Raw genomic sequence first — 260,042 nt, 5'->3', positions numbered from 1 at the left:
AATTTTACTGTGAGTTGACCGTTTTGGATTCGTTTAATTGCTCAGTGGAACAAATGAATATGTTTGAATAAAAACGAAAAGACGACATTATCAACATCTCAAATTTCGAAGATTCTTTTTGTTTCATGTGCAACGATCGGCAATTATTGACATCTCAACGTAAGGGTTTTAATTTGAAAATCGAAATGAGCCAAGTCATAATATAAACATTACTTGTACCCAGTGCATCTTCTTATCAAAAGGCAGAAATAGACTTGCAAGAAATCTCGCCTGAGTTTCTGTCGGATAGTGCTGTTCCTAATGTAACTACCGCTGCAAGGAGCTCGCAGAAATTCTCGCGCGAGAGATTTTCTGTCCAGTGTATACAAGCATTTTTGATCTTGCTCAAGTTCTTTCAAATAAGGGGTCTGTGAGAAATTGCAAAAGCCAGAAGTCACCAGATTCTCGCGAAAGAAACTTGCAGTATTTATTCCAAACAGTGTAAACACATAAACAAGAACTCGCGCTAGAAGTGTCGCAAGATTCTCTCTAATCTATTCCAGGCTTAAAGTGTTAAAAACTGGCACGATTATATTAAGTTCAACTACAACCCGTTTGCTGTTACATTGGGGGTTTCATTATACCCAACCTAAAGTTACAATATTAAGACAGGAAAAGCTCTTCATGTAACGAACAACATTGACTGTTAGTCTCTAAATTTGGGCAAAATCAAAAATAATTTCTGATTTCTGACAGGTTGACGTGTTTGTCAATATTTCAGATATTAACAGCAAACCCAACAAAAGTAAAAATGTAACTAGGTGATACAGTCCTATACACAATTTCGTGTACAGTCCCAAAATTTGAGCATGTGTTGAAGTTTGGACCACAGATTCAGTTGAAATATGGTGTAGTAGTGAGATATAGTAGATTACAGTAGATCCTCAACATTCGCGAATTTGACATTTGCGTCTTAAAATTGTTGAGAGTCCACTGTATATTTTCCTACGACCTCATATGAAAGTGGCATTTTCCACACGGATAAATGAGTCCGAAAGTTGATGATTTCGTACGTCTATTTACGAAAGGAAAAGTCACTAGTGTGATATCAATATATCCGCAAAAACCTGTCAAAATTGATAGTTATTTTGAAATACAAATTTTGGTAAAAATTAATTGGTTAGGTCGTTTCTAACAAGTCAATTTTGTCAGGTCTGTGCGGACCTAAAGACTTTTACTTTTGCAAATGGATGTACAAAATCAACCATCTAACTATACTTCATTTCAGACCTTAGCGAGGTCCAAATGTCAAGCCTGGCCCGAAATTTGGGACTGTACCAAAAAATTGTGTGGAGAAGTGTACTTTATAGGGACATTTTTATAAACCAAAAGTTGCCGACCTTGTCTGCAATTACTTTGACAGCACCGTCATAATTTGTTGTTTCGTTGATGAAAGCGTTTTCAGTTCACTTTTTGAAAACCAGCAACTTCAGCAATTCTAATTAATAGGTTAATGTAAATAAATCCCTTCGCCAAGTTCGCACTGTTCGCACAAACTGACAGATTTCTGGATTTGGCAATGTCATCCCCCTCTACCTCATTACATTCCAAGTGGCACCAACTCTTCCAAAATTTCCTAGCAATGTACAATATACTGCTCACTCATATACAGTATGTCCCCGGATTGAGTTCACAAGAGGGAAAAAAAAGTTTATTTTTCATTTTACAAAAAAATAACAAAGGAATAACATTTTTTGCTTATTTCAAAACAGATAAATCTGCAATTAAAATTTCAAAATTATTAGTTTGTACTCTTAAAATTAATTTTTTCATTATTTTTATTTATTAAATTTTGTAATCGTATTCAAATAATAGCAGGCTGTGGATTCACAAAATCAAATAGTGCGTTAAAGATTAAAGAAAAATTTTCCTAATAATGTATAAGTATTAAAAAATTGGAAAAAAATGCAATTGCATCCTTAACAATAATTGAGAAAAATCGAAACAGTCGAAAAAATTACGAGTTAGAATTGAACTATGTGCTAAAACAGGTAATGGGCCAATCAAATAGTAGAAATTGGTTTGAGTTAAGAAACAAATTTCATTCCTTTGACATTTTTTGCTAAATTAAAATAAAAAAGTTCTTCGTTATTTTTTGTTTTTTTCGATTTCCAGAACACAGCTTGATAATATTAAAGTTTTAATTAAAGATTTATTTATTTTAAATTAAGCAAAAAATATTATTCCTTTGTCATTTTTCTGTAAAATGAAAAATAAAGTTTTTTTCCCTCTTGTGAACTCAATCCGGGGACATACTGTATACTCGTTGACACTAAAGTGGGGGCCTCGCTATCCATTGAAATAAGGTATATGTAGAATACGTCACTTTTATATAACGTCGTAGAAAAATGACATTTAGAATAGATAAGAAATGAACTATTGTCAAGACTTACGATATCGTAGGAAAAATAGTGTACATAACTCGTCGAAGACTGTCTTTGAAAGTGACCAATCTGCACTCGGCTGGTGCCTTGTGCATTTATACATTTTTTATACATTCTCACTCGTGCGAAATTTGGCACTTTCCGCACTTGTTATGTAATAGATATTTACATAACAAGTACGGAAAGTAACCAATTTCGCACGAGTGTAAAAGTAGATATTACACGAGTGCAAGAAAGACACTTTCCGACGAGTTATGTACACTATTTTTCCTACGACTAGTGTGATATGAATATATGCGCACAGACCTGTCAAAACTGATTTGTCAAAAACGACCTGACCAATTCATTTTTATTATAATGCATGTTGTTTTATAGTGAATCGTCTAAATATTTGAGACAAAAAGTCAAGAGTTACATTTGTATTTGAAAATAACTGTCAATTTTGACAGGTCTGTGCGGATATATTCATATCACACTAGTGACTTTTACGTTCGGAATATCAACTTTCAGAGTCATTTAACCGTGTGGAAAATGTCACTTTCATAGGGGGTCGTAGGAAAATATCTATACTTGGAGCAAAAAGCTTACTCTTTGTAGTAGTGAATTCAGAAGACGCAACCTGGATGAACTACAAAAAGAGTTTTTGGCTCCCAATGATGTACACTTTTTTTTCAATCGAAATCGCCCATCTACAAGTCCGAGAGAAAAAACGTCAAAATTATTTAAATTTTACATTACTACCAACATTTAAATGTTTTGTCTGTGTAATGATGTCAACAATTTGTCAATAAACATTAATTGTCAAAATATTGTTTAAATTACATCTTCGATTTGAAATTTCACTATAATACAAATTGTTTTGTCCATCCAAAGTGGGTTGTCGCAATCGGAAATGGCAACCCAGTTGGAGCTTTAACTAAAAGTTAAGTAAATAGGATTGTAAAACGCTGAAGAGAAAGGAAATCTGTCAACAGAAAGACAGGTTCTGGACCGTCAACTAGTAGAAGTTGTAGACAACAGTCCCTTTTTGTTGCCAGTGGAATCAATGAGGATTAATTACTTAATTAACTGTTTAATTAACTTTTTCAAATAAAAAACTCCAAATTTAAATTTAGATCACCACTTTAAATCCTAGGATTAAACATAAAATTCATAGACGCCTTGATAACAAATTACAATCTTGTTCAACCGTTAAATTATTCTTTGAATTTTAACAGTATGTGATCTTTATTATTTTCATTATTTCATTTAATACGTTTATTTTAGGATAAAGACAATAAGGAACAAAAAAAGTGGGGCAAGTATTGGAAGATTTAGTTGTGTAAATTAGAATTTCAACTTCAAATATAATCCAAGTATGCATATTGATGATGATTATTATCGTAGGCTTAAAGTGGCATGAATAAAACAAATACTCTCACTGTCCGAAAATATGGTATAGTTACAATTTATACAGGATGTTAAAACGTTACGGTCATAGAATAATGGCTAATCAAGGAAGCTAAATTGTTTTAGAATCCGTCATTATTTTTTTTTATTATGGGTTTATTTTAATTTGTTGCCTAGTAGGCTATAAAATTTTGTGTGAAATCATTTCTTAGAGATTATGATATGACAGTTTGTTCACAATGAAACTTTTTTTCTAAGTGCAAAACCCGTATATAACCACAATTATATTAACCATAAGTAATAATAAACACTAGAATTTTTGAGCTGCATTTGAAAAAATGCATTTAGATCAATGTACTCGTATTTTTATGGGGAAGTCTCAAATCTTTTTTTTTTCATATTCGAATTACTGAAGTATTTTTTTACAACGCTCTGAACTCGAAATTCGCAAATTTTGAGACAGCCTGTATATTTCGAATGACAAAAAAGCTGCAAATTCAATATTCAGGATGTTCCAGAACTTATGATCCATAGAGCAAGGGAGGAGGGTGCCGACAGCAATGCAGATGGTGAATTTCAAAAGAAAAATTTATTAAGTTTAATAGTACAAAAAGGGATAAAAAATTAACAACCAATCCCAAAAGCTTATTCAAAAGGTGCAGTAAAAAGTCATCCCAATTTCCTAGGCAACGAGAGTGTAACCTTCACTTAACCAATGGATGATAGTATGTGTTCATAATTACAGATTTTTAAATTCTGTTCAGTTTCAGGATTGGCTACCGTTTTTTCGTTTTAACTCGATTATTTTTTGAAGTAAAAAATTTTGGTTCAGAATTTTTGCCTCCATAAGCCTTATTTCTCTGGGTCACGAGTTGTAGGATATCCTGTTTAGTAAGGTGAAACAAGTACTAATTTTCATTGTAGCACTTTTGTAGTTTTGTTCTTGTAGTTTAACAAAAAAACTTATTTAAAAATTAACTTAAAACTTATTAAAAAAAAACTTATTTAAAGTTACTTTCAGGCTATCCTTGTGTTCACCCCCAAAATCGTCTTTGACAAAACTCTAAAAGCTGACGAAAAAATTTGTTTTTTATCATCGATAGTTATGGCGTCGCGTCGCCTAACAAGTAGGTATAATTTTTAGCTATTTTTGAAATTTTTTCAACATAACTGTGATACAAATATTTGAGTTTTTATTTTAAATCTAATGCAAGTTGTGTTTAAAATTTGCGATAAAGGGTGACAAATAAAACATCGTAGGATAAAATTTTGTATGTTACCAAATAAATAAAATTTAAAAAACCATTTTATTTTATTCCTCAAATTTTCCAATTTAAAATTTGACGGTAAATATAAAAATAATTAAGATTTATCTATCTCCGACAAAATGTAAAAACAAATGTACAACACTTTTTATTTCTTGTTAATTTAAGCTCAAAATAAAGGCTTTATTTTATTACTTATAAAAGAGATTGAAAGTGAACGATTTGTTTAGTTTGTAGAATTTTTTTATAATGTACTGCCATCCCGTTAGAGTTTTCTGCTTATACGGTCTATAATAATCTCATTTTGATAAATTTCAATAAAATTTGAATGTTGTAATCAGGTACATTTTACGATAACTGATTTCAAAACAAGATCCATTGGTTTTTGGAGCTTAAAATTGAAATGAATGATGTTTTATCACAAAACTTAAAAGTTACTTAAGTGGGCGAAAACAAAACATCCTGGACGTGACATTTGGAGAAAGTGGTAACTAAATGGACAGGTGACATTTCTAATGTCAAAAGTTCAATTTCAAAGTTTCAAATTCGACTAAAATTTCACTTTGAGCGAGAAAAAACAAATTTTTACATTGAGTAATATAAACTGGATCCTCAACACTTCCCATGGGTAACCTTAAATGAAATGAATGGATCTGACATTAACAACCAACTTTAAAGTACAGTCCCAAAGAGAATTCGATTGTGTAGATTTTGCAGATCTAAGGTTATTTCATTTTTATGTTTTTTTAATAGATTACACGTATTTACTGACGGGTGTTACAATGCACGTCTAATTATTAAAATTTAAGTATGTCGAATCTAAATTATTTTATTACCTCAATTATTATACATTACATTGTATCAATGCTAAAATTGTTAAAATTTGGTAAAATATTAAATAAATTATATGGAGAACATAAACGGAACACCGGTATAACGTAAAAATCAATAGGAAAATGAAAAGGTAGAAAATGAAATAAAAAGAAAAAGAATGTCAGCAAAAAAAATCTAAAAATATAGGTGTTCCAGAACGCTCGAACTTCTTTTGAATGGGAAATTCTCCATCAAAATCTGAGTTTATTGCCGTATTGACAGTATTCAAACTACAAACATTTAAAGTTGATCATTCACAGCGCATCGTTATGCAATTTTAGAAAAAACATTCCAGCAGGTTACGTAGCAACCGAATGCTATCTAGCGATTTATGGGCTGTAATTGGCCAACTTTCTTGTTGAAGTTGTAAAATTGACCAATCAGAACTCAAAAAATGATTAATGATCTGACTGAAAACATTGTAGTTTGGTTTTGACAAAAACGAGAATGTCAAACAACTGTCACATTTGACAAGATTAGCCAGTGGCGGCAGAAATGTACTTAAAACTGAATATTTAATGTCAGGTGTGACATTTTACGTCCTTCGACTGTTTACAAAAAATGCTGTAAAAAAATCGAAATTTCAATGATTACCACTTTCATACATTGTTGCATTGTGCTTTACTAACCAAACATCCTGTATATTATGGAGAAATTGTAATATCAAGAGTGCCAGTAATGAGACCAGTTTTTTATGTCTAATACTTTGAAAAATAGCAATGCTAATGGTGCTTTTATACAGGGTCCACCTCTAAAGTCGTCTTTAATTTTAAAGATAAAATTTTGAAAATTTGCATACACTCATTGTTGACAAAGCTCACGGTTTATTTGACGTCGCGACTCCTAAGAAGTATAATTTTTAGCGAACTGAAATTTTTTTCAACATAACTGTGATACAAATATTTGAGTTTTTATTTTAAATCTAATGCAAATTGTGTTTAAAATTCGCGAAAAAAACACTGTTTTATCAAGTTAGCTTTCAAAATTATGGCAAACTACGTTTACAACAAAATTCACTCGTATGAAGGTCAATTTTGGTTAACTCATGCATGATACACTTTATGGACACCAGAAATCGTTAATTAACATCAATAAAGAGACAATTTCACCAAGTAAGACTTTTGTTACAATTTAAAACGAACCAAAGAATAGCTGTCATTTGTGACACAAGATGTTGACAGATGAGTGTAAACGTAGTTCCCAATTTTGACGTAATGAAATTGAAAATTAACTTGTTAAAACAGCATTTTTTTTCTCAAATTTGCAATAAATCTAAAATGACAACTGAGATATTTTTAACACATTTATATTAAAAAAAAATAAATTATGGGTTGATTTCACAAATCCTCACAATTAGTCAAAAATTACATTTTTGAGGCGTCGCGACGCCAAAACTATCGGTGATTAAAAACAAATTTTTTCGTCAGCTTTTAGAGCTTTGTCAACAATGAGCGTATGCAAATTTTCAAAATTTTTTCTTTGAAATTAAAGACGATTTTGTGGGTGGACACAAGTGTTGCCAGACCCTGTATAAAAAAGAAACATTGAAAATGGCCGAAAGAAAAGACAAAGAATGTATGAGATTAAAAAATATTGTGAAAACTAAGAGAAATTTTTCGCTGTTTTCTTTATCGTTTTTACACTTGGGCAGTATTTCCGTGTTTACATAAAACATTTTCGATTATTTTGTTAATTTATGTGTATTCCGAATTATGTATAGCGTGTGTAATCCATTAAATTGCCACTCTGGAGGCACGAATTAATCGCACGCGACTTTTCTTTACATGATAGGCGTACAATAGCAATTTGTGTATTAAGAGCGCAAAATTACACAACGTAAATTTCGTCCTCGTAGTACAAACAACATTTTTTCTACAATAGAGCAAATTTCTGCATTGAAAACAACTTCTAAGTCCATGTTTTAGGTTATAATACTGCGTATATTACGAGTGATTTAATTTATTACAGTCGACTCTCGATAATTCGATATTTACGAGACCGCACAGATCAGAGTAGGTCCGAATTACTAAGAGCAGTAATTTGATTAATTAAAAGTAATAATAATTTATCGTACGAATTGTACCTACCTATTTTGCAAGACATGCATAGTTAAGAATTATTGATAAATCGACTCATTTTTAAAAAGTCAAAAATTAACTATTGTTTGTCGTTTTTTGAGCAAATGGGAAGAATACCACCTCACTTTGGCTTGTTGAGATAAGCCAATGTTACATCTCAATTATACCTAATTGGTTCATAACTTGTATGAATGGATTACGAGTAGTTAAGAAACAGACATCAAATTACTGAGCTTTATTAGTAGAATGCTTATTTAGTCCTGAAAAAATTTAAGTATAAAAAAGTGAAAAATAATTCGGATAATTACTATAGGTAGAAACTTCCCATTTCGGTAATTTGCGAGAATTAATAGTTTCGTTTAATCGAATATAATAAAAAAATATTTTGTTACTACTTTTTTTCAGATAAATTTCTCGCTGTAAACTTATTGGTGGAGATTATCTTTTGTATTTCTGAATAGATCTTACCTTAAGCTAAAATCTGATAACAAGCAATTGTTGAGAAAAATTACTTATTACACTGCCAAAATAGTATTTTATACAACAAGTGGCTAAAATAGTGTTTTTTTTACGCGTGGGCCATTTATATGCACGAGCCGAAGACGAGTGCTATAAGGCCCACAAGTAAAAAAAGCACTATTTAGCCACGTGTTGTATACAATACTTTTTGTACGACCATAATTTAATATAATACTTCTTAAGAAATCTAATTATTTTTATTTAAGTCAAAGTAATTTATAAACTATAAATGGAACCTAAGCTACTTTAAGGCTATGTCCTACCCCGGCCGAAAAGCATAGGAAATAGCGCAAAACGCCACTACTTTTTACGGCCACAAATTAAGAGCTGGAGTTTTGATTTTTTTTGTACGTCTAGACAATATCGAAATGTACACGGGAAACTCTGTGATTTTCAAAAATTCTTTATAGATTTATTTAAAAAAAATAAAAACTGAAAAAACGCCATGTCGTTTTACAGGCACAGTTTTAGGAATTTTTGCTTGAACTACGACTTGATAGATAGAGAATTGTATTCTACACCCGGGAAACTCCTTGATTTTTTTCAATTATGAATAGTTTTTTTAGAAAAAAATAAAATGTAATGTAAAAATGGTCCTCAATTTTCTAAAAGTCGGCAACCAACACTTCAAAATACAAATGATTTACAACCCCTCACAGCAGGGGTCTCTAATCCTAATGACGGTTCGACGACTACAACTCGACCGAGTCGGGATTGACCATTGGAATCCCAACCAGATACCTACTCACTACCGAGAGCTGAAGATCATGAATCCCATAACATTTTAATCTTATTCTTATCAGGATTATCATTACTAAATTTTCTTACCAAGCATAAAGCTGGCCCAATTACCAACGAACGAAAATTGTAATTATCAATTAAATTACACTAAAAAAAATCAAAGAAAATGATAGAATTATAATATCCTATCATGTTATGTCCTTGTAGCCATGTGATAATCACATAGTTAGCCTTTAAGCTAGGACATTTGCATAAGTGTTGGGATTTAGAGCAACAAAATCTAATCAGATTTTTTTTCTTCCACTTACAAATCCTTTTTTAAAATATTACGAAGGGGTTCATTTCTGCTCCACCGAGAGTCAATAATCTCTGGAAGCATGGCTTTAAAATAAAACTTCTCGAGATGGGTGATCATATTATTTTCCCAAAAATCATCATTCCGTTCAACCACACAGTATTGTAAATCTATATCCGTATACACTACAAAATAACTATTGCTTTTTAGTGATGTGGAGTTGACCCTGGACTTGATACATATATGTATCTAATGGCTTTAAAAGTATCTTATTGCTGTTCGGATCAATTGTACAAAAAGTGATTGTTTTGTTGTTTATTGCATCTTTGACCATTTGTTTTTTTGCGGTATAAGCACATTTAATTTCTAGAATGCACTCAGAACCAACCAAACCATCAGGAGATGCCCCTAAAAATTTTCTCTCCGAATCAACAAACAATCCACATTGTAATACTGTCATCCCAGTGATAACTTCAAATTGTTTTCGCGCTTCCTCTTCACAATCAATGCCAAACTGAATAGACTTAGGCAGTATCTTTGGTAATGATTTGCATATAATATTTTTCACAGTGTTCGCTGTATTAGTGGTATCTCGCATCTTGCAAATTTTTCCGAAATTGCTAGCAGTTAATCGAATATTTCTTTCAGTGATCCATAAACTATTATTTCTCTGGCCGCGCGTATTTTCTTCGATTGAAATAACATCGCACTTATTGAGATCATTTATGAAATCAGATTTTCTTCTTTTAAAGTCGACATGTGTCATATCGGGAATTTGAATTTAAGTGTGAGCATTTTTTCCATAATCAGAATCGGCACTTTGTATTCTCAACCTCTTTCTTCCACTCCTACATGTAGTTTTTTTTTAATTTAGTTTCCGCAAATTTTGTTGTAAAAGTGCCAACATTTCCGCCGTACATTTTATTTGCGAGTTGGAAAACAAAAGTGCCTTTGTTGTTGTAGCTAATCACAGCAGCTAAACATCTACATTGGTACGATCCTCTATAAGAAAAATTTATTCTTTTCCCACCAATAAATTTATTTACCACTGAATTAAATGATTCTACAGCGTTGTTGTCAACGTCAAACAACAAACTGGCAGATAAATTTGCAACTCGATTCACTGACTGCATAAACGTTTTGTACAAAATGGAGTTTTGAAATGATAAAATTTGAATTTCATTTAATTGGCCACTTTTCTGACAAAAGTACTCCGCACAATTTTCATGATTGCCAAAAATGTGTTGTGGGCCATTCAAAATATCTTTCTTCGAATTAGCTATCTTCTCCTCTAGTGAACAATCTTCATTTTTTCTAAATTTTATTGCGCAAACCACAGAGGTTCGAAACTTCAAAACGTTGTGCAAAAATGAAGAATCTCGTATCCAAAGCTTTTTTTGGATGCGAAGAATGGTCCTCCATGTCGGCATCTTTCTGAAAACGGACAGGAATTTTTGATCAAAATTTCCTGAATTTAATCCAGTCGTCATTGTTGGTGTTACTAAAGAAAAATTGTCAACAACCTAAATTTTGCAACACAAAACGTGCACAAAACACGATGAGTGATAGCGAAACAGATTTTTCTTGTACTCCTCCTGAAATTAGACAAGAAGCAAATGATTTACTTCCAGGAATAAACATTAATAATGTTCAAAATAGTACAATCCACATTACTTTTTGTTAACAAGTTTTTATGTTTTTTATTAAGAATTTTAAATATTTGTACTTGAATGTTGAATAAAATCATTAAAAATGGTTAAATTGTTAATTGCAGCTTGAATTATTTGCAATAACATGTTCTAATTTATTGTTCAAGTTTTTTTATCACGACGTGAAAAAAAAATTATAACGCTCCTCGAAAAAGCCATACTTTTGACGTTAGTGAGGGGTGTCAAAAAAGGCATTTTAGGTTATGGTCGTACAAAAAAGAGTTTCTTGCGCTCCCGTGTGACCTTTTAAAAATTGATATAGCGGTTGTTGCACTTAGACGACGATTATTTTATAGTAGATATTTCGATTTATTCAATAAACCGAGCATTCAGTTTGAATGATCAGAGTATTCAAATTATCGAAAGTCGACTGAAAGTTATTAACCGCTTTGACAATAATTACACCAGTAAAGTTTCCTTTATGAACAAGGGGTTTTTAATTGTTTAAATTCACAAAAACAATACCTGTTGCCATCTGCAGAGTTTTGTTCGTATCCAAGCACCAATTTAGCTGTCAGGTTATATCTGTACCAACAATGTGAACGCAGAGGGAATTACAGTTTATCAAACGCTCTAGTGCGGTTATGGCTTTGACTTTTAAACCGTTTATAGCCACCTTACCGCAAACCCCCATAATCATAATAACCCTCAAATGGTTGGGTCTCATCTGGCTTGAAATGAACCGCAATAAATATTCTCAATCTCTTTTCAAATATGCAATTTAAAAGCGAATTGCGAGTTATTGATGACTATTTATTTCAAATCGTGCGTAATAGTCGTAATTTTTGATCCAAAAATATTTTTTTGGGCATACTTTTACACTTGGTTCCTTATGCTTCTTAAAAAAAATTTGATTATCTGGACCTAAGTCCCACTTAGTAATAGAAACTTTCAAAAAAAATTAACAATGTTTTTACAAAAATAAAGATAATACCGTTATTAGAAATAATGGCTAACAAAGATATGTTAAAATTAACCCAAATTCAACAACTTTTATGGACTATTTAACCTTAAAAATAACTCCCACAAATTTCGTTCTTGTGACACCAAAAATGTGGAAATTAAACCGCGTTCAAGTTTTTTTTGTAATTTTTTTTTAGCTACTCGAAATAAAAATTTCTACAAATTCTCCTTTTCGCTCTAAATTTTTCTAAATCGGCACTGTAAATAAGACAGTCAAGAGTGATAATCTCCACAAATTTCGTTAAAATCACATAACAAATAAAGTAGTTGCAGGATCTTAAAAAAAATTGGTGGCATTTTTATGGTCTTAAAACGAAAATTTTTAAAAATTCGACTTTTTAATCAAAATTTTTGCAAATTAGTGATATTACAAAAACAAACAAAAGAAACAGCATGCAACAATTTCGTTCCTGTCGCACTAGAAATAACGAAATTACAGTGTTGAAAAAATTGACATTTTCACTGTTGTCCAAATAAAAATTTCTAAATATTCTCCTTTATTGGTCTAAATTTTTCTAAAACTCTTAATAAGACAGTTAAGACTTATAAACTTCACAAATTTGGTTATAGTGGCATTAAAAATGAAGAACTTACAGGTCGTTAAAAATTTTTGTTCACATTTTTTTTGGTCAAAAAAAACATTTTTCTTCGCTCCTCGAAACAAATTTCGTTAAAACCACATAAAAAATAAAGAAATTACAGGATTAAAAACAAAAATGGTGGCATTTTTTTAGTCTTAAAACGAAAATTTGTAAAAATTCAATGTTTTGATCTAAATTTTTGCAAATTAGTGATTACCAAAACAAACAAAAGAAACAACATGCATAAATTTCGGTCCTCTCGCACTAGAAATAACGAAATTACAGTGTTGAAAAAATTGACATTTTAAGTTGTCCAAATAAAAATTTCTAAATATACTCCTTTTTGGTTTAAATTTTTCTAAATTGGTACTATTAATAAGACAGTCAAGACGTATAAACTCCACAAATTTCCAAATGTTCCAATCCACGGATTTTTTTCTTTAGTATTTCCAATTAATATAATTGCGTTTATCATCAATTTGAGTAAGTTTGGGTCAGTTGAGTAACAAATCACCTCGAAATGTAGACCTGTAAGGAGTTGATTTGTAAAGAGTGACCAGCTGGGAAAAAATATTTATTAGATGAGACCCAACCATTTGAGCGTTATTATGTTTATGGGGGTTTGCGGTAAGGTGGCTTTAAACGATTTAAAAAGTCAAAGCCATAACCGCACTAGAGCGTTTGTTAAACTGTACAAGCTGGTATATAAATATCAGTGTTTTATGATATGAAATAAACCCTTGGAGTTCTGAGGTTAACATTCTACAGAATAGTTTAGTGATTGTTGACATTATTCTCCCTCACAAGTGAATACTCTCCTTAGGATAGATAGGTCACCTAGGTAACTTCTACGGGTATTATTTTACCCCCAGAGACGACAAGGAATGTCCACCCGGCGTTCGCACTAGGTTAGCAGTTCTATTTACCTTACTTTGAATTCTCCATAGACTTGATATTTGATTTGACCTGTGAGTTCTACGATGTGAATATATGTATGTATGGTTGATTAGACGGTGCGGCGACATGTTTTTTTAATTTTCGCTGCGTAGCTCGTTGGGAAGTGTGCCAGCCGTTCCCGTTCTCGCTTGTTTGTCATGAAATACCTCGTAAAGTGTTTTTACGAGGTGTTTACCGTACAGGTGAAACTATCAGTCATTTCACGATTTATATCTTCTGCATGATTACCGTACAGTCTTTGATACTGTCTGCGGCTACCGGTAACCCACTATGTACACACATCCTGTTCCATATAATATTAATACCTAAAGATTTAGTTCAAAAACAATTTAGTTTATGTAAAATCTGTTAATAGTCCACCACCTGGATCTCCGTTACTTTCCAAAAGACATTGAGAAGCATAAAGCGAAAGATTCTTTTTCAATGACACCACACAGCTCGCTGTGTATCTAATGGGTTGAAAGGTTGACTTCAGACCGACACAGAGTAATAGATTTTATCAATTTAGAAACGCAAAAATCAACGATCATTAATTTTTTTTAGTTTTCCCAAAATAATTATTGAAATTTTGAATTTTAATTTATCCTAAATCCGAGAAAGAAAAAACTGGAGGGTGTATTTATTAGCTCTCATCATAAACATATGCACAAAAACAAAGATCAATAACCAAACTAATGTAAGAGTTTACGTTAAATTTTGAATTGCGCGCCTCAGACTGAAGGAGAAAAGAAGAAGAAGCGAAGCCAACATGGCGTGTGGCGACGACTCGGTCCTAACAATTAAGTTTTTGTTTAATCATTATTATTAAAGTTCAAATGTTAATCTTCTGATTACGTATATTTTCATGAGAGTTGAATGTTTAACATGCAATCATTCATCGCTTACATTTTCTTTCACCCTACTACCCTTATTTCTCCATACACCTTAAAATAAAAAAAATGGCGTAAATTAACATCATGTTGAAGTCTTCTCTCAAAAAATGTACTCCTAAGTACTCCTATTAGATTACAGTTTTTTTCACTTATCTACAAATTTAAAAATTTTTGACAACTGAAAATTTCCGAACTTACAGAATTTATAATTCCTATTAAAATATTTATAGACAAAAACAAATTAAACACTTTATTTAAAGTTTTTTTAACAAATAATAGCTATTTGTGTACCAAGGCTAAAAAGTGTTTCTGTTTTGGCCGTGATACACACAAGATTTTTTAGGAGACATCATTAAACTTTCAAGTTAATTAATTTTTATTTATGATTTATTGATGTAAACAATTATAAAAATTGAATAATTGTAAATATTTATGAATCCTTCAGAAAAGTTCATATTTTCTTTATTTACATTTGCAGTTTCGGCATGTGTAGCTTTACAATTTGTATGAATTAAGTTTGATGTGCTTTTTGATGTTATTGCAGCAGCACTGCTAGACATGTTCATTTTTAATATTTCAACACGTCTTTGTTGCACTCGTCGATTTGATTTTACCCGAATAATTATGAAATTAGGGGTAATGTCGGTATCTTGATGTAATATGCAAAACTATGGATAGATGGCGCCACCATAGATCGACCAAAAATGTTTGCGGCCAGAAAAGACTTACTTTTAGGCCGCTTTTGAGGCTTAAAAATCCCATCTTCAGTTTAAGTCGATTCGTAGCCAGTCGCTGTTTGTTGTGAGGTTGCTATGACACCTTAATGCCCTAGGGCGTAATTGTACCTCTAACGCACCGCAAATCCGAGCTATAAAGAGCCAATAATTAAACGGTAAGACATAAAAAATTTTTTTAACGCTCCTTGAAAAAGCCATACTTTTGACGTTCGTAAGGAGTGTCAAAAATGTCATTTTAGGTTATGGTCGTACAAAAATGCTATTATGCAACTTAACCTCCATTAATACTTTTCACACACATTAAAGAAAATTGTCATAAACTGCTCTGATCTGCCCTGATAAGAGGTTTTTCTAAGGAAAACATTAATGTAAGAAAAGCGGTTAGGAAATAGTTAAAATAAACAAGCAGAACCAACACACAAAAAAAAACAGAAGTAAAATTTTAGAATTTGTGGACATTTGCAACCAGATCCCACTGTCAGAATTTGTTTGCTGTTAGAAGTTAGCCGTGTGCATTTCCAGAATCCCTGCCTTACCTTCCAAATCAAGGCAATTTCAGCTAAACTCATCAAGCTGGTTGCATTTAGAATTGGTGAGCAACTTCTGGTGTAAAAGTTTTAGCAGTCGACACAAAACTGATCTTTATTAGTAAATATGACAAAGGGTGAATTCCAAGTCTTGGTCGATAATCTTCTATGCCAGTGATGGTATTGATGGCTCCAAGTTCAATACTTTCATCCACAATTAAACTGTAGTGCCGTCACGCACGTGATGGAGATCGGTAGGGTGATAGAGTGGATGTAGGATCTGCAACAAGATATGACTTGAACAATTTTGTCGATTATGGATATAGGTTCAACTTGTTTTCGTAAAGAAACTCGATCCAATAATATTAATGTTTCTACCACATTGGCAAAATCGAGTCGATTATTCCTAACGGGTGGATAAAAGCCTCGGGATTAAAGCACGTCATGAGAATATTCTGCAAGCGTTTATCTAATAAATCCTTCTTTTTAGTAAGAATTTTTTGTTTTTATTGAGAATAATTTATCGTCTGGAAATATATATTATGTATTTTTCATTAAAATAACATTCAAGAAACAATTAATTAATTACTTGACTTTCACTCCAATAATTCTACAATAGCGTTAATTCAATTATGATGTAGACTGTAGAGAAATGACTAGAGAGATCCTAAAATAAATCTAAGTAAAACGAAAGACTCAAAAGACACTGTAATTTAGGAAAAAAGTTGTACTGGAAATCTGGTCAAAACATTTCTAAAATCAAATGAGTTTCCTCATTCCGAATCTGAAGTCTGTTTTGCTCCATCAGATCCGGATTTCGAGATATTCCTAAAAATAGTTATTTGTGTAGCAAGGCCCAAAAGTGTTTTTTTAGGCGACCTTACAAAAAACTAGATTTTTTGTTCTCAAATTTGGGTAAAATCAAATCGACAAACTGCTGTAAAGTGCAACAAAACGTGTTGAATTATTGCGAATCAACATGTCTACCAGTAACGAAAGTGCAGCTGCAACAACATCAAACAGCACATCAAACCTATTTCATACAAATTGTAAAGCAACACATACCGAAATTACAAATATAAATTTAAAAAAAATATCAACTTTTCTGGAGGAACCATAAATATTTACAATTATTCAGTTATTATAAATGATTAGATTAATTCAATCATAACTTTAAATTAAAAAACTTGTAAATTTAATAAAGTCACCTAAAAAATCTTGTGTGTATCACGATTAAAAAGTGCTATTTTGCCCTCGCCTTCTTTATTAAAGTGAGGATCTAACTACACAAATAACTATTTTAAGTTCATTGTATAAAACTTTATTTTCTTCACTTTTTCTTGAAAACTTGCAAAGTCATGGCATTGCTCGACAGTGTTTTAGAAAGCTAGATTAATAAGCTTTCCAACGACTTATAAAATTCATTGCTGGTAAGTTTTTTTCACGATAACTGATCTCATGGTAAAAAAACACGCCGTTTTTAGTGATTTTCATGTGCAATTCTGCATATAACTCAAGAAATATTGCATCGATTTTTTTATTGTAATGCATCATTAAAAAGATTAAGATCTTGCCTTTCTGACACGTTAACAAATGCATTGCTCTCTCTTATCATTAAAAAATTACAAGCTACGAATCATTATAAAATTTTTATAAAATTACAACTTTTTTTATATTTTGTCAATTTGATTAAAATATTGAGTTAATCAATGCCATTGCTTAAAAAATATTGAGCTATGAAATGACAACAACAATCCAAGGTTTGTTCTTTTAGGTGGATATTTTCATCAGTGGTGTTCTAAGTAAGTGGTGATAAGTGTTTTCTTTTTTATCGTTAGAAAAAAATTAAAAATAGTCAATTCGATTCTTAAGGCTGCCAAAGACCGTATTTAAGTTTTGTTAGTGTATTTTAAAAACACCCTGTATTCCCTTCTATAGTTCGTTATTGGGAAGCTAATTTCATTTCCTTATTTACTGTTATGTCTTAAGTATAGAATTTTATAATTTTGCATGTTGTTAAGCAAAACTAAAAAAAATAAAAGTGAACCCAGAGTAGCTACTCAAAAAGAAACTTATTTTACAAATATCTCCTGACCTGATGGAGCAAAACGTGTTATGGATTTTGAAGGCAATGACATTCCGCAGCCAAATTTCATCCAAAATTTGTTGATTAGCGTTTTTTATCTAGTCATCCATAAATTCAGCTCGGCTTGTCGTGGCATTGACCTATTCTTATAAATGTCAAAGTGACAATCCAAAGTAAAAAATAAACGAATTAATCGATAATTTCCAAGGAATCGTTCAAATAAATAAAACTTAGTTTTGTTTAAAAAAAATCCAACACATTGGGTATTCCATACCAAATCGACCACTTTTGACCCCGACCCTTTTCGATTTAGCTGAAAGTTTTTCATCTTTTTTTACTCTATGAAAAACGGTTTTCAGAATTTTTTAAAATTTTCATCCCCAACCCAAAAACAGTTAAATAATATAATAATACAATAAATTTTTCTAAAAAATGCAATAATACAATAAATTTTTCTAAAAAATGCCTTTTATACTTTCAAATAGCTATAACTTTTTCAAAAATTAACTTATTGGTACGTTTTTTTTTCAAAATTTTTGTTTTGAAATGTACTTTTCAGAAAAAAATAGAAAAAAAATTTAAAATGAAAAATTTAATGCAAGTTTTGCTATTTTTGAGAAAAACCGTTATTTTCTTAAAGTTCGGCATTTTTTATTTCTTATTTTATTTTCTCAAAAAAAACTTCAATTACCGCATATCCCAGAAAGGGCCGATTTTTTTATTTAATTGAAAAAAAAGATTCATTTTTAAAAATTTTATTTATATTTTTGGAAGTTATACAATAAAAAGAATTTAACGATTTATAACTAGGATTTAAATTTAATATACTAATTAATCGATAAGCTAGGGCATGACAATTACAGACAGAAGTCGACTCTTTTATATTGTTAACATAAAAAAATATCTAAACGCCACAAAAAAAACTAATAAATGATTTGGTGCATTATTTTTAAAATCTTGTATGTTAATTATATTCAACATAAAACCTAGTCATTATATTTGTAGAATGAAACTGTTAATTGCGTATATAATCCCGTAAAATCGTTTAATTGCATTCATTTTATTGCATAAACAAAGCATTTAGAAAAATCAAACAATTTTTTTTAAATAAAACTTTTTTTCTTCAATTAAATAAAATAAAATAGAAAAAAAACTTCGAGAAAATAAAACAAAAAATAAAAAATGGCCGAGTTCGAAAAAATAACGGTTTTTCCTAAAAATGGCAAAAATTTTATTGAATTTATCATTTTAATTTTTTTTTGTATTTTTTTCGGAAAAGTACATTTCAAAACAAAAATTTTGACACTGATAACGTCTCAATAAGTTATTTTTTAAACTGTTATATATTAAACTGTTTTTCATCGGGTAGAAAAAAATGAAAAACTTTAAGCCAAATCGAAAAGGGTCGGGGTCAAAAGTGGTCGATTTGGTGTGAAACCTTACATATAGTTAACCTATGAAGCTTGCCGAGTAGGTAATCTTTAATAATAATAACCCACGTATGCCATACAACGGTTTATCCAATATCTCGCAATTTTTACCTAATAATGGAGATGGTAAATGCAAAAAGAAATTTGACAATGTTATTGACATAGAATAAATTGAGTATACAGGTGTCCGGAAAGTCGCGCACCACCATAAAACTGTATCATCGGACAATGTCATAGATCACCAAAAAAAATGTAAAAAAAATCCATGTCTTCAATTTTTCGAGGTATGATGGATTGAAGAGGCAAAATTTGATGCGAAAATGAACGATTTCTGTGCAAAAATTTTACGTATTTTTGAGCTACTCTGGGGGACCACCCAATTACCCCCTTTAAAGGTGGTGCGCCACTTTCCGGACACCTGTATGTTTTAAAACGAAAATTTCATTGCAAATCTGTCATGTTCGATTATGAGCTTCCGCATTTTTTAAACGTCTCCTTGTTCCTTGTATTAATTTAAAAAAATTAAATAAAAAAAGACTTAACTAACTCCAAACTTTAATTGAAGTGTTCGTCCTCTGCGTTGATGAAATTTATACAAAGTCTATCCTACAAATCTCGTTAAATGAGAAACCCTAATATAAACAGGCGGGACAATGCTTGAAAGGTCTGGAACTCTGAAACTAAAAATTTTCCTCTAGGCCTACTTGACAAATGTTGCTTTAATTCGTTCCGAAGTTCAGTCGGTCACCGCAGGGTGTAACATGTTGTGAGAGTTTTTCAACCTAAAGAACAGACGCTAGACGCATCCACTTTTACCAAAAATTAACGCGACCCTGTAACGTTGGTTGCATAAAATCATTACTGCCATCCCTACGAAAAAAAAAGTGCCACAATAGCTCGTTGTGTCACAATGAACCTTTTTTAAAGACAAAGCAGAAAAAATTAATTACTTCGCTATTTGCATCTTTTCATTTCTAGAATTGTTCATTAATTTTCGCAGATGGGCGATTTTGGCATAAGAATTTAGCGTGACGAAAAAGTTTTCATTCATTTCACTCCAATGAAAATAATTTAACATTCTTTCTCCAGTTCGCTTAACTTTCTCGTGCTAGATCACTAGAATACTGAGAGCAAATGGCGAATTTAAATATGGTGTAATCAGGAAAGTTTAGTTTGATTAAAAAGACGTGTTATATTAAGGCGTAGTGGCTGTTGTCGTTGTCGTCGTCAGACGCTGTCAAAACGTGCATTTATCAAGCACTGCATAGTTATTAAATTAATATAATGAAAAGTGATGAAATAGAGATTGCAGCGCTGTTGGTCTAATTAAAATGTAATAGTATACAGTTTTAAAGTAATTAAAAATTAAATTTTATAGAAGTAGTTTTAAGGTCTTAAAGACGGTCTCAGAAATTCAAATAATAATAATGCAAAATGGGAAGCTTTTATTAAGACAAAAATTGGTTGATTAATAAAATTTAAAACCAAGATAACTAAAGACGCAAAGATTGATTTGACATTGCAAACAACACTCTTTTTATTAATTTTTTATTATATCTGCATCATAATCCTAAATTAAAACACGCAAAAGCGTGCAAAAAGGGGTCTTTAAAACACTAAATCTTTACGGTTGTCTAGGTAACAAGAAATAGTGAAATGTCAGGCCCATTTTTTATTTATAATATAAATAAACATGAAAATTACAATTACTATTGTTTGAAATTTCAAAGCCCGCCGTTTTAAGCTGGTTACTGTTGTTTGTGGCTTCTAATACATAACTAGTAGAAGCTTTTACATTTTCATTCTTCTGTTGGACGTCCACAGCTCTTGATGAAGTTATTTTAGCAACCGATGTGTTTGTTCAGAACACCGGCAATGCGTTTGGAAACATCTATTTTGTTTGAAGTGGATCCATCCCACCTGACGTTTCAACTCATCGATGCTCATACCACTGTTTGCTATAATAGTATGAAGTTCGTCGGAAAGCATGACTCAGCGTCAGATAGATTCAGAATTAATCGCAGTTCTGCATGTTCTGCTAGCCTTTTAATATCTTCACTCATTTTCTGAACGGATTTTTACAAACGCGAAAAATTGTGCTTAACAACGAAAACGATTCACAATCAACCTTTGATAATTTTATTGTGTAAATTCACATTTTTTCAATGCTCTTCAAAGATTCTAAATGGATAGGTATAATAAAAAATAGCGTATAGCACTCGTTTATAAGCGCCTTTAAGGCGAGTGCCAAGACATTTTTCTTATGGAGAATCCCATGTAAAGTATCGTCTAAATATTTCGCTTATTTTTTAATGTATAAGTTTCGTTCTTATTCTTAACTGCTTGTATTCACATTTTCTTCTAAAACTAAGTATCAAACATTGGAAAAAACATTTAATTTAAAAGTTAAATGACTTGAAAATTTGATAATTTAGGGGTAGTTTTACGAATAGATGTTTATGTCCGATTTTTGTGAATTTTTAAACTTAGAATTAGAAAAGAACACTTTCAAAAACACTTTCCCGCTAAGTTTAAATCGATATCATTAAAATTGGTCGAGTTATGAGAGAGATAAACTAAAAATTTTTCAATCGAAGCTCTGAACTTTGCAGATAATTTACGACTAGGCTGATTTATAAGCGTACCCTCATTTGCGGTTTCTTGACCAGCTTTGGAAGTTGTAAATCAAGGGATTTCTTCTAAAATTTTTACCTGCCTGTTTCGCACAGAGGATAATAAAATGGTTACAATTAGAAGAGGGTTATTAAAAGTGCTAATAAGTACAAGCACAACGAAGTTTCATAATGCTTGATGTATGAAATTATAGAAACAACTATGTAGTATGAACATTCATTCAATTTATAGTCATGTTTGACCGGCCGGTTCAAATTTTACTGGCTACTTCCATTTATGCAATGCTTTCTCTCAGTTCCTTTTACATCACATCATTATTACCACATTGTCTGCATAAGCTACAATATAAAAAGTGCTAATAGCATATTCTAATTAGGGCGTTACTGCATACAGGTCGAATCGTTGGAGATTGCCAAAGACAGTGCTTGAAGTCCGAGACCGTTTCTGAGTGTTGCACCTTCTTAACTTACTGAAAACTAACAGCGGTACCTTATAAAACAGACACTTTGATCTAGTGACCTTATTCCCGATGTGACAGCTCAGCTCGAATTCTGACCAGCCACGAGTCTTGGCACTCGCCTTAAAACACTTACGACGTTAAAAGCACTCCGCTGACTCACTTGTTATCCGTCTAGTAGGTCTAGTTTACAAAAAAAAAGTAAAAACGAAGCCTACATTTCCAAAGGCTACAAAATGATCACCAGCTTTGAAATCAAGGGCAGTTTAGGACATCGCTGACATTTGTTCCAAACTGTCATTTTTGACGTTTGAAGTTATAGTCCGATTATGATTAATTTAAACCTACAAAACCCAGTTCTATTATGGTTTGCTATTCCAATCTTTTGGAAATTACTGCCATGCGTTGACACAGAAACTATTAAAATGTGTTACGCGCCTTTTCCGGAAAGAAACTACACACGTAACTTTTAAACTCTGTATTGTCAAAACTAATAGATTCCAAAAACAAAAGTCTTCTCTCTCAACAAAATTGGGCTCCTGGCAACGTTGTTTGGTGCCATCTCGATGCGTACACTCCTCGCGTTACAAATGTGTAAAAACTCAACTTGTCAAAAAATAAGATTAACAGAAGTAAATTAACAAAATGTTTCAAATGCATCCTCGAAAAGTGGACAAATATTTCTTGATTTTGTTGTCGAAAATAATTTAACTCAACCAATCTTTGATTCTACAAGACATAGAGCTGGTGAACGATCATCGTTACTAACAACTTAGTGCTAACAACTGACTCAAACTTGCTTAATTCAATTGAAATTTCAAATTCTGTAGGAATATCAAATCACTCAGTCATCAAATTGGACGTTCAAATGCTTCTTTACTCGGCCAGTAAATTTAAAGAATTTAACTATACAAAAATCAATTATGATAAAGTCAACAAAGAAATTCAGAATTATGATTGGAACGTCTTAAACGGCCTCTCAGTTCAAAATCAATGGACTCAGTTTTCATTAATTATACATTCATTTATGAATTTACACTCAAAAATTTGTTTAAAAAAAATTAATGTAAAAAAACCATGGATAAACGCTGATTTAATAAAAAAAAATAATTACAAAAGAAAACTTTAGAAAAATGCAAAAGCCAATTACGAACATTCGTTGCTAGACAGACAAAAAGCGTTCTATTCATATGTTAGAAAACACATTGGAAGTAAGGTTTCAATTCCTCTTGTGCGAAAGCCAGACGAAACATTTCTTCAAACTTTAATGAAACTGCTGACATTTTGCTAAAACATATAACTCACAAACCTTTAATAATCACATAAATTCCTTACCTTTATGGAAAGTTACATATTTGTCACAAGTTGATTTTACTGCAAAAATTGTAAAGCCATATCTAAACGAACTTTCTGAAGACACTGCGCCCGGTCCAGATCAAAATATTTCAGCAAAACTCTTGAAACACTGCGCTTCATCGTTGTCTAAGCCACTGTCTGCTATAATGACATCATCAATGGTCGAAGGTATTCAGCCCGATCAATGGCTTAAAGCGACAAATTTATTGGTTTCAACAATCATTTGGTCCAAAATAATTGATAGTAGTCAACCAATTGACATAATTTACCTAGATTTTAGCAAAGCTTTCGACAAGGTGCCGCACAAATTATTAATACAAAAAATGTATAGCTATGGTGTCGATGGTTAAATCGAAAATTCTGTGTTAAAGTTGGAAAAAGTTTTTCTACTTACAAATCTGTCTTGAGTGGTGTTCCGCAGGGTTCCGTTTTAGGACCAATTTTGTTTATATTTTACACTACGGACTTACTCGTTGAGCTTGATAAATGTTATTCGGCTTATGCAGATGACATTAACTTATTTGCAAATCCATTGGAAACTAAATTGCAAAATAAATTATCTCTTCTTGAAAACTGGTGTCAAATTTGGAAAATACCATTAAATTTATGAAAATGCTGTGTTCTACATTGTGGCAATGTTCTCTAATAATAATAACAATAATAATAAGTGCAGAAAATTAAAGACATCATTACTAAATCGTTTTAAGAAAGTTATTATTTTTAATGGCCAAAACGACTAATTTTCTTAAACGGAAACAAGAATTTTTATATTTGACGTGATAGTAAACATTTTGAATAAATTTATTCTTTAAAAAGGTGGCTAAAATTGCATTTTTCACGATAAAATAGTTTCACTAACGCCTCACATATGCAATAATTTTTGTTTTAAATTATATTAAAATCGGTTTACATATCAAAAATAGTCTCAGGTGGGCCACCACGTACCGCGCTCAAAAAAATCTAAGACAGTGAAATTTTAGTTGATTAATCTTGGTTTCATGCCGTGTGGTAATTTTTTTAGTAATCTATGAGAATTTATTTGTCAAATGACAAGTCTGAAACTTAACCAAGCTAATTAAAATACAAGCAGAAGCCTTTTATTTAGTATGGAAGTAAAAACATCTAAACACATTTTCTCGCAAAAGTGAAAAAGAGACCGGATAATTTGCCGTTCTTCTAAAATAATTCATTCCTAAATTCCTCAGGAGCCTCTGCCGTATGTGCTATGTTTTTTCTCGCAAGATTTATTGGTCCTATATCACAAATAACTCTCTCTAATTCTTTTTCTGCATAAAAACAACCACTTTTCCAGGACGTGAGAGCGTAAATCCCTTCTTTAGAAATGTAAAAAAATAACTAAAAGAGTGCGGATCGTCTTGTCCACTTAAACATTCTGAAAACTCATCTTAGTCGAATGTTGAACAATTCCCTCCAACTGTGCCTAAAGGGTTTTCGCCGATCGTTGGCTAGAATGTCGTCTTATGGCATAGGCACGTTTTCGGCTAAATTAATATTTTATGTAGATACCGACGACCCCTTGGAGGTTAAACTAGATTTAAATGCATTTAGTTTACTTAAGATTTTGGTGTTTCACCAATTTTTCTCCCATTTCAACAATTTTAATTTAAAGGCACAATTTTCACATGTTTATTCCAATCGTATAAATTTACTAATTTCTTTTTTTTCATTTTCCCAATCCTTACTTCTGGGGAAATGAATAGTTTCAATCAAATCCGAGGAATTGTAATTATCAACTCCACGGCTCTATTACTTCTATGCCTCCTTGGGTTACAAGCTTACAAATCGGACAAAGGTACAAGTATTCGCCCAAGTTACGTAATTCCTCAAGTATCAAATGTCAAATCTCAACCGCTTCCTTCCAAACGGCTCTCTCGGATAGTGTCAATTTTATCTACTATTAATTTCTAAGATTAAAACTTTTATCATTATTTTAACATTCGTACGTTTTCTAATTTTGAAATAAATATTTTTCCCAGCAAAACCCAACACCAAGTTTAAAAAACGAAAATGTAAAGACAATTTATAACAAATCAAAAATAATAAACACTAAATTTGGAGAAATGAAACCTAGCATAGTGAAAATACAAGAAGAATGTATAGGATCCAGATGTCTAATATAAAATAATATAGCGAAATAAAAAAAATAAATAGAAATTAGGGATTCTAAAAAATATCGTATGCTAAAAACGATTTCAGATTTTTTTCCGTTTTCTGGCTTGGATTTGCACATAAGAGCTTTTATCAAGATTGAATCGCTGAATCGCGAGAAAATATCAAAAATCTGCACGAAATCATCAAAATTCTTAAAGAAATCCGCTTATTTTGATGCTAAACGATGATTTCTCGCTGATTTTTGCCGTTTTCTGGCTTGGATTCGCAAAGAAGAGCTCGAAATCTACAAAACCACCAATTTTTATCAAGATTCAACGGCTGAATCGCGAGAAAACAGCAAAAATCTGCACGAAATCATCAAAATTCTTAGGTAAATCCGCTTATTTCGATGCTAAACGACGATCTCTCGCTGATTTTCGTCGTTTTCTGGGTCGAATTTCCAAAGAACAGCTCGAAATCTACAAAACCACCAATTTTTATCAAGATTCAACGGCTGAATCGCGAGAAAACAGCAAAAATCTGCACGAAATCATCACAATTCTTAGAGAAATCCGCTTATTTCTGCTAAACAACGATTTTTCGCTGATTCTCGTCCTTTTTTAGCTAGAATTCGCAAAAAAGAGCTCAAAATCTACAAAACCTCCAATTTTTATCAAGATTTAACGGCTGAATTGCAAGAAAACAGCAGAAATCTGCACGAAATCATCAAAATTCTTAGAAAAATCCGCTTATTTCAATGCTAAACAAAGATTTCTCGCTGATTCTCGTCGTTTTCTGGGTTGGATTTGCAAAGAAGAGCTCGGAATCTACAAAACCTCCAATTTTTATTAAGATTCAAGGGCTGAATCGCGAGAAAACAGCAAAAATCTGCACGAAATCATCAAAATTCTTAGAAAAATTCGCTTATTTCGATGCTAAACAAAAAGTTCTCGCAGATTCTCGTCGTTTTCTGGGTTGGATTTGCAAAGAAGAGCTCGGAATCTACAAAACCTCCAATTTTTATTAAGATTCAAGGGCTGAATCGCGAGAAAACAGCAAAAATCTGCACGAAATCGTCAAAATTCTTAGAGAAATCCGATTATTTCGATGCTAAACAAAAAGTTCTCGCTGATTCTCGTCGTTTTCTGGGTTGGATTTGCAAAGAAGAGTACTAAATCTACAAAACCATCACTTTTTATCAAGATTTAACGGCTGAATCGCGAGAAAACAGCAAAAATCTGCACGAAATCATCAAAATTCTTAGAAAAATCCGCTTATTTCAATGCTAAACAAAGATTTCTCGCTGATTCTCGTCGTTTTCTGGGTTGGATTTGCAAAGAAGAGCTTGGAATCTACAAAACCACCAATTTTTAGTAAGATTCAAGAATCGCAAGAAAACAGCAAAAATCTGCACGAAATCATCAAAATTCTTAGAAAAATCCGCTTATTTCGATGCTAAACAAAAAGTTCTCGCTGATTCTCGTCGTTTTCTGGGTTGGATTTGCAAAGAAGAGTACTAAATCTACAAAACCATCACTTTTTATCAAGATTCAACGGCTGAATCGCGAGAAAACAGCAAAAATCTGCACGAAATCGTCAAAATTCTTAGAGAAATCCGATTATTTTGATGCAAAACAACGATTTCTCGCTGATTCTCGCCGTTTTCTGGCTTGGATTCGCAAAGAAGAGCTGGAAATCTACAAAACCAAAAATTTTTATCAAAATTCAACGGCTGAATCGCAAGAAAACAGCTGAAATCTGCACGAAATCATCAAAATTCTTAGAGAAATCCGCTTATTTCGATGCTAAACAACGATTTTTCGCTGATTCTTGTCGTTATTTAGCTAGAATGCGCAAAAAAGAGCTCAAAATCTACAAAACCACCAATTTTTATCAAGATTTAACGGCTGAATTGCAAGAAAACAACAGAAATCTGCACGAAATCATCAGAATTCTTAGAAAAATCCGCTTATTTCAATGCTAAACAAAGATTTCTCGCTGATTCTCGTCGTTTTCTGGGTTGGATTTGCAAAGAAGAGCTCGGAATCTACAAAACCACCAATTTTTATTAAGATTCAAGGGCTGAATCGCGAGAAAACAGCAAAAATCTGCACGAAATCATCAAAATTCTTAGAAAAATCCGCTTATTTCGATGCTAAACAAAAAGTTCTCGCTGATTCCCGTCGTTTTCTGGGTTGGATTTGCAAAGAAGAGTACTAAATCTACAAAACCATCACTTTTTATCAAGATTCAACGGCTGAATCGCGAGAAAACAGCAAAAATCTGCACGAAATCGTCAAAATTCTTAGAGAAATCCGATTATTTTGATGCAAAACAACGATTTCTCGCTGATTCTCGCCGTTTTCTGGCTTGGATTCGCAAAGAAGAGCTGGAAATCTACAAAACCACCAATTTTTATCAAGATTCATCGGCTGAATCGCGAGAAAACAGCAAAAATCTGCACGAAATCGTCAAAATTCTTAAAGAAATCCGATTATTTTGATGCAAAACAACGATTTCTCGCTGATTCTCGCCGTTTTCTGGCTTGGATTCGCAAAAAAGAGCTGGAAATCTACAAAACCACCAATTTTTATCAAAATTCAACGGCTGAATCGCAAGAAAACAGCTGAAATCTGCACGAAATCATCAAAATTCTTAAAGAAATCCGCTTATTTCGATGCTAAACAACGATTTTTCGCTGATTCTTGTCGTTTTTTAGCTAGAATGCGCAAAAAAGAGCTCAAAATCTACAAAACCACCAATTTTTATCAAGATTTAACGGCTGAATTGCAAGAAAACAGCAGAAATCTGCACAAAATCATCAGAATTCTTAGAAAAATCCGCTTATTTCAATGCTAAACAAAGATTTCTCGCTGATTCTCGTCGTTTTCTGGGTTGGATTTGCAAAGAAGAGCTCGGAATCTACAAAACCACCAATTTTTATCAAGATTCAACGGCTGAATCGCGAGAAAACAGCAAAAATCTGCACGAAATCATCAAAATTCTTAGAGAAATCCGCTTTTTTCGATGCTAAACAACAATTTTTTGCTGATTCTCGTCGTTTTTTAGCTAGAATTCGCAAAAAAGGGCTCAAAATCTACAAAACCACCAATTTTTATCAAGATTTAACGGCTGAATTGCAAGGGAACAGCAGAAATCTGCACGAAATTATCAAAATTCTTAGAAAAATCCGCTTATTTCGATGTTAAACAAAGATTTCTCGCTGATTCTCGTCGTTTTCTGGGTTGGATTTGCAAAGAACAGCTCGAACTCTACAAAACCACCAATTTTTATTAAGATTCAACAGCTGAATTGCAAAAAAACAGCAGAAATCTGCACGAAATCATCAAAATTAATCGATAAATTAGCTTATTTTGATGCTAAAAAACGATTTTATGCTGATTCTCACCGTTTTCTAGCTTGGATTCGCAAAAAAGAGCTCGAAATTTACAAAACCACCAATTTTAACGTAACATACGAAGACTGTTGGACGAAAACGGGCTTTTAGACAATTCTAGTTTAGAAATGACTTTTCACCGCTCCAATACAAATTTCGTTCAGCAGTTCAAAATTTGATGACTGTAGTGAATACTCGTCCATTAATTCAGCTCAGTGTATCATGCTAGAGCCTAGATTTAAAAGTACATAAACATGGCCGAAAATCTGCAAAAAAGTGAAAGAGAAGATCTGTCATCTTTGTCAGTCAGGGACGTGGTGGTTTCCAAGAGAAATGGATTTGTTTCTTCACGAAATTGAAAGCTAAAGAAAATTATTTCACCTCAGCCACAGTAAACGACATAAATATTTTCAATGTCAATGTCATTTATTTGATACATTGAATATTACGTTTGTTAACATGACTTACAAATGTAAATTTGACGACTCAAAAGTTATACCTTCAACGAAAGGGATGCTACTGAACAACGCAATCTTGACAGTTTTGACATCTTAACACCAAATTTCGCTTTCTGCGCAATTTTACTAACATATACTTTTAAAACAGATAGACTCTACTCATGGCATTGACTTATACTTATAAAGGTAAAAGTGACAGTTCAAAGAGAAAAACAAGCGATTTAATTGATTACTTCTAACGAATCGTTCAAATAAATAAACCATTTAGCTTGGCTTCAAAGAAAAATTGTACCTAACATATAAAGTATACCGGAGCTCGATACTATCGGTCCACTGATTAAAAAGTTAAGTTGGCAGCAGCCCCTAGTAATTTTTATCGTTAACAATTGGCAGTAAAAGCGTTTGACCTTGATGCAACTTTGGCATGCGTAGAAGCTAATCGTCTTGCGCAGCATTGCCAGAACTTGTTAAATCACTATTAAAAATTTCCTCCTGCAACAAATGTTTAAAGAGTTATTGATTAATACACTCAACTTTGACAACGTGACAACTTCAAAAATCGCTACATTCAATTTTCCCCTAATTTTTTCTCTAAGGATTTGAAAGCCTGATCTACACCCACAAATTGTCGAAAATTTACACAAGAGAGTGGACTGATAGTAATGAGCTGGACTTTATATGTTTAAAAATAGATTGAATCGTTTTATTCTTGCTTAATTGCCTATGTTTTAGGTGGATATTTTCATCAGTGGTGATCCAAGCAAGTGATAAAAATTGGTTAAAAAATAAAAAAGTTATGAGCAGAAACATTATTCAAAATTTCAATTTTTAAAACACCCTCAAATCCGTAGTCGCATAAAATACGATGTCGACGCTAGAATGTTGTTGATTAGGAGTTTATGCACTATATTATGCTATACGCACGCTTCACATAAAACATTTCAATTTTAATAACGTTAGAGAGAAAAAATGACAAAACCAAATGTGAGGGAGAAAAATGAATTTAATTTCTTGTGTCATTTAACACTGCCATTCGATTGTATTGTAAATATTTAATAAAATATTACAAGATTTCATGTGATTGCATCAAATTCAACAAATTATTGATGCTAAAATCAAACTTTATTTTAAAAAATGGTATTAAAGTAAATACAAGAGTGTTTCATAAATAGACAGCAATCCATCAACTACTATAAGTCTGGCGACTTTATAGAACAAGAATGTGCAATAATTTTTGTCCTAACATCTTTCGTTTAAGAACTAGAAGGCCCTCAAGTTTATAATAAGCGAGCAGTAGCACTCGGGTTAAAAAATTATTATTACTTTGAATTAACAGTTTTTCTAAAACGTCAAAAGTCACAGTAAAACCAATGCAGTTAAATGGACAAATTAATGCGGAACTATAATTCCATTGTGGCATCCTGTGTGAAATATCGCTTTCGCTTAAAGATAAGAAGCCGCCTTTGTTTAATATTAATATTAATTACGTCGTACAATTGCTAATGTGTTGTGGCTAATGCAGAAAATTTATTCTGCTTTTGCATATTTTTTAATAATTAATTCGTTCATTTTTAGTGTGCATTGTTTGCATAAAAATATTGTTCAACTTACAAGCGTCTTTTGAGATATTCTTTTTAAAATAAAATAATAAAGGAAATTTACCGTCATTCGCCATCGAGGTGAAGAACGAGTGGTTTATTGTTTATTGGGTCTCTCAGGATCGTTTCCTTGACGATCCTCATTATCAGACCGTCCAAAACTTCAACTGAATTACGAATTTACCTACTTCCTTTTTAATATGTATTGTTGAACGGTTGTTGGAACAACAAACAATAATAATTTTGAGGATTATGGACTCATGAAAGTTAACTATGAAAGTTATTAGACATTTTACCCATATATAAAGTTACAGTAAACATTATCCTCTGTCAAAGTGGCAAATTGGAAGCGGATTATAAGATTTATTATGGAAAAAGTTAAATTACTGTTATCAATAAAGCACAACGTGAATATTGTATAAAATATCGACAAATATTGAAAGAATTTCCCTTTAGGAAAAAGTATAAAATTACTTATACAGTGGCGCAGAATGCGGTCTGAAATTTCGACTTTTTAACCCCTGCGTGAATACAAACCATTTTAAATTTTTTTCTACAGACACTACATCCATCGCACAAACTGACAATTTTCTAGTTTTGAGAATGTCATGCCCCTCTCTCTACCTCATTACATTTCAAGTAGTACCAACTTTTCCAAATTTTCCAAACACCAAGCTAATCGAGTTCACTGGAAATTTTGAATTTTCTCTATTGTATAAGTATCGTTAGCCTTTTTATCACTGAACGTAAAAAATTAAAGTCTACATTCATTCAAGTACTGAAGAGCAAATCCGACTCTGTTTTCCTTATGCGCCTCAATTAAAAATGGCTTTCTAGCTGCCGCCCTATTAGCCAAACCTGCTGCTTTAATTCTTTTTCTAGCGGTTCTTACAGAACCTGGAAAATTAGTTTCTTGGCGAGCTTTTACAGCACTTGAAAAAGGCTCCTGGTCGATGTGGTCAACCAAGGCTGCATCTTCCACGTTGGTCGAAATTTTTGGTCTGCCAGGAATTCTAGCACGTGCCACTGTATGCTGTAATCTCCACTTCTTTATGATTTTTGAAATGCAGCTGTGGCTAACGTTTAGGTCTCTTGCAATTCATCTTAAGCTCCAACCTTCTTCTGATTTACTGATGGCTCGTACTTTTGCTGCTTCTGTAAGGTTTCGAGGCATATTTTTATAAATTTTTTATTTTTATAAAATTGACAAGCTTGACAAGTAACCAACGTTTTTACATTAGAAAAATTTTGGTGTTTCCAAACTAAAGGCCGCCAGTGTACAATATACTGGTCACTCATGTATACTAGTTGACATTAAATTGGGGGCCTCGCTATGAATTGAAAAGAAGTATATGTAGACTTTAGGGTAATTAGCGGCCGTTGGCAATACGTTTAAAGTGGGGTAGAGTGGGGCACTGTCAAAATAAATTTGTTTACTATAACCTGAAAATTTTTTAATTTTATGTAATTTCACGTACGTAGACTTCGCGTATACACTCTGATAAGTTGGTTCAAAAACAATCGAGCCTTTCTACATCCAGAGTTTCACTACAAGTAGAAATAAGTAGAAAAAGTCAAGCCACGTGCGCCTAAAAAAGCATCATTTTTCATTCTTTATTGTTGTACTGAACACATTATTGGCAGCAATCAGTGACAAGTTCAAATTAGTTTCCAATATTTAGGAAGTTGAAATTTATATCATCTATTGACTCTGGCGATATCTTTTACAAAAACGAGGACTGTTTTTTGACCAAGGTCAATTACGACCAAGGTACTGCTGGTACTATCTTGCTTAAGTGATAATGATAACCATTTCGTATATCGAGCTACTTTACACTTTCTAGGTTTAACAAAATACCATGCAACTATTCAAGTTTTTGTCAAAATTCAGAACTTCCTAATTTGTATTAACAGGCATTATCACATTTCAAACTGTTCATTGTAAACAATAGCACCACTACATTTGTATCCTTAATAAATAGCTCGTCTACCTAGTTTGTTGTGAGGTTAAAGTCTTAAACTTTTAATCACAATGGAATAAAAAGCAATGCCACTTTATTTGTAATGCAATTCATCGAAAATTGATAAACATCATCGTTGTTATTATTTCTGTCAAGTGTCTGTCATCTGATGACAAGATGCTGACAACACCAGTACCAACATAAAACGTAAAACTACCCTTTCACAGTACAATCCAATACATAAATTCTGTCAAATTTCGTGTACAGTCCCAAAATTTGGACGAATAATGACCTTGAAATGTGGTATTCAAAATAAATAAGGTGTAGAGCTTTTTATCTTTAAAATTAAAGACGATTTTGGGGGTGGACACAAGTGTTGCCGGATTCTGTATAAATAATAATAATAATTTAATTTTCCAAATTTAGTTCTAAAATAACATCATTTTAAACGGTATTTCATTTAAAAAGTGCCGTTTATTTTGTCACAAGTCATAAAAATTAGTTCATCGATAAAATAGTTATATCAAAAATGAGACTTACTAGATTACACACTGTTGAATTTCTTTTAGTAATGACGTGGTCAAACATTTTTTCCAATCTGTTATCACTATTATTAGAAGAAGATTAAAACACGTTATATCGTCAGCAAATCTCGTAAATTAACTATACTTTGGGTAGGTAATATCCAAAATAACCCATTTTTACCACGAATAGCAAAATAAAAAATTGTTGCAAACAATCACATTTCAACTATGTACGTACAATTTTCAATCTTTTCTTGCTTGCATGTTAATATTGTAGGGAAGTTATTGAAGTACCTATGTATTCAAATAAAATCTGACGCTGACAGTTCAACATCGGAAATGCAAAAGATTGGCAATATCATCCCCTGAAGCACAATAAAATTAGTTCAAAAGTTTTCTTGAGTGTTTCGAAATTTGATGTAGGAAGATGAAGGTGAATAAAAATATTAAATATCGAAAATCCGCTTTTTGTGGTAAAATCAATTCCATCCTTACAACAAAGTAGGTTGATAATTTTAGCACAGACATAAATTTAAAAAGATTGCCGTCGCAAATGTTCGTAATAGGGAATAAAATTTAATAGAGGAAACGTTATATGAGCCAAAAACACATCACTTTCTTGCTTTGTCTTCTCGCAAAGAAACGAAATATGTACACAGTTAAGTACACATTGCTTTTTATTTTTTGTAAATGGATATTTGTACGACTTTCAAAGCCCATCTTGCTCCAACAGGTCAGGATTCAGAGATATTATTAAAACAAAACAAATACACCGCGTTCACTTTGTTTTTTTGATGATTCAATCTTACTTTACACTTACAAAACCATACGATTTTGTTATATATTATTGAAAAGGTAATTAAATAAACTTATCATTCAACGTTGTCAAAGAATTTGAAAAAAACTAATGAACAAAGCCAAAAACAAAATGGTTTAAAAAAAAATTGAAGATTATAGCACTGTTAATTTATAATTTGAAAAGTGAAAGAAATTAAGGAAATAAAACATAAATATTGTGTTAATTGTTTGGACTCCACTTGATACGACGCCACTGCTAGAGCCAAAAGCCATAATTAATCTGAGTTGTGCGTCTGCGCATTTAATGAAATTTATTAATGTTAATTTCACAAATAATACGTTATTAATATCATTATAAAAGTAGAGATCTTTGTTTTCTAAAATCACACAATTTTAAACACACTATTTTCTCTTACAATTTGAAATTTCCATGACAAAGAGTAAGAAGTGATTTTTAAAATTTTTTGTAGATTTTGTAAAAATCTAATTTGAAAGCCCACAAATTGTAGTTTTTCGATAAATCTAGCGTCTCTAAATTATGTAGACTAATATACCTAATTTCAGGGTCCAACAGCACTTGAAGTTATCCCAATTTTCTTTAAGATAAGAATTTGAAAATTTGCACACGTTTAAAGATGATGAAATTCTAGAATCTCACGCCAAAATTTGTTTTTTATCACCCTTAGTTTGGCGTCGCGCTGCCTAGCAAATGTAATTTTTCGAGTTTTTTAGTAACAACCGCTCGTTAAAATTTATTTAATATACCTACAGGGTGTTTTTAAAATACACTACCAAACAAAACACGGTAATTCTTTATTTTGTTAAAGTTTATTTTTTTGTTTTTAGATTGTCTTATCGAAGTTCAGTATTATTGAGTTGAAAACGAAACGATTTGTGAGCCATAGTTTCAGATTCGCTTTATCAAGACAAATTTATGGATTTGACAACAATATTTCTAAAAAAATTTGTCGTAGAAAAAATAGCATTTTTGCAATTCAAGGTGAAAGTCGATTTTTTGTTCGTTGAGTTCGTTTACTCTCAACTCACGAAACAAATATGACTTTTACCTCTTGTTGCAAAATATACTATTCGTTTTCGAGATAAAATTAATCGAATATTTGGTCAAAATTTTTAGTTCGCCACTGCACTGAATTAAAGATTATAATCTTGATTTCTTAGCAACAATTCAAGGTTTTTTTGTTTTAGATGATTATTTTCATCAGTGGTGTTCCAAGTAAATGGTAAAAAGTTTTTTTTATCATTAGAAAAAAATTAAAAAATAGTCAGTTTGATTCCTTAAGGTTGCCAAAGACCGTGTTTAATTTTAATTTAAAAACATCCTGTATATCTTATCTTTAAAAATAAAAAAAAAATTACCCCCTATAGTTGACTACAATACGAACATTTTGTTACGTTTGCAAAAATATATTTAAAAAAAATGTCTCTTGATTTGGTTACTACACTCATTAGTTCCTGTCAACCACATGTCAACATATTTCATCGTGTTTTCGTGTGATAAAACGGATAATCCTAGGCGAAAATTCAAATGCCGAAGGATTTGATACGGTAATCTGCACAATTCTTCTATCCCCAAAGTCAATGGAACGTTGAAGTAATATGAATTTGTCGAACTTTTCCTAAGAGCCCTAAAAAGACTTACCGTCTTGACAACCAAGTTCGAGCTGTAAATTTAACATAGTGTCCGGAAAATACACTCGGGAAATTGATGAAAATGACCGATCGTGAAAAAACGTTCTTATGATATTTATGTTGTTGTTATGTTCTTACTACTCTAGCAGATAAACTTGCGTTATTATGGCATTGATCCGCCAGAGTTAGTAGCTATTAATGTTCCAACTAGTCTGCTAAAGTTCATTTTGTAGATTGAGCTCCAAAAACTTGATTTGAATTAAATCTGGGACTTTTACATCGATTTTTTATAAATATGGATTTTGCCAAAGAAACATCGATTTTTAATACATATATTTTTATTTTCAATGTATCAAAATTTAAGGGCGTTATATTTTAGAATTTTGTTTATTCTTATTAATCTCGAATTTGTTTTTTTTTATAATTTATTTACTTATTATTTTGTTTATTACTTAAGGTTTTTATTTATTCTTGTTTTTCTCGTATTTGTTTATTTTGTTGCTTTATTAAGAATTTTATTTATTTATATTTTTTACAATAAACTATGCTAGATTGAGTTTTCTATTTACCTACTATTTTTCTAAATCGATGTTTTCTCCGATACATTGGAGATCGATGTAATTGTGCTCTTGTTGAAATTGAGTTCAACATCGATTTTTTTACTCGATGTTCCCTGATTTAATTTGAATACATATAATGAAAAATACTCAATTTAAACTTAATTAGAAGAAAAACGAGGATACCTCCAGTTTGAATTAAATGACTTAAGCAATACACCGTTTTTCTTATCACTTATCATTATCTCATACAAAATTGGTTGATGCTAATAATGCGTACTCTTTGCGTAAGTTTGTTCAAGACACACAGAAAAAAAATCTAAAGATTACGTTGAGCTTTTATAAATACACAGTTTTAAACAAGACAATTTTTGACCCAACAAATTTCATTAAAAAATCTTTGCCATTGCTTTTTACCCCATGGCTGAGTGGGGGTAACGAACATCAGTGGTATCAATATCAAGGGTCGCCGCGACGGCATCGGCAGTATCTCTATCAGTATGCGCGTCGCTTTGGTTGACTAAAGACGTCGACGTCGGTGCGTAAATTTCGCGCTTATTTCGATAACACAACAAAAAAAAGTGTTCAAGGACTTTAATCATTCGTACTAAAGTGGTTTTAGGACAGTTGCAAAAAAATGAGTGGTAAGTCTGTCTACAAAACTCATTAAAACTAATTGTAATATACTTTGAAAAGTTGCTATTTATGCCAGAAAATTTTTCGTTTGTTTTGTGTCGCGCGTTTTGAACAGTCTTAATTTCGGCCATAGTTATGCAAACATAATTTCATTATCGTTTAATCAGATTTTATTGTTTGTATATGCTAAACTGTGCACGAACCTGGGCCAAATTATTCGTGACTATTTAAATATAAATTAACACGCTTGCTTTAATTACAAATTCTGATATGCGCCTAAGTTACATTGAGGATTTTGGTTCTGAGATTGACCTAACTTCATCTAAATCTGTCAAAAATAACTTTATTTGTAATTTAAGAGTAATTTCAAAGGTAAATATTAAAGAGTAATAAAAAGCGAATTTCCGTTTTAATGTAAACTTTTAAATTTTACGTCTGATCTAACTAAACCATGAAAGGTTTTGGCATGGCTTGCAGACTCTAATATAATGCAGTAATTAAATAATAAAAGATCTGACATATTTAATTAAGCCGCTGTAGTAAACTGACCTTAAAGTTTCCTCGAGAAGACGAAGCAAACCGAAAAATAGAAAAAAATCGGTCATTTATACAACATTTATAACTGCAATTTTTAAATGCAGTAATGAAGAACTAATTATTTTAGTACCTAAGTTTTATAAAATGTAATCATTAACTTGATCAATACCACAGGCTGTCTCTCACATGCGAAAACACCCAAATTCCTTATTTCCAATTCGAGGTTACTGAACTAAAAATTGAGAAATTCTTGAGCAAGTAATTAAAACTCTCGTTTTTTAGTTTCTTTTGTAGGATATTCATTACATAGAATTAATTAAATATTTTTCAATTAAATTTGGATTTATCATTTTTGCTTTCATAAGACCAGCCTTTTGTTAAATTGTACTTCTATAAAATATTCAAAGAGTTGGATTATTCAAAAGCGATTACATATAAAGGTTTATATAAAAATACGTTACCAATATGTCAATGATATTTGTGATTTTACTTCGTATAAACATCACTAATAAGACAAACTTGACTTTTGATTTTTTTGTTGGTATAATTGTCTCTTGGTTCTAAATCCAAAACTCGTTTTATTTGATCAGCTGTCATGAAAAATTAGTACATTGAGCGAATTGCGAATATAATACTATACTTTTTCTACGAACAAGTAGTGAAAAGTAACAATCAGTAATACACATTTTTCGCATTTTCATTAATTAAATTTTAATTAATGAACATTTTAACTTAGCCCTGTTTATTTTGAGTTAGGGTTCGGAACATTTATTGTAATATTAGAACAGTTTGTAAAACAGAGAGATGGTGTGGTGATGACCATCGTTAAATTCTCATTTGGTGCGTTGATAATGGGGTTATAATGTAAATTGTCATTGTAACCACCAAAGGATTTTATTGTGGTTCAATGGACCAGTGAATTATAAAAATCCCCACCTGGGAAGGCCGTGAATTATGAATTCATTATTCAGCTGCTTGAAATACAGAAAACGTGGATTTTTTTACATTTTTCCGGTAATCTATGGCATCTACGTGTAAAATCTAGAATTAACAATATTTTTTATAATCGTCCACAGAAAGGTATTAAAAATACAAATGTATTTTTTAAAAGTAAGACTTTTCTGTCCCCAAACATTTTTGTCCGATCTATGGTGGCGCCATCTATCCATAGTTTCGCATATTACATCAAAATACCGACATTATTTTCAATTTTATAATTATTTGGGTCACATCAAATCAACAAACTGCTGTAAAATGCAACAAAAATGTGTTGAATTGTTGAAAATTAACATGTCTAGCAGTGCTGCTAAATCAAGCATTAAACCGTAAATAAAAATTAATTAACTTGTAAATTTAATGATGTCGCCAAAAAAATCTTGTGTGTATCACGGCCAAAAAGGGACATTTTGCCCTCGCCTTCTTTCTGACCTCGGTTATCGCCGAAAAGACTCGGCCAAAAAAGAAACAGTTTTTGACCTTGGTACACAAATAACTATTTTAACGGCATTGACATAATGGCTGATATGCATAGAAATCCAGCATTTGCTGGGAAATGGACAATTACTAGTTTTTAATCGTTTATTAACTCTGCCAAATTGCAACAATGTAGCTCAAAAGACTGTTTTATTTTAGAAATTTTTATTTAGAAGGCGAAGCAGAAAAATAAGAAATCCTTACTAAATTATGAAAAAATTGGGGGAAAGTTTTACTTTCTAATCGTTTATTAACTCTTCCAAATTGCAACATTGTAGATCTAAAGACACAAATTTTAGAAATTTTTATTTTCAAGGCAAAGCCGAAATATGAGAAATCCTCAATTAAAACTCGTAATTTTGGTAATTTTAGTGCTACAGCTATGAAATTGAAGACAATTTCTAGTTTCTAATTGTTTATTAACTCTGCCAAATTGCAACATTGTAGATCAAAAGACACACATTTTAGAAATTTTTTTTTACAAGGCGAAGCAGAAAAATGAGAATTCCTACCTAAAAACTCGTAATTTTGGTAATTTTAGTGCTACAGCTATGAAATTGAAGAAAATTTCTAGTTTCTAATTGTTTATTAACTCTGCCAAATTGCAACATTGTAGATCAAAAGACACAAATTTTAGAAAATTTTATTTACAAGGCGAAGCAGAAAAATGAGAAATGAGAATTAAAAGTCGTAGTTTTTGTAATTTTAGTGCTATAGCTATGAAATTTGGGGAAATAACTAATTTTCGATCGTTTATTAACTTTGATAAATTGCAACGTTGAAAACTAAAAGACACAAATTTTAGAAATTATTATTTACAAGTCGAAACTGAAAAATGAGAAATCTTCCCTAAAAACTCGTAATTTTGGTAATTTTAGTGCTACAGCTATGAAATTGAAGAAAATTTCTAGTTTCTAATTGTTTATTAACTCTGGCAAATTGCAACATTGTAGATCAAAAGACACACATTTTAGAAATTTTTTTTTACAAGGCGAAGCAGAAAAATGAGAATTCCTACCTAAAAACTCGTAATTTTGCTAATTTTAGCGCTACAGTTATGAAATTTGGGGAAATAACTAATTTTCGATCTTTTATTAACTCTGCCAAAATGCAATATTGTAGATCGAAAGACACAAATTTTAGAAATTTTTATTTTCAAGGCAAAACCGAAAAATGAGAAATCTTCCCTAAAAACTCGTCATTTTGGTAATTTTAGTGCTACAGCTATGAAATTGAAGAAAATTTCTAGTTTCTAATTGTTTATTAACTCTGGCAAATTGCAACATTGTAGATCAAAAGACACACATTTTAGAAATTTTTTTTTACAAGGCGAAGCAGAAAAATGAGAATTCCTACCTAAAAACTCGTAATTTTGCTAATTTTAGCGCTACAGTTATGAAATTTGGGGAAATAACTAATTTTCGATCTTTTATTAACTCTGCCAAAATGCAATATTGTAGATCGAAAGACACAAATTTTAGAAATTTTTATTTTCAAGGCAAAACCGAAAAATGAGAAATCTTCCCTAAAAACTCGTCATTTTGGTAATTTTAGTGCTACAGCTATGAAATTGAAGGAAATTTCTAGTTTCTAATTGTTTATTAACTCTGGCAAATTGCAACATTGTAGATCAAAAGACACACATTTTAGAAATTTTTTTTTACAAGGCGAAGCAGAAAAATGAGAATTCCTACCTAAAAACTCGTAATTTTGGTAATTTTAGCGCTACAGTTATGAAATTTGGGGAAATAACTAATTTTCGATCTTTTATTAACTCTGCCAAAATGCAATATTGTAGATCAAAAGACACAAATTTTAGAAATTTTTATTTTCAAGGCAAAGCCGAAAAATGAGAAATCTTCCCTAAAAACTCGTAATTTTGGTAATTTTAGTGCTACAGCTATGAAATTGAAGATAATTTCTAGTTTCTAATTGTTTATTAACTCTGCCAAATTGCAACATTGTAGATCAAAAGACACAAATTTTAGAAAATTTTATTTACAAGGCGAAGCAGAAAAATGAGAAATGAGAATTAAAAGTCGTAGTTTTTGTAATTTTAGTGCTATAGCTATGAAATTTGGGGAAATAACTAGTTCTCGATCGTTTATTACCTTTGCTAAATTGAAACATTGAAAACTAAAAGACACAAATTTTAGAAATTTTTATTTACAAGTCGAAACTGAAAAATGAGAAATCTTCCCTAAAAACTCGTCATTTTGGTAATTTTAGTGCTACAGCTATGAAATTGAAGAAAATTTCTAGTTTCTAATTGTTTATTAACTCTGGCAAATTGCAACATTGTAGATCAAAAGACACACATTTTAGAAAATTTTATTTACAAGGCGAAGCAGAAAAATGAGAAATGAGAATTGAAAGTCGTAGTTTTTGTAATTTTAGTGTTATAGCTATGAAATTTGGGGAAATAACTAGTTCTCGATCGTTTATTACCTTTGCTAAATTGAAACATTGAAAACTAAAAGACACAAATTTTAGAATTTTTTATTTACAAGTCGAAACTGAAAAATGAAAAATCTTCCCTAAAAACTCGTAATTTTGGTAATTTTAGTGCTATAGCTATGAAATTGAAGAAAATTTCTAGTTTCTAATTGTTTATTAACTATGCCAAATTGCAACATTGTAGATCAAAAGACACAAATTTTAGAAAATTTTATTTACAAGGCGAAGCAGAAAAATGAGAAATGAGAATTAAAAGTCGTAGTTTTTGTAATTTTAGTGCTATAGCTATGAAATTTGGGGAAATAACTAGTTTTCGATCGTTTATTAACTTTGCTAAATTGCAACGATGAAAACTAAAAGACACAAATTTTAGAAATTTTTATTTACAAGTCGAAACTGAAAAATGCGAAATCTTCCCTAAAAACTCGTCATTTTGGTAATTTTAGTGCTACAGCTATGAAATTGAAGAAAATTTCTAGTTTCTAATTGTTTATTAACTCTGGCAAATTGCAACATTGTAGATCAAAAGACACAAATTTTAGAAAATTTTATTTACAAGGCGAAGCAGAAAAATGAGAAATGAGAATTAAAAGTCGTAGTTTTTGTAATTTTAGTGCTATAGCTATGAAATTTGGGGAAATAACTAATTTTCGATCGTTTATTAACTTTGATAAATTGCAACGTTGAAAACTAAAAGACACAAATTTTAGAAATTATTATTTACAAGTCGAAACTGAAAAATGAGAAATCTTCCCTAAAAACTCGTAATTTTGGTAATTTTAGTGCTACAGCTATGAAATTGAAGAAAATTTCTAGTTTCTAATTGTTTATTAACTCTGGCAAATTGCAACATTGTAGATCAAAAGACACACATTTTAGAATTTTTTTTTTACAAGGCGAAGCAGAAAAATGAGAATTCCTACCTAAAAACTCGTAATTTTGCTAATTTTAGCGCTACAGTTATGAAATTTGGGGAAATAACTAATTTTCGATCTTTTATTAACTCTGCCAAAATGCAATATTGTAGATCGAAAGACACAAATTTTAGAAATTTTTATTTTCAAGGCAAAACCGAAAAATGAGAAATCTTCCCTAAAAACTCGTCATTTTGGTAATTTTAGTGCTACAGCTATGAAATTGAAGAAAATTTCTAGTTTCTAATTGTTTATTAACTCTGGCAAATTGCAACATTGTAGATCAAAAGACACAAATTTTAGAAAATTTTATTTACAAGGCGAAGCAGAAAAATGAGAAATGAGAATTAAAAGTCGTAGTTTTTGTAATTTTAGTGCTATAGCTATGAAATTTGGGGAAATAACTAGTTTTCGATCGTTTATTAACTTTGCTAAATTGCAACGTTGAAAACTAAAAGACACAAATTTTAGAAATTATTATTTACAAGTCGAAACTGAAAAATGAGAAATCTTCCCTAAAAACTCGTAATTTTGGTAATTTTAGTGCTACAGCTATGAAATTGAAGAAAATTTCTAGTTTCTAATTGTTTATTAACTCTGGCAAATTGCAACATTGTAGATCAAAAGACACACATTTTAGAATTTTTTTTTTACAAGGCGAAGCAGAAAAATGAGAATTCCTACCTAAAAACTCGTAATTTTGCTAATTTTAGCGCTACAGTTATGAAATTTGGGGAAATAACTAATTTTCGATCTTTTATTAACTCTGCCAAAATGCAATATTGTAGATCGAAAGACACAAATTTTAGAAATTTTTATTTTCAAGGCAAAACCGAAAAATGAGAAATCTTCCCTAAAAACTCGTCATTTTGGTAATTTTAGTGCTACAGCTATGAAATTGAAGAAAATTTCTAGTTTCTAATTGTTTATTAACTCTGGCAAATTGCAACATTGTAGATCAAAAGACACAAATTTTAGAAAATTTTATTTACAAGGCGAAGCAGAAAAATGAGAAATGAGAATTAAAAGTCGTAGTTTTTGTAATTTTAGTGCTATAGCTATGAAATTTGGGGAAATAACTAGTTTTCGATCGTTTATTAACTTTGCTAAATTGCAACGTTGAAAACTAAAAGACACAAATTTTAGAAATTATTATTTACAAGTCGAAACTGAAAAATGAGAAATCTTCCCTAAAAACTCGTAATTTTGGTAATTTTAGTGCTACAGCTATGAAATTGAAGAAAATTTCTAGTTTCTAATTGTTTATTAACTCTGGCAAATTGCAACATTGTAGATCAAAAGACACACATTTTAGAATTTTTTTTTTACAAGGCGAAGCAGAAAAATGAGAATTCCTACCTAAAAACTCGTAATTTTGCTAATTTTAGCGCTACAGTTATGAAATTTGGGGAAATAACTAATTTTCGATCTTTTATTAACTCTGCCAAAATGCAATATTGTAGATCGAAAGACACAAATTTTAGAAATTTTTATTTTCAAGGCAAAACCGAAAAATGAGAAATCTTCCCTAAAAACTCGTCATTTTGGTAATTTTAGTGCTACAGCTATGAAATTGAAGAAAATTTCTAGTTTCTAATTGTTTATTAACTCTGCCAAATTGCAACATTGTAGATCAAAAGACACAAATTTTAGAAAATTTTATTTACAAGGCGAAGCAGAAAAATGAGAAATGAGAATTAAAAGTCGTAGTTTTTGTAATTTTAGTGCTATAGCTATGAAATTTGGGGAAATAACTAATTTTCGATCGTTTATTAACTTTGATAAATTGCAACGTTGAAAACTAAAAGACACAAATTTTAGAAATTATTATTTACAAGTCGAAACTGAAAAATGAGAAATCTTCCCTAAAAACTCGTAATTTTGGTAATTTTAGTGCTACAGCTATGAAATTGAAGAAAATTTCTAGTTTCTAATTGTTTATTAACTCTGGCAAATTGCAACATTGTAGATCAAAAGACACACATTTTAGAAATTTTTTTTTACAAGGCGAAGCAGAAAAATGAGAATTCCTACCTAAAAACTCGTAATTTTGCTAATTTTAGCGCTACAGTTATGAAATTTGGGGAAATAACTAATTTTCGATCTTTTATTAACTCTGCCAAAATGCAATATTGTAGATCGAAAGACACAAATTTTAGAAATTTTTATTTTCAAGGCAAAACCGAAAAATGAGAAATCTTCCCTAAAAACTCGTCATTTTGGTAATTTTAGTGCTACAGCTATGAAATTGAAGAAAATTTCTAGTTTCTAATTGTTTATTAACTCTGGCAAATTGCAACATTGTAGATCAAAAGACACACATTTTAGAAATTTTTTTTTACAAGGCGAAGCAGAAAAATGAGAATTCCTACCTAAAAACTCGTAATTTTGGTAATTTTAGCGCTACAGTTATGAAATTTGGGGAAATAACTAATTTTCGATCTTTTATTAACTCTGCCAAAATGCAATATTGTAGATCAAAAGACACAAATTTTAGAAATTTTTATTTTCAAGGCAAAGCCGAAAAATGAGAAATCTTCCCTAAAAACTCGTAATTTTGGTAATTTTAGTGCTACAGCTATGAAATTGAAGATAATTTCTAGTTTCTAATTGTTTATTAACTCTGCCAAATTGCAACATTGTAGATCAAAAGACACAAATTTTAGAAAATTTTATTTACAAGGCGAAGCAGAAAAATGAGAAATGAGAATTAAAAGTCGTAGTTTTTGTAATTTTAGTGCTATAGCTATGAAATTTGGGGAAATAACTAGTTTTCGATCGTTTATTAACTTTGCTAAATTGCAACGTTAAAAACTAAAAGACACAAATTTTAGAAATTTTTATTTACAAGTCGAAACTGAAAAATGAGAAATCTTCCCTAAAAACTCGTCATTTTGGTAATTTTAGTGCTACAGCTATGAAATTGAAGAAAATTTCTAGTTTCTAATTGTTTATTAACTCTGGCAAATTGCAACATTGTAGATCAAAAGACACACATTTTAGAAATTTTTTTTTACAAGGCGAAGCAGAAAAATGAGAATTCCTACCTAAAAACTCGTAATTTTGGTAATTTTAGCGCTACAGTTATGAAATTTGGGGAAATAACTAGTTTTCGATCGTTTATTAACTCTGCCAAAATGCAACATTGTAGATCGAAAGACACAAATTTTAGAAATTTTTATTTTTCAGGCAAAACCGAAATACGAGTATGAGAAATCCTGTATTAAAAGTCGTAATTTTGGTAATTTTAGTGCTACAGCTATGAAATTTGGGGAAATTATTCGTTTTCGATCGTATATGAACTTTGCTAAATTGCAACATTAAAGACTAAAAGACACAAATTTGAGATTTTATTTACAAGGCGAAGCAGAAAAATGAGAAATCTTCCCTAAAAACTCGTAATTTTGGTAATTTTGGTGCTACAGCTATGAAATTTGGGAAAATTTCTAATTTCTAAGTGTTAAGGCGGAAATAGATTTGCGAGAAATCTCGCGTGAGTTTCTGTAGAACAATGCTCTTCGTAGTGTAACTACCCCTGCAAGTTGACTCTCAGGAACTTGCGAAAGTTCTCGCGCGAGCTATTTTCTCTCCACTGTATACAAGCATTTTTGATCTCGCGCGAGTTCTCGCAACTTTTCCAAATTAAAGGGCTGTGAGAAATTGCAAAAGCCAAAACTCACCAGATTCTGGCGCGAAAAAATTGCAGTTTTTCCCTATAACAAGTGTCAACAAAACGGTAAACACAAATCAAGTTCACAGGTGAAAATAAAGGTAAAATGTCTTTCAGAGATGAGGGATTGCCTTTAAAATTTATTCATTTATTTGGACTTTCTATGTTTACTTTTTTACCACGTTTTTATATTATTTAAACAAGATTGTTTAACGCCAAATCATGAAATAAAAATTAAAAAATTAATTAAAATGATACAAGAATTTTGTTGTCGCATTTTAAGGGGCGTTTAAATTTAAGATCACTGACTGGAGACTAATAACTGAGGGGTGAAAAGCGAAACAAAGAAAGGCCACGTCGAACAGGATGACATTAGGCGCGTTAGTACAAACTGGCAACGAACTGAACAAGAACCACGGAAATGGAAAAGTTGAAGGAAGCAGAATGCATGAATAACGTAATAACGAGATACACTGTCACCAGAAACGCCAATTAAAAATGCCAGGACCTCTCCAAATATAATTATTTTTGAACACCCGTTATAATCAAGTTTCGAACTTGAAATAAAAAGAATGTAAAAGTAGACAATTGCAATTTCAACCGACTGTATGTATAAATTACTAAGTCTTCGACAGGCTTGTTTCCAACAACTTGTAGAAGCGGTTTATTTGCGTTCGTTTTAATGCACTGCAATTGATTCATTTATTACGAGTACAGACAATTTATTTTTCTTTCTTTAAAAATAAATGATTTTCTCTTAAATATTGATACACCAAAGCGCTTTATGGCTGCTTACCAAAGTCAGCACAGTTTCCGTTTTTCTTTCTTCAGAACTAAGTGTAAGATATGTGCAATTTTATAAACTAGGAAGATAAAAATGGTTTGGTTTGTTGTTGTCCTCAGTAGGTTTTGAAATTTCGAAAGTCATGTCGTTGATTGAAGATTTCTGTCAGGTAATTTCCCGTTGTCAAACTGAAAATTAAAAAAAAATAAAAAATTTTCAGAAGCAATTTTGATTCGAATCAGGAAAAGCTCTGTTATACCAAATTAATCACAACAAGCACTCTTGACTTTCATTTTTTTGCATTTTAAAACTGTTCCCATTACAAGCTATGGAATCCTAAAGGTAACTGAGAATAGGTTTTTATTTAATCTAAGCTTAATTTAAGCCCATTACATGCTAGTAGTAAAAGGTGCTATTTTACAATATTCATAAAAGTTAAAAGGTAAACTTAAGTAGGCGAAAACAAAACAACTTAAATGTAACAGTAGGCGAGAGTGGTAACTAATAGGCATTGCCGTTTCTAGTGTCAAAAGTTTAATTTCAAACTTTCAAATTCCACTAGAATTTAACTTTGTGCGATAAAAGAGAAAGAAATTGATAATTTCTTTATTGAGAGCCTTTCTTCTGTTAACCTAAAATAAAACAAATGAATCAGACATTAACAATAAACTATAAAGTACAGTTCCAACGAACATTTGATTTATGCAGATCGCTAAGTACACTTTGATTTTATTAAAACTAAGGTAGGTAAATTGATTTTTATATTTTGCGAACGGATATTAGGTTAGACTGCGGCGTCAAGATAATTTAATCGTAGGGTTGCTTGAATATCCCGACAGTAATGGCCCCTAATTCCATATCAATCGATGTAGTAATGACTGCTATTGATTTAGTAATCAAATGAGTGGGTATTCTTTCAAATGTAAGAGTGAACTAAAGATGCATAGTTAATATAAAATTTGTGGTATGCCACTTGACGTCATAAATGTCATCGTTATAAAATTTTTCGTTGATCGTTTATTAATGTCAACATTAGTGAATGATTTTGTCTAAAGAAGGATGCATTAATGGACGTCATTAATATATCGTACTTTTTCATTTTAAGTTAATTTGTCAAAAGTAATGAGTAATGAATAAATCCTTAATATTGGATAGTTTGGTGTCTACAATATTAGATATCCAATATTAAGTAACTATGTTATTGAAGAACACCGTTGACTAGATTTTATTAATTATTACGACTAATTTTCAATTAATTGTTTATTAAAATACAATAAAACCTTTGAAATAAACAAATAAAAACAATATTTATGTTTATTTTAGGGCCTCATTTTTAGATATCTTATATTCGGATTTTGACACCCATTACAGCATATGTATCTAGTATTAGGAAACCTTATTTCAGATTATCAAATTTATGACAAAATACACATTTGCTGATCAAATAAAAATTGTGTATTTTATTTGGAATTTAAACGTATAGATCAAAGTAAACATTTTATTGATTCAATTCAAAAACAGGTATTTTTACTACATTTTATCAAGTATCCAATATTCGGTGCTGTTCCCTTAAATATGGACCAAAATCAAGTTCATTAAAAACTTCAATCAGTTTGACAATGTTGACAGTCACAGATTAACTAATCGGCGACATATGTCACCTGTTTCAAAGGTGGCTATAATAATATAATTGATAATAATAAATTGCTGTTCGCTCTTTAGCGCTAGTTGCTGTGAGAGGGAAGCGATAAAATAAAGCTGTAAAATAATTTAGATTCTACATAATTTTTTCAACTCCGCTCGATTAAAGCCTTATTTTATATCGTCATTTGGGCACTTCTAAGTTATCGTGACATTAACCGACAATTGACAGGTTTTAATAATAAATCAGAGTCGTAGAAAAAGTATGGTTTGTAACCCATTTATAACACCGATCAACACGTTTTTTGTCTTTGGCTTCTAAATGTCAAATTTTGTTTTTTTCTACGTTACTAATAAAAAGAAAAAAAAAAATTCGATCAAAGTTTGCTTTTGTAGAAACGAGAGCAATTTTTCAATTTTTTAAGAAAAATGATTGATTTTTCATAATTTTATTTTAAAATATAATCAACATTTTTTTGCCGAACATCGGAATCTTTTTAATTTAAGAATAATAATTAGTAATAGCATACAAATGTAAAATAATAAAAAATCAAGTTCAAAAATGAATATTTTTAGTGATTTCCTTATGCTTGTATGGATTTTCTCGTTTTGACCTTAAATGTAATCTCCCATTTTGAAAAAATATGAGAAATAAGATCAATTGAGGTTAATTCTGATGATTTTTCTGTATAATAACAGTTATTGAGCATTCAAGTTACAAACATATTAATATGTTCTAAAGTATTTTTGCAGTTAGGAACACAGGCAAAGTGAGGCACCCATTTTTTATCATAATTTCGTATTCACAGGGTTAAATAGACTTCATAAGCTCCACAAATAAATTTGTTATCAAAGAAATTTTTTGCTTCTTATAATAAGTAATATAATGAGTAAAATGCAATTTGCTACCGTTTTGATCAACTTGCTGCTCGCAAAATTAATTAAATCTTCAAAATTTACTTATCGACGTAAAACACAAAAGCAAACTTTAGAAGCTAAGAATGTATACTTTAGTGTTTTTCGATACCTAGCATCAGAATTTATACATTAAAAGAAAGACAGAAAAAAAAAATTTTTGTCGATCTGTGTAATCTTTGTAAGTAATATATTCGTTTTTATTATACCTGCATCATAATCCTAAATTAAAACACGCAAAAGCGTGCAAAAATTATTGGCTCTTTATAGCTCGGATTTGCGGTACGTTAGAGGTACCTACAATTACGCCCTAGGGCATTAAGGTGTCATAGCAACCTCACAACAAACAGCGACTAGCTACTAATCGACTTGCTTTCTTTGCCCGCCATATTCAAATTGCATTTAAACTTAATAATCATCACACAGTCAAATTCAAAAGGTACCTGAATAAATAAACTGGTTGTAATGTTTTTTTGGTCTTAATTCTCCGTTTTGAGGCTGGAACACATTCATGCTTTGCAGGTCGCTGCGTTGCATAGCCATGCTCCACTGTGCTCGCGTTTTTGAGGTTATGTCAGATGGGTTATGTTAGAAATGTTTGTTGCGAAAATAAAGAAACATACAATGTTAAATATAACTTTATTGTGTTTTCACTCTTTCGTCAAAAATTACAATATAGGAGAAACATTTATTGTCTTTCATTTGTAACAAATGTGCAGTTGTTGAATGTTCCTGTGAAAGTTATACTTCTACAGTACATTGTTGAAATACCTTGATAAAATCTAAAAAAATGTAAAAAAAATTTTTGGCTTCTACTCTTCGAGAAAATCGAACTTTTAAAAGAATTAATTTGGCAACGTTGCATAGCGTAGTGCCTAAGAAGGAAAGATAGAAAAACTACAAGACGCTTACGTAAATTGGTGTAGTTATGGTATTCAATCAAAATTGATTAACGTCTTACTTTTAGGTTATTAGGCAACTTTTCAATTATTATTATCAAAGTAATTATTAACTAAAGAAAGAGTATTTTTATTTGAACAAGACGTTCCATTGATGGATGGTTATTTTCATATCCTTTGTGTAAAGTGCTGAATATTTTGCGAATTTATTTTTCCACTTGTTCTAACAATTTTTAAATGCCTACCTTAAGTACTTTTAGTTATGCTTGTGATATTAAAGAGCCTACAGTTGATGCACTTTGGAGAAAACGAATTCACCGAAAATGTTGTGAAGAAAGTGTGAGTGTTGCAAATTTCAAATTCTTTGGTTTAAAGTGCTATTGGTTTAATTTTAGCTCCATACTTCTTCAATCCAAAATTTATTGAACTGAAAAGTCGAAATCGCTAATTTCATCCCCACGACGAATTAATTCATTCTTTCATTCTTGCTGAACTTCTAACGAAATGTGTTTTTCATAAGTTGTTTTGGAATTGCACTTTCCTTTCGTCTACAAAGAAATAATGAGCTGAAAATACATTTTTCTTAACATAAATAAAGGCAAGAGAAAAGTAATCATTAATCAAAAATTGTATTTAAGAAAAAATAAAAACATTGGTTCTAAAGGAGGTGTTCAAAGTTTCTGCCTTCAGCGTCTAAACATGCTTGTGCTCTTCTTGACACATTTTCTTGAACCCTGGCCAACATGTTAGCATTAATTGCTGCTCCGGCTACATGAATTCGTTGTATTAAAATTTTTTATGTGGCTCCAAAAGAAAAAATCTAGGGGGTTTAAGTCCGGCGATTTGGGTGGCCATAAGACTGGTCCATTCCTCCCTATCCACCGATTTGGAAAGTTGTCGTCTAACCAACGTCGAACCGGTAACGCATTGTGGGGTGGAGCGCCATCTAACTGGAACCACAACTAACTGGGCAAAGTTGGTCGGTTAAATCAAAGTTAATTCAATTTTTTGTGCAATGGATCCATTTTCTGTTTTGTAAATCTCACCTTGTATATAATAAACACACATATTTTATTTGTTAAGTATTACAAGCCTTGTAGGCATAGATTTACAACACAACTGCAAATATCAATATTCAATATATCTTTTGCACTATCGATGTCCAAAAGCCTTGGTCTGTTACTACTTCCATCCCCTCTTTCAATATCCTCCTCGACCTTTTCTAACCATCGTTTTCTTAGTCTCCCTTTTCATATTTTACCTATCGGTCTCCTGCATTGGACTTGCTTAGTTGCCCAACGTGTCCCATCTTAATATTTGCGCCTTTATAGGTATATGCGGTTATTCTGGGCTCATGGTAGAGTGCATACACACCGCTTGGTTAATTCTTCTCTGCCATCCCAATATTTAGATTTCAATATAGCACTTAAACTTCCGTAATTTCAATTTTCATTTGCAACTCTGGCTTTAATTTCTTTCTCTTCTTTCCCCTCTTTTCCTACTTGCACTAGATGCACGAAGTCTTCAACTTCTTCAAAAATATATTTTCTATCAATTTCGCCGCTTCTCACTTCGCATTCTTCAGCTCATTCTTTATTTGGACTCGCCATCACCATGTATTTTGTTTTTTTCTCATTAATTTCCAGTCCAACTTTAAATACTTCTCCTTATTCTAACTTTCTTACCACCCGCTTTGGCTCTTTTTCCGATTTGACTAACAGACATTTATAAAGCGATTTGCCAACACAAATTTTCCTATCAATTGCTTGATTTCCTGAGAAGTTAGGACCACCATTTTGCCAATAATGCAACTGTAGCATTGCGTGATAAACTTATTCTCTATTGATACAGACATAACAAGGAGTTTTGGTATATTTTGCTGACTGTTTTCAAAAACGTAAACTTTTGTATAACTGTCAACGATGGCACTTCAATGTACACTCTAGTTAACTATTTGTGAAATAATAAACCAGACGTCAAAATATTTTGGTGAAACAAAATTTTACTTAACTGACAAATAAAATTTATCTATTGAATAACTTACTGAGCATTTAACTGACGTTGGTGAAACCCACCCTAAAGCTTTAAAGTTATCTAGGTAACAAAAAATAGTGAAATGTCAGGACCAATTTTTACTTATAATATAAATAAACATGAAAATTACAATTACTATTGTTCGAAATTTCAAAGCTCGCCGCTGTAAGCTGGTTACTGTTGTTTGTTGCTTCTAATTCATAACTAGTAGAAGCTTTTTCATTTTCATTCTGCTGTTGGACGTCCATAGCTCTTGATGAAGTTGATTTAGCAACCGATGTGTTCAGACCACCAGCAATGCGTTTGGAAACAACTATTTTGTTTAAAGTGGATTCTTCAATCACTCAAAGATTTCCATCCGACCTGACGATGCTCATACCACTGTTTGCCATAATCGTATGAAGTTCGTCGGAAAGCATGACCAGTATATTTCTCAGCGTCGTGTAGATTCAGAATTAATCGCAGTTCTGCATGCTCCGCTAGCTGCTAGCCTTTTAATATCTTCGCTCATTTTCGGAACGGATTTTTGCAAACGTGAAAAAATGTGCTTAACAACGTAAACAAACAATTGCTAACCGTCTCTACGAAAACGATTCACAAACAACTTTTGATAATTTTATTGTGTAAATTCACATTTTTTCAATGCGCCTCGAGGATTGTAAATGGATAGATATAATAAGAAATAGCAGCTGTTTCTATTTCTTAAACACAAGCTCCGTACTGATTAAACAAACTCGTGACTAAAGTGGCATTTACAAAACTAGTACATACTATTGTGACAATAGTTCACTCTAAAAAAAACCTTTAAAACGAAACGCCTGATGCAGCCAGACGATTCTGCTAAATCCGAAGAAATCCTGAATAAGCTATTCATTTCACGCATGTTCTAGTAGTGTGATATGGGAGTTTCAGTTCGAGGTGAATCGAATGCAAATCAACATTTTTTAAGCTTCATCGCCCATTTTTCGGTGAGATTCAACGTTTCGTTAACAATGAAAATGGAAACCTTTTCAAACAATCGTACAAAAATGTTCCGCATTTTTTGCTTGTGGGTATAATACCAACTGGAAGAAAAGAAAAGATACAATAATACATATGTTCATGACTCAAAAGGTTTTTTACCATTCACTGCAGACTACTAAGTAAAAAACGGGGTGAATACAAAAAATCTAAAAGTTTATAACGTATAATATGAGGTCTGTAGAGTAAATATTTTACAAGAATAACTTTTATGGCAGAATTTTGCCCACATTTTGATAAACACACTAATTATGTAATTACATACGTTAAAGTTGTAGCATCCTCTGTTAGATTTAATTGTTATTGTGCAGAAAACACCCTTGCAATCCCAAAACGATTTGTCAGCTCGCCGACGAGGAAGAATCGCAAGTATAAATTCTAACGAACCCATTAGTGAAATGCTCAAGTTTCCTCAAAAACAAACATTCGCACTGCTCTGAAAATGTCATCATCCAAACCGCTTATAAGTTTTAGATGTTTTAAATCAAACATCCTTTTCTAGAAAAAAAAGCAATGTTTGTCTACGTACGACACAAGCTACCGATGTCGGAAAGTGCAAATTTTTGTTAACATAAGTAGGAAACCGCAACTTTTACGATTACAGGATAGTTCTTTTAGGACAAGCGAGAAAGTTTGGAAAATAAATAAAATCTTCGCTTCAAATGTAAGCTCGGACTAGGAATTTTATCTCAATAGTCAATACGAGGACAATCAATATAATACAGTGACAGTCAAAATAAAGTGGTACACTAGGTACGTTTCTTGAACGACATTGTAATCCAGGCCAAAAATTAAACTGTTGAACTACTAAAAGGACGTTATCATAACTACCAGTTCAGTTTAAAAAAGGTTTTCTGAACGACCAATCACGGAACGGTATTTTAAATTTGGCGCCTATAAGAATTCATTGCAGGAAAAATTCGTTTTAGTTAAAGAATATTTTTCACCTTTGTACGTAGGTAGGTACATATCGGTACCTCAGAAGCATAAGGGTTTATTTTATTTTTGTAAAAAATGAGTTAAATAATGTTTTTTATTACTCTTCAAATCTTCTTTAAGACAGAAAAATAATCCCCATTAGATGAAAAAGAAACGATTTTAGGTTTAATGCCACCAATTTTTTTAAGATTCTGTAATTTCTTTATTTTTTATGTGATTTTAACGACATTTGTGGAGATTATCATTCTCGACTGCCTTAATTAATTGTCGAATTAGAAAAATTTGGACCGAAAAAAAGAATTTTTAGAAATTTTAGTTTCGAGGAGCAAAGACAAATTTTTGTTTTTTGACTAAAAAAAATGATATCAAACATTTTTAACGACCTGTAAATTCTTCCATTTTTAATTCCACTGTAACCAAATTTGTGGAGTTTATAAGTCTTGATTGTCTTATTAAGAGTACCGATTTAGAAAGATTTAGACCAAAAAAGAGAATATTTAGAAGTTTTTATTTGGACAACAGCGAAAATGTAATTTTTTTTCAACACAGTAATTTCGTTATTTTTAGTGCGACCGGAACGAAATTTATGCATGTTGTTTCTTTTGCTTATTTTAGTAATATCACTAATTTGCAAAAATTTAAATCGAAAAGTCGAAATTTCAGAAATTTTCGTTTTAATACCAAACAAAATGCCACCATTTTTTTTAAGATCCTGTAATTTCTTTATTTTTTATACGATTTTAACGACATTTGTGGAGATTATCACTCTCGACTGCCTCATTAAGAGTGTCGAATTAGAAAAATTTAGACCGAAAAAAAGAATTTTTAGAAATTTTAGTTTCGAGGACCAAAGAAAAATTTTTGTTTTTTGACTAAAAAAAATGTGATCAAACATTTTTAACGATCTGTCAATTCATTACTTTTAATTATACCAGAACCAAATTTGTAGAGTTTATAAGTCTTGATTTTCTTATTAAGAGTACCGATTTAGAAAGATTTAGACCAAAAAAGAGAATATTTAGAAATTTTTATTTGGACAACAGCGAAAATGTAAATTTTTTTCAACACAGTAATTTCGTTATTTTTAGTGCGACAAGAACGAAATTTATGCATGTTGTTTCTTTTGCTTATTTTAGTAATATCACTAATTTGCAAAAATTTAAATCGAAAAGTCGATTTAAGACCAAACAAAATGCCACCAATTTTTTTAAGATCCTGTAATTTCTTTATTTTTTATGTGATTTTAACGACATTTGTGGAGATTATCACTCTCGACTGCCATATTAAGAGTGTTGATTTAGAAAAGTTTAGACCGAAAAAGAAAATGTTTAGAAATTTGATTTCAAGAAGCAAAGAAAAATTTTCGTTTTTTTGACCAAAAAAATGTGAGCAAAGATTTTTAACGACTTGTAGGTTCTTCATTTTAATGCCACTATAACCAAATTTGTGGAATTTATAAGTGTTGACTGTCTTATTAAGAGTACCGATTTAGAAAAATTTAGACCAAAAAGGAGAATATTTAGAAATTTTTATTAGAACAACGGTGAAAATGTCATTTTTTTTCTACACTGTAATTTTGTTATTTTTAGTGCTACAGGAACGAAATTTATGCATGTTCTTTCTTTTAGAAAAACCACTAATTTGCAAAAATTTAGATCAAAAAGTCGAAGTTTTAGAAATTTTTGTTTTAAGATCAAAAAAATGTCACCAATTTTTTTTTAAGATTCTGTGGTTTCTTTATTTTGTATGTGATTTTAACTAAATTTGTGGCTCTTGACTCTCTTAGTTACAGTGCCGATTTACGAAATTTTGAGCGAAAAGGAGAATTTGTAGAAATTTTTATTTTGAGTTGCTAAAAAAAAAAATTACTTAAACATCTTGAACGCGCTTAAATTTCGACATTTTTGGTGTCACAAGAACAAAATTTGTGGGAGTTTTTTAAAGTTAAATAGTCCATAGAAGTTGTTGAATTTGGGTTAATTTTAAAATATCTTTGTTAGCCATTATTTCTGATAACATATTATCTATTTTTTTTTGTTAAAACATTATTCTTTTTTTTTGAAAATTTCTATTACTAAGTGGGACTTAAGTCTAGATAATCTATTTTTTCTTAGAAGCATAAGGAACCAAAGGTACATGTTACATACATGTTATTTCTTTTAGAAAAACCACTAATTTGCAAAAATTTAGATCAAAATTCGAATTTTTTGAAATTTTTGTTTTAAGACCAAAAAATTCCACCAATTTTTTAAGATCCTGTAATTTCTTTCTTTTGTATGTGATTTTAACGACATTTGTGGAGATTATCACTCTTGACTCTCTTATTTACAGTGCCGATTTACAAAAATTTAGGACGAAAAGGAAAATTTGTAAAAAAATTTATTTCGAGTAGCTAAAAAAATTACAAAAAAAACTTGACGCGCTTTAATTTCGACATTTTTGGTGTCACAAGAACGAAATTTACGGAAGTTTTTTTGGGTTAATTTACCTTTGTTTGCCACTATTTCTAATAAACTAATAACGTATTATCGTTTTTTTTGTTAAAACATTGTTATTTTTTTTTTAAATTTCTATTACCAAGTGGGACTTAAGTCTAGATAATCTAATTTTTCTTAGAAGGAACCAAGTGTAAAAATATGCCCAAAAAATTATTTTTGGATCAAAGGTTACGACTATTTCGCACGATTTGAAATAAATAGTCATCAATAACTCGCAATTCGCTCATAAATTGCATATTTGAAAAAGATTAATAACACCAGCGTGATTTTTTAGAATCATTTGGGGTCCTAACTTACAAATGCTTGACTGCTTAATTTCACATTTGACATTTGTACACAACAAGACATGCATCCATTTGTTAATTTGAACATAATTCACAAAGCTGACTCCGTGTTGCAAACAGCAAGCAGACACATCAATTATTCCAGAACTGAGGTGAGCTCAGCTCTGCTGGTTACATATAATCGCCAATACTGCCAACCCAATAATAGTTATTTACTGTAAAAGTGACTTCTTATAAAGCATTTAAGTCACGAGTCTAATATAAAATTTGATCCAATATTTCACACCGATTAAAAAAGAAACAACATTTGGGTTATAACTCACGGTGTCAAAGGCAGTTGAAAACTTATGTTCGTACTAACTAAATGAAGAGCTACCATGCGAATAAGAGTGTGTTGAATCCTCACTTACAAGCTGACGTGCGGCTCTGGAAACCGAAGTTTTGTCTGAGCGACACCAGTCAAATTAGTGCAACTTTAGCAATTATTGCTTATATGCGCTACTGAAAATTGAAATCGATCCGTTCGAAGAGACGTAACAATTTCTTGCGACAAATACTTTTGTGCACGAGATTTTTTTTGAAAATTGTAAATGTATTAGATGTTGATCTAAAAAAGTTGATAATTTAAGCTGATAACTACTTTAGCGTTTGACATGCGAGTTTGCGTTTCATGACAACAATTGCAGGAACGTAAACACAGGCGAGTTGTGCTATAAAGTTTCGGTGAAGGTGCTGTACATAATTTTTATTCTGCTTGTTACTACTTTTTTTACATGATTTTTTTAGGAAATCTAGTAGCAATAATCGATGAAAACATCAATTTTACGAAAATTTTATTTGAGGCAAAAAATGATCTAGGTTGATACAAAAACGCTTTCAAATTTATTACAAATATAAAAAAATCGCCCAACAATATTGTAACAGGGTTGCTGTATAATTTTTAACTATGATCTTCCAGTCTGAACAGTGGAATTATTTAGAAACGCGAGATTTTTCGAAAACTACAATTTTGTGGGTATTTAAATTAAATTTCTTACAAAATCGAAATTTAATAAAACATGAACGTTTTTCTAAAAGTTACTCCATATTTTTGTCATGTAACTTCTAAATGCGAAAAGATAATAGGAACAACTTTAAAACTTGTTAGAAAGAAAAGATCTATGCAAAAAAATTCAAAAAAGTTTTTAAAATCTGTTCGTTTTGGAGGATTTTCATCAGTTTTTCTCAATCTTTTTGACTAAAACTGACTCTCTCGGCGACTTCTATAATTCGTTGGGAAGCCTATTTAATTACCTTTGCAATGACATAGTGTTATGAATTTTGCAAGCTGTTAAGCTAAATTAAAAAAAAACAAATCTGAACTCGCAGCCCTCAAAAAAAACCTATTTTACAATCATCTCGGATTTCGGATTTAGAATCGAGAGGCAATTCTAATCTAGAAATGAATTTTCAATACTGCAGTACAAAATTTGCCGACTAGTGTAATTGCCATTTTCAGTGATGGCATTGACAAATTTGGCTTAAAGGAAATATCAAAGTTTTCTCAATTTTTAACCTACAGTTTGTGTTTATTGAGATTCTCAAAATAAAATTTAAAATATTTCATTCGCATCTGCCATGTACACAAAATTTGTATATTTTTACAATTTTGTAAAAATATGCACGAATCGTAATGTTAAAGAAGTAACAAAAATATTTCATTTAGTTATTATTTCAGTGCAGTGAAAATTCTTATTATTGTTTGTATGCATATTTTGCCCTGATTTATGGATTTCTTAATGTCATCACTATAGTAGAAATAATATTAATAGCGCGGAAAAAATAATAAACTTTTCAAATTTGCGGGGGAGATCGACGACGATGTTACGATTTTATTAGTTTGCAGTAAATAAATAGTTCAATAATAGCACCAACTAACGCGCAGGACATTGCACAAATTTTTGTAACTTATTAGATTGAATCATCTAAATTCTCCTTAGATTCTTTCTAGATTTTTCCCGAATTGTCTTTAACTTTTTTTATTTTCTATGTTTTTTTTAGATTTTTTCCTAAAAAAGTTCCTTGAAATTCACACTAAAATTACCTCATTAAAACCTATTTTCGTCAATATTTAGTTTACTAATAAAGCGTAAATTAATTTGGCTTTGAATTTCCTTACATTAACAAATAACTAAACTCCGCTCTTAAATGTATCGGAATTATTTTTTTTTTAATTTCCGATTAAACCTATGTAAATCTACTTCGGTCGATATTTATTTATGAAAATTGACAAAAAAATCATATTTTAGTTGTAAATGTGTTTTAGACGACAATAATCTGAGTTGTTTCCTCACAAGTCAGGATCACCTCAGAAGTTCCGATGTCTCGCTTATTTCTGAAGAAACGCAGAATTTTACGCAAATTTGAAATAAGGGCTAGAAATCTACAAATGACAACAATTAACTTATTGACTACAAATGACAACAATTAAGTTACGGCCGATTAAAGTTTCGGATAGAAAATTTTTAGTTCTCATACTGTATTGGCGCTCATTTTACGCAGAATTTCGCGCTGAATCCAAACCCGATTAAAATTTTGGCTTGTCGCTAAAGGGCCACAATTTGTAAGATTTGGAAATATCTTGAAAAATACGGCACATAAAGAGAGGCGTAAATTAGATCAAAAATGCATAACTCTGCGCTTTCTGATTATTAAACGATTCCGAAGTCGAAAATTATTTGTCGCGACTGTAGGAATAATTCCAAGTGAAGTGGTCCCATTTTTTTTTACTGTGGTATCTTTGAAAAAGTAGGCAATATGTACTTCATAAATTTCTTGTAAATGATTTTGATCAAAATGCTTAATATACTGAGTGTTAAATTTTCTCATTGTTTGCAGGCATAAATTAGAAGTTGAGAAAATAGAAAGACAATTAAAAAGTTTGCTGCAGTTTCTATAGAACTTTTCGTTGAGAAAAAACGTAAAAATGCACTTCACTATAATACAAATATTTAATTTAAATGCTATAAAAGTGATAAAAACACTCTTAATTTTAATACATATCAAGTGTTGCTCAGGTCACAAAAGTTAAAATAAATTAGCAAAAGAAACAAACAATTTAGTTATTTCACTTCTACATGAAGCTTGAAATAATAGTAGGTATACAGGTGTCCCAGAACTCGTGACCCAGAGAAAAAAGGCTTATAAAGGCAACAATTCTGAACCAAAATTTAAAAACAAAAATTTTCTAGCTCAAAAAATAATTGAGTCAAGACAAAAAAACGGCAGCCAATCCGGAAGCTGAACAGAATTTGAAAATCAGTAACTATGGCCACATACTATCGTCCATTGGTCCGACTCTCGTTGCCTAGGAAATTGGGATAGCATTTTACTCCACCTTTAGAATAAGCTTTAGGGATTGGTTGTTAATTTTTTATCCTTTCTCGAATACTATTAAACTCAGTTAATTTTTGTTTTGAAATTTACCATCTGTATTGCTGTTGGCACCCACCTTTGCTCTCTGGGTCATGAGTTCTGGACACCCTGTATATTATTATACGAACATGTTATTGGGCTTATTTACAAGGTTGAGTTTGCAACACGAGCAAGTGGAGGAAATCTACCGAGCGAATAACGACCATAACATGCGAGTGTAGTAGTATGCTTTATTTACGACCACAAAAAAGTCATGGTTTACAATGTCTGACGGAGTACTCATTAATGTCTATACACTGTTTCTTCGTCAAAATACACAATAACTTTAATGACTTTAAACTCCAACTCCAATTCACAGTGACCTAAACTTTCATTAATTATATTAGTTAATTCTCCATTTTTGAACACTGTATTATAAACTGATTGTAAAACAACACATTTCTAACCAGGTCGTATATCTAAAAAGTTCAAAAATTGTCATTTGTATCAAAATTTGTCCGCAGTGACACAAATTCTTTATGGAACAAACGTTTCGTTTTGCATAAAGCAAGAAATTGCAGTATCGACGACGTTATGCGCTCAGACCACGAAGTATCTGCAGTAAATGAAACTTCACCAAAAAATATCTCGTAGATGTGGTTGCGTCGTCAATAAGTCACAATATCATCTATCTAAAAGCAATACAATATCTCGTTTTATGTTATTTGTATTTATTTCCTCAAGGCGAACATTTACATTACCGCATTTCGTGCTCCACAAAATTTGATTGATCTCTCTTCAAGTAGGTATCAGTGGAAAACCATAGCTCTAAAAGAGTTGGGGTTGCATAATATATTACCTCTAATAATTTTATAAAAATATAAAGAGAGAAATACAAATAAAAAGAGTGAAATGCTAAAAATAAACTAAAATCACTTAGCTTTCTGTAAGTAATTTGATTGGAGCTTTCTTACATTTCACCTTGCGTCTGTCTCTTCTTTCCTTACTTATTATTGGCCCAATAAGTGAGTTAAGATACTTTTTCAGAAAGTAAACTAATGTATGTATTCATCTGTTTACATATCATTTTATTGCCATTAAATTGTAACGTTTTGATTGGTCGATCAGAAATGAATAAGATCCTTCTTAAAGTTAAATATTAGCGATTCACGTTCGGCAGAAGTAACTAATAGATACTTTTGTGTCGCTACGTTAAATTTCTGAAATAACTAGGAATTAAACATTGGCATCATTGTCTATCAAATAAATTTGTCATTCAAATTTGACAATACAACGAGATGGAATCAACTATTACAAGACAAGCAGTTTCAAAAGGAAGAAAACAGGATCGGAAGGAACAAAGTCAAATTTATGGTTAAAATCAATTTTGCAAAGCACACCAAACAACTGGAAAAACTTTGTTTCACACTGCGAAAAATTAATTAGGCAAGACTAGACAGCACTCATGGGAAACGCAGCTGTAGACAACATTCCACCAATCATTGTAACACTAACAAAGTCAGATTCAGAAGATGAAATGGATGAACTAGTTGAATCTGATTCGGAGCTCTGATGATTTTCTTCTTTTTCGTTTGGAAAATAAATATTTACCTTTAAAAACAGATCAAAAACTGTCATTTGGATGACATCTGTTTTACAAGACATTTTACACTAGAAAAATTATAACTCTAGTTACACAGCTCAAAAATAAAAGTTACTAAATTTAGTTACTTCTACCGAACGTGAATCTTTAATACACCTTAGCCTTTGATCGTGTCACTATCACTGTGTCCTTGGTTATCTCTAGATAATCTACAGCCTGATAAGTAAGTAATTGGCAACTAAAAGATCTATAAATGATAGCTCTGTCCTGATGATAATGGGATTTCAGTCCTTCGCAGCATCCCTGAAAGGATGGACCATTTATAGACACCTTATATAACCGTCTCCATGCGTGGCACTTTCCTTTTCGTCTCTTCAATTAAACTTAAATGGAATCGATTTTACAGCTCCCTGCGAAATTTCTTCTAAATAAATAACGAAATTAAGTGCTATTGACAAGACTGTTTTGTAAACAATCCACTCTAAAAACAATTAGTTCAATCACAGTGTTGATTTTCAGTTCAACCAGGTAATTGAATACACTAACTGAAAGCAGTCAGTTTTAATAACGAATTGTCAGTTATAATGTCACAAGAGCATAGAATATAATAATCGATATAATACCCGATTGACGAGTCATAATTATCATTATCCAAATTAGAATTTATTCTCAAACACCAAATTTCGTCAAAAAATGCTGACGCGCGTTTCGATAGCAATTCTACCATCATCCGAGCGATGATTAAATATTTTTGTATTTTAGTTAATTTTTGTCAACACTAAGATTTGATCCAACAATTTTCTTTGAGAATAATTATCATTACAAATACATACCTAATATAAGGAATTTTATGATAGCCTGAAATTTTTACTTGCTAGAAATCAGTAAGTCAGATTACAAATTTTCAATTAAAAAATGACGTTTTGCTCTTAAAAAGATTCAGTGCTAATTTAAAATCACGGTTTCTTCGTTAGCATGATATGATATAATCCACCGATTCAACACCAAATGGATTATTTCACGATGCTAAGCTATTAATCGATGATTAGTTGTTGATTACTATTATTACTGCAGTGTCTGACCGAGTTTTTTTTTTTTAAATGAAGAATTATAATCAGTGTATGATTTAATTATTAGCTATCTCTAATATTGAGCGACTCAATCAAAACTGATCCTCAGGCGAATCTACAATCTTCTTTGATTAAAAAAATTATTCGTTTGTTGAAGCCAAAAAAAATCCATGAGATTAAATCAAATCACAGCGAGAAACAAAAAATTGAGCTCATATTTCTTTACAAAACAAGGTTGATTAATTCTTGTACAATAAGTATAAAATTACCAGTGGAGTTACGATTTGTTAGATTATGGAGCGCCTATAAAAAGTTCAAGAGGGTGGTGGTTACTAGGGTATACCTAAACGTACATCAAATTGCCTAAAAACCCTAGTCAACAAACTTTGAAGAAAATTTCCAAAGTAAAATTGCCTCCTGATTAACCGAAATTCGTTTTGCTTTTTTAGTACCCGCGGTTTTATTTTTTCATTTTTTTTACCTGCAAAATCATGAAACTCTATTATACATTTCTGCAAAGGTAATTAAATAAGCTTTCCAACAAACCATAGAAATCACCGTGAAAGTTAGTTAGTAGATCTAAACTAGTAGATCTAAAGTTAGTTAGTGGATCTAAACTAGTAACCTCACTAAATTTCATTGCCGTGGCATAAAAACTTCTAGAGTTACAAATTTTTATTTTAAAAAATTGGAAAATTTTAGTTCATTTAATAAAAAAATTCTAAAAATTGAGTCTTTTGCTCTACAACGTTCAAATTTGAGGGAGTTGATAAGTAAATTCAAGCTAAGAACCCTCCTACATTTCATTGTCCTGGCGTAAAAACTTCCACAGTTACAAATTTTTATTTTAAAAAATTGGAAAATTTTAGTTCATTTAAATAAAAAATTCTAAAAACTGTGTCTTTTGCTCGACAACGTTCAAATTTGGATGAGTTGATAAATAAATCCAAACTAGTAACCTTCCTAAATTTCATTGCTGTGGCGTAAAAACTTCTAGAGTTAAAAATTTTTCATTTCAAAAATTGTAAATTTTAAGTTGATCTGCGAAATAAAAAAATTCTAAAAACTTCGTCTTTTGCTCTACATCGTTCAGTTTTGGAGGATTTGACAAGTAGATCTAAGCTAGTAACTTCCGTAAATTTCATTTGTGGCATAAAAACTTCCAGAGTTACAAATTTTTATTTTCAAAAATTGGAAATTTTAAGTTCATCTGTGAAATAAAAAATTCTAAAAACTGCGTCTTTTGCTCTACAACGTTCAATTTTAGAGAAGTTGACAAGTAGGTCCAAACTAGTAACTTCCCTGAATTTAATTGTCGTGGCGTAAAACTCTCAGTTACAAACTTTTTATTTTCAAAAATTGTAAATTTTTAGTTCATCTTCAAAATAAAAAATTCTAATAACTGTTTTTTGCTCTACAAAGTTCTAATTTGAAGGAATTGTTACGCAGATTCAGACTAGTAACCTCCTTAAATTTCATTGCCGTGGTGTAAAAACTTAGTTCATTTGCGAAATAAAAAATTCTAAAAACTGTGTCTTTTGCTCTACAACGTTCGAATTTAAGGGAGTTGATAAGAAGGTCCAAAGTAGTAACATTTGTAAATTTCATTGTCACAGCGTAAAAACTCCTAGAGTTACAAATTTTTATTTTTCACAAATTGGAAATTTTTATTTCATCCGCAAAACAAAAATTTTTTTTTGAAGCGAAAAATCAATAATAAACAATTAAGAAATGCGGGACAAGGTAAAGAACATAAACAATAACGAAAGAGGAGTAAACCGAAAGAATCACAAATTAAAGAGAATTTCTGACGATACCTCAATCAGAATATACAGGGTCCGGCAACACTTGTGTCCACCCCCAAAATCGTCTTTAATTTTAAAGATAAAATTTTGAAAATTTGCATACGCTCACAGTTGACAAAGCTCTAGAAGCTGACGGAAAAATTTGTTTTTTATCACTGATAGCTTTGGCGTCGCGACGCCTTAAAAATGTAATTTTTAGTTAATTGTGAGGGTTTGTAATATCAACCCCTAATTTATTTTTTTTTCAATATAAATGTGTTAAAAATATTTTAGTTGTTATTTTAGATTCAATCCAAATTGTCTTCAAAATTTGAGAAAAAAATGCAGTTTTATCAAGTTAGTTTCCAATTTCATTACGTCAAAATTGGGAACTACGTTTACACCCATCTGTCAACATCTTGTGTCACAAATGACATCTTTTCATTGGTTCGCTTTAGATTGTAACAAAAGTCTTACTTGGTGAAATTGTCGCTTTGTCGATGTTAATTAACGTTTTCTGGGGTCCATAAAGTGCAACATGCCCCTGTTAATCAAAATTAACCTTTATAAGAGTGAATGAAGTGACTTATGAAATTTTGGTGTAAACTTAGTTTGCCGCTGCGCTGTCATAATTTTGAAAACTAACTTGATAAAAAAGCGTTTTTTTCGCAAATTTTAAACACAATTTGCATTAGATTTAAAATAAAAACTCAGATATTTGTATCACAGTTATGTTGAAAAAAAAATTGAATTCGCGAATATTTTCGCAAAAACTCAAAAATCGCTAAAAATTATACTTCTTAGGCGTCGCGACGCCAACCAAACCGTGATAAAAAATAAATTTTGGCGTCAGCTTCTAGAGCTTTGTCAACTATGAGTGTATGCAAATTTTCAAAATTGTAACTTTAAAATTTAAGACGATTTTGGGGGTGGACACAAGTGTTGCCGGACCCTGTATACAAACAAAGAGAGGAAAAATAGTAAAAAATTATTATTAGTGCTAGTAGACACACAACAAAAAAATAACAATAAAAGACAAGAAACAAAAATTAAAGAAATGCCTTGCAAATACAAATATAGAAAACTAAGAAAAATACCAATTCTCAAGAGCAAAAACAAACAGTAAGATAAAACAACAAAAGGAAAAAACATGGAAAAAATTTAAGAAGAAATTAGCAGAAACATCCTTCAGAACTATAAACACTGTCTCTTCTGTTTTTGCATCTTTAACACGGTTATCTTAGCGACTGACAGTTGATGTGATTATATTGAATGACAGAAACTAAATTAGTTGACAATATCAAAGGTTGCATTATAACAAATGTTTCTTATATCAAAGGTGACTATATCGAATGTTCAATGTACTTTATTTTTTAATTGGTTAAACAAGTTATTTATCTCTTCCCATTTAGAACTTCCGTAGATTTAGTAAAAAATTAATTCGAATATTCACAAAATTGATAATGGTAAGTTCTCTTACCAGTTTAATTTTGTGCACCCATAACAACCTGTATACCTATAGTTTAGAAGACTTTTTTGTTGAAGAAATTTTTGTTGTAAAAAATTGATTGGGGAGTAATAAGTAAATCCATCTAACATGTTGAACAAGTGCATTGTCTTGAGATTTATTACCTTAATAAGCACAGGTGCACAGTTTAATAAAATCTTAAAATTGTTCTCCTTATTTATCCAATATTTGTATCCGAGTTATTACAAGTTTCGCATTCGAATATAAAGTTTATCTTTTTTCCCAAGCACATACATTTTTCAATATCTCTGTTAAATATGAATTACTAACCCTGTAATATTGCATCATTTAGAATGTTAGTTTATTTGCAATGTTTATAGTGTCCCCAAAAAAATTGGTGGTCACGTATTATGACAATGAACACTATAAGAGTAGCAATAACGGCGTTGCCACAATGAATCTAAACAGAAAGAATCCAGCTCATAAAATATGCTTTGTGTAATAATAAAGAAGATTTTCGCAAATGCTATGTAATCCGCGAACTTGAATAGTCTGCAAGAAGCGAATTTACTGCGGACGTTGCTCACATTTGGCTCCAGCGCCAACTAGCGGCGGTTAAATCGTAAGTGGTAGGTAAACAAAGCGTCTCCTGTCATATCTTCTGTGTTATTGCGTTACTTTGAGGGCTTAAAATTAGATTTTCCTGGTTGATTTTATTCTGCACTGTGCATTAAAAACATCACAATTTATTCGTAGAGTATTTAAAAGCAAGATCTGTTTTGTGGACTTTTATGCGGCGTCATTTACGTAAAAGACATAAAACGTGGTGATCGCTTTATGGGGATTTAACTCTTGATTAAGCTAGTCAACAGCGTATGTATTGGAGAGGGAAAAGTCATTCTTAAAGTAGAATTGCGTCCTGATTCTGGATCCAAACGAGTCCAAAATGACATAACAAACGTAACAGTGTTAAAGAGACTTTTTTCTTCAAAATAATTCATTAAAGAGATATACATACAATTGAAAGGGTGCTTTAAGAAGTACACTCAGCAGCAAATGTATTGAGCTCATGGGCGGAATGGGTCGTGAATTCATGATCGACGAATTCCGCAATTTCGACCGGCAACTTTTAATTGCTAAAATCTTACCATTTAGTTTTGTTTTTCTAAGGTGGATAAAAGGTTAAATGTAATGATTAATGAATCAATGTAAATTAAAAAGTCACAAGTTAAAGGAAACAAACAAAAAAATTAACTTTATTGTAAACAAAAAATTAATAAAACAAATTAAAAAAAGCTTAAATATGAATAAAAAAACTTAAGAAAAAGGAAACAAAAAAAATTAATCTTTATTGTAAGCAAAAATTAAATAAAACAAATTAAAATAAGGCTTAGGTTATTTTGCGCCCTGGCAACCCACTCCTTCACCTATTCCACGTCGTTTCCTAGGAAGAAAAAAATTGAATATTGAAATGGAAAAAGTGAATAAATTAAAATATGTTTATTAAACTTACCGATAGATTGATCCTTCCCGATATTTTACCCGCCCGCTCGGCAACCGAGAATAAATCTCTTGGTTTCCAACGTCGAGTTTTTATTGCTCTGGCAAACGTGGTATCTTGGAGAAAATTGACAAATTATTTTTTTTAAATGTTTACCGCATATTTATAGAGGTAGAAGATAATCCGACAGGTATGTGGTCATTTGAAGTGGAGATGCGTGAGTATTTGCACTCAAAAACGCAATTTTTAAAACTTTTAAAATTTTTATAAATTATGATTTCAAAATCCCAAAAAAAACATAACTAAAATACTCTCAAATAGAGTTTGCCACATGAAAATTAAGATATAAAGATGCTAAAACTTCGTGCAGTTTCAGCACTTTTTTTTCATTTCATTGCGCCGCTAAATTAGCAGAGAATGCATTTAACACGTCAAAGTAGACAATAAGGGCCCGATTTCATGTTGACTTGCGGCATTGCAAATCAGAGTTGCGTCTTAGCAACCCCAATTAAACAGCAACTGCGTCAACGCAATTTTCGCCACTGACTTGAAATCAGGCCAATCAGGGGTCAATTTTAATTCAGTGCCGCAAATCGGTTACGCACTGTCAAATGCAAAATAAAATTAAGCACAGGGAGTTAAAGCATGGTCGAGCGTCAATATTTTAAAAAAAAATGGGGAAGACTAGTAGTTGACGAAACGACTTGCAGCATTTCATTCTTGTAGTGCTAACCAATTAAGCAAGATTTAACTCCAACATTTGGGTAAAATTAATTTGAAGTCAATTTCAAGTTATTTAGCGATGTCGCTAAAGGTGTTTGCGACGAGCAATGCCAACCATATCACGGCACCTTAGCGACGTCACAAACGACTTGAAATTGAAATTGAGCTGTAAAGATGAAAAAACAGTATACTTCACTTAATTAATTTAATTAATTAAGGAATTTTATGATAAGTAAATAATTTACGGTAAATTTGAAAACGCTTGGAAGTGCATAAGTTCAATACGATTGAATATGTTGAGAACAACATTGTTGGATCAAATCTTGATATTGGCAAAAATTATCAAAAATACAATTTATTCCCAAATACCAAATGTCGTCAAAAATGCTGACGCGCGTTTCGATAGCAATGCTACCATCATTAAAGCGATTAACTCAGTTTAACCATCGCTCTGATAATGATAGCATTGCTATCGAAACATTTTTTGACAAAATTTGGTGTTTGAGAATAAATTGCATTTTCGATAATATGATAATGTTTAGAAATGTATAAAAAATTTACTGTACCGACAGGATTTTGACAACTACTTTGATAAAATAGCGTTTTTTCTTCTCAAATTATAAACATGATTGCATTTAAGGTTTAAAATAAAAATAGAGATGTCATAAAAATTTTTAATTAGCGAGTGTTTTTTCAAAAACTCAAAAATCGATAAATATTCCAATTCTTAGGTGTCGCCAAACTAACACTAGTAAAAAACAAATTTTTGCATCCGATTCTGGAGCTTGATTAACCGTAACGTATGCAAATTTGCAAATTTTTATCTTCTAAGTGTTAATAAGAAATTATTAAAAAGTCAAGATCGAATAAGTATAATAAAATTTTTTGTCAAACGTCCTTTCAAAAATTCCAAATAGCTGCAAATTATTCTGAAATTCTTAGGAAGGATTACAGTTGATCCGTTTAGTGGAAATTGGATTACCTGTGTTTAACCTAACTTAATGACTTTACTTTGACTGTTACCGGCTGCCGCTGTTGGGCAAATTTTTATACTGGGTTCTGCAACACTGATAAACACCCCCAAAATCGTCTTTAATTTAAAAGATAAAAATTTGCAAATTTTTCATACGCTTACGGTTGATCATGTTCCAAAATCGGATGCAAAAATTAGTTTTTTATCAGTGTTAGTTTGGCGTCGTGACATCTAAGAATTAAAATATTTATCAATTTTGGAGTTTTTGAGAAAAAATAAAAATTTTCTGTTTTTATTCTAAACCTGCGAATCATGTTTAAAATTTGAGAAAAAAAAAACGCTGTTTTATGAAGGTAGTTTTCAAAATCATGTCGGTACAGTAAATTTTTTGTAGTAAAAGTTTTTATACATTTCTCAACATATTCAATCATATTAATCTCATGCAGTTTCAAGTGTTATCTTGTTATCAAATTCACCGTAAATTATTAACTTACTATGAAATTCCTCTACTTAACAATTAATTCAAGTGAAGTAACTTTTTTTTATCTTTATAGTTTTATTATTGTCTACTTTGACGTGTTAAATGCATTCTCTGCTAATTTAACTCAGCAATGAAATGAAAAAAAAGTGCTGAAACTGCCACGAAGTTGTGATATTTTTATATCTTAATTTTTACATAGCAAACTATATTTGAGAGTATTTTGGTTATATTTTCTTGGGATTTTGAAATCATAATTTATGAAAATTTAAAAAATTGTTTAAAAATTTGCGTTTTTGAGTGCAAATACCACGTATTTTCACTTCAATTGACCACATACCTGTCGGATTATCTTCTACCCTTATAACTATGCTGTAAGTATTTGGGAAAATCAATTTGCCAATTTTCTCCAAGATACCACGTTTGCCAGAGCTAGAGAACTCGACCAACCAAGGGTTTCATTCTCGGTTGCCGAGCGGGCGGGTAAAATATCGGAAAGGTTCAATCTATCGGTAAGTTTAATAATAATAAACATATTTTAATTTATTCACTCTTTCATTTCAATATTAATTTTTTTTATTTCTAGGAATCGACGTTGAAGAGGTGAAGAGGTAGATTGCCAGGAGGCAAAATAACCTCGAAGCATAGCCTTATTTTAATTTGTTTTATTTAATTTTTGCTTACAATAAAGTTTAATTTTTTTGTTTGTTTCCTTTAACTTGTGACTTTTTTATTTACATTGATTCATCAATCATTACATTCCACATTCCATTACATTAGCAATTAAAACTTGTCGGTCGAAATTGCGAAGTTCGTCGTTCATGAATTCACGACTGTGTAAGTTAAAACCTCACAAATATCCCTGGTCAGTTTTTCAACAACAAAGCTTCGAAATTTTTTCGGCCCCGCAAATTTGATTTATGAGGGTGCAGATTACGGACACCACCCGCTGAGAGTTTACTGCACCTCGTTACGACCCATTCCGCCCATGAGCTCAATACATTTGCTGCTGAGTGTACACAAATAGCTATTATTGCAGAGGTTTCTTTAATTTGATGGCAATCAGTTCGCAGGATTGCAAGAGTTTAAAAAATCAGCTTTACATAACTACTCGGCTTCATTTTAAATTCTCTACAGGAAAACAGCTTCGAGAAAGAATATAAAATACAAATACTTATTTAAGATTATAACAAGAGGTAAATAAATTTTACATGAAAAATGAGCAACGACTAAATAAAAATTTATCGACTGATCAATAAATTCACATGAACCTACTCACATGCTTCTGAATGCAGCGAAACGGATAATTACGACGCAAACTTGACATTTATTCCACAAATTAATTCGAACGAACGAACGAAGATGGTTGCACACGAGCAAATAAGTTGCGAATGCACAACATTAATAAAAATTGCGAGGGTGGTAATGTGCTGTAACCCAACTGTGATCTACAATTTTTTCATAAAAATTTGTGTTTGTGAGTTTTTGCCCTTTTTTTAACTATACAGGGTCCGGCAACACTTGTGTCCACCCTTAAAATCGTCTTTCAATTTAAAGATAAAATTTTGAAAATTTGCATACGCTCATAGTTGACAAAGCTCTAGAAGCTGACACAAAAATTTGTTTTGAAATCACGGTTTGTTTGGCGTCACGGCGCCTAAAATGTATAATTTTTAGCGATTTTCGAGTTTTTGCGGTAATATTCGCGAATTCATTTTTTTTTTTAACATAACTGTGATACAAATATTTGAGTTTTTATTTTAAATCTAATGCAAATTGTGTTTAAAATTTGCGAAAAAAACGCTGTTTTATCAAGTTAGTTTTCAATATTATGACGGTGCAGTGCCTAACTACGTTTATACCAAAATTTCACAAGTCACTTCATTCTTTCTTATAAAGGTTAATTTTGATTAACACGGGCATGCTGCACTTTATGGACACTAGAAATCGTTAATTAACATCGACAAAGCGACAATTTCACCAAGTAAGACTTTTGTTTCAATCTAAAGCGAACCAAAGGATGGATGTCATTTGTGACACAAGATGTTGACAGACCGATGTAATGTAAACGTAATTCCTAATTTTGACGTAATGAAATTGGAAACTAACTTGATAAAACAGTATTGTTTCCTCAAATTTTGAATACAATTTACATTAAATCTAAAATAACAACTGAGATATTTTTAACACATTTATATTGAAAAAAAAAAAATTAGGGGTTGATTTCACAAACCCTAACAATTAGCTAAAAAATACATTTTTAAGGCGTCAAGACGCCAAAACTATAGGTGATAAAAGTAAATTTTTGCGTCTGCTTCTAGAGCTTTGTTGACCATGAGCCGTATGCAAATTTTCAAAATTTAATCTTTAAAATTAAAGACGTTTTTGTGGGTGGACACAAGTGTTGGCGGAGCCTGTATGTACGTACAGTTGTTTAAAAAATGTTATAGCAGTTTACGACTAAGAACTAAGAAGATCTTCAAGTCATAGCGTGGTTTATCATTTTTCAACTCACTTCTGCCGGTTATTAACGTAGTATCATATTATTGTCACGTTTCTCTTGATGAATTTCTCTGACTAGTGACTAAGAAAATCTATAATTCCATAAATACATGAAAATTCAATTTGTGTTTTCCGATCCGCACTAAAACCAGAAAGCCGATAAAAACCTAATTTGTGAAAAACATAATAAAAGCGATTCGTTGATATCAAATGCATATCCACTACAGATGAGTTTTTACTTCGGCGAATACATTAAATTATGAAGGATTGCTAACAAATAAAAATGTTTGCTTTTATACTCGTACAGTAACAGCTGTATCATTGTCTGTAGTGATAAAGTATATCGGTCGTCGTTAATGTATTTACATCAGCAACAGTAGTGTTAAACTAATTTGCTGGTTGGATTAATCTACGTCTGTCTTATCATTATCAGATAAATACGCACTCAAATGGTGCATTCATCCCGTCATGGCGGTTTTTAATTAATTCGTTTAAGATTTAAATGACAGTTTTTTAATAATGTTCAATTTTAGTCGAAAATTGACTACAGGTATCATTGTGAATAAAATTCATACAAAGCTTTAAAATGAAGTTAGAAGTTTATTTTTATAGATTTTTTTAATTGGAATAAAAAATACTGACTTCCATACAAAATGCAACACCTGGAAGGGATGAGCCAAATTTTGATGAAATTTATACAAAAGTTCTATTTGTTCATAATAAACAAATGATTATAATTTGAACAAAAAACATAATAAATTTTGCAGATATTTAATAATATGTCGGCCTGCCGCGGTTTCTAATACAAGGTGTTTATAAATGTTTCTAGCATGAAGGGTGGCACAGAAATTTGCCGCTCCCTTATAAATGTAAGTTTAGATTTTTCAACTGACATTTGTAGTTAACCTCAATCATAGAGCAAAGTAAGTTTTGAGAAGAAAACTGTTCTAGTTGTGGTTTGAAACCTGAAAATTAAAAATTTGGACACAAAACCGTAACTGAAACGTCGTTGACGTAAGTAACATTATAAATAATTTTCAAGATAGTTATATTTACTATGAAAACAAAGCGGCAAAGTAGTGCACGACAGAAATTCCAGAGCCACCCTTGATGCTAGAAACATTTATAAACACCTTGTACATACATTTTTACTCTTTTGGACATACTTGAAATCAGATGGTCTATTCTGGGTTGTAGTATGATATCTCAAGATTCTTAATTATGGACACGAAGATCCCGTAAATTGTTTGGGGATGGGGTAAAATCTTATTAAACTCCCTTCTAAAAAACGTCTGAGTTTAAACTAATTGCAACAAATACCGAAAATAGTCGTAATTAAATCTGGGAAAATCGAGTAAAAAAAATCGATGTTGAACTCAATTTCAACAAGAGCACAATTACATCGATCTCCAATACATCGGAGAAAACATCGATTTTGAAAAATAGTAAATAAAAAGCTCAATATAGCAGTTTATTGTGAAAAACGAACATAAATAAAATTCTTAATAAAGCAACAAAATAATAAGCAAATACGAGAAAAAGAAAAATAAATAAAAACCTTAAGTAATAAACAAACTAATAAGTAAATAAATTATAAAAAAAAAAACATATTTGAGTTTAATAAGTATAAACAAAATTCTAAAATATAACTCCCTTAAATTAAATTTCAGTCTTTTTTATAAATATCACCAAAATCTAGAGTGTAAAATAAAATGCATACATCTAAACCGCAATTATCGATTTTTAATGATACATCGAAAATAAAAATATATTTATTAAAAATCGATGTTTTTTTCGGCAAAATCGATATTATTAAAAAATCGACGTAAAAGTCCCCGATTTAGTCGTAATGCTTCTATTGAATTTGCGTAAGTAATTCATTATATTATTCTATTAGACATAACAGAGAATAGCAGGGGATTAGGTTCACTTGACGTGGTTGGAACACCCTGATACTAATGAGGTTAAGAGTGGTTATCATAGTGTGGCAGGAGTCAAATAATTCCTCTATGACTATACAGGGAGTATTATCCTACTGAAACTACATAAATGGAAATAATAACATTAATATTATGTAATTCTTGATAATCTCTTCTCGCTCGGATGAAGCAAAAAAAACGGATACCAAACGGGAAATTGATCTTCTTCGTTTTGGGTCTTTTGACCTCTCCGTTCGAGTTTCCTGACTCTTGTTCCAACTTTTCCGCTCCGCGTGGCGATTTATCTTTTCCTGTTTTAATTCGCCTCTGTTCAGATTGAGGAAAATCTTCTGCTACCTGTCTGTAATCGAGCGTTATGATGGCGGTCGGAATCAAATTGTGTCCTTTTGGAAGAGGAAGTGTACCGATCAGTCTTCGGCAATTTATTGACAAAAAATCGATCGTTATAATTTATCTATCTTATAATTTATCTGATTTTTTTGTTAATATAGTTGCTATTTGGCTTTCTTTTAAAGAATATAAATATCATTTGTGTGAGTTGTCCCCAATAAAAACAAATTAATTTGTTTCTCGCATTGGAAAATTAACAATTTTATTCATAAAATAAAACAAAAGCGTTAAAAATACAATAAACTATTAAAATAAAATGCAATTTTACGTTAAAAATTCAAAATACAATTTTTGTTTTTCTCCTTTTTGTTAGGAAATGGAAAATAACAGCAACCCAAAATAGCAGTTAATAAAATGATCTTGAAGTTCTTAAGATACTGGGATTTATAAATGTCATTGACTTTAAACACTCACGGATACCATGCCTTTAGACTCAAGAGACAATTTTCACAAAAAGAAACTCTTGGCATAGCCAATTTGGAGATTTTAATGCCGAATTAAACTTTATAAACTTCTCAAAATTTCGTCGCGGAAATTATTTTGAGTTTCACTTATTTAATTGTTATATTAACTTTGTTAAATAGATTACATTGTCATCTTGTGCCCACTTTTTAATTCGCAGTGAGGAAAACAGCAAAAACTGAAAATTTTGACAAAATCAAAGTCATGTCAACAAGTACGTCAGTCTCTAACGATAAATATGAAAAAAACAACATAATTAATTTTTTTGTTACGTGTTTTTTAAGTTGGCAACAATGGAAACGACTTACTCACCACGCCGAGGTTGGCAAAACTGAATCGCGGTGGTCTTTTATTTTTACGCGTATTTCACGTGATGTCTCATGAGAAAATATTGGAGATTAGTTTTGCTGGGTTTTACTGGATTTATTTATATGCTAATTGAAAAACAATGCTTTAATGAGGCACTTAAAGCACTAAAACGTAATAATATCGGTGTGTAAATATTTTTTTCTAAACTTGCATGCTATTTATCTTATGCGGTTGCATGAATATTGTACGTAGAATTAGTGGGTAAATAACACCAACCATCCCAATTTCCACATATTTATTTAATGAATATTTTGGATTTCAGTTTACCCAACGGTACCGCCTAATTTTCAGCACTGGTAAGTGAATGGGTTATAAATATTTTGTACGCCCTTTCTCGTGAATTAAGCATTATTTCACCGTCTCCTGATAGTTAACAGTTTAATAAGAACTCTCCGCTGACATTGCATGCTGAATTATTAAGACTAAAAGCCGATTTGCACGTTTTAGTACAGTCGCGGCCAAATTATTCGTATTTTGTCATTTGTCTTTTTTGATAAAGTTTCATAAGATGCTAGTGCTCTAAATTTCATAAATTACACAATATTTTTAAAAAAATCAAAATCTTTAGCAAAAATCACTAAAAACGACTGTTGTGCAATGGAATTTTATCAGGAATGTTTTCACTATGCACTCCATATTCTACAAATTAAAAAATATACAGGCTGTCATTTATAACGTGACTACAATACCTAACTTTGTGTCAAAATATAACTTAAAAGCAATCGTAAAATGTGTTGGCTCTGACTCCTCCCTTTTGACGTACTCTATAAGAATGCTTAATTCTTGTTTTAAATGCTAATTTCTGCTTTTGAGCAATCTGTTGTTAATTTTTTTTTCTGAGTAATTTTTTGGGTATTCGCCTTCATATACATACTTATAAATATACAATATACAAGGTGGTCACCTAAAAGTTTCGAGCCCAATCAATAAGTTTGCTGTTTATGAACGGATTTTATTAAAATTTTAATCGAAGAAAACTGAATATCTGAGAATTATTTTGCCGTTAATTAAATTATTCTAAGGTTAACATTTTTTAACATAATTACAATCATGTTCATTATGAAAATAGTTATTTGTGTACCAAGGCCAAAAAGTGTTCCTTTTTTGGCCGAGGCTTTTTTTAATGGCCGCGGCGATAGCCGATTCTTAAATTAATTATTTATATGCAAAATTGCGTATGAAAATCAATCAAACCGAACATATTGCATATTCCTAAAAGTTTAAAAATTCAGTTGCAGTTATTCGATCATCGAAAATTATTCAATATTTTTTCAAACAATAAGAAATTATATATAATTTTCGATCAGGTTCTTTTTAAATTCTAATGCTATTTCTAAGATGCAAATAATACAAGTTTTTACATAATAGATATTAATCTACTAGTAACATTTTTATTGCGTTTGATCTTTTAAATTGAAATACAACGAATTTTATTAGTGTGCAGCCACCTAAAGTTGAAAATGTCAATTTCATTTATTTTTTTTTTTAATTTATATCAAATATTACACGGGGACGAATTGAACTGGGCGCAAATTGCATTGAAGACGAATAAGCCGGGGACAAATTGACCAGAAACGAATTGTTAAGTACTTCCCTAGCAATGAGTTTTATAGGTCGTAAGAAAGCTTACTAACTTGGCTTTCCTAAACATTGCGAGCAATTCTATAACTTTGCAAGTTTTCTGGTAAAAATGAAAAAAATTAATTTTCGAAAGGTAGAACGAAAAAATATTTTTTCAAAAATATCTCTGAATCGAAACCAGGAAATGAGTTTTCATTTCTCCAGTACAATTTTTTTCTAAAATTTGTTGATTAGTGGCAGAAAGAAAGAAGTCAAACCAGTCCGAGAGGGCAATGCTTGTTTTAAGAAAGTCAAATTTTGCTTTTAAGTTTAAGTAATTTTTCACACATTTTCCTTCATTTATTAAGATACGATTCACGATCATAAATAAATCATTGTTTTTTGTATAACATGTTGAATAAGTTGGCAATCCTTTTCCGAATTTGTCCTTCGTTTTTTTTCCAAATTTATTCCATTCCATTAAATAGACCAACCTAACTGGACAAAGTAGAAATCTAAAAATATAATGCCTTAAGCATCCTTATGTGATGGCAGACTGTTAATAATAAATCCCACCGCTAAAGGAGAGTCTCTTGATCACATATTTATGAGTGCTTTAATTAAAGGATGTTAGTGCTTTGTGCCACATTTCAAGAAATTTCATTCATCTGCAATTCGATCTGAATAGGGGCTTTATTTTAACGTAAATAATTAACCATTTACATTACATACTCTAATTCGTTCAAAAATTACCTTTCTTATTGAAAGTACTTAGAATTAGGCTTTGCACTTATATAAAAATTACTTGGGTCAACAAATTTTGTACTCGTTTATCGTTTAGAACATTGCCAAGTTTTCTTTTAATTAATTATTTGGCGATTTCATAAAAAAATCAATGTCATTGCTTGAAAAATGCTATTTTGTAGAGTTTAATGTTACGCAGCCCAGAATAATACATTATAGAATTATAGGATGAAAAGGATGCTTATAAACCAAAAAAATTAGAGGAATGAAATTGTTCGGCTTTTTTTGGAAAACATAATACAAATTTTCCTTTGATTTTTTGAACAATGCTGCAATAACTTTGAATCCTAAAAATGGCTCTCAAACTCAGAATTTCTGAAAGCACAATCCACTATTAGCCTTCCGATGATCGAAATAAAATTCAAATTACGGATGTTTGGTTAGAAAGAGAAATTATTTTCCCAAAGCAGAGTTTCCTTCCCTTTTAGGAAGTTTAAATACTTTACTAAACCGAGATGAAAGTTCAATAGAACCCGCTTAAATAAAATGGTTAAATATATCAGTTAAAATATACAGCTTTGTTGAACTACTCTAACTACTTTACCCTACTGAAAGGGCCACTAATACTTGGTTAAGCGAGAAATGAAACGATGAAATATTTTGTATTCTTTTCAAACTTTGTATTGAATGGAATGAGTCGTTAAACTAAATTTTTTAACTGCGTTTTTCCGAGAGAATATAGGAAAATTATCTATTAACAAAGGAAGCAGCTCATTTTAAACCTTTGCGACAACGCATTTTGACAGAATTCAGCTCCGGTTTCATAACAAGCAATCATAATTTCAACAAAGCCGCAACGTGATCCTAAATCTTACAGAGACAATTTTATTTTTATTCAGAAATACGCCAATTTTCTATATATCTCTGAATTGTGTACAATGGAAGAAATTCTTTGTAATAATGTAATCCTGGGAAATCGTTTCACTCAACCACTCAAATATCAGATTTCATGGCTTAGGACAATTTTATTTATTTTGCAGCGTGTCGCTTTGGCCGAATAAACCATAAATACCTATCAGATATGTTCATTTTTGGTTATTACATACTCCTCTAAATTATCACGCAATCATTTGTGATTTATGCAATAATAGCGGATTCTCTTGTAAATTTATCGGTATTAGTTTTGGTGTGTGTTATACATTCAATCAAGCAATAAGGAGCGATTATGCAAATGAATTTGTTGTACCTAGTCATATCAAACAAATTTACAACTGTTTTTTAAATTAAAGTTAAAATTCAATTTATGAAAGGAGAGATCTAAACTACAAAAAAATTACATTGTTTTTTAACCAATTTTTACAAGAATAACGAATTACTGGTGGCATTTATAGTTTTTCTTATCTAATATAATTTTTACTAATATACTATATGGCTTGCGATAACTTTTACTAGTAATAAAATTCATGATATCATAGTTACGAGGCACATAAATCAAAGGTTTAAAAACGTCTCATTTTGACACGTTGTTAAGATTTCATCTGCAGCACTCTGCATACCTCCCTGTCTGCAAAAGTTAAGGGTGAAAATACTGCAAGAAAAATTAATTTTCTCATAAAGATCCCATAAATTTCCAATTCATCTGGATGGGTGTAAATATCCATTATGGTTTTTATAACCTCATCATCATCTTCATCATAATAAAGATCTTTCACGTCCGCCAGATAATCAATAAGAATTTGGATCAGAAAGCCGGAAAACCCTCTTTTGGAAGTGAAATTGCGAAGACGAGGCGGAACCGAGTCGTAGCAACAGGAAGACAAAAATTCTTTTTTTCTGATCTAGTGACATTTACTCTTCAAGGTTGCTCGCAGAATGTAAAATGAAAAAAATGTGCAGTAACTATTCAGAAGCTGTTGCTCAAGTTTTTTATAATTTCAATAAATTTTTCCATTTCTCAATTTTTTAACAGATTGGCGAATATTTGGGTATAATAGTTACTAATCTGTTTTTCAAATAATCTGAACAATTACTTTTAAAGATTTACACCCTCTAATTTTTTTCCATCAGCAAACTATAAACTCTTCATTATCAAGAAGTTTTTTTTAAATGTATTATTCTGCGCTGCGTTGGCATTTCTTTAATTTTTTGGTTTTGGAGTTATACGAGTCGCATCCAATAGACGCTTTTACTATCATTGCAGAACTATCAATTGCAGAAAAAAATTCCGACATTTTTGACTGAAATTTATAACTCTGGCACTTTTAATGTTACAGCTATTAAATTTGAGGAAATTGTTATCTTTTAGTCGTTTAGTTACCCCAGCAAATCGCTAAATTATAGAGCAAAAAATCCAAATTTGAGAAATTTTTATTTTAAACTGCAGAAAAAATTCCGACATTTTTGACTAAAATTCATAACTCTGGCAATTTTAATGTTACAGCTATTAAATTGGAGGAAATTATTATTTTTTAGTCGTTTAGTCACCCCAGCAAATTGCTAAATTATAGAGCAAAAAATACAAATTTGAGAAATTTTTATTTTGAGCTGCACAAAAAATTCCGACATTTTTGACTAAAATTTACAACTCTGGCAATTTTAATGTTACAGCTATTAAATTTGAGGAAATTGTTATTTTTTAGTCGTTTAGTTACACCAGCATATTGCTAAATTATAGAGCAAAAAATACAAATTTGAGAAATTTTTATTTTGAACTGCAGAAAAAAAATCCGACATTTTTGACTAGAATTCATAACTCTGGCAATTTTAATGTTACAGCTATCAAATTGGGGAAAATTATTATTTTTTAGTCGTTTAGTCACCCCAGCAAATCGCTAAATTATAGAGTAAAAAATACAAATTTGAGAAATTTTTATTTTGAACTGCAGAAAAAAATTCCGACATTTTTGACTAAATTCATAACTCTGGCAATTTTAATGTTACAGCTATTAAATTTGAGGAAATTGTTATTTTTTAGTCGTTTAGTCACCCCAGCAAATCGCTAAATTATAGAGCAAAAAATACAAATTTTGAGAAATTTTTTTTTTGAACTGCAGAAAAAAGGCCGACATTTTTGACTAAAATTCATAACTCTGGCAATTTTAATGTTACAGCTATTAAATTTGAGGAAATTGTTATTTTTTAGTCGTTTAGTTACCCCAGCAAATTGCTAAATTATAGAGCAAAAAATACAAATTTGAGAAATTTTTATTTTGAACTGCAGAAAAAAAATCCGACATTTTTGACTAGAATTCATAACTCTGGCAATTTTAATGTTACAGCTATCAAATTGGGGAAAATTATTATTTTTTAGACGTTTAGTCACCCCAGCAAATCGCTAAATTATAGAGCAAAAAATACAAATTTGAGAAATTTTTATTTTGAACTGCAGAAAAAAATTCCGACATTTTTGACTAAAATTCATAACTCTGGCAATTTTAATGTTACAGCTATCAAATTGGGGAAAATTATTATTTTTTAGTCGTTTAGTCACCCCAGCAAATCGCTAAATTATAGAGTAAAAAATACAAATTTGAGAAATTTATATTTTGAACTGCAGAAAAAAATTCCGACATTTTTGACTAAAATTCATAACTCTGGCAATTTTAATGTTACAGCTATTAAATTTGAGGAAATTGTTATTTTTTAGTCGTTTAGTCACCCCAGCAAATCGCTAAATTATAGAGCAAAAAATACAAATTTTGAGAAATTTTTTTTTTGAACTGCAGAAAAAAGTCCGACATTTATGACTAAAATTCATAACTCTGGCAATTTTAATGTTACAGCTATTAAATTTGAGGAAATTGTTATTTTTTAGTCGTTTAGTCACCCCAGCAAATCGCTAAATTATAGAGCAAAAAATACAAATTTTGAGAATTTTTTTTTTGAACTGCAGAAAAAATTCCGACATTTTTGACTAAAATTCATAACTCTGGCAATTTTAATGTTACAGCTATTAAATTTGAGGAAATTGTTATTTTTTAGTCGTTTAGTTACCCCAGCAAATCGCTAAATTATAGAGCAAAAAATACAAATTTGAGAAATTTTGATTTTGAACTGCAGAAAAAAAATCCGACATTTTTGACTAAAATTCATAACTCTGGCAATTTTAATGTTACAGCTATCAAATTGGGGAAAATTATTATTTTTTAGTCGTTTAGTCACCCCAGCAAATCGCTAAATTATAGAGTAAAAAATACAAATTTGAGAAATTTTTATTTTGAACTGCAGAAAAAAATTCCGACATTTTTGACTAAATTCATAACTCTGGCAATTTTAATGTTACAGCTATTAAATTTGAGGAAATTGTTATTTTTTAGTCGTTTAGTCACCCCAGCAAATCGCTAAATTATAGAGCAAAAAATACAAATTTTGAGAAATTTTTTTTTTGAACTGCAGAAAAAAGGCCGACATTTTTGACTAAAATTCATAACTCTGGCAATTTTAATGTTACAGCTATTAAATTTGAGGAAATTGTTATTTTTTAGTCGTTTAGTTACCCCAGCAAATTGCTAAATTATAGAGCAAAAAATACAAATTTGAGAAATTTTTATTTTGAACTGCAGAAAAAAAATCCGACATTTTTGACTAGAATTCATAACTCTGGCAATTTTAATGTTACAGCTATCAAATTGGGGAAAATTATTATTTTTTAGACGTTTAGTCACCCCAGCAAATCGCTAAATTATAGAGCAAAAAATACAAATTTGAGAAATTTTTATTTTGAACTGCAGAAAAAAATTCCGACATTTTTGACTAAAATTCATAACTCTGGCAATTTTAATGTTACAGCTATCAAATTGGGGAAAATTATTATTTTTTAGTCGTTTAGTCACCCCAGCAAATCGCTAAATTATAGAGTAAAAAATACAAATTTGAGAAATTTATATTTTGAACTGCAGAAAAAAATTCCGACATTTTTGACTAAAATTCATAACTCTGGCAATTTTAATGTTACAGCTATTAAATTTGAGGAAATTGTTATTTTTTAGTCGTTTAGTCACCCCAGCAAATCGCTAAATTATAGAGCAAAAAATACAAATTTTGAGAAATTTTTTTTTTGAACTGCAGAAAAAAGTCCGACATTTATGACTAAAATTCATAACTCTGGCAATTTTAATGTTACAGCTATTAAATTTGAGGAAATTGTTATTTTTTAGTCGTTTAGTCACCCCAGCAAATCGCTAAATTATAGAGCAAAAAATACAAATTTTGAGAATTTTTTTTTTGAACTGCAGAAAAAATTCCGACATTTTTGACTAAAATTCATAACTCTGGCAATTTTAATGTTACAGCTATTAAATTTGAGGAAATTGTTATTTTTTAGTCGTTTAGTTACCCCAGCAAATCGCTAAATTATAGAGCAAAAAATACAAATTTGAGAAATTTTGATTTTGAACTGCAGAAAAAAAATCCGACATTTTTGACTAAAATTCATAACTCTGGCAATTTTAATGTTACAGCTATCAAATTGGGGAAAATTATTATTTTTTAGTCGTTTAGTCACCCCAGCAAATCGCTAAATTATAGAGCAAAAAATACAAATTTGAGAAATTTTTATTTTGAGCTGCACAAAAAATTCCGACATTTTTGACTAAAATTTATAACTCTGGCAATTTTAATGTTACAGCTATTAAATTGGAGGAAATTATTATTTTTTAGTCGTTTAGTCACCCCAGCAAATTGCTAAATTATAGAGCAAAAAATACAAATTTGAGAAATTTTTATTTTGAGTTGCACAAAAAATTCCGACATTTTTGACCAAAATTTATAACTCTGGCAATTTTAACGTTACAGCTATTAAATTTGAGGAAATTGTTATTTTTTAGTCGTTTAGTTACCCCAGCAAATTGCTAAATTATAGAGCAAAAAATACAAATTTGAGAAATTTTTATTTTGAACTGCAGAAAAAAAATCCGACATTTTTGACTAGAATTCATAACTCTGGCAATTTTAATGTTACAGCTATCAAATTGGGGGAAATTATTATTTTTTAGTCGTTTAGTCACCCCAGCAAATCGCTAAATTATAGAGCAAAAATACAAATTTGAGAAATTTTTATTTTGAGCTGCACAAAAAATTCCGACATTTTTGACTAAAATTTATAACTCTGGCAATTTTAATGTTACAGCTATTAAATTTGAGGAAATTGTTATTTTTTAGTCGTTTAGTTACCCCAGCAAATCGCTAAATTATAGAGCAAAAAATACAAATTTGAGAAATTTTTATTTTGAACTGCAGAAAAAAAATCCGACATTTTTGACTAGAATTCATAACTCTGGCAATTTTGATGTTACAGCTATCAAATTGAGGGAAATTATTATTTTTTAGTCGTTTAGTCACCCCAGCAAATCGCTAAATTATAGAGCAAAAAATACAAATTTGAGAAATTTTTATTTTGAGCTGCACAAAAAATTCCGACATTTTTGACCAAAATTTATAACTCTGGCAATTTTAACGTTACAGCTATTAAATTTGAGGAAATTGTTATTTTTTAGTCGTTTAGTTACCCCAGCAAATCGCTAAATTATAGAGCAAAAAATACAAATTTGAGAAATTTGTATTTTGAACTGCAGAAGAAAAATCCGACATTTTTGACTAGAATTCATAACTCTGGCAATTTTAATGTTACAGCTATCAAATTGGGGGAAATTATTATTTTTTAGTCGTTTAGTCACCCCAGCAAATCGCTAAATTATAGAGCAAAAAATACAAATTTTGAGAAATTTTTATTTTGAACTGCAGAAAAAATTCCGACATTTTTGACTAAAATTCATAACTCTGGCAATTTTAATGTTACAGCTATTAAATTTGAGGAAATTGTTATTTTTTAGTCGTTTAGTTCCCCAGCAAATCGCTAAATTATAGACAGTTTTTTCACCAACAAGAAAAAGTAGATTTGAAACATAAAATTGCTTAATCTCGAAATTTTATGAATCTCTAAATTCCATCATCATAATTTCTATTTTAGTGATATAGATAAAAAGTTTACGAGAATTTCTATATTAAGAAAATCGATTTGGTGTCATAATTGCCGTGGAATTAAACTTATATCGTAAACAACAGTCGTTATAGTTATAACATAACAGAGGATATTTGCATTTAAAAACGTGTTAATGCTTCATATTAAAAGAAATTTATAGCAGCAGATGAGACATGTCTCTTCAATGAAATTACCCTGTACACCTCCTTTTGTAGAAAAGCTTGCTTTAGGGATGATTTAAGGTAGTTTTACCGCAACCGAATTTCCTATTTTATTTCCTACATTTATGATGCACTCCATATGATGCTATAAAATGTGTAGAAGATTTTTCTGAAACATTCCAGGTTAAAATTGTACACATTTTTTTATGTCCGGATTCTCTGATTCACATCTCTTTCGATTTATTAATGTAAAAGAGAAAATATCTTTTTTTAAATCCAGGAATGATAACAGGTTAGTTCGTCGGCCCATCGACTTTTCTTAAAAAGAAATGGAAATGTAACATTCAGACTCCTCCAAAAATTGCGATCGACTCTAATGGAATCCAATTCTAGAGGGAAGAATAAAATGCCTCCTTTCTTCAAAATGTCGCATTTACGTGATGCGGGAATATTTCTAGTAAACGGATGTTAAAATAATCCCCCAGCTTATCCTATCAGTAGCGTCAGAACGACACAGTTTCTTAGAAATTACAATTAAAGCTGGTGTTGTTAATTAACATGGATATTAAATCTTATTTTTTATTGTTAATTTGAAAGATATAACTTCAGTGGATGAATATAATTCTAACTTGCCACAGATTAAAAATAGACTGTCGTGTCGTAAAAACCAGTAATTTTTTGCGGTTTTCCAATATCTTGCCAGCTGTGTGAGGCTGATAGCTTATCAAAACTAGACGGCCTAAAGTACAATTGAACAAGTTTTCTCTACGAGATCAGATGCCTTTTATGGGAGATTTTTGAGTTATTGCAAACGACAAGACTTAGAAAAGTTTATCATTTTCTTAGTTTAGCTGTACCACCGGATGGAAAAAAGGGAGGCTCTAAAGTAATTGCTTGGAGTCGTCGACACCTGCTGGAGTCAGTGAAAGTGAATTTCAAGAATGTCGCGCGTACATTGCAGTTTCAAAGACAAACATCATTCCTAGCAGTGGTTTCTATTTCCTGAAATCATTCCGGGTTGTCGTTTTTTTCATTTAAGGCTGTTTGACACGATCATATTTTTTCTCAAATTTTTACGAATAAAAATTCGAGAATTTTTCTTTCAAATTGACGTTTAAGATTAAAATGCAGAGAAGTGTAGCCTCAAAAATCTCTACATTCAATTTTTCTCCAAGTTTCTGAATAAAGAATTGAAACCTCAATTTACACTTAAGAATTCTAGGAAAATTACGCAAGAGAGTGAACTGATGGCAATAAGCTCAATTTGATGACAGGAAAAAAAACTTTAAATTTGATTATAAGCAACTTTTCTTAATAACTTTAGTCCATATCTCTGACGCGAAGCAAAATATTAAAAAAATCACAGTTGGCCGAGTTTGCAACTTACAGTAAGCGTAGTAGTCTTAAAAAATGCACCATATAGCCTTCTATGATTGTGCCAAAATTTAAAAAAATTCTCCAAAAATAAAAGGAGATATGAGCTTTTAGTCAATTAAGATAGACACACCCTGTATAAGTAAAAAATTAGACGTGACATTTTTTCCTGTTTTCAGTTTTGAATTCTGTTTAAAAAACTTCTAGATTCAACTCTTTTTGCCTAATCTATGCAAATCCTTTTTCACACTTTCTAATCATTTTTTCCGATGCAGACCCTTTGATTCCACTGATTCCAGCACTTTTTTCATTGCTTATTCCACGTGTCCCATCATCTGATTCTTTGCGAACTCTGCGACATTTTCAGTCGGTTTCCAAAGCTGAGAAATAGCCGGCTGTTTACAGTACGGCTCTAGCTGGTCATTAATTGCTTTTATAAATAATAAAATAGCTGACTTCAATAGAAACAGTCTCATTTCCATTCTCCACTTAAATTTCCCGAATTTATCAGAATGAAGGCAACCGCTTATAACGATCGCTGTAAGCTAGTTATCTGTGTTCTAATGGTGAAAATAATATTATAGGATGACATAAATGTTCATAAAACAAGTATAAAGTTAACTTTATTGCACCAGTACATAATGAGGCACTTTACGAACACGAAAGTATACAATACAGGAAAAAGAATAAAATGCAATCGTATAATGATGTAGCAAGTTTTATAAACATGTTGCTTTAGGTATTACATACTATACTTTTTCTACAAATCTAAATAAAAATCATAATCATCTAGCAATTTAGGGTGTGTATAATTTCCTAGTCCAATATAAAATGGAAAATCTTTTTAATGTAACACCTTGGAAATTATTCTGTTTTTACATTGCGTGTAAATTTGTAACGTAATTGTTTTGGTTTCGTACGTGAAAGTTAGAAATACCAAGTTTTCGATGGACAAGCATAATAAATAAATCCTAAATAAATATTTCTACACACAAATGGACAGACAAAAATATTAACATTTTCTTTTCTCTTCCAACTTGAAATTCATCTGTTTAATATAGATATAGAACATGAAATAGCATAAAAATATAATAACAATTTGAAATATGTGTTTAATTTTAAAAATCTGAACCTGTAAATTTAAAATTTTATTAAACAAATAATTACGTTTTATGTTTTTGAACTCCAAAGCTGTCAATTATTTACATTTGACGTGTCACAGACTTGGTAACATTTTAATTTAACTCTACTTTAACTACTTGTTTAAAATTTTACAATATTGTTAATTATTTCTCCAAGGAGACGCGGAACAGCAAGAGCAAGATTAATTTACAATTCTTATTTGGTCGACGTTTACACTCTCATTTTCATTTTCGAGGCGAGATTGAGTAATGAGCCTAATGAGTAAGGACCGCTTCATTTAGAAAGGAGTTGAAAATTATTGCTCTCTAATTTATAAGTAAAGCGTATTTCACGTTAACAGCATTATGAATATTACTTTGGTAATGGACTGGTTTTTATAATACCTCAAGGTCGTAGAAAAAGTTTAGTATGTAACACGTTTATAAACTACTAGGTTCTCGTTCGCTCTCGCTCCCATCGTGTCTAAGCAATTTCGCGTCTATACTGTTAAATACAGTGATATCTTAAGAGCATTTATTTTAACAATATATTCTCTGAAATAGGTAAGGGACTCAACATCTTTCAAGACTTTATTACGGTAATATTAATGTAAGAAACATGAAAGCTCTACATGCATGTTCAGACACGATAAAACATGATTTATAGTATTTTTCTTTCTCACAATATTTCTTAAATGACCTCATAACCCTAGCAATATTTTCTAGCGTGGGTGTCCATTGATCCAGGAAATGATGTAAAAAAGCATAATAAAATTGCAAATTTACTGAAATCTCCAAAATTTGGACGGCGACAACGTGAAAAGGGTGGTTTGATATCTGATAACTACCTACTTAAAAGAACCTGTAAATTATACTATTTTCGGCTGAAAGTCATTTCAGTTATTACAGGTTACAAAAAAAAAGTTGATGGCATGTTTGCTTGCGGGCAAACTTTGCAATTCCATATAAGCGGCGAAAGCTTAGAATAATTTAAATTATAGATATGTGATTGATAATACAGGAATTTGTCAAAGAGTAGATTGCAAATTTTTTAAGGAATTTACAGAATGTTTATAAAATGGCATGCAATTATTATTTTTGATCTTAAATATAATGCTTTTAACTTGTTGATAATTATAATTAACTAAGTATTTAATACTATTTGTCTACAAGTTATTTATAGGTGAAGGAACGGAATTAATTTTTTTAATGCCATACTGTAATATACTGTATGATTCAAAGCTACAAGTTATTTCAGTTTTGTAATAAATGATGGATAATATGATAAGTATGGCCTAATAATTTTAAACCACAAAAAATTTCGATAACTTTATGAATTATTAAAACTAGAAAAAAGTAGATTTACTAAATGGTGGATGCGCCGGGAGATATTCACATATTTTTCTCTAAATTTTAGACAATTCAAATAAATTCCACAATGATTTTGTCTAAAATTGACAGCTGTTCCTGAAAAACAAAATCGATATAAAAGATTGTAAATATGTACATCCAAATATGAGAAAATGTGTTTTGTTTGTGGAAAGAAGACTTTGATTGATCTTGACTTTATTTTTAATTAATCTGGAATTTTGCTGTCAAAAGTTCTCGATTTAACTACACTAGAAGACTAATGCGAATATTTTCAAGACCTATTTACCAAAATTGCAGAAACTCTTCTTTGGGATGGTAATATATTAGAAGCGTCAGCGGAAATGAATGAAGTTGGCGATGCTCAACACATCATAAATTTGACGGATTTAGTGTCACACATGTCAAGAAGATTCGCAATTTGCATAAGTACTATTAATCGTGTGATTTTCGTGGATTTCAAAGCGGACTCGTCTTCTAATCTGTGGATATTTCTAGGCCGACTTCTGACAAACTTTAACAGAATGTTAAATATCGCAAAGTGAATCAGACTTTTAATAAAACTCCATTAGCTATTTGGCTATTCACAACTAGAATAATATACAGGTGTTGCGTTAATAAAAATGGCTTGTTATGTAAATATCTATTCCATGTCAACGAGTGCTTTTCATTACTTATAACAAAATTGTCTTTACTGTCTAAAACGACTAAAAAATAGTGACTTTTTGTGACGTTTGGAGAAAAAGTAAATTTAACATTTTCCATTTGACCGGACCATAAAATTGCTTTGGAAAGGCATATTTGAAGTAAAAAGGTTACTTTAGGAATAACAAAACTTAGAAAATGACAGATCTTCATTTCGTAGTCACACAACTTTCGAACTTTTAAGCAGAAAATTTGAAATTTTCCAATGTTTAATTTCATTTTTTTACTAATATAGTAATAACATTGAATTATAAAAAATAGCGTTCAGAATAACAACTCTCTAGAGCACAATCCCTCATTAACCAAATATAATTTGAAGGTTTGACAGCCCAGGGAAAAAATAAAATTCCAATTCCCATATTATTTTCCTATTTTCAGCATTCCGCGGAACACCTGGTACATAATAGAGGTGTCCCAGAACGCTCGCACTTCCTTTTAATGGGACATTTTGCTTGAAAATCTGAGAAAGAAACTTATTTCTAATTTGCAAAATACGTTTGCGACAACCAGGCAACGTTGCCACATTGACCTATGTCGGCTGTTGAAGTGTCATTTCGGATTTCTTTATTATTTGAAGGAAAAACTGTACGGTAAAAATTTATTTTGCAGATGTTGAGTCTCTTCTTAACATCTAGACAATATTATGGGAGATTTTTATAAAAATCCTAGGAAGCGTTAAAATCTAACGCAGTATGCTATGGACCAAAATTGTCACACTGACAGATTCAAGTGGCAAAAATAGTAGTTAAACCTGGGCTGACCTGGGTGAGATGTATTTGTCAAAAATTATTATTGGTTTATTGTCTTTGCGTTAGAAATAACTACCATTTGTTGAAGTAATAAGTAGCGAATTTCCTAAAATCCAAAAATTTCCGATGCATCAAACAGAGAGATCACTGCAGAGAACTTTTTAGAACCACTCGAATCTGTCAAAATGACAATTTCGGTTCATTTTTTCAATTTTTTTAAATGGATTTTTACCTTAATCGATTTTTTTTCTATAGTCTATTCGCTCAATTTCTTAGTTACAATTTAATTAATGTAACTCTTTATTTATTTTGAATACCGCATTTCAAGGTCATAATTTGTGACAATTGTGGAGCTCTATGACAAATTTAAGAGGATTTATGTATTGCAAAGTCTTTAGGTGTTCAAGTACTCGTTTATGTTCAATTCAATGGATAAATCTTCTCAAATTTGCCGTAGAGCTCCGCAATTTTCACAAATTATGACCTTGAAATGCGGTATTCAAAATAAATGAGGAGTATTTGGATTTGATGGGGGATGTCAAAAAGTTACACATGAATAACGTGTTGTAAAAGTATCTAATTCACACTGTATATTTTCGGTATCTTAACAACAGTTGTGTGATTTTTAGATTCAAAAAACCTAATTTATCCCTGCCATTAAAGCCCTTTTATTACTCACGTAGACCATTTTCCTCGATATGTGGGCTCAGAAACTAAACTTCAAATTCGTAATAAAAAGTAAAACTTTAGTGCCTTCAGTCGTAAATAACTATTTAGTATCCAGTCAACAAAGACTGATTACAACTGGGTCGGAATCCAGTGCTAGTTCACCAAGTTTTGATAGTCCCCATCCTCTTGTTAAGATGGAGAAGTAGGTTCGTCCACTAAAGGAACTGGCTCCTCCAAGGGGAAATTATCACTAATTAGGAGGACTAATTACTTACTAAAATTAGGTTACCTAACTGTTGCTAACTTATACTTCTGAAGTGTGTTTAAAAGAGCCGCGTTATATTACATAAGAAGTTGCAGTCCTCTGAAGAATCGATCGAGCGTCAAATAGTCGCAAGGTTGAATTAAGCGTCACAGTTTTAAATCAGAATGAGCTGTTATTCGAAACATTTTGATAATTGGCGTCGGTTGCTGTTTACTTAACATTCTTTCAAACGTTTTTATTGATTACATTTCTCTACAGTTATCATTTTTCGATTCATTTAAGCGCAACCTTCTCTCGACTGACCTTTATATATACAAACTGGGGCTGAATTTAAAAGCCTAAATCCACCTCTGCACATTTTGAACAAGACATTTTGTGGCTCTTATCGTTCATTGTAATTTCAAAGTAATCTCATAATAGGGTTATAATTAATAATTGCGTGGAAAGTACACCAGGACATGTAGTGTAAGATAATTATAATTTATTCAGAAAGGTATTACACAGCAAAAATCAATAACTATGGATAAGAAGCTCTAGTCAATGTTTCAACAAAATAGTATAGAGTGGTTGGAAATGGACATTCCATGCGGGTTTTACATTATACTTTTTCTACGACTGAACATATTAGTTTATTTGTACTGTAATAATCAAAGATTTAAAAAGGCGCAAAACGTTAGCTTTTATTTGGAAAATCTATTGACAAAAGTGAAAGTAACTATGGTAATATTTCAAAGTTAACTAAATCTATTACATTTGCCCCCCCCCCCTTTAAAAAAATCTTTTGAACATTTTTGTTGTTATTAGGTGGAAAAGCTAAAAGAGCTTGGAATTTCAGCCACAAAAACCACCTTTCTTTTCAACCTAACGTGGTTTTTATAAAATTTTCTAACTGAACAACAACATTAACAAGAGATAACAATGGTAACATTCGAGAAGTATTAAAAGGTGTACTATTCGATTACTTTTATCATGTGTTTTGTGTTGTAGTTTTATATAGTATAAGCTGGTTTCATTCTATCTAAAGAAACTATACCATCAACCCCATAATCTTCTAAAATAAAAGATTTCTTATAACGTTTTAAAACCTTAAAAGGACCAAAATAATTTTGTTTTAAACCTATAGACTTTGAATCAATCCTCACAAAGACGTGATTACAAAAATATAAATCTTTGTTAATATAAGCTCGAGGATTCCAATGTGCATTTGTGTAAAAATATTTTGTCCCCCTCATAAATTTTTTTAATTGTGAAACAAAAATAGGAATATCATAACTATTAAAATTCTGAGTTTCAAAAAAATCTGATGCTAGTCTCAAGCCAGATCCATATAAAATTTCTGAAGGAGAAACTTGTATTTGGTGATTAATTGAAGATCTTAAACTTAACAAAATCCATGGAAGCTTTTTAATTCAAAAAGAAATGCCTCAAGACCTGATTGCTTGTTTAAGAGTTCTGTGCCACCTTTCAATAATTCCCTGACTTTGAGGATGTTGAATAATAGTTTTAATATGTTTAACACCTAATGAATTAAGAAAGTCTTCCCAAATACGCGATAAAAATATTGTATCATGATCTGTAGTAATTATTTTTGGAACTCCATATCGTGAAATCCAAGAATTTGAAATTGCTGATATAACAGATTCAGCATTCGCGATTTTAAGTGGAAATCTATCTATAATAGACAAAACATATTGATAACCGTCACAAAAAGGAAGGCGAACAATATCTAAATGAATTTGTTCAAACCTACAATCTGGTTCTCTAATAGCTTGAAATGGTAAAAATGAATGTTTTGTTATTCTACAAATTAAAAGTTAAGAAGATCTTATGCCTGGCTAAACTATGAATTTTATCAAAAAATAAAAATCTAAACTGTTGAGGAATGTATGGTCTTAACAAATTATTACTTTTATCTACCCATAACATTAAATCATCTTCAATATTTATTTGGACAAAATCAAAATTTGGGGATTCTAACAAAGTTTTAAGTTCATCATCGTTATTTTGAGCAAGTGCTATTTCTTCAAAATCAATGTTTATTGAGTCATTAAATAGGCAAGTTTTTGTTAATACATCTGCGGGAATATTAGTTTCTCCTTTAATATGTTGAATATCAGTTGTAAAAACAGAAATATATTCTAAATGTTTGAAATCACGAGGTAAATAATTTACAGATAATGTTTTAATGACACTACATAAAGGTTTATGATCTGTAAAAATAGTAAACTTTTGACCTTCGATCCAATATCTAAATTTTTTAATACTAAAGTAAATTGCTAATAATTCTCTCGAAAAAACACTATATTTTTGTTCCGTACTAGAAAGTGATTTACTGTAAAAAGCTAAAGTTGTAAAACACCTGCAATGCAAGTTGAGGAGGAATCACATGCAATTGAAATTTTCGAATTATTTCTTGGGTGAGCTAAATATGTTACTTTTACAAGTGTATTTTTAGCTTCATTACATACTTGAACTTGACTATCATTTAAATGAACAGGTTATGCTGTGGCTTTACCAGGAAGAACTAAATTATGAAGTGGTTTTAAAATATTTGCACATTGGGGAATAAACTTGTGATAATATAAAATAAGACCTAAAAAATTTCTTAATTGTTTTTGAGTTTGTGGAATTGGATAATCTACAATAGCTTTAATTTTTTCAGATTGAGGTGAAATTCCATCTTTTGAAACATGGTGGCCAAGAAAATCAATTTCTGTTTTCCCAAAAATACACTTGTCTAAATTTAAAAGTAACCCATGATCATCTAAGCGTTTAAAAACTGTTTCTATATGTTGAATATGTTTATGTTTGTTTTTACTAAAAATTAAAATGTCATCTAAGTAAAAGTAAACAAAGTCACACAACCCTTCTAATACCTCTTGAATAAATCTAGACCAAGAAGCCGGGGCGTTTCGTAAACCAAAATTCAAGCGCTTGTATGTACATGTAGGCTCCAGTTGGGGTCGAAATTGTTGTCTTCTCAATATCTTTCTCACAAATTGGAATTTGGAAATAAGCTTTTTTCAAGTCTAATTTTGAAAACACAGTTGAACCAGCCACTTTGTGATTGAAGTTCTGGATGAAAGGAATAGGATAAACATCAGGAACTGTTACTACATTCAAAGCACGATAATCTTCACACATTCTATATGAGCCATTAGGTTTAAGAACCATATGAATAGGACTGGACCATGCAGAATTGGCGGGTATAATAATTCCTGCATTCAATAGTTCTTTATTGTGTTGTTCTAGAAAAGAAAGTTGTTTAGGATTCATTTTTCTACATTTGGCAGAAATTGGAGGACCTGTAGTTCGAATTTTGTGAAATGTGGTATGTTAATGTCAAAGTTTTTAATTAATTAAATGGGTTATCAATTTCTTTCAATTGGAAAATTTAATTTTGTGGGATTGTTGTAGGATTTTTATTAGTAAAATTTTTAGGAAAGTTAAGAGTTTTGGTTTTACAATTAATTGTTATATTACAATGGGAAAGAAAATCATATCCCAAAATTGGTACTTGAATATTTGCTATTTTAAAATCCCAAAAAAGTGTTGAAGAACAAAAATTAAATTTCATTTTTAATTGAATTGAACCTAAAATTTCAATAGATGCATTATTAGCCGTTATTAAATTATCATCTGGAAAATGATTCTTTTTCGAAATAGGAAAAAAATTTCATGGTAAAAATATTAATTAAATTGCCCTTATAATGTTTTGTTTGTTTCACTAAGGCTAAATGCAACAAACACGAATCTAGTTTTTTCTATTTCGCGTTCATAATGAAGATATTTCAATACGCGTTTGAGCGTATTTCGGTATCGTAGTGCCAATGTGTAGTGCTCCCTTGCGCTCCGATAACCTCAAAACGTCACACACTGAAATTGGATTTGGCTACTTCGAATTTTTTCCCGAACATTTTGCCAATGCCAACTACCCTAAAATTCCCTAGTTTTCGAAATCAAGTTTTTTCGTTTAAAATAAGGCGAAATAGAAAAAATAGCGTATGATACTTGTTCATAATGCATTTTGCCGCACTTACTACTTTACGACACTCCTCGCTGCGCTCGTCGTGCCTTAAAAACGTGCGTGCGGCAAAATGTTCATTATGAAACGCGTTTCATAATATACTATTTTGGATTGGCTGGACATGGAAATCCGTTGCATTTCCATAAAGAATTGCCATATCTGTTATGAAAATAACATAATTGGGGAAATGATGATTGAGGTTGATGTTGGTTATGATTAAACGAGTTAGTGTAAGAACTTTTTGTGTAATTTCTAAATGGTTTTTGGTAATTACTCCTATAATTTTGTTTTGATTATTATAATTAGAAAATGATGGTTGAAAAATACTATCGTTCGAATTTGTAGTTGTATAATTTTTAATTTTATCTAAACGAGCAGCTAAATCCATTAAGGTCATTTGACCAGATTTTACTTGATCTATCATAGTCAAATAATATGGTTTTAAATAAGAAGGTAATTTAGCAAAAAATAAATCCTGTAATATAAAATTCGGAATTTTAATATCAAAGGTTAACAAATTAATATTTTTTAACATATCGTAACAACTATCATTAAATTTAACTTTATTCATTAAATCGTCAATTCTGCTAAAACTATCCTGATTATATAAAGAATATAAATGCGTTTTTAATGAATCAAAAAGATTCCTACGTTGATTGCGATTTAAAATAAACAGTGAAATTTTATCATTTACCTTTGGAGGTAAATTTGCTAATGTAATATTATATTTATCGTTTTGATTGATTATATTATAATAAGAAAAATAATTGTCTAAATTATGAAAATATAAAGGAAGACTGTAGTAAATGTAAAAAAAGGATAATGTGGTCGTAAGTGATTTTCCATTATAAAAATATAAATTAATAAATAAAATCACAGCTAAACTTAGCTTTGGAAAACTTCCGGGTTGAAACTTGCAGATATGATGATTTCAGATCTTCAAATCAAGGAATTTTCCAACACGGTGGTTTTTCACTATTCTGGATTAACGTCGGGGTCACCAATAATGTAATAATCAAAGATTTAAAAGGGCGCTAGCTTTTATTTGGAAAATCTATTGACAAAAGTGAAAGTAACTATGGTTATATTTTAAAGTTAACTAAATCTATTACAGTACAAAAGAAAGAATGAAAAATCTGTGTACCTGTGTTTTACATTTTTATTATTCACGAATTGATTCCCGTCGTAGAAAAACACTTGTAAGTGTCAAATTGTATTATTTATGAAATATCTTACTACCTATTACTAGTAATATTATTACGCCTCACTACCAGAGAAGTTTTTCGAAGACCAACTGCTGGTTCTGTCGTTTTTCCGCTTTCTGTTTCCCGTCTTGAGAGCGTTCGTGACATGACGTGACGTAGGTCTAACAATAATCAAAGATAATAAATCAAAGTGTTCTCAAATGAAACAGCTGTAATTGTGTACGATCGAATAATATATCTAAAAATCGCAATTCGAAGAATTTTCGTGCCAAATGTAATTAATCACAAAACTCTGAGTTTCAAAGATTGCTTGATCAGCGATTCAAGCATTGAAGCTATTTCGTTGGATGGCAAAAAGCTGATGTTCTCCAACTCTTTTGTGTAAATAGTCAGCGAATTCTTTTGAATAGGATAGTTTTTCCGGCGGTCTCATCCATAGGTATACAGTGCGGACGTGCCCTCTAATCCTTTAAAATAAACATACTTATAGAGTAAAATGGTATTATTTCTACTACGTTTTGACATAAATTCTACAATTATAACTTCATAGCTTACCCTTCGTAGAGATGGTATATTGTATAACAAGTGTTCAAAATGGAAGATTTCACACGAGTTTGCAGAACTGAAGCAAACGAGTGTGAAATCGAATTTCCAACACGTGTTGACACGATATTGTTCCGACGACCACAAAAATCGTAGAGTTAATATTTATTGTTTTAATTAAAGTTTATGGTAAGGTTACGCTCCTCCACTTGCTAATAATGGTGCAAAAACACGTCAAGTTATCTCTGGTCAAGTTAAAACTTAAGTTTGTGATTTTTTAACTGAGATAGAACTTTTCTTTTATAAACGATAAAGCACTGTCTGGATAAACTTAACAACTGCATATTTTACAGTTTATGACATTTTGTATTAAATAAAAGGACAAAAAGTGCAATAAACCAAGTTTCTTCAACTTTTAAAAGTACAATTTCTTGGCTTTGTAGAAAAATTTTCAATGTTGCAACATTGTAAAGCTCTCGGTATTAGTTGCTTAGCTACGGAGACTGCCGAATGTAAAATTGTATTAGAAAGGGTTGAGCAACATGAAAAAAAATCATATTTTGGAAAGGAATGGGTTTAAATTAATTTTGTTTTGATTTCTGAAACGATTTAAGGTAGTATGGTCGAGACAAATTGAGCTGAAGTTTGTTGCGGATACTTTTTGAATGTTGCTAACTTCAGACCTTTTATGACAGTTGAAGTATTGGCAACGCTGCGAGCTGTCAACATAACCTACAAATTACATTTCCAGATTACATTTCTGTTTGTTAATTACTAGGATGTCTGATTTAGTTACGTTTAAAGGCAGGTGGCAGAAACGAAAATTTGCGGAAGAAGAAGATAAAAGTTTGAGTGATTGCCGAAGTTCAAAAAATTGGTTATTGACAAAGGATTGTGAAAATTTTCCGGAAAATGCGACAGAGACGTTTATTGGAGGACAACTAGTGCAGATTACGACGTTGAGAAAGAAACTTACTTCTAATTTGCAAAATACGTTTGTGACAATCAGGCAACGTTGCCACATTGACCTATGTAAGCTGTTGTAAAACTGTACGGTAAAAATTTATTTTGCAAAGGCTGAGTCTTAACATCTAGGCAATATTATGGGAGATTTTTATGAAAATCCAAGGAAGCGTTAAAATTTTAACGGCAAAAACTAACTTTTTACATGTATTTTTATGACAATTTGACTTCGATTTTCTCGAAAACTGTACGGTAGATCGATATATAATTTTGAAGAGTTGCTAGTGTACCTCTATTCTAAACTTTTGTAAAGTTTTATCAAAATCCTAGGAAAACGGTTACGACTACCTTAAGTGAAAAGGACATGATACTTCCACTCATGGGCGCCTTTTTTTCATCAACCTGTATATTGTTCCAAAAACTGTTGACTAGTGTATTTAAACACTTTTCAAAAGAGATTTTGCATGACCCCTTTTTTATTTTTTAGCAGTTGGTGGCTTTAGTGCTCCCTATAACATTTTTATTTTATTATGGAATTTCTTCCTTAACTTTTTAAGAGTGCTAAATTTTAAATAAATAAAAGTACTGGACTTTAACTGTGCAACCAATGCGACACAAGCACTAAATCTGGGACTTTGACATCGATTTTGCCAAAAAAACATCGATTTTTAATACATATATTTTTATTTTCGATGTATCATTAAAAATCGATGATTGCGGTTTCGATGGATGTATTTTATTTTACAGTCTTGATTTTGGTTTTTACATTCCGTCGTTTTGTCGTTTTTACATTCCGAACTTCTGGATTTTGAAAATTCGGATTCTCTCGAAAATACCGAACTATCATGTCTGTATCAACTACTGGCAAATTAGCTTCTTCGTAGCCACTGTCCATTTTCACTATTCTGTTATTGGAGCACTAAAATAAGAAATACAAAAACTACAACAATTCACGTGCTGCACATACACTTTATGCATTCATAACCTCAATTCTAACTCTACTTCATAGTTTTCACCAATGACCTTGGCATTGCCTGTAGCCAATAGGCGTCGACTTAAGAGTTGTTAACGTCACCAAGGCGCGTGTTTGAAACTATTCATTTTTTAAACATTTTTTTTTTGTTATAAATAAATTGCTCAAAAAAAAGGACATTGATTTTTCATGTTTTTAGACTGCATAGATTTATTTTTTGAATTAAAAAAAAAACGGTCCGGTAGCCTATTGTAAACATAGCTACATTCACTATGACAACAATGCGGCAAAATAGTGCTAGGCAGAAATTCCAAAGCCCCTCTTGATGCTAGAAACATTTATAAACACCTTGTATAACACCCAAACTTAGTTTGTTTATCGGTAGGATTACGACACAAGCTTGTAAACAGTTTAGCTCAAGTTTATTTATATACACAGCTTTATTTTGCCGTTAGAAGGAACCTAAAAAAATCCTTACCGATATTTGCTCGCTTCACAAGATTTGTCTTTTCTTTGTAGTAGGACAACTGTGATAAATAAAAATTGTAAATTGAAAAATTCTCTACAAAAAAAACACAATATGAATGAAATTTGATAAAGCACCTGATGTGCATGAAACGTTAACTTCCCTTATTCTAGAGAAGTGATCAGAACCTAAAGGATTATCCGAGATTATCTAGTTTGCTTTAAGTTTGCGGTGACTTGCCACAAATAATGTGCATTGTCATCCAGGAATTGAGTATGAAACTTTATTAGAGGATCTATCATTCACTTGGTATACAGGGTGAAAAGTAATTATTCGCCTCTTTATCCAAGTAACTATCAACAAATCTGATTACTGTTATTGCATATAGAAAAAATAATGTAAAAATTGACAACTATCTTTTTGCTCCTGATTTAAATGAAACATAAAACATTTAAGTCTTTCTGTAGAAATTGTGAAACTCGTATTTTCATATCCTCAAATGTTCCCACCGTTTACCTTAAACATGTATTTTTCACACCTAAACATGTACTAATTTTACAACTTCACTAATTAAACCTGTATTTTCGAGGATCTGTTTAACGATACTTGCCATATACACATATTCCGTTAATGAACATTCCAAATATTTGCGACCGGCCCTTCCCAGGGAAGTGAGAATTCATCTGTATCACGCAGAAGCGCTATTTATTCTGGTGGAAGCAATGCAAATATCCTGCGGGGGTGCAAAGTTCATTCCATCGCCGTTTTTGACAATCAAAGTGATGACGAAAAACCAATACGCTTACAAATTAATTGTTTTTCTCATCTCGAATTTAAAATGAAAATTTCTTCCTATAAAATATTCATTTATAAAACAAAGAAACATTGCACTGAAGAGTCGAATTTAAATGTACATTTAAATGATTAGAAAACTACTTATTTGACACAGTTAAACTGTTCTAGATGATTCGAAATATAAATGCGACTAATTTTTTGCTAAAGCGAATGAAACCTGCATGTAGCAGCTTTACTTACAGTCTTATCCATTAGTTTTGATTGTCGTGGCCTTAGTTGCCAGGATTATATTTCAAAAGTTTGCTAGCTATGTTTGTGAAAGAAAGACTTATTATTATTGGCAACTGTCCAGCCCTTTATCATCAAGTTTTTAGTAGCCATACTTATTTCAAACTACTGCATAATTAAAGTATGATGCTTCTCCGTTTTTACGACACTGCACTACTTTTTACCGCAAAAATTATGAGGGACAACACTGACCATCTAGTAATTATAGTTTTGAGTTATTTACGATGCATCTTTACTAAGATGCGCCATAATGTGGTGCAACTAAACGCTGTGTGCTTTTAATGAGCTTGTTATTTTATTATGTTGCAAGAAAATTTGAAAACAGATATAGGGAGCTCGTTCATTTGACTCCAGCGCCAGCTAGCGGCAGTTAAAACGTAAGTGGTAGATAAACAAAGCATTTCCCGCCATATTGTCTATGTTATTGCGTTACTTTGAGGCCTTCAAATTACATTGTTCTGCTTGATTACATTGTGCATTTTCGAAGAGTATTTTAGACTCAAAATCTGTTGTGTGAACGTTTTTGTGGGGTTATTAAAGTAAAAGATAAACTAGGTTTGCATTGGAGAACATTGCTAAAGTAAAACAGTCTTCTGATTCTAAATCTGAAGTCCGTTTTTCTCCATGAAGGCAGGATTTAGAAATATTCCAAGGTTAAGAGATAGCAAAGTTTTAAAATTGTCTAATACTGTTTTGCAAAGCCAATTAAATAATCTTTTCCGGCGATCGTTTGTTTTAAGGTATGTACTCTTAATGCATAATTTGTCGGCTAAAATCATGCATTAAAGTAGGCTATTAATGAATGAATTAATGTGTTTATTATAGGCAACCAATTACACACGCAATTCAATAAATTCAGTAAGGGTCTGAAGACGCGGTTCTGAAAGCCCTGGATCTGTTTGTTTACTAAAACCAAATAAAAGCGACTTCACTTAGAGACTCCTAGTTTGATAGACATCGTTTGGAATTTTACTCAAATTTGACAACTGCTGACACATCGGGCACATCCATCAAACACATATCGTCACTTTAGATTTTGTATATTTGGTTGCATAACCACCTTTGAGATAGCAATTTAGAAATATTGAGATAGTAATTTAAATAAAATAGACGGCGTTGTTGTAGTTAAGGAAAGTTAGTTATAAAAAGTTCTCAATAAAAGTATCATCGTTCTGTACGTTCTGTACTTATTTTTATCTCGAAGAATAAAATACAACAGGAAAAGTTTTGTATCTAACTCTATGATTAATGGGCGATTGATAATCTCGCTCAATTGTTAATCGTTTTCATTAACCAACTTGTTTGTTAAATAGCTATTTTCCCTAATCGGCATAGAAAGTTGGCAATGTGTTTGACAACGCAAAGTTGACGTTTTTAAGAGTACTGTAACTTTGCCGCTCTTGTTTCTCTTGCATTTCCAGTGATTTTATTTTAAACTTAATTTAAATTAAACTTAATTTTTTATCTTCTTCACATGTGTCATTTATAATAAAATTTTACTGTTTCTAAACAAAAATGCGTAACAATTGAAAAAACTTTCGGGATTTGCACAGTTTGTACATTAAAAACTCCTCCACAAAATGGATTATAAAAAATTCGAAATGTTTCCAGATGACTGCCATCAGCCGATCACTGGCAACGAAGAACTTTCTTCAGTTCTTTCAAGGCGACTAATTCCTTTGTTTGCAGATCTGAATTGTGTTTAATTAAGAGCAAACTTATAAAAAGCTGACTAAACAAACGTAATGAATGAGTAAGTACTTACTTTATTAAGACTTTAAGTCTTTCGATGATTACTGAGAAAAAAGTTGTAATCGATTAAAAAAGTTTCACCAATTATACTCACGAGTTTAATTCGTTTGTTATATTTGAATCTCGGAACTCTCAATTTAGGTAAGAGATTGGTTTAATATTAGGAGAATATCAATAGTTGGTTCAGTAACAGAGTGAATCATTGATAGATGGAATGTATTATAAGTACAAAGCTACTCTGAAGATAATAATTAAAATTATGGCTCAGCAAAATATGAGAAAAAAGCTTTATTCAAAAATGCGTAATAAGTATTCATTGCAACCAATAGTGCAGTTCCTGAGTTTATATTAAGAATTCTATGTTATTACGGCAGTAGAAAAAAATTGGTAGTAAAAAATGTAAAATTTCAAACTTCTTAAATTTCCAAAGTTTTGTGACTGCAAAATGAAGATCTGTCACTATGTAATGTTTTAATTTTTAATTAAAATTCTGTAAACAAAAATTATTTTTGGCAACGTATTTGAGAGGTGAAATTGCATTTTGACATTAATTTATTTATAATTATTTGTCCATAAAGGTCATTTTATGGCCGCTAAACGATCTTATAAAACATCGATTAATATACAATCGGATATAAAATCCATTTCTTTGACACTTCAGAAACTTTAGTATAATTTATAAAATTCTTTTGAACCTAAAATTACTGCACAGAAATCGTTAATTTTGGCATTAAACTTTTCCTCTTTAATCCATCAAAACTCGAAAAATTGAAGACATGATTTTTTTTAACATTTTTCCGGTGATCTATGGCATTATGATACAGTTGGGTTTGTTTCTTTTGATTCTGTCATGTGAAGTGTCGGTTAATCACATTTTAAAGACAATTTAATATACTTGGAATTCTTCTAGAACGATGGATTAGCTTTTTTGCTTTTAGGACTCTACCTGAAAACTGGTAATGACTATGCTTTCTTCGCAAACCTCACTCTAATTTCTCTACCTGTCAAAGCACATTTACACAGATTTTAAAATTAATTTTGTTTTCCAAAATAGTTTACCTGAAATATTTTGTTTTATTTGGAAGTGCTCAAAACACACATGCGCCAGATTTTTAAATTTGTTGCAATGGATTTTATTAATAACAGCGTAAACATTGAAGCAAAAGAAATACATCTTTTTTTTATTCATTTTAATTTATTATCATTAATGATAATTTTCCAATACATTAAATTATTTTCGAGGGACATCGTATTTCGAAATAAGAAAAATCTATGAAACAAACTCTGAACCAAGGCAAACTTATCTGCCTGGTTTATTGCTAAACTGTGGTAGAAAATATGCTAATTTTACAGACGATTTTCACCCTTATGGATGATTGGCATGTGTCAAATGGTTAGTATGTTGGGTTGCATATTTTTCAAAACACGAATTTTACACGGTCCTTATGCATTTCCGACTTTGGTGCTACTAGGGACGTATCCATACGTATTTTGAGAACAACAAGACAGTAGTATAACGTCTTGTTGTCAAAATTATGACTTTGGGGTGGTGAAAATACTGAAAAATTTCTCGTAATTTAAAGGTTTTAAAAAATGTTTTTTTTTTCAAATGCACCACTTATTAAAAACTTACCTTTCTTTGAGAATTAGTGAGCATTTTTGAAAATTTCTCATTACCAGTTTTTTTTTATTTGTGCAAATTGGTTTGCATGAGCGTGTAAACGTGGCTTAAAAAACACTCAGATTTCGAATTAATTATTCTTTTAACAGCTCCTTCGTTTTATTTAGCAATCTCCGCTAATTGGCCAATTACTGTGACTAAATTAATACCTATTTTAAACACTGTTCCAATGAACCCTTTATCACTTTTTAATTTATTGAAACTGAAAGTAAAGTCTTAGTTGTCTCCCGAAAAGTTTCTAGCAACTAACTTAAGAATATATTAAAAGTTTTTGTCTACACGGCATGTCGATGAAAGTAAACGTGAACAAACTTAAAAGCAGTATAATCACGCCAAATTACAAACTTGTCTCGGAAAAATTAGTTTTTGAAATCTTTCGCGTTCGGATCTCTTTCATGCATGAGTGCATGGGAAAAGCTACAGGAAAATTCTCAAATATTCCACTCACGTACAAAAAATACATGTATGGTTATTTGGTTTTCTACTTTTTCATTTCAAGCTACAAATGGGGGTTGCATCGCGCGGTCGTGTGTCTATCGGATTTGAATGTTTTTACTGCATTTCCGGTGTTTTTAAGCTGAGTCGAGAAATATGCACTCAGTTGTATGTGACTTTAAAACGATTTATTTTTCTTTCCATCAGTGCGCTGAACGTAATAAATTGCGAACTACTTTGTTACTTTTTGTTACGTTTTTCAACCCTTTAATCATTATCTATCTGCGAAGTAGTTCACATTAATATAAATCAAAAGAAGGAAAAAGGGATTTGTATTTTAAATTAAATTTTTCCTGTAGCGGATTTTATGTGGGTGCAAAATTTAATATAGAAATCTCTGATTGATTTACACAATGCAGTTTTTTTTAAATTCTTATGATTTCTCTGCGACATGGTAACCAACAATTGTCACATTATTCAAATTTGGTTTTCTCATTTTGGCTGCAGATTAGAACGTAAATACTTAGTTACTCTTAATAACTTTAGTTTATCTTTATCAATTACTTCTGCCCGGAAAAACAAAAGTAGCAGAATCTTATATTGAAGAGTCGCTGGGAGAAAAATTAAAGATAGCTAGACAAGTTTTTGGGAATGGAACATCTAATACTACGAGCGCCATTGGAAATGAAGTAGTCGAAGTAGAAGAATATGCTGGAAGAGAGTGTGAAATTACAAGAAACACAAGTGTCCCTGAACTTATGACCCTAGAGAAAGGGAGGGTGCCGACAGCAATACAGATGGTAAATTTCAAAACAAAAATTGATTAAGTTTAGGAGAAAGTCTTATAGCGCCGGACAGTTTAGATTTCTACGAGAACAAATTATAGAAAAAATGTAATAACTATGAAGTTAGAAAGTCTTTATTAATAAACGATAGATGCTGTATTATCAAATACCGATCGTCAGTAGTTTCCTCAAAATTGTAAGAACCGTTTTGTTTGATGTTTTTTTAGTGACAGTTAACTTTTTTTTGTAGAAAAATAAATATTAACTGTGCGTTTTTTGTGGTCGTTCGGAAAACTATCGCCTACGGCTCGTGGCTCAATTCTGCAAACTCGTGTGAAATCTTTCATTTTTAACACTTGTTATACAATATACTGTTACATGAGAAAAATGCGTACTGTCCATAATAACACCCCTTATATACAGGGTTATTCACGTAAGATGACGAGCTTGACGTCAATCAAATGAAACACAAAATTCACATCTCTTGAATAAGCTTACAAAATAAAGAGGAATCCAAATACTGTGTTGAAAAGTTTAACGTCAAAAATAAATTCGTCAAGTTTTGATGACAGATACTATTGGCGACATCGAAATGTGAGCAATTTTTTCGTTGTCATGGATTTTTCTCTAAATTTCCATAATGTAAATCAGACTTTGACCAGTGGCGTTCTTTTTGATTTTTCTCCAAACATTTTATTTTACTTATACAACTTTTACTAATCAGCAGCCACTGCCCTTAGCGACCGATTTTGACAATTTTTAACGCTATTGAAATATATCACACAATTGTTGTCAAATTCAACTGTTAACAGAAATCATCAAATTAATTGCAACACTAACTTAACCTTATTGAAATTATTGTGTAAATGTCAACGCCGCCTGTGATGTCATAAATATTAATATGAATCACCCTGTAAAATAGTAGGTATATTACAAGATATTATGTAACAGGGGCAATAATGAGCAAGAAGTAACCGGTCGCCCTTGGAAAATTAATGTTTGAAGCGATAACCGAAAAGATTAAACGGAACAAGGTTATTATGTCCTTTATTTCGAGCCTATTCTACTACCTTATGGCACATACAGGGTGTTTTTGAAATACAGCACCAAAACTTGAACAAGGTCTTTGGCTGCCTTAAGAAATCAAACTGACTATTTTTTTTTCTAACGATAAAAAGACTACCAATTATTTGGAACACCACTGATGAAAATATCTACCTAAACCATCGCCTGCTTGATAGCGGACTAGGAAGAATTCACATTTTTTAATTTTGACGAAAATCGATAGTTTTCATGTCGTATAATATAAGTGCCAAGACTCGTCGCTGGTCAGAATTCGAGCTGAGCTGTCACATCGAGAAGGTTGTCAAGCGGTACCTCTGTTTACAACACCCCTTACTGTGCTATCGTAAAGTGATTGTAAAATGATAAATGCTTATTTTGCCTCTGTCTGGTAGAAATACTTCTTCATGGGTAAAATAATATGAATCAAAAAATTTTATTTTAAAATTGTAAGTACATTAGTTACGTTGTTCAAAAAATAATTTAACTAGTCAAATAATAAATAGATTAAAGTATTATTTAATATTAGAATGCCAAACAGAAATTTTCTAAAAAAAACTAAACTTATCTGTTTTATGTTTAATTTTATTTGTTTCCAAATAGATACGTATTTGGTATGAAGGTATACTCAAAAGATACAAAATACATAGTATAATAATGTGTATAATATGTACATGTTAGTAAGTATTTATAAGAAAAGTGGTATTTACATAATAGGTACTTATTTACAATATTGACAATTAACTAATACATAGGTAATACAAACTCAATGACGGCGGATCGGAATAGACAATCTTTGTTTCCTAGAGTCAATTAATTCCAGCAACATGTGATCAAAATAAAACTTAATCAATTTTGGTTCCATTTTATTTTCCAAAAAGTTTTCATAAATATAGTCATATTTCATATCACTTTCTTGTCCAAACCAAACACCCAGAATACACATTTTTTTCGTGTTATTCTTAACTGCCCTTGGATTTGGTAATACCAATTATGATTTGAATTTACAATGTATGTTCCATTTTTTTCTAGTTACAAGAAGTCAACCTTTTTATTCTCCCAAAAAAATTTATATTGTTCTCAAAGGAACAAGATTTAGTGGGTTTTTCAGTAAAAGTTGAACCGGCCGGCGGCAAAATGAAAGAAATTGTCACCACCTAGTAAAACTCCGGTCAGTTTTTTAGATAAACTCTAATCCAATATTGCAAACATCAGGTAAATTGCATCCGGTCAGGTTGCTCCATAGAGTCATACCATTCAAAATAATTTTGTTTCGTGCAACATTTTTTATTCATTGATGAACTTTTAAATTCTAGTGAAATAAGAAAAAAATAAACATAAATAATAAAATATGTAATAAGAAAAATAATAATAAATTACTATTTTATTAAATTTCATTTTCTAAATTTTAGAAGAAATCCCTTGATTTACAACTTCCAAAGCTGGTCAAGAAACCGCAAATGAGGGTACGCTTATAAATCAGCCTAGTCGTAAATTATCTGCAAAGTTCAGAGCTTCGATTAAAAAATTTTTAGTTTATCTCACTCATAACTAGACCAATTTTAATGGTATCGATTTAAATTTAGCGGGAAAGTGATTTTGAAAGTATTCTTTACTAATTCTAAGTTTAAAAATTCACAAAAATCGGACATAAACTTCTATTCGTAAAACTACCCCTAAATTATCGAATTTTGAAGTCCTTTAACTTTTAAATTAAATGTTTTTTCCAATGTTTGATACTTAGTTTTAGAAGAAAATGTGAATACAAGCAGTTGAGAATAAGAACGAAACTGATACATCAAAAAATAAGCGAAATATTTATTTAGACGATACTTTACATGGGATTCTCCATAAGAAAAATGTCTTGGCACTCGCCTTAAGGGTGGTTCTGAAATTCCTGTCATGCACTATTTTGCCGCTTTGTTTTCATAATGAATATAACTATCTCGAAAATTATTAATATCAGTTACGTCAATCATGTTTCAGTTGGGGTTGTGTGTACAAGATAAGAAGAGTTTTTTTTTAACTTACTTTGCTTCATGATTGAGGTTAACTATAAATGTCAGTTTAAAAATCTAAACCCACATTTGTATTAAGCGGCAAATTTCTTTGACAGTTCATAGCCACCCTTGATGCTAGAAACATTTATAAACACCTTGTATTTAAACGAAATTTGAGCGCGCTTTCACTACGCATCCATCCTAAACCGTACGGGCTTGTATCTATCAAGTTGTGCTACACAGTTTCGCAATAATCTTAAGATAACAGTAAATCATTTCTTGTTGCTGAGCTTACATCTTTGCCTAGCTCGGAACAAAGGACAATTTGAATGTTTGTATAATTTCGTATATGATTTATTCTTTGTATGAAATATTCAGTTTCCAGTACATTTGTGCCGCCACTGCCTGCCTATTTATGTCAAATGTGGCAGAAGTTTGTCACTTTCGTTTTTGTCATAACTAAACCCCCATGTTCTTAGTCAGATTTTTAATAATATTTTAAGTTCTGATTAGTCACTTCACAACGTTATAACTTTTACAAAAAAAAAACGAAAAAAAAAAATTTTTCCTTCAAACGTCACAAAAAGTCACTATTTTTTAGTCGTTTTTAGACAGTAAAGAAGGCAATTTTGTTATAAGTAATGAAAAGCGCCTCGTTGACATGGAAACACTTTGTCTGCCTAGGCAGAAAAAGTACTTTTTGTGACGGTTACTATTTGAGACTTACATTTTGAGTGGCACTTACACGATCTTAAGTTTGAAACTCTTTGAAACCAATATTTTTCACAGTAAATGTCATAAATTACAACTACATGTATAGCTATCCATGTTCTTCGTTTTTCTTTCCTTAAATCCCTTGGGTTTTTTTTACTTTTTTCAAGTTATTTTATCTGCTTTTTACATTATTATTAGGTACTTATTCAAGTTTAAGATGCCAAATTAAAAAATTTATTAAGTCTAAGTTGTAAATTAATGAACTGAAAACCTAAAAAAACCTAAATAGGTACAATTTGGTGTATTTTTTAATCTACTCATCAGGCTGTTAGGATTTTCTTTCCGTTTTCATTCTCGTGAATTCATTCGATTTAGTGTTCTGTATTTTTTAAGAAATTTAAAATTCAGCTGAATTTTTTATTTTTCGATACTTGGTAATTTGGAAATTTTCCTTGCTAATTTTGTGCATCTTGTTTTTTTTACTTATAAATTCTGTGTATTTTTATTTTTTCTTCAAACTGTTTAATATTATGCAGTTTATTTCTATGTAAAACATTCATACCATATGAAAAAAAAAACTTGTTGGAAATAACAGGCTCAGAATTTAAAAACGAATCAAAAACTAAAATTGTCATTTATAAGGGATTTATGCGAGTTAAGCTGCATATTACGGTTGATTAATGCCAAATTTGTCGAGCTCCCATTTATCAGTTAATACGCATTAGACATGAATGGCCATTGCTAACATCTGCCACCAAGTTCATTAAATTATTGCCGAATTAATTACAAGCAGTGTTGCTCAATAAGCGAACAATTGATCTTTCTATCGATCAATGTAATGAGAAAGAATGCTTTTAGAATAACACACGAAAGTCATTACGTGTAGACCATTATTAATTCTCTAGTAAAGCTTTCAGAGGGGTGAAAAGTAATCGATCGTCTGCTAACTTTTCTTTTAAAAATCCGCCGAGATTTATTTGTTTCTTACAATTACACCTTAAAATAAAAGTGTTATATTAAGAAAAGTATAGTGTAAAACACGTGATAAAAATTGGATATTATACACCCCTGTGGCTCGTGGCTCATTTGTCACATTCGTGTTAAGTATGCAACTTTCAGTACTACAAGATTGTACATTTTTGTAATTTAATAAGCTAAGAGTACATAATATTGTAATTATAGTAGTTCTGTAATAAAAATCATGACTTATCTTCTACAATATATGTATTTATACCAATTTTGTATTATATTATTTTATGTAATTATATAATAAAATGTATATACAGACTGATTCACGTAACTTTACGACCTTTACAAACGGAAGATGCCACCAGTAATACATTTTTCATATGCCACTTGATCCATAAACTTATCTTTATTTACATTTTGGACATCCCTTAAAAAAGTCAGATAATATGATTGTCAAATAATGACAATGCTGTGTACAAATTTCATGCTAAATAAAGTTAACGAAATGTATCAAGTTATTCATGAAAATTGTATTCTTGGTTGCATTAGATAGTCGTCAGGGTCGTCATGTTAGGTGAATCGGTCTATACAGGGTCCAGCAACACTTGTGTCCACCCCTAAAATAGTCTTTAATTTTGAAGATAAAATTTTAGAAATTTGCATACGCTCATAGTTGATAAAGCTCTAGAAGCTGTCGCAAAAATTTGTTTTTTTATCATGGTTTGGTTGGCGTCGCGACGCCTAAGAAGTATAATTTTTAGCGATTTTTGTTTTTTTGCGGAAATATTCGCGAATTAAATTTTTTTTCAACATAACTGTAATACAAATATTTGAGTTTTTTATTTAAATCTGCAAATGGTGTTTAAAATTTGCGAAAAAAACGCTGTTTTATCAAGTTAGTTTTCAAAATTATGACAGCGCAGTGGCAAACTACGTTTACACCAAAATTTCACAAGTCACTTCATTCTCTCTTATAAAGGTTAATTTTGATTAACACAGGCATGTTGCACTTTATGGACACCAGAAATCGTTAATTAACATCGACAAAGCAACAATTTCACCAAGTTAGACTTTTGTTACAGTCTAAAGCGAGCCAAAGGAGAGATGTCATTTGTGACACAAGATGCTGACAGGTGGGTGTAAACGTAGTTCCCAATTTTGACGTAATGAAATTGGAAACTAACTTGATAAAACAGCATTTTTTTCTCAAATTTTGAAGACAATTTGCATTGAATCTAAAATAACAACTGAGATATTTTTAACACATTTATATTGAAAAAAAAAATGAATCAGGAGTTGATATCACAAACCCTCACAAATAACTAAAAATTTCATTTCATTTCATGTCAGTGATAACAAACAAATGTTTGCGTCAGCTTCTAGAGTTTTGTCAACCGTGAGCGTATGCAAATTTTCAAAATTTTATCTTTAAAATTAAAAACGATTTTGGGGGTGGACACAAGTGTTGCCGGACCCTGTATACTTATTATACAACAAGTGATATAATAAGGTTACATTATATCAATCATTTTTCATTATATGTACAATAATTTGTCCACCTGTATGACATTTTGTTAATTTTTTAACTTACTTTTTTACTCTTACTTATAATACAAGTTCTATTTTTGTATTATCTACAATCGTGTTGTAAAACAGCAATTACATCACCCATTTTTGTTATGAAATGAACTCTTGCACCACCCATTTAGTAAAATGTCACTTTTTAAAATTTGTTTTGTGACCTACTGTCATAAGTAAATGGAGAAGAAAATAAAACTGAAAATGTATTGAGCGTCTTTATAATGAACTTATAATTAAAAGAGAAACCCAAGTTAAAATGTTCGGATTTTGGCCAAAATCTAATTAAACGAAGTTTGGATTCCAAATTAAAGCTTTGTGCAGGAAGGTTTAGTTTTATAGCGACAATTGAAAGTACCAAATTGGAGCAACAATTGCAGTAAAGCTGTAAAATAAAACGACTACAAATTTAGCACAGGGGAACCTATTACCTGTTTAATTCAAGAACATGCCATGAACATCAACAAGTGTCAAGATCACAGGCCAGAGTTAGAATTAGAATAACGATCTACGATGAAGAAAATTTATTATTGAAGTGGTGGAGTCATGTTTGCTCTTAACTGTTGGGTACGATAATAATATTCTAACACATACAAATTTAAACGTCGATATATTCACTTATGCTAAACGCGTTGTTGGGGGGAAATTGAGGATAACAGAATGTTAAGGAAGCCACGGGATTGAGAGCTAGTTGTTACGATTGAATTAATAACTCGGTAAATTTCATACCTAATCTTTGAAGTGGTTTTTGATTTCCGCTAATTTCCTATGGCGTTTGTAAGAAACTTTGCGAGTTCAGGCAGGAAATCGTAATTATAAATCTTTACTCAAAACTTCAGTTTTATTTATTTATCCTCATAAAGTATTCCATACGAATATAAAAAACGAACAAATTTTAGAGAATCCAAAATTAATAAATAATCGAAAAAATGTAAGGGTAGCAAATTTAAAGAAAAAAAAAATAAGAAGAGGAATTTAGTAAAGTGTAATTCAGTGGAGCTATTCCAAAAATTATTGGGCATTCAAATGTTCAGTTTTAAAGTTTCCTACTTTCAGTTTTCTAATTTGAAGATTCTAGTATTTTTGGATCTAGAATATCAAACTTCAAATGTTAAGAGATTTATTAGAAATATGTAGGAAAAATCTCTAAAAATCTGTAAGAATTTCTATAAACTTCTAAGATAGTTAAGTATCTTTCAAAGTCTTCAAGCATCTTTCTAAATGTTTAAGAACCTGTGAGGCTCTCTCATTAAGAATATGTCTTTGAATTTCGACAGGTATCTAAAACTTTATTCCAACAGTAAAAAATTCAAACCAAAAGCTGAAAAAATGTATGAATATAATTAGACAACAGTGTTAAGTTCCCATTTAGGGACATTTTCCTATATTGTCATAAATTGATATTTGTTATTGGATGAATTTGGTACTTCAGGAGCATAAGGGTTTATCTTCATAAATTATAGTTTCGAGAAATTTAATAGGGAACAGGTATTCTAATAAATCAAGGTGGTGTTATTAATCTCTTTTCAAATATGCAATTTAAGAGCGAATTACAAGTTATTGATAATTATTTATTTCAAATCGTGCGTAATAGTCGTAACCATTGATCAAAAATATTTTTTTGAGAATGTTTTTACACTTGGTTCCTTATGCTTGTAAAAAAAATTAGATTATCTTGACTTAAATTCTACTTAGTAATAGAAACTTTAACTTTAACTTTAAAAAATTAACAATGTTTTTACAAAAAAAAAAAGGTAATACGCTATTAGAAATAATGGCTAACAAAGATATATTAAAATTAACCCAAATTCAGCACCTTCTATAGACTATTTAACTTTAAAAAACTCCCACAAATTTCGTTCTTGTGACAACAAAAATGTCGAAATTAAAGAGCGTTCAAGTTTTTTTTGTTTTTTTTTTAGCTGCTCGAAGTAAAAGTTTCTACAGATTCTCCTTTTCGCTCTAAATTTTTGTTAATCGGCAATGTAAATAAGACAGTCAAGAGTGATAATCTCCACAAATTTCGTTAAAATCACATAAAAAATAAAAGAAATTACAGGATCTTAAAAAAATTGATGGCATTTTTTTGGTCTTAAAACGAAAATTTCTAAAAATTTGAAAACTTTTTGATCTAAATTTTTGCAAATTAGTGATATTATTAGTAATGTTTAAATTTATGCATGTTGTTTCTTTTGTTTGTTTTAGAACAAACAAAAGAAACAACATGCATAAATTTCGTTCCTGTCGCACTAAAAATAACGAAATTACAGTGCTGAAAAAATTGACATTTTCACAGTTGTCCAAATAAAAATTTCTAAATATTCTCTTTTTTGGTCAAACTTTTTCTAAATCAGTACTCTTAATAAGACAGTCAAGACTTGTAAATTCCGCAAATTTGGTAATAGTGGCATTAAAAAAAATTTTGGTCATCTTTTTTTGGTCAAAAAACAAAAATTTTTCTTTGCTCCTCGAAATTAAAATTTTTTAAAATTCTCTTTTTCGGTCTAAATTTTTCTAAATCGACACCCTTAACAAGGCAATCGAGAATAATAATCTCCACAAATGTCGTTAAAATCGCATAAAAAATAAAAAAAATTACAGGATCTTAAAAAAAATGGTGGTTTTTTTGGTCTTACAACGAAAATTTTAATGGAATGTTCCAATACGCGTTTTTGTTTTCCCAAATAATAAACTTGCGTTTATCATCAATTTGAGTAAGTTTAGATCAGTTGAGTAACAAAATAACATCTGTAAGGAGTTGTTTTTTTACGCTTCTAACATGATGTGGTGCCCAGTTCCTTAGAGAAACCTAAAATCGTTTGTTTTTCATCCAATGGGAATTATTTTGCTCTGTCGTAAAGAAGATGTAAAGAGTAATAAAAAACATTATTAATTTAACTCATTTTTTACAAAAATTGGAGATAAACCCTTATGCTTCTAAGGTACCGAATTCATAGTTTTGATAAGTTATTGACAGGAGTATAAACTTACCAAACACTGCTTTAGGAGTTTTTTAAGCATCTGAAACGATTGAAAAACTATAATGTAACTTTTAACGTACTATTGCCATGATAACCAGCCTAGTTTTGAGCATATGAATTGGATTTAGTCAAAAATCTGTAGTAATTATTTATGACATGCCTCGTAAAATTCGTGTATATAATATGCTAATTATAATTTTATAATTTTCTCGGAAACAAAATTAATGACGACATACAAATGAAGAGTGTTATGCAACAAAGATCCAACCCCCAATAGCTATTTACAGAACAAGCGCGGAAAAGACCTCATAACGAAGCTGCATTTGAAAGAGCTTTCGCTATGAGATTTTCGGGCGACGACTGTACATAATTTTTTTATACTGCGTTTTTGAATATTATTGTGTTTTTATTTAAAAAAATATTTTAGTAAAGTTATCAAATGTATGTTGGTATAAACTTTGTCACTAAGCGCTAAATGAATATTCCCATTCAAAGCTTCCACTGGCTTCCTTTGGGATTTTCATTTCATTTAACAACAAATACCGGTGCAAACGGTTGCCTAGGTTCCAACCCAAATTAATTCCGTAAATATTCCCTCATGTGTAAGTCAAAACTCAGACAAAAACAAGTTAAACAGACAATATCGATCTATGTCTTTAAGAATATGATTCATTTATATCAATTAAACTAATACTTCAACCAAGGTACTACGTTAAACTCTGCGACAAAATTTCACGTTTTTTCTTTTACCTAAGTGTTTTTTTATGGATTTTAGTAAACTCATAAAAACAAGTCTAAAAATGCTCATCATTTGACATAAACAATAAGTAAAGTTATGAAAATGATTTTCATTAGCTTTTCTAGCCTGAATAATAAATAATGAATCTACGTCCTAAATAAATAAATGTAATATAATCCAAGTGATCATACACTGTTTATTTTGAACGTGAGGTCCAAAGTCTAACATGTGTTCGAATTTTGGGACTGTACGCAAAATTGTGTATTGGGTTGTACCTCCTAGTGATATTTTTTGGTTTATTAGGTCGCATGCATGTCTTGTTGACAGTTGACTTTGTTTACAATTAATCGAAATGATAGAAACAATATTAGCAATGTTGAAAAACTATTTGATTTTCTCAAAATTTAGAGAAAAATCGTCAATGTTTTCGTTCATTATGTGTAGAACTTTTTTTTGATTAAAAGATGAATCTCCATAACTCACAATGAGACTGAAAAACAAGGGTTGTAATTGAACATAACCTATAGTGTAGTTTTTAACTGTTTAACATAAGAGGGTGCAGTGGGTGCAAGTAATAATTAGTTTATGGCTTACATGTTCAGATCGTCAAATTAAAACCCCCACTTTGAGACCCGTGTCATTAAAATTATACCATCGCATCACAAAGAAAAGAAAAAATATAACCATTGAGAATCGAAACGTTGATAACTTCGTCTTTTCTTGTTCATTGAACCTCAATAGTTGTACTTGCTTCGAATCTAAACCCTAATTCGAATAAAAGAATGCAAAATGTTCGCGCAAATATGCAATTTGGAAAAAATAAGCGATTTGTTTACTAGTCAAAAAACACCCACAACACGTAGTAGAAATCTTTTATCATCCACTTTTATCAAATGAGACTTAAATCTCTTTGTATTTTCAATAAATTCCTGATTTAACCAAAACTGTCAATCAAAACGTAAACAAATTTATTTTGACGCTGAATTAGTACCAACTTTGATGAAAACCCCTAACTTGCCAAATACACTCAGCTCTCATATACACCTTCCGCCACTAAAATTGGAACCTTTTATAGGTAATAAATCGTGGTTACTTGATTGTCTGGACCTTTTTTCCGAGAAAGTTTTCGGCGACAAATAGGGTAAATATTTGCAGGAAAACCGCGAATTTAATATCCATTCACAAAACATAAAAATCAAATTACCTTGTATTTTTGGTAAATCAGAGTATACTTGGCGAGCAGCATAAATCGGACTCTCTGTGGGACTGTAGTTTGAAACATTTATTTTATTTTAACTAAAGGAACTGCTAAGGATCCAGTTGATACCTCTTAATTATCAATTTTTTTCATTTTTTTCGCACAAAGTAAAATTCAAGTCGAATTTGAAACTTTTAAATTGAACTTTTGACATTAGAATTAGAAACGCCTATTTAGTTACCACTTTCGCCAACTGTCACGTTTAGGAAGTTTTGCATTCGCCAACCTTAGTAACTTTTATGTATTTTATGTTAGAACTTTACAAAAAGTTGAGCTATAGGGCGGGGAAATATCCTCAAAATGCTGGTTTTTAGAAATTAATAATTAAAAAAATATATGAAAACTTAATAGATTTGACAAAGAATACTTATATAGACTCAGGCAAGTCAAAACTGGAAAAAAAGTAACTAAAACATTTTTTGTTGCACAGTGTTATCGGTAAAATTAAGGTTCAACGTCCATTATTTCCGTTTTTAGACAAGAGTGTCTAATTCTTGGATTGCGCTACATGATTCAAATTGCCGCTTATCTCCTGGAAAATTTTTATAGATGAAGAAAAGACACGAAAATTTTCCGCCTTCTAAAAGAACTATCAAGATTGATATGGGAAACCCTTCAAAACTTATCTAATACACAAGGTGGTCGACCAATATTTTCTCACAATTTTTGCATGAATTTTATTCTTTATTTTTGTTATGGTTTACGAAAATCATTTTAAAAAGTCAATTGTATTTTATAGGTATTCTTATTATGCAAAAATTAATAAATGATTTTTTCATAAAAACCAATCAATGTTGTTTATCGTCTAGCAGCTCGAGAGAAAGTCGAGATCCCAGTTTTTATAATGATGTATGATTACTGTAAGAAATCAATACACATGCAGAAATGTATTTAAAAATGATGGAGCAAAGCGAGCCATAAATTCAGATTTACAAAGCAAACATTATATCAGGAATGACTCTGATTGTAATTTATTGAATATTATTAATAGAAAAAATTTACAATAAATTAATTGTGACATTTATATAATTTATAATTCTGTAAACTAGACAATTTAAGGCATGAAGTAGTGGAAAAGGAGTCATATTATTGCAATTTTTACATTTTTATATCTTTTGTTGGTTCAACTAAGTCGTTATAAAAATATTTAACGTTTTTCCAAAAGAGATTTTTTTTAATTTGTAACGGGTGTACAAAAATAATTATATTTGGAGTAGGCCCTGGAATTTTTATTTGGCGTTTCTTCTAACAGTGTAGTTGTTATGTCTGTGTCCAGGAGTAAAAAAGAGTTTTTTTTGTATTACAATTGCGAATATTAATGGGCTTTAGCAGAAATTTTTGAAAATGTTTGCTTCTTTCCAAGAGAAAAAAATTGTAAAACTTGTATTTTTTGCTCTATAATTCTGTAGTTTGGTACAGAGCTTAATCAACTCAAGAATAACAACCATCTCAAATATCATAGATTTTGCACTAAAATTGCGACTATTATGGGCTTAACAGAAATGTTTAGAAATATTTCCGTCTTTCCAAGAGAAAAAAATTCTAAAACTTGTAGTTTTTGTTCTATAATTTTGCACTTTGAGGGCAAGCTTAATCAACTCAAAAATAGCAACCTCTCCAAATTTCATGTTTATTGCACTAAAATTGCAAACGTCATGGGCTTTATCAAAAAATTTTGGAAATTTGTGCGTCCTTTCAAAAGAGAAACATTGTAAAATGTGTACTTTTTTTCTATAATTTTGTACTTTGACAAAGAGCATAATTATTTCAAGAATAGCAAGTTCTCCAAATGTCATGGCTGTTGCACTACAATTGCCAAAGTTATGGGCTTTTATAATATGAAATTGTAAAACATTTGCGTCTTTTAAGAAACAATTTTTTTTAAATTTGAATTTTTTGGTCCTCCGTGTGTCATTATTTCTACAAGATACTCTGAAGAAGCATTCTCTAGTTCCGTGTTCCTTTAAAAATTATGAAATTTTTTGAATCCTTGAATAACCTGACCTGACCACATGTAACAATTTGCCTTGTCCTCCCCTACGCCACCTTTGAACCGACACAAAAAATAATAAAAAGAAACGCAAATTAAACATTTATTCACAACTGACAGTAACAATGATGATGATTAGACTTGATAGCATTTGCTACTCCCGAAACGAAAATTTGGTTGTACCTGGATGCTACGATTAATCATGTAAACTAGCATCAGGATATGTTAGATACCTTTTATGATCCTGCAAATTGAACCGAACGTTGTTGTGAAAACGTAGGCAAACATTTCTTTCTTACGCGACCAGCTTCCTGTGACTTAAAATATAAACATTAGTTATGACGACTTTTCCACCCCACAGATAAATTTTATCCTAAAACCAAGCGTTTTTCACCTCATAATAACTTGACTTTTTTACATAAAGGTGCGTGGAATTTTAAACGAAAAGCCACAGTGGGAATTTATTCAAGCATGTACAGTCGCAAGTGAAAATGTTTCCCATCTTGCCGACACAATTTGCCGTTTGATTGGCCATCAGAATCTATAAAATGTCAATATGTGTTGCAGCAAACAAAAAAAATTAAATTTGCCGCAGTGGTTTGACGCTAATAACACTATTAGCTCTATTCAATATAAAACAGATTGAGCACATTCGATTTTGTAGTTTTCGTTTTATGCAAATGAAGATACTGCCAACCAAATAAAATAAAAACCACCGAAACGCCGTCCTATTATTAAAGAGCTATTTTATTGGAGAACGAACTAGAAGGAAAACAGCCAGCTGTGTCTATGAAATAAGAGACTTTTTCTGTGCTGTCCAATAAAATTAATGAAAATTGCAAAATACCATATAAACTTATAAAATTCATTCTGTTTTTAGTGATTTTCATATGCAATGATGCATATAACTCAAGAATTATTACATCTTGCGTTTTTGACGCTCTGACAAGTGGATATCTCTTATCGTTTAAAAGTTACGGTACAAAAAGAAGTTTCTTAAAAAATGAAAATATAATTTTAATGTTTTAGCGATATTATAAAAATCGATGCCATTAATAAAAATTTGTCGTTAAATGAAGACAAACAGTGGAAGCTGTACACAAGTTTTAAAAGTAGCCCAGTTAGTTTGAGATTATGTATCTTGTGTTGATGTTTTTCCTGTTTTGCCGAAAAATCAGTGCAAATCTACTTAGTTTTCTTTCTAACAATATATCTATTTAGCTGGAGAGGTCATAAGTTTATTTCGACTTTGACACAGTTTCGCTTTGCTTTGTGACAAAATTAATGTCAACATACATTTGATAATTTTACTAAAATTGTTTTTGAGAAAAACTTAATTGTAGAAAAAGTAAAGCATTTTCTGGAATCGATACTTGGTGTTCGGAACACTAAAAAAGCGTTTTTCCACACACCAAACTTTGTCAAACAATGCTGACGCGCGTTTTGGCAGCAAGGCTGCGATGATTAAACTAAATAAGTTTGTGTAATACAACCGTATATTTTTAGTAGAAAAAGTCGTACAAAAATTATGTACAGCACTTTTTCTGAAACCTCATAGCATAACTCACCCACTCCGTCCTGCAGCGTTATTAGTGCTCGCTAGGTCAGGTCAACGTTTGTATCGAGACATCAAAAAAAAACTCTTTAATTGTCACTTTGACAGCTGCGAATTTTGAGGTTATAAGGTGAAAACTGTCTTAAAATGCAAATAATGGAAAGCAAGAGTTGTGTTGTGGTTGGTTTTTCATAAGAAAACTTTTTGCATTATAAATCAAACATGACAGCGTTCTCAACAACGTTCATTAAAATTTTCACAAAATTTCTAATTTGACAACGTCAAATTACTTGACAGAAACAAGAGACTGTTTCTTCAATCAAAGACATGACTTGAAATTTCAAAGCAAACTGAGGATGAGTTTTTATTTGATCTCTCGATACTTATAGTTCGTACAGTGAGAGTTTGAATGACAGAAACAGAAAAGTCACTAAATCTACGCAATAAAAAGTGTTCCGCACGCGCGAAATTTAAAATAACAAAGTAACCCTAGTTACTGACAACCCTGTCAACCCATTTCGCGTAGGAATTTAGTGTTTTTAGTGTATTTTGTAGCATAATTTGCTGCCAACCTATATGTCAACTGTCGAAATCTCCCAATCTCTCACCGGATATACTATACTTGCCCAGTCCGATTTTTATAAACAATTGTCAATGTCAAAGTCTGAAAACACACATGCTTTGATTTTTTACTGTAACGCATCATTATAAAGGTTGAGATTTTTGCTTTCTAACGCGTCGTTAAAACAGTTGTTATCTCTTGCCATTTAGAAGTTAAATGCCAACAGCCATTTCATGATTTTTAGAGAAAAATTCATGTTTTGCTAACTTGCGAAGATTTTGTAAAAATTTTAATTTGAATAGAATAACGTACTATGGACGACAACAAATTGTCTAGCGTAATTTTCACTTTAAATCATAGGCGCATTTCTAATTGTCATTTATGACAATTGATGACTAGTTAGTTAAAATCTGCTAGACCCTGAACTGTAGTCAAAAAACCAAACCAAACCATTGCAAAATTTGATGAAAATTGGTCGCTAAGAGTAGTGGCTACTGATTAGTAAGAGTTTGTACAGGTAAAATAAAATTTTTAGAGTAAGTTAAAAAGATCGCCACTGGTCAAAGTCTGATTTCCATTATGGAAATTCAGAGAAAACTCGGTGACAACGAAAAAGTCGTTCACATTTTGGTAGCGTCAAAAGAATACAGTGGTTGGCAGTGCGACATTAATTGGCGAGTTGAAAAAAAAACAAATAATATAATAAGCTTTCATATAAATTTAGATTTATGCTGAAAATTGCAACACTCTTTGTAGTAAGTATTTATATTCGAAAATAAAAAGGAAAAATTCGTTTTCTTCATAACAGTAAAAAACATTTGTAGGTAAATAAGTTGACATTCATCTCAAAATTGAACAAAAATTCAAAACAAGAATGGGAAAGGAAAAAACCTATATTGGACATATCAAAAACACAAAGTGAAGGCGGACAAACAATGCTAAATGCAGAATAGGTCAAAATTACAACAAAAATAAATATGTAATTATACAGGGTCCGGCAACACTTGTGTCCACCCTCAAAATCATCTTTAATTTTAAAGATAGAATTTTCAAAATTTGCATACGCTCACAGTTACCAAAACTCTAGAAGCTGACGCAAAAATTTGTTTTTTATCACTGATAGTTTTGGCGTCGCGACGCCTTAAAAATATAATTTTTAAGTAATTGTGAGGGTTTGTGATATCAACCTCTAATTTAATTTTTTTTCAATACAAATATTTTTAAAATATATCAGTTGTTATTTTAAATTCAATGCAAATTGTCTTCAAAATTTGAGAAAAAAATGCTGTTTTATCAAGTTAGTTGTCATCATCATCTGTCAACATCTTGTGTCACAAATGACATCTATCTTTTGGCTCGCTTTAGATTGTAACAAATGTCTTAATTGGTGAAATTGTCGCTTTGTCGATGTTAATTAACGATTTCTGGTGTCCATAAAGTACAACATGCCAGTGTTAATCAAAATTAACCTTTATAAAATTGAATGAAGTGACTTGTGAAATTTTGGTGTAAACGTAGTTTGCCACTGCGCCGTCATAAGTTTGAAAACTAACTTGATAAAGCAACGTTTTTTTCTCAAATTTTAAACACAATTTGTATTTGATTTAAAACAAAAACTCAAATATTTGTGTTACAGTTATGTCAAAAAAAATTTGAATTCGCGAATATTTTCGCAAAAACTCAAAAATCGCGTAAAATCGCGACGCCAAACAAACCGTGGTAAAAACAATTTTTTTTTGTCAGCTTCTAGAGCTTCGTCAACTCTGAGCGTACGCAAATTTTCAAAATTTTGTCTTTAAAATTAAAGGCGATTTTGGGGGTAGACACAAGTGTTGCCGGACCCTGTATAGTAGCCAGCTTTTACCATGGCGTACCTGACTTTTAGAGTCGAATATTATCTTATTGCACTCATAATGTGGAGGGTGTAAACAGGCTATTGTGTCCGAAAATTAAAATTTACGACATCTTCAAGTAGGTAGAAAAAGGTGGACCCGTGCCTCTTCCAGGTATTAGCTCGAGATTATTATTATTGATCCCTTCAATGTTTTCTTTTAAAAACGTTATTAAATTTTTTATTTTTGTTTATTAATTTGAAAAACCCGAGAGACATAAATTTTTCAAACTTCTTTATTAGATTGAAGTTGATTCATGGTTGCCACATTATGAAATAGGTTGTAAAGAAAACAAAGTGAACAAAATTCGCCAAACAGTTAACATCAAAATGATTTTTCATACTTACCGGTCGTCTTTATACATATTACCACTCCAAATAGATTGTTTAAAAAAACCTTTTAGTTTAACGACATTTTAATGTTCGACTTAAAGTCCCCACTTTTTCTAAAAATGAAAGAATTAAGAACAAATACCTAGTTAAACAGGCTTCTTACAAAAGATTCTGGAAACTACCTATTTGTGGATTAATTAAACAACAAAATTGGATTGCGATAGAAATCTAATTTTCCGTATGTCAAATACGAGTGCAAATGGTACCGTTCTGGGAAAAAACAATGAGAAGGAAACGAATGTTTATAATTTATTTCGCAAATTCAGAGACATCTTGTTGATATTAAATTTTGAATTACTATAGCGAAATTAAAATTTCCCACATCAAATTGATTGATGTTTAAAAATTGTAAACTGTCCTTTGTCTTTATAATCTTAAAATTTATAAACGGCACAGCAAGTGTCAGAAATTTACTTTGTATGTCAGTCACAATGACAATAAAGGGCTTTTCATTGCCATGTCAAAAAGTGATTAAAAAATTCTTTATAATTATGTAAAATACACGTCCCAACATTAAAATAATGCCAATTTTTTCGATCTCATTGTAAAATTTTGAAAACTTGATAGCCCTCGATTTTTTTAACTTGTTTAAAATTTAAATTAATAAACAAAAATTAAAAGCTTATCAACGTCATTAAAAAAAAACACGGTGAAGGGATCAACAATCATCTTGAGCCCTCGCGCTATAATACCTGGAAGCGGCACGGGTCCACATTTTTCTACCTACTAGGAGATGTCGTAAATTTTAATTTTCGGACACAATAGCCTGTTTACACCCTCCACATTATGAGTGCAATAAGATAATATTCGACTCTAAAAGTCAGGTACGCCATGGTAAAAGCTGGCTACTATATATGTATAATAAAAAACATTGACATTTGCCAATAACTGTGCAAACTGACAAAGTTTTATTTTTTTTTAATTCTATTTAAGACAATTACAGACAAATTAAACAAAAATTAAATGATTATTTGAACGACTACTAATACATTGAAAGTATTTATTGGAAAGATATGAATTTCTTTCAGGTAGATTTAGCTATATCTGTATGCGCTACCATATCCTCAAAATTATAGTTTGTCTATAAATCTAGCGTTTCTCAATTATTTGGCTGGTCAGAATGGAAGATCATTTTAATTACAGTTTGGGTAAATTTTAAGACGTTTCTGTAACAAATTAGATATTTTTCGCTCTAAAGCAATTCGGAGCAATTCTGTTTAAAGATTTCCACCCTTGAATTCTTTGGTTTATAAACAAACCAAAATCTCTTCATTATCAAGAATTTTTTTAAAATATTTTACTCTTGTATAGTTGCTTTATCATTAAAGTCATTTCAAGACTCAATATGTGTCTAGAAATTAGGATTTCTTTAAACAATGGTAGGTATTGATTTTTTACGAAATCGACAAAAAATTAAAATCTTAAATTTTAGAAAAAATTCTCAATGTTTTTTGTCCTGTAACTTCTAAACGATGCATTTGTTAGCGCGTCAAAAATGCAAGATCTCAATTTTTTCAGTAATGACAATAAAAAGTCCATGTAATAATTCTTTAGTTATACAGACAGACTGATTTACGTAACTTTACGACCCTGACGAACGAAAGATGCAACCAGCAATACGTTTTTCACATGTCACTTGATCTATAAACTTATCTTTTTTACATCTTGAACATCCCTTGAAAAAGTCAAATGACATGATTATTGTTATCGACAGCTACAATAACCATAATTTTGTTCTAAATTCCTCCAATTTTTAGTTAACGAAGTTTGCCAAATTTTGATTTTAATCCGAAAACCCATAACATAAAACCCTAAGTCCAATGCTAATTCGATCAAACAAACTTTTTTAAGATTTTATGACTAGATTCAAGACCTGTTGGTCTAATTGCGGCTTGGCAGAAGTGTTTCTTGAGGATGGTAAACTTTTTGCCAAAAGAATGTATGGACAAGCAGTAATATCTTTCATTATTAGTTGAAAAAAAAATTCTAAATCTTAGATAAAAATTTAATAAATTTATCAAGTTCTGAATGTTCGATTCAAACTGGCAGCAAACTGGCATAGGTTTTAGACATAATTTATAACCAAAAAAAGATGACAACTCTAATCGACTGAACGAATGTCAATCATTTTCAGGAAACTTTAGCTCACAAAGGTTGACTACCAACCAAATTACTAGAATTCCATAGCTTGCCGCGGTTTAAAATGATCGTGAATGCATTATAAATAAAGTTAACAAAAGGTATCAAGTTATTCATAAAAATTGTATTTTGTGCTGATTTGATTTAGTGCACTAAATGTTCATATTTAGTGTGAAAATTGAAAAAGTGTATTCTCGAAGTTCTGTGAACATTTAGTGTACTGAACTTTCAGTATGAAATTATTAGTGTGGTCGATAGTAGACTAAATTGCATGCTAATTTATTTATATTGTCAAAATTTTTGATAAAGCAATGGAATTAGAAGAAGAATCTAGACGAAGATCTTAAATTAGATGTAATAGCAGCAAATTTACATGAAACCAAAATATACAGGTGTCCCAGAACTCGTGACCCAGAGAAAAAAGGGTTATGAAGGCAACAATTCCGAACCAAAATTTCGAAACAAAAATGTTCTAGCTCAAAAAATAATTAAGTTAAGACAAAATAACGGTGGCCAATCCGGAAGCTAAACAGAATTTGAAAATCGGTAACTATCGTTCATTGGTCAGGTGAACATTACACTAGTTGCCTAGGAAATTTTACTCCATCTCTAGAATAAGCTTCTGGGATTGGTTGTTAATTTTTTATACTTTCTTAAACTTAGGCAATTTTTGCTTAAAAATTTATCATCTGTATTGCTGCCGGCACCCTCCCTTGCTCTCTGGGTCATGAGTTCTGGGACACCTGTATAGAAAATTCCTTAAAAATATGGGATATAAATAACTCGGTAAAACTTTTCGATTTAAAAAAGACACATTTAATTTCAAGACCATGCAAATCCTACTCCAAAAATTGCGGTGGTTTTAGTGTTATCATGATATTCTTCTTCTGCAACACTACTGATTGAAAAAATACTATTTCTTTAAAATCTAACCCGTTCTGTTTGACTGGATCATTTTGTTCTGTTGTCTGTTGGTGTTTAATTATATCTTATTTTAAATTTTGAGCTAAGTTTTGCCACGCCTCTGATGTCTTTTTAGGTTTTTTCTTTTTTGCAAAGTTATTGGGCATTTTTTCATATAAAGATAGACATAAACTTGTCTTGTACAAGAACCAAAAGTTTTTCAGAAAGTTTAGATCATTTTTTTGCTTCTCAATAACACGCAAGTTATACTTTTTACCCTGCGCTAAAGGTTTGGATGTACGATAAGATATTCTCATGAGATTATGGTTTCACGAGTCAAAAATCGTATCAAAAAGTAGCAAAAACTATAAAATTTGTTTATTTTGCTGTGATTTCTTGTTAATGCATGTTAATTCTTCTTAATGCTGCATTTATTTTTGTTGAACATTTGACTGGAAAGGTTAGTCTTTTTGAGATCAGTCAACCTGACAAACTGTTTTTGCAATGTTGCCAAGATAATATTTAGACCACACTAAAATATTAGTGCATTTTTTACTTTGATGAACACACTATTCTTGATACCACACTGATTTTCTCGCACTAAACTTTTAGTGTGTTTTCGAGAATTTCGTCATATTAGGAGAATCAGTCTGTATCCAAATTGCATAAGTAATTATAAATTGACTAAAAACGACGTTTTTGAGGCATGATATCAGTTTTTCGTTGGAAAGTTTATGCATTGTATTGGCTTTCCAAAGCCATGTCGAGCATTCGATAACCTTGTGAGTTTTCAAGAAAAAACTAAAGAAAATACATCTTTGCGCAGAATGACCTAAAAAATCATCTCTAAATATAAATATCTCTAAATCCGCACCTGATGGAGCAAAACGGACTTTAGATTCGAAATCAGGAGGCAATTTCCCTTTAGAAATGAATTCGTTCAAAATCTTAAAAATTAACTACTATAATATGTAAGATTGTTCCAGCCAGTAAAATTTTGCGATACGAAGAATTAAATCGATCATAACCGTTACTGCGTGTTCAATATGATTCTTCTTGAAATCACGTAATGGGCAGAAAACGATTCGTGTTTTGAATGCAACTAGTGTCTCAAGGCACCACGTTCTTATTAAATTCCGGCATGGCGAAATTCCGCACAAATCTAAGTTGCGTCTTTAAAGTTCAAAGCGGAGCAATGCGAATTATGAATGACTTTAGCGACAGAGAAAGCGGAATTTAAATTTACAAAATGGTGAATCCTGATTTGTGTTAGTTGTGTATAAAAATCTCATACATTCCAACTATACAAACATTTCTTTCGCAGCATGAAAATTTAATTTTTTTAATAAAACGAGTAACATTTTTCTTGCGGAACGTTGCAGTTCATTAATTCCTAGCTAATGCCTAGACGAAGATTGTGTAAAGCACATGAGGCGCGACCCATTTCAGTTACATTTCTCACGGGATCACATTTTTCTTCACTGCGCTTTATGAATTATTGAGTGCTAAAATTGTACTAAAAACTCTCGCGATAACTTCAATAATGTGATTTTTGTTTCAGAATCAATCGCCAATCCGAATAGTTTCAAAGTAGCAAGATCAACAAAATGAAGCTTTATTGTGATCAGAAGTAAAGAAATTAAACCATAATGACTGAATTCAGCACCAATTATAGCACCTTTGCAACAGACAATATCTTGTCATCCACTGTCTACGTGGAAGGCAATGACTCCAATCAAAATGCAACTGATGATTTTGATATGGAATACGTTTACATCTACGACAAAGTTTACATCAGGGTGATTTTTATCTCCCTGTACACAATTGTCTTTTGTTTGTGCTTTTTCGGTAAGTAATTTTCATATGAAACGTATTGATAACAAAGATAAAAAAATCTAATTTTTGCAATAATTGAAAGCTCTCTGTTTATCAGATTTTTATTAAAGATAAACGTGTTTCCGGCATATTTTGTTACGCATTAGACAAAGCAACTTGCCGTGTTTGGATTTTGATAAGGTCGCTTGAAAACACACTTCAATTTATGTCAAAGTGGATTAATTCCTATTTACATTATTTGATTAATAATATCAATTACGTGCGTCAGTGTTTTTAATAATTACCTGTCATATTAATTAAAATTACAAAAAATCCATTTTCCAGGCAAAGGTTAGTCTCAAATATTTATTACGTAAAACTTGAGTAAATTACAGTGAACCATCAACTATTTCTGTTTATTTATTTATCATTTACACAATAGTTTGCATTAGACTGGTGGTCTACAAATTTAATAGTCAAACTCAACGTTTTTGAGAAATTTTTCTTACTTACATCGTTTGCACAAGAAAATCTATTTTTATTTTTTATACAGGGTCCGGCAACACTTGTGTCCACCCCCAAAATCATCTTTAATTTTAAAGATAAAACTTTCAAAATTTGCATACGCTCACAATTAACAAAGCTCTAGAAGCTGACTCAAAAATTTGTTTTTTATCACTGATAGTTTTGGCGTCGCGACGCTTTGAAAATGTAATTTTTAGGTAATTGTGAGAGTTTGTGATATCAACCCCTAATATAATTTTTTTTCAATATAAATATGTTTTAAATATCTCAGTTGTTATTTTAGATTCAATGCAAATTGTCTTCAAAATTTGAGAAAAAAATGCTGTTTTATCAAGTTAGTTTCCAATATCATTACGTCAAAATTGGGAACTACGTTTACACCCATCTGTCAACATCTTGTGTCACAAATGACATCTATTCTTTGGCTCGCTTTAGATTGTAACAAAAGTCTTACTTGGTGAAATTGTCGCTTTGTCGATGTTAATTAACGATTTGTGGTGTCCAAAATGTGCAACATGCCCGAGTTAATCAAGATTAGCCTTTATAAAAGTGAATGAAGTGACTTGTGAAATTTTGGTGTAAACGTAGTTTGCCACTGCGCCGTCATAATTTTGAAAACTAACTTGATAAAGCAGCGATTTTTTCGCAAATTTTAAACACAATTTGTATTTGATTTAAAACAAAAATTCAAATATTTTTGTTACAGTTATATCGAAAAAAATTTGAATTCGCGAATATTTCCCCAAAAACTCAAAAATCGCTAAAAATTAGACTTCTTGGGCGTCGCGACGCTAAACAAACCGTGATAAAAAACAATTTTTTTTGTCAGCTTCTAGAGCTTCGTCAACTGTGAGCGTATGCAAATTTTCAAAATTTTGTCTTTAAAATTAAAGACGATTTTGGGGGTGGACACAAGTGTTGCCGGACCCTGTATATGTCATGTTTTTCAAAACCTCCATTAAATAAACCACAACTTAATAAAATGTATTAACGATTATAGTGACAACCAAACACTAAACTCTAAAATCAAACATTTTATTAGGAGTATTTTGCAATGATGCAATGTTTCAAAAATTCGCTTTAATTTGAAGCTTAAGATCTCTTTTTGTAAAATAAATGTAAATTTATTATAATAGCTGTGTAAGAAAATAAATTTATCATAAAAACAAGCGTTGCAGTGGCGAAGTCATAATACTTATAATTATGCATCTTTAGAGCAACTTAAAGTTTTATTTTTTATTTTATACTTAAGTTTACAGTCCTACCGCTTTGATACTGCAGTCTGTGCAAGCCATAATTATTAAAAGAACTAATTACGCTAGTGCAAGGTAGAAATCAGCAATTGTTCAATTATCAAGTTGTTCTCTTATAATAAATTCAACGACGCTCTTATGCAAAATGATTCTCAGACATTACAAAAGACGAAGATTTGAAATTTATAGGATAGCTTATTGCGAAGAGATAACAAAACATTTATAGTGCGAACAGAGTGAAATCGAAATTAAAATTATTAAAACAAAGAATTAACAACATTAGTTTGAGATAGCAGATCAAGAAGAAATTTTCCATAAAACTAAAATTATTGTCTGGTTGCCAGTAATAAAAAAAATTGGATCTGCGATGGAGCGGGTGTAAAAAGCAATAAATTAAATCAGTCCAGAAATAAAAGAGGACTTTCAGGAGGCCAACACTTAAAATTATATTCTTAAATTAAACCAGAAATTAAGATAGATTAAAAACGAGAAGAAGAAAATTGGCAAAAGAAAAACAATGTCGTATTGTTACAACAATCTGTTTCTATGGCAAAAACTCATTTTAAGTTTTAAAAAAATTCTAAAATAATTATGAAACTTGAACTTTTAAAAGTACCATTTCTTGGTTTTGTAAAAAAAATTCAATGTTGGAGTATTGTAAAGCTCTTAGTATTAATTGCTTACATACTGGAAATCGCCGAATGTAATTTTTTATGAAAGTGTTGAGCAGCATTTCCTTTGAAAAAAATCCATTTTGTAAAAAGAATAGGTTTAGATTAATTTTGCTTTAATTTCTGAGATGGATTAACAGTGAAGGACATGATAATTCCACTTATAGACGCCTTTTATTCATCACCCTGTTTACATTAAAGCATTAACTCTTCTCTGGAGAATTAGATTGCTTACGGAAAGAAGTGTCATTGAATGTCCCAGAGTGTAACTAAAAATATAAAAAAATGTAGAAAATGTAAAAACTAAAATCTTGAGAAAGAAGAAAAGAAAAAAATCTACATACATTGGGGAATACTATACATGAGGCTCCAAATTATTATTTTCAATTTCAAAAATTTTTTATTAACTTACAAGTTTTAAAATTGACAAAATCTCATTTTATTTTTCCATTTATTTTTCCTACGACCTTTCATTTCAAACAAACAATAAGTCTCTACAATAGTCCATATCTTACTTAATTCTAATATTTTTCTACGACCCATATAAAAGTTCCACAAAGTTAAACGGCTTCGCAAATTGATGTTTATGAAACTAAGTTACAAGTGAAGATCTAATAATTTACCCGCCCAAAGGTAATATTAAAAACTTAAAGTAAAAACGAGAATATCTCAAGTATTGAAATAAATGATTTAAACGATTCTTATCTATTCTTATTCAAACTTTAGACATTTTATCGGAGATTTTTGCCCAGTTTTTTGTAGAAATGTACCAACGGTCTGTGGACGGAGCATGACGACGATACATACTAATATTTATTTTGCAAAACTAATGCTAAAGCCGTCCTTACATGTAGAAAAAGCTTTCATAATTTAAAATAATTTCACATTTACAGTGTTCATATAGGGGAGACCGGGGTAAAATGATCCTTCGCGATAAAATGATTTCCCAAACTGCTGTTAGTTTTATGATAAAATATGTTGCTGAACCTGCGAATAATTGCAGAAAGCACCTGCATGCAGTTCGGTGGATATTCAAAAAAATATTTGTTTTGCCTTCGTTTATTTTTTAATCAAGTGTTTTTTATCTTTCAAATTAAAATTTCGAAATGACACTTGTGGTATTTTAAAGGATTAACATTAAACTTTCAATTTTTTGTAGATTCAGTTGCAACATTGCATGTTGTAAATTTATGGATTATGTTCTTTGTTCTCATTGCACTTGGGGTAAAACGATCACTTAGGTACTGGGTAAAACGATCCCGGGATAATTTTTCCTCTAATATGACTAATTGTATGATATTTGACAAACAGTGATAAAAAACAAAGCGAGAGAAAGGATGTTTTCAGAATGTATTTTTTGTAGTAAAAAATACAGAGTGTCCCAGAGCTCAGAGAGCAAGGGAGGGTGCCGGCAGCAATACAGATGGTAAATTTTAAAACAAAAATTGCTTAAGTTTAATAGTATTCGAGAAAGGATAAAAATTTAACAACCAATCCCGGAAGCTTATTCTAGAGACGGAGTAAAATTTCCTAGGCAACGAGAGTGTAATGTTCACCTGACCAATAGGCGATAGTATGTGTCCATAGTTACCGATTTTCAAATTCTGTTCAGCTTCCAGATTGGCTACCGTTTTTTTGTCTTAACTCGATTATTTTTTGAGCTAGAAAATTTTGGTTTCGAAATTTTGGTTCAGAATTGTTGTCTTCATAAGCCTTTTTTCTCTGGGTCACGAGTTCTGGAACACCTGTATATTCACTCTTCAAAAGAAGAGGTTTAGATTAGATGGGCTCATGTTCAATGTGCAAAAGTAGACGAAGAGAAAAATGTATTCACTTGCAATTTCTGTTTGGCGGAAATAAAAACTTCTAAAATCAAAAATACTTTTTGTTTTTACAAAAAAAATTATTATGTGTTTTCAATAAGAGTCTCTATTTTGTTGTTACTTCTTGTTATTTAAGTTAATTTTGTTTTTACTTTAATGCTTAATTATATTCACTGTTTCCACTAACTTTTGCTTAACTTGATGATCATTTATCAATCTCCAAAATAATCTGACGCAAAAATTTGTTTTTATCATCGTTAGTTTGGCGTCGCCTAAAAAGCGTAATTTTTAGTCGATTCAAAAAAAAATTAACAAAATGAAAATTTTTAATTGACTGAAGATGACCTATATTAATCAAACTTTTTATTTTTAGAAAGCATATTAAAGCTGTGTTCAAATATTATTTCGTGTATGGGTGTTCTATTTAAAAAAATATATATTTGACATTTTGCCACTGGCGACCCTTTGTGTTAATTTAAGCAAAATTGTCAGTAAATGAACATTTTTCGAATCATTTAGGATACTTAAAACAGTTGATTTTTATAACAACAATATACGCATTTTTTATCTTGTACCTCCAATTTAAAAACGGTTTATAACACCTTTACACAGCTTTATTATGTAGTTTTGTTATCACTAAAAACGTCTTTATGTATGTATGATTGTATAATAATCAATGTTTTACGATATCGTTCAGCGCCCATAAAGTGATCGGCGTCCGTAATGATAAAGTAAAACGGCCGCTTGTCAGTGTCAAATAATTATGAATAAATTAACATCAAAAAGCAATTTGACTTCCCGTCTGCGTTGTGAGTTTCTTCTTAGACACTTCTGGACTTGGTAGAAAGAAGAAGAAATTCTTTAGTTTTCGACGCGTTGTCTGATATTAGTGTTAAAATATTTGCACTTTATTCGGGTTCACCCTGTATATCTAAAAACATTTTTTGGTTGTTAAGACTTCCAATATACAGGCTGATTACAGCAGTCAACAAGATTTTGTTTTTGGTCAGAGGGTATGAAATTTCGATAGACTTGTCGATAGTCATAATGAATAGAAAAATTGTAAAATAAATTTTAAGACAAAAACATTTTTTTGTAGACCTGTGTTATTGTTAATAATCAAACGCGTCAGTTTTGATTGGATATACATATATCATATCTTAAACTGTTTCTCACTGAAAATGTAGCAACAACGTTTTAAAGTAAACGCATTTTATGACTCACCCTGTATGTAAAAATATTTCAACATCATCTTAAAAGAGAGCAGAACACTAAATATACCTGCTTATTGATATTTATGACGTAAACAGCAACATTTTTTTAAGGTGTTTTGCCTGTTTTTCTCCATCCGAAACCTTTTGTTATCTATAAAGGAATTGAAGTAGAAGTGACAGTGGGACTGAAACTGTCAATAATATTTTATCTACCAGACAATAGTCGTTAAAAATTTAACTCAATTCCTTCTCCAGACATTGTAGAGAATCAATCAGTATTTCGATTTAAGTCTTTATTGGAAAAACACTCCATAATTTAATATTGTGTAACTGAGTGTAGTAATAGTAAATACAGGGTGATTTTTTTAAAACGGCAGGCGTTGTAGAATTTTTATTTATGAACCGATTTCAAAAATTTAAAAAGCAAATTAAATGGTTTTTAATTTACTATAAACTGATGATTTTAAAAATTTTCTAAATGTCTTAATATCTTTTGGGCGATACTCAACTTTCTTATTTTAAATTGGAACCCATATTTTTTTTTTCATAATTTGGAAGATATTAATTTTCTTGATTCAGAAATGTGCAATATGTTCTACTTCTACCAAAAATATTTTTAAAAAAATTAACAAAATTGAAAAAAAATAAGCAATAAAAGTTAATAAAATCTATTGCATGGTGTCAAATAAAAGAATGCCGTTATGGTAATGTCAAAAAGCATCAAATAACAGAAAGGATCGGCATTTTTTTTTGAAATTATTAATAACAAAAGACAATAATAATTACAAATCAGAAAAAACAACTACCGAATTTAATTAAAATACTGTTGAAACGCCATCCCGTTTTTTTCATTGCACAATTGACACCATGCACCTAGATTTTATTAACTTTCATTGCCTAAATTTTTTCATTTTTGATTTTTTTTTTAAATATTTTTTGTAAAAGTAGAACATATTACACATTTCTGAATCAAGAAAATTAATATCTTCTAAATTATGAAAAAAAAAATATGGGTGTCAATTTAAAATAAGAAAGTTGAGTATCGCCCAAAAGATACTAAAACATTTAGAAAAATTTTAAAATCACCAGTTTATAGTAAATTAAAAACCATTTAATTTGTTTTTAAAATTTTTGAAATCGGTTCATAAATAAAAATTCTACAACGCCTGCCGTTTTAAAAAAATCACCCTGTATATTAACAGCGGTGGTGGATGCACTATCTTAGCCGGTCATACATGTAGATATGTTCTTTTTGCATGTAGGTCGTCACCACTGTTCTAAACCGAACATGAGTCAAGAGTGTTCCACCGAAGTTACGAAGCTATCTGCACTTAAGAATCATGCATCCCTAGAGCATTACACTCTAGAGCCATTCATCCTCTCTTGCTTCATTTGCTTTCGGCGACTTCGTCTTTGTGCTTGATCGTCTGAATTAATTGTGGCAAATGTTTTTTAACAATTTATTATTTATTAATTCTTACTTATCTCATAATAATAACTGAAAGTATCCTGATGGTAATAATGAAGTACAGTGAACATTCGAGATAGTCACCTTAGATATAAGAAACATTTGATATAAGCAACCTTTGATATTGTCAGCTAATTTAGTTTCTGTCATTTTATATAATCACATCAACTAACAGTCGCTAAAATAACCGTGGTAAAAATGCAAAAATAGAAGAAACAGTGTTTCTGCTATTTTTGTCTTAATTTTTTTCCATGTTTTTTACTTTTCTTGTTTTATCTTACTGTTTGTTTTTCCTCTAGACAATTGATATTCTTCATAGTTTTTGCAAGGTATTTGCAAGGTATTTTTTTAATATTTGTTTCTTGTCTTTTATTGTTAATTTTTCGCAGTTTGTCTACTAACACTAATAATAATTCTTTACTATTTTTTCTCTCTTTGTTTGTATAGATTCTGATTGAAGTACCGTCAGAAATTGTCTTTAATTTGTGATTATTTCAGTTCATACCTCTTTCGTTATTGTTTGTGCTATTTTTTATTTTTAGGTTATTGCCTAGGCAAGCTCTTTTGTTCTTTCTGAGTCTGCAGTATTACAAAGAGATACCAGAATATTATTTTTTAAATATTGTCTATCTATTTCGACATAATCAACATTTTTAATAAAAGCAACTTTTTTAAAAAATTGTTTCCAGACAAGATGAATGTTCACTGTAATACGTTTTTACAAAGTATACAATACCATCGATTGGATAAATTGAAAAGCTGGAGAAAGATATTTACATAAAAAAAAAAGTTATATTCGTGCGTGTAATCAAGATCCGGGCAAAAAGCATATTTTTCTTTTCCAGATTGTAGATAGCAATAGCTTAAAAATGAAGTTGAGCTGAAAATTCAGTGCTAAATCCTGATTTGTCGTTTATAAGTGACGAAATTTATCGGTGAACAACTGCAAAAACGGGTGTGGAATTCAGCTGTGAAACATAAAACTACCGAAAGCTATTGGCAAACTTCTTAACTCAGATATATAGGTAATATAAAACAGCTTTATGGCTGACAGAGGACTACGAAAGTAGTGAACAAAGTTTCAACAGTCTTAGTTAAAAGTTTTTGTCACATACATCTTAAAATGATCGACGAATAAAAAATGGACTATAATACTAAAAATCTTAACTTAAACACGTGTCGATATCCAGAGAGAATTACTGTAAAATCTTCTCTGGTTATACCAGAGAAGAATGAATTTAAACTTCTTGCAGAACTTTAGTAATTCGTTCGGATAAAGAAAAAGTCACTATACGCAACTATATAACAAAAATATCAAATGAGAAATACTCAATTTTACTCTGACATGCTTACATCGAAATTCAATCGTAACTTTTCAACTCAAAAGTATACAAATCTGTCAGCTCTCTCAAGATCCGCCAACACTAATGTCCCCCCTCAAAATCGCTTTTTATTATGAAGTTATATTTTTTTTTTATATGTAGAGGAAATCTAGCACTTCTATGTTGACATGAATGAGTTTCACTCAAGTATTAACGATAGATGTATGATATATCGCGGGTTTGAAATAAAAAGGTTCTAACTGCAGAAAAATCAGTTAGTGGAAAAAGCAAGAACCATATTTAATCTGATAAATATCGGAAATATTTAAGAAATATTAATTGATTGTATTTACGTTCACATTCTTTGTTTTTAATGTTAATTTAGTTTCAAACAAATTATTGCCATTTCGATTACATTTACATTTCGATTACATTTCGAACATTTGAACATAATGCAGTTAGAACTTTGAACATCAAATTTAGAAAAAATAAATCGGAGACAAAGTTCTAAATGCATATACAGTGTGTCCTAAAACTCGTGCTGACAGCAATACAGATGGTAAATTTTAAAACAAAATTTGACTAAGTTTAATATAGTATTTGAGAACGGATAAAAAATTAACAACCAATCCCAATTTCCTAGGCAACGAAAGAATATAAGCTCTTTCTCTCTCTCTGGGCGCGAGTTCTAAAACAACCTGTATGTATACAGAAAAATCAAAGTAAAACAAGTTGTTTAATTTTTAACAAACCTTTAATAAAATGAACAAATAGGACTTTTTAAAAATTTTTAAAATTAAAGACAGATTTTTTCCAGAAATTGATGGCATTTTCGGATGATACAGAATTACGGTGGTGCACGACTTTCCGGACACCTGTATTTAAGCAAACAACCTCACTCTACGTCACAATATCTTCTTTTTACATAATTTTGTTTTTTGGGTTAGAGATATTAAGGTTCAAGTGTACCCCCTATCTCAAAAACGGTAAATTCAAAAATTTTGAAAAAAATCCTGAAGATGTAAAATTTTATTCTAAATTATCACATAAAATTAAAAAAAAATCTGTCCTGCGGTTTTCAAGATAATTTCAAAAAACTTAGTTTTTAGGTACTTTTTAGCTGTTTTCTTTTAAACTGGTGGTTAGATTCACTTCAAATTTTAACATGACTTGTCTTGCAAACTCAGAAAAATGTGGAAATTTTTTTATAATTTTTGAATTTACAGTTTTTGATATATGTGTATTTTTTGATAACTTTCGTTAATATCTACTATAATTTCTTCTTTTTTCAATATACAAGTTATTTAAATATTTCTCTCATATTTTTACCATAAATTAGGATCAATCAAATACACTTTGTAGCACAGAATAGTCGAAAAAAAAAATAATTAAAGCTGGGATACTATGACACATTTCGATCAAAAACTATGCTATAGGAAGTGGTGTCCCCAAACGACCTGGAAATAATTCAAATTATTTTTTCTATCTTATAATAGAATGCGCTTTCGTCGCCTTGTTGATCGATTCCTTTCTTACCGGCAAAAAACTGCATCAAACACGCTGTGTGATTCATACAATTGCCCATTAAAATACTCTATAAGGTTTGTTCTTACGAAATGCAGAAAAAATTATATGTTCGACTGGAGATTTATTTTTAGCCCAAAGATGCATGTGTTGACAGAGACAAAAACTTATTTAACTACTGTTTGTTTTTTAGCTACTGTTTGTATTTCTTCCCTTCATAATATTGTGCAAGATGCAGAAAAATTTAGCTAATAGTTTTGGCGGCTGTGACGCTCGCTTTAAAAATGTAATTTTTAGCGATTTGTGAGAGTTTATGGAACCAATCTTTGATTTTTTTTTTAATATCTTAGTCGTAATTTCTGAATATTGTTTTCAAAGTGTGATGAGAAACAAAAATGCTGTTTTATCAAGTTAGTTTTCAAATTTATAGTCAAAATTCGAAACTACTTTTATACCAAATGTCAACATCTTGTATCACAAATGTCATTTAGTTCACTTTAAATCGTAAAATTAAATTGTGGTCTTTTTGATGTTAATTAACAATTTGTAGGGTCCAGAAAAATTAACACGCCCGCGTTAATTGAAATTGATCTTCTTACAATAAATGTACAATAAATGTAGTTTGCAATTTTCAAAACTAAGTTGATAGGTTTTTTTCAAATTTTACACACTATTTGTACATATTAGATTTAAAATAAAAATTGATATATTTTTATCGCAGTTATGCTGAAAAGAATTTGAATTATTCAACTCAACTCAACTCAAAAATCGCTAAACATTATCACACGTCAGTAGTAAGGGGGGCCCATTAGTGATTAATCAAAGGTCAATCAAAGGTCAATCAAAGGTCAATCAAAGGTCAATTAATTAATTAATTAATTAATTAATTATATAATTAGCGCTTTAATTAGGCTAATGAATTTTTAATTGTTTTTTAATTGGATATTAATTAGATATCGAAGTGAAAGTGTAAATTAATTAGATCAATTAAATCAATTACTCAATTAATTAATTACTTAATTAATTAATTACTTAATTAATTAATTACTTAATTATTTAATTAAATAACTAATTAATTAATTTTTAATTAGATATCAAATGGAAAGTTTTATTAATGACTCATTAAAAAATTGATATTAAAGTAAAAGTTTTAATTGATGAAACTTTCTAATTACATCTTAATGACGCAATAATTAGTTATCAAAGAGAAAGTTTAATTGATGAAACTTTCTAATTACCTCTTAATCGTTATGACAATAATTAACGGTTAAATAACGATATAATAATGTGAAATTAATTTGACATCAAATTAGAAAGTCTAATTAGTGAAATTAGAAACTTAATTAAATATATAATTGCATTGACTAACGATAAGTTAATGTAAAATTAAATGAAAATAAAAGAGAAACTTGTTTTTATTTCTACATAAATTACTGCCTTCTGATAGAGTCCTTCATTGTATAAGTTCGTTGGTGCTACGAAGAAGTCCCCCAAGTGTCTTAGTGACTTTGTGTGTGTTGGTTAGAGGAAGAACAAGAAGAAGTAAAAGAAAATAGATCTTCAATTGTTTTTTTCAATTAACGCGCCGTTATTAAACATGGATGATGGTAAGAAATTATTTATTTATTATTTCCATAACTTTAATCATATCTACGAAATTAAACATTTTTTTTTTTTTAACAGAATTGGTTCAGTGTCCATTTATCAAAGATCATTGGGTGAAAGCTAGCAGGATGTGGATGCACAAGTATAAATGTCAGCGACGGATGCAACCAACGTTTCCCGTTCCACATGCTCAACATACGGAGAGAAATTGTAAAGCCGACCAGAATCAAGAAATGCTGATACATAAGAAAGAAGGAGAAGAAGCAGAAGATGAAGAGTCTTGGGATGACGATAATCACGGTGGATATACTCCCGTTATTCGAGGGGACATCATTAAAGAAGTCCCACCGCATTTAACCAAGAAAGAAAAAAAAGAGTTTCGCAAAAATGAGCGGTTAAGGATGAGTGTTTTTGTGTGACAAGTGCAATTTCATTAAGCACATAAATTCTTAACTTAACATCGTAAGCATATCGGATGTGATGAGGATATTTTGACAATTAAACAATGATAATTTATTTTTATTTTTTTTTTTTTGACTAATAGACGTCGTCAGTGAATATTAGACAATGTATTTACTGCGGATTAGAAAACTATTGTCGCTAGAAACAAGGTTGTCTTTCGGGAAATCGGCTCCGTACACTTCCCATCGTAAGTATGGATCTGCGATGATGATGATGGTGATGATGTTGATAATGATGAGGGTGTTTTGGCAAACAAACAATGGTGAATTATCATTTTCTCTGGCTAATGACTGCGCTAGTGAATATTAGGCATTGTATTTCTTGACTAAGAGATTAGAAAAGCTGGTGCCGGTAGCGCTAAGGTTGTCTTCCGGTCGGTCAACTCAGGCGTCGGGGTTTAGAAACAGAAAATAATGTTAATTACCTACCCCTTTCTTCATACTTTCAAAACTTTCACACTCAGTATTAAAAGCTGCTACCACCGAGTCATATGTTCTCAGTTGAAAAAATTTTTCACAGTGTGTGTTTCGCCTGAATTGTGTTAGTTTCTTTGGTGACATCGAAAATGGAATCTTTCAAAGTTCTGCTTGCTTCGCTATCCATAGATAACATTTTATTAATGTTTAAATGCGGTTTGCTCAACACTAGCGAGATGAAAAAAGCGGCTTTATCTTTTATTGATTACAAATTATTACAAAATGATCGCCCAAAAAGTGAAGTTGACATTGACAGCTACGTTCAATTACGACGTTCAGTTACTGCATCGCTCGGTAAGTGTATTTAAATATTAATTTAAAGGTGATAATTTCCGAATTTTGTTAAATATTAGAAATGAAGAGAAAAACACCATTGGGGACTGAAACTAGTGATTTAACAAATAGCGACAAGGCTTCTGTCTCAGCATCAAACTTAAAAAACGGTGAGAGATTAACTATTTATTTATTTATTATTCTAATGTTATATGAGGTACAGTTGCTGCTCAACATATCGCAAGTGGAAAAAAGAGCAACAAGGATGACGACGACGATTGCAAGATCATAGAAATTCCTGACAGCGATGATGACGCTGTAAAAACAGAAAGAACGCAAGCTGGTGACGAAATAAATAAAAACAAATTAACAACTAAAGGTACCTAAATATATTTTTTCATCATTCATCACTTTAATTTTACGGTTTTCAGACCCGGTAAATATCATTTCGCACTTTGTGGCATGTAATCCTTATACTAATCCTCAACCTTCAACATCAAAAGATGCTAGTTCAGGTAAAGTAACTTTGTTATCCGTTTAAGTGGTAATATAAACTTTTTTTTTTTTTTTTTATGTAAAACAGAATGGAAACCATATGCACCACATACTTATCTGGAGAGTATGGGCGAAAGTGAGTGTACGTTGACAAAATTCGCTCTCACAGGTCGCCGTATGAGATTCCAGTTTAAAAAAGAAACATGTACGAGCGATCCTATTGTCTGGTTGCAGGTCAGAATAAATAAGTAAATAAAAAAAACATGTATCGCTAAATAAATCCTGAATTTTCAGAATGCTACTGATGAGCTTCTCAAGCACATGTGCAGAGGTTTTGCACAGACGGATATTGTAGGCGTGGTACTCGAGAATCATGAACACCCCGACAAACCACTCTACGTTTCATTCCGAAATTTGGCGCAATACAGCAACCATGTGATAATGGATCTCATCGCAAAGGTACTCCAAAGTAACGCGTCCTTTTTCGTTGATGGTGTGTTGAGTGTACGAGTTGACTGCATAAGACCACCTTTGGGAAAAGGTACGCCATCCGCATCAGATGCTCTAACTGTTGGGTTTAACGAATTTTCATTATGTAAAAACAGTGTTTATTGTATAGAAAATGACGCTGATAACAGATGCTTAGCGAGAGCCGTTGTGGTTGCAAAACATTTTTGCGATTCGGGTTTTCTGAAAAAAAGTTTGGAAATTTTCAAAGGCACTCACGGTAGACAACTTTTATCAGATTTGGCGGAGAGTTTATGCATTGCAGCGGATATAGATTTATCAAATGGCGGCGATTACAGACACATTAATATTCTCCAAGAATATTTGAATGATTACACTATAGTTGTTTACAATAGTCGAAAAGGGAGAACTGTTTATTTCGAGGGTGCTCGACTTACAGGTCGGCCGTGCTTAAATTTAATCATGGAAAATGGTCATTATAATGTGATATTAAGTTTAACAGGGGTGTTTGCGACGAGCTATTTCTGCGAGAGATGCCGTGTCCGAAGTAGAGATAACAGTAGACATAAAAATTGTCCCTACATCTGCCCATGTTGTCATTCAAGTCCACCATGTGAATTAATTGAAAACAATCAAATTGAATGTACTAAGTGTAACCGATTTTTCCGCGGCGGTAATTGTCTGGCCAAACACGAAAAACTAAAGATATGTGAAAAATTACAAAAGTGTAGAGATTGTTTTCAAAATATTTGGATAAAACGAAAAGAAACTCATGTTTGCGGTATTAAGTTTTGCGATGTATGCGGTGAAAAGAAACCAATTAGACATTTGTGCTATATACGAACAAACAAACTGAGTCAAAAAGTTATTGATAATAATTCCATGTTTTTGTTATTATTTTTTGATTTAGAAACGACCCAAGATACGGTTGTTCAAGACGACAACTATTTACATGTACCAAATGTGTGCGTGGTACAGCAAGTCTGTCACCAGTGTATTTCAAAAGATGACATTTCAGACGAATGTTCGTTCTGCGGAATCCGGCAACACATTTTTTTAGACAATCCAATAGAAAACTTGTTAGAACATGTTTCAAACATGTCAAAAAAAATTAAAGTTACAGCTATAGCCCATAACTTGAAAGGCTATGACGGTTGCTTTATTTTGCAATTTCTGTTTAACAACTTTTCGAGATGGCAGCCATCTCTTATTCGAACCGGGGCTAAGTTAATGTCAATTAAATGCGGTGAATCAATTCGCTTCATTGATAGCTTAAACTTCATTCAACTACCATTGTCAAAATTTCCGACTACATTCAAAATTTCAGGCTGTAAAGGTTATTTTCCCCATTTTTTCAACACGAATCAAAACAGTGAATACGTAGGGCCATTACCTGATGCAAAGCATTACGGTTGTGACATGATGAAGCCTGATGATAGAGTTACATTCTTCAAATGGTATGATGCACAAATAGCAAACGGTTATGTTTTTAACATGAAGGATGAGATAGTTAAATATTGTATATCAGACGTTGATATTTTACGGCGAAGTTGCGTAAAATTAAGGCTCAACTTTTTAGAAACAAATCGCGTTGATCCGTTTTTAGAATGCATAACTATAGCTTCGGCGTGCAATCTTGTGTTTCGTCGGAACTTTTTAAAAGAAGATAGTATTGCCGTCATACCGCGTAACGGGTATCGAAGATGTGATAATCAATCCTATTCTGCACTGCAATGGCTTACGTGGATGGCCCATAGCGAAAATATCACCATTATACATGTCGGCAATGATCGCGAAGTTCGCTTAAAAGAAGGTTTGTTGGTTGACGGTTTTTGCGCAGCTACAAACACTGTGTTTGAATTTCACGGATGTTGGTGGCACGGATGCGAAAGTTGTTTTCCCAATCAAACGGCCAAACTATCCACGAAAGACGATTCGTTGTTTTCGCGTCGTGAAAACACCTTATACAAAGAAAACCGTATTAGAAATGCGGGGTACAATCTCGTGACCATCTGGGAATGTGCTTTTAACAAACTGAAAAATGAGAATCCACTAATAATCCCATTTTTAGCTTCACAAAATGTTAACCGGACAACACCACTAAATCCGCGCGATGCTTTTTACGGCGGCAGAACAAACGCGTGCAAATTGTATCACAAATGTATACCGGGTGAGAAGATAATGTACTACGACGTTTGCAGTCTTTACCCTTTCGTCAACAAGTACGGAAAATATCCATCGGGTCACCCTAAGAAAATTTATGTAGGGTCTGAAAACTGTAATCAGGTTGATATAGGTATGATTGAAGGTATAATTAAATGCGTCGTTGAACCACCCAGAGGTCTATATCACCCGGTACTTCCTTATAGATGTAACGGAAAATTGACGTTTCCGCTGTGTCGCGTATGTGTCGAATCATCGAATCAAAGCCGTTGTCAGCACTCAGGTACGGAGCGTCAATTTACGGGTACATTTATAGCTGATGAACTAAGAAAAGCTTTGGAAAAGGAGTACAAAATTATAGAATACCATGAAATATGGGAGTATGATGTCACGATGTACGATCCAGCTTCGAAAATTGGTGGTCTATTCACAGGTTACGTAAATAATTTTTTGAAAATAAAACAGGAGTGCTCAGATTGGCCATCGTGGTGTCTAACGGATGCGGATAAGTCCCGGTATGTTGAAGAATATTACGCACGCGAGGGGGTTCAATTAGACCGAGCTAAAATCGCTAAAAACCCCGGTATGCGGTATTTATCGAAACTAATGTTGAATTCGTTTTGGGGGAAATTCGGTCAGCGGGAGAATTTGCAACAAACAGAGATAATCAGCAATCCATCTGATTTGTTTAAACTAGTTACGAACCCTTCAGCGGTGGTACATGACATTACGATAATTAATCCCGACACAGTTATGGCTACCTGGGACAGATGTGCTGAGGATGTGAAGCCGTCAAAAACAGTTAACGTCGCTATCGCTGCATACACTACGGCAAACGCACGTCTACAATTATACAAATACTTAGAGCAGCTTAACGAACGAGTATTATACTATGATACAGATAGTGTCATCTTCACGCATAAAAATGATGAATGGTTACCACCAACGGGCGATTTTTTGGGAGATTTAACTAATGAAATGACCGATTACGGTCCGGAGAGTTATATCTTAGAATTTGTCAGCGGGGGGCCGAAAAACTATAGTTATAAATTTTTGAACTCGAAAGAAAATAAAATTGACTATGTTTGTAAAATTAAAGGAATCACGTTGAATTACCAAAATCTTCAGCATATAAATTTTTCAAAAATGAGAGATATGGTGTGCAACAATACAGGACAGGAAATACATTTAGAGGACAGGGTAATTGTTAGAAGTAAGACTTACGAAGTTTTGACTAAGAACAGCTCGAAGCTGTACAGGATAAATTATACCAAAAGGCGCCGTTTAAACGATAACACATTTGACACTTTACCGTACGGCTTCGAGTGACATGTATTTTTATTTTTATTTATTTATTTTTTTTTTGTATTGTGTGTAAAAATTTTATTTTATATATGTTTGTGTATGTGTGTGTGTCTATGTAAATTTGTTTTAATAATAACATAGGCATACATTTTTGTGAATAAATGTACATATTTAACTCTTACACTTTTGTTTGGTTGTTAGTCCCATATTAAAAATAAATAAATAACGGTTACAGTATCTTAGCATTACAAACAATTGAAGTGCACGTTTTTTGGGAGTGTTCCAAGCCAGCGTTTTCGGTGCCCGTTCCCGGCCGCGTTTCCCGGCGCGCGTTCCCGGCCGCGTTTCCCGGTGCGCGTTCCCGGCGCGTTTCCCGGTGCACGTTCCCGGCGCGTTTCCCGGCGCGTTTCCCGGCGCGTTTCCCGGCGCGTTTCCCGGCGCGTTTCCCGGCGCGTTTCCCGGCGCGTTTTCCCGGTGCGCGTTCCCGGCCGCCGCCCGCATCACCCCGTACACCATCAAAAGAATGTCGTTTGGGTATAAAAGGTAAAAGAAAACAAGTGGTTTTGTATGCGTCTTTGTGTATTTATGAGAAATACTTATTAAAGAGATTATTGCAAATTGTATCGTTGTTTTTGAAATCATAGTCATACGTGTTTAGAAATGTCTCAATTGGATTTCCCATAGCGTAGTTGAAAAGAAACAAAAGACAGTACTGTCCGCAAAGGGTTGATGTTACATCTTGAATTTGATGCGAGTTGTAAGACCACATTAAACAATTTCTTTGAAGAAAACTTGAAATTTTTTTAGATGGACGCCTTCCAAAACTGTCAAAGAAATACGCAAATCCAAATTTATCGATGTAAATGGCCATCCAGTGAGTACCGGGCATATAGTCGGGGTCGCTGTTGAAAATTATTAGTGACGGTCTACTAACAAAACGTGGTAGTGTGTTATAGGCCGAAACAAGAACATGATATTTCCTCTTCTTCGTAGATATTTTCTCCAGACAGTTTTTCAGTTGCACTGTGTTCATCGTACCAGCTTTTCAAGTTCTGAACATTTCGCAACGCGCACATTGCTTTTCTAAATAAATGATGTTTGCAACACTGTGTGTCAAAATTCTTTCTTAAATTTCGAAACGACGGACAATCCAAGTTCTCAATATTCAGAATATTACATTCTGGTAAACGCTTGGCTAAAAAACGTTTCTTCTCTATACCTTTTACATAGATGCAAGTTGAATTTTCGGTTGCTTTTTGCAATATTTTATCCAAGTTTTCATACAATGTATCACCCGTTGACCAACAAAGACCGTGAAAATTGTAGGTTAACCAATCAGCCTGCTTTTGATAATTGTGTGGTAATGTAGGAATATCTTCCGGTGGTTTAAGCAGAAAATGCATTGGCGCACTTTCACCACAACAATTTAAAATCGCCAACTCTTTTATGATCAGATTTTTATCCGAGCCCCCAAAGCTGAAACACTGGTAGTCGATGAAGACAACCATCTTGTTGGACGTTCGAAATAAGACTGACAAATTTTTGTTTTTTCACATTTTATTTGTTTACTTATAATCAAATACAAAATTAACTGCTATAATCCACAATTACATTACGTTTTTTATCAATTTCAATTACACTGTCAAATTCCCCATACACCAAACAGTTGACAGTTTCTTCGAGAGGTGTGTTAAACGCAACTTCTATTCGTAAACTTCCGTTTTTTATCAAATTCCACGAGAGATTGTTATGCGCTGACAAATCAGGTGTTAAATCAAAAACAGCAATTGAAAATCCTTCAGCGTAGTTTTCCCTGGAAATGTTGTTGCCAGTGTTCAAAAAGTGTATTCCCGTTCCCGAAAAAAGAGTGTGATACATCGACACAAAATTCTTACTAACACCATCAAAAATTGGCTGTAGCGGTTTACTAGGAATTTGATTTCCATCCACGTAGAGTGATAAATAGTTCAAACCAAAATTTTGAAAATTGAACGGATTTAATGTATAATCGCCATTAAATGCTCTATTAGTAACAAAACACACGGCGCATCGTTTTGGCAATTGTCCTAAATAAACGTTATCCAATGATTTTCCTTGTACGCCTTGCGGTATCGTTAGAACTTTTAATTCAGTTCGAGTTATGGGATACTTTGCCGAAGATATTTCCAAAGCTTTTGTATGCGCAAGCAGGACTGTTGGATTTATTTTATTTCTTCTAATCAGCAAAGTTGCATCTTTAATATGTAATTTTCCAACTACACCATCGGCCATCAACACAAAACTATCCCGTGATCGCACAAACTTTAAACGCAACTCTACACCGTTCATTAAAAATTTTTCTTGGTTAAATATGTCACAGTTCAAGTGTCCTATGAGATCGATTTCTTTACTTGCCGATGTTAACTTTCGTCTCTTAGCATATCCAGCGTTTGCGTCACCGATGGTGTTCATTTTTCCAGCTGTATCTTGGTACCATAATCCGCATGTAAGATGCGAGTTCTTTGCGCCAGCATCGTAATTTAAAAGAGTCTCCAGATAACTTTTGTAAGCGTATGTGTTGTTAGGAGGTGAGATGAGTTTTTGATTCAAGTACACGTCAACTTGGCTAAACATCGAGTGCAAAAGATTATTAATTGGTGCTATTTTATCAGCTTCGACGAACTTGGTTCCATCTTCTTTGACAATATTTACAGTGACCGAAAGTAAGGTCTGAGAAAGGTCTATATAATCGTCACACCCGGTTGCAACAAATTCAAGGGGGCTATTTTCCGATATGCTGGACACTGTTTTATAGTGAACCCACTGACCTGACTCAATACTCGTTTGTGTCGGTGGTAATGCGAAAAGATCGAGTTCACTCTTGGCACACTCGCAACTGTTTGGGTGTAGGAAAGACATTTTGTATTTTCTCTATACTATACTCGCTTATGTGAAAATATCCTGATATTTTGCTGTTGCACTTTTACGCTTAGACTTCTTTACACGATGAGCTGTTAACTGCTTCTGAACTTTATTCCTCATGCGCTTTCTTTTTATACTGCCTGAACCAATTAGATTATTGACTTTATCCTCAGCTTTACGTTTTAAATTTTGAACTGACTGGTTGAAACGTGTTTTAAACGCCTCTTTTGCGGGCACCTCATTAACGACGTCACTAAGAAAGTTTGATCCACTAAGCAGTGTTTCTTTACCGATAGTCTTTATGCCGCTTTTTAAAAATGGCAAAACGGTACGAAAAAGACCTTTTAAAAAACTCCCGAAACCATAACCTCTTTGATAACTAGCACCTTTATAAATTGAACCTATACCTGAGCCGGCTTGGTTGATGTAATAGTCGTGATAATGACAAGCGTTCATTATGAAATTTTTCTAAAGTGAAGTTTAACGCACACGGTCCCAAACTGGAATGGCACTTTTTCACCCGTCACACTTCTTATATCAATTTCGATATTTTCAAACTCTCTCCTCAATACAGGTATATAGTGAGGGTGTGAAAATTCTTGAGTATTATGAGTGCCGTAAATGTAACGTTGATTGTCAATAACTACTACTCGCAACACTTTTGCAAGCGTATCACCAATTAACTGTGGCTCAACAATGTCACTATATATAAAAAGATGTGATGGCATACCCAGCATAACATTTGCGGGGTGTGATGATCTCTTATTTAACACGTTTGTCTCGGGCTCAAATCCCAACTGTAGACTAAGTTTTGGCGAAAGCACCAGTGATACTAATTCTTTGCTACCACAAGCGACATGTACTTTTTTTGAGATACTGTCAAACTTAAATAATACCTTTTCCATCTTCAGAGTTTCTATTGTGTTTAGAGCATGTAAAATATCTTCTATCGAATCGTAGTTTCCAGTTTCTATTCTAGATTTGTAATCTCCAGTAATTTCATCGTCCAATATTTGGTGCTGACCATTTTTGATAGCTTTCAGTAGATTTTCAAAAGATTTATATTCTCCTCGCAAAATTACATCACTCGATAACATGGCACAGCGTTCATTACACTTCACATCACCGATAGAATTACCACCAGCAGTTATCAGTGTTTTCATGTTAAATTTGTAGATGCAGTATATAACATTTTCGCCCTTGTTGACACTCATAAAGGAGCAAGGATACTGAATTTCCGTTAAACCCACGCACCATTCGCCATCTAAATGAATAGTTTTTGGTAACTGAGTGTAAAAATTCGCAGTTGTGTTATTAGGAAAATATTCGGTAGAGCTGTTTGACACCAGTGATAAATAAAAATCCTTATTCTGATTCATATCGTTGTTAACGCGTCGCACGGAATCCAAGAATTGAACTTTGTTGGGTAATCCCTCCACTGTACAAATGCTTCACAGTTGCCTTTTTTGTGTCTCTTTTTTAATACTTTCTCAATTTTAAATGTATTTTCGGGGTCGTACGTTACGCGCTGAAGTTCCGGCTGATAAAAGACTCCGTCTACAGGTTCGTCCAACAAGTCGCAGATCTTATACACAACTGGCTCTCGTCTTATTACGTGGGTAATTTTAAATATTTCACCACTCCAATTGTTCACATAACCTTTTTCAAAAACATGTTTGTACCTGCTTATTCTTACGTAATCACCAACTTTGTATAAAATTGTTCTCTTACTTTCATTTTTTAATTTTAGACGACCGTTCATAATATTATTATATACGGTTAAAACATTATCTCTGTTTACTTCGTTAGGGGACATTTTGATTGTCGAGTGATAAGCGCTGTTATAGGATTTCACAAGGTCTTGTAATACGTTTATATACTCAAAACTGTTCGAGTAAGTGAAGTACTTGTACATTTTTGTTTTTAACGTTTTATTAAATCTTTCTACGACTGCAGCCTTTACATCAGGATTATTTGCTGTATAGAAGTTTACATCGTGTTGTTTGAACAGTTTTTGCACATTTTTAGCAAGAAATTCTTTACCTTTGTCCGTTTGAATACTTACAGGTACACGTTCACTGAAAATTTCAGCAAATGCGTCAGCTACTTCTTTGCCTGTTTTCGTGCGTAAAGGTTTAACCCATGCAAATTTTGAAAACACGTCTATCACACTTAGAAGATAGTTTATGCCTTTGTTATATTTTGCAATGTTACGTATATCAATTAAATCTGCTTGAAAAAGATCATCAATGTTGGTTACATGATATCTATTTCTGGAAAACTTTCTATAAACGTGCTTGTGTAGAGTGTAGGAATCTTCACCTTCCAACCAGTGTTGAACTTCTTGTTTGGGGACATCTGATTCCTTGGCTAATTTAGTGACACCGGAAAAACTTAGAGGATCCGCAAGAGTAAAGTATCGGTCTTTTATAAAGTTCATTTTATTAATCACTCAATCTAATATGGTAACCAGAATCGACGTTTATTTGAAGGCGATACCGAATTAGGTGTTTGCTGCTTGTTTCTTCTCCTTCTTTGCGTTCTGCTTAACGGTTCTTCATAATCGTTTCTCGTAGGTGTCTCCATGCTCTGTTTAGAATTCGGTGAGCCTTCAATTTCCTCGCTTTCTACTGCTGCTGCTGCCGTTTCTTCTTCGTTTATATGTTTTAATCTCTGAGAATTTACGATAAATGTACGCGGGACATTTATTTTCTTCAACACAATTGCAAAATCCTCCCAACCGTCCGGTGCAGTGGATGATTTGACACTACTACTAGGTCGCATGATGTCGTCGATTAAATCAACTATATTGGAATTTTGAATGGTGTTACCGTTATAAGATACAATGCCTTTATCATCCCATGTAACTTGATTGTTTATTAAAACGTCAAGTAAAGATTTCGCTTTCTTTTGTGTTCTTTTTGGAATCGTTTCTAAAATGTTTGAAAAGTTATTAGAATTCGGCTCTATTTTTGCTATGTTTGCATCAGCTTCTTTGTACTTCTCATCCTTAATTTTACGTACTTCTTGTTGTTCAATTATTGGTAAAGCAATTGGCTCACGTGCACGACTCATAACGTTTAAATATTTTCGCAGTATTTGATTATAAAGAGTCCATTTTTCGTTGTCGTCAATATTCTTCATGTCAAGTATTTTTTTCATTTCACTATCGATGTGGCTGACCATGTTTTGTTGATTGTTATTATTATTCTGGGTCCGTTCGAAAACAGAAGGGTCAACTAGGATCATCTTCTTAGCGTGCTCCATTGTCTATTTATTATTAAACAAACTCCCCAAAACACCGGATATTATTGGTCCTAACAACAATGGAAGAAAAGCTCCACCTTTTTGAATAAGTATTTTTTTCTTCTTATGTGCAGGTATCTGACGATTAACCAAATCGCGAAGTAATTTCTTATGTCTCTGCAATTTAGTTTTTTGTGAGCGATTCAAAAGAACTTTACCCGATAAAGTGTTGTACGCGCACTCGCAAATGCAATGAACTAAATTTTTGTCAGCCGAATTTAAAATAGATTTTCGATATTCCGGTTTTGATTTATGCAAAAATTTTAGAAGCGCAGCGTTTTGTTCAATCTTTCGTGACATCGCTTTGGTAACTGATTAAGATATTGTTTGTCTTTCTATTTATACTTTTCTTTTAGGAATATAAGCAATGGCTGGTTGTTCATCAGGTAGAATGTTTGTACGAATGCGAACCGACTCGGGTGTGCTTTGTTTTAAATCGAATAATAAGTAACCGTGAGGTTTAGAGGTTGCATCCTTGTATGCCTCTTGAATATACTTAACGTTTTCAGGGTATATTTGTCGAGCCAGAAAATTGATTTGTGCCTTATCTCTAGGATTTTTAAAATACACAATGTAATTAGCGTTCAACGATATATCTCTTTGGCCTTTGCCTTGATGAAACAGATTTTGTGTTATATAGAAAACGCTGAGGTTTCGGTGATGACTTCCTTTAGTGAAAATATCCACGACATTACCATTGGTTTCTCTCATCAAATCATCGATAATTATCAATCTCGGTTTCACATCGTCAAATGCATTTAAATTAGGAATTCCTTGGTAATACTTTATCGACATGGTCGCTTCTTCTTCTACTTCATATAGAGGCTGCCATTCATCGTAACACCATATAATTTCTTCAAAATCTGAATCACACATTGAATCACAATATTTTAGAAAACGTTTTATGAAATAAGATTTTCCACAGGCAGTTGGTCCAGCAACAATCGCTGTAAAAGGAGTTTTAAACCGTAAGTCCATGATTTTTTTTAGCAAATGGTAGCAGAGCGAACAGCAGTTGCTAATAACTGACCCGACGACTGACCATGCTGTTGTTATTATTATTTCTGATTTGTGTTAGTGTTGTTTCAGCGCATGTCATTTGACAAATGAGTGAAGGGGGTCATAAAAAATAAATTCTTAATACATTTATTTATTTACATTGTTGAAACAGTTTTTAAACGTATCTATTAAATTCTTCAAAATACTGTATCTTGTTACGCACATCACGGGCTAGCGTACAAGGTAGTTTTAAAAATACCTCGTAGAGAATGGGTTTGCATTCGTACTCCTTTTGTATGAGTGATAGAACAGCGTTTTCATATGATACGAGAGAATTCTTGTGAATACTCATTGCTACACCCATCACAAACATGTTGTAATCAGGGTAGAAGTTGGTCCTCACATTGACTTCTTGTAGTAAACTTGTTAAAAATTCATCCAGTTTTAAAATTAGGTTGACTGTGTCTGTTTTGAGGTACAGTGAATTATAGACGTCTGGATTTACGGACTTAAATTGTACGACCTTGTTGGGTAGCAAAAACACGCTGTACTTCTCTAGGTTGAACAAAAGCGATGTTTTAACCACCTCCGGAACGTCAATAAGATTTTCCTTGCTTTTCATTATGAATTCGCAATATTCCCGTATGGTGAAACATGCAGCTGATGTAAGATTAAAGTTATGGATTCTCACACACACTTCAAAATCTTTCAACGGCAAAACACCAACGGTAATGAACTTCGAGCTGGACTTGGTTATTGGCAGCGTAGTTTCGTTCAGCAGACGATATTTTTCATTTACAAGTTTTCTGTCTTCTACGGCTTTAAACTGTAACTCAACTTCATCGGCTTTTGCAACCATAGCTTCTTCGACGCCTTCGTCTAAGTCTTCCATTTGATGTTTTGCTGCTGCAGGTGGTGGAGGTGGTGGTGGCTGTGTTGGAATGTGTTGAAGTATAGTTAAATCTTGACCTGCAGAACTCGCTCCTACACCACACTCGGCTTCCAGGTGAAGCTTTGTCTTCTTCTTTTGGAGAGGCTCGTCGATGGAGGGTTTCAGATCACGTCTAACAGAAATCTTAGGCATGGCCATAGTAGCAGTCTTCTTCTTCTTCTTCTCACAGGCACAAACACAAAAGACACTAAAACACTTCGGGGACTTCTTCGTAGCACAAACGGACTTTGGAAACTGAAAGGACCCCACAAACGGTCACAATATATATGTAGAAACCAAAAGAAGTTTCTCTTTTATTTTCATTTAATTTCACATTAACTTTTCGTTAGTCAATGCAATTATCTATTTAATTGAGTTTCTAATTTCATTAATTACGACTTTCTAATTTGATGTCATATTAATTTTATATTTATATATCATTATTTGACCGTTAATTAATGTCATAACGAGCCTGATTTAATTTCTAATTGAATAAATTAAAACTTTCCCTTCTTATATGCAATTATGACATCATTAAGAGGTAATTAGAAAGTTCCATCAATTAAAACGTTCCCTTGGAAAACTAATTATAGCATCATTAAGATGTAATTAGAAAGTTTCATCAATTAAAAGTTTCACTTTTTATATCAAATTTTTAATGAGTCATTATCAAAACTTTCATTTTGATATTTAATTAAAAAATTAATTAATTAATTATTTAATTGATTTTACCAATTAATTAATTAATCGAGTAATTATTTTAATTGACTTAATTAATTTGTTAATTAATTAATTACTTAATTGATTAATTAATCAATATAATTAATTTACACTTTCACTTTGATATCTAATTAATATCCCATTAAAAAGCAATTAAAAAGTCATTAGGTCAATTAATCGACTAATTAATTAATTAATTAATTGACCTTTAATTGACCTTTGATTGACCTTTGATTGACCTTTGATTAATCACTAATGGGCCCCCCTTACTACTCACGTCGCGACGCCAAACTAACGGTAATAAAAAACAATTTTTTGCGTCAGATTTTATGTAGATTTGCATATTTTTATCTTTGAAATTAAAGGCGATTTTGGGGATGTCCATAAGTGTTGCCGGACCATCTATTATGTTCTGATTTATCCTATAAGAAAGTTAGTTTTTATTTGTATTTTTTTCTTATTTTTTTTATTCTTCTCTTAATTTCCATAATGTAAATGAGGCTTTGAGCAGTGACGTTTGTTTTGATTTTTTTCTAAACATTTTATATTACCTTTACTAATCAGCAGCCACTGCTCTTGACGACTGGTTATCTTCAAATTTTGCAATGGCTCTTGTTTTTTCGACTTCGTTTCAATGTTTAGCCGATTTTAACTAACTACTGTCATTAATTATCATAAATAGACAATTTGCCGTACACATTTCGTTGTCGTCAATAGTGTAAAACTTCATATTTTTTTTTAAATGTTAGAAAAATGTCGTCTAAGAATTTGTGTTTCCAAATACATATTATGAGTAATTGTTGATTAGGACATCTGCAACAATACGCACCTTTTGTCAATTAAATTTATACGAATTAATCTTGTATGCTCACAAAACATTGATTCTCTATGTATGAATGTAAACATTTATAATTTTTATTAAAGAAGTATAAAAATTAATATGTTTAGTATCATAGTGTGGTGTACTTTTATGTTAGTTCGGACGTAAAACATGTTACAAAGAGCCGAAAAATATTTCAAAAAATAAAAATTTAATATCATAACAATAATTGAATGGTGTTATGCAACAAAGATCCAGCCCACAAAAAAAATGATGTACCTCTTCCACCATCTGTTAAGTCTCATATGGACCTAAAATTCTTAAAGCTAATAGTCCAACTGAGTTGCTTCATTAGTGTTACTGCAATTTTGCACTACAGAATCGGTAAAATTAAGGCTTGAATAGCCATAATCTCCGTTTTTAAACAACAGTGGCTGGATCTTTGTTGCGTAACACTATTCAATTATAAAAAACTAATATTTAAAAGAGCTGCTTTTGGAGTTGTACTATAACTTATCGCATATTCTAACGCATAAAAATATGGATAAAATAACAAGTCCGAAAATTATTTTTTACACCCGAACTCTTCAATTATATTTCTATTCTTTCATGTGACCATTTTGTAGAGACCCCACTTCAAATTCGTGCCCAACTCTACTTAACTCCACCGTACCTCACTCCCCAAAACAGCGCACCCTATTGATCAATAGTAGTACTCCACAAGAGCATCATGGTAAAACAAATGATACTATAAAAATCAAATTAAACTGTAACATTTACATTTTAAATTGTGCCATCTCTCGTAGGAGAATGGTATCATTTGTGGGTTCACAAGTGGTTCAGAATAAAATTTTCTTGGACAACATTTTTTACAATCTTAAAAATTTAAAATCCAACTTTTGACTATTCTTCTGTTTATTTATCCATTCTCCATTAATATCCAGGCTTATCTAAATGTATTTTGATAATTTACGTAGATTTTCATTTAAATGTTAAAGACAAAGGCTTAAAATTCGAATCTAATTAACGAGATGTTAGCAAGTATTTGTTTTAAGAAATAATAAGTAAAATACCTAGTTCTATAATTTATTAATTTTATTTTCTTAAACGAATTACGGCAGTTAGAAACGATCAGTTAATCCCATAGCACATAGAACTTTGTACTTTTGAAAAGACATCACGCTACGTTCTTTCTGATTCAGACTTAAAATAGTTATTTGTGTACCAAGACCAAAAAGTATTTCTTTTTTCTGGCTTGAATTTGCAAAGAAGGGCTTGAATCTACAAAACCATCACTTTTTATCAAGATTCAACGGCTAAATTGCAAGAAAACAGCCGAAATCTGCACGAAATCATCAAAATTCTTAGAAAAATCCGCTTATTTCGCTGGAAATCGACATTTTCTCGCTAATTTTCAATGTTTTCTGACTTGAATTCGCAAAGAAAAGCTCGAAATCTACAAAATGATTACTTTTAATCAAGATTTAACGGCTAAATTGCAAGAAAACAGCAGAAATCTGCACGAAGTCATCAAAATTCTTAGAGAAATCCGCTTATTTCGAAGAAAAACTTTTTTTCGCTGATTTTCGATGTTTTCTGGCTTGAATTCGCAAAGAAGAGCTTGAAATCTACAAAACTATCACTTTTCATCAACATTTAACGGCTGAATTGCAAGAAAACAGCAGAAATCTGCTTGAAATCATCAAAATTCGTAGAGAAATCCGCTTATTTCGATGCAAAACGACGATTTCTCGCTGATTTTCGATGTTTTCTGGGGCAAAATGGCACTTTTTGGCCGTGATACACACAAGATTTTTTAGATTTTTTTTTAAATTTACAAGTAAATTAATTTTTACTTATGTTTTATTGATTTAATCATTTATAACAACTGAATAATTGGAAATGTTTATGAATTCTTTAGAAAAGTTCATATTTTCTTTATATACCTACATTTGCAGTTTCGACATGTGTAGCTTGACAATTTGTATGAATTAGGTTTGATGTGCTTTTTGATGTTGTTGCAGAAGCACTGCTAGACATGTTTATTTTCAATAATTCAACGTTTTTGTTGCACTTTACAGCAGATTATCGATTTGCTTTTACCCAAATAATTATAAAATTGGGGATAATGTCGGTATCTTGATGTAATATGTAAAACTATGGATAGATGGCGCCACCATAGATTGGCCAAAAATGTTTGCGGCCAGAAAAAACTTACTTTTAAGCCGCTTTTGAGGCCTAAAAATTCCATTTCCAGTTTAAGTCGCCTAAAAATAAAATTTTCCAAAATTTGTTTCTTTTTCTCCACAATTCTGCAATTTGATAGAGTCAATACACGGCTCTAAAATAACAACTTTCCAAAATTTCATAGCTGCAACAAAATCAATGAAGGATGTCTGAAATTTTTGTTTTATCTTAAAAATCTAAAGCCTAAATTGATTCTGGGATTCAGTTAATCTGAAAGACATGAAAAAATCTCAATGAATTAAAACAGTTCGTGAGAATAATATAGAAATTTTCAGGAATTCAAAAAATCTTAAATATAAGGCTTGGAAACTTGAACCAAAAATTTAACAATTAAAAATTTTTAAGATGTGAATTTTGAAACTGAAGAATCTGATAGAAATTTTAGGCTATTAATTTAAAAAATTACATAAGAACTTGAAAATTGGTCTTTTCGGTTTATTAAAATCCTTCTGATTCACCTTTCTTTATTTTCACAAAAAAAAAGAAAATAATTATTTTTTAAAGATCCGACAAATTCGAGTCCAAAGTTGCTAAACGACTGCGAATTTGAGAAATCTTGGGAAAGAATAAAAAATATTTATATATTTTATTATCTAAGGAATCAGAATAATATGAGTATCGTGTATAAGATGAATTGGAAGAATTTAACAAAATAGAAGGAATTTAAAGAAACCGAAGAATAAGTAAGATATAAGATATAAGGTGATAAAAAAAAGACAAAATGATTTTAGTGATATGACATGAAGCAATTAAGAACCTAAATATTTAAGAAATATTTACAAAAAAAAATTTTTTTATCGCGATGGTATATGTGGAATATTTGCAAGAAACAAATTTTCAAAAATCAAAATTGAGAAAATAATGGCTATCTCAACTTATGAGCTCTTTTAAAGGCAAAAGCATATCAATAATATTGACAAAAATGTAATATAACTTAAAAAGTATTCTTTACGCAAGTTATTTCGTTATTTAAGATGATTTTTCTACGATAAGACTTATTATCAAAAATACGATTTATTCCCAAACACCAAATTTCGTCAAAAAATGCTGACGCGCGTTTCGATAGCAGTGCTACGATCATCAGAGCGATGATTAAACTTTAATTAAAAGTATGTAATTCGTTAAAAAAGTTGTTTCGATTAACCGTGGTTTTCCTTTCCATTAGCCTGAATAATCGCGGTTCTAATGATAATTCGCGTATTCAAAACCCCGAAAAAATCTATTTTCTCTTGCAATTTATGTTTACACCACACCATCGCTTTATTTACTAATAAATTCACATTACCCTTTTTTTTTCAGGAAATCTTTTGGTTATTTTGGTGGTTACACTGAGTCGCCGTCTTCGATCCATCACCAACTTCTTCTTGGCTAATTTAGCAGTGGCAGATTTCTGCGTGGCAGTCTTTTGCGTTTATCAGAATCTGTTTATCTACATCGTAGACAGGTGAGTGTGACCATTTACGTGTTATTTACTTTCTGACAATTTAAAACACAAGTTATTATATTCACATCCGATTTTTTTATAAACATTGTGGTGATAAAAGTTACAAGCCAACGTCTGGACCGGCACCTGCTGACGATACACATTTGAAAAGAACATGTTTATTGTTGTTGCTTAAGGGTGAAATATTTCTTTCACGCAATATAAAAAATGGGGAATTTTGCCCAAATCCCCGTCCAATTTAAGCGAAACAAACACACGCTGGGTAAAGAGCGACATTAAAGGACTTTTCAGAATCATAATTCCACGTTATTGCGGTTTTGGCAACAACAAATCATTTGGGGTAAATGCAAAAAGTCAAATATTGACTCGTAAAAATTAGTCATAAATCTACATTGTCTGCTAGCCATCGAGGGATTATGATTCGGATAAAAAATCTTCCTGTCAAATTTTATATTTTTCTCATGACCTTCTGTGTGTTGGGATAAATGTAAATTGTAGATTGCCTAGTTCAAAACACTAAAATTAAATAATTCACATCAGAAGACAAGACGGGAATGAAACCAATGCTAACAGTGAAATATAACAACGACCGTTTGATTCTCCACCCAGGAAACCGGGCAAAAACATAATAAATCAAGCAACCCTCTGATAAATTTTTGATTTTTAAGAACGACGGTTTTGTAGTCCGTAAAGTTTTACTTACCACCATGTTAATACAATATTTATTGTGCCCTTTTGTGTAAGATTTTACGAACCTGCTGAATATGTTTTCCTTCTTTCTGCATGTTCTATCCAGGAGAAATGTCTTAATACAAGCAGTATTATCTTTTCACATTTCAGTTGGGTTCTTGGAGAATTTCTTTGCAAGATGTACATGTTTATCCAGCAACTAAGCAACACAGCAAGCATCTTTATTTTGGTTATTATATGCATCGAGAGGTACTTTGCCATTATCTACCCCATAACCTGCAAGCAAATTCTTACTCCAAAGAGACTCAGGGTAAGATAAAGCTGTTGATAAATATTTAACATACTTAGAAGTGATCAATTGAATTCTTTATCTAGTCGGCTGGCAACTTGACATGAAGATAAACAATTCAAATGTTATGATTAAATAGTTTGGTAATGAAGGCGAATAATAATAATATTTTTCTACTTTGCGTTAACAATACTTTTATTGTGAAACGCAGACGCAAACGCGTTTCATAATAAAAACAATTGTTTTTCAAATTTATTTATAGTGCAAAGTAGAAAAAATAGTATATTACACTCATTTCATAAAACGACTTGTAGCACTTGTCGTGGTCAAAACTCATTCGTGCAACAATATTCGCCTTATAAAATACGTGTCATAATGTACTATGATCGAGAACCACTGCAGTGTTTTTCCAATATTTGACCTCAAAAGTGATAATTATCTATCAAATATCGATACCGAAAAAACGCGAATTTCTTACTTTTTAATTTAACTCTCTCTTTTAACTTGAAAAAGCAGCTGATGTAGCCTACATATGCAGGGAGCAAAATTAAAAAAAAAAACGTTTTTCAAGATCAGTGAGAAAATAACAATAATTTTCTTAATTTTTATTTATTTTATTTTTTAATTTTTGTTTATTTTTATTATTTTTTATTCCTTAATTTCTTAACTTAACATACTTATTCAGATCTGTGTATTAAACCCACAAAATTACAAAATTGAAAACACTAAAATTTTGTTCCATTATTAAGGAAAGAAAAGTATTTTTATAAAAACCTTCAAAAGTTGTTAGTGTTTATAGACAGAAATTTCAAAAAGTGTCGATTACACCTTGTAATTTCTGCAGTTTTAACATTCCAGTAATAACATTTCGACAAATTATTGGTTTTGAGTTGTTTTTTTTGTGCCAAACTACGACTCCATAGAGCTGATAAAGCGAAAGTTATTTGTAATAATTTATAGCAAGAACCAAAAGTTTCAAAATTTTTCGATTACATCCTGTAGTTCTTGCAATTTTAACACTACATTAATTAATTTTAGATAAATTAATGGCTCTGAGGCATTCTTTAACTGTGTCAAAAAGCAACTCCATAGAGCCAAAGAGGCGAAAATTATTTGTGTTAATTTATAGCAAGAGAAAAAAATTCAAAATCTTTTGATTACACCATGTAGTTTCTGCAGTTTTAACACTTTAGCAATAAAATTTGTAGATATTATTGGCTTTAAGTTGATTCTCAACTGTGACGAATTACAACTCAATCGACCAAAACAAGCAAAAGTTATTAGTGTTTATTTATAATTAACGTCCTCAAAATTAAAATTTCTAAAAATTCGGTTTTTTGCTATGAAATTTTTGAATTGAGCACAATTAATAAACAAGTGGAAAGCAGTAAAAGATGCGAAATTCACTGTATTGAGACTAAAATTGTCAAGCTTAAGAAGTTTAATAGAAACAGGTGTATTTTTTTGTTCTTTTTACAATAAAACGTTGGAATTTAGCACAGTTAATAATCAAGTCGAAAGCAGTAAAGTGTCTAAATTGTATTGTTTGGGAATTAAAACTGCCAAAGTTAGGTATAGAAGTTTATTTGATAAATTTGATAATATTTAAAAATAGTCTAATTTACAAGACTAGATAGAAAGTTTTATGAAAAAATATATCTTTTCCTTAATTCTGGAACAAAATTTTAGCGTTTTTTGACTGTGTAATTACAATTTTGAAATTTGGTGGGTTTAATACACAAATCTGAATTAATTGATTTCGAAAATGTCATCTCTTTAACCTTTAAATTTTTATGAAAAAATTATTGTTATTTTCTCTCTTATCCTGAAATATATTTTCTATTTAAATTTTGCTCCGTGCGTAGATACAAAATTTCGACTAATAACTCCAAACAACACAATCCAATTATTAAGTTAAAAGTGAGAGTTAAATTAAAAAGCAAGAAATTCGTGTTTTTTCGGTATCGATATTTGATAGATAATTATTACTTTTGAGGTCAAATATTGGAAATAACTGCTGTTAATTAATAGCGAGAGCAAGAAACTTCAAAATATTTCGATTTCACTTTGTAGTTCCTGTAGTTTTAACTACTACAACAATAAAATTTGGTCAAGCAATTGGCTTTGAGGTATTCTTTAATTGTGCTAAAAGGCCACTTTATAGATCTGAAGAAGCAAAAGTTGTTAGTGTTTATAGACAGAAATTTTAAAAAGTGTCGATTACACCTTGTAATTTCTGCAGTTTTAACATTCCAGTAATAACATTTCGACAAATTATTGGCTTTGAGTCATTTTTTAACTGTGCCAAACTACGACTCCATAGAGCTGATAAAGCGAAAGTTATTTGTATTAATTTATAGCGAGAATTAAAAATTTCAAATTTTTTCGATGCATCCTGTAGTTCATTTAATTTTAACACTACATTAATGAATTTTAGATAAATTAATGGCTCTGAGTCATTATTTAACTGTGTCAAAAGGCAATTCCATAGAACCAAATAAGCAAAAATTATTTAAAAATTTCAAAATTTTTCAATTACATCCTGTAGTTTCTGCAGTTTTAACACTACAGCAATAAAATTTGAAGATATTATTGGCTTTGTTGTTTTGTTGTTTTTCAACTGTGACAAATTACAACTCAATCCACCAAAACAAGCAAAAGTTATTAGTGTTTATTTATAATTAACGTCCTCAAAATTAAAATTTCTAAAAATTCTATATAAAATTTTGGAGTTGAGCACAATTAATAAGCAAGTGGAAAGCAGTAAAACATCCGAAATTCACTGTTTTGAGACTAAAATTGTCAAGCTTAAGAAGTTTAATAGAAAAATTGGTGTAAGTTTTTTGTTCTTCTTACAATAAAACGTTGGAATTTAGCACAGTTAATAATTAAGTTGAGTATCCAAATTGTATTGAATGAAAAACAAAAATGCCAAAGTTAGGTATTAGACGTTTATTTGATAATTTTTTGGTGTTACGATTTTTGTAACTTTTGAAAATGTCGACTTTATAACCTGAAAATAGTCTAATTTACAAGACTACATGCATCTTCAGTTCTATAAAGTGGCATTTTGGCACAATTAAAGAATAGCTCCAGGCCAAAAATTTGTCCGAATTTTATTGTTTTAGTGTTAAAGTATCTGGCTCTCGCTATAAATTAACACAATTAACTTCTGCTTCTTTATCTCTATGGAGTCGTAATTTGGGCCAGTTAAAAAATAACTCAAAGGCAATAGTTCGTCTATAAATGTTATTTCAATAGTGTCAAACTGCAGAAACTTTAAGGTGTAATTGAAAATTTTCGAATTTTCTGTCTCTCGCTATAAATAAACATTAATACGTTTTGCTTCGCCTGTTCTATGGAGTTGTCTTTTGATACAGTTAAAAAATAACTCAAAGTCAATAATTTGTCCAAATTTCATTGATGTAGCGTAAAACTACGAGAACTACAGAGTGTAATCGAATATTTTCGATATTTCTGGCCACTAACTTTTGCTTCTCTGGCGCTAAAGCACAAAATACTAGGTGTTTATAAATAATTTTTCTAGCATCAAGGGTGACTATGAAATGTTAAAGAAGTTAGCCACTCATTATAAATGTGGGTTTAGATTTTTCAACTGACATTTGTAGTTAAACCTCAATCATAGAGCAAAGTAAGTTTTTAGAAGAAAACTGTTCCAGTTGTCATTTGAAACCTGAAAATAAAAAATTTTGACACAAAACCGTAACTGAAACGTGGTTGACGTAAGTAACATTATAATAGTATATTATGAAACGCGTTTCATAATGAACATTTTGCCGCACGCACGTTTTTAGGACACGATAAAGTAGTAAGTGCGGCGAAATGCATTATGAGCAAGTATCATACGCTATTTTTTCTATTTCGCCTTATTTTAAACGAAAAAACTTGATTTCGAAATCTAGGGAATTTTAGGGAAGTTGGCATTTGCAAAATGTTCGAGAAAAAATTCGAAGTAGCCAAATTCAATTTCAGTCAGTTTGACAGGTGTGACGTTTTGAGGTTACCGGAGCCCAAGGGAGCCAAGAGAGCGAAGATGTTGATCATGATCATGATGGTTCTCTTGCAACCAAAGAGTTTTTCTCCGATGAATTATTAAAGTACAACAAGAAATAATAGTGTATTGATTGATTTATCAAGGTTATTCAAAACCAAAATCTAAATTGTCAACGTTGACGGCAGGTTGACGGTTTGTCTGCTGCAAACCTAAGAAAAATATAAGTTCCTGGAAATATTGGCACGGGATTGGTTCATTACGATACCGAAATACGCTCAAACGCGTATCGAAATATCTTCATTTTGAACGCGAAATAGAAAAATAATTTTTGGCCTCATGAATTGTAAACGTCAAATTAACATTCAATTGACATCTTCGGAAACACTAGATTTACAAGCGCCCTGGACGTTTACACACGCCGTGCTGTAAAAATTGCCCAAATCGTCTGCTCTTCACATGCGTTTATAAATTAAAATCACTTTACCATAATGAAGATTGATCACCAAAGTGGAATCTACCTAAATTATTATCTCAATTAAGACAATATTTCTATTTTTAAAGTAATATTAAAACGTTTTTATACAGCGCCATCTTGTGTACTTTTTGTGCACTAACTACAAAATTGACAGAATTGACAGATAATGAAATTTACAAATGTCAGATGTGACAGTTCTCATGAGTTTTAAAAAACCCAATTATTTCAATTAAAATTTTTCGGCCAAAAAGTTTAATACAACTCTTGTGCGTTAACCATTTTACAGCGCTCAATCATTAAAGCACTCCGGCTACGCCGTCGTGCTTCAAACTGATTTCGCGCTGTAAAATGTAAGTTACCACACGCGACTGTAAATAACTATTTCAAGATAGCTATATTCACTATGAAAACAAAGCGGAAAAGTAGTGCACGACAGGTATTCCAGAGCCACCCTTGATGCTAGAAACATTTATAAACACCTTGTAGCTATTTTTCACAAAACCTTGCATTTAATCCTGTAAATTGAATAGTTTAGGAATTAATTTAAATTAAATAGACGACCTGTTCAGAATTTAGCAATTTTAGTGCCTGTTTTAGACACAATGCAGCGAAAACATTAACAATAATTATTAGCCACATCAAATATTGTAACGAAAACCTTCAATCTATCTAAGTCACGATAAATTTCAAGAACATTATGGTAATTATAATAGAATTCATGCATCCCAACTAAATCAACTTAAGCGCGCAAGTACGACCCTATAAAACGCACTTGTGTCTTGCGTCCCTTTACACGAAAGGGTTCGCCAGCAATTACAGAAGTCATTTTTTTAACTTGAATCACTTTTGAAGCAGCATCGCAATTATAAAAACCGGTTATAATTTTAAAGGAAATTGCGGTGTTGATGAATATTTCCATATAAATTTCTCGTAATGCTCGTCCCGGTTCATTTTCTTGAATTTATGCAATAAAGACGTGTTTAACTTTCGCTGGTTCCCTTCTGGATTTTTTTTTGTAAGCCATAATTTTATAAATCTACACCACTGCTTACATTTTCCATTCATTTAACTTAATAATGAGTAATTGCAGTGCTAGCGCCCAATAGATCTTCTTTATAACGAGCGCTAATGAGCTGCATACGCTATGAGATTTCGACGAGAGTGCAGTACATTTTTTTTTCAACCGTTTTTTACGAAGGTATTATCTTTTTATTTAAAAAAATGTTTTATTAATCTTATCAAACGTTCATATGTTTGTATTAACTTTTTCACTGAGCGTGGCAGTTAAAATGTCTGGGATTAATCAATACAACTTAACCTCACTTTTCACATTTTGAAAATTACTTTTTTAATTAAACACCTGCCAATATGAATACGCATCCATCACGAAATTACTATATGTAGTCTGTTGCGTTTCGTGAATTTCGCTGGCGGCGTAATTGATGCCTTACCCCTTTCGTTGTTGTCAAAAACAAGCACTGTAAATTTTGTGTCTGTTACAAAATTTAAAAGCATTGACTTTTACGTTGTTTCCGGAACAAAAGAGATAAAACCTCCTCTAACACGCGTTTGTGAAGATTGAAACTGAAAACAAACTTGGTTTAGGATTTTTACATTTTAAACAGTTCTCTTAAAGTTTTCTTCAACAACTTATAAATTAGTTCATCCGTTTTAATGGAAATTTTTTTAGAATTCAACGCCTGTCAAGATTAATTCTAGTGTTTGGACGTTTTAAATTAAAAAAATGATTAATGCAGAATTTGTGGTCGAAAATCGTTTGTTAATGATCCTCATTAACAAGATTTTTTATGTTCTACAGGCAATTTGTGCCCTTGCGCAATAGATACGTTGGGATTAGACCTGTAAAGGTGTAAATCGGACCCGGGAGAATCTCAAATACCTGGAAAAGAATTTTCCATTTTCCTTAATTTGCTCAGAATACATTCGACGGAAAAGTTTTGTAATTAACTCGTTTGTTAATAGGCGATTAATAATTTTGATTTCTTAACGCACTCACTACGTTTGTGTGTTAAAACTTCTAGACTATTATTTGCTTCAATTAACCAACTTGTTCGTTAATAACTATTTTAAGAAATTTAATCTGCAGCGTGTCAATCATTTGTCTCTTTTCCGTCAAAAATAGGGTATTTAATAGAAAAATAAAAATTGCATTGTTGTATTTTTAATACTATAGAAATGATTATTAATGCCCTAGGGCGTTATAATTCGAATAACGCTTCTCAAAAATTACGGTTGTTATTACAACAATATTTCCATTGAACGTGAATTAATGAAGGACATTAATGCACGATTTTTGATCAAAAATCGTTAATTACAATGACACCTATTAATTGTGTGACCGTGTATTAAATGTTCCATTTTCCCCCTTAATTTTCCCTAAATACATAAATACATTCGACGAAAAAGTTTTCTAACCAACTCGTTTGTTAATGAACGTTAATAGCTATTTAACAAACAAGTTGGTTAATGAAAACAATTAATAATTGAGCGATTTTAATAAGCGAGATTATTAATCGCCCATTAATCATAGTTATTTACAAAACTTTTCCGGTGATCGAATATTAAAAATTCACCAAAAAAAGAAAATTGGTACAAATGTACAATTGGTACAAAATTGGTTATGCAACCAAATATACAAAAACAAAAAGTGAGGTTATGTGTATGACGGATGTGTTTGATGTGTCAGTTATTGTCAAAGTTGAGTGTAATTCCAAACGATGTTGACTATGGAATTTATTGAATTTCGTGTACATTGGTTGCCTATAATAAACACAATAAATCGTTCATTAATAGTCCACTTTAATGCATGATTTCAGCCGACAAATACGGTGATTTTTAAACAACGGCAGGCGTTGTAGAATTTTTATTTATAAACCGATTTCAAAAATTAAAAAAACAAATTAAATGGTTTTTAATTTACTATAAACTGATAAATTTAGAATTCTTCTAAATGTCTTAATATCTTTTGGGCGATATTCAACTTTCTTATTTTAAATTGGCACCCATATTTTTTTTGCAAGATATTAATTTTCTTGATTCAGAAATGTGTAATATCTTCTACTTTTACAAAAAAATATTTTGAAAAAAAATTATCAAAATTGAAAAATATAGGCAATAAAAGTTAAGAAAATCTAAATGCATGGTGTCAATTGTGCAATGAAAAAAACGGGATGACGTTTCAACAGTATTTCAACTAAATTAGGTAGATATTTTTTTTGATTTGTAATTATTATTGTCTTTTGGTATCAATAATTTCAAAAAAGATTGCCAATCCTTTCTCTTATTCGCTACTTAACGGTATTGTGTTATTTGACAGCACGCACCTATATTTTATTAACTTTTATTGCCTATTTTTTTTCATTTTTGATAATTTTTTCAAAAAAATTTTTTGTAAATGTAGAACATACTACACATTTCTGAATCAAGAAAATTAATATCTTCCAAATTATGAAAAAAAAATATCTGTGCCAATTTAAAATAAGAAAGTTGAATATCGTCTAAAAGATACTAAGACATTTAGAAAAATTCTAAAATTATCAGTTTATAGTAAATTAAAAACCATTTAATTTGTTTTTTAAATTTTTAAAATCGGTTCATAAATTAAAATTCTTAATTATTAACCGCCTTAATTACCCAACTTGTTTGTTAAATAAACATAAACCTTTTCGTAGCTGGGGCACTCGTCTTTTAACTATATTTTTACTTGATAGTTCTAAAATGGTTTTAATGCTAACGCAGTACATTAGAAAGACTTTTTGATGAGAATTTCTTAGTTTGCTTATGGGTCAAGAAAATTAAAGGGTGGAAATCTTTGAAAGGAGTTGTTCAGTTTTTTTTTTAAACACAATGAGAATTTATTAAACACAAATAATGCTTCTCTAGTCCTTATAAACGTAATTTTTACAACAATTTTGTGAATTCAGGATCAAAACTTTTTTATTTCTAAACATTGATTTATTCTTACTAAATGAATTTAGAAAAAAAGAAGATGAAAATAATGCTTTTTGTATCTCACATTTTGAAAATGTCTGAACTATTCGGCGATGAAAGACTTTCCCCTAATAAACAACAAAATTTATTTGCTTTTCTTCAAATATAAACGCAACCAAACCTTTCAGAATAAACAAACGCAATGAAAGCAACAAAAATAAGGCGTGGACATGTTTGAAATATGGATCGTTAACACAAAAACAACATTCATTTTATGCAATTCATGACACGAGAAACTGTTGTTATTCGGTAAACACTTTGAGTGATTAGGATTACTATAAATTCGTGTCATGGATGAATTGTGAATGTGTTTTAACATCAATTTCATTTTTAAATCGACTGGTGAACCAAGCAACACGTTCAGTTTAGGAATGTTCTAATCAATACCGGAGATATTTGAAGAATTCTGCTCCGTATTCTTGTTCGGAACGTCGACTCCTTTAGTAGAGAATGTCGTGACAAATTTACATTTTTTTATTTAAAATTGATTACCAGCTGTTCCATTCAATGTAAAATAATATTTACACGCAAATTCCAAAATAAGCAGACAGAGACTGAAAGTGAGTTTAATTAAATTCGATATTTTATTGCTAAGTCTCTGGCAGTAAGTATTCGCTTACATTCTATTCACTTCATTTATGGAAATCCCTGAACAAAAACAGTCTTAAGGAGCAACGCAACATCTCAGTTTTTCTAGACAGTCGAATCTCTTGAGCTTCAAAGATCTAAACGATAAAGTCGTCAGGTTAAGATTACATGATAAGTCCGTCCAATTTGCACAGTTAAGCGATTAGTTGATAGGATAATTTTGTGAACTACTTTACATAAAATTTTAAATTAATGTCTAGTCTAGAATTAACACTGCAATTTACAGTGGCAATTTGTATCAGGAATTTAAATCTACTGTTGCGAGGAGCGCTGCACTGCTTTGTACTCAAAGAAACGTTACGCATCGGAAAATCTGCATAATGGGAAAATATTTTGAGCAGTTACAAAAAAATAATCAAATAAGAACGACATCAAAGCGGACTTTGGAATTTGAAATGGGTTGGCAGCCCTTATCTAACAAGTCTGGTATTTCAGTACTGTCATGATACGGCGATCGTATTTAACCTCAAATCATTCCAAAGCCTACTTAAACGCAGTTTTTATTCGATCATATCGCAACAAACAAAAATAGATAAAACAAGTTGTCACAACATTAAAAAACGAACAATAAATTTGGGGAATTGTCGAATTCGATGGATCTTGTAAAAATGCGACTTCCGACGGAAGCTTGCGTTTCTCGTCAGAACGGATGTATTCAGGATACGAAGCCGTGAGTGAGGTTTTCTATGAAAACACAAATTGGTCTAAATCACGAAAGTGTAAAATCAGAAAGTCAAACATCTGAAACTACTCATTTTGGATACCAAAAGAAACGTACCTAACTCGAAAAACTTTTATAAACTATCTAATATTATTTAAATTGATTATACATATGCAATAATCACTCACTTTTTGCGGTATTTGTTTAAGAAGCGTTCATGGAATGGCGAAAGAAATACGGTTTTAGTGAAAACAAATTGCAAAAAGATGAACCATTGTCGGTAAACTGTTTTTTACGATTGAATAGATAAGCTATGGCCTGTAGGAGCGTCGTAAAATTACAAACCAATGACGCTAAAACGTTCCAGACACAGAGTCTTTTAAACCAGACGCGGATTTCACAGAGGGCTTCGAATTTGACGAAATCCGCAAGAGCCTAAGTTTACATTTTTATGTCAGATTGTACAATAAATCTGTTTTATCTACGATTATTAAGTAATGACTAGATTCTCTTTTAACAAATTTTGGAAATAAACGGTGTTTACTAGTACTAATGAAGCAATATTCATTATTACATCGATTACCAATCATTACTCTATACTATACGGGTCATTAGTCATTACTGCACTATTATTTTTAAATGTCGTGTTTTTGATAAGGACGGGACATGCAATGCAAGTCTAAAACTAACATATTGCACCAAAATACTTACTTTTTGTGACATGTTGACATAACTGATGAAATAAATACACTTCCTAACAAATAATCTTACAATGTATTGTCAATGTCAACGTCGAACAAATCGGTACCCACTTAAATTCAAATAAATTAGTTTCAAAAACTGTTGTAGAATTGCAATTTCATACAAAAATATTTAATAAGAAATAATATACTATGTTAAAATATAAACCATTAAGCACATATTGCAAAATCATAATGTAAAAATTGTTCGCCAAAATAGTTTCCGTCATGGAATGACTGAGTAGTGTCTTCTATTGGCTTGTAAATAATGAGCTATTATTAATTATTGTATACTCAGATAAAATACAATACTTGTTTCGCTTGTATGGAAACCTTTTAATTCTTATACAGGGTCCGGCAACTCTTGTGTCCACCCTCCAAAATCGTCTTAATTTTAAAGATAAAATTTTGAAAATTTGCTTGCGCTCATAGTTGACAAAGCTCTAGAAGCTGATGAAAAAATTTATTTTTTTACCGCTAGTTTTGGTGTCGCGGCGCCGAATAAGTATAATTTTTAGCGATTTTCTAGTTTTATCAAAAATACTCGCAAATGCAATTTTTTTCAACATAACTGTGATACAAATATTTAGGTTTTTAATTTAAATCTAATGCAAATTGTGTTTAAAATTTGTGAAAAAACGCTGATTTATCAAGTTAGTTTTCAAAGTTATGACGGTGCAGTGCCAAACTAAGTTTACACCAAAATTTCACAAGTCACTTCATTCACACCTATGAAGGTCAATTTTGATTAACTCGACCATGTTGCACTTTATGGACACCAGAAATCGACAAATCGACAAATCGACAGGTTACAGTCTAAAGCGAACCAAAGGACAGATGACATTTGTGACACAAGATGTTGACAGTTGGGTGTAAACGTAGTTTCCAATTTTGACGTAATGAAATTGGAAACTAACTTGATAAAACAGCATTTTTTCCTCAAATTTTGAATACAATTAGCATTAAATCTAAAATGACAACTGAAATATTTTTAACACATTTATATTGAAAACAAATTAAATTAGACGTTGATTTCACAAAACCTCACAATTAGCTAAAAATCACATTTTTAAGGCGTCGCGACGCCAAAACTATTGGTGATTAAAAAAATGTTTGCTTCAGCTTCCAGAGCTTTGTTAACCATGAGCGTGTGTAAATTTTCAAAATTTTATTTTTAAAATTAAAGACGATTTTGGTGTTGCCGGACCCTGTATAATAATAGCCTTTATTACACACTTCAGGTTCTTAAAGTGACTCTTTATGGACGGCGTCCGTAATGCTAAAGTAAAACGCCCTCTTGTCAGTGTCAAATGACTATAAATAAATTATTGTCAGAACACAATTTCACTTTTTGTACGCGTTGTAAGTTTATTCCAAGGTTTCTCTATAAACACTTCTGAATTTAATAGAACGAAATTGTTACATTTTAGCTTTAGTTTTTCACTTTTACTTCAAATGAAACAAAGTTTGTATCAATAACACTAAAAACAATACACTTTGAAAACGTCACAATTTTTTATGCTAAATTTCATTCTTTAGAAGAAAAATTGTCCTCATTACAATCGAACATAAAACTTTGTATGTAATTCGTACATAATTGGGATAGGTAGACTCGCCTATTTATTCAAATTATATGCATACTTATTACATAAATATTTCTATTATAATTAGGCCAAGTTTTAATCGAATTAACCCACAAAAAAATTAAAGAACTTTATCGCGTTATTAAATCGATAAAAATTGTCACCATTGGTTAAGCCTCATATGGACCTAAAATTCTTAAAGCTAATAGCCCAACTGAGGTGCTACATCAGTTTTACTGCACTTTTGCACTACAGAATCGGTAAAATTAAGACTTTAATAGCCAGCAGTTCCACACGAACTGAACATGACACATTAAAAACTAAAACATCTTGCAGAAACATAATTTTGTTAAAAATCGAATATATAAATCTTAAATTAACCAAAACCATGAATGGTTGAATTGTTTGCTTCTTGATACTTTAAATAACCACCTTCTTTTAACTACACTTTCGTTCATCTATTTTAATTAAATTTTTCGCTTAACTTCACTTATTTTTTTTTCACTCAAAATATAAATTCCAAGAATTTAAAATTAGTGGACAAATCAGTTTGAACTATTTACTTAACACATCAGATACTGAATACATAAAAAAGTAATTTCATAATTTGTTTTTGAATTAAAACTTTGTTAAGAAAATTGGTCACACCCGTGACAATATTTTAACAAAAGTTGGCAAAACTGGTTAAAATCTGTGGAGTTAAAAATTGATAATTTGTATACAAAGTAACAAATTGATAATGCAGTTTTTGCACTAATTAAAGTTAAAAGATATATTAGAGAAATACTGAAAATAAATGTCACGGGTGTGACAATTGTTAGATCGGACTTTCCAAATTTGATGATTTAAGGCTTGAACATGTACTCACAGTTGGTTTTAACAACTCCTATTATAATGCTCACATGTTAAAGAAACTCTGAATGGTATGGGAGGCACAAATAAACGTATCGTTCACAGAAAGGTAATCAACAATTCTGCTAAGGATTTCTTCTTGAAAGCAAAAAATCAATTTTGTATACTGGTGAATTCAAAGTCAAAATATCTGAATCAAGTAAGTAAAAATATTCAAGCAATCAATACCAAATATTCAACAATATCTCATATTTTGTCCAAATAAAGATGTTAGTTTAGGGTGGATGTAGGTATGTCTAGCGGATATAAGTACACTCGACCAATTTGTGAAACCGAAACTGGGGTCTGTGGGCGCCTTCGCCTGTGTAAAATATAACTTACTTTGTTCAAAATGTTACAAGCATTAATAAAATTAGTCTTTCTGCTACATTATTTTCATTTTTTAGCAACGTTTATTTAACAAGTTTTGCTTTGTTACGCCCGTTACAAATGTATGTCACACCCGTTACAGTTTTCTAAAAAATACAGTGCACAATTGAATTGGTTATTCTAATTGCAAAGAGGCTTAAAATGTGCGCCTATAGTTCATATATTTGTGTACTAAAGGAGAAGGAATCTGACTTTTGTGATTCGCAGAAATATAGAAAAATGTTATTAAAAACAATAAATTTAATTTGTAGGCGTCACACCCGTGACACCACAAATTAATTTGCTGCTCTATTATCTGCAATCGTAACTTAACCAATTTTATTTAGATAATTTGCAGCACTTTAACCTACCTGATAACAGTGTACTTCTGCTTGAAAAAGCTCTTAGTCGTAAATAAATTTAAAAAATGTTGTCATTTTGTCACACCCGTGACATATGGAATTGCTGAGCCATGATCTCCAATTTTAGACGACCCTGGCAGAATGTTTGTTGAGTAACACTATTTAATTTATAGTTATGTATTAATTTGCTATTCATAAAACACAGCGGTGGATTATTTAGGTTGTTTCTAGGCTAATATTTTTTTAATTTCATTACAATTCTCTTAAATGAGTGCTAGAATCTTTATTTTGACGTAAAGACTACCCTAAAAAAAGGTGGGTACTTTTATTAACTTCCAATTTAACTTTATTTATTTACACTTTTATTAAATTTATTAGCATCACTTTATAAAACAACAAAAATTTAGCAAAAGTTATGTAAGCCACCATGTAAAAAATACATTTTAATAGCTAGAAGTCCCTGACCTGATTTAAACTAGTCCCACAGTGGCAACTAAATGCAACAGATCATATCGATAATGTAGCAAGTCTGGATTTGACTAGATAAGACGTCAAGTTGATCCGGAAATGATGAGTGAGAATTGCAGATTTCCACGCTTAAGTTATAGATAATTTTGCAATTACGGAAAGACCACATATTATAGATAGGAAATATAAATGCAATGCTAAGCAACTGCAAAAATTAAATAAAATAACTGAATAATAAAAAATGCACTAAAAGCTGTCAGCTATAACATAAGATTACAGTCCTGCAGCACTCAGTACGGTTTTTATGATATACTGAGGGTGCTTTCTCGAGTGGAAGTAGGTCTAATGAATACGGCTACGTGATACAGTGAGAGGTACAAAATATTTTCACTCTGACTCGAAAGGTTATAGATTACGCAGTGCGCACCGAGTGAATGAACGCGTTCTGAATACAATATTTGAAAGATTTATATTTCTTTCAACGAATAAAAATCTACTAGTACAAACAAGAGTTTATTCCGCACCTTGATTGTTAATTTTCGCAGGCTTTTAACTGGAGTGATATGCAAATTTTATGGGAGGTTGTTTGAATGATCACAGTTGATTTCCTGTAAAAAAAGGTCAATTTGGTGCATTAAAATTTGCTATGGAACTCGACGCGATGTTTAAATAGCGTTGTAATATATTGTACAGAAGTTCAGATCGTAATAACTGGCGAAATTGCATTTTTTGTTAGAAATTACCCGGCGCATCCACCATTTTTATCAAATTTATTATGTCATGAAAAGTATGGATGTTCTCTGCAAGCAATTATTATACAACCAAAACTAGAATTTGAACATACATTAGCTTTTATATCAAAACAAATTACAAAGAAATGTCTTTTAGAAGTATGTTCGTTTGCTCATCTAAAATAAGCTCTAAAAAGTTGTCTTCTTGATATGGCAACATCACCAAAGTGGTCTGTTAATAATGAATTAATAATCATTTTCTGAGTGTATTTTTGTTTGTAAAAGCATTATTTTAACCACAAAATCAAACACCAATCTGTACTTAATGAAAAAAAATTAGAAATTTGAATGGGGTAAATCTATCCTGGATTATTTGACGCTTATGACACCAGTTTTCCAAGGAGCCAAAAACCGTTCAAACAAATAGGAGTAACATTTACGCTTGCTTCTATCGAACTTGTTTAACTTTCACTTAATTAGTGGTTCTAAAGATAAGACACATATGTATATCAAAAATTTAATAATGCAAAAAATTAATTTGTTTGAAATAAATAGGGCCTTCAAAAAAGTCAATCTTTATCTCGATTAGTTCGTAAGGTGATTTTTTCCGACTCGCTTTGTGGACCAAACTGCAATTTTAATTAGAAACTAGAAACTAGAAATGCCTTTCATTGTAGAATCCACAATCCAAACAAAGCGTTTTTTAAAACTATATCTTATCTATATCTATATCTATATCTATCTATCTATCCATTTATTCATTTATTTATTTATTTATTTATTTACACATTTACAATTACGTTAAATTCTTCATATTATTGCTAAAAACAAGATTCCATGATAAAGTCTGATTTTTACAAATAAAGAAACTGGATTTTAAAGTTTTTCAAATCATGTTAAAATTTATAAAGGCAACATCCTGGTTGTATCACCTACACGTTTCTATAGAAACATTAATCTCCTTATTATACTGCCGTACTAAGCAAAAATGACCTATCTACATTTTTTTGGAAAATGAAGTTTTTGATAAATACAAACTGTTAAACCCAAGTATTATTATTCCAATAAACAAAAAATTACGAATATTCACTCTATGTAATGAAAAAACTGTTATGAATTATACCTTATCTGCAGTTTTTATAAGTTTGCTAAGCAATTAAGACCTATCCGCATTTTCACTAAGTTCATTGTGCAACAAAAACTTATCTGGTAGAATTCAATTTTATATTTGTCATTTTCATTTGGTTGGACAACGCTTATTACTTGTGTACGGATTTGTTGTTTGTTTATTTATTAAGTTAAGAGTTGTTTCAGGGTAAATTAAAATTACTTCAAAAAATGCCATTTCCATTATATCGGTTCGCAGATGCATTTTATGTATGTGAGCGACAATGAGAGCACGGATTGTGGTATTCAGGAAAACATGGAAAGTAAAAAGCTAGAGAAGAAAAATTATTTCACAAAAATAGGAATTTTAAGGAAAAGAAGACGTTGCGACAAATCTTTAAGTGAACGAAACAAAAAGAAGCAAACTGCAATGCGAGCTTAGCACTGTCAAAGACGCATGTAAATGTAAGAAAAACTGCAGAAATAGTGTAGGAAAAGACAGACAATGTGAAATAAATGAAGAGTTTTGGATGTTAAATTATGATAATAATAATAAAAATTGGGCTTTATTTTCCTTCTTTTTTTACTTAGTTAATTGCCAGAAAGTGCAACTTGCAGTAGTACAAATTAAATCAACAGGATTTCAACAAATGCGATAAGAATAAATCTTCTAAAACGTCAGTGATTGACATGCAAATGAACATAAACGAATGTTATCAGTTTATTTAAAGTAAATAAGCTAAATCCTCGTTCAATATTTACATAAGTTTGTAAGGGTAAAATTCCAAAGAGAGACAAAACACTTAAATACAAAAAAGATTTTAAACAGACTTAATTTGTCTACAACAACGGTTGATTCAAAATATTATTTCATTTGTTTATATGTATACAATTGTTAAATTACCATTAATGACATAATGACAATAAAGTTAAACTATCGAGAACAATATTAATAATTATTTGATTTGCAGATAAGGTATTTGTGCTTAGTAAATGTGGAATATTTTGTTCAAAGAAACGCTTGAAGTGCAAAATTAACTAATCCGAAAGAAATAATTGAATGACAAGTTAAGGATTATATTTTAAAAAACATACTAGGATTTTGAAGTACAAGATCATAAGGTAAATAGTAGAACCAAATACAAACGCAAATAGTTCGATATCTCAGTTAGGACTTTTATGTAGATAAGTCATTTTTGCTTAGTGCGACAGTATAAGTTTCTCTTATTAACGCCTTATTAATCTAAAATAAAAACTGTTAAAAAAAATTCTGAAATTTACGGTGGTCCCCTCTGTTGAAAAGTATTTTAGCAGGCCAAGTGTGTACGACTCTTTCGGTGGTGGCTGGTGGAGGTGGCAATGATTTAATGAATTTAATAAAGGAACATTGGACGTCTGTAAATTATTGATAATATAAATAATAAAATAGCACATAATTATTTCCTTAATTATTACTTACAGAATGAGTTGTTGAACGAATCCATTCCAAATAACCTAACTGACTAACATGTCACTAAACCAATTATCGCCACCAATCTTAATTTTAATGAAAATACAAAGAAAACTATCGTTCCAGCCGTTAAAGACAAGAAGTTTAAGATTCTAGATCTTTTGATGTGTTTTACACTTAACTTATGGTTCTAATCAACTTGCGGCGACCTTAAGTTCTTCTTTCTAAGAAATGTAAAGTTTGTGGTGGAAACAAAATCTTAATATTTATGTTTATTAGAATAAAATATCTATTTTCGTACAGTCGTTTTGTTATAAACATTTACCAGTACTAACAATGTTGACATAATTTCGAACGTCGAACTTATAACACTATGGGCCGGTTTACAGAAGCTAACTTAAATTTTTAATTTCGATTAAATATTTAATATTAATTTAATTTAAAGTAACATGTGATTGTTTTTCCGCCAATCATTTATTACCAATTAACTCCGAGATTAACTTAATGTCAATTAAATTGTTGTGGTTGATTTTCATAGAAATACAAGCATTACAGCACCAATTCGGTAAGTGATCAATAGTATAACTATAAAACATAAAATACTCGGCCCTTAAGCTTCTCTGAAAAAAATAAGCCACCAAATGTTTTCAGTTATCAGCACTTTCTTCTCACACTTATTTATTGAAACTCTCATTCTCTTTTTTGTACCTTCCTTCCTTTCGACTTTCTTGGAATTAAAGACCGATAATCCGTCTCACACGCTTCCTCTATTTTTAGATCCACGTCGGAATCGTCTTTGTTAGCCATTAGATAAAACAATGCGTAGACTCTTTTGATTTTCCTGTCAGGGTTTACAAATTTTATACTCATGCAATCTTACAATAAAGCTAATAATCACAAAATTATTAAAATGTAAAATTGTTGAAACAAAAACAAAATAAATCCAAGGGACTTTAAATATGTTCTTGTCAAAAGTGTCAAGTTAATTCAATCTAATTTTTTTATAATTGCGATTCTACGTTATACTTTATGCTATACACACATATTGTAAGTTGGAAACAGTTGGCAGCAAAAGCGTTTGACCTTGATGCAACTGTAACATGCGCAGTGAGGTGACATATACAGGCTGTTCAAAAAATAGCGGACCAACTGATAAGAACGTCAAACTCTAAGACGCTGTGAATTGGAAATGCTGTTTAAAATTTTTATTTGAAGCTTTGTATGGGAGCAAAATAACTTTAAATATTGTGAAAAACGGCAACAGTGTTCAATTCTTTCGGTAATTATTAGGAGTATAATTTTGAGACCAGAGCAACACTTTGGTAGTTACAATTATTAATAAATCATGTAATTGGTTACTATGGTTTGCAATTTTGCAACACCTGACCAGTAAAAGTTACAAAGTAGATCAAGAACCATTTGTTCTCTTCTTGGTGTGCGAATAGTCTTGGGTCCTCCATGATCCTGATAAATTTGGTTCCAATTGGCCCATCTCACGTACCTGTTGATAAACTCGTTGAAAAGTATTCTTGGAAGGAATTTGCCAGTTAGGAAATTCACAAGCCTTACTGCCCCTTACTGCTTCTCGACTGTTTCCATCACGTGTCGGTATATTCAGCAAAATTATACATCTTTAGAGAAATAAACTCCTCTAGTTTGCGACACCTAAAAAATGTTTGACTTTTCTAAAAAAATGGTCATTGTCAGGCACTAGGCAACAATTAATTACTGAATTCTTGAAGTGAAATGTTGCCAGATTAATTTTGCGCTTTTGAGCTTAATTTTAAAAGTGCAAAAAAACCTTTTGCATCAACATTTAAGGCATTTAAGGCATTTAGGTATGTAAATATCACCCAAAACATGAAATCTAGTAGAATTTTGTAAACCTTGAGTTCATTATAAGGTAAAATTTGTGCCATAATTAGCGCCCCTTTAAGTGGCTGTAGATTTCCAACGAAGCACTCAATAATTGAAAAAACTTAATTTAGCTACTAGTAATTATCTGAAGATTCACGTAGTGAATAGTTGGTCCGCCATTTTTTGAACACCCTGTATAACTAGAGGAAGAAAACCTAGTGAAAGGGGTAAAACTTTAAATAATAGTAAAAATAGTAAAATTGCAACAATACTGCGGTAGTGACATACTGGTTGCCTAAAACTCGTAAAAAAAAAATTATTGCAATAAATTTTCGTCAAAAACATTCCCAGTACATTCAAAATTTGTAATAAAATATTTGTCAAAGTTTTATATGTATTTATATATAAAATTAAATTAGAATAATTAGGGAATTAGAGCACTGTACCGCAATGTTGACATATATTTCTGGTTGCAAATGTAAGACAATGTAAAACTATTTCCAATATGGAGCCCATGTGAAAACAATATGGCAGGGATTTTTCTGCCTCTAGTTATAACATATATGTCACCTCACTGAACATGCGTAGAAGCTAATCGTCCTGCGCAAGTTTGCTAAAACTTGTGAAATCGTTATTTCAATCTCTATTTTGTAAAAAATCTTTAATTATAGTCGGAATTTTGTAACTTTGGTTTAACTCCGCCCACATGAACAAATGACGATTTGAATTTGTCGAATAGAGGAATAGCTAGCCTCCTTCACACAACATAATGAAAAATTTGACAACTCTAGTGTCACACTTGTCAAAAAGATTCGCAGTTTTGAGGGAATTCAATTAATCGTGAAACTTTTGTCGATTTTGATTATGTTTCGTCTTCTAATGTGTGGACATTTCTATCCCGGCTTCTAGCAAATATCAACGAGCTATCAAAATGTTGCAGAGTAAATCAGACTTCCAGCTAAAATTCAATTGGCTCAAAAGGTAGGCGGAGTTAAACCAAAGTTATAAAATTCTGACTATAGTTTTAAATTAATGTGAGATGTCTATACACCCAACTTTCACAAGGTGTTAAACCTTAAAAATTGCTATAACAATTTTTTCCGAATTTTCTCCCTAAAGAACTGAAAGCCTCATTTACTTCCAAGAATTTTCGGAAATTTATATTGAAAAAAAACACAGAATGAGCTTAATCAACTGTTAGAACAAGTTTAGCTCTACATTAATGGGTACCGGTAAATACCGAAATGTTTAAGGTAATTTTTTCATTAATTACAAAATACTGAGAATTTGCTTCTCGTTTTGAGCAAGATATTTTCGCTTGTAACTTTTACTTTCAGATTAACGGAAAAATTCGGCATTTTAAAGACGAAATAATTTTGGTTGTAATGATTGCTGGTTTAATTATAAATCTTTCAGGAATACTTAATCAATTAAGTATATTATATTATTATTTAATGTAATTATTTAAGATAAAAAACAAAGTAAAATTATTTTGTATTTCGAATGTTCAATTAAAAAAATTAGCAAGTTGTTACTTCTTTGACAGAAGAAAACGTCGTAATCAATGTATGTGTGTTATTAACCCACACAATCGCATTTGACATGACATATGAAAAGCGTTAATTTTATTATACGAAAAAATTAAGTTATTAATGACATACTTTTTAATGTCATTTTTAATTGAACTCTGGATATCTTCATGTATGGTTACATCAGTGAATATTTTTTAATTCGAAGAAGTTAAGGAAATTTTTCTAGAGTTTTAAAGTTTTTAAAATCCGTAATATTCGTTTTTGTTCACTCTTTTTTTTTTGGAGAGAACGTGTGCAAAAAAATGGGCAAAATTTAAAAAAATACATTTATTGTCACCGTATTTATTAGAATTAATATACAAAAATATAAAATAATACATTGCACGATATTTACAAGAAATACCGGTATTTTAACACGCATAAAACCGGTTCGCGGTACAATCTACTACATAAATCTCCAAAATAATGACAAATTAGACCTTAAAATTAAGTGAGAAATAGTCAGTCGTCCGCAATATAGTAGTTTAGTTTTGCTTGAATAAATGTAAATAATAATAATAAACACTAGTTTTTAAATTTTGAAGGAAATTTGTACTGGAGTAGTGGAGTCATTTTTAAAATAGAATTGCTTTTTGATTCAAAATACGAAGCCCGTTTTGCTCCATCTGATCAGAACTTGGAGATATTTCGTAAAATAAGTTTTTTTTATTTTTTCAATTTTGCTTAACTACTTGCAAAATCATTGTATGCACCCTATAAGTGTGTTAAAGATGCAAAAACAGAAGAGACAGTGTTTATCGTTCTAAAGGATGTTTCTGCTATTTTTTTCTTAAATTTTTTCCATGTTTTTTCCTTTTCTTATTTTATCTTACTATTTGTTCTTGCTCTTGACAATTGATATTCTTCGTGGTTTTCTATATTTGTATTTAAATGGTATTTCTTTTGTATTTGTTTCTTGTCTTTTATTGTTAATTTTCCGTTGTTTGTCTACTAACACTAATAATAATTTTTTTGCTATTTTTCTTTATTCTTTATTTTTTTTTACTTTCAGTTTATACCTCTTTCGTTATTGTTTATGCTCTTTATTTTGTCCCACCTTTCTTAATTATTTATTATTGATTTTTTGTTTCTGTTGGTAAATTCTGTGGTTATTTTGTGTATATTCGGTTTATAAAGTGGCTATCTTTAGGTCATTGCCTAGGCAAGCTCTTTTGTCCTTTCTGTGTCTGCATATACATAGAGATACCAGAATATTATTTTTAAAATATTGTCTACTTATTTCGATTAGGTATATCAACATTTTTGATAAAAGCAACTTTTAAAAAAAACTGTTTCTAGACAGGGCACATTAAATCATTCATTAATAGAGCACTTTAATGCATGATTTCAGCCGACAAATCATGCATTAATAGTACCTAAAAATGTTTTATTGGCCAATTTTTAATTGCAAAAGAACCAGTACAAACCTTCAACTTTAATTAAATGAATTCATCAATAATTCCAATCGGAATAAATTTTAATGCAATATTATTACAAGCAACTTACCTGACATCAATCTAAGTTCTTAAGTCTCACCCAATGTTATCATAAATTCCATAAAAATCTTTAATAAAATGATTTGGCATTTTTTCTTTTGACGCATATTGACATTATTGACATTTCAATTCTCGACCTGACCAAATAACCAACCTTATAACAAAAATGTTACTATTTTTTTTCCAAAATTTGTTGACTAGTGTAATTAATTCCTGTAATACAGCAATTACAACTGTTCCCATAAACTTTCAAGCACTAAAAATTACGTCTAAAATCCGTGTTTAACTAAATTATTGCTGCAAGATAAAACTATTCGAACTATCAGCTTAGCATGGAAATTTAATGGGCCACATGATATATGATTTCAGGACTCGCAACTTGAAATTTTCCACATCGCCCTCTGGCTACATTATCCTATCTAAATATTACTCCGGTCAGTTCAGGAACATTCTGTCAAATTGGATATCATTAATAACAAATGTATCGAATTTGGTGATGTTTTTGTAGAATTTCATTCTCTCTGCCAAAAGCAGTAAGTGGATATGACAGCTACCGTTATCGCCCAAAGCCGGTTTAGATGTCGCAACGTGAGGCGTCGTTTTTTATTTGATTAGAGTTGAAAAATAATAAAAAAAAACGAGAGAAAAACTTTTTCTAGTTCACACTTTTTTCACATGTACGATGTATAACAATTTTCTTTCATAAAAACGACTTTAATGTTTGTTAGTTGTTAATTCTTATTAGTTAGTTTTTGAAATATTTACTTATGTCAAGATATGATATTTTTGAATTTTTTGAGATGTTTATAAAATGTATAGTTTTTTGACGTCCACGTATAAAAAGTAAAAACAAATTAGTGTTAAAGTTTAATACACCAGTATTACTTAGAATCATTCTAGATCGATGGATATTTTTCATAATTTTGAAACTCACGTTAATATAAGTAGCTAATGGCAAAAGTACAACTACATAAATTTTAATAGCTATTTGTGTATTAAGAGCGTACAAATTTACACTGCCGATTGAAAGAGACAAAAAGTCTAATGTTGCGCGGCAACCTCTCGAAAACGGCAATTTGAATTTACGCTCAAAATATACACAATATTTTTTCTACAATCTTGCATTTTCTGCGATTAAAAACAACTTCTACATCTAATTTTTAAATTATTAAGACCCAACCGCACACCACCGTCTATGTTGCCAAGGAAAAAATATACTTATGGCATAAGCGATTTATGGAAAAAAAATCGTGATCGAGTGTTTTTTCAATTTTATAAAAAAAAATTGTAGCTCTAGAACATATTTTTTACCTACCTGTAATATTTTGTGTTATTCGGATGTATCCAAATACCCGTTTTAAAATTTGGTAGAATTGATTTTATTAAATACCCGCGGATTCGTTGAAACACAAGAAATGACAAGATGCACTAATATCTAAATCTCATTTATTTAATTAAATTTAACAAAAAACTGTTATGTTCTAAAGGTAGCCCACCTTTTGATAAAACATATGCCGTTAACCGCAACTCACCACCTAATTTAAGGGGATATCGAACAAATTTCAGTATAGGGCAAATTCAATGTATTTTTCCAAACACGATTACTCGAAAACTATTTGAGTAAATTGCTTTCTGTTTTTTGCATATGAATCTGTTTAACGTGCACTATGTTGAATGCTATATATAATTTTTGTAAAATGATTCTTTAATGACTTTTTGATTAATTAAATATGAAAACTTGACTAAAAGCGAAATAATTTTTAGCACTCCAGATGCGTAGACTAATTTTACATAATGTCGACCAAACCGATTTTTTTTAAAGTTAATAGTTTTTGAGAAATCGTGTTTCGAAAATTTCATATTCGAAGCATGTTATCCTTGTCTAGCAGTGACTCTTTTCTCTGTACCAGAGAGGTCTGTCTGGTAGGTAGAAATGCGGGTACCATAAATCAATTTTGTAGCCAAAGGGATAGTTTACAACTGAAGCTTTTCCATAAACACACAAAATCTTAAATTTGCCTGAAACAAGATTTTTCTCTTTCATTCAAACTGAACGTAGCTTTGAGGATAATTATTTCAAAATTTTGAACTTTATATCTGATGAATTAGAATTTTAAATTGTTTTAGAATAGTTTAGGTGATAAATATTTGCCTCTATCTTTATTTTTTAAAAAGATCTCGAACAAATTTCAATATAAGGCAAATTCAATGTATTTTTCCAAACACGATTACTCGAAAACTACTTGAGTAAATTGGTTTCTGTTTTTTGCATATGAATCTGTTCAACGTGCACTATGTTAAATGCTGTATACAATTTTTGTAAAGTGAATATTTAATGACTTTTTGATTAATTAAATACGAAAACTTGGCTGAAAGCGAAATAATATTTAGCATTTCACATGCGTAGACTTTTCAAAATTCACACACACGTATTTTGAGAACAACCAGACAGTAGTAGAACGTCTTGTTGTCAAAATTATGACTTTGGGGTGGTGAAAAGACTGAAAAATTTCTCGTAATTTAAAGGTTTTAAAAGATAGATCAATCACTAAAACAACAGAATATAATTATTATTTATAATTTAATTATTTATAATTACGTTCACTATTTTTTGTTACATTTACAAAAATCTTGGACAAAATTCAAATATCTCAGTGCATCTATTAATTCTTCAATTTTTGCAATTACACAAATCCCACCTTTTCGGGAAAAATTAATTTATTTATGAAGATAAACATTAAATAATAATAATAATATATTGTAATTATTAAGTTTCATGGGTGTAATTTGTAAAGTATCTGACTCTACTATCAAAGTATTTAAGATTTACTGGCCATGGGTAATAATAATTTGGCCATCAGTGCAGTCAAAACTATAAGTTATTGTCCTGACCACAACATGATGGTAATAATAATCTAAACCACTTGGGCTGGGAATTTAAAAGAAGTAGTTTTTATTTATGGTTTTATTATCGTAGTAAGCTGACTGACCATGGGTAACTCACTAAAAGAGTGCCGTCTACAAATAATGAGGGTTGAAGGGAGATGCTACATTTGACGTTTGGATGTTTAAAATGTTTCATATAATTTTTCCTTTACGCAGAATTTTGAAGCAGAATTTACCGTTTGTTAGATATCCCCTTCTAAAAAGTAAAATTTTATGACTTTGTAAGTTTTAAACATTTTTGTTACCAAAATAAAAGTGTTTACATTGTCAAATAGAATCAATTTCAAATTACTGTATAATAAAATCGAATTTTGTAATAAAGAGTAAAAAAATCGTATCAAAGTTGGCGGCTAAACAAGTTATGATTTGCATATAATATTTTTAAATTTTAGTCTTTTATATGTATTTTAAATATTGATAACCATTCCATACATTAAAATCATAAGTAAAATAGAAAAAGAATCTCTTTTCAATTCAAGGATGTCCTTTGGGTATGTACTTTGTTTAGATTACATAACACATTCAAAATTAATTTGAATTTGTTGCACAGTGTAATTTTGAAAATCAAATTGTGATGGTACACATTTTTAACGAAACATTTATTTACTTGAAATATAAAGTTTATTAGATGATTTATTATTTCTTTTTATTATTCATTTATTATTTTCGAGGGACATAATATTTCGAAATCGGGAAAACGTTCGAAACAAACTCCAAAGCAAGGCAAATTCATATGCCTGGTTTATTGCTGAACTGTTGTAGAAAAAATGTGCTAATTTACAGACGATTTTCACCCTTATGGATGATTGGCATGTGTCAAATGGTTAGTATGTTGGGTTGCATATTTTTCAAAAAACGAATTTTAGTTGAGGGGTAGAACAGCCTTAAGATTTCTAGAGACCAAATTGCTATGAAAAATACATGAAATGTGATTGATGATTCTTTATTAAACTCGCGCGCATAATTCTCTCTCTTGTGATGGCATAATAAGTGCTCTATGCCATCTCTTGGTAATTTTTCACTGTGAACTGGGCATCCAATTTAGATAACATCCTCAGAAAGATCGTTTTACCTTAAGACGTGCAGCAGGAGTTAAAATACACATTGCTTTATTGCGTCTCTTTATTTCTGATGAGCTAAAATAAAACCTCCAAGTAGGTATTCCACTTTCCAGCAAAAAAATAGTAAATTTCTATTTTCATGTTCGTGTCATTCGCATTAATAGAAAAATTCCAATTAATTGAGCCAGACTGTTGTTAAAGATCCTTGGTCTAGACCAACTAATTTGTTCTCAAATGAAACAAACAGCTCCAATATTTAGAGATTATTATGGCATAAATTAAATAGTTAGTTCAGGTCCTGACTTCATTACAAACCGTTTTCGGCCAAACAAGATTACGCACTAAAAAAGTAGTCTATTTGCCGACATAACCCGACCACAGTCAACAAAGCCAACAAATTTGCACAACATGTTTTGACCCATTGTCAACAAGACGCAAAGACGAAATTCGGTGGATGGCTCTCTGCAGATAACACAATGTGTTGTCCTTGTTTTGTTGGCATTGTAGGGATTTTTTCAATCAGAAAGCGGCTTTTCTCGAACGAAAGTGTTCTTATATTGTTCCGTGATAAAGAGAGCATATTAACACTTCTTTGGCTGTTCAAATATTGGGCGTATTATTAGAACTCATTGCGTAGACGCATACGTCTCTATGCGCAGTTCGCGGTTTTCTTCAAAGCATCGGTGATCAATAGGTATTGGAAATCTAAAGATAACTCGTATTTACAATTCAAATCCGAAATTAACTATCAATAATTCTAATTAAGACAAGTCTTCAGCGTGACGCTGGAATTTGGACACAATCGAGCAATTTGAAGACAATGGAACAGTTAGAAAAGTTTTACCAATTGTGAAATTCGTTTCACATAAATTTAGCATAGTCAAAATTGTGCGAAAATAGAGATTTTCTCATTTTTATAAGCAATCTACGGTAAATAATGAGATATCCACTTCACCAAGTCAGATAGAATCTCTCTTTACCATATATTAAGTCTGCTCTGAAACGTTGTCTGCTGTTAATTTACATGACTTATTTATGAGCCCTAGGAAACTATAAATCACTTAGGGGTGCAAAATCGTAAACACCCGTTATCTCAGGGTTTTCTTTATAAATTGCATTTATTTCTAACGTGTTTTCTTGATCAATTAATTTTGCATCCGCGAAAGTGCGTAGTGCATATGCGACTTGAATTTTTACTTCAGAACAGCTTGCATAAAATGGTTACTTAACAAAACAAATCCACCAAAACAACTTCACAGTTATCTCATTATGCAGCTCTTGTCGATGTCACAATGAAGCTTTTGTGAACGTAAATAAAAAATCCTGCATTGCATTAATCAATTGTTTTATTTTTGGCAATGCGCCAACTTCCTTCTCAAGTCTTCGACTATGAAATTATCAGGTTTATAATTCTTAATTTAATATACTGTTTTAATATTAAATAACATTTTAATTAGTCATTGGCATGTTTTATCAGCCTATTTAAAATAAGATTCGACTTACACAGCCTATAGAGTCTGTATCCTTTCTAAATTAAGTTAAGGGATGAAACCCTTAACGGTCATCAAGTTCTTAGAAAGGACGTTGTTTTATATTGCTTGTAGGAGATAAAGAGAAGGGAACTGGTGTTATCAAGTCTAGTAATTTTTCTTAATTGGCAGGTAAAATAATAGGTAAAAATTTCTTTCATAGTTTTTTTTTGTTCTTAACAGGAGTGGATTAAGATCGGTTGAATATTATTAAAAAACAAATGGATTATAGTTTCCAGTTTTTATTTGCTTGAAAATTACCACCAAACAGGTGTAGTCAAAACAAATTTTGACCCAAAAATCGTGGTGTTGACAAATGGATGACAGTACTTGATTTTGTTTATCCTAACAATTATTATTAGAAATTGCTCGCAATGGCTAAATACCTATGACTATTTTTTGATTCAGCTGTCGGGATTGGCTATTGAATTTTTGTCTAAACTCGATAATAATAATGAGCATTTTTTGCCTTCAAAATTTTTCGTGGTTTGTTTTTCTGTTTTCTTTTTGAATAGTTGCATAAGTTTGTTTTCTCTGGGTCACGAGCTCTGTGCCAGACTGTACATACACTGTACACTTATGATCACCTTCCAAATTATCTTTAATTTTAAAGATAAAAATTTGCAAATTTGAATGCGTTTACAGTGGATCAAACTCCAGTATTTGACGCAAAAATTTGTTTTTTAGGCGACTTAAACTAAAAATGGATTTTTTAGGTCTCAAAATCGGCCTAAAAGTAAGTCTTTTCTGGCCACACACATTTTTGGCCGATCTATGGTGGCGCCATCTATCCATAGTATTGCATATTACATCAAGATACCGACATTTCCCCCAATTTTATAATTATTTGGATAAAATCAAATCGACAAACTGCTGTGAAGTGCAACAAAGACGTGTTGAATTATTGAAAATTAACATGTCTAGCAGTGCTCTTGCAACAACATCAAAAACCACATCAAACCCAATTCATAATTGTGAAGCTATACATGCCGAAACTGCAAATGTAAATAAAAAAATATGATCTTTTCTGAAGGATTCATAAATATTTACAATTATTCAGTTGTTATAAATGATTAAATCAATAAATCATAAATAAAAATTAATTAACTTGAAAATTTAATAATGTCGCCTAAAAACTCTTGTGTATATCACCGCCAAAAAGTGCCATTTTGCCTTCGCTTTCTTTCTAGTCTCGGCTACCGCCTCGGCCATTAAAAAAGACGGCCAAAAAAGAAACAATTTTTGGCCTTGGTACACAAATAACTATTTTATTACGGTGACGTCTAAAAATTGTAATTGTTTGCAATTTTTTTAGTTTTTGTTTAAACACTTGCTATAGTCAGAATTTTGTAACTTTGGTTTAACTCTGGGTTAACACATTAGAAGATGAAACACCATCAAAATCGACGAAACTTTCACGATTAATTGAATTCTGGCAAAACCGCAAATCTTCTTGACATGTGTGACACTTGAGCCGTCAAATTTTTGATTATGTTGAGTAAAGGAGGCTAGCCATTTCTTGATTCGACAAATTCAAGTCGTCAGATGTGACAGTTCTCATGAATTTTGAGAAACTCAATTATTTAAATTAAAATTTTTCGGCCAAAAAGTTTAATACAACTCTTGTGCGTTAACCATTTTACAGCGCTCAATCATTAAAGCACTCCGGCTACGCCGTCGTGCTTTAAACTGATTTAAAAGAAACATTAATTCGTATGAAAGTCAATTTTTATTAACGCGGTGGTGTTTGTCTTTTTGGACACTAAAAATTGATAATCAACATTGAAAAGTGACAATTTTACCAAGTAAGGCTTTTGTTACAATAGTTGACATTTGTGACGCATGATATTGACAGTTTGCTGACGTAGTTTCCAATTCTGACGTTATGAATTTGGAAACTTGATAAAACGGTATTTTTTCCTCACATTTTGCATACAATTTAAAATGACATCTGAGGAATTTTTAACACATTTATATTAAAGAAGAATAATAATAATCAACGACTTGTTCCGCAAACCCTCACAAATCGCTATTGATGATAAAAGACCATTTTTCGCGTCAAATTTTAAAGTTCTGTCAACTGTTAAGCGTTTGCAAATTTTCAAAATTTTATCTTCAAAAGTAAAGATGATTTTGAGGGTGGCCACAAATGTTGTCAGAGTGTACATTTTGTTTGGATCTGCTCGTTTCTCCTTGGGTTTTCTGTTTTTTTTTTAATTTGCTTTACGATTTCTATAGATTTTTCTCAAAAATTTTCAGATATACTTTAGTTTTTGTTAGGATTTTCCACTAATTATCTCCCTGTTTCTATAATATTATATTATACAATGTATGTATCTTCTCCAAATTCAAATTGTATTTTTAATTGTAACTGAACAGAGAGAATTAATTTTTATTCCAAGATCAGTAAACAGATAGCAATTTTTCACAAAAATTTTTATTTAGTTCTAAAAAGCTGAAAATTGGGAAATTTTTTGTTCAAATAGACGAAATATTGAGAAGGTATCAAATCTGATTTCTGTATTATGGCGGTTTGACACGATCACATTTTTTCTCATATTTTTTCGAATAAAAATTTGACAATTTATTTATAAACACATATTGTCGTGGCAAACAGCGAAATTGGAGTAGTAGATATTTTAGCAAAAATATTTATTCGGAAAAATTTGAGAAAAAATGTGATCGTGTCAAACCGCCTTAAGACACAACAAATTACAAAATTGTATCACAGGAAAACAATTCTAAAATTCTTTGTTTTATCGCTGCACAAAAATGACAAAAATACATATATTATCTTTCAAAATCAAGACGTTGCGTTGATAACTTCGCATTTTCTTGCTCATTAAACTCATTAGCCTAAACCTAGGTTCGATGAAAAGAATGCAAAACGTTCTCTCATAGGTTTAATTCGGAAAGATAGGCTAGTCAAAAAACACGCATTATGACGTAGTAGAAGTTGTTTATTACCCACTTCTTCATAAAATGAAACGTTAATCTCTTTGCATTTTCAATAAATTTCTAATTTAACCAAAAATTTCATTCAAATGTCAACAAACAACACAGTAATCTTCGTTGCCTTTGATAGCATTCCTATGTTACTCTTGGTAATTAGGCCATTAAGTGAAAATTACGAGATTTTGGATAAACCGTTGTATGGCATAAGTGGGTTATGTTTTCAGTGGTATTGTAAATTTCGAGCTCTTCTTTGCAAATTCAAGCCAGAAAACGGCGAGAATCAGCGAGAAATCTGTTTAGCATCAAAATAAGCGGATTTCTCTAAGAATTTTGATGATTTCGTGCATATTTCAGCTGTTTTTTTTTTGATATTCAGCCGTTGAATCTTGATGAAAATTGGTGGTTTTGTAAATTTCGAGCTCTGCTTTGCGAATCCAAGCCAGAAAACGGCGAAAATCAACGAGAAATCGTCGTTTTGCATAGAAATAAGCGCATTTCTCTAAGAATTTTGATGATTTCGTGCAGATTTCTGCTGTTTTCTTGCAATTCAGCCGTTGAATCTTGATAAAACTTGGTGGTTTTGTAGATTTCGAGCTCTTCTTTGCAAATTCAAGCCAGAAAACGGCGAGAATCAGCGAGAAATCTGTTTAACATCAAAATAAGCGGATTTATCTAAGAATTTTGATGATTTCGTGCATATTTCTGCTGTTTTCTTGAAATTCAGCCGTTGAATCTTGATAAAAAAAATGATGATTTTGTAGATTTCGAGTTTTTCTTTGCAAATTTAAGCCAGAAAATGACGAGAATCAGCGAGAAATCGACGTTTAGCATCAAAATAAGCGGATTTCTCTAAGAATTTTGATGATTTCGTGCAGATTTCTGCTGTTTTCTTGCAATTCAGCCGTTGAATCTTGATAAAACTTGGTGGTTTTGTAGATTTCGAGCTCTTCTTTGCAAATCCAAGCCTGTATTCATTGCTCTTAGTCAACTGAACCTCCCCCACTTTCGTAGGCAATAAATAATATATAAAATAATTCAGTTGTAATCATAAATAAAAAAAGTCTTTTACTAAACTTTTTCCTATCAACCCGTGACAAGGAATTATTACCGCACTATTTTTATATATGCATTTCAAAAACACTCTGTAATTTCCAATCAAATTCTGCCGAAATTTTCTTCATTTTTAAAATCTATAGATTCACTTGTCTTAGAATTTCATTTTTTTTTTGTATTATCGCGGAATTTTCTTTAGATTCTTTCTGCTTTTTGTGCTGATTCTTCTTAGATTCTCTAGATTTTGTCAAAATTATGTTCATTAATTAACCTTTTGAGACTGATTTTATTGTTATAAATTAAAACTTGGATGGAGGTGATTAAAAAAAAGTAAAGTTGAAACCCTTCGCAAGTCGTACTCACCCCTAGCTGCTCCTAAAAATCTCATCTGGTCCCAAAAGCTCTTTCTTTTTTCCCATTATACTTTATTATAGCATTAGCTTATATGGATAATATTTACCCCTATACTTCTTTTCGAGGAGACCCGTGAGAGCCGCATCCTATAAGCACGTTTTTTCATGAACAAAAATCATGTGTGGAAAGGGATTATACAAATCACAGAGATTTTTTACGCTCAAACAGTTTTGATAAATTCCGATCTCTTCAAAATGTTTGCTTTAGTACATTAGTCATTACACAACAAAAAATAGGATTTATTCAGTGTTTCATTATTCCTGAATTTACGTGTTAAGTAAAAAACTGGTGATTAAACGTAACACTTTTTCAGCATTAAATAAACTAATTAAGCTTGGAGATATTTCGTCTGATCTTCGTGTTTAATTTTTTTTCCTCTGCCTACAAATCCGGGTGAGCCTGAAAATTACCTGCTGACATTGGTCTGTTCAATCTTCATCATCCCGGACAAATAAATCCGCTCAAGAATATGAATGACGATGACAGATTGAATTGAATTTTTCGCCACCAAAAGAGGTCTCCAAAAATGTTTTTTTTTAATAAACATAGATATGCTTTTGGGAGATTTTTTAACTAATTGTATTTATTTTTTAGATCAATGTTATAAAGTTACTGTCTGAGCTTGGAATCACGTTCATTTATTCGTTCTCGTTTTACATGTAGGTTTCTGTCGGTTGTCAAAACCGCCACAACAAATTATGTCATATTTCGGCCACTCCTAGCTTGTCTGCCCTAACCATTCATTAATCCATTCCTTATATGCCTCCCTTCGTCTTTTACCTTAGGGGTGCTCATAAATCATTTGTTAAACCCACAGACCTTTGGGGCGTTTTTATTAATTCCCAGTTCATCATTATTATAGTGGTTGTAAAAATAAACACTCCACAGGCTGCACTTATTTTATTTAATTTTTTTTTTGCAGCTCATCATTCTTGGAGTATGGGTGACATGCATTCTTTACAGCTCTCCCAAGTTTTATTGGAGTAACACAATCACTGTTCCACTTAGAAAGTCTTTGGAAAACGAGACAATGTGTGTCCCTAACCGAACCAAATACAGTTCAGAGCTCTTTGATGTCATTCATTTCATCTTATTTTACAACATCCCTCTGCTTATCATGTCGGTAAGTAAAGATCATAATCAAATAACGAGAAAAATAAACATTGACCTTATTTACCTTACGCGTATTTTATGACTTTCAGTTGTTATATTCAAGAATCGCAATTTGTCTTTGGAACAGCTCCCAGCAGCTTAAGAAACAACTAGATGCGTCCACCAATGTTGAACAGTATCAAGGACTTTGCCGAAGGCAATCCAGTCGATACAGAAATGATAAAAAGGTATTTTTCTAGAAACGTCACAAAAAGTCACTATTTTTTATTCGTTTTTAGACAGTAAAGTATCCAATTTTGTTATAAGTAATGAAAAGCTCCTGTTGTCAAAGAAACACTTTTTCTGCCTAGACAAAAATAGTTATTTAATAAACTAGTTTGTTAATGAAGGCGATTAATGATCGACACTGTTTAAAGCACGAACGAGCGAAGCGAGTGAGTGTCTTTAATAGTGGAGATCATTAATCGCCCATTAACAAACGAGTTTATTACAACGTTTTATCGTTGACCACATAATACCTTTATTTGGGTGACAAAATGGGCAAGAGTTTCACGGAAAAATCATTATGATAAAAAAACATAGTTACCATTGAAAAAAATGACATGCGAATTTTATCAACAAGTGTCACCATTTTGAAAAAGTTGGAAGTCGTAATTATGGACCTGGAAAATTGTGATAATACCCTACCGGCTGCAGTGGTCCAAAGCGCAAACGATGCATGTTCAAGTTTATTACCGAGTAAAAGTAAATATTCAGAAATAGAAACATAGTTGAAGATAATCCGTAGTTTTTGTTTTATTTCTGTGTGTATTTCTGGTTGCATATGTCAAAATGTCAAAATTACAAAAATAGCTGCATAATGAAAAAGAGAGCGTTAATGACACCCATTAACGCATCCTTTTTCAGACAAACTGATTCATTAATATTGACATTAATAAGAGGTCAACGATAAAAGTACATTTTGTGACGATTACTATTTGAGACTTCCATTTTGTATGGCACTTGCTTTGTTTCTAGTATCAAGGGTGGCTTTGGAGTTCTTGCCATGCACTATTTTGCCGCTTTGTTTTCATAGTGAAAATAACAATGTTTAACTACACTTATAAAGTGACTCACGTCAACGACATTTCAGTTACGATTTTGTGTTCAAGTCTTTAAACTATAACTAGAACAGTTTTTTTTTTATAACTTTGCTCTATGATTGAGGTTAACTGCAAATGTCAGTTGAAAGATCTAAATTTTTTTCAAATTTCTTAGACATTTCATAGCCACGCTTGATGCTAGAAACATTTATAAACACATTGTAAATGAAAATCATTTTGAAACACCGTGTATTATTGTTAATTTCTAAGCGAATTAAATTTCCGCTACGGTCATCAATTTGAGAATTATTTGAATTATCAGTGGCATAAATTCTGCCAGTGGTTTTAATTCAAGCCCAAATATCTATAAAACTTATGAAAGCATTCAGTGTGGTGTTAAGTTAAGCATAATATTTATAAGAGTAATTAAAGTTTTTTCAAACAGTATTAAATAGAATTTATTCAATAGAGACCTCAAGACTTGCGGTGGCAGTTCAAACTGAAAATGTTTAAAGAAACAATCGTACAAATTATTTGTTGTCGCCTCGACCGCAGTTATTCAACAAAAAAAAGGTCAATTTTCACTCCTAATAATATAATCTACCAACTATTATTCAAAATGTGCTAATAAAGTGGTCTTTATCTACTTATTTGATAAAGACAAAGATCTCTATTACTGTCGAGGGATATCAAGTAATATCGTGTCACATTTCCATAACAACAACGCAGGCTAAAATGTGTCAGAGTAAATGTTAATTACCGAATAAAATGCATTTTTTTAAATTAATTCCAGCCTTCAGAAGTGCACAATTTTTACAGGACTGAATTCAACTTTTTTTCTTTATATGCAGTTTTAAATTTTTAGTCGCGGCGTTGTCATGTTATGATTTTTTTTCTGAAAATTTATGAAGTTGCAGAGGCTGATTTAAAAATACACAGCATCATTATCTTTTGGAATATGGTATTAAGACGAAATTAAGCGAAATTAAGTTAAATCCTCGATATTGCCAAAGCTTTAATAGTCGCAAATCAAAATCCTTCTTAAAAATAAATCAAAGTTTACATTTTGCAATATAGTTTTAATACTGTCTTTAAACGCTTGAGTGATTTAACTGTTTGTCTATTCTAACCATGAGAGATTAAAACAAAAAATGACAAAAATATAAAATTTATTTTATTACACTAAAAATTTACAGGGTGTTCTACTTAAAAAAATAAGTTCTGGTCATTTGTAAATCTTAAAAATTAAAATCGTCTGGTTTTTACATTTACAAAAAAAAATTGGTGCTTGTGCATTTTTAAGTCAGACACTGCAAAAATTTATAATTTGACAACGCCGCAACCAAAAATTTAAAACTTAATATATTGTGTGATTGTGTGTCATTAAATTTCCATTTGCAGTTGGCTTTGAGAAAAAAATTGAAGTCGTAACTAACACCATTACAGTAGTTTCGACTTAATATTTGCGAGATTTGCTAGTTATCGAACAAGAAGTCAACGCACGTCCAGAATGAAAATTTAATGAATCACCCGATATTTTAATATGTTACAAAAAAACATTAAGATCAGGATTTTTATTCTCTCTAAATTCTGTTTAGTATTTAGTATTCTCTATTCTATTCTTCCTTGATTCTGTTGAAATTTTCTGTATATTTTTTAGATTGTCTCTATATTCTATTTTGCTCTGTTCAAACTCCCCTCCTCACCCTTATTAGCAAAAAAAGATATAGAAAATTTAAGAAGCACGGTAGTTAAATCTGGGAACAATAGTAAATAAAAAACTCAATATAGCATAGTTTATTGTGAAAAACAAAATTAAATAAAATTCTTAATAAAGCAACAAAATAATAAACAAATACGAGAAAAACCAAAATAAATAAAAACCTAGTAATAAAAAAATAATAAGTAAGATGGTACTTTATAAGCTCGCGACGATTTCTGACTCGCGTTTTTCGACGCGCGGCGTACAAGATTGACCTCCTGTATGCATATCTCCTTGATTGAAAATAAAAATATACAGAATGTCCCAGAACTCACGCCTAGCCGAAAAAGGGCGGATGCCGACAGCAATCAGGATGCCAAAACTGCAATTTTTTTTGTCCTGATGTGCGTCAAAATTGAGAAATTGCTTAACGAAAATGACCAATCCCAGAAGCGAAAGCACACATAATATTAATGTTGCTAGGTTTCATAATTTAATCTTAAACAGGATAAATTGATTTGGTCCACTACATTTTTTTAACTGACGTCTAATGTCAATTTGACAAATGAAAGCCACACAATGGCAGTTCTAAAAAAAACCTTTTATTACAACAAGAAACAGAACAAGGCACATGGTGTAACAGTTACATCAAATACTCGAACAAACCACCATTATTTTGGTCACACAGATGACCTCTTCTAACCAAACTTTAACATGAATTTTCAATCATTTCATGCGTGATGCCATCCACAGCTCCCTGAATGCGTTGTCTGAGCTCCGCTTCAGTATTTAGCGGCAATACATAAATAAAACATATTTGAAGTGACCCCAGAGGAAGAAATCAGCGGTTTTCGTTGATATACCATTCGCAAAAATATCTTCTGACTGGATAATCCTAAGGGAGTAAATGTTAACCTCTGGTACGGGTGCCTGTGATCAGTCGCGAAGAATCTTCCGATGTCTAACTAGCGTTCCACACTTCGGATTCTTTGCGTGGGGTCTTCATCAACTGCTTCCAAAGCGGCTCCTTCATTTTCAGCAGTTCTGGCTTGACTTGGTGTTTCACCAACGGCGCGCCAATCTGGTAATATCTGACCAGTCTGTCTAGCCCAAAAAATAACACAAAGAATCGTATTGTTGTCCGGACCTGGAAAACGTTTTCGATGCGTTCTTGCTACTAAAGCCGAATTTCTATCGCACTCTCCAAAAATAAGACACATTTCAAGGCATTCTATCGCCGAGTACATCTTGAGCCTTGTTAAGATATTTGTTAATACCAAACACCAACTAGGAAACCAGCAAGTGAGGGAAACCGAAAGAAACGCCGTTGACACACTCCACTTGGCTTTCCACTGTGTCAATTCTCCTTCCGCCTTGTCACTTGTCATTCATCGCTCGTCAACCAGTGGTCTTCAACCCTCTAGTCAATCCCTAAAGTACGCTGAGCCGTTTCTGCACACTAAGTTCAAAGAGTTAACTGATTTATTGAAGTCTGTCATTTTAACGTCAATTAAGTTTACAGTGGACCAGATTATTTATACAAAATTCAAAGGAGAAAATTTAAACTAGTCTCTTAGCAACACGCGAGTGTATCCTCCAGACCATTCTCACGCGGTCTTGTGATTGGTCAACTTTGTCATGTCTTTTCTCAGTTTCTGTTGGAGTTGAAACTTTTTTTCAGCAATTTACACATTCACAGCTTTTCCCGATATGCCCGGTTTTTGGCTAGGCATGAGTTCTGGGACACCTGTATGTATTAAAAATCGATGTTTTTTTGGCGAAATCGATATTAATAAAAAAATCGATGTAAAAGTCCCAGATTTAACGGTAGTAAAGCTTATTTAATTTTTTTTTTTAAGGAATTCTTAGAGCAAAAAGCAATTCGTTTAGATTTTTTCTCAATTTTAAAGTTGCTAAATTTTTATATTTTCTACATGATCTCTAAATTATTGTAGATTAATTCCTTACACAAAAATAATCTCAGATTTCACCAATAAAAAGTCGAGCGTTCTTGGACACCCTTATGTGTAAAGTCCAGCTCATTGCTATCAGTCCGCTCTCCTGTGTAAATTTTCTAAAATTCTTGGGTGTAAATACGGCTTTCAATTATTTAGGGAGAAAATTAAGGGAAATTGAATAACGATTTTTGAGGTTAACTCGTTGTCAAAGTTGAGTGTGTTAATCAATATTTAATTAAAAATTTGCTGCAAAAGATTTCAATAAAAATTTCTGGCAATAGCTTCTGCGCAAGCCACACTTAGATCAAGGTCAAACGCTATTGCTGCCAACTATTATTGATAAAAATCGTTAGGGGCTGCTGCCCCTAACTTTTTTATGAATGGACCGATAGTAATGAGCCCTGGTATACTTACGAGTTTTAAAGACAATATAGCTACTTACCCCATGCTACAATGTGTCCTCTTCTTCCCTACTTTTAAATTATGGGCGGGAACCCAATCTAGCAACGATATTTAGTCAATTTGTAAGCTTTATGTTGCAGAATCCAACAATTAAAAGCCACCAAAATCTGCCTCTTTAAAACTGTATTCATACAACCGCTTTCCGAGTTTAAGTACGTTGAAATTTAAAAGCTTTTACGATAAAAATGTAACTAAAGCAATTATCTTTTCTCCTCAAGCTAAAGTCTCATTAGATTGTGACGGTAAATATTAATGGACAGAATACTTAAGTGTAGTTTCCCGAGTCGTAACATCATCTCGGAAAGAATTGAAGTTGAAGTGAGCATTTTCTGGCTCTTCTTCCATGATCAATGTTCAACGGGGTGTTTAGCACGAGCTGGCTGCAAAATACTTTTACACGCTCGCGGAAAGCTCTCTGGAGGGAAAAAACGCAATTAAAAATTATACGCTGTACAGTAGTCTATAAAAAGATTATGAGCAGTTTTGTTGTAAGTTGAATCCGTTGCGAGATAGGAGTATTTAGTGTGGAGACTGCAGGATATGCTTTCTTTGAATGCACGAATTTGCATTAGCTGCATTAGTGCCCGGAAATTATTCTACATAAATAGTTTTACTGTCACAGTTGTTGATTATTGGATTTGTACATCGTTAGATTTTCTAAATCAGACTATCAAACAGTTAACTAAACGAACAGTTTTTATTAAAAAAACCCGTAATAGGGAGAATGCAAAAAATGTAACCTACATATTTTTGTGCCAAATTTTATAGAATATTGTTCAAATAACGCAGTGGTGCAAAAATTTTTGGAAAATACATGACGGATTTGCCAAAATTGGCTAAAGAAATTTAAATATTCAGGCGGGGATTAAAACACTTTTTTATTGGTTTGACGTCACATCTCAGCTGCACGCTCCGCCCACTAATAGAATTCCGTATGCAGAACATTTGTTTAACACCACCGTTGCAATTTATGATTGTTTTTGCAATAGAATTTATACACAATGAAAACTAAGGTCACTATACATAGAGAAGGTACTGCTATTAGTTACTTATGGGAAATTTTTAAGAGACAGATATAGTATTGGATTTACATGTGTATGAGAGAGATGCAAGATTCTAGGGAATTCTCTAGAATTAGTGATGTGAGATGTCAATTGTGATGTCTCACTCAAAATCTTAGGTTATGACATTATTTGTGGTCTTTGAGTGTGATCAAAAAGATATGTTAAAAAACTAATTATAAGTTGAAACTTCTGTGTTGACCTTAAAGGCAGACCGCTTATCTAATATTGAAATTTGCCAACAAAACATATTGTGAACGAGCGCACTTCTGTGAGTAATTCAAATCTGAATGTACTATCGCGGAATCAAAATTTCGAACATCACTTTTTGACATGACAATGTGAAGCAGGCTTTATTGTCATTGTGACTGATGTGACTGCCATACAAAGTAAATTTCTGACACTTGCTGTGCCGTTTATAAATTTTAAGGTCATAAAGATAAAGGACAGTCTACAATTTTTAAACATCAATCAATTTGATGTTCGAAATTTTGATTCCGCGATAGTAAGAGACGTTAAGCACTGAACACAAATTAAATGTACAAACTAAACTACAAAATGGGTAAATAAATATATAACTATTTGCATTTTTCTACTCAAGCCAAAAATACAATTTCAGCAACAATCACAAGTGATAGCAAAATTGATGAACTCTCAATATCTTGAGTGATTTGAATTGAGAAATTTCCAAGAGTTATTAGTTTCGTTTTGGAGTGAACACATGCAGAAGATTTTATTGGTTCTTTAAAAATGTAATATTTTAGTAACAATATCATTCTGTTATTAAAAATTACCTGCTACTCAAGTACAAGTTATCTACAACGTGATGATTTAGATATTTTTCGTAAAACAAGGTGGTGATCTATAATTTTCAGTTTAGATACTTTTAATATCGCAGAATACATTTACTTCCTAATTATCTCTTCATGATCAACCATTAATAAGATCTACAAATTGATCATTTATGGCTTCACGTCGTTTTGTGTGATCCATTTGTTCATAGTTTGTTTTTAACCTTTATTCACCAGTCGTTCATTAGGGCAACTAAAAAACCTGACATCTTCGTTCCGGCTTGTTCGTTTGCAACCAAAAACACAACAAATTTGAACCATTTTGATATATGTATGTACTCTTATGGACCAGCTTAGATGGGTAGCAGAAATTTTAAAATCAAATTTGACATTGACAGTTTGTATGAAACAAGCTGGCCAAACAAACGGTGAAAAATACCTACGTCATTCGTATGGGAGATTTTAAAGAGATGGAACGTTATACGTCGCAACCGTTGTCTGTACCTTCTCTATGTAGTGACCTTAATGAAAACGGGATTTCAAAAAGCCGACACACAAAATTTGAGACGCGTAGATGTGCGCATGATATGGGATTTTTTATCAAGAAATCCTAACTTTATTGCTGTGAAAGTGTCTTTCTTTAACTTAATATGTCAGTTTACAATAAATGGTTGCATTTTTATTATCCAAGAGAAATACAATTATAAAATATTATGTTGATGTTTTTTATTCAACCGGTCTACTTTCAGACTGCACGTTTATTCACATTTTTGCTTTGCATTATTTTCGGTCGTCGGGCGTTTTTATCGCATTTACCGCATTTAACGATAATTTCTACGAATACACAGTCAGATTTATTCTTCCCTCTCATGACACCTTTGTAGAAAAAATATGGTTTTACATTTTAATCTATTCTGATTTGATTGAATTTTATTTATGTATAATAACGTGTGAGCCACAATTTTTTTTTTATGGAGCAGGCTTTGACTTGAATGAGGCATGTCCATGTTAGGTTCATTCTATTTTGAGCGGTAAATTCAAATGCATGCTTCACGTCAAATTATTTGATCGAGGTGACGCAGAAGTTAGGTTAATCAGTGTCTGTATCACAATGATCTAATAATTTACTACTATATGTCATACCAATTGATAGTGTGGCCCCCATTTTAGTGTTAACGAGTGTACATGAATGACCAGTGTATTGTATTGTCTTAGTAAAATTCATTAAAGTTGGTACTAATTGGGGTGTTTTGAAGAAGAGGGGGATATTGTGTCAAACGTCAATATGTCAAAATATATTTGTTTACACTATCCTACAAACTTAAATTTTTGAACTTCGCTGGCTCTTAAAAACTGCTCTGTAAATTAAAAGTACTTGGCAAAACACTAAAAAAAACATTTAACATCATGTTAAAATGACATGTGATCGTTTTTCGCCAATCAAATGTCAGCAATCGTCAAATTTGTTGTGAGATTAACTTAAAATTATTTAATTTATTATGTAAATCAGTGCCTTGTCTTATAAATCCAATCTAACAGTCCTAATTTTACCAGCAGTATACCGAAAATTTTTTGATGGAGGTTTTGCACTTTGTTTTTTTCGTTGAAATTGTATAAAAAAGATAGAAATTATTCTGAGCGTTGATAAAATCTTTCGTTTGATCCCTTTAAATATTACAATTACACATTACATTTGCAATTAAGCAGTGTTCATCGTGCAATTCAATAGAAAAAGAATGTTTAGGCATACATTTGTGTCCTCGTAATTAGCGAATGTTATTTACTACTCCTAAATAATTTACAAAATTAACAAAACATGTTTTATTTTAAATCATTTCATATTCTTTGTCATGTAACTTTTGAATGACAAAAAATAATAACCTGTTTAACACCACGTTGGAAAACAGAGATTTCAACCTTTTTAATGACGTATTACAATAAAAAATATAATTACTCATTTAAAAGTTTTATCAAAAAAGTGTCAAAAAATTAAAAAAAACAGATTATTTTTGACCAAATTTTATCAGTTTTTCTCAAATATCTTGTCAAAACCTACTACTATCGGCGACTTCTTGTAGCTTATTGAGAAGCTTATTTAATTACCTTTCCAATAGAGTTCCATTATTATGCAAGTTGTTAAGCAAAATTGAAAAAAACAAAAAAGGACGCGGGGTACTCAAAAAAAAATTACAATTACTCCTGGCCTGATGACGCAAAACGGGCTTTTTCACTGCTACAGTACAAATTTCGTCTAATATTTTTGTTGACTAGTGTAAATATGGTTTTTATAAAAATGAAATTTTCTAAATTACCTCTTGTTTTTTTAATTATGTTTTATTATTTTGTAAATGTGCTAAACCTAAAGCTCATTTTTCGTGCTGATAATTTTTATAAGGGCCGAAGTTAAAATGTCCAGTAGATAAGGAAGTTTGAAAACAAAATTTAGATAGATCTAGATTCTAAAACATAATATTGTTAAAATTAACTTATTAAAGTCTATAAGAACACGAAAAAAAAGTTAACCTCAAAAAGAATATAAAAAAAAGAATTTTACTATTAGATGACAATTTATCAAAATTTTATTTCTTTTCGTTTACTCTACAATTTCATAATTGGTACCACAAATTCCAATAACATTTTTTCAAGTTCAAAATGTTGGTCTTTCCAAGTAATACAGAAAATTGTTTTTTCCATAATAAGACGTCAGAGTTAAACAGCGAAAAACCTTCCATTTTACTTGAAAGCAGTTCCATATTTAGCATAATTTCACTATTTCTAGCGGAATATTAATCGGAATATTAATTATAAAGCAATACATTTTATTACGACATCAAAATAACTGAAAATGCAGCCATATAAATGTAACATGGAAATAAATATATGTGTTTTCACCAATCCTGAATAAGTTTCGCGGAAAACATCAGACTAAGGTGAAATGAGTTAATATCCGTCCGAAGAGAATCGAATGGAAATGAACTTTTCCTGAAAGTTCGGTATCAAATTGCGTTCACGTATGACTTACAATTTTCTTACACTCGGATTTTCCCAGGTTTGGTTTAAAACGCCCAGCATAAACTAAAGACAATTTGAATTTGCCGAATCAATTAATTAACTCTGAAATTTTTGACTATCAAATCTAAAGAATTTCATGTCAACTTCTAAAAAATATCAACAAAAAAAAAAGTGAAACCAGCTAGCAGCTCGAGTTTTATTGGCTTTATTGGTGGAGTTAAACCAAAGTTAGAAAAATTACAGTAATCTATTGATCAGTCGTTCCAGTTCTCCTTTGGCTTACTATGTAAAGGTCCACCAGTTGTATGTATAATGTTGCAGAAACCAATCAACCGATCAAATCTGTTAATGTGGTCCCTTTAATTTCTTGTGTCTAACCTAAGGGTGTATTGTTAAGTCCTAAAACCAATCAAACCGAAATTAGTTTGAAATCTAATTTTATGGCGGCGGTTTAATTAAGAAGTAATCAGAAAATTCTTTGACATGATATGAGTATGAGTTTTCTCTCAACTCAACCTTGAACGAGCGGGAAAAAATCCCCTAAAGTAACATTTTGATTTGCCTACTAAAAAAAGCCGTAAAAACGTGTCATTAGTGGTATCTTGAAACCGTATAAACAGTTCACTTTCTTTGATTACCATCACAGTAAAGTGCAGTGCCGATAAATTCTTTATTTGAGTTTAAAAATAAACGCTCAGTTTTTTTCCGTATAAAAGCGACACGTTTATTTACGTCATGGAAGCTTTTCATTGAAACCACACTTGATCAAAAGCTTTCAGTATCTAGGGATTTTCTAGAATCAATTCATTAATTTTCCAGCCGGCGACCAATGGAGACGCTAAACTCCTTCAAAACTCTTCTTCTAACAACATCCCGAACACCAACTCGAGCCAGAATGTCCTAGCAGCGCGGAGAGGAGTAATCAAGATGCTTATAATAGTCGTTTGTGCTTTCGCCATCTGCAACTTGCCAATCCATGCCCGAAAAATGTGGCAGTACAGATCACCGGACTACGATGGGGGATCCGACTTCAGTGCCCTCTTCACCCCACTGACATTTCTGGCGACATATTTTAATTCGGGGATTAATCCTCTGCTGTACGCCTTTCTCTCGAAGAACTTCAGAAGGTAAAAAGTTGTGTTATTCAAGTTTAATACTTACAAAGCGCTGAAAAAAGTTGCGAGTTAATCTCGCCCGATGTCGACCCATCAGCAAATTGTGAAATATTAAGTCAAAACTTTACCCCAAATGTTTGAATTTTTTAATTATACAGCAGTTGTATGAAAAAGTTTGAAAATTTTCTGATGTTCGAACACATTATCCATGCTAATTTTAATTTTAATGAGCCATTTTTTATTAAACAGATTCTTGTACGGATTACTGGTTTTTAATATGATTAAAAAAGTCATAACTGTGTCACCTATTTATTCAGAAATCGGAAATATCGGATGTTCAATGAAAAATGTCATCAAATATGCGTTGATTTTGTAACCACTGTGAAATATATCTGTGATAAATCTGACGTGTGATGAAATTAAGACGATTTTTATGTTAACCCTGTAACTGTTGTAAACGTATATACAGGGTGATTTTTGTTAATTTTAAGGTAAATATAAAAATTCTAAAATCCCGACCATACTCGGCGCCACTGATCTGCACAAAGTAATCTTAACAACAACGCAGCACATTTCATAGTAACCATAGTAATCATTGGCGTCGCATAAAAATTGGAATCAATTTCTTGTATTTTTTTCTTGAAACTGAAACAGCAATTTAAAAAACGTCTTTATTTAAAAATCACCCTGTATATACGTTTTGACTTTTTCTTATAAACAACAATGGATGCATATTTGAAATTTTGAGAACAAAAGCAGGCGATTAAGACAAATCAAATGACAATATTCACATGTTTGTGGCACTTCCGGTTATACCGGAAGTAGTAGTCAACTTGCTTATTTTAAATGGAACACGCCATATATTATTGCGTTTTCAGATTCTACGTCTAAATTAGAGGTCGCTTTATGAATAAAGTGCTATATGTACTTAAATTGAACCATTTATTCATAAAGCGACCTTTAATTTAGACGTAGAATCTGAAAACGCAACAATATATGGGGTGTTTCATTAAAAATAAGCAAGTCGACTACTTCTTTTATACTACTTCTAACCGGTGTTACAAATATGTGAATTCTGTAGTTCGATTCGTTTTATGTGCTTACTTTGATTCCCAAAATTTCAAATTCTTATCCTTCATAGTTTATGAGAAAAATGTCAAAACGTATACATGTACAGGGTGATTTTTAAAAAAACGGCAGGCGTTGTAGAATTTTTATTTATAAACCGATTTCAAAAATTTCAAAAACAAATTAAATGGTTCTTTATTTACTATAAGCTGATGATTTTAGAATTTTTCTAAATGTTTTATTATTTTTTGGGATATTCAACTTTCTTATTTTAAATCGGCACCCATATTTTTTTTTCATAATTTGGAAGACATTAATTTTCTTGGTTCAGAAATGTGTAGTATGTTCTACTTTTACAAAAAATATTTTTAAGGAAATTATTAAAAACTAGGTGGCCCTCGGAATTCTGTAGATCTCACTTTTTTCGTGAACCTCGCTTTTCCGTGGCGTTGGATTTTAATTTGAGATTGTTTATTTGTTATACTATGAAACAAAGATGGCCTCGAAAAAATTAGGTTTACAAAAAACCGAGTTTTAAAGAATTCCAATGGCCACCTAGTTAATTGCACTTTGTCATTTAACATTTAGCAAAGAAAGTGTTAAGATAACTTCATATTTTGTGATTTTCGTTTTTTAAAACTCTGATACAAATTAATTACGCATGGCAAAATGTAGATTTTCCTAAAAATTTTAGAATCAAAAAAAGAATAAAAGGGGTGAGTTTCTATGAATACAGGCGATTTCTGAGTTGGTGTCCTCTAAGCCATAAAATGAGCCTGTTGTAAATCAGTAATAATCATCTCCTAATTACCCAATTTACGATTTTCTTTTGTGAATGTGATGCGGTACGACTCTCGGCTAAGTGTGGTCGATCTTTGTTCACAACATCTGATGACAGGGGTGGAAAAGGAAAACAACAAACCATCGATAATAGAGCAGCAGTTACAAAACTGGTCCAAAAAAAATTATAAAGAATTACAGAGTTCGCTCTCTTATTAAGTTTCTATTTAATCAAAGAAATAAAAAAAATATAAATAAATAGAATATTGACGTAGCCATGATGTTAACGGGGATGATTGAAGTTACAAAATTTGTCCAATCTTTTACGGTCGGTTTTGCGTTTGAGAAGCTCTGGTACCTGTCATGGGTCCCAACCATTTTATGACTTAACAGAAATCGCCTGTAAATTCGTTAAATCGCAAATAAACATTGCATTTCAATATTCTCGATAATAAGAACTTTCGAGATTTTCGCTGTCATATTTAAAATGGACATACAGAAAAATGGTCGAGTCAAAAAACTTTAGAACATTTTGAGATTTCAGCAATAATTATAAATGGGCTACAATAATTTATATTTTGGGACCCATTGTTTGTAAACGACCTGTTTGTTTAAGTTTATTTATTCATAAATTGGTATTGACTCGAGGCTGAGTTCACCTGATTTTGTTGCTGATTTTCTTGTGATTTTGACTAACTTCCCCTGATTTTTTTTGATGTCGCGTCTAACTCCTGATTTTCAAGTCATATTATCTGATTTCCTATTGATATCTTAATGATTTTCCCTTATTGTCTGTCTAGTGATTTCTGATTGATGACATGACTTGTCAGAGGTTAATACTTGTCAAAAAAGGCACACACTTAACTTCCTTTTATTTTCTCGCTAATTTTTCCTGATTTTCTTTTGATTTCGCCTAACTTCCCCTGATTTCCTGGTTTCCTATTCAATGCTCCTGATGTTCTAATAATTTTCCATCGATTTCGTCTAGCTTTCTTTGTTTTTTTGTATTTCGTCAAAGTTTCTCTGATTTCGTAACGAATTCCTCTGATTCATAGTGATTGCCTAAGACTCATTTTCCAGGAAGGTTAATCACAGAAGTTAATAATTTTCAAAAATGGCATACGACAAACTTCCCTTGATTTCCTTCTGTTTTCGATTAACTTTTTCGCATTTTCTTGTAATTTCATCTGATTTACCCTGATTTCCTAGTGATTTCCTCTGATTTTCTTATGATTGGCCCCTGATGTTCTAATATTTTCTCCTAATTTTTTTAGTGATTTCGTCTAACTTCTCCTGATTTTATAGTGATTCTCGAGTATTCATAAGCAGATCTGCTGTTGAACTCATGCAATCACACAATAGATTCTCAGTTTATGAAGAAAAAATGCTATTGATAATTTTTCATGAAATTCCCCAGTTACCTTTCGAAACATTCCATTTTACGGAAATAGGGACCGAAAGAACTCATTTAGATCACTCAAAGCAAATGCTTGTATCCGAAACATGAGTGAAAAATCGTATTTTTTTTTTGTAAATCGAGAGTACGGTTCCGTAATTAATTAATGTCAGATTATGTTTTCTTCACAGCTATATTTTATGAATTTAAACATTGTTTAATTATAGACGTTACTTTTTGGGATATTCAGAGTTCTGATTTTTTGTTAAACTTCAATAAAACGACCATCAGGATGTCCTGTCCCACTCTTAAGGGTCTACGCTACGCATATACCCGTATATGGCTTACGATTTTTCGTTTTTGAAGCGCATTTTGGACTTTGAAAAATCGCTCGACCTCTGTATGTATGCGTCTCAGGTAGAGCTATGGAGGTGACATCTTCGAATTTTGAAAAAGTGAAAAATTTGACTTTAATTAATTAAAAACTGAAATTCCCATTTTTCGTTTTTAAGGAATATGAAGCAACCTACGAAGTTAAAAAAAATACCAACATGTGGAGAATTAAAACCTCTATGGAGGTGACATTTTTGTTTTTGTCATTATGCTATAATTTTGAAGTTATTAATAAAAAAACAAATCAAAAATAGGCAACCAACAGTACAACTAACGCAAATCATCTTATGCAAATCTCATGATTTACGACCGCTCACTAGGGGGTCACTGACGTTCCGCCCAATTGTAATAAACTGCTATCGGGTAAAAGCAGGTAAAGACCCAACTGGTCGCTCTCGGCAACAAATATCGAAGGTACTTGTAGCTAGTGTATTGAGAAATAATATTTTATTATCTCTGATACAGGGTCCGGCAACATTTGTGGTCACCCCCAAAATTGTCTTAGAGGTAAAATTTTAAAAATTTACATACGCTAATGGATAATCGAAGAAGCTCTAGAAGATGACGCAAAAACTTGTTCTTTATCACCGATAGTTTTGGCGTCGCGACGCCTTAAAAGTGTAATTTTTATCTATTTGTGAGGGTTTTTGGAACCATTCAATATATATATATATTTTAATATAAATGTGTTAAAAATATTTAAGTAATTAAGGCAGTAAACCTTCATATTAATCCTGACATTGTAAATAATTCTTTAGCGATGGTAGGGAGCAAAGGTATCTTTAACTGCGACAACGCAATTTTACGCCACTGATTTAAAATCGGGCCCTAAGTTCTTATTTTTCAATGTAAATAATTAACTATTTCTATTTAGTATCCAAAAAGTCCAACAATCAACGTTAATCAAAATTGAAGTGACTTGTAAAAAATTGATGTAGTTTGCCACTGTCCGTCATAGTTTTGAAAACTAACTTGTTAAAACAGCAATTTATGCTCAGTTACATTAAATTTAAGATGAAGCTGGTCACAGTTATGTTAAAAAAACAATTCGCGAGTATTTACGCAAAAACTCAAACATCGCTAAAAATTACTCTTCTAACGCATCGCAAATTTTTGCTTTAGATTGTTAAGCTTGATAAAGCGAATGCAAAATTGCAAATATTATTTTTGAAACTAAAAACGATTTTGAGGGTGATTATTACTGTTGCCGGACTCGGTATAATTTACTGTTTTTCACACAAAATTTTGTTATTTACGCATTAATTTTACATTTCGTATTTTCCAGTTTTAAATTAGAAGACCTTTTTTCCGCAATTATAAAATGTGTATTATTGGGAACATTTTCTATTTCAAAAATTTTATCCGATAATTCTGACTTAAAACCGCTAATCACATTTTTACTTTCGGAACTATTCCTAATATTTTTCATCACCGTTTTTTAATAAAATTGTTGGCTCAAATCTTGGTGTTGATAAAAATTATCAAAAACACAATTTATTCCCAAACACCAAATTTTGTCAAAAACTGCTGACGTGCAAGTTTGATAAAAGCAACTGACCAACTTTAATCGACAAAACTCTAGAAATTTAAAAAAGTAGGTACATTGATTTACAAGTCGAGCACAGTCAAAAACACAAGTATCCAAAGATTGAAAGAAGTTAAATATTTTTTCAAGATATTTATTTATAGGTTTTCCGAAATACATTTTTAATTGCTTTTAAAATTCGTATAATTAAACTACTAAGATGGCCCCTTGAGAACACAGCTACTTTTTAAGGAAAACACCCCGATTTTCAAGGGTTAACAGAAAAGCAGAAAAATCGTGAAAAGACACCCGTTTTTAAGGTATATTTTAAAATTAACATTTTTTAAAGAATTTGTCCGTTTTTTCGAACTCTTTTTTAAAAAAGTCAAAATTTTAAGAAGTATATCCTGTTTTATCAAACGTGAATACGGTTTCGTACAAACAAATTTCCCTTTTAAAAACATTTAAAATTAGGAATTTTACCTTGTTTTCAAAGATTTTACCCTGTTTTGAATTTTGTACTAGTAGGCCCCCTCAGAACACAACACATTTTTAATGCTTTTAGCCTGGTTTTCAAACTAACTTGAAAAGTTAAAGTTTTTAAAGAATTTGACCGGTTTTTCGAAGTCACCCTTTTTTTAAAAAGTCAACATTTCAAGGAAAATACACCGTTTTTTCAAACAAGAATACGGTTTGGTCCAAACAAATTTCTCTTTCAAAAACACTTAAAATTCGTCTTTTTACCCTGTTTTTCTGTTGGGCTACTTCAGAACAAAAATGAATACGGTTTTGGCCTGGTTTTCAAAGTAGCTTTTAAAAAGTTAAATTTTTTAAAGAAATTGCCCGGTTTTTCGAAATACTTTGTTTTTTAAGCAGTTTAGTCCTATTTTAACAGTCTTCTTAATTAAAAGATAAAATTTGCCTTTTTTGCTCAGTTTTTCTATGGAGCCACTTCAGCACACATATGAATATGGTTTCGGCCAAGAAAAGTTACAATTTAAATATACTTAAAATTCGTCTTTTGTCCTGTTTTCAAAGATTTTACCCTGTTTTGAATTTTGTACTAGTAGGCCCTCTCAGAACACTTTGTTTTTAATGCTTTTAGTCTGGTTTTCAAAAGTTTTTAAAAAGTTAAAATTTTTAAAGAATTCGCTCGGTTTTTCGAAGTCACCCTTTTTAAAAAAGTCAAAATTTTAAGAAATATATCTTGTTTTATCAAACGTGAATACGGTTTCGGCCAAGAAAAGTTACCATTTAAAAATACTTAAAATTCGTCTTTTTACCCTGTTTTTTCTGTTGGGCTACTTCAGAACAAAAATGAATACGGTTTCGTTCAAACAAATTTCGGACAAAATCTCCATGAGCGAAGCGAATTTCCCTTTCAAAAACAATCAAAATTAGAGATTTTACCTTTTCAAGTATATTTTTCAGACTTTCCCTTGTTTTTAAAAAAGTTAAAAGTTGAAGGTACTTATTTTTTATTCAAACATACATTTTTTTAAGTTAATACACTATATGTTGAAACAATAAGTAGTTAAATATATGATATATTCTAACTCAGATTATTATGCCTAGTTTTCTTAGTCATTTTCCTATTTTCTATGCATTTTTTTCAACAAAAACCCGTATTTCTAGCAAAACATCAAAAAACAACATTGAACTTTAATCGATAAAACTCTAGAAATTTAAAAAAGTACATTGATTTACAAGTCGAGCCCAGTCAAAAACACAAGTATCCAAAAATTGAAAGAATTTAAATATTTTTTCAAGGTATTTATTTATAGGTTTTGGGTTTTACAGTCTTTTCTTGAAATGAAAATTATGGTGTTAGCTTCGACATATTTGAAAGCTAATTGTCTTATTGGTAACCTATAAAATCCACCGGTAGCAGGTAAGATTAGAGACAAGGATTATTGTGTAAAATTCGTACAATTAAAGACACAAGTGGATTCAGATTTTTTAAAAAATAGTTTTTTTGCATAATAACATTAAACGCCAATTTTGCTTTTCCTGAGTGGTTCTGGCTTAAAAAATATTAATTAGGGAAGTATTTTTATTGATTAGTGGGATGTATTATTATGAAGAGTTAACTTTTAAATCACAGAAAACAACAGAGTCTAAAAGGTCCAAAAACTCATGTGTCAGGTAAAAGGTTTGGTTAAAAAAAATTAAATGCGTTTTTCTCAAATAAAAATATTAAAATAATAAGTAATTTTAAAATTTCCCCGGCGACCAGTGAGGAAAAATTTTGGATCACATTTACGAAAATTACATTTTTCAATTAAAAAAACATTCTTCCATTACGTACTATGGGAACTGGAAATTTGGGGATTTTATACATACATTTTCCATTAATTGAAAAAAAATTACGCCCGTAAAATTTTTGTCTACTAGAACCAGAAATTTCACAAGCTCAAAACGCAGAGAAACTCAAATCCTGATATTTTAACTCATCTTTCGTCCAACACGAATTTATTGTTCCAACCGCTGGGTTTCTTAGGAAATGTGCAGGTCAAGCGACCGTTTCCATAAAGTTTATGATTCCCTCATTACCAAATCCTCGGTAATCCCTTTTGGCAGCTGTCAATCAAAGGTGTTGTTTAAGTTGCATACTTTTCAAACACGAAATTTTCGGGCAGGCTCGTAGAGCCTTAAGAGATTTCGCATTCTTCATTCCTCGTGAATTTATTGTTCTCTTCGAATTCATATTTATTGATCGGTTCATTTGTAGTGAACATTATTTTATCCAATCCTTATATACCTCCTCCTTGAACAATTGTCGGCATGATTTTAAGACTTAATTGGAGTACTCATTACACAATAGTACCAAACTACCGAATAGCAGATTTTGTTATTGATGAAAAACATCGGCAAAATGGGCCACTCGACTATCCCTGTCTGATGGTCGGTTTGTAACTCTCGCTCGTCGAGGATGATTGACTCAAGACGTCTTCAAACTAACTGTACAACACGACGGAATCTGAAAAAATTCAAAGATCATAGATTTTTTCATAACATAAAAGTGATTTTTCAAAGCTTTTACCTTCTTAGAGCTGTTCAAATTCTCATTTTGTTGTGTGTTGATCTTCAAATTTTTCTACTATTTGAAACTACACAGTTAGGTGTTTTAACCTCACAAAAAAAACGTCGTTTCGAGTTTGAATTGCATAGGCAGCACATAAAACACAAAATTTGAGCAATGCCAACGGAAGCTCATTGGCCGAAGCACGACACCAGCGCCACCAACGTCAATCCATGACATTTCACAATTTTGCTTCACGTTAAAATCGACGGGGTCGACGTAAAGTCGGATCGGAAAAAAATTAATAACGCAGCCCCAAAGACAATTTAAGAAATAAAAAAATCAACTGGCACCGTAAAACGACTTTCTCTATCGATAAAAACACCCCCCAATCATCATCCACGCGCTATCCAAGAAAAAGGCAGCCCACCATGCAAAACTCGGAACTCTCAACTAGCACCCAGCACGTTTTAGTAAGTGTTAATAAATTAATGAAATTGTGTGCTGTCAAATAACACAATACCGTTATTGCAATGTCAAAAAGCAGTAAATAACAGAAAGGATTGGCAATCTTTTTTGAAATTATTAATAACAAAAAACAATAATAATAACAAATCAGAAAAAACATCTACCTAATTTAATTAAAATACTGTTGAACGCCATCCCATTTTTTCATTGCACAATTGACAAGATGCACCTAGATTTTATTAACTTTTATTGCCTATTTTTTTTCAATTTTGATAATATTTTTTAAAATATTTTTTTGTAAAAGTACAACATGTTACACATTTCTGAATCAAGAAAATTAATATCTTCCAAATTATGCAAATTTAAAATAAGAAAGTTGAATATCGCTCAAAAGATACTTTTAAAGAGTTAAATAAATGAAAAGTGTAAGCAATTATTTTACAGTTTACAAGAAACGTGAATAAACAACAATAAACGATATAATAATAACAATAATCATCATCATAAAGGCACAGGTGAATTAAGGTCGACCTGAGAAAATATTTTACTATTTTACTAAAAGCAGAAAACTAAAATAATGGCAAATGCCACTGTCATCTGAAATAAAAGCAAATTGTAATTTGAATCTAAAACTTCCCTTTGATTGTAGGTACATTTTCCCTAACCTACTTAATTCCTTTTGAACTCTCTTTAAATTTACTAACTATTTAAATTCTGTTTTATATCCTTCTTTAGAAATTCTCTAGAAGTTTATTAAATTCGCTCTAAACCTTATGTATTTTTTTTCAAGTTCATTTCATTCTCTCTACTTTCTTCAAAATTGTTAGATTTTTCAGATTCTGTTTTAGAACCTTTAGTTTCATCCTTCTTTTGATTCTTTACACTGTTTCTAACTGTTGTGAAGATTATTTCTATTATCTCTATGTTCTTCTGTCTTTATTCTATCTAGATTCTCGCCTAAATCTTCAAAATTGTTTAGCTTTTTTTTAATATTTTGGTATTAGTAAATTTTTTCGTTTTTAAAATTTCATTATTTTAGATCCTTAAATTGTTTAAAATCTCTTAAAATGTGAACTATTTATTTGAATTCTTCGGAATTTTTGGAATACTCTGAATAGACACTTTTCTCATTTGATTCTTCTTATATTATTCTTATATTTTTCTCACATTCACTCTGCTTTGACACTATGCTTGTACATATTTTTTTCAAAAGTCTTTTAGGTTGGTTTAAAAGTTCTAGTTTTTTTTATGCAATATTTATTACATTACATTTACAGTCTAAATTTTCTGTAGACTTTGTTACATTATGCAAATTCTTTTAGATATTTCTAAGAATCTCTATGTTAAATTTTCAGAATTCTACATTTTTCTCAATTATTTTCTTTACATTCTCTAATGATCGTTATCTCTTAATTGTTGTATTATCAAGATCTTTTCTAAATATACCATAGATTCTCCCTAAATTTTTTACAAATTCTGTCGATGTTCGAAGAGTTTTTCTTTGAATTCTAGATTTTGTCTAGATTTGTGTTGAATGTTCTAGACTTACTTTAAATTATTTATGGATTTTCTCCCGACTCTCATTAGATTTCCAAGATTTTGAATATATTTTTCTTTTTAAAATATCTAGTTTATTTTAGAATTATTTCAATTCTTTCTAATTCCGGTAGATCACTTTCACAATCAGTTTAATTCTCCTGAAATTTTTTTAATTGTCATCAAATTAGATTTTTTCTAGATTGTACTAACATTTTTGTTGAATTATTAATTTTTTCTAGATTCTCTTTATATTCTTTCATTGCATTCATTTCATTACAGCTTTTAAATTCTCTACATATAAATTTGCTAAATATTTTTTATATGCCCTTTACATACCCTTTAATTTTTTTTCTATTTTTAAAGTATCTAGATTCTTTCTTCAACCTCTGCAATCTAAATAGATTCATTTTATTAAAATCTTTTTTTAGGCAATATCTTCAATGATATTCATAAAAAAACAATTATATCAGGGATTATTTAAGTCTATAGAAGAAATTTGTTAACAAACTAAATATTATAAGAAGAATTTATACAGCCGGGGACAAAACATCTTAGACGTCAATGTCATCTAATTGTCGCATGGTGTAAAACCTCACTCAGAATTTGTAACCTTGTCAGTTTTGAGTTATAATTTTTTAATTTCAAAATTTTTGGTATTTCCAATATTGCGTTTTAATTTAATTTAATTTTATGCGTTTTAAATATTTCAGTCATGATAATTCTTGATTGTCAACTTGTCAATACTTTGATGTTTTAGACTTCAGTAATCGCAATGACAGTACTGCACAAACTACACTCAAATTTTTGACACTATAATCGTTGATCAGTTTATATCACAATACGTTTTTGTCAGGCTCGTCATCTTATCTGAGTAGCCATGAAAACATTTTCTGATTGTTTCCATTTAAAAATGCGTGCCATTAAAATGTGTTTATTATTACTTCAATAACAAAAGCGAGACCAACGTGATGACTTTTTTAATTGAACACCCGATACAAACCAAAAGTTAATCTCAATTAATAACTCGCATTACCACATTTGTTCGTTAAATAACTTTTAAGTGAAGTTTAAATGAATTAAAATATCCTTTTTCGGCTGATCATGTAGGGATATAAAAATGCTTTGGTACTGAAACCAACAGAAAAATAGAAGAGTCATCAAATCTCGGAACAAAGTATCTTTCTTTTGATGTTTGCGTCCGTTTTCAATACTCTAGACTAAAGTACGAAAAGTAGAGTCAAGAGTATTAGCTAATAACAAAATCTCTGATCCTAATTCCAATTTATGTGTGGATTCTCTCAACGCATCTTTCCAACGGATAAATCCTTCATTTCCATTCACATGCGAATTTATTCGGACAGATTGGACAAAAACGGCGATTTGCCGATACACACACTGGAATTCGTCCGATGGGAGGATTTGCAAGTGGAGTAAACCTTTCAAATTGAATTTACGAAATCCGGAAAAAATAATAAAGATTTTGTTTGAATTGTAGCCGGTCGTAGTCGTGAAATGGCTTATTAAACGAAAATTTGTAATAGGGAACGTTTAATTTAATAAACGTTTCTTTACATTACGTGATTGCTTATATTAATAACGTACCGCGTCGACAATATTGCTTTTTCTCCAAGGAACGCTTGCGCTAATAAAGTTTTCAAATATTTGGATTTTAAGCAGTTGTGAAAATTTATCTTCGCGACAAGTGTAGTCAGGGGCGGATTGAGATGAGTTATTTTCTAGATTCTTTAGTTCCGTTCGATTCATTTCATTAAAATCTTTAGATTTTCTCAAAATTCTTTTTGCCTGTTTTTTTATTTGACTTTTTTGTATATTCTTCAAATCCATCGGATTCATTTCATTACATTCTTGGTCTCTCTAAAAACTTCTATCTTTTTTAGATTCAATTGAATTTTAAAGTTTACTATATGTTTTTCATTTTCTCTATATTTGTTAGTTGATTAAAATCTAGTCTTTCTATTTACATTTTCTCTCCTTCTTTCAAGATTCCATCGATTTCTGTAGATTTAATTATTCAGCCCCTTTATAATCTGTCTAAATACTTTTTTCCATTCTTTTTAGACTCACTCAATTTATATTATTTATCTACTCTTGTTTAGAAAATACGCACTTTTTGCACGTGTTTTCGTTTAAAAAGTACGTGTTTAGTGCACTTATGCAATGATAGTATATTATGTAACAAGTTCTATAAACGTCCTTTCAGTCACGAGTACATCTAGGCACGAGCGGAGTAACGGAGCGAGTGTTTACAGTAGTTATAAACGTGTTACATACTATATTTTTTCTACAACCTCAAATTGCTACTATAATAAATATTCAAAATAATAGATGAAATACCAACTCTATCGAAATTACAATTTTTTTATAATTACAGATTTGTTATCTTGCAATTTATATGTCACAAACCTATTCTAAACCACAAAAAGCACAATTCAATTTCCAACTAACTGTCAATTTACTTTACTCACGGGTGACGCGATGTGTTTAACATATCAATTAGCATCACTAAGATGACGACTTAAAACGACTTTTTAAATACAGTCGTAGAAAAAAACTTTTTTTCAACTCCTGTGTCATAAACGTCATTTTAAGTTGTCATCTTAGCAACGCTAAGCTAGATTTTTAATATGGACATGAGTCGTGTTTAAACCGCCAGTTTAAGCACGGGCTGAAGTTAGGCGCGTTTACTTTAAGCACGACCTGAAGTAGTACACGTAAAGCTGATGAATGTATTGACAGTTACGCCACTACAAGCAACTGCAACAAAGAACTTAATATTAATAACGTCAATTCAAAAAAAAAACATTAATCCTGTTTAATAATAATTGTTAAAATATATTAAATGTTACAGTTAACGTCATTCTGCCTAAATAGTTCTGTTAATTTTTGTACTATAATAAATATATTTCAGTTTCAATGACACATATGTTTCAATAATTATTATGGCAGCAATTTCAGGTCGTAGGAAAGGTATAGTATGTAACACGTTTATAAACTAGTCTACACACTCGTTACTTCAAACACTCGCTCCGCTCGTCCCTAAATAAAATCGTGTCTAAAGGGACATTTATAAAATATGTTACATAATATACTATATTGCACGCTTTTTGCTTAGATACGACAAATTAGCAGTCAAATTGTATTTATTTTGACATTTGATGACAGTTGATTTCTAATTATACCTGTTTTATAAATTATAAGTGGAGAACAATCGTAGATAAAATGTTGTAAAATACACGTTGAAAAAGTCATTAGATACTCATGCAATAAATACTAAGACGTTTTTAAACTTCTTTAAAAATTTGAAATAACAAGTTCTAAATTCCTTTTTAATTTATAATTAACTGCAGATTTCTTTGTTTTTCTCTCCATAGGTATTGTAGTTATATCCCTCTCTAGATTCGACCTACATTCCCTCTTCTAATTTTGAAAAATTCTATAGATTTTCTCTAGATATTTGTGTATTTTTTGGACCAGATTATTTGGAATCTTGGATTTTCTACCTTACAATTAATCCAAATTCGCTAGCGCCTCTTCATGTTCTCCGTTCATTCTTTTTAGATTCTATCATCCTTAATTCTAGACTTTTTTTTAATTTTTTTTCACACCTGTCTTAATATTTCCTTTTATTCTCACTAGCTTTTTAAGTTTTTCAAGTTTCCTTTTTATACTCTTTAGATTATTTTTAAATTCGTTAGTTTTATTCGATTCATTTCATTACAACCTTCAAAATTGCTTTAAATCCTCCATATATTTTTCCTTTATTTGCTTAAAATTTTTTCAATTTGTTTCGATTTGTTCCGTTTTATTAATCAATCTTCTTTTTAAGATTTCTTCTAAATACTTGTGCCTATTTTGTATCAAATTATTTGGAATCTTTGATTTTCTACATTCTCTCTTTATTCTTTTTAAATTTTCTTTAACTTCCTTTTAAATAATTCTTTCTATTCTCATTAACTTCTCCAGATTCTTAAGTTCTTCAACTTAGATTGTTTCTAAATTCTTTAGTTTCATTCGATTCATTTCATTATAACCTTTTGAATACATCTAAATTCTCTGCAGATTTTTCCTTTATTTTTTAATTTTTAATAAAATTTTAACTTTAAATTCTTTAAGATTCCTCCGATTTGCTCCCACCTCTTTAGATTATTATTTTTTAGATTTACCTATTTTGCATCTTCTCTAAGTTCTTTCTTCATTTTCTCTTTTAGTTTTTTGATAGATTATTTTCTTTCGACTGTTTTCGTTGCCATGCACTATTCGAATTTTAGATTCTGAAGATTCTTTGAAATCTTTGTCTTATTTAACTCCAATTAGACACTCTGTGAACTTTCTTTGAGGTTCTTTTAGACTTTGTTGTCTTTGAATTTTCGTTTCCATTCGTTTTCACAATTTTTTATTGTCGTTTATTTCTTTTTTCTTTTCTTGCTTTTTTTTTAATATAAGGTGAATTTTTTTAAGTCGTAAAGTAGTGCCGGTTTTACTCCACAAATTCTAGCCTAGATACTACATTCTCGCTACATTATTTTTAGGTTTATCTTTAAGATTTTTTAGATTCTCTTTAAATCTTCTTAGGACCCTTACTTCATTTTTTCAGATTTTTGATTTTATTAAAAATTTCTCTAGAATCATTTTTAAATTTTCTTTATATTGAACAAGTGTCCCAGAACTGACGAAGAACCAACATATTTTTTTTACATTCTAAGAGTGAATTTTGCGAAGAGAAAGTATTTATCTAAACCTGTTAGATTTTCAGTGAGAGCAATTTAAAGTTCACAAATCACAAACGTTTTATTAATTTTGTTAGTTACTTAACAACATTTTTTTTTCGCCAGAACTTTAATTGTGATTGGTAAACTTTAAATTGTGACGTTTGTGATTAGTTAGATTTTAATCACTCTCCTCAGAAAGCAGCTATTTCTGGGCAATTTTTTTGATTAGTTTCCCACATTTCTTTCAAATTGTCCTAAAATTGTCTTTAAATTCTCCCCCGATTTTTCTAGACAAACCTTTATAGGTTTTCGATATTCTCCAGAGATTCTGCCTACCTTTCCTTCACCTAATTGCAAGGTTCTTGTAGTGACAATGAGGAAAAGTCGATACCCGATTACGCTGTTATCCCTAAGGTAATTTTTTCTTATAATCTTAAAAAAAGGATCATCAAATCACCTATTAATGTAAAAAACGAAAAAAAGTTTGCGCCCCGCTGCGCCCTTCGTTAAATCCGCCCCTGACTAAAACCTCACACTACTCTTTCTGAAATTGTTCCAATTTCCGTAAGCGTTCACAGTAGGTTTACACGGAAAATATTGCGATTATTTAATTTAAAAAGCGGCAAGGCAAGCATGTGAAATGTTTACGAACGCTAGTGCATATTCAATTTTTTAACCTTTTGACTTTTCGACTTTCAGGGGGATGAGAGAAATTCTTTTGTGTTCGTGCAAGAGAAGAAGGCAACAAAATGATCGCAACCATCTCAGTTTACACGTGGGGATTCAAAGACACGCTTCCACAAGATCCACGGCCAAAGCCAATGCAACCACTGTGACAATAGTGAATAATGACCATAGTTCTGAATGTTCACATGATGTATGAGGTTGCGCTTCCTGTCTCTACTGTTCACGCTACAGTTAAAGGGGCAGTTTACCAAATTTGTGTAGATACATGTATAATATAACTATTGTTTTTATAATTTGTGGTGTATCTGTGTTAAAAATACAAATATACAAGTATATATTGATAATCTTGGTTGGTACTATTGCGGGTGATAAATTTCGGACATTACTTTTATGTTATTTATTCGCAACTATATATATATATATATTCATAACACACTAGTGACTTTTACTTTCAGAAATAGATGTACGAAAACTTCAACTTTCGGAGTCATTTAACCGTGTGAAAAACGCCACTTTCATATGGGTGTAATTCGATTTTTTACGCTAAAACCCTGAATTTACGAAACCAACCCTCATTACAGGGTTGTACTCATTTTCTTTCCTTGAAAGGGTACTTCTAATTACCAACACAATGCTACTTGACTCACCCCTTCCGAAACACCCTTATCTAGTCAGGTCCGGGCTTAGCTCAACTGGGAAGTCACGGAATTCTCGCAACAAAACATATTGCCACCTGCTTTACCGGCCTTAATCATTTATAATGGACTAACTTACCGGGGGAGCTTTGCCCCTTGCCCCATCGCTGGCATAGGGGTCAATTTCGAGTTATTTAGCGACGTCGCTAAAGGTGTTTGCGATTGACCCCATGGACCCCTTTTTCTGCAACGGAAGGACACCCATGATCTTACTCCGACCCTGGTGACATCTTGACATCTTTTTCTTTCTTCGAGTACGGCAAAGTCAACCATTACCGTACCCATCCGCGTACCGGAAATTAACCTTAAAGCACGCTACCTGGAAGTCAGCCATCCAGGCCCTATAGAAATCAACCATCCAGCTCTCTGGAAGCAAGCTTCCAGCCCTACATGTAGCTCCTCGCCTTCTGGAAATCTACCATCCAGAACACTTCCTAGAACTCAGCCATCCAGGCCTCCTGGAAGTCAACCCTCACTCTGCGCATTCTGGAAATCTACCATCCAGAACACTTCCTGGAAGTCGGCCATCCGGGCCCCGCACTCGCGCACTACACTCAATTTCCACCTTCTCCTCCTACGGCCAATTCTTCACTTCTTGGCCACCTTCTCTTTCACTGCCCAATTCCTTACTGCCTTCAGCCATACATTCTGGCGTCATTCACCCCAACTCGGGGTGCGCACAAGTTACTGAGCCAGTCCAAGGGCTCTTAATTATAACATTAATGACTCCCAGTTACGTCATCACCATTATTACAAATACCACATTTTTATTGTCTTACAGGAGGTCGTAGTAAAATGAAAATTTTATTTATTTTTGGCCGATCTATAATGGCGCCATCTATCCATAGTTTTGCATATTACATAAAGATACCGACATTACCCCCAATTTTATAATTATTTGGGTAAAATCAAATCGACAAACTGCTGTAAAGTGCAACAAAGACGGCAAATGTAAATAAAGAAAATATGAACTTTTCTGAAAGATTCATAAATATTTACAATTATTCAGTTGCTATAAATCAATCAACCAAAAATAAAAAATAATTAACTTGTAAATTCAATGATGTCGCCTAAAAAATCTTGTGTGTGTCACGGCCAAAAAGTGCCATTTTGCCTTCGCCTCGGCCATTAAGAAAGGCACGGCCAAAAAAGAAACACTTTTAGCCTTGGTACAACAAATAACTATTCTTTTCTACGTGGCAACATCTCTAGTGAGTTCAATCATTCCAACGTAGCTCTCAAAGTGTTTCCATTCACACAAGTTGTGCGAACATACGTACGCTTTCACTCCATCTTCCTAGGAGCAACCCTACAGTAACGTTTTTATCCTGATTTGCTACAACGATAGCAGTTGAAGGCCTTGATTCCTCTTCACCAACATCAACTCCTGAAGACTGGTTTCCTCCTCCAGAGCGCGCCCAAGAGCTTCCTTTGCTGTGTGGAAACTGCCAAGTCGGAAAGTGTGCACAGGCAATCTCTCAACAAGAGCGGCAGAAGCCGAACGTTTAATAACACTGTGATTTCATTCTTTACAATTTCAGTATATTTGTACCCGAGAACAGTCTAGATGTTAGACAAAAGATTTCGTGAAAGACGCATTGCGAACGTAGCCGGTTCTTGGAATTTCCAGAATATTCTGGAGACAAATTCCAGAACACTCGTCACAATACGATTTATTGCCGACAATCTTAAATTCGGTTTTATGAATCAAGAGTGCTTGATATCAAAAAGAAAGGCTGCTTTGGTTTAGGTCTGAAGCAACATGTTGTATTGCCAACAGAATTGTTTGCAATTTTTCTAAAAAATTTTCGCGCGAAGGATTTTCCTAGAGAAGTCAACGGAAACCGGCCCGAATTAAATGACTCTACAGAAATCAAACTCCTTTTCAGAGATAATTGTACCAATCAAACAGTGTTCCACAGTCGTGGGCAGCGAGCAAGAAACTCACTTCATTTTCAAGAGATGAATTTGTTAGTACAAGATCTTACAATTATAATAACCCCCTGAGCAGTTATTTCGGTCCAAACTTTTAAATCTCTCTTTAGGCAATTAATCTCACTTTTAAGAGCCCCCAAGCATCGATCCTAGAAAGGATACTTTAAGAATACTTTAACACCTTTTCAGTGCTACCCACCAATACTCAGGAGACGAACTTGACCTTAAATAATGTTACTTAATCAGCTGAAATCAGTGCCTCTAACTTGAGTGGATTCTAAATGAATGTCATTCTGAGGAGTCTTTTCTTTGATTTATAGATTCTATATGTATATTCATCTGTATTCATTTTAATTGTGTTAGACTAATTGATTTAATAAATTCATCAATTCTTCTGGATGCTAAAATTTATATTTTTCAGATCCTAGAATTTTTATGTTTATCCTAGATTTGCCTTAGATTCTTTAAATTTATTTTAGATTTTTCTTAAAATTTGTAAATTTTTTCGAGCCTAGCTTTCTTTTATAATTTACTCAGAAATTCATTCCATTTAAATTTTCTAAATTCTCACTATTTTTTTCAGATTTTTCTAAACTATAAAGTTATTTTTTTCTGAATATTCTATAATACAAAAAGACTCCATCTCCTACTTAGGGTAAGTAATGATAGTATAAAATCCACTCTGAGAAGGATATTTAATACTACTACATCCATCAGTTGGTATATCCGAATTACTTCAAGACATTCAATATTAAATCTTCTAATAATTGTAAGGATTATACAAAATGAAAAACCAATTGAATTAGACTACTGTGAGCATCTTGGAGAATAAATTATTCTTCGCTTGTACAATCATAACTACGCAATTTCTTAAAGTTTATCCATGCAGACTCCTTTAATCAATAATTAAGCTTACTATTCTGTAGCTATTCAGTCTAGTCAATTTATAATATTATATGCAATTTGCACTGCACTTGTTATGCCCACGAGTCGAGCCAGACGCCGACTTCACACTTTTTAAGTAATTTTATTTAAAATTATCTTACCTTACAAATTTCGCGTTTCAAAACATCACCGTTTCAAAGAAAACGATAAGAAAAATGTAAACAAAATCTATGGAAACTAGGAAGTACCAATTTAAGCACAATCCAGAGGAAAAGAATTGACAGGACTAAAGAAACTAGAATCCAAAAGAAAGAATCCAAAAAAACAAATAGTAAACACTCTAGAGAAAATCTATGAAATCTAAACAATATCTAAAAACAATTAAAAAACATTTTTAAAATCGAAAAAGAAACTATAAAATTTAAACGAAATCTGATAAAAAAAAATTGAAAAAATTTAAAACGAAAGAAGAGAGAAAATAGATTTATAAAAATCTCCTGACAAAGTAGACAGAATTTGAAAATGCCAAAAATCCAAAAAGCCAAAATGGAATGAAGGAAGAATCAAAAGCAAATTCGGAAACACTAAAATTTCAAGAATATCCAAAAAACTTTTAGACTGAAAATTTAAAAAAAATCTAACGAGAATTATAAATTCCAAGAAGGATCCAATATAATTTTAAAGAATATGAAAAAAGTCAAAAGAACATCTGAGCTGACGCAAAAATTTGTTTTTTTTATCACGGTTTGTTTAGCGTCGCGACGCCAAAGAAGTATAATTTTTGGCAAGTTTTAAGTTTTTGCGGAAATACTCGCGAATTAAAATTTTATCAACATAACTGTGATGCAAACATTTGAGTTTTTATTTTAAATCTAATGCAAATTTTGTTTAAAATTAGCAAATAAAACGTTGTTTTATCAAGTTTCAAAAGTTTCAAAATTATGACGGTGCAGTGGAAAACTACGTTTACACCAAAAGTTGATGCTATTTTTATAACAGTTTCTGCATAATTTGTATCTATGATTTTTGATTCCGACCAGTGAAATCGTATAGAAACGCAAGATTAATTAATGTATTCAAATTAAAACTTTTATAAAATTAATAAAATTTAATTTTCTTTAAGAATCACTCCATATCTTTTGTCATGTAATTTTTAAATGGCAAGAGATAATAACTTGTTTTACACCGTTTTAGAAAGCAGAGATTTCAACATCATCATTTCAACAGAGTCCAGCAACACTTGTCTCCACCCCTAAAATCGTCTTTAATTTTAAAGATAAAATTTTGAAAATTTGCATAACGTTCATAGTTGACAAAACTCTAGAAGCTAACGCAAAAATTTGTTTTTTATTACGGTTTGTTTGGCGTCGCGACGCCTAAGAAGTATAATTTTCAACGATTTTTGAGTTTTTGCGGAAATACTGGCGAATTCAAATTCTTTTCAACACATTTGTGATTTAAATATTTGAGTTTTTATTTTAAATCTACTGCAAATTGTATTTACTTGCGATAAAAACGCTCTTTTATCAAGTTAGTTTAATATTATGACGGCGCAGTGGCAAACTACGTTTACACCAAAATTTCACAAGTCACTTCATTCACAGTTATAAAAGTTAATTTTGATTAACTCGGGCATGTTGCACTTTATGGACACCAGAAATCGTTAATTAACATCGACAAAATGACAATTTCACTATGTAAGACTTTTGTTACAATCAAAAACGAACCAAAGGATAGATGTCATTTGTGACACAAGATGTTAACAGATGGGTGTAAACGTAGTTCCTAATTTTGACGTAATGAAATTGGAAACTAACTCGATAAAACAGCATATTTTCCTCAAATTTTTGAATACAATTTGCATTAAATTTAAAATGACAACTGAGATATTTTTAACACATTTATATTGAAAAAAAATTAATTAGGGGTTGATTGCACAAACCCTCACAATTAGCTAAAAATACATTTTTAAGGCGTCGCGACGCCAACACTATGAGTGATAAAAACAAATTTTTGCGTCAGCTTCTAGAGCTTTGTCAACTATGAGCGTATACAAATTTTACAAATTTTATCTTTAAAATTGAAGGCGATTTTGGGGGTGGACACAAGTGTTGCCGGACCCTGCATAGAAAGAGAATAAGGAATCCTCAAAAAACAAAGGGATTCTTAAATCCCAAAAAATTCTAATAGACGACCTCTAGTAAGTCTAAGACGGTCAAAATCGAAATAAAAAAATAGTAAAAAGTACTAAAATAGGAGTAGACGAAAGTATAGCAAAAGAATTCAATGATTCTAATAGAATAAAATCAAACTAAAGAATCTTAATCCATCTCAGACCATCTATCTATCTATCTAATACATAGATGATCCGATTCTGTACTGGGAAGTTTGCTATTAATTTACTTCATATCTACATGACACAAAAAATATTATTTCCACGTAATTTGTACTTCAATCGCTCCGGTGAACGGAAACTCCTACCTCATTAGAAGTTAAGTGCTCGATCAGTTGCTGCGCTGCTCCTAACTACCCAACATTGAGGTCGTAAACCTCTGCCTGCGAAGTCAAGCTCAAATGACCGAGCAATAAAGTCAGTCCTGTTCTGAAGGGTTCGACAAACAAACGAGTTTGTTGGAAATGGTGGATGATGTTTTATAAACAAAAACAAATACTATACAACTCCTATGCTACAGTAAATCAGAAACGGACAGTTTGCAGGAAATACGGTTCCAATTTTAACCCTTATTAAGGGTATTAAGTGAGTTATTCTTTGTTGAGAAGTGATGACAATGCAAAAAATAATCTTTTTATGCGGCCTTAATTAAAAACTGAAATTTCAGTTCACACATGCGAACGAAAAATGACCGTTTTTTGGCCGCTTTTATTTTTGTTTGTACTAGGGTTGCGCCCTCTATCGTTAATTTTTTTAATTACATAATGATACCGATATTACCCTCAATTTTATAATTGTTTGGGTAAAATCAAATCGACAAATCGACAAATCACTGTAAAGTGCAACAAAGACGGGTTGAATTGTTGCATATAAACTAAACATGGGAGTTTTACATCGATTTTTTATTAATATCGATTTTGCCAAAAAAACATGATTTTTAATACATATATTTTTATTTTCGATGTATCATTAAAAATCGATGTTTGCGGTTTCGATGTAAGTATTTTATTTTACACTCTTGATTTTGGTAATATTTTGTTTGGTTGGTTGTCAACGTATAGAACCAAAGCAAGGCGTGATTTAATTGTGCTGCGGTCTAAATAAAGAAGACTGGAATTTAGTTTAAGCGAATTATATTTTAGAATTTTGTTTATTCTTATTAATCTCGAATTTGTTATTTTTTTTATAATTTATTCACTTATTATTTTGTTTATTACTTAAGGTTTTTATTTATTTTTGTTTTTCACAATAAACTAAGCTATATTGAGTTTTTTATTTACTATTTTGCAAAATCGATGTTTTCTCCGATGTATTGGAGATCGATGTAATTGTGCTCTTGTTGAAATTGAGTTCAACATCGATTTTTTTTACTCGATGTTCCCAGATTTATACCAAACCTAGTTCATACAAATTGTAAAGATACACATGCCGAAATTGCAAATGTAAATAAAAAAAATATAAACTTTACTGAAGGATCCATAAATATTTACAATTATTTGGTTATAAATGATTAGATCAATAAATCATAAATTAATTAACTTGTAAATTTAATGATGTCTTCTAAAAAATCTTGTGTGTGTCACGGCCAAAAAGTGCCATTTTGCCATCGCCTTCTGTCTGGTCTCGACTGTCGCTTCGGCCTTGGTACACAAATAACTATTTTTTAACTGAATCAGAAGCGGACTAAAGTCAATTAAAAATTAATTAATTAATTAAATATTAGGACCTTTACAGGGTCAAGATGTTTCTTAGAATTACTTTTCAATCTCTAGATGCCTTCTGGTTCCTGTTTTTTTTCTGAGTTACTTTTAGAATTTCTAAATTTCCTTTTACTTTTGATTTTTTTGGATTCTTTCTTTATATGTATACACATTTCTTTCTTCTATTTTAAAATTTTTAAATTTTTTTTGTTTTTTCTCTTGATTTTTCTTAGATAGTCTTTCTTAAAGAGGATCTAGTTTTTTATATTTAAAAATTTCCCGAGTTTTTCTAATCTCTTAATTTTTCTTGAATTCACGATTTCGAAAAAAACAGCAGAAATCTGCACGAAATCATCAAAATTCTTAGAGAAATTCGCTTATTTCGATGCAAAACGTCGATTTCTCGCTGATTCTCGCCGTTTTCTGGCTTAAATTTGCAAAATAAGAGCCCAAAATCTACAAAACCACCAATTTTTATGAAGATTCAACGGTTGAATTGCAAGAAAACAACAGAAATCGGCACGAAATCATAGTTCTTAGAAAAATCCGCTTATTTTGATGCTAAACGACGATTTCTCGCTGATATTCGCCGTTTTCTGGCTTGGATTTGCAAAATAAGAGCCCGAAATCTACAAAACCATCAATTTTTATGAAGATTTAACGGCTGAATTGCAAGAAAACAGCAGAAATCTGCACGAAATCATCAATATTCTTATAGAAATTCGCTTATTTTGATGCTAAACGACGATTTCTCGCTGATTTTTGCCGTTTTCTGGCTTGGAGTCGAAAAGAAGAGCTGAAAATCTACAAAACCATCACTTTTTATCAAGATTTAACGGCTGAATGCAAGAAAACAGCAGAAATCTGCACGAAATCATCATAATTCTTAGAGAAATCCGCTTATTTTGATGCTAAACGCCGATTTTTTTTAATTAATTAATTTTTTTTGAGTCAAAATTTCCTTTATAATTTACTCAGAAATTCATTTTATTTAAATTTTCTAAATTCTGTCTATTTTTTTCAGATTTATTTAGACTCCAGAGTTATTTCTTTCTAAATATTCTATACGATATGTATATTTAAATTTTCTAGATTATAAGTCATATTGTTCTTATAAACTTAAACAATAGATAAGACGATTTTTCTATACGTTTATTTCTATAGTAAATAAAAAACTCATCTACCCCATTTAGGATATAATAGAATCAATCCATTCATTATGCGAATTGACGGCAGTGAAAACATCAGGTTTCCCCGTAGCACACGGCTTCCCAAAGGAAACAATTCCTGCAAATTTATTTTGACAAATTAAAGGTCCGCCCGAATCCCCATTACAAGCCGCATTGCCCTCACTGCTTGTACAAATCAAATCTGGGTTGTATAATTGTTTCCATTCTTCTTTACATTTAGCGGGTTGTACAGGTTGCACGGGTGCGACTTTGAATTTATTTGATAATTTACCTCCTGCTTTAGTTAAGCCCCATCCCATCACGTAACACGGATTTTCGTAATCTGATAAATTAGCTTGCATTCTTGAAGGAAATGAAAATTTATATGACGTTTCTTCTTCAATCTTCAAAACGGCGATGTCATTTCTCATCATGTGATCATCGTAATTGGGGTGCACGTAACATGAAAGGACTTTATAGCGGTTGCCTCCTTTGTCTAGAGAATCGCTTCCAATAACAACATATTTTGGATAATCACTAAAAAAGAATACTATAATATATGAATTTTAGATATCAACTAACTGTATTTTAATGAGGTACAGTAAAATACAAATGTTCATTACGATATAAATCCATAGTCAATAGAAATGCAGATTTAGCATTTTCGCCGACAAAGCAAAACATTCCACGAAAACTGTGAACATTTTGGTCGTAAAAAATAGTGTATAGAACTCACATTTAATAGTCATTTGAACAGTCGTATAGTTTTGTAAATCGTTATATAGTATATTAAAGAACGTGTTTTATAATGGCCAATGCCATCAAGTCCTTTATTTATTTTTTTCGAATTTGCACTATTTGTTTAGTAAAAAGTTTAAATTTTCCAATTCTAAGAGTTTTCGTGTTACACGATTGGTAATGGTTTTGTAACCACGACTTGCCACTTGATTTTCAAATTCAATTTAAAATTTGACACTGAAGTTTAACCTAACGTAACCTAACCTCACAACCTGTATTCACATCTATTATACAAAGTGTTTATAAATGTTTCTAGCATCAATGGTGGCTATGAAATGTCAAAGAAATTTGCCGCTCATTACAAATGTGGGTTTCGATTTGTCAACTGACATTTGCAGCTAACCTCAAACATGAAGCAAAGTAAGTTTTGAGAAATAAACTGTTTCAGTTGTGGCTGAAAACCTAAAAATCGAAAACTTGGGCACAAAACCGTAACTAAAACGTCATTGAATTAAGTAACATTATAAATAATTTTCATGATAGTAATATTCACTATGAAAACAAGCGGCAAAATAGTGTACGGCAGGAATTCCAAAGCCACGCTTGATGCTAGAAACATTTATAAACACCTTGTATTTAGGTACAAGTGTTTATAAATGTTTCTAGCGTCAAGGGGGCTCTGGAATTCCTGCCATGCACTATTTTGCCGCATTGTTTTCATAGTGAATATAACTATCTTGAAAATTATTTACAATGTTTACTTACGTCAACGAACTTTCAGTTACAGTTTTGTGTCCAAGTTTTTGATTTTCAGGTTTTAAACCACGACTAGAACAGTTTATTTGTCAAAACTTACTGGGCTCCATGTTTGAAGTTAACTGCAAATGTCATGTGTAATTAGCGGCAAATTTCTTTGACATTTCATAGCCACCCTTGATGCTAGAAACATTTATAAACACCGTGTACATACAGGGTGATTTTTTTAAAACGGCAGGCGTTGTAGAATTTTTATTTATGAACCGATTTCAAAAATTTAAAGTACAAGTTTAATGGTTTTTAATTTACTATAAACTGATGATTTTAAAATTTTTCTAAATGTCTTAGTATATTTTGGGCGATTTGCTGCTTTTTGACATTACAATAACGGCATTCTTTTATTTGACACCATGCACCTAGATTTTATTAACTTTTATTGCTTTTTTTTTTCAATTTTGATATTTTTTTTTTAAATATTTTTGGTAAAAGTAGAACATATTACACATTTCTGAATCAAGAAAATTAATATCTTCAAAATTATGAAAAAAAAAATATGGGTTCCAATTTAAAATAAGAAAGTTGAGTATCGCCCAAAAGATACTAAGACATTTAGGAAAATTTTACAATCATCAGTTTATAGTAAATTAAAAACCATTTAAATTGTTTTTTAAATTTTTGAAATCGGTTCATAAATAAAAATTCTACAACGCCTGCCGTTTTTAAAAAAAACACCCTGTATATTATTGGCCGCAAAGGACAATTCAATTATATTGATACATTTTTTATTCACGCAGCAATTTATGAATCACGAATCGTAAAATCCGTAATGGTGAAATTGACCAAGAACTTGACAGGAAACAGGTGACAGCCAGACCAAATAGTTCTACCAACTCTTTAAAAACAAAATTTCCTACTTTGAGTTTTCTTATAGATACCCAAAGTCCGTTTTTTTATTAAAAAACTTTATTTCTTTAACTTTAACTTTAACTTTACTTTAGCACTTTACAAACCGGCAACATCGTCGATGGTGACTTTTTGGTGATAAAATCAAATAGGTTAGCTGCCTAATTGACAATTTGATTACACAAAACGGCCTTTCAGGCTGTGCCGAGTCTTTGCACTATTAAATCCTTTGATTTGCAATCCAACAGGCTGTAAAAGAAACGTTTTTAACGGAAACACTGAATAATTTTCAGAAATGTCAAAAATTTGACAACTATTTTCTCACCAAAAATCTCCCTAGGCAACGTTGCCGGTTGTAATGGGGGGGAAGATTGCGGTGTTGGTGGTTTTTTAAAAAAAAAAACGGACTTTATACCAGAGCTCATTACTATCGCTCCACTCATTAAAAAGTTAAGTTGGCAGCAGCCCCTAGCAATTTTTATCGGTAACAATTGGCAGCAAAAGCGTTTGACCTTGGCGCAACTGTGGCATGCGTAGAAGCTAATCGTTCTACACAACATTGCCAAAACTTGTTAAATCTCTATTAAAAACTTCCTGTTGCAACAAATGTTTAATTAGTTATTTATTAATACACTCAACTTTGACAACGTGTTAACCTCAAAAATCGCTACATCAATTTTCCCCTAATTTTCTCCCTAAAGATTTGAAAGCCTGATTTACACCCAAAAATGTTTGAAAATTTACACAGGAGAGTGGACTGATAGCAATGAGCTAGACTTTAGATACCCATAAACGACTCTAATGGACCTATTAAAGCGGCAAATTCGAAAAAAATACTAATTGTATTACGTACTTTTTTGCACAATGTGCAGCAGTTATGATGTATTCGTGACCGATAATAGTACCACCGCAGAAGTGATTGTTGGCATCGTCTCTCAAAGACACGACGTAGGGGTAGTCTTCTTTATTACCTTCGAATCCACCAACAATTCTAGTTTCATCCGCCTCTTCAAGAATATTTGGAAAAACTGCAATTTATAACAAACGTTATGAATTTATGACATATTTAAACACAAAAATACTTCCCACCATTCCTGAAATTTATGATGGCGATAAAAACAAAGAGAAAAGTTTTAAAGCACATATTTCTTTAAACTATAAATTATATTCGGAAAACACTGGCTTTTATAGAAACGTAATTTCACATAACTTATACACGTATTTGTGCCCATTACATTTTTATCGAAGGAAATGCTAAAAAACATCCTCAGCGGGTAGTAAGATATTTCGGCTAAATAAGCTCAGGTGATATATGTATCATGAATTGAGGTAAAATAAACGTAGATTTTTTAACGTCCACTTCCTGGTGTAAATTTAAAAATTTCATGATAACCAGATTGGGATTATGACGCTTTCTGAGCATTTTGAGCCTTTTGAGCCTTTTAGTTTACTTGCGATTCCATTTTATCATTTTTATAAGGAATTAAAAAAAGCGTTACTTTGTTCAACTTTGTTCAAATTTTCCTCAACTATTTTGGCATAACAGGGTTTTACCAACAAGTTTTTCACTGAATAAAAAATGCGCATCGTTAAATTTACCTAAAAGTTTTACATCAAATCCAACTGCGGTCAAAATAGGATATATTGAGTTTTGAAGAAAATACAGGATCTTAAAAAAAAATGATAGCAATTTTATCCATTTGGTCTAAATTTTAAAAATCGAATCTTAGTAGAAAAGACCAAAAGGAAACACATGCTTGAATTTCGTTCTTATAAATGAAGAAATTGCGAACAGAAACAGCCAAGAGTGATAATTTCCTTCGTAAAATGGCATAAGGAATGAAGAAATTACGAAATTTTGTTGCATTTTTAGTTCATAGATTGAAAATTTCTAAAAGTTCGTCTAATTGGTTTAAATTTTTACAAATTAGCGACCTCACTAAAACAGACAAAAGAAACAACTAGCATAGATTTCGTTTATTATGTGACATCAAAAATGAAAGACTTACAAGCTGTTGAAAAAATTTGATCATACCTACAATTTCGGATTTCTTCAAACAAAAATTTTTAAAAATTCTATTTTTTTGTCTAAACTTCTCTAAATTAGCACTTTTATTAAGACAGTCAAGATTGATAATTTCTTATTGTTTATAATTGCATAGAATAAATAAATTTCAGTTTTAAACAAATTTCTTGAATTTTTTTATAAAAAGTATATTTTTGAAAATTTAATTATTTTGTCTATATTTTTGCAAATTGGGAGCTTTATTAAAGCAGACAATAGAAACAACATGCACAATTTTTGTTCTTGTGTTATCAAAAATTAAGGAATTCCAGACTATTAAAAACATTTGATGACATTTTCGCACTTCTCCAAAGAAACATTTTTTAAAATTCTTATTTTCGGATCTGAAGAAATTTTTAGTATAATTATACATGGGGGGTAGTGTTTATATTTTTAAAAAGTCATCTTTCAAATTTTTTTCAGTGTTTTAGTGTTTTTGAAGCCGGACAATCTTTGGACACTGATGTAACATTTAATAAAGTTTCTTTTTCATGTTGTAACAGAACTCAATTATTAATCTAAGTAAATAACAGGAAAACTAACAGTGTCGTAAATTACCCCCTGAGCCTGAATAATGCATGGAAGAAAATGACATAAGTAATGAATTTTTCACCAGAAGACCAAAGAATTTATATTGTATACATCAAGCAAAGGCAAATCTTATAATTTTGATAAAAAACAGAAATACTTCTGTTTTCGGAAAACGATGTCAAAAAGTATGTTTTCTTCTAATTTTAGTTTCTTTTGAGTAAATACAATCTGTGTAAAGATACAATCTCATTTCAGACAAATGTGTTTGCACTTTATAACCAATTAAATAAAATGTAAAACTTATTTGCTTTCCTTTTTGTTTTATATGAATTTAATTATTTATTAACTCAATTTTAACAAGTAAAAGACGTGTTTTTGGAGCAATGCAATTCTAACCTAGAAGTGAAAAATCAATACACCACCAAACGATAAACTTGATTAAAGTATCAACTTGGTAAAGTTCTGTTTTCGTTTTATTCAAAATACTAGAAAGTTTTAAAGCTTTAAAATCGTCCAATTTATTATTGAATTTTCATTACTTTAGTTTAACTATGCTCCATGCATAAATAGAAAATTGTTCTACAAGTAAAGAAAAGTGCTGGTTTTCCAGTAAATGCAAAGGGGTTTAATTAACGAGCGCAGCAAAAGGATTTAATTAACTTTATGTCTTACCGTTTAATTATTGGCTCCTTATGGCTCGGATTGGCGGTACGTTGGAGGTACAATTACGCCCTAGGGCATTAAGGTGTCATAGCAACCTCACAACAAACAGCGACTGGCTACGAATCAACTTACTTTCTTTGCCCGCCATATTCAAATTGCATTTAAACTTAATTATCATCAAACAGTCAAAAGGTACCTACTGTGCGCGCGTGTTTTTTTGAGGTTATGTCAAATAGGTTATCCATGTTGTGAATTTTTCGTATTCTTTATCGTATAAATCTTTAGATTTTGTTGGCAATAAACTTTCAGTGGCTTTTGCAGCGTTTTCAACAATTTTAGATGGAATTTTATCTGCCATATTGATACGCTTTCAATTGTTTTGCAAAGCGTTCTAAGATTAATTTCATTGACATGACACTAGAGTATTTTAATAACAATAATAAAAATAATGCTAATAACATAGTTCCTAGTAATTAACGAATTAACTAATGATTAATAAATTATAAATCAACTGCAATAGTATTTTGTGGTTTCAATTATCGCAAATAAACAGTGGAGAAATCAGAAATTGTATATAAAGCCATTAGTAATTAAAATGATTAAATCTTTAAACTAACACAAAACGACATGTGAAGTATTTTTTAAAAGTCTTTATGTAGATTCAAGAACAGAAATTTCTATTTGTGGAAAAATTATTTATTTTTGAAAAATCAATATTTATTGGTAAGACATAAAACGTTGTATGTACCACGGGCATAACTTGATGATCTCGGGCAACTTACAAAGTCTCGGGCCGAAGGCCCTCGACCTTGTAATCTAGTTGCCCTCGAACATAAACATTCACATTATGCCCTTAATACATAAATAACTATTATACGAGCTGAAAAACACAAGTGGAACATGTAATTTTTTTATGTACTCAGTTTTTAAAGTTTAAAACAAAATTTCAAAAATTAATTTAAATTTTTGATAATCATGTTCTAAAATTGCATAATTATTATAAAAAATATACTATAGTCGGTTCATGACCACAAAAAAACAGCAAAATATAGGTATACAGGGTCCGGCAACACTTGTGTCCGCCCCCAAAATCGTCTTTAATTTTTAAGATAAAATTTTTAAATTTGAAAGTTTTAGAAGTTGACGCAAAAACAATGAGCGTATGCAAATTTTCAAAATTTTGCATGTACAGTCGGAGCCAAATTATTTCGGACGTCAAAAACTTATACTTTAATTTAAATAAATAATTTGATTGTCATAAAGTGTAAAGCACCCTTTATTTGCTTCATTATTACTGTCACTTTTGACAAAATTCCTTGAGGTTCACATGACAAATTGACAGTAATGTATAGATTACACTCAAATTTTCTACATGTCAAAAAAAATGACGTCCAAAATAATTTGACCGCGACTGTACGTACATATGTATATTTTTAAGGTAAGAAAATATTTTTACAATTGAATAATGTAGAACTATATTAAAAGTACCTAAAACAAGGTGTTTATAAATGTTTCTAGCATCAAAGGTGGCTCTGGAATTCATGTCGTGCACTACTTTGCCGCTTTGTTTTCATAGTAAATACCTACAACTATCTTGAAAATTATTTATAATGTTACTTACGTCAACGACGTCTAAGTTACGATTTTGTGTCCAAATTTTAGATTTTCAGGTTTTAAATCACAACTAGAACAGTTTTCTTCTCAAAACTTACTTTGCTCCATGATTGAGGTTAACTACAAATGTCAGTTGAAAAATCTAAACCCACATTTTTAATGAGCGGCAAATTTCTTTGACATTTCATAGCCACCTTTGATGATAGAAACATTTATAAACACCTTGTATTAAAAACTAAAGTCAACAAATTTATTTTTTTTAAGTTAATGTAATTTATTGTACCTATCAACTTGTGATGTTAAGGGAGAAAAAATTTCGGCATTACCGACTGATTTGCATTCGCAATTCAATTTACCTACATTGAGGCAATTGTTTAATGTCTACTTTTGGCGATAGACACCAAAAAAAAAATCAATTTCATGTTGCTTTCTGCTGTCGTGAATCGATTGTGTTGAGCAATTTTAACCATTCTTCTAAAAAAGTAATTTTTCTTGTTGGGTAGTGTGGAGTTGTGGTGAGATTCAGCTCCTCAATTTCCACTCCCGCTTCATTTTCACCGCATTCTTCTTCGTTATTCTCAACAAAAGCTTCAATATTTTTGGTGTCTCATTCTAAGAGGAGAAATATTACTAATCGTACTAAAATTAATTAAAGTCAACAACCTTTTAAGTTTAATAATAATAAAGTTGTCTAAAAATGACAGTTGTACAGAACGTTTCTTTGCCGCTTCACCAGAAAATCCAGTACATGGTTTTCTCCTTTCCCTTATACAGGGTGGTTTAAAAACGGCAGGCGTTGTAGAATTTTTATTTATGAACCGATTTCAAAAATTTAAAAACAAATTAAATGGTTTTTAATTTACTATAAACTGATGATTTTAAAATTTTTCTAAATGTCTTAATATCTTTTGGGCGATACTCAACACCATGCACCAAGATTTTATTAAATTTTATTGCTTATTTTTTTCAATTTTGATAATTTTTTTAAAAATATTTTTTTGTTAATGTAGAAAATATTACACATTTCTGAATTAAGAGAATTAATATCTTCCAAATTATGACAAAAAAAATGAGTTCCAATTTAAAATAAGAAAGTTGAGTATCGCCCAAGAGATACTAAGACATTTAGAGAAATTTTAAAATCATCAGTTTATAGTAAATTAAAAACCATTTAATTTGTTTTTTAAATTTTTAAAATCGGTTCATAAATAAAAATTCTACAACGCCTGCCGTTTTAAAAAAATCACCCTGCACATCAGGATGTTTCTAAAATACACTACCAAAAATTAAACAGTTTTTGTCAAACTTAAGGAATCAATCTCTGTGTTTTTTTATTTTTTCTAACGATAAAAAAACATATTTTACCAATGATGAAAATATCCACCTAAAACAAACAAACCTTTCATTGTTGTTAATCAAGATTATATTCTTTAATCCAGTGCCAAACTAGAAATTTTGACTAAATATTCGAATAATTTTATCTCGAAAACGGAAATAATTTTATATAAAGCAATTTTTGTCAATTGATTCTACTTGTGTTCACCAATTACCGTGTTTTGTTCGAAAGTGTATTTCAAAAACATCCTGTATGTATAACAAACCCTCACGTACACCAATCTTTTATTGCATTTATCAGCTGCAAACAATAAACAATTAATTTGATGCCCTATCACAGTAAACTAGATAGTACTAACATTTATTAATTTAATACATTAGATGTTGGACATATTTGTTGCGCTTTTTTTCATTTTTGCAGATATTTGACTACCGGAGAGTCATTTAGATCTTTGGCGTTCCAATCTAAAGTATGTCACGCATATATTAGTTTTATCATAAGACATTTTAGTGACATTGAAAATCTCCATTATGTACATGTCAAACTGAAATTTTCCCAATTATGTAGGTGCCATAGATGGAAAGCGTGTAAGGATAAGAACACGCAACAACAGCGGTTCAAGTTTCTTCAAATATAAGGAGTTCTACTCAACAGTTCAGCTAGCAATAGTGGATGCAGAATGTAAATTCACAGCATCATCTAAGCATTGGGTCATATGGTAGAAAAGGAGACACTGGGATTTACCTTAAAAAGCAAATTTGACTACAAATTCTAACTAACACATTTAACATTTCTTCGCCACAGACGTTTCCTGGAACTAACGAAGTGGTGTCACATTGGAGATGAGGCTTTTGCTCTACACAAAAATTTAATGAAGAGAAAGCAATTTTTAAATGATCAATCTAAAACTGTTTATCACTTGGCTTTCTATCTAGAGTAAAAAGAACAAGCGATACTTTCTTAGCTAGCAGTAGAGCAGAATTGAAACTTTGAAGAAACATAGCGGGTGGCGTTCAAGAATCGTTGTAAAGTATATGTGTAAGAAAGTATAGGCAATAAAGTTGAAATAAAATTTTTAATTCCAAAATAATACTGAAGAATACTAAAGATGATATAAAATTGAGATTATTTTGGGTAAATCTAACAATGTGTATTTTTTATTCAGTGACCCCTTGCTAAAACATTATGTTACCCTCTTATGCCAAAATAGTTCAAGTAAATTTGAAAAATAATTGAACAAATTATCGTTTTCTCTAATCCCTTGTCAAAATTTATGAAATGGATTTATTGAGTTTTAAAAAATAACTTCTCAATTACAGTTTCAAACGTGAATTACTATAATGCATTCACGATCTTTTTAGACCGCGGTAAGCCATGGAAATCTAGTAACTTGGTTGGTAGTCAACCTTTGTGAGCTAAAGTTTCCTGAAAATGATTGACATTCGTTCTGTCGATTGGAGTTGTCACCTTTTTTTGGTTATGAATTGTGTCTGAAACCTTTCCTCTGTTGCCAGTTTGAACCGAACATTCAGAACTTGATAATTTTATTGAATTTTTATCTAAAATTTTGAAATTATTTTTCAACAATTATTCTTAAGAAACACTTCTGCCAGGTCTTGATTCTAGTCATAAAACCTTAAAGAAGTTTATTTGATCCAATTAGCATTTGACCCAGGGTTTAATGTTATGGAATCTCACACTAAAAGCAAACTTTGGCGAATTTCGTTAACTAAAAAGTGCGGCAATTTAGAATTTGAATTGTTTTTGTTTACATAAAGTCTTGTGATCGTTCACTTCTCTGTGTTTGTAACTCATAGACTTAATAATTTTGAAAAGTGTTGTTTTCTCGGCATAAAATTCTAATTGTTGCCGCTTATCAGCCAAAAGTTTTCATCTTTGGTGTCCAGAACTTTGGAAATGGTTGCATGCCGCACCTAAAAATATTTTGAAAACAAACGTCTACGGGACTTTGTACCTTACAAAGAATATATTTGTAACACCTCAGATCATTTGTTCCAGTCTTAAATCAAGTCGATCTTTTTGAAACTGCAAATAGCACATTTTTTGTTCGAAAACGAAATCACTTTAGGCATTTTATTGCAATATTTTGAAGATAATGCCTTTAAACTGTTACTTTCACGATTAAAAGGAAACACACGATTTTTCCGGTATCAGAAAAGTGGCAAACTTGCATGCATGAAAGACACATGTCAGATGTGACAGTAAAAAAACTACCTCTGTCAGTCATTGTAGCCAACAAAAAGAAAAAAAAACATGGCCTACTCTGGTCTAAAAAGATCGTGAATGCATTATAGGTATGAAGATTTGCAGCAATCATCATCTGGAATTACGCTTTCAAATTACAATAATAATTGTAAAGTGCAGCTCATTGCTATCAGTCCACTCTCTAGTGTCACTTTTCGAAAATTTTTGGGTGTAAATCAGGCTTTCAATTCCTTAGGGAAAATTGAATGTAGCGATTTTTGAGGTTAACACGTTGTCAAAATTTAGTGTATTAATCAATAACTAATTAAAAATTTGTTGCAAAAAAATGATTTTAATAGAGATTTAACAAGTTTTGGCAATGTTGTGAAAAACGATTAGCTTCTACGCATGTCACAGTTGCGTCAAGGTCAAACACATTTGCTGCTAATTGTTACCGATTAAAATCACTAAAGGCTGCTGCCAACTTAACTTTTTAATGAGTGGACCGATAGTAATGAGCTCTGGTATAGAAAATCCAGCGAGTAAATAGGATGATTTCCATTGTATGGCATGAAACATGGCAACTTGAAATACTCTAGAATTTTCCGTCTTTTTGGGGAGATTAATCTCGATTTAAGTTGGTTATGCAACTACGCCTTCCCGCCTTTTTTAAAAATTTGTCAATGATTTGACATTCACTGACATTCGTCATTCTTGACTACTTTAAGATCCACTGTTTGCACTGTTCCTTGAGTTTTGTTGGTAAAATAGTGTCAAATTACTAGTTTTTCGCTTTTTCTCTTGTGCAAATTGTCTTTTGCAAGTTTCATGATGAGTAGATTCAAGATCTGTTGGTCAACTTGACCGAAGTTTCCTAATTAAAATGTTGATAATGAAAGATTTGTAACAACTGGACTGCTAATAAAGTTTTGTGTGCCTCTCGATTTCCTGTCACACAGCTTTAAAGTGTGTAAAAATTGAGGGTTTTTGAGATTTTCTTTACGTTAGCAAATTAATGACAAAACACCGAATTAGTCAGTTTGTTGATTCTCTTTCTATAATCAAGTAATAGGAACCATTTTTATAGCAGTAAATTTAGTGAAAATAATGAATTTTAAAATTAGCATCATGACAACTATTCTAAATTTGGCTGTTGTTGGTAAATGGTAAAGTCCGTTTTTTTTTTAAAAAAAACCACCAACACCGCAATCTTCCCCTGCATTACAACCGGCAACGTTGCCTAGGGAGATTTTTGGTGAGAAAAAAGTTGTCAAATTTTTGACATTTCTGAAAATTAGGCAGTGTTTCCGTTAAAAACGTTTCTTTTACAGCCTGTTGGATTGCAAATCAAAGGATTTAATAATGAAAAGACTCGGAACAGCCTGAAAGGCCGTTTTGTGTAATCAAATTGTCAATTAGGCAGCTAACCTATTTGATTTTATTACCAAAAAGTCACCATCGACGACGTTGCCGGTTGTAAAGTGCTGGGAGAGTGCGGTGTTGGTGGTTTTTTAACAAAAAACGGACTTTATTTATTCGTTGAACAGACTATATAGTTTATATACGTGATCTTATTTATTCTACAAATGACAGGTACGGAAGAATAAGCAAAGTAAGAAAGTGTTGTTAATAAGAAAAGCGACACTTTTCTATTAAATTTAAAAAATAAATAAATAAAATAACGAATTAATCTACAGCGCTCTAATACCCCAAGCAACTCTGAAATTGAGAGCACCAGTCCGCCAATCACAGAGCGGATCCGGTGCATATCCGGTATAAACAAACTTTAAGGTTATGTGTGTTCTTATCTTCTAAAGACCTCTTTTATTATCATCTTTATCCCATATTAGAATGCTTAGTTCAAAAAATTTTCATTTAGAAAGAATTTGTCGAGTCTGTTTGAGTGAAAGTAGTGACATGAAACATTTATATAAAGAACATTTATCGGAAAAACTAAAAGAAATCGTCCCAGTTCAGGTAACACCAATAGCACTGATTTGCATATCTAATATATTATTAATGCATGCTTCTTCTAGATTGATGAAGCTGATGGCCTGCCTAATCTAATTTGTAATGAGTGTGAGAATGAGGTAAATAGATGGTACTCCTTCAGAATACAAATAATTAAAAACGATGCAACACTACGTTCGATTCAGAAAGAACGAAAAAATTATCACAACACTGAGAGCCCTAATTACTTAAAACAAATTAAAACAGAACCCTTTGAAAATCAACATGAATCTTTGGGTCCTGAGGAAGTCTTGTATAAACATAGTTCAGTAAACAAAACGTTTCAGTGCGATATATGCAAAAAAGAAGTGAAAACGATTCATTCTTTACGACGGCATATGAAAATACACACTGGAGTTAAACCACATATTTGCAAGGTTTGTGGAAGGAGCTTCATAGAACCTGGAAATCTCACCAAACACATTCGCAGGCACACGAACGATAAAAAACACCAATGCAATGAATGTGGGCTCCGTTTTTACGAACGCAACAAATTGACTATCCATATTAGGACACATACTGGTGAGAAACCGTACTTATGCTCAGTATGCGACAGAGCCTTTGCCACTTCAGCTCAAGTCCAAATCCACATGAAAACACACACGGGAGATAAACCGTACACGTGTGAAATTTGCAACAAATCTTTTCCGTACATTGGCTCCTTAGAAACTCACAAAAAAATACACAGAGGCGAACGTGCATTTGTGTGCCGAGAGTGTGGTAGATCATTTTCTCAGAAGGTGAATCTTGATAGCCACACCAGGACTAAACACACTCATGAGTGCCCCTTTATGTGTAATAACTGTGGGAAAGCCTACCCCACCAAAGACCAGTTGAAGAATCATTTGCGACATCACACTGGCGAAAAAAGACCGCTTAAGCATCTTTGCCAGGCGTGTCAAAAAAGTTTCGGGACTCCGACGGAATTGAAGATTCATATGAGGATACATACTGATGAAAGACCATATCAGTGCGATCTGTGTGGGAAAAAGTTTAGATCCTCTTCTCATATGACGTCCCATAGGAGGATACACACTGGGGAGAAGAATCATTGTTGCATGTACTGTGGGAAAGCCTTTAGGGAGTCTTCCACGTTGAAAATACATGTTAGGATTCATACAGGCGAAAGACCTTACAAGTGCAAGACCTGTGGGATGAGCTTTACCCAGAGCAACACGCTTAAGAGCCACCTGAAGGTGCACACTGGGTAACAGCATCAAAATATATAGAGCGATTAAATAAAAACTCTTCCTGAGTTAACTATAGAGTTCCTAAAGCATGGATGGATACACTGACTGTTTCTTTAATCAAAGACAATTTAGGATGAGTTTTTTTATCGTATGATGTAAAAAGTCTGAGTAATTTATTCTAATCTAAACCGAAGTTCTTACATTTTTGTAGAAGAGAATATTAAAATAACAATAATTTTAATCCATTAATTGTAGATTATCAAACTTGTCAGTATCATAAAAACTGGCTTTAACCTGCCGCCCTCCAAAAAACCTCCCATTCAAATCGACAACTGCCTTTATCGCACTTTCAATTCTTCTAAATTCCACAAAAATGCGCACAGCCTCTTCAGGATTCTCCAATTGCGTCTCATGGATGATAACGCTGGTAACCTCGCCATACTTATTATTACACTCATCTTTAACTTCTGGTTCCAAGTCATCATCAACTTCTCCAGGACCTACCATGTTCTTCAACAATACAACCTTACTAGGGTTTTTAATAATGTCAGTTATACTCTGCTGAGTGTTAAGCGGGTTTTCCATTGGAGGTGTTATTGGGAGAACAATATCTTTTTCGTGAATTATCCTCCCGCCTCGTTTTGATGTCTTCTCAACTTGCAAAGCACTCGACATTCCTTGCTCTTGTTTCCCTAAGCCTTGACCTTCTTTAAATCCATATCGCGCCATGATTTTGGCCGCAACTGAAGAACCAAAATTGTTAGCGGCATTTGGTGGTTTGGTGGGGAAAACAGGCGCTGATTCCACTGGCTCCTGCAGACTTGGAGGAGGTGCAATGGCAACTCCGCCTGCAGGCCTTGGCTTCGGTTGGATCGGCTCCATTTCTTCGTCCTCTTGTGCCCAGCGCCCTAAAATACGACTCTTTTAAATTTTTATGATACAGAAACAATTTCAGGGAAGTGTAGGCTCCTTTTTTCAAATAATTAAATTATGAAAAGTTAAACCCTTAAGAAAATATTTTGGCTGTTTTCAGTTATTCAAAAAAATTAAAAAATCAGTCGCTTTTGCTCTATAACTCTGTTAGTTACATGAGCGGGGAAAAAATCAAATTTTATACTTTTAAACCGCCCACAAATGCGTATTTTTGATGATACGAAATAGGGAAAACTCTAGTGTCGATTTTCATAAAAATAAAAAATATGTGCCTATAAGATTTGGAACGACCATGCTTACACAGTGGTCAATATAAAATCGTATTTAAGCAGGCCATGCAAAACATTGACGTGTTCTTAGTTGTTATACTACTACAAGTGTTTATAAATGTTTCTAGCATCAAGGGTGGCTATGAAATGTTATAGAAATTTGCCGCTCATTACAAATGTGAGTTTCAATTTTTCAAATGACATTTGCAGTTAACCTCAAACATGGAGTAAAGTAAGTTTTGAGAAATAAACTGTTCTAGTTGTGGTTTAAAACCTGAAAATGAAAAACTTGAACACAAAATCGTAACTGAAACGTCATTGACGTAACATTATAAAAAAAAATCAAGATAGTTATATTCACTATGAAAACAAAGCGGCAAAATAGTGCATGGCAGGAATTCCAGCACCACCTTTGATGCTAGAAACATTTATAAACACCTTGTATAAGATCTATTAGTTATAAATTGTACTATTTAATAACTAAAAACTTAGAAGGACACCACCAAGCGGACAATCTAAATTGTCTACTTGTGGCAAAAACGCTCAAGTGAGCAATAACACACAAATTTGTGCTTTTTAGCCAACTATTGACTTATTTTTCCCACGTTCTGCTCTAATGTGATTTTAAAATCATCGCTCTACTCGATTGATTACCAGCAAATCCACTCGCTAAAGGCGGTTGGGTCATCTGCGGCGTGGGGACCACCAAGGGCTCCTCAGGATCGCTAAACCGCGATTTTCTTTTCCGGTCTCTGCGCTTTTCTTCTTTATCGTTTTCTCGCTCCCGATTTTCGCGTAGCTCCTTGACGACTTTATCGAATTCGTTTGGCCATAAAGGATCGTACTCGTCGTCGACGTTCCAATCATATTCTACTCCATAGGTTACTGAAGAACTGAGTGTTGGTAAGCTGGGCTCATTTTTAACTTTTGGGAAACTTGGATAAATGTCATCATCGTCACGTTTACTTTTCAGGTCTATAACAGGGGCTAGACTAACTTTCCGTTGTAGTTCTCGCTTTGGTTGGGTGACGGTGGCTTTCTTTAGCTGGAGTTGAGATTGGAGAAGTTTGATGCCAGAAGACCAACCAGAGACGTTTTCTGTTGCACGGGATTTTACGTCCAGATCGTCGTAGAGTGACATTGTTCACGCCACCATTCACTTCGGACTTTAAAATCTAATTTTTGCATAAAATATTGCTCACTGATAAAATTGTTTGTATTGTTTGAGGTTAGGAATTTGATTTTTGACAACAAACTTGACAGTTGATATTCCACGTGACTTGTGACTCAATTGGGTTTTGCTTAAAAAAAAATCAAAAACTAGAGAGAAGCAAACTTTGTTATAACAAATTACAAAAAGCTAGAAAATTCAAGATAATCTAAGAGAATTCAAGTTTTCAAGATTTCGACCGGTGCGCCATCTAGTGAGTCAATATATGAGCTACAAGAAAGCATGCTCTGTCAATTGTAATGACAACTGTCATCTGTCAGTGCAACAATGTCTGCGTTTAGGCATTTTTCAAGAAAAATACTACTCCAAAGCATTAAATCGGACTTAAAACTACGGCCAAACATAAGCAACCCATTAATATGTCTCCGTCTTTCAAGTCATACACCTATCACTTACGGTAAGTTAAGAAAATCATTTTTTTTTAATTTAAGGTTATGTTTGTCTATAGATGGAAGCAGGGATCCCGGCCCAATTTTCATAAAACAGGAAGTGCAGGTTTTATTAAAGACACTAACACGAACAGATTTAGCGAAGGTTTTTCGAAAAAGAAAATTGGGAGAAAAATTGGAACAACCTGCGTATAAATTCATGACGGATGAACAATTACAAGAAGCTTATAATCAAGCCAAAAAGAAAGTAGATATTTATCTTCAGATACCACCAGTTGTAGCCCTCCGTAAACAAAAAAATCGAATAATATCTGCAGATCCAGCGTTGCAAGGATTTGATTCATCCAATTTCGTTTTCACTGACATTACTTATGGAGTTAATGATTCTGAGCGCGTTATTTTGATTCGAGATACTGAAGGGACTTTGAAAGAAGCAGACTGGGAGACTAGAGATCGCATTAATCAAATGTATTTTCCAGTGGCACAGCGCCAGGTGAAAATTCCACAAATGTTTGAAGATAAGCACTTGGAAGATCTGCTGGCCAGGCAAGAATACATTTTCATTCTTGATAGAGCCTGTATACAGTTTGAACCAAATGATCCTTTGTTTCAAAAAGTAGTATCAATAACTTACCAACATATTAATGAATCTAATCAATATAATGTTGTGAGATCAACTAGGCACTTTGGTGGTTTTGCGTTTTTCTTGGCTTGGAATAAAATGATTGATAATCTAATGTTGGATGTTATAGAAAGTGAGCACATTGAAGAAGCTAAAGCTTTGGTTGATCTTTATAGACAAATTCACGACGTTAAACTGAGAGATGGAGATCTAAAACCAGTTGAAGACTACATTATGAAACATTCAACTAAAAAGGCGGCTTTGGAATTAGCGTTGCAAGCATATAAAAACGCCGCAAAACAGAGAGAAAGTCTACAAGAAGGAATTAAGAGAGCCCATGGAGTCAGTTAATTTAGGAAAAGTCAATTGTATAATTTATCATGTAATAAAAAAAAAAAACGAAATTTCTAGTCATGTCTTTGATTGAAGAACCAGTATTTAATGATGTCGAGTAATTTAACGTTTCAGATTGAATCTTCACGGAACTATCGTCTTGAAATAGTTATTTGTGTACCAAGGCCAAAAAGTGTTTCTTTTTTGCCCGAGCCTTTTTTTAATGGCCGAGGGCAAAATGGCACTTTTTGGCCGTGATATACACAAGATTTTTTAGGCGACATCATTAAATTTACAAGTTAATTAATTTTTATTTATGATTTATTCATTTAATCATTTATAACATCTGAATAATTGTAAATATTTATGAATCCTTGAGAAAAGTTCATATTTTCTTTAATTACATTTTCCGTTTCGGCATGTGTAGCTTCACAATTTGTATGAATTAGGTTTGATGTGCTTTTTGATGTTATTGGAGCAGCACTGCTAGCCATGTTCATTTGCAATAATTCAACACGTTTTTTTTGCTTTTTACAGCTGTTTATTTGATTTTTCCCAAAGAATTATAAAATTGGGGGTAATATCGGTATCTTGATGTAATATGCAAAACTATGGATAGATGGCGCCACCATAGATTGGCCAAAAATGTTTGCGGTCAGAAAAAACTTACTTTTTGGCCACTTTTGAGGCCTAAAAATTTCATTTTTAGTTTAAGTCGCCTAAAAAACATCTTTAATTAAACTAAATTGCTCAAAAATTGATAGTATTGCCAAAATTGAATTCTAAGAAAAATAATGAGTTTGGCATAACGCATAGGGCTGTTCCATATTTTTGATAAAACTGTAAAACTTGGGAACTAAGAGATATTTTTTAAGTTCTTTAAAAAGAAATTTTATCAAATGCGTCCTCTGATGCCCAATAGACACCAGATGCTTATTACTCTACGAAATTACTTAATTTGTATACCAATGTTGTTTAAAACCAAATTTCTAAGGACAATGCCTACTTTGACATTTTGAATTTTTTAAAATTTTAAAGAAATGAAGATTTTTTAACTACATTTTTGAGAAGTTGTCATGCTTTTGGTCCACTAAAACTGTTACTGAAGAAAAAATGTGACTTTCCTAAAAAACGGCTTTATAAAACTAATATAACTATTTATTTTTGAGCAGTTTAATCTACTTTTTTTTGTCGCTACGAAAACCATTCGTTTAATTTTCTTGCATAAATTCAAATCTGCGATCCACAAAAATTTAGCGCGTTACGTTTTTGAGATATAAAAATCAATTATAACATTTTGTACAACAAAAAAAAATGAATTTTTGGAAATTACCGTGTGTAATAAATGTTTACTATTTCCTGAATTAGGACAAACAGAAATATACGGTTTGTGCCTTCGTTTTTATCTTGTTTAATTTTAAATTGTGCAACCTCAATTTTGAAAACTTTATTTTATAAGAAAAAATAGTTTAGTCAAACAAATTTTGGACGAAATTTGTACTGGAGAAGTGGAAAGTCATTTCTAAAGTAGAATTGCTTAATGATTTTAAATAAACTATTGTTTTTTTAGTTTATCAGTTTGCGAAATCATGAAAGTCTCTACATATAATATATCGTTGAAAGGGTAATTAAATAAGCTTTCCAACGAATTTGAGAAAAACTGATCCACTTTTTTATATAGAACTCCTAAATTCGTACTTTAATTTTTTTATGGTAATACAGTAGAGTCTCACTAATCCGAGGTGCCGGATTATCGAGACTCTACTGTACATCATTATAAAGGTTGAAATCTCTGCCTTCTAACACGGTTATTATCTCTTGCCATTTAAAAATTACATGACATCTCGCGTTTCTAAATGATTTCACTGGTCAGAATAAAAAATCATAGATACAAATTAAGTAGAAACTGTATGTATTATGTAGAAAAATGGCATTGACTTTTTTAAAATCGACAAAAAATGTATAATTTTTTTTGAAAATCTTGTTCTTTAACTTCTAAACGATAAGAAATAGACAAAAGCACAAAGCATTACAATAAAAAATTGCTGTAATAACTGTTGAGTTATATGCAAAATTTCATATTAAAATCACTAAAAGCAGTGTTTTTTATTTTATAGTTATTCAAAAATATCATGGAAAGTCCTTATTGTAGCGATGTGTTTTATAGGTCGTTGAACAGCTTATTAAATTAGCTTTTAAAAACACTGTCAAGCATTCCATAACTTGGCAAGCTTTGAGAAAAAAATGAAGAAAATTTTTTGTACAGAAGAACCTAAAAAAATCCGAAACCTGATGAAGTAAAACGGACTTCAGATTCGTAATTAGGAGGCCATTTTAGTAATGAGTGACTTTCCACTAATTCAGTACAATTTTTTTCAAAATTTGTTGATTAGTGTTATGTATTCTTACTTAAGGGGCTAAAATTTCTATTTCAAATTTGAAACGTCATTCCCTCATTTAGGGAAATTTCATCATCTAGGAAATAGGTTGGTAGCACCCCATTCAAATCAATCGATTGCAGATTAATTTAAATTCAAATGTGTTTCAGCAAATTTTCAAAAGAACGCCACTGCTCAAAGCTTGATTTACATTATGGAAATTAAGAGAAAAAATCATGGCAACGAAAAAATCGGTCACATTTCTGTTGTAATTATAACGCCAAAGCAATCAAATTTGGGGAGGATTTTGTACTTTATTTAATCAAAGATCATCAAATAATTTAAACAAATATAAAACTCATTACAAAACCGTCTTTATTCTCTCCATGTTTACAACTTCAGATTTTTCAAAACACTCTGATTAACAACGCCTGGTGTAGTGGTATACTTCTTGCTTTTTCCAGTAAGAGCAATAAACTGCTCAGAAACCTCCACAGCCACTCTCACTTGAGCTTCAGCTGTGCTTGCACCAAGATGAGGAGTCGCCACCACTTTTGGATGTTGAATGAGTTCTAAAGTGACCGAATTGGTTGGCGGCTCTTGTTCAAAGACATCTAAAGCGGCTCCTCCACATCGCCCATCCTTCAAAGCCTGGAGTAAATCAGCTTCGTTGATAATTCCACCTCTTGCTACGTTCACAATTCGAATGCCCTTCTTGCATGTGTTGAAAACCTTGTCGCAAATCAAATCTGCAAAAAATGAGTTTTATGGGGTTTTTGGGGGTTGTATTTGGTGTTACTTCGCGTTTGTGGAATTAGAGGAGTGTGAACGGTGATGTAGTCGGCAAGCGGCCAGATTTCCTCCAAACTCAAAGATTCGACGTTGAATTTCTTGGACTCCTCAGCTGGAACGAGTGGATCAAATCCTATAGTCTGCAATTATTGTTGAAAATTCATGAAATTGTTCGTTTTTTTTTTAATTCGGTTACCTTCATTCCCCAGGATTGCATTCTTAAAGCGACTTCTTTCCCGATTCTCCCTAAGCCGATAATCGCTAGAACTTTTCCGTTTAATTCATGGCCGGCATACAATTTTCTGTCCCATCTTCCGGCTTTAAGAGAGGCCGCAGCTGCTGTGACATTTCGAGCGAGGTTCGTAATTAGAGCACATGTTAATTCACATGCACTTACGGCATTTCCTCCTGGTGTGCTGTAAAATCAACGAATTTACAAGTGGGGACAAAAGACTTAAAAGTTCTTACTTGAGGACTAAAATGTTCTTAGCTGTGGCGGCATCAATGTCGATGGTGTCCACTCCTGCACCGGCTCGTCCTATCACTTTCAGTTTTTCGGCGGCGGCTATCACTTTGGATGTCACTTTTGTGTCTGACCTCACGATAAGACCGTCGTAATTCTAAGGAGGAGAAAAACAAGTTAGATTAGAGATTGAATTGTGAGAAATAAAATAGAATTTTTGTTTGGGTGCCACGCAACAGAATAAAATCGGTTCTTAAAGGGAAGAAAATGTAGAGAATCTATGGAAAAATACAAAGAATTTTGAGAATCTAAGAAATGTCTGAAGGGATTTGGATAAAATCGAAAAACCTGAAGAAAATCCGTAAAATAGATAAGGTCAGAGAAGAAGCTACAATTTTAAGTAATTTATATTTACAATATCCAAAGAAAATATTATTGAAATTCAGAAAATATTAAAAGGAACAAAAATTAAGTAAAGAGGACAAAATTCAAGCAGAAGCAAAAGTAGATTTAAAGATTCTAAAAAAAATCTTAATATACAGTCGACTCTCGATAATTTGAAGCTCGATAAATTGAATTTCTTGATATTTTGAAGTTTTTCCCCGGCTCTCTCGATTTTTCTCAATAAATTGAAATTTTTATTGTAACCTTTTTCCCGCCAACACTTTATAATTTAAATTTTTCTCTTCCGAACTCTCGTTAATTTGAAGTCCCACGCGTGGACGGGCAAGAAAAACAGAAAACTAAAGACATTTCTAAAGTGGAATGGCTCCCTGATTCCGAATTTGAACTCCGTTTTGCTTCATCAGGTCCGGATTCAGATATTTTCTTGAAAGTTTACTATATATATTAAATATAATATATTATATTTTATTTCTGGGTCTACTGTAGGTAGAAAAATTTGTTTTCTTCCTTTTTCTTGAAAACATGCAAAGTTTTGGGATTGATAAACAGTGTTTCGGAAAACTAATTTAATAAGCTCTTCAATGACCTATAAAACTCATCGCAAAGATAAGTATAGGTACTCTTGGAAAAAAAATGATTTTATGATTTTATTTATTTTATAAAAAACGCTGTTTTTAGTGATTCTCTTTATGCAATTTTGCATATAACTCAAAATTATTTCATTAATCCTGTCTTTTTAACATGCTGACAACTGCATTGCATTGAGAAATCGAAGTTTTGCATCAAAATAAGCGGATTTCTCTAAGAATTTTGATGATTTCGTGCAAATTTCTGCTGTTTTCTTGTAATTCAGCTATTGAATCTTGATAAAAATTGATGGTTTGTAGATTTCGAGTTTTTCTTTGCGAATTCAAGCCAGAAGACGGCGAAAATCAGCGAGAAATCGTCGTTTTGCATCAAAATAAGCGGATTTCTCTAAGAATTTTCATGATTTCGTTCAGATTTCTGCTGTTTTCTTGCAATTTAGCCGTTCAATCTTGATAAAAATTGATGGTTTTGTAGATTTTGAGCTCTTCTTTGCGAATCCAAGCCAGAAAACGGCGAAAATCAGCGAGAAATCGTCGTTTAGCATCGAAATAAGCGAATTTCTCTAACAAATTTGATGATTTCTTTCAGATTTCTGCTGTTTTCTTGCAATTTAGCCGTTGAGTCTTGATAAAAATTGATGGTTTTGTAGAGTTCGAGTTTTTCTTTGCGAATTCAAGCCAGAAAACGGCGAAAATCAGCGAGAAATCGGCGTTTTGCATCAAAATAAGCGGATTTCTCTAAGAATTTTGATGATTTCGTTCAGATTTCTGCTGTTTTCTTGCAATTTAGCCGTTCAATCTTGATAAAAATTGATGGTTTTGTAGATTTTGAGCTCTTCTTTGCGAATCCAAGCCAGAAAACGGCGAAAATCAGCGAAAAATCGTCGTTTAGCATCGAAATAAGCGAATTTCTCTAACAAATTTGATGATTTCGTTCAGATTTCTGCTGTTTTCTTGCAATTTAGCCGTTGAGTCTTGATAAAAATTGATGGTTTTGTAGATTTCGAGTTTTTCTTTGCGAATTCAAGCCAGAAAACGGCGAAAATCAGCGAAAAATCGTCGTTTAGCATCGAAATAAGCGAATTTCTCTAACAAATTTGATGATTTCGTTCAGATTTCTGCTGTTTTCTTGCAATTTAGCCGTTGAGTCTTGATAAAAATTGATGGTTTTGTAGAGTTCGAGTTTTTCTTTGCGAATTCAAGCCAGAAAACGGCGAAAATCAGCGAGAAATCGGCGTTTTGCATCAAAATAAGCGGATTTCTCTAAGAATTTTGATGATTTCGTTCAGATTTCTGCTGTTTTCTTGCAATTTAGCCGTTGAATCTTGATAAGAATTGATGGTTTTGTAGATTTTGAGCTCTTCTTTGCGAATCCAAGCCAGAAAACGGCGAAAATCAGCGAAAAATCGTCGTTTAGCATCGAAATAAGCGAATTTCTCTAACAAATTTGATGATTTCGTTCAGATTTCTGCTGTTTTCTTGCAATTTAGCCGTTGAATCTTGATAAAAATTGATGATTTTGTAGATTTCGAGTTTTTCTTTGCGAATTCAAGCCAGAAAACGGCGAAAATCAGCGAGAAATCGGCGTTTTGCATCAAAATAAGCGGATTTCTCTAAGAATTTTGATGATTTCGTTCAGATTTCTGCTGTTTTCTTGCAATTTAGCCGTTCAATCTTGATAAAAATTGATGGTTTTGTAGATTTTGAGCTCTTCTTTGCTAATCCAAGCCAGAAAACGGCGAAAATCAGCGAAAAATCGTCGTTTAGCATCGAAATAAGCGAATTTCTCTAACAAATTTGATGATTTCGTTCAGATTTCTGCTGTTTTCTTGCAATTTAGCCGTTGAATCTTGATAAAAATTGATGATTTTGTAGATTTCGAGTTTTTCTTTGCGAATTCAAGCCAGAAAACGGCGAAAATCAGCGAGAAATCGGCGTTTTGCATCAAAATAAGCGGATTTCTCTAAGAATTTTGATGATTTCGTTCAGATTTCTGCTGTTTTCTTGCAATTTAGCCGTTCAATCTTGATAAAAATTGATGGTTTTGTAGATTTTGAGCTCTTCTTTGCTAATCCAAGCCAGAAAACGGCGAAAATCAGCGAAAAATCGTCGTTTAGCATCGAAATAAGCGAATTTCTCTAACAAATTTGATGATTTCGTTCAGATTTCTGCTGTTTTCTTGCAATTTAGCCGTTGAATCTTGATAAAAATTGATGGTTTTGTAGATTTCGAGTTTTTCTTTGCGAATTCAAGCCAGAAAACGGCGAAAATCAGCGAGAAATCGTCGTTTTGCATCAAAATAAGCGGATTTCTCTAAGAATTTTGATGATTTCGTTCAGATTTCTGCTGTTTTCTTGAAATTTAGCCGTTCAATCTTGATAAAAATTGATGGTTTTGTAGATTTTGAGCTCTTCTTTGCGAATCCAAGCCAGAAAACGGCGAAAATCAGCGAAAAATCGTCGTTTAGCATCGAAATAAGCGAATTTCTCTAACAAATTTGATGATTTCGTTCAGATTTCTGCTGTTTTCTTGCAATTTAGCCGTTGAGTCTTGATAAAAATTGATGGTTTTGTAGAGTTCGAGTTTTTCTTTGCGAATTCAAGCCAGAAAACGGCGAAAATCAGCGAGAAATCGGCGTTTTGCATCAAAATAAGCGGATTTCTCTAAGAATTTTGATGATTTCGTTCAGATTTCTGCTGTTTTCTTGCAATTTAGCCGTTGAATCTTGATAAAAATTGATGATTTTGTAGATTTCGAGTTTTTCTTTGCGAATTCAAGCCAGAAAACGGCGAAAATCAGCGAGAAATCGGCGTTTTGCATCAAAATAAGCGGATTTCTCTAAGAATTTTGATGATTTCGTTCAGATTTCTGCTGTTTTCTTGCAATTTAGCCGTTCAATCTTGATAAAAATTGATGGTTTTGTAGATTTTGAGCTCTTCTTTGCGAATCCAAGCCAGAAAACGGCGAAAATCAGCGAAAAATCGTCGTTTAGCATCGAAATAAGCGAATTTCTCTAACAAATTTGATGATTTCGTTCAGATTTCTGCTGTTTTCTTGCAATTTAGCCGTTGAATCTTGATAAAAATTGATGGTTTTGTAGATTTCGAGTTTTTCTTTGCGAATTCAAGCCAGAAAACGGCGAAAATCAGCGAAAAATCGTCGTTTAGCATCGAAATAAGCGAATTTCTCTAACAAATTTGATGATTTCGTTCAGATTTCTGCTGTTTTCTTGCAATTTAGCCGTTCAATCTTGATAAAAATTGATGGTTTTGTAGATTTTGAGCTCTTCTTTGCGAATCCAAGCCAGAAAACGGCGAAAATCAGCGAAAAATCGTCGTTTAGCATCGAAATAAGCGAATTTCTCTAACAAATTTGATGATTTCGTTCAGATTTCTGCTGTTTTCTTGCAATTTAGCCGTTGAATCTTAATAAAAATTGATGGTTTTGTAGATTTCGAGTTTTTCTTTGCGAATTCAAGCCAGAAAACGGCGAAAATCAGCGAGAAATCGGCGTTTTGCATCAAAATAAGCGGATTTCTCTAAGAATTTTGATGATTTCGTTCAGATTTCTGCTGTTTTCTTGCAATTTAGCCGTTGAATCTTGATAAAAATTGATGGTTTTGTAGATTTCGAGTTTTTCTTTGCGAATTCAAGCCAGAAAACGGCGAAAATCAGCGAAAAATCGTCGTTTAGCATCGAAATAAGCGAATTTCTCTAACAAATTTGATGATTTCGTTCAGATTTCTGCTGTTTTCTTGCAATTTAGCCGTTCAATCTTGATAAAAATTGATGGTTTTGTAGATTTTGAGCTCTTCTTTGCGAATCCAAGCCAGAAAACGGCGAAAATCAGCGAAAAATCGTCGTTTAGCATCGAAATAAGCGAATTTCTCTAACAAATTTGATGATTTCGTTCAGATTTCTGCTGTTTTCTTGCAATTTAGCCGTTGAATCTTGATAAAAATTGATGGTTTTGTAGATTTCGAGTTTTTCTTTGCGAATTCAAGCCAGAAAACGGCGAAAATCAGCGAGAAATCGGCGTTTTGCATCAAAATAAGCGGATTTCTCTAAGAATTTTGATGATTTCGTTCAGATTTCTGCTGTTTTCTTGCAATTTAGCCGTTGAATCTTGATAAAAATTGATGGTTTTGTAGATTTCGAGTTTTTCTTTGCGAATCCAAGCCAGAAAACGGCGAAAATCATCGAGAAATCGTCGTTTAGCATGGAAATGAGCGGATTTCTCTAAGAATTTTGATGATTTCGTGCAGATTTTTGCTATCTCCTATCGTTTAGAAGTTACAGGAAAAAACATTGGGAAATGTAATGCTAACACAACCCAGAACAATTAAATAATTTTTATCTGTGGTCTTCCATTCTGATGAGTGAAATTGATTAGAAACGCGAGATTTATTGAAAAACTACAATTTTGTCATCGTTCAAAACACATTTTTTTTCAAAATCTTGGAAAGTTAAAGTTTTTTCCTAAAAATCACTCCTTATTCTTTGTTCTGTAACTTCTAAATGACAAGAGATCTTAACTTGTCTAATATCGCTTTAAAAAGTTAAGACTTTTATAATTATTGTATTACAATAAAAAATCAAACTACGAATTTAGGAATTCTATGCAAAAAAGTGGCAAAAACTTTTTAAAAACCGTTCGTTTTTCTTTAATTTCTCGGTAAAAACTAAATTTCTCGGCAACTTCTATAGCTTATTTAATTACTTATTCAATGATACTATATGATTTTGCAAGTTGTTAAGCAAAATTGGAAAAAATAAAAGTGAACGCTAGATACCCAAAAAAAATTTAATATGCAAATATCTTTGAAGCCTGACCTGATAGAGCAAAACGGATCTCAGATTTAGAATCAAGAGACAATTCTACTTCAGAAATGACTTTTTACTGCTTCAATAGAAGTTTTGTTCAAAATTTATTGACTATTATTTTTGAGATCGATAAGGTGCCAATATCTGTTGCGAAAATTTCGTGACTTTCCAGTTGAGCTAAACCCGGATCTGGCTAAATAAGGGCGTTCCGGAAGTGGCAATGTTTTGGTAGTCAGGAGAAAAAAAAACTGAGTACTATCCTGTTGTGAGGAGCAATTTAAATCTGGGAACATCGAGTAAAAAATCAGAGAAAATATCGATTTTGAAAAATAGTAAATAAAAAACTCAATATAGCATAGTTTATTGTGAAAAACAAAAATAAATAAAATTCTTAATAAAGCAACAAATAATAAGCAAATACGGAAAAAACCAAAAATAAATAAAAATGTTAAGTAATAAACAAAATAATAAGTAAATAAAATATAAAAAAATAACAAATTCGAGATTAATAAGATTAATAAACAAAATTCTAAAATATAACTCCGTTCAATTAAATTTCAGTCTTTTTTATATAGTATATCACCAATAAAATACATACATCGAAACCGCAATTATCGATTTTTAATGATACATCGAAAATAAAAATATATGTATTAAAAATCGATGTTTTTTTGGCAAAATCGATATTAATAAAAAATCAATATAAAAGTCCCAGATTTAGAGCAATTTACTTTAAATTCTGATATTTGGGTTTTTTTCATACGCCTGGGGCCTCAACCGAATTATTTCTGTTTTGTTTAAAGGGCCTGTTTGAAGTTTTCCTTCGCATAATACGTCTTTTAAAGCAATACAACATCTGACCTTATCAAATTCTATTGTTTAATCTATTTATTACGTAGAACTATTGGTATGTTAATTGAACTTTGTACTGATTCGTATATCTGTTTAGGTTAGGACATTAAGTTTCATAGAGAGATACCAAAAAGGCGATAGATAACGAAACCGTTCAAGAAATGAAAAATATTTATGTATCGTCCGATCCATTAAATTTCCATTCAACATTAGTTTTGAAGAGAAAAGGTCATGTCGGAACTAGCAGTGGCGTAACATATTTTTAAAATGAAGTTTTTGCTTTAATTTATTAATTCAGAATTTTGTGAAAAAATTAGGTTTGTGTGACTCGCACTAAACGACCAGTTTTCATTTTAAATTTGGCGCCTCAGCAGGCGTAAGTTCAATTCACTTATATCTTATATGAAGCAAAGATTAAACAACTAATTTTTTTGAAGTGGTAAGTTAAAGATCATTTATCATATGATAAGATCAATTATTATTGATAGCAGGATGTTTACTTCTTTAGATTGTTATCATTTTAAAAGCAGGTCGGAAATCAAGTGTGTTTTTTCATTTTGAAGTTTTAAAGGTGACTTATGAACTTATTATTGTTAATATTAATTTTTATGATTACATGTTTCCACGCTAGCTTAACAGGCGCGTTAGCCACGTACAAAACAAATTAATTCTGTTGCAGAAAATAAGTTCGTAATGCAATAAAGGGAACAAATCGTGTTTACATACTTTTCCTTCAATCCTAATAAGATTTCATATTAAAAAAAAATGGATATCAAGGTGAGGTTCGGAATCCAAAAAATAGACATTTTTTATAACGTATGCAAGCTGACAATAAATAAATGTCACTTGCATATAATTAAATGTAATTTATCTACAACACTACATGAATCAATTATAACGAATAATAGTTACGCACCAGAATCTTTAAACTTTCATACTTTAAACAGAAAAACGCTTTTATTTTTCTGCAGTTACCGGCAGTGATGAATGTTTAAACAACGACATACGTTTTACTTTCACATGAGATCTGATCAAAAACCTTATGAGATTAAACTTAAAATAGTCTTCAAAACAACATTTGATTTTTTAGGGTCTCTTATAACTACAATCTTTGGTGCAAATAAAATCAAGGAAAATCTCCGTATTGCCAGACATAATTATTATACCCTTACCTTAATTTCTGCAATCATCTGGTCAGGCGAGAGCTTGTATTTGCAGTCGACTTGAATGGAATGCTGCTGAAGAAGTTCAACACACGCCGCATCCACTGCATCAGCGACTAAGACTTTTTTAATATCCATAATGAATACTGAATAAAAACTGTTTTAACCAAGGGACCAACAGATCAACTTCGATTCTGAAACTGGTCACTGAGGAACGCTTATCAACAATTTATGGCCAACCTTCAATTAACCAGCCCCCCACTCCTGTTTACGCCACAACTCATTGAATTCAAATAAGACAATAACCCGTGCAAAGAAAATTCGGGCTAGAAAAATTATAGTTGTGTGCAGTGTACTTTTACTTTAAAGTCACTTGATTGTCATGAAGTGTATAAAAAGCACGTGTTTTTGACCATTTTTATTGCTGTAATTTTTGATAAAATTGCTTGATTGAGTTTCATAGCCATTTCATAATGTTAAACAGCTCAGAATGATAATAATGCATAATAAACCCACACTAAAATTTTTCAAGAGTCAAAAAAAGACGTTTGAAATATTTCGGGCGCGACTGTATTATTGCATTTTGTTCTTGCTTCATAATCTCGTGATGTTTTTCGTAATAATCTTATTATCTCAACATGTGAGCATTACTTAATCGACAATGCCTGCCACTTACCACTTCACTTAATTGTAACAAATAATATGTAATAATAAATTAGAAGAAAAGTGTTCAAAATTTTCATCAAGATAATGTGTTAATATCTTGGTATTTTCATATCTATTTTGTTTACACCTGTATATTTATGTTTTAAGTATACAACTTGGTATAATAGTATATCGTAGATAAATAAATTTGTTATTTTTTTGCTTCGGAATGAGTTAGATCACTGTTCTGACGCAAATATGATATTATTTACATAGTGGGATGACCGCGACTTATCAAATAAAAGTGATCATTGATCAATAAATAAGTTATTTATTATAAAATAGAATCCTCTCTTAGATAACAAAAAAATTTCATAACTGATTTGATAGACACATAGAGATTTAAGAAGATAGGAAAAGGCGGAAGAACTTTAACCACTAGGTTCTGAAATAAATTCTATTCGAGCAAAGTGACGTAAATTAATTTTGAGTTAAAAATTCTCCTAAATTTATACAAGTTGCGTCACCTCAAAACGTTCAATTAAAAGTTTATTACGTATAAAATTTAATTTTAAAAACATACTGAAACATGCACTATATTCTTCTATTTTATAATTTAATTTAATTTGATCACAGGAAGATGTATTTAAACTATAGCTCCTTAAGCGCCCCACTCACTATGCGTTTTGTATGAGCGACATGTTTGTACATGCATGTATGTCATAGAAGTTCGAGAAAGCCACACACGGTCCAAACATGTTCGTCATTTCTACTTCCGGAAACAAGTATGACATACAAGAATTGGTCACACACAGATCAACTTTTGTATGATGGCACACTGTTTGCGCATACAAAACTTAGTAAAATGACTGTGTGTGAGCAAGTTTTGTCTGTGAACACTGTATGCGCATACAAATGTGAGTATGTCAAACGTGTTTGATATTTTGCGGTATGCGTAAAGAAAAACTTAAAAAAAGTCGTGAAATTTGTATGATTTTGAAGAAAGATCTTACTATGGTTATTAATAAGCGTTTTGCAGTAAATATTCTCAGATAATTTTGATATTTTTTTCTTTTTTTAATATATAGTCAAACTTTTTGTTTATATAGCACTGTACAATTGTTTCTTGACATCATCAAATAGTATTTATAATCTTTAAAAAAATTTTTGTGCTTTTTTCCATATAATAATTTGACAATTACAATAGCGGCACAAGTACTTTCGACATCCAGATCGTCACACATGTTTGTATCGTGTAGGGACTATATTTTTTATCTTGTTGAAATTCTGTTTGTGCAAACTTGTCTGTGAAATGGAAAAACATGTATCGATCACACATTCAACGTTATGTATGTATCAACATGTTTGAGAAATACTTGTATGCTATCAAATCCTAGAGTGTAGGATCAAAACTTGTATGACATACATGTATGTACA

At 31.3% G+C, this 260,042-nt stretch overlaps 6 protein-coding genes and 1 long non-coding RNA gene across 7 annotated transcripts; 4 read left to right on the top strand and 3 right to left on the bottom strand.

Annotated features, from left to right (window-relative positions):
• Positions 1 to 37,438: 37,438 nt before the first annotated feature.
• TrissinR (Trissin receptor) lies at positions 37,439 to 220,432 on the top strand. Its single transcript, XM_088035983.1, has 9 exons — positions 37,439 to 37,591; positions 76,567 to 76,600; positions 128,208 to 128,494; positions 158,732 to 158,876; positions 159,717 to 159,876; positions 193,171 to 193,371; positions 193,451 to 193,588; positions 204,249 to 204,556; positions 220,165 to 220,432. Exons 3-9 carry the CDS (start codon positions 128,296 to 128,298, stop codon positions 220,346 to 220,348), a joined length of 1,335 nt encoding a protein of 444 aa, XP_087892109.1. The 5' UTR covers positions 37,439 to 37,591; positions 76,567 to 76,600; positions 128,208 to 128,295; the 3' UTR covers positions 220,349 to 220,432.
• LOC148173822 (uncharacterized) lies at positions 140,439 to 141,727 on the top strand. Its single transcript, XR_015770143.1, has 3 exons — positions 140,439 to 141,247; positions 141,301 to 141,592; positions 141,661 to 141,727. It is a non-coding gene; the product is annotated as an uncharacterized LOC148173822 (long non-coding RNA).
• Positions 220,433 to 228,729: 8,297 nt separating the features above from the next.
• LOC148173820 (chymotrypsin-1-like) lies at positions 228,730 to 232,198 on the bottom strand. Its single transcript, XM_088035657.1, has 3 exons — positions 232,189 to 232,198; positions 231,960 to 232,134; positions 228,730 to 229,246 (listed from the first exon to the last, which is right to left on the bottom strand). The coding sequence occupies exons 1-3, from the start codon at positions 232,196 to 232,198 to the stop codon at positions 228,730 to 228,732; spliced, it is 702 nt and encodes a 233-aa protein (XP_087891783.1).
• Positions 232,199 to 241,253: 9,055 nt separating this feature from the next.
• LOC148173819 (uncharacterized) lies at positions 241,254 to 242,960 on the top strand. The gene is made up of 2 exons (XM_088037049.1): positions 241,254 to 241,497; positions 241,557 to 242,960. Exons 1-2 carry the CDS (start codon positions 241,372 to 241,374, stop codon positions 242,739 to 242,741), a joined length of 1,311 nt encoding a protein of 436 aa, XP_087893175.1. The 5' UTR covers positions 241,254 to 241,371; the 3' UTR covers positions 242,742 to 242,960.
• Spf45 (splicing factor 45) lies at positions 242,870 to 245,201 on the bottom strand. The gene is made up of 2 exons (XM_088037050.1): positions 244,577 to 245,201; positions 242,870 to 243,628 (listed from the first exon to the last, which is right to left on the bottom strand). Exons 1-2 carry the CDS (start codon positions 245,061 to 245,063, stop codon positions 242,958 to 242,960), a joined length of 1,158 nt encoding a protein of 385 aa, XP_087893176.1. The 5' UTR covers positions 245,064 to 245,201; the 3' UTR covers positions 242,870 to 242,957.
• Positions 245,202 to 245,364: 163 nt separating this feature from the next.
• Positions 245,365 to 246,558, top strand: mRpS22 (mitochondrial ribosomal protein S22). The gene is made up of 2 exons (XM_088036273.1): positions 245,365 to 245,550; positions 245,602 to 246,558. Exons 1-2 carry the CDS (start codon positions 245,421 to 245,423, stop codon positions 246,513 to 246,515), a joined length of 1,044 nt encoding a protein of 347 aa, XP_087892399.1. The 5' UTR covers positions 245,365 to 245,420; the 3' UTR covers positions 246,516 to 246,558.
• A 2,669-nt stretch (positions 246,559 to 249,227) lies between these two features.
• On the bottom strand, positions 249,228 to 258,196 carry LOC148173816 (D-3-phosphoglycerate dehydrogenase). The gene is made up of 5 exons (XM_088037252.1): positions 257,970 to 258,196; positions 250,136 to 250,287; positions 249,864 to 250,083; positions 249,675 to 249,807; positions 249,228 to 249,624 (listed from the first exon to the last, which is right to left on the bottom strand). Exons 1-5 carry the CDS (start codon positions 258,096 to 258,098, stop codon positions 249,266 to 249,268), a joined length of 993 nt encoding a protein of 330 aa, XP_087893378.1. The 5' UTR covers positions 258,099 to 258,196; the 3' UTR covers positions 249,228 to 249,265.
• Between the last annotated feature and the right edge of the window lie 1,846 nt (positions 258,197 to 260,042).

The sequence above is a fragment of the Gnatocerus cornutus genome, chromosome 5, assembly GCF_029298725.1.
Source record: "Gnatocerus cornutus isolate USDA-ARS CGAHR chromosome 5, icGnaCorn1.1, whole genome shotgun sequence".
NCBI classification, from domain to species: domain Eukaryota; kingdom Metazoa; phylum Arthropoda; class Insecta; order Coleoptera; family Tenebrionidae; genus Gnatocerus; species Gnatocerus cornutus.
The sequence above is the reverse complement of the archived record's forward strand: the minus strand, read 5'-3'. Positions and strand labels throughout refer to the sequence as shown.

Bases quoted from the DNA above. Each gene is read 5' to 3' on its own strand.
- mRpS22 (XM_088036273.1), top strand. From the start codon at position 245,421: ATGTCTGCGTTTAGGCATTTTTCAAGAAAAATACTACTCCAAAGCATT. The intron at 245,551-245,601 runs GTAAGTTAAGAA...GTTTGTCTATAG, and splicing joins TCATACACCTATCACTTACG to ATGGAAGCAGGGATCCCGGC.
- Spf45 (XM_088037050.1), bottom strand. From the start codon at position 245,063: ATGTCACTCTACGACGATCTGGACGTAAAATCCCGTGCAACAGAAAAC. The intron at 243,629-244,576 runs GTAATCAATCGA...GTCGTATTTTAG, and splicing joins TTTAGCGAGTGGATTTGCTG to GGCGCTGGGCACAAGAGGAC.
- LOC148173816 (XM_088037252.1), bottom strand. From the start codon at position 258,098: ATGGATATTAAAAAAGTCTTAGTCGCTGATGCAGTGGATGCGGCGTGT. The intron at 250,084-250,135 runs GTAAGAACTTTT...TTGATTTTACAG, and splicing joins AAGAACATTTTAGTCCTCAA to CACACCAGGAGGAAATGCCG. The intron at 249,808-249,863 runs GTAACCGAATTA...CAATAATTGCAG, and splicing joins TGCAATCCTGGGGAATGAAG to ACTATAGGATTTGATCCACT.
- LOC148173819 (XM_088037049.1), top strand. From the start codon at position 241,372: ATGCTTAGTTCAAAAAATTTTCATTTAGAAAGAATTTGTCGAGTCTGT. The intron at 241,498-241,556 runs GTAACACCAATA...TGCTTCTTCTAG, and splicing joins AAGAAATCGTCCCAGTTCAG to ATTGATGAAGCTGATGGCCT.
- TrissinR (XM_088035983.1), top strand. From the start codon at position 128,296: ATGACTGAATTCAGCACCAATTATAGCACCTTTGCAACAGACAATATC. The intron at 128,495-158,731 runs GTAAGTAATTTT...TTTTTTTTTCAG, and splicing joins CTTTTGTTTGTGCTTTTTCG to GAAATCTTTTGGTTATTTTG. The intron at 159,877-193,170 runs GTAAGATAAAGC...TTTTTTTTGCAG, and splicing joins TTACTCCAAAGAGACTCAGG to CTCATCATTCTTGGAGTATG.
- LOC148173820 (XM_088035657.1), bottom strand. The intron at 229,247-231,959 runs GTACGTAATACA...ATTCTTTTTTAG, and splicing joins GCTGCACATTGTGCAAAAAA to TGATTATCCAAAATATGTTG.